The 270862-nt window shown below is 37.1% G+C and overlaps 5 protein-coding genes across 9 annotated transcripts; 2 read left to right on the top strand and 3 right to left on the bottom strand.

Annotated features, from left to right (window-relative positions):
- Nucleotides 1–49090: 49090 nt before the first annotated feature.
- On the bottom strand, nucleotides 49091–180027 carry LOC121729857 (heparan-sulfate 6-O-sulfotransferase 2). Its single transcript, XM_042118508.1, has 8 exons — nucleotides 179434–180027; nucleotides 159037–159273; nucleotides 148405–148502; nucleotides 66354–66479; nucleotides 59951–60033; nucleotides 57387–57631; nucleotides 51260–51444; nucleotides 49091–50950 (listed from the first exon to the last, which is right to left on the bottom strand). The coding sequence occupies exons 1-8, from the start codon at nucleotides 179620–179622 to the stop codon at nucleotides 50806–50808; spliced, it is 1308 nt and encodes a 435-aa protein (XP_041974442.1). The 5' UTR covers nucleotides 179623–180027; the 3' UTR covers nucleotides 49091–50805.
- LOC121729858 (replication factor C subunit 4) lies at nucleotides 179133–207657 on the top strand. 2 transcript variants are annotated; one of them, XM_042118510.1, is made up of 8 exons: nucleotides 179133–179142; nucleotides 195430–195441; nucleotides 202664–202778; nucleotides 202851–203126; nucleotides 203782–204000; nucleotides 204340–204499; nucleotides 204844–204926; nucleotides 207409–207657. In XM_042118510.1, exons 3-8 carry the CDS (start codon nucleotides 202672–202674, stop codon nucleotides 207614–207616), a joined length of 1053 nt encoding a protein of 350 aa, XP_041974444.1. In that variant the 5' UTR covers nucleotides 179133–179142; nucleotides 195430–195441; nucleotides 202664–202671; the 3' UTR covers nucleotides 207617–207657. The 2 variants fall into 2 exon arrangements, with proteins under 2 accessions (XP_041974444.1, XP_041974443.1); XM_042118509.1 differs by lacking the exons at nucleotides 179133–179142; nucleotides 195430–195441 and having other exon boundaries at nucleotides 202614–202778.
- On the bottom strand, nucleotides 181454–188789 carry LOC121729856 (YTH domain-containing family protein 3). Of its 4 annotated transcripts, none has more exons than XM_042118503.1 (6): nucleotides 188560–188789; nucleotides 188430–188454; nucleotides 187160–187288; nucleotides 185784–185915; nucleotides 183834–185497; nucleotides 181454–182800 (listed from the first exon to the last, which is right to left on the bottom strand). In XM_042118503.1, exons 1-6 carry the CDS (start codon nucleotides 188581–188583, stop codon nucleotides 182759–182761), a joined length of 2016 nt encoding a protein of 671 aa, XP_041974437.1. In that variant the 5' UTR covers nucleotides 188584–188789; the 3' UTR covers nucleotides 181454–182758. The 4 variants fall into 4 exon arrangements, with proteins under 4 accessions (XP_041974437.1, XP_041974438.1, XP_041974439.1 ...); XM_042118504.1 differs by having other exon boundaries at nucleotides 185787–185915; XM_042118505.1 differs by having other exon boundaries at nucleotides 185907–185915.
- On the top strand, nucleotides 189787–194833 carry LOC121729859 (ribonuclease H2 subunit B). The gene is made up of 5 exons (XM_042118511.1): nucleotides 189787–190057; nucleotides 190147–190356; nucleotides 190762–190883; nucleotides 192740–192908; nucleotides 194475–194833. The coding sequence occupies exons 1-5, from the start codon at nucleotides 189961–189963 to the stop codon at nucleotides 194789–194791; spliced, it is 915 nt and encodes a 304-aa protein (XP_041974445.1). The 5' UTR covers nucleotides 189787–189960; the 3' UTR covers nucleotides 194792–194833.
- Nucleotides 197489–201718, bottom strand: LOC121729855 (E3 ubiquitin-protein ligase RBBP6-like). Its single transcript, XM_042118502.1, has 5 exons — nucleotides 201502–201718; nucleotides 200984–201254; nucleotides 198816–200726; nucleotides 198615–198728; nucleotides 197489–198303 (listed from the first exon to the last, which is right to left on the bottom strand). The coding sequence occupies exons 1-5, from the start codon at nucleotides 201556–201558 to the stop codon at nucleotides 197606–197608; spliced, it is 3051 nt and encodes a 1016-aa protein (XP_041974436.1). The 5' UTR covers nucleotides 201559–201718; the 3' UTR covers nucleotides 197489–197605.
- Nucleotides 207658–270862: the final 63205 nt, after the last annotated feature.

The following is a 270862-nucleotide window of genomic DNA, read 5'->3' as shown; positions in this document are numbered from 1 at the left end:
AAAATGAAAAAAATTTTTGGTCTTTCAGCACTGCTACTTTCACAGTGAACTCTCTACAAGGAACACGTACACACCCTAAAGTATTATCACTTATTTTTGTTACACCCTGTATATGCAGGTGTTGTTAGTTTGTTAATAATTGTTAATTAAACTTCATAGCTAGCCCATAAATGAGACTTAGGTATAATTTTTATACAAAAACATCGTAATAACCTTAAGAGGATACACCAGGGGCTAGAGAAATGAAAAAAAAAGTACGTGTAATATCTATAGCTGTCTCCCTTACCTCAAGCCTATACCGCAGAACGCGATAGAGACAACTGCAGAAAATCCAGAAAATCAACGACTCGTTGTCCCCTGATTCCTTCTCCAAAACTTAACCGATTTAAGTACTTTTTTCATTAAAGATTAAAAAAGGGCTTGAGCTATGTTCCTATGTTTTGCTTTTTTTGTATAATCTATCCAAATCTGTTTTCTGGACGTTTGAACACAGCGGAAAATCTGGCCATTTTTTTGGGTTTTTGAATGTTCATATCTTATTTAATAATTAAATTATGAAAAAAAGAAAACATAGGGACATTGTATTAGTGGCCGTAGATATTCAGGAAAAAAATTATAACTCTACTAGCATTATCCAGGGAGGAAACAGCTGACAACGTTTGTATGGAAAAAAGGGCGGTGTGGAATCCTCTTAAGTTCCTCATATTTTAGCAACAAAATATCCACAGCCACACATATAACCTCCTCCTTTTTGGAAGTCGGTTAATAAAATACAATTGTACCCTGAGTACTGCATAGAACTTAGAAGTTTGCGGTAGTTCGGTCGGTCTGTATGTCATATCGGTTTTATTGTTGCCTATTCCCCAGTATTTACGGCCGAGGAATACGTGGCCCTAAATCTTGTATGAGTTCTGTGCACTTATCTATATACTAGCTGTTGCCCACGACTTCGTCCGCGTGGACTTCAGTTTAATAGCGCGCGGTGTCAACGAAATTGTTGTCATATTTAAAAGCTTTTTAAAACCCTAGTACCCCTTAAATCAAAATACCCAAAAACAGTTGCGCAGTGTGCACATAATATTTCATTATTAAAATAATAAAATATTATGTGCATATAGAATAATAAAGTTTAATTTAAAAATTAAACTTTATTTATGCCAAATTATAAAGCTTATTTAGCTTCCCATTAAACAACTTTACCCATAAACTATAATTTATCATTGATGGGTTTAAGGTTACGTCACTGCATAGATAAAGTACTGAGTAGTGAGTTATATAAAAGCGAGTAAAACAATCTAAAAAATCGAAAAATGTAACTTGAGAAGGTACCACCTCTTATAGAAACGCATTTTCACCCCCTTACAACCCCTTTTTTCAGTTAAAAAGTAGCCTATTTGGCCGATTTAAGTTTATTGGCATAATTAAGTTAATTATATATTAATTAAGTTAATATATATAATTGGCATAAAAAACTTCTCCAATGGATACCATCCCACATTGGTCTGTATGAAAACGAAGAGGCTGACAAATTAGCAAAAAGAGCTACGGTGGAGGGTGAAGAGGAGTCTTTTGCCTAGCTATTCTGATTTTTTAAAAATATAAATTAAAATGTTTTGCTTCTTTTAAATAATACTTTGATAAGCGATCTAAACGCAAGGGGATATGGTATAAAACCATTCAGTGTGAGCCTCTTCGTATACCATGGTTCTCAGTCTCAGTAATTTAAGTAGGCAGCAAATAGTCACTGCATGTAGATTGCGATCCGGGCACATCCCTTGTAACAGTTTTGGATTTTTAATGAGGAAAGTAGTGTCGCCGAACTGTGTGGAATGTGGTGTGCGGAATGATATCTACCACCGCTTGATGGAGTGCTCCCAGAACGCAAACTTATGCTGGCCATACACCATCCTTCCTATCGTCCAATCGGCATGACGCTACCGATTGGATCAGTTAGAACTAACCGTGTGTGGGAGTGGAAATGCATGAGTCATGCCAATCCGCATTAAGAGAACAGCTGATTTTAAATTTTAAATAAATTAAATTTAATAAAACTAAGTAAGTATAACATAAAATAATTAAGTATACTTAAGTTAAAATAATTATTGTAAGTTAAATTGATATATTTAGCATAAGGTACGATGGGATTGACATCGTCTTTTTTGTACAAAAATCCCTTTAAATAAATAAAAAAGAAAAAAAAGTCAAATAAATAATAAGTACAGGTATCTTAGGTAATCGTTTAAATTTTAAATAATATATTCTTGAGACTAACATCTGTAATAGTTAAACAGACTGCGGTATATTAATATCGTTTATTGATCTATGGTTACTAAAATACCAACAGAGTAGAATGTATATAACATTATCGCCTGTCCTCTATATTTGAACGTAATGATACAAAATGTTCGACCGAAATCGTGTTATTACGAAGGACCCATTACTTTTAATTTTTTCGATATTGTACGTGTCCTCAATAGTAAACGTGGATCGAAAAGTTAGTCACAATTCCTTTGCTTCTGAGGCTTCAGTATATACTCCGAAATACCTTTTAAATAAACAAGAGAATGTCTCAAGGAGAATGCTTTTCCCTGATTAAGTGTATGAAACAGGTAAGCTGGTGTTGTGGAACATTTCATGTTTTATTTATACACTAAAAGTATCTATTAAAACGGTACGGCGCGGGCGGAGTATACCTGGAAGCTGGATGGGCTATATAAAATACAAATTATGATATATAATAACACAAGTACTTATAAACTTTTGTTAGAACTAAAATAGAAAGAAAGAATCCAGCGAATATCGCAAAATTCAAGTATGTACCTAGACCTACTGGATGTGATATAATTGACGACCTCTGTGGCTCAGTTGGTGGGCTGTTGGTACTTGGTAGCTCAAGCCGGGGGTCGCGGGTTCGAATCCCGCCGACGGAACAAAAAGTTTTCAAAGTTCCTGGGTCATGGATGTGTATTATGTAAATATGTGTATCATATAATAAAAATCTTAAATATATGTATATAGTATAAGAGTATTAAATATATTTCCGTTGTCTGGTACCCGTAACATAAGTCCTTCAGGTACTTACCACGGGGCCAGACTGACGTGGTGTGAAGCGTCCATAGATATTTATTTAATTGTAAGCAATTTCGATATTATTGATATGGTTGCGAAGTTGTCTAGAGCAATCCATGGCGACGACGCGAGAGTAGTTGCTTTCCACCAGGTGACCCGTCTGCTCGTTTGCCCCCAAATTTTATAATTAAAAAAAATCTAGGTACATCGGTCATGGACAATAATGGACCAGTATGTCTCTCCAGTCTTGAAGAGGTCACAATATAATGTCCCTTACATATAAGAATGTGAACTTTTGTATCGAATTTGGGGCAGAGATTATTTGTATCTCTAGAGTCTAGTAGACTCTAGACCATTCTAGACGGGACAATTATGTCGACAATTATTCTTTGTAACTTTTAAATTTGAATCACATTTATTTTGTCAATCACACTAAAAAGACAATGATAAAAACTGTCAGAGAAAAATGAAAATAAATCCTATTAGTGCTTAAAAAGCCCTAATATTAATAATTTAATATTTATGGACGCTTCACACCACGTCAGTCTGGCCCCGTGCTAAGTACCTGAAGGACTTGTGTTACAGGTACCAGACAACGGAAATATATTTAATACTTTTATACTATACATATATTTAAGATTTTTATTATATCATACACATATTTAATACACATCCAGACCCGGGAACATTGAAAACTTTTTGTTCCGTGGGCGGGATTCGAACCCGCGACCCCCGGCTTGAGCTACCGACGCGCTCACCACTGAGCCACAGAGGTCGTCGTTAATGATAATATAGTTGGTGATCCACAGTTAAGCACAGGTCAGAGTCGACAGGAGTGCAAAGCTATTGTTCCATATCATTAAACGTATGCAGAATGCATACGCAGCATCCATCAGCGTACGGTGAGTTTGGAGTATATGTGGAGTACGAGGGAGGGACTGGTGGTGGCCACGAAGTGCGGCGACGAACGCAGAGCTACGAAAGCGCTTCCCGCAAGTTGAAAGTCACGACATAATAAAGTCTAAGGTTGGGTTGCACCAACTAACTTTAACTATAACTGTAACTATAACTTTAACTACAATGCAAAATGTCAAATCTTTAGTTAAAGTTAAAAATGGACGCCATCAAGACGCCATATTTAACCATAACCATAGAGCTCGACAAGGTTTTAAATGCACGCGGCTAAAAAAGGAACTAACGCTGTCATCATACAAAAACGCCATTTTTGACAGTTCTCCTTTACCAGCAGCGCCCCCGCCCACGTTCATTTATAATCTTGTTGGACCAGCTGTCATCTGTCAATTTCTCCGGTCAAAGTTAAGGTTTAAGTTAAAGTTAAATTTAACCTTAACTTTAACTTTAACTACGCCTCTGATGCAACCCAACCTTAAATATTTCTTTGGGAATATGTATAACTATTAACTATGTATAATAAAAACTAGTACTTATTTTTTTTGTTTTTAGTTTTACTTGTTTTTACTTTTTTAATTTAAATACATAAAGTTGATTAAAAAAATTGTCGACTTTTACCACCTAAAATTGGGTTAAAGTTGGTAACTCTGATTTTACTCTGTCAGAAAAATGGCTTAAATACTTCTAGCCGCAGCACTGCGACGTCGTGGCCCCCCAACAGCTATCGTCAGCCAATGCACGTACACTCCATTAGAGTCCATCTCATTTGCATCTTGCCGGCTGCCATCCATAGCAAAAAGAACGCCTAAGCTCGTGAATGGAGGTGTCAATTGCTTTCAGTGAGAGATAAAATAAATAAAATAAAAAAATAATAAATTAAAAAAAAATCATTACAGATTCTCCGCGCGGAGTGAATTATCAAAGCCTTCTGGCAAACCTCGAAATAAATTTTAACTCCAGCCTTGTTAAACCCAAGAAGTTTATAGGGTGTAAACTTCTTGGTTAAACCCTACGAATTTAAAACTATGACATATTCGCTGGACGTGTTCCTCTTTGGTCGTATTGTTGTTTGTGTTTTGGCATATGCGATTAAAATTGTCAGAATCCAATTTTGAAATCTTTATTTTAAATATTTAAAAATAAATTATATCAGCCAGCGCGAGGCACATTCCGTTCATAATCCTAGTGAAACCCGACGAATTTGACAGATATTGAAACCTGTCCGTTTCTTTGCAGTCGAACTACTGGTCGTTATGTCTATTGTGCCTTTGACTTTGTCTTTTTAAATATAGTCTAGAATACTCGAGAAGCCCATAACTTTTCAATTAATGTAGACAGCAAAAAAAAAAATTTTTTTTGTTGTCTAAAGAAACTCATAGTCTCATAGTAAAAGGAATAGTGTACTTAGTGATAAATATTTGCTTCATAACGTCTCTACCTTTGTGTAGCTAATATTCCAACAAGATTTATAATACTGGCGGGTTCGTAATAAGACTCGAGTATATCCTTATATCCTTAGTTACAGAGAGCAGACAATATATTAAAATTCATGTTACATTGCTGTTATGTGTATTAACAATTACGCGTTTAATGTGAATTTGTGTACCTTCTCGAATTCAACTAGACTGTCATAAGAATAGGAACATATTTTATTGTGAAGGAAAACGGATTAGTCCTATTTTATGTTTTAAGCTGTTAACTTTTCAGAATTTGCTTTAGGAGTCCACGAATTTAGTTATGTAAAGCCGTTTTCACTTCTGTTAGATACTAAGATATTTCTTGATCGTTTACACTTTACACATCTAAGTATACGAAATATTTTTAGCAGTTTTTGATTCTTTGTTGGCTGACCAATTAGCTGTGACATATGAGGCGAGTTTCCGAGCTAGACATAAGTATAGTTTATAGTTATATTATGGTAAGCTTGTTAGTCGCTCTACCTGCACTCTCGGATGATATACTGCTGTATACTCCACACGTAATACAGGAGATTTATAGCTGCGGCCTGCGGGACTCCTGAAGGAGAATACTAAAAGAAATTCTGGCTATTATACTATTATCTATTCTGTGCTATTATTTACAATTATATGCTTACTAGCTGTTGCCCGCGACTTCGTCCGCGTTAGCATAGTAGACCACGTCCCAAGTATTATTGTACAAAAATATTCAATGTACAGAATTGACCTTCCTACGATTTTATTATATTTAGATTAGATGGGGTCTTTCGCTGGTTCGTACCACAGAATTTCGAACCGCGGATCGAAACAGTGAAGAACCGTTTTTGAAATATTTTGTATTCCCGATTCATACCGCGGTGATTGGAGTGGTGGCTAATTAATTATTTTTTGCTATGGGTGGATTCGGACCACGAATTTAAGCCAATAATTATTGTAACAAACTTTTTTTAGTCTCATTTATTTATTTGTACAGACGTATAGAAAAGTGGTTTCAAAAGGGAATACATTTTAATAAAGAAATTACATTTCTTTCAAAATCATAAAAAATGAGAAACTTTACTAATAATAATAACAATAAGGTTTTAATTGCATAAAATCACAGTCGTAAATTTTAAATACTTATTCAAAAAGAAAATAATCTTTATAAAAATAATTAAAACTATATACTTAATTGTATAAAATCACAGCAAAAAATTAAAAAAATCAACCAGAATAATATTTAGTGTAAATAAAACAATTAAAATTACGTAACTCTATAAAATCTTAGTCGAAAAATTAAAATAATCAAAAATAATAAAAAAAAAACAAAGTAGTAAAACAATCAAAAGGAGTAAAATTATTATTTTTATAAACTTAATTTTAAACCCTTAATTTTTCCAGGCAGTGACCGATGGTTATTTCACCCGCTAATAACTCTTTTATGATATTACCTATTCTTTTAAGTCGGGAATTTTTTGCGCCCATCTCGCATATTTTTACTTTAGTTTGGTCTTAAGACTTAAAATTAATATTTTTGATTTCTTTATTATGTTGAGCTTAACTGTACTTAAAGGAGTATGTAATAATAGAACTATCTACACTGCGGTTCGAATCCACTAATTCATAAACAGGTCTTCTCTGTTTCGAACCGCGGTATGAATCGGGTAATTAAAAAACAATCCTTCGCTGTTTCGAACCGCGGTTCGAAAAACTGTGGTGTGAACCAGCGACAGACCCATTAGATGTTCCGCGCGGATTCGGCCGCGTAATTTAGGAATTTCACGCAACCGTACATTTTTCCACAAAAAATGTCCCTTCACGTGGTCTATTCTTCATGTTTGCCAAATAACATAAAAATTGCTCCAGTAGTTCTTAAGATATAATAAGCAATTTCATATAATTTCCCCCGTTTTTTTCCACATTTTCCTCTATTTCTTCGCTCCTATTAGTCTTAGCATAATAAAATATAGCCTATAGCCTTCTTCGATAAATGGACTATCTAACACTGCAAGAATTTTTCAAATCGGACCAGTAGTTCCTGAGATTAGCGTGTTCAAATAAGCCCTTTCAAATAATTTCCCCCATTTTTTCCATATTTTCCTCTATTTCTTCGCTCTAATTAGTCTTAGCGTGATAAAATATAGCTTATAGCCTTTCTCAATAAATGGGCTATCTAACACTGAAAGAATTTTTCAAATCGGACCAGTAGTTCTTGAGATTAGCACGTACAAATAAGCCATTCCAAATAATTTCTCCCGTTTTTTTCCACACTTTCCTCTATTTCTTCGCTCCTATTAGTCATAGCGCAATAAAATATAACCTATAGCCTTCCTCAATAAATAAACTATCTAACACTGAAAGAATTTTTTAAACCGGACCAGTAGTTCCTGAGATTAGCGCGTTCAAATAAGCCCTTTCAAATAATTTCCCCCCATTTCTTCCACACTTTCCTCTATTTCTTCGCTCCTATTAGTATTAGCGTGATAAAATATAGCCTATAGCCTTCCTCGATAAATGGGCTATCTAATACTGAAATAATTTTTCAAATCGGACCAGTAGTTCCTGAGATTAGCGCGTTCAAACAAACAAACAAACAAACAAACAAACTCTTCCCAATTATAATATTAGTATAGATTATTAAGTATAGATTTGTGTTTTATCCTCAAAACTATAAGTAAATATTTATTAAACAAAGCCTTAAAATACAAGTAAGTACTTATCAGTTTAAAATACTTTTTAGGGTTCCGTAGCCAAATGGCAAAAAAACGGAACCCTTATAGATTCGTCATGTCTGTCTGACTGACTGACTGAAACTATAAGAGCTACCTATACTATTGAAACTTGGTAAGTACATAATATGACGTAGTCGGTGAACCGCATTAAGATTTTTATACAAAAATTGATTTTTTTTTAATTTTAGGGGTCCCCATAAATATTTTATTCATCTAACCTAGGATTGTGGGATAGGTCTTTAAAAATCATATTGAGGTTTCTAGTAATTTTTTTTCTAACCTGAATAGTTTGCAAGAGAGACTCTTCCAAAGTGGTAAAATGTACACACATTTTACCACTGACCTATCATGCCCCTACTTTAGAAGTTTGAGCCCCCCCCCCCCCCCCCTCTAGCTTCTAAAGTAGGAACATGATAAGTCTAAAAAAATATAATATGATGTACATTACGAACGAAAATTGGTTTGAACGAGATCTAGCAAGTAGTTTTTTTTTTATAAGTACGTCATAAATGGTAAACCTGAATTTAACTTTCATTAAATCAACTGAAATATAAAATAAATCAAAAACCTTTTAATTTCATAAAAGTAAACCTTATTGCTGCTGCGGAACCCTTCATGGGCGAATCTAACTCGCACTTGGCCTTGGTTAGTTTTTTTAACACAAAATTCTAACGATTAAAATCCGTGATTTTCAGCGGTCTATCCCATTAGTTTATATCCTCTTTGCCATACTTTAAAATTAAAATAATATTATTATTATCTAAGACTCGACGCCTGTCCTTAAAATTACACTCCTTCAACACCAAAACTACGCGCAACTTAACACAATTTTTTTTCAACTTAAAATTATCTGAAATCATGCTAATGTCGGGTTACGCGTACAATAAATGTCGTAGGATGATTTGATAAATCGAATTTTCGCGAAAATTCTAGGGATTTCGCGAAAACACGGATTTATCAAATCATCCTACGACATCTACACGTCCGCACGCGCACTATTTCATACAATTTCATAGTAAACTGTTAAAAACAACTAAAGTCAGCCTTATGTATTAAGAAAACAAAATTATTAATCAACTGATTGTGAAGAATGAAGATCACAAATTTTATAGACCAATTTAATTTTTAACCGACTTCCAAAAAGGCGGAGGTTATAATATTATGTCCGTATGTTTTTATTGTATGTTCAACGATCACTTCGCCGTTTGGGGACCGATTTTCAAGATTTTTTCGCTCTTGTATCGGGTTAAATCCGAATTTGGTACCATGTTCATAAAAAATGTGACTTGATGATGGGATCCATAAGTAATCGAGGGAATTCCTCGCTATTTTTACCAAAACCCCATTTACCTGGATGATATTGTGATTTCGATTCATAATCTGAAGTAAGGTAAAAGCACTAATAGTAGACTCGGAACTAATAGATGACACTTACGACAAAAATACCATAAAAATAAGAATTACTCTAATTTTTTCTCAACACTATAAATTTTATGAGCTTCTTAAGCTATCTGTTGATGTGAAAAAATATATTTGGGACGCCTTCGGGAACAAAATTTTAAAATGGGATCAGTTTTCGTAAATAATGTGACCACGTCAACACGCGCTAGGCAATTTCTTAGCAAATAGGTTAAGGAAGGCGAAATGTTGCACGTATGTTTTGAATACATTTATTTGATTTTTTGTAATTACTATTGATTTCATTGGATTAGTGGTCATGTTGTATACACTAATTAATGTTTATTTATGATTTTTTTCCATTTTCCCTAACAATATAAAGGATGTCTACTATTAGTTCTTGAAAATGTAAAAAACCTAATAGATGACATGGATCTCATCTTTTAGTTTTGCAATACATACTAAAGTTATGTATTGCAAAACTAATAAAACTAACTAATAAACTAAAAAAACACTGCAAATATCACCACTATTCTCTGAAAATATAATTCTATTAACAAACTAACAAATTAGAACTACTGTACCTAAAAATGGACATATTAGACCTTGTACTGATCTAAAAATCGATTGCTTTAGTTTTTTAGCAGTAAAAGGAGAGCTGAGAAAAGAAAGAAGAAAAAAGAAGAGGCAAGAGAAGCATGGAGACTAAAGACTGAAAATAAATTTAAGTACTAGGAAAAAATATGAAAAATAAATATAAGAGGAAAGATATTTTCAGCATGGAAGAAGAATGGATAGAATCTGGAGACAACGTGGATAATATTTCATATGCATGTAGTTACTATGATGAAGTAAATGAAATCTTTAAAAAAAACGGCAAATAAAGACCTAATAATAGGAAAAATGGAAAATATAATGTAATGTTCTATGTCAACTATTAGTTCATATTGGTGTCTACTATTAGTGATGTTCGTTTTTTGTGATGTCATCTATTAGTACTTATGACTAAGTTTACAAAAAGACCAATAATATATATTTTTTATTGATTTGTCAGAGAATAATTATAATAGTTTTATTTTGTAAGAGTTACTGAAGACTTAGAAGAAGTTATCAATCCTCTATTTTCATAAATATATATTTTATAACATTCAAATGTTTTATGTTTCCTTAAAGCGTCTGCCATTAGTGCTTTTACCTTATTTCAAATGGAAACTTATAGTGATTTTGGATAAATAATGAAGTATTCCAAGTAAATCTTACCAAAACGTCAGATTTTGCACCAAGACATACCATGGTGCACATATCTCCGGATTCCTTATAGAAATATATTGTTTGGGCGTTTCGACGTTGTTTTAAGAATTGAAGGCATACCTATTAAGCTAATGGTACATAAGATTAATCATCATCATCGTCTCTACCCTTACATCTTGCAACATCACGTCATTATGACTCTACTATTAGTATTATTAGTGTTTTTCATAGTTTTTTTTTTATCTCGAGACTCTTATCTTTGATCATTATTTCGCTGTTTGTTGACCGATTTCGAAAATTCTTTTGTTGTTGTATCTAAGATAGGGTATAATCCGAATTTGGTACAATTATTACGAAGGTGATGATCTGATGATGGGACCTAAAAGCAATCGAGGGAAATTCTTGAAATTTATAAAAACACACATCCACCATGTGTGTTTTTATAAATTTCAAGAATATTAAGATGTTGTTTCTAGTAACTCAAGCATATGTTACAAATAAATGAAATTTCATACAAAGGTGCCTCTGGATCCTAAGGCACTGAACAGAACTGAACCTTTAAAAATAAAAGCTCGGAAATTTCAGCATCGCTTAGATGCAATTTACCACAATAATTTCGCTTACAGTAATATAATATTGTGTAATATTATATAATATTATAATGCGTAGATAGCCACTAGTTTCGTTGTGGTTATCTACGCGTAAAGCCTTGTGGTCGTGTAGATTACTAAAAAGAGTAAAATTATTATTTTTTAACAAAAAATTAAACCCGACTTCCAAGGTAAAAACAATATTCTTAAAATGAACTAAAAAGTATGAAATACTTAATTATTATTCTTCGTTAGTGCCTTATTTCATACTTTTTAGATCATTTTAAGAATATTGTTTTTACCTTGGAAGTCGGGTTAAATTTTTGTTAAAAAATAATTATTATTATTCGATTCTCGTGGATGAAATGGACCAATTATTTAACTTTTTTTTCGATGTTGTGCATAATTTTTTTGAAATTCGAACATGTTTGCATAACCCCACGGAGTTTTTATTTGTTCAGATTGGTTCAGAAGATTACCCAATGTTGACAGATTATATTTTGTGATAATAATATTATTACTTATTTTTAATTATTAATCGAATAAAATAATTACTTATTTGGTAATTGGAGATATCTTAATATTTAAAGTACTTATGATATTTAACGTATTCTTTACTTGAGAAGATTATAAAATCTTTGGTTTCGATGTTTGAAGAAAACAAGTGTGTCACTTCACACTTGACGCCAGCATGACGCCTGGATGATTTGACGAGCAATAACCATCTTTAAATAGTATAAAACAAAGTCGCTTTCCGCTGTCTGTATGTATGTGTGTATGTATGCTTAGATCTTTAAAACTACTCAACGGATTTTGATGCGGTTTTTTTTAATAGATTGAGTGTTTCAAGAGGAAGGTTTATATGTATAACATATGCATAATATGGTAGAGAAACACTGATAATTTTAGAGGTTTCTAATGTTATGTCGTAAATAAATTCATTTTTTTGCGTTTATATTGCAAACGCTGGCTAAACCCTACGAGATAGATCAAAATAATGTACTACAGTATTGTACACCTTAATAAGGTAAACAAAAAAGTCCGCGATGGTATATGTCTATTTCTTAGGGATAACTCACAATAGCCATTTTCGTTCTTTACTTTTTACGAAAAATAATGGCTTATTTACGAAGCGATTTTAACAATTTACAACATTAACCCTTATCCAAATAAACATATTTGGAAGCTAAGACATTATAATTGTCTTTTACACTATACAATTTCGATCAATACTTTAGAAGTTTTCAAACGTATAAACTTACGCGGAATCAAAAAATATGTCGCGCGGCGGCGGCCGAGGGACATAGCGGTTACGGCGGAACCGGCCGGGGGCTCTCATAAGCTTCGGGCTTATGTTATTGTAGTAGATAGTGTATTTCGTCATTGTGTGGTTGTGCAGACGGTAACGCAGAGGAGCAACCACAGCGCTTTCTTTCAGATATTCATTGTTTCTGGTTCTTTGGTTTCTGAATTGTCGATAAAAATATATTTGACTTGGTTAGAAAAACGGACTTTTGTTTTTGCTTTGCGATTGGGTTATTTGTTGCTTTGTGGGTATTACTATACGATCATGCCTGGAAGACGTCGTCGTTCGAACATAGGTCGTAGTACAGTGAATGCCAAAAGAGCACGTTCAGCAAGAGATGAAGAATCGTCAACGGAACGTGAGACTCGCCTCAGCCAGAATAGTGATAGAAATCGGATACAGAGAGAAAGAGAATCGTCTGTAGAGCGTGAGGCTCGCCTCAGTCGGAAAATTATAGAATTCGGATACAGAGAGAAAGAGAATCGTCTGTAGAGCGTGAGGCTCGCCTCAGCCAGAATAGTGATAGAAATCGAATACAGAGAGAAAGAGAATCGTCTGTAGAGCGTGAGGCTCGCCTCAGTCAGAATAGTGATAGAAATCGAATACAGAGAGAAAGAGAATCATCTGTAGAGCGTGAGGCTCGCCTCAGCCAGGATAGGGATAGGCATCGAATACAGAGAGCAAGAAAATCATCCGCACAGACACATAGCAACACCGAACAAAACGAACAACCAAACAGCCACAGACCCGAGAGAGTAACTAATTCATGGGTAAATAAAGAAAATTCTGCCAATTTTTGCGAAACTTTTATCGTTTACGCAGCACAATAGGAAAAATCACCCGATTTTGAAACATTCTTCATTGGTGCTCCGCTTCTATTGGTCTTAGCGTGATAATATATTATAGGCTACATCCTACTAATATTATAAAGGCGAAAGTTTGTTTGGATGTATGGATGTGTGGATGTATGGATATTTGTTACTCTTTCACGCAAAAACTACTGAACGGATTTTAATGAAACTTTACAATAATATAGCTTATACATCAGAATAACACATAGGCTACAATTTTAACCGACTTTCAAAATGGGGGAGGTGTTATGTTCGTTTTCTTATATTCAACGATTACTCCGCCGTATGTTACCCGTTTTTTATATTCACAAAAGTGGTGATCTGATGAAGGATCCATAAGTAATCGAGGGAACTCCTCAAAACTTATAGGGAAACGTGTGGTGACTTCGGTTTCGTGAGAAGTATTCTAAGCATATGCTACCAACAAGTAAGATTTTGCACCGAGATATACCTGGTATACCGTGGTTCGGAAGGTGCTGAGAGAACTCCTGATTCTTTATAGATACAAGTTTGGGAGTTTCGGCGTTGTTTTAAGAACAGGAACCATATGCTACTATGCAAATTACATTCATCATCATCATCATCATCATCACTACCATATTATACCATTTCATAGTCTTTTAGATCGAGACTCGAGTTTGTCAAGCGATAATTAAAAAAAAATCTTTATTTCTAAAAATAGTTTGACGACCTCTGTGGCTCAGTGGTGAGCGCGTTGGTAGCTCAAGCCGGAGGTTGCGGGTTCAAATCCCGCCGACGGAACAAAAAGTTTTCAAAGTTCCTGGGTCATGGATGTGTATTAAATATGTGTATCATATAATAAAAATCTTAAATATATGTATAGTATAAAAGTATTAAATATATTTCCGTTGTCTGGTACCTGTAACACAAGTCCATCAGGTACTTACCACGGGGCCAGACTGACGTGGTGTGAAGCGTCCATAGATAAAAAAAATCTATACCTACCTAATATAATAACATTGAAGAGTATGTTTGCTTGAACGCGTCAATCTCAGGAACCTGACTGGATAAGTTTTTAAACCAGACCTGTAGGTCTGATTTAAAAACTTATCTCAGTGTTAGATTGATCATTTATCGAGTAAGACTATAGGCTATATTATATAATATATTATCACGCTAAGACTAATACGACCGAAGAAACTCAGGAAAATGCGGGAAAAACGGGGAAAATATTTTTTATGGGAAAATGTAAGGTTTCTGTAAAATTCCTAATTTACGCGGGCGAAGCCGCGCGGGACATCTAGTAATGAATAAAGCATACGTAAACTATTGTTGGGATGAGTTACGCTCTAATAAAACAAGTTTTATAGCCACCGCGAATAAATCAAAGCCGTAAAAGTCACCGACGAATTATTGTCCTTATTGAGCCACAACATAGAAAGAACTAGGATATGATAGAACAACTGTTCAGGGTATTTTTTTTAATAACGAAGCAAAGCAGAGTATCGCTTCGTTATTGAAAAAAATAATAAAGCCACTTTACATTATTCTGTTTTTTTTTTGTTATCTATGGACGCTTCACACCACGCCATCTGGCCCCGTGCTAAGTACCTGAAGGACTTGTGTTACGGGTACCAGACAACGGAAATATATTTAATACTTTTATACTATACATAATATATATTTAAGACTTTTATTATAATATGATACACATTTAATACACATCCATGACCCAGGAACTTTGAAAACTTTTTGTTCCGTCGGCGAAATTAGAACCCAGGATCTCCGGCTTGATCTACCAACAGCCCACCAACTGAGCCACAGAGGTCGTTAATCCAATCCAATCCAATCCAGCGCTGACATGGATTACTGGATTGGAATAATGTAAACCGGCATATAACATTGCAAAAGCCTGTGTTTTGCTATGCTATTTTCAAAAACCTTTATGGATTTTGTAAGTTCGACATTAAAAAAAGAGTATTTTTTATGATCTATGCAGGGTATTAAGTATAATTTTTTTAATTTGCCAATATTGCATTGAATAGATGTGTACTTTATATAATAATGCTCCAAAGGCTGATACTTAAAGAAGATTCTCAGCCTAGATTTTCTGATACGAGTACACTTTTTGTGAAATCACAGAAAATAGGTCTGTGCTGATTGACATTCATACAATAACAGGCGCCAGTGTCAATAGTTTCAACGCTGGATCATCACTGCATTGGCAAGATATAAACAATATTATGTAATTATTATATACAGGAGTCGATTAAATCAGTGGTACTCAACCTTTTTTTATACGGTCCACAAACACGTTTTGGTCTTGGTGTCGCGGGCCGCAACCGAAATTTTTTAGCGTTAACTAGCTGACCCGGAAAACTCTATTCTTCCTACTCCTCCTATTTTCTTCTGATTCATTTCGTTGCGGGTCCCAAGACAGTTTTAGCATGTCCCTCAGCCTCCTGAGATTATATCAAAGGGTTTTCACTTTTCGTGGTTGGATACCGCTGTCGATTCTGGCGACACAGGAGATACAGTGGAACAGGAGATACAGGAGATACAGTGGAACAAAAAAAATGACCCAGAAAACGTTTAGCCGTGTAATTATTTCTAGTATCACTATAAAAAGTAGATAAAAACCTATTCTCAGGCCTAACGAATGTACATACAAAATTTAATTAAAATCGGTTGAGCCGTTTTGGAGGAGTTCGCGCACAAACACTGTGACACGAGAATTATATTAGCGTTAGTAAAATGACGTTCTCATCTAAAATTTGCGACTTAAAATGAATTATGTGGATGGACCCTAACGTGTTTTAATCGGTCAAGCGTCCAGTATATAGGCAAATGTATCTGCTCTCAACTTTTCCATCCATATTCCCCTTTAAGAGGGCGACTAACCCCAAAAATCAAACATAGTCCTTCTCTCTTCACACTCACGCCCGTCTTTCATATGCCAGGTGAAAAAGAACGACGCGGATTCATCGCCAAATTAGTTTTTTCTCAATATAAATATACAACATTTTAAAAATCCACTAGGTCGATCTCTCAATGATAGAATTTTATATAATGTGTTAAAATATTAAGAGGATTCCACACCGCCATTTTTTCCATACAAATGCTGTCCCCTGTTTCCTCCCTGGATAATGCTAGTAGAGTTATAATTTTTTTCCTGAATATCTAAGGCCACTAATACAATGTCCCTATGTTTTCTTTTTTTTCATAATTTAATTATTAAATAAGATATGAACGTTCAAAAACCCAAAAAAATGGCCAGATTTTCCACTGTGTTCAAACGTCCAGAAAACAGATTTGGATAGATTATACTAAAAAAGCAAAACATAGGAACACAGCTCAAACCTTTTTTTAATATTTAATGAAAAAAGTACTAAATCGGTTAAGCTTTGGAGAAGGAATCAGGGGACAACGAATCATTGATTTTCTGGATTTTCTGCAGTTGTCTCTATCGCGTTCTGCGGTATAGGCTTGAGGTAAGGGAGACAGCTATAGATATTACACGTACTTTTTTTTCATTTCTCTAGCCGCTGTGGTATCCTCTTAACTTAGTTCAATGCACGATTATGGCAATAAATGAAAAATTCGTGAAAATTAGATGCATCTTTGTGATTTTTTTCTATCAAGAAAATTTCAAGATATCGTGTTTTTGCTCAGATCGAATTCTCGGAAATATAATGTTGTATGTAATTAATAATTATAGAAAATGAAACAATTCGGGGCTTATTTTCAAGTATAAAAATGAATTATAAAATCGACACTTTAGGGTTAGTCACCATCTTAAGGCATTAATTTACTAGACAAGTAACTGGCGCCTGTTACTACTTACTATATCAATGTAAACGAGCACTGAACTCGCTACAAGTAGGGCGTCAATAGCTGTTTGAGCATGTCAAAGTCGTGATCTTATCACGTGTTGGCTTTTTGTTTGTTTTTCTCTTAGATAGACCATGTTTCAAGCATCGGTGCCTAAGGGAGCGCGCGGCCACAAACTACGTATCATTTTTTACTAAACGTAGGTTGTTTAGTAAACAAGCGTAGTACTTTGAAGATCCCGCTCCCTCTTAACTTACTGTGGGTATCTTAATATTATGTTCCTTGGTGTTTCTCATATTGAGGCTATCTCTCTCTAACAATAATACTATCTGTACAATTTGTACATTCTTGTAGGGAGAGTAAAACACAGAATATTGTTATATCATTCAACACCACCACTCGGGCTCGTAGCTGATAGAAGCTGAAGTGATCGTCAGACCGAAGTCGAGCGCCCACTACTACTCTCCCCACTACCTACCCAAGGCGGGGTTTATCTTTATTTATCAATACACTACACTATCCTTTACAAATTGCAAATATCCTGAGCTTCTATTCCTTAAATTGAGTAGTTATTCACATCTATCATGCACTATACATATACATACATGAAAATTGCCTGTCCGGAGATCTGATATGACAATTTCTTATGAAAGGCCATTCACAATGTAAATCACTTAATGCCAATAACGTGCTATTACTGCCAATATACTGTAATTGAATGAACCAGCTTAATGCCGTTAACGAGAACTACTTAGCAGACAGACTGACAGCGGTGAACTGTGAAACTTAATTCTTTTGCCAGTTCTACTTGAACTTGGATGTCATGCCAAGTTCAAGTTACCGCGTATGAAGCAAAATTTTTATGAACCAACATAAATACGTACCTATTTGTGATAAGCGTCATAATAATATTTGTTAATGTCAATTAGCAAGTAGTCGAGTAGTCGTGTGATTGAGATCGAGTGTCTACTTCGTTATTTTTAATTACAATTGCACAATTAATTCTGGATTTTAAATTGTAAAGTCACTTTTATTTGATACCTCATATCACTAATTTCTTGTTTTCTGATGAGTAACATTGTATGATTGGACCGGAAACTAACAAAATTCTTCACACTTCACACTACAATATGGAAATATTTAATTTAAATCCACTGCATTTATCTTAGAGACTACTCCTCGCGTTGGGCCATGATTGTTAGTTGCCACCATGATTACGCCGCTTATGGGCAGTCCATAATATCCATATTGATATTATAAGTATGAAAAAGTGTGTCTGTCAATTGCCAAACCGATTTTGGACACTTGATAGAGAAATACTGAGTCCCGGCAATGGACATAGGATACTTTTTATTCCACAAAAAACGTACGGTTTCTGCGCGATAAACGAATCTTGACGCAACGAAGTTGCGAGCGTCTGTATTAAGGACGTTGATTGGTCTGCATCTAGTAATCTGTATTTGTCCATCATGGGCCAGCGTGGAAACAGGCCTTTAAAACAAAAATTGTAGTTAGGGTCTTTCGCTGGTTCGCACCACAGAATTTCGAACCGCGGTTCGAAACAGCGAAGAACCGTTTTTGAAATATTTTGTATTCTCGATTCATACCGCGGTGATTGGAGTGGTGTGAAACCACTAATTAATTATTTTTTGCTATGGGTGGATTGGGACCACGGATTTAAGCCAATAATTAATGTAACCAACTTTTTTTAGTCTCATTTATTTATTTGTACAGACTACAGACGTACAGAAAAGTGGTTTCAAAAAGGAATAAAAACACATTTATAATAAAGAAATTACATTTCTTTCAAAATCATAAAAAATGGGAAACTTTATTAATTATAAAAATAATAAGGTTTTAATTGCATAAAATCACAGTCGTAATCAAAATTAAAATAATCAAAAATAATAAAAAACAAACAAAGTAGTAAAACAATCAAGAGGAGTAAAATTATTATTATTATAAAGTTAATAATTTTAAACCCTTAATTTTTCCAGGCAGTGACCGATGGTTATTTCATCCCAATGAGTTTCTAAAATACTAGAGTAGCAATGTCTTACAAAAGATTCTCAGAAATGCGTAACCACTTTTTTGTTCAAAAGACAATGTCAAGTCATATGACTTTCTTTTTATTTTCGTTATGTCATTATGTATGTGAGATATGCCTGCAGGCATCTTCGAAGTGGCAACGCGTTGCTACCGTAAACTTCCAATCTAGTTACGTTAGTAACATAATATAATATCATTGTTTCATCCGCTAATAACTCTTTTATGATGTACGAGTACCTATTCTTTTAAGTCGGGAATTTTTTATTGGTCTTAAGACTTAAAATTAATATTTTTGATTTCTTAATTTTTTTTTATGAAATAAGGGGGCAAACGAGCAAACGGGTCACCTGACGGAAAGCAACTTTCGTCGCAGCATCAGAAGAGCTGCAAGTGCGTTGCCGGCCTTTTAAGAGGGAATAGGGTGATAGGGTAGGGTAGGGAAGGGAAGGGAATAGTTGAGGGTAGGGAAGGGAATAGGGTAGGGGTCAGGGGATTGGGCCTCCGGTAAACTCACTCACTCGGCGAAACACAGCGCAAGCGCTGTTTCACGCCGGTTTTCTGTGAGAACGTGGTATTTCTCCGGTCGAGCCGGCCCATTCGTGCCGAGGCATGGCTCTCCCACGTATAAAATTTAAATAATGTTGAGCTTAACTGTACTTGAAGGAATATGTAATAATACACACACTGGCAAAATTAGCGGAACATAGGTGAAAAGGGCCAAAACTTGAACTGAAGTGGGTCGGGCTGTCTGAAAGCCTTTTTTATAGCTTCTAAGCTCATTCAAGAAATAAAATATTGAACAAAACTGGCAAGTTGACAGGGTTTTTATAGCAATTATGCCCTAATAAGTGTTTTTCGATTATTGACGTTGTAAGTGTTCCTGATAAGAATGGCGTTTTAGCGGGGTGCAAGGTATGCTCAGCTCATTTGATTGTTTGGTTTTTGGAAGACCACATTGCTTAGATACAAAATTAGTGATTTCCCAGCATCTGCGACACCTAGAGCTGTAACCACGATAGAGAAAGGTCACACCTACCGTCCGGTCAGTCAGGCCTTAGGTGTGTCGGCTTCCGTGGTTCATCGTAACTTTCAACGCTTCAGAGAGACTGGATCTTACGTTCGGAGACGAGAACAAGGCAGATATCGGGTGACAATGGTTCAGGATGACCATTTTTAAGGAAACAAAACTTAAGAAATCGACCTTAAACTGCTATGTTGACACGAAACCTGTCGGAACAGATCCAAGATGAACGTGTAAGTGATTGTACAGTAAGAAGAAGACTCAAAGAAGTTAAATTAAACTCAAAAGTGCCAGCAAGGGCACCAAAACTTGAGACAGGACACTGAAGAGCCAGGCTAAGATTTGCGCGTGAACATCAAAATTAGACAAGTGAGTGAAATCTTGTGCTGTACAGTGATGGGAGCAAATTCTGTGTACATTGTATTGACGGGTGATAAAGAATGTGGATAAATCATAAGGAAAGCTACAGGCCATCAAACTTACCGGAAACAGTGGCCTATGATGCAGGCTTCGTAATGGTTTGGAGTTGCATATGATTTGGAGCCCGCATGGAGCTGATGATTATAGATGATGGTACTTTGACAGTACAGGGCTATAGCACCGAAATCCTGGAACTGCATGGTGTTCCTTTTACACAATTTTAGGTAGTAATTTCAATTTTATGTGCGTCCATAGAGTAAGAAAATTGGGCATTATTACCTAAACGATGCTGGCGCAGCCCAGGTGGAGAGGCCAGCGTGGTCTACAGATGTGGATCCGATTGAAGACGTGTGGCACATCAATGGGTGAACAGTACGAGTTAAAACTCCAGCTCCAGAATGTGTCCAGGAGCTCGAGTTGGCGCTACTGGAGGAGTAGGAGAATATCCCACAGGAAATGATTGACAATTAAAATGCAAGCATGGAATGGCGTATCCAGGCCCTCTTGAGATCTATAGAAGGCATTACACGCTTTTAACATGGCATTTCTTTAATAAAAATGGAGAATTAATCTTAAAAACTTACTACTAAAATTTCAAAGATTTTCTTAATTTTTTTATTTTTGCTGATTTTTTTTCTATTTTTCACGTTTTTATGGCCTAAATTTATATATTTATAATTTATTTTTTTATAATCAATTAGTAAATAAATAAATATATAAAAATCAGTGAACAATTTAAAAAAAATTGAAAATGTTGTTATGTTCCTCTAATTTTGCCGGTGTGTTTATAACTATCTACACTGCGGTTCGAATCTACTAATTCAAAAACAGGTCTTCTCTGTTTCGAACCGCGGTATGAGTCGGGTAATTTAAAAACAATCCTTCGCTGTTTCGAACCGCGGTTCGAAAAACTGTGGTGTGAACCAGCGACAGACCCATTATTTTACTGTAGAAGTGAGAAATATTAGTTGAATGTAAATAAAAAGAAAAGTATTGAAAGAAATGTGCTACACACCCTCTGCTAAAACGTCAAAAACAATGACAACGGAAAGTAGAAAAAAAAAAAAACAATGAAAAACAGTTGCATTTCTAGCGTTAGAAAAACTAAAAGCTTTTCTGTGTATTTACAATGGACGGGATTGGACTATGCTCACACTCACACAGGGTTGGGTAACTTCGTCAACTGAAACTGAATTTATAATTTATTATTATTTATACAATGTAACTATGTGTAAGAGATAAGACGCTCTCGACGATGAAAATTACAGCAATAATCTTCAGTATATGCACGTTCCTTTCATAGTTATTAATTTCCTATTTTTAACCGACAAAAAAAAATATCCGCAGCCGAACATATAGCCTCCTCGTTTTTTGGAAGTCGGTTAAAAAAAGAGGTTATCAATTCGACGCGTATGTATGTAATATTTCCAGAAGTGTCCAATTTTTGTACATGTTAATCTATAGCAGCTTCTGAACAAATGTGCCAAATTTCAAAACTGTATGTATGTATGTTTTTATGTTTGTGTATACTGCACGCATATCTCCGGAAAAAGTAAGATTAAAGTGATACTTTTTTTGTTGTAGTAACTAGGTATTGTTCAACTTAGGGAATACGGTACTGCAAGTTTTTTTTTATGAAATAAGGGGGCAAGCGAGCAAACGGGTCACCTGATGGAAAGCAACTTCCGTCGCCCATGGACACTCGTAGCATCAGAAGAGCTGCAGGTGCGTTGCCGGCGTTTTAAGAGGGAATATAGTAATAGGGGAGGGTAGAGATGGGAAGGGAAGGGAATAGGGGAGGGTAGGGAAGGGAATAGGGAGGGTAGGGAAGGGAATAGGGTAGGGGATTGGGCCTCCGGTAAACTCACTCACTCGGCGAAACACAGCGTAAGCGCTGTTTCACGCCGGTTTTCTGTGAGAACGTGGTATTTCTCTGGTCGAACCGGCCCATTCGTGCCGAAGCATGGCTCTCCCACGTATAGTAAGTTGTAAGTTTCATAAAAATCGGTTCAGTAGTTTTTAGATAGGGAATTTTAATTATTAATTACGTATAATTTAAAGTCGGTTTTATCTTTTTTAATACTACTAGCTGTTTGACCGAGCTTTGCTCGGTATTCGATAAAACACTAATAAAATGACATTTTCTAAAAATGATTCCTAGCTAATCGATTTATCGCCCCCGAATCCCCCTATACAGTGTGTAACAAAAATAAGTGATAATACTGTAGGGTGTGTATGTGTTCCTTGTAGAGATTTCACTGTGAAAGTAGCAGCGCTGAAAGACGAAAAAAATTTTTCACTTTTGTATGGGCAAGTTCCCGAGCGTCACGAGTTTCCCCATACAAAGATGAAAAAAAAATTTGGTCTTTCAGCGCTGCTACTTTCACAGTGAGCTCTCTACAAGGAACACGTACACACCCTAAAGTATTATCACTTATTTTTGTTACACCCTGTATACTTAATTTCATGAAAATCGTTGGAGCCGATTCCGAGATTCCAAATATATATATATATATATATATATATATATATATATATATATATACAAGAATTGCTCGTTTAAAGATTATTGTTTTTTATACTCATGATATCAGAGCTTCCAAAGTAATACCAATTTATTTGAATTCAAGCATACATTCAGTATGTCCCTAGTATTTACAAATTACAGTTATTTGAAATTAACTACATACTGGACGTTTGAATTTTTTAGGTCAATTTTGAACTAAGATAAGTAAAGAAAATAGGATTTGTGCGATCTCAGCAATGCGGCTAATGTTAAGGTCGTTTGCTCAGGGGATGGCCTTAATTCAGACTGCAACGCAACGCGTAGCTGCATTTCTAAAGTATGGATTTGATAGATTTGGAAGACGTCTCCTCTCAAGAGTACAAATTTAGAATTAATGCATCTACGCTTCTCGTTGCGGTCTGAATTGACCACAGATTTTAGAAGTAAGAATTGACCCAAAGTGACATTTTCGGTGTACATGTATGATGTATCCCTTACAGAGTGTAACAAAACCATAAAGGTGATATACCTAGCGGAATAGAGCAACAATCTTGAGCTCTCAAACGAAACCGAAATTGATTTACGTCTATGTGTAAAAATTTATAGTCAAACAGAATGAAAAAAAAATTGTTCTGCTGTCCTGTTAATATCACACGTCTCTTTTTACCACGCAGTGTGACTGATAGTGACATTACTTTAGGGTGTGTAAATACTAAATTGTAATGCGTATGAGTCACGTGTATACAGTACCTACACTCACGGTCGTATATTATATAGCTTTGATAGAGGGGGGGGTCTCTAAGTTAAAAAAGCGGCCAAGTGCGAGATGGACTCGCCCATGAAGGGTTCTGCAGCAGCCCTAAATACCTACTCTGCCGACGGACACGCTCCACAATATAATAATTATTATTATAATGTAAATAGAAAAAAAAAACATGTACCTCGCCGATGACAATCGGTGGGTACATAATATTCCATAGGCCACATCTGTAGGGCCTATGGAAGCAATATTTTAATTTTAATGAGATCAACGTTGGTAGTTCCACAATACACTACAAATTTATGGCAAATATTATGTGTGAAAAAATATTTAAAACGATCGAACACGCGGCTATTTAAAATTGAACTTAATACATATAAATCCATACAAGATGATCCACATTGAATTGTCAGAGTTTCCACGGAGTCACGGACCACTGCCAGTTCGAATTTTGAATAGCTCATTGACGCATTGCATCGACGCATCATGTTGCAATGTGAACCGATCCTAAGTTAAAAAGTACTGAGTGTAAAATCGGATCATTGATATGTGAAACGTTGCACATGGGAGTACTCAGGTCGACCCGATTCCTTACAAAGGAACTCTCGACTCGCACTGCACGGCGTCACGCACTCCACGGTGCCTAAAGGTGGCTACGACTTAAATCTTGCCTTTCTCCTTTGATACGGTTTTACATAATCACATTCTATAAGTACCTTTGACGTTGTGAAGAATCCTTAAGACTTATTAATGTGAAACTTAGCGTGGTCTGCTCTTTTTTCGACGTTGTGCATTCTTTTTGGGTTGGTTAAAAAGTTTTTATTTTTAGTCGTAATCGAACACGTGACATGATCAACTTCATAACATGCATTCCTGTATTCACTATCGCCGACAATTCCGAAGAGCAACTTGTTGACTGTTGTTTTTAGGGTTCCGTAGCCAAGTGGCAAAAAACCATACCCAACCAACCCTTTTAGATTCGTCATGTCTGTCTGTCTGTCTGTCTGTCTGTCCGTCCGTCCGTTACGTGCTAGGGTTCGAGGATTTGGAGAGAAAGACGTGCTGACTCTCTTGAAGACTTTGTTCGCAAACACCTGACCTAGTCACACAAAGCACTAGGTCCAAACACTAAGCACTATCACTGTCCTAGGTCGTAGCCAAGTCGTAGGTTTACTATCACACTCACTCACTATAGATCACTTGTTTTCACTCCGAAGTCGTCTCGAAGATCGCTCAGACTAAACTGAATTACGGCCCGTCCTCCTGTGACTATTTATGTGGGTCGAGGCGAGCCCTAGACTGTTCGAGAATATTTCTTCCCGCATGTACACAATTGGCGTAAACAAGTGTGGAATACTTCGAGAAGATTAACGCCATCTAGTATCCAAAAGCGGATTTACGCTGTCTGCGTTTCTTCAATAAGTTGCGCTGGTGTGACGCTAGATGACTCTATGTGTCCGTAACAATACTATTGGCCCATCGCAACTATGTAGTTAAAATAACAACAACTTGTCGATACATTTGTAATGTGTAGTCGCCCTTAAGCCTTTATAATTTCTCTCAAAATTTATGTTACCTCCGAAATGTCGTCTCAAAATGTCTCCGGGAAATACCTTTTATCTCCCACCTGTGTGGGGATTAAGTTGCTATCATTCCGGCAAGTGCCCGCATCGGGGCACTCGATAACACAATAAGAAATAACAAGACAAAGAGCGAGTTTTGAAAGCTTTCTCAAGGTTCCCTTTGTATGAAACGCTTAACGCTAAAGTGTCTTTAGATTCTCCGCCGACGAATTTCGGTATCCGGCTGCTTATTTCATTTTGTACCTAAAATTCTTTAAATTTTAATATTTTCATTCGGTTTTCACCCAAACTCACTAGCCAGCAATGTAATGCAAATAAGTCAAAAACTTTTAATAGAAATTAGAATTAAGAGTAGCACCCCAAGATCAAATATACAAAATACAAATATTGAACTAGTCCATTCATTTATGATAAATAAAATTTTTAAACCTCTTGTTCAGGGGTTCCCAATCTTTTTCAGCCTGCGGCGCAGTTACACGTCGCAACATTTTGTCACGGCCCTACTCTGCCTAGCTATTAGAAAAATATACATACTTAAACAAACGCCTTAAATAATTATTAAAGTTAGATTAAGCAGATAATTAATGATAATTAACAAATATTTAATCGTCTATCTGCATAATACATCATTTAAGGTGGCTTTCGGATCTTTACCGCAAAGATCCGAAAGCCACTTTAAGATTGAAAATATAATTTTATAATATTTGTGGTTTCGGATAATGATGGAGGATCGACTCACGCCGCCCCTCTTGCCTTTCCACGGCGCACAGTTTGGGAACCCCTGAATTATAGACTATAGAGAAAATTTGAGTCCCGGCAAAGGAAATATAATAGTTATATTGTAGCTACTGACTACTGTAACGTTTTCTCCTAGATTTTCCGCATTTACAGGCAACCACGTAATACTGTCGGAAGTAACTTAACCTTTTGTTAGGTCATGTCAGTATAATCGTTCATCGTCTTACAAACTATAAAGAAATAAAGCTAATTGAATTAAAAACACTTCCTTGTAACCCAACACTCGTGTTGTGTCACTCCACTTTGCCTGTAACATGAAACCATGATACAGACAATTTAATTCTGACATGGTGTGAACGTTTTTTACTTTGTCATCACTCATCAGTCATCAACATGAATCATCCTGGTAAAAATGTTAATTAGAATCAGCAAGTGATGAAAATCTTCGAAAATAGACAATTTTATATTAAAAGGTTGAAAATTAACTTAGTTAATTTTTAATGTATATCTAGATCTTAATCCCTCCTCACCTTGATTAAATATTAATTATTGTGATAATATGAATTAATGTCAAAATGTTAGATTACTTTTCTACGCCACGTTAATTTTATCTACTCGAAATAGTAATACGCAACCGAAGTCGCGGGCTATAATATTATTATCTATATATTAATACGTGAGCCAAAAACTTTGTATCCCTTTTGACGAAAAATGGGGAAACGTAGGTGAATGAAATTTTGCACAGTTATAGTTTATATGGTGAAGGAGTGCATCGAGCTAATATTATATTGAAATTATGCTTTTATCATACATATTTTTAAAAAATAAAACATTACACACACTACAACACACACACTAGGAAAAATGACAGATTTTTGAGTGACAAGCCTATACATACGAATTATAAGTCTTTTATTTATGGTTGAAGTCTGTTGACAACAAAGTGACAAATTGAAAATGGATTATAGTTTTTTTTTATTGAATCTTAGATACTATTAGACAATGCTTACACGGCCAGTCTGAGATCAGCTGAGTCCCATAGAGACAAGAGTTGAAAAAAATACGATAAAGTCAATATTTTTTTGCAAAATATAGGTAGTAGTCCTAATGTCGTTGAAACTAAGGTCGAATTTCGACCATTGGGCGATCTCTAGTATTATGAAATTGTCCATAAATACCTAAAGTTCATACATCAATGCAGTATCTATGTAAAATACAAGGAAAAATCCGGAAAACGTCAGAAAAACTCGAAGTGATTACTTGGCTGATTATAATCAGCTCCCTAATTCATCGAGTAATATTATATTATAGTTCACTGGACAAAAAGTTACATCCATCACGACTGCGACTCGCTGGAGGCCAGAATGATCGAACGATTGAGTTTCCACTGACAAGTTCATGTCTATTTAGATATTTTTACTAGAGTGTGAAGCTACTTGAATTGAAAATTCTAATGATTAATATTACACGGTATTTGCAGTACAACCAATTTGCTAATTTTACAATCCGCGTTTTTCTATTCAAATACAAAATATGATGTATGATGAACGACTGTTAATGTTGACAATTAATTGTCGGACCAATTTCTATGTAAATACAGAGTAGACAGAACTATTGTGGTAAAGACGTACTATCTAGCTTAGGTAGCTTCTAAACTACCATGTAGTCAACTGCAGGTACTTTTAAGGCTTTGTTATGTTACTTTTAACCTCTTGACTATTAATTTCGACCTCTGTGGCTCAGTTGGTGGGCTGTTGGTAGCTCAAGCCGGGGTTGCGGGTTCGAATCCCGCCGACGGAACAAAAAGTTTTCAAAGTTCCTGGGTCATGGATGTGTATTAAATATGTGTATTATCATATAATAAAAATCTTAAATATATGTATAGAATAAAAAGTATTAAATATATTTCCGTTGTCTGGTACCCGTACACAAGTCCTTCAGGTACTTACCACGGGGCCAGACTGACGTGGTGTGAAGCGTCCATAGATATTATTATTAATTTATCATTGTACTGTTTAATAACTAGTTATGGGTTAAAAACTTTAAATTAAAAATAATGTTACCGTAGAATCGACGCGCGACGCTGCTACGGCGGTGTAGAGCCTCGTAGACCCGTTTCGTAGATTCGTAATATAAAATTGTATTTATTCTACGTTTTATGAAAGGAATGGAAGGGCGTGCAATATTTATAAGACAGGTGAAAAGGCTGTCGACATCTCAGCCAATAAGGTACTATGACTTATCAATAAGGGAAAAAGTTTATTAGAAAAACGCTTATTTGTCACGACGTTATGACGATCCTCATCTCTACTTACTTTTGTTTTTGATTTCAACGCAGGAAAATTTTTGTTACAATAAGCGTTAGTTAAACATAAAAGTTTTTGAAAATAAAACTTATTCTGTTTTTGGAAATAAATTGTAAGTTACGACAAAATTAAATAGCAACGAACCAGTAGATTAGAATTTCGAATTTAATGGACCTGGCACATGAGTTCAAAATGGTGGTTTATTTTTTCAAATGGAAATGGTACTTTATGCTGTATGTTTGTCCCACTAGGTACCATTGACCATAGCACCTAAACTATCTACTGATTCGAATGAGGCGTCAATACAATAATATTATATACCTACGCTTAGGGTTGCCAGGTATCCGGATAAAGCACAGTCAGGCTTTTTGATTGCTTGTCCGGCCAAAATTAGGAGGAGTCCGGCTTTTGTAGAGCTTTGAATCGATAATTTTATATGAAAATCTATTATTTTTAGAAGGTTTTACACCTAGTAAAATGTAAAATTGACGCAAACATTAATAATAATTGAATGTGGAAGCCTAGGGAGATATAAGGCTCACGTCTACACAACACAATACTAGGTCCATACTTTTAATTCAAGGACACTGTAGTCACTAGTCAGGCTAGTTACAAACAAACTTACATACTTGTACATGCGACAGAAGGGCATTTGAGCTGGAAAGCCGCTGGCGAAGTGCCAGCTTTACGCTGAATGTGAAGAATACAACGTCTTTGAATGCCGTACTTTTGCTGTACTAGGTTTTTTGTAATACGTTTGAAGCAAAGAAATGTGTGTAAGATTGGGCTATTACACGTAAGTTTTTTAATGGCAGTAAAAGCGTAAAAATATCTAAATATGGTCCATCCACATATTACGTCACGGCTTAAGAGCCTGCTGTCAGAAATATTAAAGCACGCTAGCCCCGCCTACACACCCCGCTATCCACCAATCGTGATGTATATAATTATAATAATAATAATAGCTCCCACACCGGTTTCGGTGACGGTGGCTGGTTTCATTGAAACCAGGCCAGCTACGCAGGAGTAATTTTATAGTGCCCAAGTGTGTGCGCAATACACAAGAGCACTCTCTATTCCTTTACTCTCATAACCCAGTGGGACGGACGACCAACACGACTGGCGAGAGATCAGGCGCAGGACCGACTTTTTATATGCCCATCCGACGCATGGATCATCTTACTTGTCAGACAATCAGGTGATCAGCCTGCATTGTCCTAACCAAACTTGGAAATAATATGTTTCCAATGCGGGAATCGAACCCACGACCTCCGAGTAAAGAGCCGCGCTCTATACCATTAGACCACGGAGGCGTTCAATCCGCCGAATCGTGATATAATGATTCCGTGAATCGTGCTACAGAGCATTGTGCTTTGCGCTGCAGCTAATAGTGAACAATATCGCGTAACATCGGTTCCCGCATTATAGCACAGAAGTAAAGGTCGTAAGTCCCAAAAATGTTTTTGAAGATTACTTAAAAATTAAATACAATACTAATATTTCCTTTAGCCATTATTTTATAAAGTGTGTGACTGTAGTAGTGCAAGTTATTTAAGTTACAACCGCTATAGAAGCATGTTAATTGAGTAAGATGTTTGGGTATCCAGTTACAACTTAAATTAAGACTTTAAGAAGACGATAATTACAATTAACAACACATGACAGCATCACATAACGCACTGTAATTTGAGCTGGAAATAGCCAACACACTTGTCATATCCAATAGCAATTATCTCTCCGTATTATGTACCAAGTGTTATAAATAAATTAATAATTAATTATTATTATTAATTGGAAACTATTTATATACATTATGCTTATAAATAATATAGTGATTACTTGAGGAGTGCGATCGACGATAGTAGTAGGTAGGTATATAAGTTATAGGTTAAGAATTATTTATTGATATTAATATTGACGAATAATATACAACAGATTAATAAATAATATTTATGTACTAATGCCCAGTTTGTGAAGTTTTTTCTTACGAGTGTAGCTATTCACTAGCGCACTAGCGCTTTTGGCTAACGTTAAAACGTTTGGTTTTGTTTGGGAAGGTTTTCGAAGTTGGTTAAGTACGTAAGAGCGAAATAAACAACAAGCGCTATTTTACGACGGTTTCAGCAAGGCCGAGGTATCTCGTACTGTGTCCAGAATCGTGCTGGGCTATTGACATGACACGTACCGGATGTTCCGGTCAACGGAAGTACCACATGTCTAGACGACGCGAAAGAAAACTCAATACTTGTAACCACGGGCAGGCACACACACACATATACAGACAGACAGACAGACAGACAGTAAGTAGAGTATTACAACAGAAGACAGACAGTAAGGCTGCGTCCCCATCAGACACGGCGCGGCGCCGGCACCGTGTTACGGCACGACGCCGCCACCGTGATACGGTACGACGCCGCACTGTGACACGGTGCCGCGTACGGTGCGTCCCTATTCAGTCGATATTTGCGCTCGAACGAGAGTGCTTGTCTGGACAAACGTGCCGTAACACGGTGCCGGCGCCGCGCCGTGTCTGATGGGGACGCAGCCTAAGGCTGGTTTTATCGTTGAGCGTTTCGGCAGCGCCGTTGGAGCGCCGCGCGTTCGAAGATGTATGGGGATTGGGGGTATAGTAGTAGCGTTTTAAAGTCGCACACTTGAGCAGCGCCGTTCGTCCATACGTTTGTTAGGCTGGTTTTATAGTTAAGCGTTTCGGCAGCGCCGTCGGAGCGCCGCGCGTTCGAAGATGTATGGGGGTAGTAGTAGCGTTTTAAAGTCGCGCGCTTGAGCAGCGCCGTTCGTCCATACGTTTGTTACAGCTTTGAACGCGCGCGCTCCAACGGCGCTGCGAAACGCATAACTATAAAACCAGCCTTACAGCTTCGAACACGCGCGCTCCAACAGCGCGTGCGAAACGCTCAACGATAAAACCAGCCTATAAAACGTATGAACGAACGGCTCAAGCGCGCGACTTTAAAACGCAACTACTACCCCCATACATCTTCGAACGCGCGGCGCTCCAACGGCGCTGCCGAAACGCTAATCGATAAAACGAGCCTAAGTAGAGTACCTCTTCTGTCGAGGGTAAAAACATAGATTTCTGAGATATCACAGAATACATATTAGTACAAGCCTTGTTCCGAATTCTCTCTATGCAAATTTGGAATAACCTTGTTGTATGTAGCGGAGTTAAACATGTTATGAAAAAACCATTCCATATAAGTTTATTTCCAGCATCACACGAAGTTGTGGTAGGTTCTATCGTACCCGAAACTCTGCCTTAAGCGATAAGTGGAGCACCATGGGGTTTTAGTGGGTAGACTACAGGAGTCCCACATACCCTGGCCGCGATATCCCCAATTGCCGGAATGCGTAAAGCATTTCCCCATGTTAAAAAAAAGCATCACACGAAACATCATAATAATTAAACAGTATTCAGTGGTACAATAATTATGAAGTTACATTAATTATATTATTACAATGCTGTGTGATGCCAAAAATTGGCCCCAGCTTAGCAAACTCTATTACTGTGCCTATGTAGTCCAGTTAACGCAAAAACTATTAAAGTAATCCAGATTCCAGTGCGAGTGGTTGTTAAAGATTGTCAAATTTTAAAATCGGCTAGGGATTGTGAAAATGAATGATCATAAGTTTAAGTATAGCAGAGTTATCGCCCATATATCATGGAATGGATATAACTCCACGTCTGGATAACTCATATAACTCATAGATTTCTGAAATACTACTTCCATAAATTCCACTTCTCGAGTTTAATGTTTTAAATCCTCACGCGAGTTTTTTTTTGATATTTTCTTCTTACAATAATTTTATTCTGTACTAGTTTTTGCCCGTGGTTAATGGCCTGTGTATAATATTAGTATGAAGTTTAAATTGACAAAGGCGAAAAAAAGAATTAGTGAAATCGGTTCAGCGGTTTTCGAGATTATAGCGCTTTCATTTAGCGATTTATTACATTTCTATGTTTAAAAGTCAAAAGTATTTTTTTTTTAATTCAGAATAGGTTTTTTCAAACACTTTCCGAACGTAGATGCTACTGGGGCCTACCACCGGTTCGGGAACTAGCCCGGCGAGAAGAACCGGCGTAAGAAATTCGCACGGGGCCATCTTTTACCAAAAAGATGGAAAATTACAATGTCATTATGATTAAATAAAAAAAACTAAATACAAGAAGTGTACAATATTACAATAAAATAATATAAAGAAACAGCTCTGCAGGGGGCGACCTTATTCCCACGGTGTACTATTATTCATGAAATCAGTAACTTTATAGTATGCTTTGGTACACAAACGTTCTTTAACAACTTTTTTTAATTTATTAATTGAAAGATTTTGAACGTTTTCTGGGATTTTATTATAAAGGCGTATACATTGACCTTTAAAAGAATTTTTGACTTTAGTAAGTCTAGTCACCGGAATTTCAAGCTTATGTTTATTACGAGTTTTTCTCCCATGGGTATCACATTTTTTCTTGAATTCATATATATTCTTTTTAACATATAATACATTTGATAGGACATATTGAGAAGCAACAGTTAAGATTCCAGTTTCCTTAAATTTTTCTCTAAGTGAAGTATTACGGGCTACCTTGTAGATTGCCCGAACAGCTCGCTTCTGCAGCACAAAAATTGTATTTATATCTGCAGCATTGCCACACAGCAAAATGCCGTAGGACATAATACTATGAAAGTAACTAAAGTAAACTAGACGTGCTGTTGCTTCATCAGCAAATTGTCTAATCTTACTTACTGCAAATGCTGCTGAACTGAGTCTGTCGGCCAACCCAGCAATATGAGGGCCCCACTGAAGCTTGGAATCTAGTGTTATACCTAAAAATACAGCTGTATCCACTAGCTCCATAACATCACCATTTAAAAGCACATTGGTTTCCGTTTGCCTTACATTGGGCAGTGTGAATTTAATACATTTGGTTTTTTGTTATTGAGTAAAAGATTATTAACGCTAAAACAATGTAAAATCTTTAAGAGAGCATTATTTACTTCGTCATAACATGCATTAAGCCGTTTGATATTAAATGTAAGTGATGTATCATCAGCAAATTATACTATCCCATGTTTATCTTTGATTAAGAATGGCAGGTCATTTATATAAATAAGAAATAGGAAGGGTCCTGAAATAGACCCCCGTGGGACCCCCATTTCAATTTTAGCACCAGCAGATTTTTTACCATTTATCTCACTCACCCTCTGAGTTCTATTTGACAAGTACGATTTTAGGAGGGCGAGTGCTGTGCCTTTTATGCCATAGTGACAGAGTTTCCTGACCAATGTTTTATGTTGCACGCAGTCAAAAGCCTTTGAGAGATCGCAAAAAACTCCTAGAGACATCCTGCGACGTCTTCCAGGCATTAAAAATACTACTGATCAATTCAACGCCTGCGTCTGTAGTAGACCGTCCCTTTGTAAATCCAAATTGTTTATTATGTAAAATATTGTTTATATTGAAGTGCGTTAGTAATTGATTCAGTATTATCTTTTCATAAATTTTACTCAATGTGGGTAAGATAGATATAGGTCGGAAATTAGATGGGTCCGACTTACTACCAGATTTAAAAAGAGGTAAAACTTTACTGTGTTTCATTAGATCAGGAAATATGCCACTTTTTATACAATCATTAAAAATAGTCGCTAAGTAGGGCGCGATAACATCGATTATAGATTTAATAACTTTCATTGATAGGCCCTACAAGTCAGTAGTGTTCTTAATATTTAATAATTTGAAAGTTTTTATGATGTCTTGAGGACCTACTTCTTTAAATCTAAAATCGATTTCACATTCATTTACATTTTCTTTAAGTAACAATATAGCATCATGGAGAGTCATTTAAGTTTCTTGTAATTGAAACTGGAATGTCAGCAAAAAATTTCTCAAAAGCAGTCGCAACATCATCGTCGGAAGTTATATTTTTGTTATCTATATTTAATTCAAAATCTGAGTTGTGACTCGCCAGTCACTAGTCTTCCAGTTTCACTTGCTATTATTTGCCATGTTGTCTTTACTTTATTTTTTTAATTTTGAATTTTATTTCTAATTCGAATAGATTTTGCAGCCCTACAAACTTGCTTAAATATTTTTGAATATAATCTTACATAGTTTTTAAAGTGTTCACTTTGATTTACAGTTCTTTCATTATAAAGATCATACAATTTTAATCTGCTTGTCATAATACCTGGTGTAGTCCATTCACTAAATTTACTCTTATTATTTTTGCCAACTGATTTACGGCCGTTCCCAATGTTTGATCTATCTCTGGTTTTGCCCTACTAGAGATAGGAGTAGCTCACAATTGACATAAAATATATGTCTCTAATGTCTAATGTGAGCTATTTATTCCTATCTCTAGTAGGGCAAAACCAGAGATAGATCAAATATCGGGAACGGCCGTTAGAGGTGAAGGTGGTATCAAAAATGTTTTTAATTAATTTGAAAAGTTTACCAAATGTCATATCTGGGCTACTATGATATTCTAAATTTCCAATCTTATCTTATATATAATTTCACCCCTAAACTTCTCAATACGTTTATCATTCATTGGGGTACAAGTACGTTTGTTTTTACATACTTTTTTGAAATTCTTGTTCATGGGGAAAATAGCTCGCTGTCCACAGTGATCAGAGCTTAGTATGTTTGAGACTTCTTTATTTAAGGGGTCTATATTGGTAAAAATATTATCAATGCATTTAGCAGAGTTGCCACTGATCCTTGTGGGTTCAAAAAACAAGTATGTCAAATTATATGATTTTAACAAAGAAGTGAATCAGTGGTTGTATTGGTGTCTAAAATATTTTAAATATTAAAATCCCCACAAACTAAAACACTTTTTAAATTCTCTTTATTTTTATTTTTCACAATTTCGAAAATTGAGTTAAAATTTGCACTCATGTAGTATAATAGTTACGGCGAGGTGAAAACATAAAAGCTCTAGACGTATTTCTAATACCCAATGTCGTCACTCCACCAAAATTGTTCTTAACACAGCTATTTTTGATTCTAAACGACCACAAAATGTGTTTCAGTAGCTGTTTAGTGTTTAGCATCAGGTTAATCGTGTGCTTATTTACTCGCAGCCGTTAAAAGCCACTTTCTGTCATTGGTTTTCCCGCTAGAACTAAAAATAGTATTGAACATCTGTGCGGCGTTCTAGGGATTATTTTTTCGAGGAAAACCTTAAGAGGGTAACACTGTTTTTCCATACAAACGTATTCCCCAATTTACTACCTGGACAATGCGCCTAGACAAATTATTTTTTTATACTATATCTGTTAAAGCTATGCCTCTACGTTCGATTTTTTCTAAATTTACTTATAAATAAAAAATATGACCCTTCAAAATCGCAAAAAATAACTGCCCCGTACCCCGCCAATCCATCAACCATAAAATAAATTTGAAAGATCTTTAAGATAGAATAAAAACGTGGAGCCATAGACTCACTCTTTCTGAAGATATAAAAAAAAATAGATAGGCTCTATTTTGAAGGAAGAATCAGAGGACTACGTTTCCTCGATTTACTGTATCTATCTCTATCACAATACACGTGCCGGCGCAGGGAGAAGCGTGATGGCAATTATAGTTTCTTCGTTTAAATTCTACCGCGTTCCCTCTAAGTTTAAGTTTTTTAAGTGAGAAGGGCTCACGATGAGGACGTTTTTTGAAAAAATTAGTTACTATTGTGTTCATAAACAACTATCTCACTTTATTTATAAACAAAATCTCTTCTATTTTACAAATTCCGTAGCTATGCAATTACAGTACTAGAAATCCGATTATCCCCTCAGTTATACGGACTCGCGATTATTCGGAATTGCTGGGTCGTTCTTAACAAACTAAATATCTTAATAGATATGTACTGAACATAAATACCGAGACCCGCTTTTTCATACATTCGATTATCCGAATTTTTAACTATCCGAATGCCTGACAACAACAATTTGGGTGGATTGCACCAGAGGCGTGGTTATAGTTACAGTTATGGTCAAAGTTATTATTATAGTTAATGCTAACTTAACTTTGACCACAGAATTTGACAGATGTCTGTTGCTGGTCCGACAAGGCTTTAAATGAACGTGGGCGGGGGTGGGGGCGCTGCTGGTAAAGGAGAACTGTCAAAAATGGCGTTTTTGTATGATGACAGCGTTAATTCCTTTTTCGCCACGTTCATTTAAAGCCTTGTCGAGCTCTATGGTTATCGTTAGGTAAATATGGCGTCCATGCTTGACTTTAACTAAAGATTTGACATTTTGCATTGTACTTATAGTTAAACGTGGGAGAGCCATGCTTCGGCACGAATGGGCCGGCTCGACCGGATAAATACCACGTTCTCACAGAAAACCGGCGTGAAACAGCGCTTGCGCTGTGTTTCGCCGAGTGAGTGAGTTTACCGGAGGCCCAATCCCCTAACCACTGCCCTATTCCCTTCCCTACCCTCAACTATTCCCTTCCCTTCCCTACCCTCCCCTATTACCCTATTCCCTCTTAAAAGGCCGGCAACGCACTTGCAGCTCTTCTGATGCTGCGAGTGTCCATGGGCGACGGAAGTTGCTTTCCATCAGGTGACCCGTTTGCTCGTTTGCCCCCTTATTTCATTAAAAAAAAAAAAGTTACAGTTATAGATAAAGTAAGTTGGTGCAACCCACCCTTAGTCCGGTTAATCGAGTTCCTACGTACTCTTATTTAAGCGGGTTATACACTTAGCAGGAATCCATTTACGCGCGCCATATTTCACTAGTACCGTGTATGTCATAACGCGGTATTTACGGAGACGGGACGCGACGTCTGCTCAACTTGTGTTCCGAACAAGCTCTCATTACTCACACTAATTAATGAGCACTATGTCTAAAGAATGCCTGTACATTCACCGAAGAGTTGTTCTTTATGCGCAAAAAGATGATGATAGAAATGGGCAAAATATAAATGCCTTAATCATATGAAAATTGTCCTGTCTATATGGTCATACGTCAAAAATTCTCGGGTGTTTTACCCGTTTGTTCTCTGTGCTCTTTAAAAGTTCCAGTTCCTAAAATTATTTATTGCGTCAATCCTAATTAGCCGATCACATAATATTATACCATCCATTGTCCATTTCTCATACAAGCACGCTATACTGTTATTTCTGAGCTCTATTGTATTTAAAGTTCTTGTTCCCTGTTTGTCGTTGTTGTTTTTTGTAGCTCACAAGATCTGTTAAATAATAATCAACCACAAAAACTCTTATAAGAGTTGGAACAGAAGGAGAATGCCCGAGCATTTACTGAGATTCATTATCTCCCGGTGCGTAAAATTACATTACTCCGCAAGACGCGCGAGTGTAAAAGCAGCTTTAGGGTTTGATGAAATTTAAGACGGATGGACGGAGTAGGCAGTAGGCAATATGTTCCCAGTCTATTCTCCTCAGTACAGCGGGTGCCGGGGCTGTTATGTAATACATAATTAAAACTTACATGTTACGTAAAAAGCTCAGCTTTAAAGCTTTTCAAACGCTGTAGAAAATGGAACGCTTTATTATAGAGTAAGAGCCAGCGACAGCTTCATGTATATTATACGACAGTGGTAAGGAAGACCAGCAACTATGGAGTTACGGTCGCAGTCACTCCAGGATATTCAGTTCTGAAGATCTATCTCCCGGGCAATAAGTAATCTTTAGACTAAATTTTATCGAAAACGCTTCAGGGTAACGTGAAAAGAACACAGATAGACGGACTCAGTATTCCGTGTCAAATTACATTCCAAGTATTTTTGTATTAATTCTTAAAAAAACTCAAGTCTATAAAAAAGGCAATTGTCTGGTTACCAGACTAGCCGGTAGCACAGAATATATATTAGTAGTACCAACAGAATTCCCACATGTGAAACCCGTTTAATAAAATAACAACTCATGCTACTATACTATAAAGTTCAAATTCCGAGCGCGCAGTGCTAGGTGCCTACAATTATATTTGCCTACATGTCCGCTCTCTTTCTATCGCGTAAGAGGTACCCTTTCTGACGAATTTTTCAGGAATTTTTTACAACTTAAACATAGTAATTTGTGTTTATTTATGTGTAGTATGCGGTTTGTTTCAACCAATTTGGTTTATTTGCTATGTTTTTGTATTTTTTTATCTTTTTTTTGTATTTTAAAGTCTTAAATTACTTAATTGAAATATTTCTTTGACTTTTTTCAATTGTTCATATTTATCAGATTAATAATGATTCTGTCACAGCGGTTAAATCAGTACGAAAAAATCTTGCGCGCGCGTCACCGCTCGCTTGTGAGTCCCTTGTGATCTGCCCCTTAAGGGGTACTTACAGTTCCATACCTAAACGCGCGAGTGGGACAGGCCTGCCGGTAGCGTCAAGCGTGCGACCAACATTGATCAGCGGATAATGGGATAAAGTCCGTACACAGGACAAGGCAATGTCTCAATACTCGTAGTGATGGGCCGAACACGCGACGATAAATTAAATCTTATAATTAAAATGCGAAAGTGTGACTTTCTGTTACTTTTTTATTCTTAATCGGCTAAACCTTATTACTTTTGGTAAAATAAGCTAAATAAGTTCTCGACAAACTTTTGTTTCAAGGAAAATAATGCAACATTTAAAATTACGACTCTCAAATCTACTCAAAAGCCTTTCGTTGTTTCGTTTCGTAAATACTGCCTATACTTTTTTGGACGTGGGAGAGCCATGCTTCGGCACGAATGGGCCGGCTCGACCGGAGAGATACTACGTCCTCACAGAAAACCGGCGTGAAACAGCGCTTCCGCTGTGTTTCGCCGAGTAAGTGAGTTTACCGGAGGCCCAATCCCCTACCCTTTTCCTTTACCTACCCTCCCCTATTTCCTTCCGTACCCTCCCCTATTCCCTTCCGTACCCACCCCTATTCCCTTCCGTACCCTCCTCTATTCCCTTCCCTACCCTCCCCTATTACCCCTTAGAAGGCCGGCAACGCACCTGCAGCTCTTCTGATGCTGCGAGTGTCAATGGGCGACGGTTGCTTACCATCAGGTGACCCGTTTGCTCGTTTGCCCCCTTATTTAAAAAAAAAAAAACTTGGTTTAAAAATGAGATCTGTAACATCTATAATGCTAAAATTATAATAAACATCCTTCACATTAGGGACATCGCAGACGACACTCGATCACACAAAAAGTGTGTCGTCCGCGATCTCCCTAAATGTAGAGGCACGCAAGTGGTACTGCAGTGGTTTATCGTTAACCCTACATGAGGCGATATGGTCCCAAATTTTTACTGATTTATTGTTAAAAAACGTCTCTATTTATCTTTCACTGCGTGAGTGACAAACTGCAATCATCTTCTTCTAAGACTTTACCTACCTTTACCAAAGCGGGTTCTGGATGGAGTCGAGTATGCAAAATATGAGGGCCGCTTCTGTGAATGATGAACTCAGAAAAGCATGCAGATTATGATTATGAATGTTGGACTCGTATCGGTAAACTGCAAATGACAGTATGCGAAATGAAGGATCATAATCTGCCTGCTTTTCTGAGTTCAACCCCATTCACAGAATGCGGTCCTCACAATTTGCATACTCAACTCTATCCAGCGTCTGATTTAAACCTTCGTTCATATAAAACGATACTCAGTTTATCGATACGCTCAACCTGCATCACTAGGAGTGCAACGCTCGGCTCCCGACGGATATGTCTCTTAATGATATAAATGCAAATTCGACCATTCTAGTTTCCTGCGCGTATGACACCGGCGCCACAGTGTAAATTATATATAGTACACCATCTTCATACTTACATGCATACATTACGTGATTTCACATCATTTTAGGGCTCCCGGCCACACACAAAGCATCCTTGCATCACAGCACATGGTAAATCTGCGGCAAAACTCATAATAAAAATTATGCTATGCGAATTCGCAGTTTTATGTGGCAGGCGGCAGTTTTCGAGAGCAGAACAATGCAGTATTACGACGCTTGCGAAAATTTGTCTGTGTTGAGCAAGTTTTATGTAACGGGCACGGATGAGCTACTTTTCTTTATTTATATTATATTGTGCCGCGGCACTGTTGCTCTATTACCTTAAAGATTTTACCGACGTGACCCTTCCACCTAAGGAATAAAGGTCACGCCAGAGGTAAAATACCTTTGAACACTGCAGCACCGCTGAATAAGACACAGCGCAGTCGGTTGGGCGAAATGTCAAGTTTGTAGCAGACTGTCAGACATAAATGTAGAGTCAGGGAATATGTACATTGTACGTGCTTTTAAATCTGTATTAGGTACAGGGTCAAGAAATAGTAAGAAATTTGAAAATTATTGGCAAACCAGCCATCCTGTTATTGCCACCTTATATTTAAATTTTGAATATCCACGGAACACCAAAAGATTTTCTGTAGTTTGAACTCTTGTAGATTTTCTGTCTATAGGTAAAAACTTTTATTTGGCTTTCATGTATGTGTTCATCTGTTTATATTTGTATGTAGCCGTAAGTCTTCTGAATTTAATAAAATAAAATCATGTAACACGTCGTTATAACAGTAGTTAACTCCTCCGTGGATGGTATCGCAGACACTATAAATTTTTCAATTGTTATGCGGCAGCCAGCTGCCGCTTGGGGATTGATGGGTTGCATAACTAAATGAAAATAAATGTAACATTTGTCGTCATACCAGTAAAAACCGAGTTATGATCATAGCACCAAAAGTTGCAAGTTGAAACCGCATTTAGTGGTAATGTTTGTGAAACTCACTTTAATTGCCCCCAGCGATTTCCGTCACAGTTTTTCCTTTTAGCACTAATTGGCTGAGTTTCGCTCATAAGCAGCTTTCCCCCGCGAGGTTGTGTAAGCTCAAAGCTGTAATATGACATGATGAAATTAATGCTTTAGAAATTCTTTAGAACCTTATTAAATGAATACATACTTACTAACACTTATAATAAACGCGAAAGTGTGTATGTCTGTTACCTCCTGGCTCCTCATGCCCAAACCGCTGAGACAATTCTGCTGAAATTTGGAATCGAGACACTTTGAGTCCCGAGAAAGGACATAGGATATTTTTATCCCGGAAAAATGTACGGTTCCCGCGCGATAAACGAAATTTGGCGCAACGGAGTTGCGAGCTGTATCTATAATTAGTGTAAAAATAATGTTCATATCATAACATTATGAACTGTACAAAATTAACTACAGATATTTTGTATTATAATATACTGCTTATATCAATACGTTTAGGCGGAAAAATGATTGTACTCAAAAGTAATAAAACCAGCCAAGTGCGTGTCGGGCCACGCGCAATATAGGGTTCCGTAGTACCAATGAAAATTTTTGTATGGTCAATGAATGTACATTTATAACGTGTTTTACACTACTAACAACATCATCTCAGTTACTTTCATGTATATACAGTATACTTCGCCGAATACATTTTTTTTAGTTGATCGACTAAATACTCAATAACTTCTTTGAAGTCTTCTTAGCCGTGATTCCTTTTAAATTCAGCATATTTCCTACTCCCATGAATTTTTTCACATTTCCAGAAACAACCGTTTAGCTGGTAGAAGGGGGGATACTGATTTTTTCCACTTTCAAACTTAATATTTCACAAATAGATCCCTAAATCGGAAAATGATCTATGAATAATAGATTTTATGTGCCATTTTGTCGGCATCATTAATATGTGTATTCGTGCCAAATTACAGCTTTGTAGGTCCAATAGTCTCTGAGTAAAACAGCGGACAGACAGACGGACGGACAGACCGAAACCATAAGAGTTCCTTGTTAAAAAAATTTCATCGCAAGACTGGGTGACTCTCCTCTCATTGACATTTTTTGCTATGTTCGTTAGTTTCGGATGTGACCTACCATGCCAGTTTAAAAAATTCTGCCTTAAGAGCCCATATGACCCTAACTTGACTACATACATTAACCTAGATCTCAAAATCTGTGAGGTCTAGAAAACTGATTTTTTGGCACAAGCAACTTCAGTTCATAAAGATTAAATGCTCAAGACAAAAACACGATTACTCAAAAAATGCTCGATAGTTTCTTTTTTACAAAAAACCTTGTTTTAGACACATTTTTGATTGGATCTTCGAAGTTTGCTGTCTTTTCTTTAATATTTTTTAATATCTAAAAAGGTATTGATAAAACCTAAATTTGCTCAAAACACTTTTTTCATAATCATTATAGTTCGTCTTTTATTCAAGTAAAACTAACTCGGCGATAATTTCGCGCCGTCCTTTTTCACCTGGCATATGAAAGACGGGCGTGAGTGTGAAGAGAGAAGGACGATGTTTGATTTTTAGAGTCAGGTGAGCTCTTAATATTAATAATATAATATTATCAAGTAAATAAAAGTACTTCTTAGTATACAATAGTACATACCTCATTTCTACCTGTCTTTCTGTTTGAAATTTGGGAGAATAGAGATGTACATTTTCCATTTTGCAAAATATTTTAAGAAATAAAAGAACTTGAATTCCGTAGGACCGATGACTGTATAAAAGAGGGTAGAATAAAAAAAAAGCATAATAATTGTAATCATTTTATTTATAATAGTGTTCCATAACACAAATATCTACATTTTGGTTCAGTCAGAAACTTAAACAACTAAGCACTAGAATTTGGTACTAATAACGCGTTTCGTCAGACAACTCGCGTCTACCAAGTGACAATAAATCTAAAACCTAGGTTCCAGAAAGTTCTAGATTCTAGAACGTCAAACAAACTTCAGTCGTAGCTGAATCTCAGAAACTCCATGACATTTTATAAAACTAGGGTTCCACGGTTGATCCAGAGTCCAGACTGACGGGCGAATGATCGTGTAATCGTTTGACTGACGGACTGACAACTTTTTTTATAACATAATATTGTACTTTCCTGTCATCATTCTGGCGTCAGTCTGAGATTGATGGACTGAACTGATGCCTGACTGACCGTGTAACCCTAGTCTAACAGACAGAAGCACTTAATAAAAAAAATATTTTTAATTAAATGCCAATTTCTAATCTGTGTTAAAATATAGTAACGTCATAATATTCTATTTCAACCTCATTTATTCCAGTTGAAAATGCAATGAATTTTCTTAAATTGATGTGTCATATTTTTTATCGGTAGTACGCTTAGTAAAAGGTACTAAAATTAGCTGCATTATATCATCAGTAGGTGTTAATTAATTGAACTTTGTTCATTTCAATAGTGCTTGCGACTGGTGGCATATGAAAAGCTATGACACAAGGTAGTTTTAAATAACATTTAACTTCTATCTTTACATGGATAAAGCAATCTTATAAAAATAATAGGACATCGAATTTTACAACTTCTGGCTTACTGTAATATCTAATAATAAGTATAGAAAATAAAATGTTTAGCAGACACTTCTGAAATTCGTCGTGTTATATCTAATATTTCAAACGTAATAGCGACTGATTTCGACTTCATTATAATGTGACCAAATTAGGGGGACACGACTGCTAAACATTAATTTCCTTAGTACTGTCACAAAAATTGATTCATAGGCAGATAGCGGACCTTCGCAATTTGGTCGGACTATGTCAAGCCCAGTCGACAGATAACGTTTGTCCATCCACCAAGAAATCAATTCCTATGATGGCACATATAGTATTTTGTTTCAAAAACTCTTTCTTTTATACAAGCTACACTGAGGCTTGACGGCCATATCATAATTCATAAGACTGATGGCTTTTCAGGTGGTATATTCATATTTCATATTTACAAAATATGCATTTTGGTTTACAACATATTATATACAATTGCATTATGCAGATTGCGGATTTATTTAAAACCAACAGATTTTCAGAATAGTGGACATTTTTAGTTAGTTTTTTTAACTATATATACATTTATGAAATGAAAAATAAACATTTTAGTCGTAATAAATTTGAGACATTTTATGTGATGTTAAACTTAAAAATATAATTATAGCAAAGGTAATAGCATTGCTATTTATCAGCGGCCGTATTCAAAATAACAGTAACAATGTGTTATTGAGTTTGGTGAGTCGTAAAGGTACTAAGAAATCTATCTACATCTCACAAATATATTAGAATCGTATATAGATAGATAGATAGGCATAAGAATGGTTTACCACTGTTACAATGACTTTCATACATGTTTTCTTCACCTACCTTCATATTATTTACATTTTCTTAATAAGCTTCATTCTCTTCTACAATATATTTTTATCCTTTGCTTATAATACTGTCTTGCTATTGTCACAGATATAAAGTTATTAAAAAAGCTTAAAAGGTGCAACGACTCAGTTTTTGACTTAAAAACAAAGACAAAAAAAGTTTAAGTAAATGAATATAAAATTAAATGCATAGTCGCTGTTGCTTTTTCAAAAGTTTGAAAAATGATTTTAAATGCTGAAAAAAATAGCTCACATAACATTAAGTATGTAGAAATCATTTAAATACTTTTTAAGCGCCACAAATGAAGAATATTATGATATTGTCATACAACAAGCATACATAGATTGGTTTGACTGTTGTTCTTTAACGGCCGTTCCCAATATTTGATCTATCTCTGGTTTTGCCCTACTAGAGATAGGAATAGCTCACATTAGACATTAGAGACATATATTTTATGTCAATTTTGAGCTATTCCTATCTCTAGTAGGGCAAAACCAGAGATAGATCAAATATTGGGAACGGCCGTAACAATATAGCACATTGGATAGATCGGTATCGGAGAGTTTGATCAAATATTAATACAACTTCAATCCAGATTCCAGTCCGAACTCTATCAAACAGCAAAATACCATTTGTCGTTAGTTTGACGTTTCATATGAATACCGTTTTGTAGCTTGTTTTTGCAATTAAACTCTATTAAAGGTGTATGAATTCTCGATTAAAATAGTAACATCAGGAAATTGATTTTAACGACACAACATTGATGTATACAGTATAATAGACAATAAACGCATAAAATAAAATGCATAATAATTTATCTACTACTTATATTATAGTAAATAACATTCACAACAAGATTAAAAACGGTATTTGCACAAAATGCAATTTTTGAGTTCGATCGCAGAATTCTTGTTTGTTGCTAATATTTGCAGTTCAGCTTTTAACTGTAATTTATATTTACAAAACAATCGTACGCTCGCATTTTGAAGCCTTTCTACCGTTTTAAAACATTAAACCTATTCTGTAATATGGCGGAAATCCTTTAATGTATCGGGGAGAACAGGTTAAAAAAATTTACGCCGCTTTCAGCTTTTTAAAATTCACAAAGAGTTGCCGTGGATCATGCGATCGAAATTTTAAAAAATACCTTAAATATAACTTAATATTAAATGGTAAACAGAACACGTAGCTGCCGATTACACAACGAAAACCTCCTCCTTTTTGGAGGTCGGTTAAGAATACAACTAATTATGCGTCCTATAAAAATCGAATATGCACAAAATTTTGTTCTTTGGTACCATTGAGAATAACTTTTACAACCTGATAATACGCACCCGGAATAATAACTATTATTTATTACTCGTAACAAAATATTCATATTTCATACAATATAATATCTAACATACTATGTACAGTAAACAGTTACAGCAAGAATTACATTTAATTGAAATGCACAGTTTTGATCTGATATAAAAAGCGAAGAACGTAGGATAAATCGGCGGAAACACGTGCCTTTAATTTTATATTTAAGCATGTGATATGATTAAAGATTAAAATAAAATAGGTCCCTTATAACACTGTGAAATAAAAAACACAAAAAATTTGTTCTTTCAGCGCAGTTACTATCACGGTGAACTCCAAGGGACAGATCACAAAAGACATTGAATTGAGACGATCCGACCAAATGACGTTGGTCTGTCAACTGCCTAGGAATCAATTTCCTCGATGGTGCGTACGTTTTACTGTTGCGTACGGGTTATAAAACACGAACGACCGTAACGCTTACGACGTGGCTTTCAACTTGTCATCTCCTCCATTATGCTAACCAAGTTAGGTCTCATATAATAGTATAGATATTCACACACGAAAAGCTACCAAACATAAGGCTCGATTTAACCGCGAGATGATAAGCAAAATATGTCATATAAATAATAATATGCATGTCACCACGTATAGAAATAATCGGACAAGTGCGAGTCGGACTCGCGCACGAAGGGTTCCGTACCGTTACAGAGCAAAAATAGACCAAAAATTGTGTTTTTTGTATGGGAGCCCCCCTTAAATATTATTTTTATTTTGTTTTTGGTATTTGTTGTTGTAGCGGCAACAGAAATTCACAACCTGTGAAAATTTCAGAAGTCTAGCTATAGCGGTTCTTGAGATACAGCATGGAGACAGACAGACATCGAAGTCTCAGTAATAGGGTCCCGTTTTTACCCTTTGGGTACGGAACCCTAAAAACAAAAGAAGCGCTAATATTAGGAGAATCGATCAAAACTATGCATCATTTCGTTGGGCTTTCAACAACAGACCAAACTACAGTCTATGTGGGTATCAAAAGCGTATCCAAAGGTGTGTTCGAGTCTAAACTATAAAAATATCTAGAGAAAGATTAAATGTAATCAAATTACAGAAAATCATAGTTATTTTAACATTTACATAATGTTTGTTACTTAATTATTATTAGAATGATCAGTAGTTACATTTACCAATTCACACTTTTAGGTCTATAATTAAAAGATACGTGTGGCACTCGGGGACTGCGGCGGTAAAACTATTGCATAACATTCTTCATCAGCTTATGCGATTATCGTCTAGTCGCACGCACACAAACACCGTGCCGAAGTCTGACAACGCCGCTCTAGCTGTGCCAATCAAAGTGGGGTGTGTTCGTTTACACTTTACATAATAACTATTTTGTTACGGAATTTCTCAATAGCATAAAAAATTTACCCTCACGCATTTACCCTATAATATTTCGAGATAGGAGAGTTGAGACTCAAACACGTCTTAGACATAACTCGTGGATGGATTTAGTACAAAATAAAGATACTTAAACCTACTTTTATAGTACAAATGCACATTTCATTTGTCGAATAAACATAAATTTAGAACGAGTATGGGAAATATGCATTGATTCCAAAACTAAATACTAAACGAAATATTTATGTATAGATTTAAAATAGCTGGTTTACCGTTAAACATTAAATTGAGAATAAATTATTTAAAAAATCGATTTAAACTATTGTAAAAAGTCTATATTAGCGAAAATTTTTCGGTGCGCATCCGTTGTCTGATTGCCATAACACAAGTTTAACTTAGCATGGGATTAGACGACGTGATGTACAGTGCCTGATTTATTAAACTATTGTATATTACATATTATTAATAAGTGTTTATTAAAGAATTTGAAAGGTACGTCACACAACAGATGCAAGAGTTGAGGTAAGAGCAAAGTTTTCGTAAAAGGCTTTAAAAGGATAGAGTAAATCCTATAATCGTTTCAAATTGTCTTTGGATCCTTTATGAAAGAAATCCTTCTGACAATTTCGAAGGCTTCAGGTGCTATCCTTTAAGATTGTTCCAACCTTTTAACTTTCGACTGAAAATTTGTCTCCGCAAAGTTTTCCAATTCCGTTTTGGGGAGTTCTCGAAAACCTTTTCTTTGTGAAATCTACGAGGTGTATATTGTCGTATTCGCTTTTGTTCCAAGTATTTATAAAATTATATTTAAGTAAGTTAATAAACGTCGCTTTTCAATACAATAATTACAATTCACAAGTAATTTTGTTGTTTAAATTTTTAAATATACTGTAATTAATATTATAATTATTGATATATTGTTGTAGCAATTGTTGTAATTTTAAAACGTATTTTGATCTCAGTTTACTTTCTGCAGTTAAAATTATATTCATATAGATATTTGTTTGAAGCTACCTAATATTTTAAAGCTATATTATTTTAGGTACCAATGTTTAAGGCGGGGATTAATCTCAATCCAAAACGATAACTTTGCACACAACCAAAGACCAAGCGTATACGCATCGCAATAAGATTCATTTTAGCTTAGCATAAAACTCTAGTCACTCAAGCGGATCTTCTCTATTTTTCATGTTTTTTTTTAAATATCTTTGGAAATAAACATTAAGAAACAAAATTGTTCGGTTAAAGAATTTTTAATATAGATTTACTAACAATTTATTCAAATAAAATGTATAAGTATCCTAGTTAATACTTATATTTCGATGAAATAGATTTTTATCGGAGGTGAGTTTGAAAATTAATTACAGCCAAAGTATTAAGTTTTATTAAAATGTTTATGGTTTAAGGTATTTTAAATATTGTGCTTTATACCTCATATTTTTTAAAACTTTGTTATTACATTGGAACTAGGTAAACCGGAAGTCGCGGAATAACAAATTGGGGTTTATCCTCGCCTTAACGGCATAAAATAGCTTTCAATTATGTACAACGAAACATAAAACTAATCTTATTTGTAAAGTTGCCTCTTGTAAGCACTCTAGAATCTAGCATGTAACAGAAATCAGCAAAATAAAAGCGCGCTCAAACGCTGAGAGAATTACATTGAGTTAAATAGGTTACGGCATTTTAAAACTTTAAAAACGAAACAAAAATATTAAAATGCAGTTGTATATAGAGCAGGAATTATGCATTTATAATTCTGTATGTCTTTTGCTCTGGCCAAATGAAGTAAGGCCCACAGAGACCAGTAAAATTATGCAATTTGTAAGGCGTGGTTTGTTTAATGGGACACATCATAATAATAACAGTAAAATGGGTCTCACAGTTTGTGACATTCTAACATTCATTAAACCGGCCTCACTTTTTTTTAAACTCCGTCTTCAGATTTTATTCAGTCTGAGTTCACTTTATGTAGTTCTCAAAATGAGAAGGTCGAATATCGAGCAATCAACCGCACTCTTTAATTTGCGCTAATCGTTCACATCACCGATTGCGTCAGTGTTGCAGATGAATCAACACGGTCAAATTGAAATCAATCTGATTAATTGGATGCCCAAATCAGTACCCTGATTCTACGATTTTAATACCAGATTTAAGTCGGCTGTCACATTGGGCCAACGCATTGAGTCAGGGTATTGGGTCAACGTGTAGAGTACGGAATGTCGCTACCAACTACCGTCAAGTAGGACTCTTACACGTTGGCCCAATGCGTGGGTCCTTGCCTGGTGGCTCATTGCCTTGGTCCAATGTGTACAACGGGCTTTAGACGCTCGCAGCAAATGTAAACACTCAGCTCGAAGTCCTAGAAAACTATTTTGGTCGTGAGGCGAGCCACGACTTACGAGCGTCTACGTACACTCTTGTCTCGTGCTTCGGCTAGGGCCTCGTCCCGCGACTCGCACGACAGTGTAAATCTGGTATAATGCAACGTCCTTCGGTCGATCTAGTCCGTTTACTACCTACGAAATTATATTTTAAAAATGTAAATCCAACAGAATAAAAATCTTCATAAAGCATTGATGTTACCTTTGTGTAAAAATATAATTTTACAACAGACTGAATCGAACAATAAACGAACCTATATAAAATGGCAGAATCAGGTTACAGAGATTTAAACACTCAAATGACTGTCAATATGCATTGTATTAAAACCACATTGAAACATTCGCAACTGTATACATTCATATTCTGTGTCACCTCATTTACAATTTATGTAGATCTTGGACAAAAAGGCGGCGAGCGCGGACATACAAAACTTTTGACGTGGGTGACGTGGGAGCGACACATGGTGCAAAATTAGGAATAGTTTGCCTGCTGGGTCTCGCACCGACGCGATCACATAAACAGAAAATATTTACTGAGATTTTATAGATATAAAGCTGTCTTTAGCTACGAGTTTTCATAAACAACGGTGGTATATTTAGCAACATTTCGTTTATCATACATGCGGGGATCACACGGTCCCAAATACGGGGAGGCCGATCGATGCGTTCGGACTGATAGCAGGCCGAGCTGCCCGGTTTCGTGCATCCTCGTATGTGTGCACTATGATCAAGTCAGCCTGCGATCAGTCCAACCGATCCTTGGGCCTTTATACCCCATCAAATTCACTAATACATCAAACACAACCATAGCCGCGGATATTCGAGTCTATACACTATCACTGCCAACCGTAGAGCTACTTTCCCCTGTACTTCTCTGTGGTGGCATCCTCCAGGTTGTTGTCCCAGTCGAACTCGGTGATGCCGTTCCTCGGAGCGACCTCCCCGAGGTGACGCCATCGGAAGTCGAAGTCGCTGTCTCGCTTCTTCAGCGCTTCGAACCTGTAGGAAAAATGTTGGATTTAGAAAAGATGTGCAAGAGATCTTTGATCCTACTATTTTATCCAACGTTAATGCAGCTTCGTGGCTTGGTCGATCCAATCTGCGTCGTCTATTGATCAAAAAATCTCATACACGTAAGGCTGTTTACACACGGCGTGCCGCTGCCGATGCGGCGCCGTGTGTAATGGCCCATAGAAATACAAGGATGAGTAATGCAGCTGCACCGCCGCGGCGCGTGTGTAAACACCCATTTCTCACCCCTTGTTGAGATTTCGTAAGATTGTCCCCAACTACCCATCTCTTTCTCACCTCTTGAACATGAGCGTCTTGGCGAACTCGTACAGCTCGAGGTCGAGCGAGTTGAGTCGCTTGATGTGGGCGACCTGTGCCGGCGACAGCGCCGCCAGCGTCGCGCCCGACACCGTCGCGTTGTGCTGCGTGAACGGCACCGCGAACCGCAGGTTGAAAGTCTCCTCGAACACGTACTGCGAGATCTGCAACAAAGGTGGCGTTCAAAATCTGTTGAAATATTAGGGGTATAGCGTTTGGCTTAGGAAAATCTATTAGTACCATCGAGGAAATTGATTGCTATGTCATGTGGTCGGCTTATGTCAATTCAATGTTAGCTGTGATCTTTTGGATGGGTTCAAACTTCAAACCCATCCAACATCGCAGCTAACACTGAATTTGGTCGCGATAAATCAACTTAACGCGACCGAATTACTTTGGTCCGCCATCTGCCTAGGAATCAACTTCTCTGATAGTACATTAGAGATAGAGCATTTAGCAATTTGGAAGATCTACAAGTTAATTCGAATTTCAATTTTTGCTATCTTTACTTTAAAATGTTCGAGTGAGCAGAACTGCATGAAAAAAAACTGCATTAGCATTATATATCGTGACCTACATATTACAACATGATTTACATATTGGCATGATTTACATATTAGGAATTGACATAAGAGCACTGAGCAGTTTCAGGTGGTGTTCAATTATTAATCGTCTTTCCGATTAAAATTTTTGTGTCCACATAATATCTAACCAAACATTCTGCCCATATAACCATTAAAACACAATACACATTCAATTTCACAACAATTCCGTACAAAAGCTATTCTCCTCTCGCCAAATAGAAAAACTATATGGAAATTCTTTTTAAATCACACATATTAGAGCCGGGGTCTGGCACGAATTAGTTCCCGCCATACCCCCGTGATACAGGCCTGTGACAGGGGTCGTAATGCGTTTCTTTTATTTATTGCGAGACTGTGCAGATATCCCATATCTAAATTCGGAACTTCCGACAGCTCCAAATTTAGAGGTTATGTTTTAATTCCTTTTAACTGAATAACCTACTTTTCTGAAAAAAGGAATAAGTATAATATTATTACAGAATCTGCCAAAAATGTTATTCTATTTTTCTAGCCACTCAATTTTAAGTTTATCAGGTTACATAATATAGATGTTTTACATAAGACTGTACAACTCAAAAGCCTGCATATTACACATATCTTTAAGGTATGGCCATAAAATATAATCTCTAACAAGTAATTACTTAGTTGAGTAAATATATTTAAAGTCCAAATCTTAGAGTGTCTATATGCAAGACCATTAACCTTACAGATAGCCGTATCTAAAACAATAGTTTACGAGGCTAATAAAACGTCGTGTCCAGTGCACACATAATTTAGGGCCATAATAAATATTCGCGGAGATAAGAAAACGATTCAAATCGATATAATATAATATGTGTTTGGAAATATATTGTGTCCCGATTTAATCGTTTTTGGCAAAGTAACGAGAAGTTCGAATAAAATAGAACTGTTCTGTAAAAGGTTAAAAATGTTATGCATGATCAATGATCACTGATCATAATTCGTACTATATCATCTATATTCAATTTATACCTAAATGCGAAAGAGTGCCTGTCTGTCTGTTACCTCTTCACGGCCAAACCGCTGAACCGATTTTGCTAGAATTTTGTATGGACTTTGAGTCCCAGGAAAGGACATAGGATACTTTTCATCCTGGGAAAATGTATGGTTTCTGCGCGATAAACGTCTTTTGGCGCAACGGAGTTGCGGGCGTCATTTAGTACATTAAGGGCCTGTTTCACCACATTCTGATAAAGTGCCGAATAGGCTATTCATAACTTTTTGACAGATTCTCCATAATTGATCTGTCAAGTTAATTGGTGGATAGCCTATTCGTCACTTATCAGGAAGTGGTGAAACAGGCCCTTAATAAATTATAAGCAATGAGAGTGACAGAAGCCGGCTTAAGAAGGGTCCCGTAGATATAGCATTGCTAAATTTGAACGTATATCTCGACGTCCGTCCCTACGTATAAAAGGTCATGTCCAAAATAGCAAAAAAAAATTATTGTATCATGCACTTCCATATTCTATTTCTAAAATATGCACACCGCTGCAAAGTTTTAATAAGCGTAACGCGATTACTAAAACAATAAGTCTTAACCTAACGTAATAAAACAGTTTTAAGGCCCGCAATTTTTCTAGAAATTTCTAATCGCACTGAATTTCCTTTGTGGCAGAGAAAAGGTATTTCCAAGTAGACACTTAACGATTCTAAAGGAAAGTTCAAAGGCACTATTGATATTAAAGATATCGGTGGACTTAAAGCGACGCTTGGCGCCTTTATAAATCCCAGAGATTCTTTGGTCTTTGAAATTATTATAGCTCTTTTGAAATCCATTTGTTCCTGTGTATTATTTTAGGCGTTTTATGAACTTCAGTACCCGAAATATAAACAGACGCTGTTCATTTTTAGGGTTCCGTGCCCAAACGGTAAAAACGGGACCCTATTACTAAGACTTCGTTGTCTGTCCGTCTGTCCGCCCGTCGGTCCGTCTGTGTGTCTCCAGGCTGTATCGCAAGAACCGCTATACTAGCTATATATTTCTGAAATTTTCACAGATTGTGTATAATTATCTGTTGCCGCTATAACATCAAATACTAAAAACAAATAAAATTAATACCTCAAGGGAGCTCTATTTACAAAAATGCCTTAATTATCTGTGTACTTTAATAAGTAATAATACCATTAAAATAAAATAAAAAAATTAAGGGGGCTCCCAATCCCCATACAAAATCACAATTTTTGGCCTATTTTTGCTCTATAACGGTACGGAACCCTTCGTGCGCGAGTCCGACTCGCACTTGGCCGATTTTTTCTACGTTTATTACTAAGCTACGGCCCAAACAGACATGTCGCCAGCACAGTATGTAATATGCAATGTATTTATATTTTCTCTACCCTAATTAAAATATAAGTACTTTAGGTAAGTCCTAAAGTCGGGCTAAATAAAGGGCAATAAAAGGCTTAAATATGGTCGGCGCAGTTCACGAATAAAGTTAATGTGAGGTCCGTCTAGAGCAGTGGTATTCAACCTTTTTTTTTATGCGGGCCACAGAGTTTTGGTCTTGGCAACGCGGGCCGCAACCAAATTTTTTTAAGGTTAAAATAAGAAAGTTCTTTAAAATTAGCGATTCAAAAGTGGTAAAATTTTCACGATTCACGACCGCTTTGCACAATTTTGTCCGTGGGGGTGAAATACAAAATGGTTTAACTACACGCGGGCCACTGAAAAAGTCCCGCGCGGCAGGCCGGGGGTTGGGTATATCTGGTTTAGTCTCTAGACCTCGAAAGGGGATTATGTTGGAGTTTGTACGAAAAATTCTAATAAAATTACCGTAAATTCGGACCCGGATAATTATTATTTCGTATATTATGCTTATAAGGTGCAATTATATTTTAACGTCGGGCTTTTCTTAATTTATCATGCTGATGGCATTTTCGGGGATCAGCGAAGAGAGAATATGACCTAAATTATTTCTTGTGGAGATCTCATTTTTATTTTCTCTACCTCCTTCTATGCATGTTTCGTTCACAGCTTCTAATATCTTTTAGATATTTGGACAAGCCACAAGCTGAACTTTGAATAAGATCCACTTACCCAGTTCTGGGTGAAGCACTCTATTTACATTATCTGCAGTTTCTCGTAATTTTAACTCATAACTTTAGCCCAGCTGATCTGTGCAAGCCTCATTCATCTCAAGCATCCGTGGACGTCAGTCTCCATAACTTAGGTATAGATAATAAATAAATAAATAAAATATTGACTACAGACTACTCTTATCAACTCCTTAAACAATATATATTTCATCATTAGAACAGCAATAAGCGATCATGCATCTTTAACGGCCATTCCCAATATTTGATCTATCTCTGGTTTTGCCCTACTAGAGATAGGAATAGCTCACATTAGACATTAGAGACATATATTTTATGTCAATTCAATGTTAGCTGCGATCGGTCGTATGTCAAACCAGAGATAGATTGAATATTGGGAACGGCCGTTAAGGGCATTCCTTACAGCTTTAAAACAAACATTTTCACATTTTCAAACATAACCAGTATATAGAAATTCCTTTAGAGCTTATTGAACGTTTAATTCAATATATTTAATACCCGATACCGAGTGTAGCGTGCAAGTATTCCTCAGGGTACGCTGGCGATACCCAAGTTGTAGTACGTGTCGTGTGCACGATTACGACTACTAATATTGACATGTAGACGAGAGAATAGTTAAGGTGACGCCGCCTTAAAGTAAAAAACCGTGTTGGATATGTTTTAGATTGCTTGCTGTAGGCCGAGCCGGCCTCTCATAGAAAACAAGCAATGGAACAGCAAAAAATGGAAAGCGCGTACCTAATCGACAAAATGGTTTTTGTCACATAATTTAAAAACCATAAATACAATTCATATAAGCTATGGGCAAATCAAAGTGTATGCTTGAACCAATCTATGTACAAATTTTGGAAGATCACTCTCCTCTGTTGGCAAAATCGAAATCCCTCTTTTACAGAGGTCTTTTTGATTGATTATTCTGTGTTATAAAAGTTAACCAATCGTGTTATGCTATGGGTAATTCGAAGACAAAGACTTGAACTGTAATGAACTTTAATTTCTTAGCTTTAGTCATTGCTGAGAAAAATCGATATCGCTACAGCCAAATTATCAAGGCGTCGCCTTAAGGTAATGTACGTTTTTGAGGTAAATAGGTGTAGGTTAATTTGTTAGCGGCCAATGTTTTCCACTCAGCGCAACTAACTTTATACTTAATAAAAATATTCAAGTACAAAGGAATGTGCATTTTTCCGAGATAAAAAGTATTCTATGCCCTTTCTCGAGACTCAAACTATCTATAAGTACCAAATTTCAGCAAAATCGGTTCAGCTATTTGGGCCCGAAGAGGTAACAGTCAGAAAGAAGGACAGACGTACTTTCACATTTATAATATTACAAAAAAACATACAAAAGCGATTCATACTATACAATTTAGTAACGACAGTCTATACGCCAGCTAGAATATACAACTGCAGACTGAATATTACTAACTACCTACAATAAGTTATGACTTATGAGCAAATACCGACTTATCTTGGAAGGTGAACGTACTTTGAACTGATTCATAAAGTTGGTTTCGCTAACCTAGGTATTTTACACAGCACTCCCCTGAAATGTGTACTTTGTGAAATTGTATTCGACAGTTCCAACAGCGGATTAAGATATCAATAATGTATGGGATTTTACACAAAGCATCCTTAGATGACACTTAGCGATGCGTTATTTCAAATCACCTACTTTATAAAAACTTACTGTTCGGCCATATCCTTTTTTGTTCTTTCATAGGTTTTCGCACCCAGCATAACTTTAATACATTATTTAATACATAAAATTCATTGTCCTACATTAAAAAGTTAATAAAGTCTTCTATTTCCCGCTTAGGTCTAAAAGCTGCTATTCTATGACTAAGGATATTGATAGCCTGGATCATCACATTCATAACTCACCCTCTGAAATTCCTTCAAATCGAAATACGCCATCGCAGGTAGGTTCCTCTTGGCGAACGCGAGCAGCACTCCATCCGAGTCTGCCGTCTGGTGTCGCAGTGTGCCGTTATAGCAGCCCACCAGCGCCAGATCAGACAGCATGCGGGTCTGATATTTGTTAGCCAGGTTTATCACATTCACAACTCACCTTTTGAAACTCCGTCAAGCCGAAGTAGGCCATCGCAGCTAGATTCCGCTTGGCGGACGCGAGCATCACTCCATCCGAGTCTGCCGTCTGGTGTCGCAGTGTGCCGTTGTAGCAGCTCACCAGCGCCAGATCAGACAGCATGCGGGTCTGATATTTGTTAGCCAGGTTCATCACATTCACAACTCACCTTCTGAAACTCCGTCAAGCCAAAGTAGACCATCGCAGCTAGATTCCGCTTAGCGGACGCAAGCAGCACTCTATCGGAGTCAGCCGTCCGGTGGCGCAGCGTGCCGTTGTAGCAGCTGACGAGCGCCAAGTCAGCCAGCATGCGGGTCTGACGTTTGTTGGCCAGGTTCATCACATTCACAACTTACCCTCTGAAACTCCGTCAAGCCGAAATACGCCATCGCAGCCAGATTTCTCTTGGCGGACGCGAGCAGCACTCTATCAGAGTCAGCCGTCCGGTGGCGCAGCGTGCCGTTGTAGCAGCCGACGAGCGCCAAGTCAGCCAGCATGCGGGTCTGGCGGTTGTTGGCCAGGTTCCAAGGGCACCCGGCGAACTCCTCCAGCGTCACACCCCGCCACGACTCCCCCGTGTAGCAGGGAGGCACCTCGGATGCTGGAAATGTTGTTCAGTTAGGACGAATCTTAAAAAGGTTTGACAAGTAGATTCGATTGTTTAAAAAAAACAATCGAATCAGTCTCTCTTTTGCTCCTACATTACTTTATAGTATAGGAGCAAAAGAGAGACTTTGAAACCAATAAACACAAAAATAATATTATGATGTAGAATCAAAAATGTAAAATGTGAGGATTTATTTAAGTGGGGCTCAGTTAGAATCGTAAATATAGTTCATATTAAACAAAGACCAAAACTTTGTGTAAGCCACCTTTTTTTTTTTAACATGGGGAAATGCTTTACGCATCCCCGGCAATTGGGGATATCGCGGCCGGGGTATGTAGGACTCCTGTCTACCCACTAAAACCCCATGGTGCTCCACTCATCGCTTAAGGCAGAGTTTCGGGTACGATAGAACCTACCGCAACTCTACCAGGGTGTGTGTAAGCTACCTAATGTTTTCGGTACAAAAAATTCAGCACAAAACATAACATTTTGTCTACAGGAATTCGACTAAAGTTCAAATAAATATGCATGATTTCTGAATTATTTATTGTTTTTTGATCGGTCACGGAATTCTGAGATAAATCCACGGCAAATCAATAAATCTTTGTATTTCTCGTTATTTATCGTACGATTATTCAAATCTATTGGGTCATCAACAAATTTATTGTCGAACAAAAAGTTAAAAAATTAGATTACATTAAGAATAATTTCAGAGAACTGCTGTTAAATATTCAAATAGTCAAATTGTATAAAATAAAGATAAATATACAAAAAGCATATTGTTAAGTTTAGTGCGTTATTTATTGTTACGGACGCCATTAAGTTTATAGCATGCCGCCCGCGTCTTCGTTTGCGACGGAATCAATTTTGTTCCGCCGGATCGTAACGTAGATCAATGTTATACTCCTAGTCATTTGTATAGAATATTTATTATAAACTAGACGTTCCGCGCGGCTTCCCCCTCGTAAATTAGATATTTCACAGACAAATTATTCCACAAAAAATAGCCTATGATCCTTCACGTGGTCTACTTCTTATCTGTGCCAAATAACAGAAAAAGTACATTGCTACAGTAGTTCGTGAGATCAGCCCTTTCTAATAATTTCCTCCGTTTTTTTCCACATTTTCCTCTATTTCTTCGCTCATATGAGTCTTAGCGTGATAAAATATAGCTTATAAGCCTTTCTCGATAAATGGGCTATTTAACACTGAAAGAATTTTTCAAATCGGCCAAGTAGTTCCTGAGATTAGCGCATTCAAATAAGCCCTTTCAAATAATTTCCTCTCGTTTTTTCCACATTGTTTTCTATTTCTTCGCTCCTATTAGTCTTAGCGTGATAAAATATAGCCTATAGCCTTCCTCGATAAATGGGCTATCTAACACTGAAAGAATTTTTCAAATCGGATCAGGAGTTCCTGAGATTAGCGCGTTCAAACAAACAAACAAACAAACTCTTCCGCTTTATAATATTAGTATATAGACTAGAATTGCATACAGTAATCGCGCACATGGATACGTAGCGTATGACCGGAAAACTTTGCTGCTTTTAAATACAAGCTCGATGTATTGCGAAGAAATATTATTTTAAGCTAAAATTAAATATTTGTCAAAATACAATTTATATTCTCGGTACAACGAGGTAGAGAAATTAGTAGACATAATATTATGACGATCTACAGCCAAACCATTTAAAATCTTCACAAAACTCCATACAAAGTGCCTCGGTTATACGGTTTGGACTTTGATGCTATGGCTACGGCTATATTGAGGTAAGTATAATATCTCATCTTGCTATATACTATAAGTATGTAGGTACTTAAGTGATAATTTAAGTGACAGCATTGTAAACTTTATTTTAAAAGATTAATTTTCTTCTCACTTTTTTTGGTAAATAAAGTGGGCCCCGTGCGAGTTTCTTACGCTGGTTCTTCTCGCCGGATTAGTTCCCGAACTGGTGGTAGGCACCAGTGTAGACCCGACGTTCAGAGAATATTTGCAAAAATTTATTCTGAATAAAAATTTTTTGAGTTGAGTTTGAGTTGAGATAGTGTATAGTCTATACTCTATATAGGAGTGAGCACACTGAGACGGGCCGTGCCGGGGCTCAGCGTGCTGGGGGCTCATCAAAAATCCGCCTGCATACAATTTGTATGGAAGCGGAAATCCGCTGCGCCCCGACACAGTGTGCGATACGCGCATCCGCTTCCATACAAATTGTATGGAGGCGGATTTTTGCGATGAGCCCCGGCACGCTGAGCCCCGGCACGGCCCGTCTTAGTGTGCTCACTCGTTTAGTCTATACTGTGACTTACCGGTGGCAGTGCGGCCCTGGCACCAGTGTCGGGAGCCCTTCCACGTGGCGCCCCGCTTCACGTGCCGGTACTCCGATAGGTATCTGTAACAAATTGACGTTATACCCAACTATTTCACAAAGTAATCTCAACAATTCTCAATATCGAAACCTTTACTTTCGGTATTGAAATACTTTGACGATGTCTATAATCATAGCTATAAAGATCCTATTAAGTCCCCTCTTCATGCTGGACCATTATTGCCATCATTGGTAAAATTCTTGTTCCTAATATTATGCCCGATGTACAATTATGCAAGCTTTATTATTTAGGTTTTAAATTTTTGTCTGAATTGGCTTTGGAAATTGCTTTATTACAAATATTGTCAATGCCTCATCTTCACGATGGGCCAAGGCCCAAGGCCCAAGATTGACACCTGACTGCACCGCTGTCTACATTATGCACAATCAACGTCGATCCCGAACCATATACGAATATGCTACACGTCCGTAATCGCCTGTACTTGAAGTCAATAATAATTATTAAATCGCTCAGTTTCACACAGCACACTCTATTTGCAGTTTGCACACCCAAATTCATAACTTATTCTCATAAAATGATCTCCACAAAGTCATTAGTAAGAGTAAAGAGTATGAACTATCTGCAGCATGCATGTACAAACTCGGTCGTAAGTCCGGAGCGATTAGGGCCATGCATAATTCCTGGCCGTTATTAATTCAGCGTGACCTTGTGGTCTGGCGGCCGGACCATCATATTATTAATGTATCTCGAAACTTCAGCCCCATTTGTCTCAACTTGGTGTGTGTAGTTTATAATTGGTAGATAAGTAATCCAGTACACAATTACTTATATGGAACTAGGAAACCAATGTTATCCACGATCAAGAAAATTTACAACTTTTCGTATTAAAACTTGTAGTGCCTACGACCGTCGTTTCCACGTTGGCCCATGATGTTCGGATACATGACGTGAACGCGTAAAAAAACTAAAAAGCATATTATTTAACTGTCTGAAATTTTCAATTATAATTCCGTACCCAAAGGGTAAAAAAAAATTCACTCTAAGTCGATAATGGCAACAGATAGGCACTTGAAAATATCACGAAATCTAAAAAATAAAATTAAAATTCAAGGAGGCTCCCATATAAAAAAACTATAATTTTGGCCTTTTTTTGCTCTATGTTATAAAGCAAAAAAAGGCCAAAATTGTAGTTTTTTTATACGAAACCCTTCGTGCGCGAATACGACTCGAACTTGGCCGATTTTTAGGGTTCCGTACCTCAAAAGGAAAAAACGGAACCCTTATAGGATCACTTTGTTGTCCGTCTGTCCGTCTGTCAAGACCCTTTTTCTCAGGAACGCGTGGAGGTATGAAGCTGAAATTTATATCAATTACTCAGGTCTACTGTTCCTTGAAGCTGTGAAAAAATCAAACTTCTAAGCCAACGCAATCAAAAGATACAGCCGTTTATGCCGCAAATTTTCGACACTTGCAAGGGAATCAAAACCTACAGGGTGCTTCCCGTGAACTCAGAATCTTGAAATTTGGTACGAAGCAACGTCTTATAGCATAGATAAAGGAAAAATTACGAAAACCATAAATTTTTAGTTACATCACATAATATATATTTTTTTAATAATTTTAAACTTACTACCCATTTCCTCATAAACGCGTAGAGGTATTAAATTGAAATTCATACCAAATACTCAGGTCTATAATACCTTTAAGCTGTCGGAACCCTCGGTGCGCGAGTCCGACTCGCACTTGGCCGGTTTTTTTTATTGTTCCTAGGCTATTGTGTATACTGCTGGATGCAGACAGCTGCGCAATTATGGTGTCAATGATGGTTACCTATCGAGACCTAACGTGAAGAGGGGCATTAACAGGACACATTTCAAAAGCAATTATTATTTATTAGTAAAGCTTGGCACAAGTGTTTAATCCTACCAAATAAAACTACACCATTGTAAATTAGATATTACGTTAAGAAACAAGATTTTTAACCATTCAAAATCCTATTACATAAACCTTGACATGCCTTATTGATAAATTTTATCTTATTCCCGGGCAATCTTTTCATCGTTTATGAAACTCGAGGGGGAATATTCAGCGCGGGGCCATGAAAATGTAATTTACCGCGGATCCCGGCTATGACTTTTATAGTGTTTTAAAAACTCCTCGGTCCATTTAATGCTTTTATAATTATCATATTTTACGGAGCAAATATGCTCTTTGAAAATTAATTAATTGACTAATTAGCGCAGGACGAGCGGGTTTAAATGCTATGCACTAAATAAATTATTTATGCATAAACATCAACAATGTTTGACCGAGAGACTAACGAGCTCGCTGTTCCGAAAACACAATGTTTATATTATGAAAAATTATTTTTGATTTGAAAACAACAATAAATAAGTAATAACAACTGTTAAATATTGTAGATTTTAATTTGAATATAGATTATATTATATCAGAATATTTCGAGAACAACTCCTGTGAATGAGTAGTAGCTGCAGAACTGAAAACAACATATTTTACTCTTCTATCTATCTGTATATATAAAACTCAAGGGTGACTGACTGATTGACATAGTGATCTATCAATGCACAGCCCAAACCACTAGACGGATCGGGCTGAAATTTGGCATGCAGGTAGATGTTATGACGTAGGCATCCGCTAAGAAAGGATTTTGATAAATTCCAACCCCAAGGGGTTCAAATAGGGGATGAAAGTTTGTATATAATAATACTTCTTCTTCTACTAAAGCTCGTTAAGAAATAACAGGGAACGCGGACGTACAGTAGAATTTAAACGAAGAAACTATTGCCATCACGCTTCTCTCTGCGCCGACACGTGTATTAATGTGATAGAGACCTATACAGTAAATCGAGGTAACGTATTCCTCTGAATTCTGATTCCTCCTTAAAAATAGAGCATATCTAGTTATTATTCTTATAAATATCTGCATGAAGAGTAAGTCTATGCCACGGAGCTAATACAGAGAGGAGGTATGGTAATCAAATTTCCTTAAGAAACAACGCGTGACAATTTGCGGGGTGAGGGGGTGTCAAGCTCCGCCCACTTTTCCATATTTCACCTATCGTGTAAAAGCAAAACTACTAGCTTAGGTCGATGTTGATGTTACTACGTAGTTCAGCTATCTTACACTAGATGTATAAAATTCTTAAATATTATGGGACGTACTCAGAACTTTAAAAAATGTAAGTATATTAATTATAATAAGGTGAACCATTAAAATTAGGGTTAGAATTTTGATCGAATTTTTAATGTAAAATAAGGAGACAAACGAGTAAACGGGTCACCTGGTGGAAAGCAACTTTTGTAGCCCATGGACACTCGCAACATCAAAAGAGCTGCAGGTGCGTTGCCGGCCTTTTAAGAGGTAATAGGGTAGGGAAGGGAATGGGGTGGGTACTAGGATATAGGTAAGTACTCTTTTTCAAAAATTTAATGAAAAAATTTTTTATCAATTACCTACGGCTGGCCAAATGTCAGCGCGCGTCAACATCTATATATATAAAAATCAATTGCTGTTCGTTAGTCTCGCTAAAACTCGAGAACGGCTGAACGGATTTATCTTATCTTGGTCTTGAATTATTCGTGGAGGTCTAGGGAAGGTTTAAAAGGTGAGAAAAATTCGAATAATTGCCGGGAAAATCCTCAAAACAGCATTTTTCTATTTCCCATACAAACGTTTTCTAAATAAAATGGAGAGTCAATTTGTAATTTATTACCGCTGCATAAAGTTCAAATTCGCGTGCGCGTTGGAGGACCTAATATCGCGTTCTGAAACTCAACAAAAGTGAAAGTGAATCGCGAACGCGACAAAATTGCATAGTCTCAAAATACATAGTACATAAATAAACACAATTTTAGCTAACTTCAGTTGTTACTCTGTCCGATTATTTTTTTATTTTAGCTAACTTAAGTTGTTACTCTGTCCGATTATTTTTTTAATAAGACTATATAGAAATCGAAAGATAAATCTATATATATAAAAATCAATTGCTGTTCGTTAGTCTCGCTAAAACTCGAGAACGGCTGAACGGATTTATCTTATCTTGGCCAATTTTGATGAAATTTTTTGTGTGTGTTCGTGGAGATTCGAGAATGGTTTAGATTTACAGTTTGGTCTACTGGAAAATGTTTTTTCAATTAATTTCTTATTTATAAGGAGTTGTTGATTTTGGAATGTTTTACATTAGATCCGGCGGACGGCGTTATCATCGCATTCAATATTATTCTATTTCAATTTTAGTTTGTCCTGACAGATGGTGCTACGATTAATTTGAAAAAAATTTTGTTATTCAATTCATGTGCTGATTAAAATATTAAATAAATAACACATAGGCTACAATTTTAACCGACTTTCAAAATGGGGGAGGTGTTATGTTCGTTTTCTTATATTCAACGATTACTCCGCCGTTGGTTAACCGATTTTCAAAATTTTTCTTTTGGTATATAGGGTATCATCCCAATTTGGTATTATATTCAGAAAAGTGATGATCTGATGAAGGATCCATAAGTAATCGAGGGAACTCCTCAAAACTTATAGGGAAACATATGGTGACTTCGGTTTCGTGAGAAGTATTCTAAGCATATGCTACCAACAAGTAAGATTTTGCACCGAGATATACCTGGTATACTGTGGTTCGGAAGGTGCTGAGAGAATTCCTGATTCTTTATAGATACGAGTTTGGGAGTTTCGGCGTTGTTTTAAGAACAGAAAGCATATGCTACTATGCAAATTACATTCTTCATCATCATCATCATCATCATCACTACCATATCATAGTCTTTTAGATCGAGACTCGAGTTTGTCAAGCGATAATTAAAAAAAATCTATATCTACCTAATATTATAAACCTGAAGAGTCCGATTTAAAAACTTATCTCAGTGTTAGATAGATCATTTATCGAGTAAGACTCATCATTTATCGAGAAGGTTATATTATATTATTACTCTAAGACTAATACGACAGAAGAAACTCAGGAAAATGTGGGAAAAACGGGGGAAATATTTTTTATGGGAAAATGTACCTACGGATTCTGTAAAATTTCTAATTTACGCGGGCGAAGCCGCGCGGGACATCTAGTTAGCAAATAAAACTGTCATTGCGATACTTAACCGATTCAATGCGGCGCACATTTTTGAAGACTTCCAGTCGTGGCGGCACACAATTTTCTCGTGACAGGTTATCCGTGTCATACGCCATAGAAGTAGATGACACGGCAACCGTGTCACCCGCCACGTTCAAAAAGGTTTATTGTTTAGTTGAGCCTAAACCATTGATGCTAACGGAAGGCTACGTTGTTTTGAGTTGACTTCGAGTAGCTTTACTAAGTGTTAACCTGAAAATGGCAGGTAAGCGATTTTTTTATTCAGATGTTGCAAACCTTATATAGGTCTCAAAGTTAGAAAAACGAGTATACTAAATATAATCGGGGTTTCCGATGTAAATTATTATACATTCGTAGATAAATTTGAACAAGTTCGTTGTTAAGTTTTTTAACCGACTTCCAAAAAGGAGGAGAGTTCCAGTAATAAAGCTCATAGGTACAAGACCACTTTTAACCGCAGGGAAACGTTTTATTCCTATGGATAAGGAAGTTTGCGGTAACAGCTAATTAAAAATATTTTCGAAAGAAACAACTTAGATTAAAACAAAAATCGTTAGTGGATTAGTAATACTTTGATGTCAACGCATTACGTGGAAAATTAAGACGGTTTTGTCCGGAGTAAAACCTTCTAAAGTGTTATTTAAGGGAGATACAATTGCTTTCTAAATGACACGGCTCACGTGTCACATGCCACACGTTAAAAACATGTATGACACGGCTACCGTGTCATCCGCACTGAATCGGTTAGTAAAATAATAATTCTGAATACAGCCCTGGATATTTGTTACGTTTCAAATAGTTATCATAGATGACGACAGATGGCGGTTTATAAGTAGTATAATAATAAAAGCTATATAACTACGGTTTTAGCTATTAAATGTGTTTAAGACTAAGTGTATAACAGTTACCAGTATTCAAGTATGATTATTCCGATAAACTTATGCAAAATTATACGAATTTACGTCTGTATTATCTTTCAAAGGTTTGGCCATCTAGTGTCAAGTAGTATAATTAACGCTGAAATCTGAACTGTTCTAGAACTTTCATATTTAAATTACATTTAAAATTATTTACAGATGCAATGTGATGTTATTAATATTATCACGCGGGCGAGCGCAACAGCGCGCGGCGCGCGGCGGCCGGCGCGGCGTACAAGACGGCTTATCCATGTAAATCTATACATTGAATCGGGCCGGCGCCGCTCCCGCCCCGCTGATTTCGAGACTGGAGCCTTAGCGACGATGTTTCCATATCTCCCTCACCTGGCGACAGGTTCCCTCAGCAGCGTGATGTAGAAGTATCTCCTGTGGACCGCGGAGCCCTCGTGGCGGTCTAGCTCGCCGCCCACGCACGCCGTCAGCTCCGTGAAGTCCGCGTGCAGACCGCATCTGGAGACAAGGAGAACCTTCATTAGATGATTATTCATATTTGTAAAGTCATACAAAATGTATTCTATACCTCGATGTCATTGGTTTCAGGTTTGACATTTCATGATAATACGTATTGTTTCCAAGTGAGCCTTATTGGATAATCTACCAATGTCCAATTTCCAATCCAGCAAAATTAAATGCAAGTACCTAGTATTTGTAGCTGCCCCAATAGAGCCTTTGCTCTATTCTAAAAGCACAAATTAGGTGTAGCTGACTTAGAATGGCTACCAATTAACATCTTTTATGAATACGACGTCGGTAAAGCTCACGTCTAACGGCCTAAGCCTTACTATTATGGGCCGCAAATTGCCATGAGTCGCATTATTATGGGTGCTTTGGATCTTGCAGCTAGCGAGGAGCCAGTTCGAAGTCTTTTTGCTTAGTAGGTTTATAGAACAATAGCAACATATCAGCTTTAGAGTTCCGTTAAGTTTCCGATTAGCAGCTATTACATATTTTAGTTTCGCTAGTCGTCATATTTTGTGCTTCAAGATACACAGAAAAACAAAAAGTAAATAGGTAAATCACCTAATCGATGACGTTACATGACCTTTATCGAAAACTAACATAAGCAACACAAACAGTCACAAAAACCCCAGTGCCCACACTCCACAGGCCACTAATTCAAGTCAAGTCGTTGATGCATTCAACTATTTACTGACATATTGCTATTTGCTAGTAACAACAATTATCTAATTATATTATATTTTATGCTGGTGACATAGTTTTTAAATGGCAGTTCATTTAGCAGGCTTACTGTAATCATCCTAAAAATGCGTTTTGTCTGTAGGGAGAATAAAGACAACGAAAACTTTGACGACAAATAAACAAAGACAACGGGACAAAAACCTACGATTAATCTGTTTTGTTACCTACTCTCTTGCGAAGGAATTATTTCTATGGGGTCCAAAAAATCTAGAAACCTTACCAATAATACCTTGAGATTTCACTAACAATACACAATAGTAACGACATGTAACGATATTTCACGTTATGTCGCGTGCCCGCCGGCTTTTCAGAACTCGGTACTAACACGGAAACGTGCCGACTCGACCGGGCCCGACTTAGCGCTTAGCTCACTTGGCTTCTCACTTCACACAACTTCAGCTTTATTATACGGTTTATTGCAAACTTCCATACAAATATATAAAGCTAGCTCCTTTCCGCGGCTTCTTCCGCGTAAAAATTCTTAGCACACTAACTTTATCTCCTATTTGGCGACGTACCTCCATGGGATAATACTTTTGAAAAATTATTCACGTTTCAAGTTTCAAGAAATAGCCCATGACGTGTTAATAATCTTAATATCTGTTGTAAATATTAACTGTTGCAATACTATTAAAAGAAACAATTAAATACCATCAATACAGCGCAATCAGAAATTCATAGAGAAAACAACAACAAAAAGTGCAACGTCTTATTAATGTCACAATGCAGGTGTATATGTTTTATAATCTAATTAAACAGCTATTAGCAGACCCATCATTATCCTTGAACGCTGAACCGAACCAAGAAACTGATGAAGAATTCAAACCAATCAGGGTCGAGGATTAATCATTGGAATAACATACAATACCGACATATTCAGTATTCATTCCCACAATCTAAAATAGAATCGGACTACTAGTTTTCATTAGCGATACACCGATAAAAAATCGATAGGAAATGAATGAGTCTCCGCTAGCATATATTACTACATTTGCATATTCTTATTAATAGTGAATACTGAGAATATAATACTAGTTTTGCACGTGACTTCATCTATATTCTATTTATACTCCGTCGTCTGTCCGATGTCTAGTGATGAGAAAAGTTAAAGATGTTATGAAAGAAGAAACCACAGCGTCATCATTATTCGTAGAGTTTCTGATAGGCCTGCATTATACTGTTTGGGCACTGTAGGTTTCTTTCTACGCAAGAATAGATAAAGTCTAGTAGATTGACAAGGGAAATCTGTCAATTTATCCCTAAAACCTGCCAACGTGATCCCATCCTTTCGCCTTTCTACTGTGGTCATGCTAATTCTGCTGGCTCGTTAAACAATACAAGCGCAACTGCAGCCTGCAAGTGTATGAGGAAATACGAAGTCCATCAGTCCCTTTCCTCAGCACTTAAACTAGCTTCCCAGCAAGCAAGTTCCGGAAGACAGGAATAAAACTTATTAACTCATTCCCACACCAAACTTCACGCATAATCCGATTAGCGATCTAAGCGACAGACAGATAGACAGACGTACGTAATACAATTTTTTAGATATACATTGAAATTGATACTGGTTTGCCTTCAGACACCGCGGCGTCTTGCGTGGGCGGCGTATGCACATTATAATGACATTTATTCGCAATTTTCCACTAAGAACATTCCAGATTTATGTTATTGCATGTCGCTGTGTTCATTAACTGGTTAGCTTAATGAAAAACAGGACTATAATGAAAACAGCAGCAATAAAAGCCAAGACTTAGTTATATGCGGTGTAAAATACATGCCATTGAGTGGGCTAACCGCTGAGATATAGAATGAATGTGACTGGTATATTTAATTAAATCCATATTTCTAATAGTTTTACTACCTTATAAAATGATACAGACGTTATAGATACACAGCGGTTTGTCTTTAAAGCAATTTTTAGGGTTCCATAGCCAAATGGCAAAAAAACGGAGCCCTTATAGATTCGTCATGTCTGTTTGTCTGTCTGTCCGTCCGTATGTCACAGCCACTTTTCTTCGAAACTATAAGAGCTGTACTATTGAAAATTGGTAAGTAGATGTAGTCTGTGCACTGCATTAAGATTTTTTTCATTAAAGATTAAAAAAATGATTGAGCTGTGTTCCTATGTTTTGCTTTTTTTGTATAATCTAGCCAAATCTGTTTTCTGGATGTTTGAACACAGTTGAAAATCTTTTTTTGGGTTTTTGAACTTTCATATCTTATTTAATAACTAAATTATGGAAAAAAAAGAAAAGATAGGGAAATTGTATTAGTGGCCGTAGATATTCAGGAAAAAAAATTATAACTCTACTAGCATTATCCAGGGAGGAAACAGGGGACAACGTTTGTATGGAAAAAAGGGCGGTGTGGACTCCTCTTAACTTTATGGATCTTTATCTGTGTAAAACTATAAGGAGTTAGTTACGGAGTAGGTACGTGAAAATCAAGGAAAGATAATTACCATTGCTAGCGAGGATATTATCTAATGCTAAGTACTCACATACGGTTTTGCTCGATAGTTTTACTTCGAATCGAATGAAATGACATATTTGACATAATATTTAATTCCATCGAGCCAGCGCGAAGCGAGCCATCGAGCTGTTAGTTTTGCGGTCCACGCGGTGGTTATTGCTCGATTTGGAGTAAAACTATCGAGCAAGACCGCGAGTACTTACTACTTAGCATTACACATGAAAATTATTATCATGTAAACATAATTCCTCACTCAGTGTCGAGCCTCGGGGTGCTATCAATACACAGACACGGAACACAAAGCTCCTCGAATTAAGCACTCACTCACTGATTTAAGTTCCCCGAGCGCCAGGTAGGTACGGAGCATAAATACCGTTATGAGTCCTCCCTCCTCAGGTAAATATGCCGAGCCTTTGGGCTAGCACAAGGACTATTGGAGTGGATATATGCGAATCTACAAAACCAAAACGTGCCAAATCACACATAATTTTGTAGCAGCCTCTGCCTTAACGCTCCACGAACAACGAATCTATCAAATAAAACGTGCCAAATCAAGCAGAAGTTTGTAAGAGTCTTAAGGCTCCATGTTGGGCGATGATGATAAACCATGACTGCAAACCTGTAGCATGCCACAATCACTGTCAATGACGGGTAATAACCGTAGAGAGGGGCTTTTACAGTGTCAGTCTATCCGTTTGCCTGATTACATCTTCACGATTAAGAAGCTAAACCATATTGTTGTATAATTTATTACTGAGGTACTTTCTTTGCACCCCGGGAAGCGACTTGCTGCTCGATGTGCAATTTTTAGCGTAACCAATTTGCGGACAATATTAAGTAAAAAGGATTCATGAAACAGTCAGAAAAACTGTTTTTCCTTCGCCTGTTTAAAAAAAAAGTACAAGTACCCGGTCCACACACTTGGTAGCCTAGGCCTGCGGCTGCAATATGAGTGCTACAGATATAATCCAAGTCGTGTTTGGCGATAAACAGCGTTACCGGTGCTTCACGAACGAGAGACGTGTTTGAACACAAACAGAGGATAGAGTTCCCTAGGCTATAGTTTTGCCAAAAATCTTTAAATACTCAATAAAAGGCTAGATTTTAATATGACATACTCAAACATTTTAATGTGCTAACTTGCTAAGCATCACTCTACTATTCTCTTGAATAAGTATTTATGATGGAGCTGAAAAGTAGAAAAAGCCATCTAGGTCATCTAGTAAAAAATAAGAACACAAACATAGTAAATGATTGAAATGGCTCATTAGACGTACAAAATATTGACAGAGTAGATCATCAAAAGGCGGTTGGCTCACCGCCATTACAAGCAAATGGCCATATTAACATCTAATTTAACGGATCAACGACTAAATTTAGGGTCAAATAAAATCGACAAGGCACAGACTGTTAACATGATAATAGGGGTGAGGTTGTGACTTGTGATTCCGTGCGTGATATTTGTTATTGTTTAATGCATATTAAACATCCAAAATTATAGTCATTATACTCGTAAGACTTGAATGAGCTTCTTTTTTTATGAAATAAGGGGGCAAACGAGCAAACTGGTCACCTGATGGAAAGCAATCCGCTCCAGCGACATGCTGGAGCGTTGCCGGCCCTTCAAGAGGGAATACGCTCTCATCTTGAAGGTTTGTAGGTCGTATTGGTCCAGAAATACTGCTGGTGACAGTTCGTTCTAGAGCTTCTAGAAGAACAAGCCAATTGCGCGATGCCAAATAGAAGATGACTTGACGAATAGAGCAACTTCGTCGGGTAGGTAACTATATACCTACACAAGTATATATGAATGTTTATACATTCTTATATACTTGTGTATATAGTTACCTGTTTATACATTCTTATATACTTGTGTATAGTTAGGTACACGACGAAGTTGCTCTATTGCAGGTCACCAAATGGCGGACCGCGGCCCGCATCCGGACCGCGCCGACCCATTGTTTGCGGACCCAGCATTTTCGAAGATGAACTTCTTTAAAAATAAATTTCGGTCTCGACTTACTGATGAACATCTCCAGGATTTAATGTCAATAGCTTGCACCAATATTTTACTCCAAATTTCAAAGAGATAATTAGAAACAAAAACTGACACTTCTCATTAATAAAGTAAATAAATACTTTTGTAAATTCCGTAATTACCTTTGTTTTTTTTTTTTTTTTTGATGTGCGGACCGCGAAGGTTGTTTCGTTTCTTAATATGGACCCCGAGCGAAACTAATTGGTGACCCCTGCTCTATTGACTATTCATCAAGTCATCTTCTATTTGGCATCGCGCAATTGGCTTGTTCTTCTAGAAGCTCTGGAATTATAGGTAAGTATCGCACGGAAGCCGCACATCTTGCTACGATAATAGCTCTCCCCTGTCCTTTTCCAAGGCAAATATGTCAATCACAAAATTTCATCCTAATTAGTTCTGCGTGAAGTGAGAACAGAAAAGATATTGTCAGTATCTTGGCTTGCTGTACTCACTCTCAAATAAAGTTCGTAGTTACCTTTTAGTGTAGTGACTCTATTATAATAATAGATATCGTAGAACTTGGCATTAATTTAGGGAAACATTACTGTTTAATGTTTGTATAACATTTTCTAACACCAAAATGTGGGTGCTACTAAAACAATAAACCCAACGGTAGACATGACACACGACTTGTGTTATTACAATGAAGATCCTTTTAAGGCATACGGGTTCCACCCAAAATGTGTTCACCAAGGTCTTTGTTGTAAATTGTAATAAAACAACCTCTAATGGTAACGAAACTACTCATTTGAATAAACAAATATTATACATGTCTGTATGTGTGGATTATATTATTATTATGATAGAAATTAATGGTAGGTGTTTTACAAACATATTAGTATAAATTATACCTTAAAACTTACATTCATAGATTAAGCATAAAATTAACGCTTCGCTTCGACGCCGGCAATAGAAAAACTGCATAAATCATTATATTACCCAGACAATTACAGGATATAGCAGCTCATAATAGAAAAGTATTAGGCGGTGGAACAAGCGAACCTCAAACCTGCAAAGACTGTCCAAGTCATTCCACCCAATAAATGTAAAATACTTATCTCAAATGTCTAAAGAAAGCCAAATATGCTTTTAAACACACGGAAATCAAAGGAAACCTTACCATGTTAGGACTTAAGCAAATCTTAGGAAGTCTATAGACCTATACGTCTCATTTGAAATGTTCAGTTACCCTCGCAACTTAGCATAAGACACGGCTGCGTTCCTCGTGATTTGCATACGCTACACTGAGCCTCATGCACAATATAAATTGTATACAGTAGACCACCTAAATTGCACTATTTCAGACGGATGAGCATGAGTTCCTATAGACTCAAGACAGCAACGTAACGTTATGGAATGTGTCAAAATTAAAAATATGAACGATTACAATATTTACATACCACATTGTAATCGTTCAAATTTTTTAGTATGTAAATATTTTGCAGTGAATCTTTGTACAGGAACCTAGGTAATTACTGTCATAAGCTGAATAATAACTCAAATATGGGAAATATTCTCGTATGGGAAATGATCTTGGTATTACGTTTGTATGAGAATTTCGATGGCACCCGGACTCTTAAATATTTTGACCACTCCCGTACATTTGACACGATACGATTACTAGCTACGAACTTATAGTATCATCCATATCTCCATACTCGTCTAAACCAGCGGTTTGAGAACATACAGATTATAGACACAAGTAGAGCACTTATTATCATTCGTTAGCCTATCATTCGAAACGTAAATAAAGGCACACGAAAGCGAAGAATTAAACCCAACGAAAGCCATTTACCATACTGCGGATCACAGATTAATTTAAAACGATCGAAAAAGCCGATCGCCTGAAAAACAGAGCGGCGGCGGCGATGAAACAAAAACAATCCTCCAACATTACTTGACGATTTTAAACAGGCGCGAAATTAAAGAACAACACAATCAGTAGGTACCCCGATTCTAGATTTTTAAAGCAATATTAATGTGGCTTCCTTCCTAATTACATCCAGTATAGCATCTTGTCTAACTACGAAATTGTTTCTACTAGTACTACTAGTGTAGTGACCATGTATGTGTGAATGCGCGAGTGTCAGCAGTTCTGTGTCTGGGAGGCGATGTATGTAGAGACGACGGCCAGTCACTGCGTGAGGCCTTGTCAGTATGAACGGGTGTTAGTTTTGGGATAGTAAAGGCCAAGTTTATTATAACCAATTGGCTTTACTAGTGCAACCCGGGGACTTATTAGTGAGGGACTTAAGAGACTAATACACTAGTAAAAGTTATGTGATAGAAAATGCCTAAAGGCATTAAGCCGGCCTCTGTACCTTGTTGGTACAAAAAGTATATAAAAAAACACCTTCTAACCGGTGTCGGACTTTTTGGAATTGGTAAAATATGTAAAAACTCACATCAGGACATGATACCTAATTGAATATTCAAAAGACTGATGGCGACATGATGGCTGTAGTCCGTTGACGCGACGTAGGACTAAAGGAGTGAGCACACTCCTTTAGTCCTACGTCGTTTATACGTGGGAGAGCCATGCTTCGGCACGAATGGGTCGGCTCGACCGGAGAAATACCACGTTCTCACAGAAAACCGGCGTGAAACAGCGCTAGCGCTGTGTTTCGCCGAGTGAGTGAGTTTACCGGAGGCCCAATCCCCTACCCTATTCTCTTCCCTACCCTCCCCAATTCCCTTCCCATCCCTACCCTCCCCTATTACCCTATTCCCTCTTAAAAGACCGGCAACGCACCTGCAGCTCTTCTGATGCTGCGAGTGTCCATGGGCGACGGAAGTTGCTTTCCAATAGGTGACCCGTTTGCTCGTTTGCCCCCTTATTTCATTAAAAAAAAAACACTGAGACGGGCCGTGCCGGGGCTCAGCGTGCCGGGGCTCACCGCAAAAATCCGCCTCCATACAAATTGTATGGAAGCGGATGCGCGTATCGCACACTGTGTCGGGGTGCAGCGGATTTCCGCTTCCATACAAATTGTATGGAGGCGGATTTTTGCGATGAGCCCCGGCACGCTGAGCCCCGGCACGGCTCGTCTCAGTGTGCTCACTCCTATAGGGCACAGGCCGGCGAAAATGTACGCCTCTCCCTCACGTTTTCACTTCAACAGGGTTCTCCCGGAATGCAAGCCGTTGCTTCCTTTTTTTGCTCTGAGTAAGGCAGAATGAATCGGACAAGAAAGCGGATACGAAGCCGCATTTACATAACATAAAATAGAAGAATCAAGGTACAGATCTCACCTATAAACAAAATGTACGCGAAACATTGTTTTTAAGCTTTTGGCGGTGCGCCAAAGAGTATGTGTATGGAACACTTTATTTTTATGCATCATTTAACACCGCGAGCAGGTTCCAGCGCTGGTGCGGTAATGCGCTTGTTACAGCCGATGTTTCCGACGCTGGAAAGTTGCTGGCATAACTTTTTATTGTACAATCAAAACCAAGCACAGTTTGTGGCACTTTAGATTTGCAGGTATACAAATTGTACCAAAAGACTGATTTTTGAAAACCTTTTTGAAATTATGTGTTAGTGTCTAAACACACTAGGCCGAAGTTACGCGGCGTAAATTACGCATGATTACATCAACGCATACAAAATAGTAAATACGGACGGAACGCGAAGGAATAGTGTGTCATCGGTAATTTAAAATACATTACAGACAGTAATCATGCGGAATTTACGCCGCGTAACTTCGGCCTAGTGTTTAGACACTTAAAACAAAAACAGAACGCAATTTACGATATTATACCAACATCAAAACTTTCGAGTTTCCCCAGGCTCAAACACACAGTTTTGAGTTGGGCCTACCAATACATAATTATGACAAAAGCTAAAACGTATACAATTCGTCGGGGTTTACTTAAAACCTCCGACAGGGCCTTTATGCTAATAACTAAGGAATAGTAGAGATAATAATAGAGATATAGAAGCAAAAACTCCGAGTCATAACTTTCAAGTTTCAAACTATTCTTGCACGTTTCCGATATGAAGTTAGCTGACGTTCCTCGTCGTCAGCCAACTTTACTTAGGAGTACGCAAAATCTAATCCTCGGCTTGTCATTAATCTTCGGGGGTGCAGTTACGAGTAGCTTAGACTCCGCGCATGGTCTACAGAAATGTCGCCGTCGACGACCATTTGCTTTCTGATTGTTTGCTCTAGAACCCAGAAAATAGAGTTTACTTTCCCACAAAACATTATTGTTTCCTGCACAGCCAACTTTTGTGGAAAATTCGACTTTATTTTACGTGTGCTACAGTATACAATCAGATAAGAAATAGACGACCAAGACATTGCTGCCGGCCGTACAGGTCTTCAGCGTCTTGCTGTTAATAATCTACTTTACGACCGTTCGGGAAGCTATCCTCACAAGCTCCTCAGCCTTTAGTTTACTCATTACGTACGTACGATTTACTACGTGGAATTCCCAGTCAGCAGCTATAAATTGAGTAATATCTTTTAATGGAGCATCTAGTTGTGCTCGTTAAAGATATGGCCGCTTTCCATCGATTATTTTGTCCCAAAAATAATATGTTTACATTGGTACAGTAGCAGACGCCAGTGTCACATCAGGTCAATTAATTACATAACAATCAGAAGTTATTTAGGCACTTTTTTGTAAGGAATCCATAGAGATTCCTTCATCATTAATCGAAAGAGATTCAGAACAGACATCAGAACACGCAGAAGTTAGCTTAACGAATATGCTTCGATAGCAAAGCATATTTTGCTAAGCTTGTGTTCTCCAAATACTTAACGTGCTTTAATCCAGCTCAGCATCAAGCAACTTTTGCCCGCTATTGCATCAATACGTACTAGCGTAGATTCCACTCGTTGTGATTCATGTGGCCTAATAATCCTCCTGTATCAATGTCAATTGTGCTTATTTACATTGATACTGCTGGCGCCAGTACCACTGGTTCCTAGCTGCGCTGGGTAAGCCACGTCAACGTAAACACTGGTTTATCAACAGTCCATCTAGTAACTGGTTTATTAATATAAATAGAGATATAATATAAAAATACCCGGATTTCTGTCTCCAGTATCCACTGGCATTAAGCATTCAAACGTGCACATTACCCGCTAAACCAGTCCATCAACGAGTGACCTACTTGTCTCGCCAGTAACCTCTAATCACCGGTGTAATCGGCCAGCTACTGGCACTAACAGGTGTTCACGGTCAGTCGTTTACGACTGCCGCAAGACATTGAGGTGATTAGCATGCACAGATAAATCTACAGGTTATAACAAAACTTAAGAGGATACTCGAGGGGCGAGAGAAATTGAAAATAGGTATTTGAAAATGTATTGCTGTCTCACCAATCTCAAGTCTCCCACCGCAGAGCGCGATAGAGACAACACGACAAAAGTTCCAATAAAAGAACAGAAAATCTTTGATTCGTTGTCCGCTGATTCCTTCTCCAAAACTTAACCGATTTAAGTACTTTTTTCATTAAGAATTAAGGCAAGGATTGAGCTGTGTTCCTATGTTTTATTTTTTTTGTATATTTTAGCCAGTTTTGTTTTCTGGGCGTTTGAACACAGAGGAAAATCTGGCCATTTTTTGGGTTTTTGGACGTTCTTATCTTTTTTAATAATAAAATTATGAAAAAAAAGAAAACATAGGGACATGCTTATAGTGGCCATATATTCAGGAAAAAAATCATAACTCTACCGGCATTATCCAGGGAGGAAACAGGGGACAACGTGTGTATGGAAAAACGGCGGTGTGGAATCCTCTTAATGATAATACTTTAGGGTGTGTATGGGTCCCCTATATAGAATTCGATGTAAAAGTAGCAGCGCTGACACTAATCTCAGACACAAAAAAGCAAAAAAAAGTTTGTCAGTTAAATTACAAAATAATAAAATCATAATGCATCATGATTTATGACTATGCAATATGAAATACAACAAAAATGCAAAACCACGTTTTTCAATCAAGATATTCTGTCATCGCGGACGGCGGAAGTTGTAGCGGTTGAGTCACCGGAAAACCTGGAAAAACCCCGCATTACCGCTTTACATGCAACACCGACTCAAATAATTACACCCTACTGTGTTATTTAGGAAAATAGCTTAAATCTGACTTTTTCAAAAAAATAAAAAAATACATTAACGGCAGACACGAAAGCACAATTTTCGCTTTTGTTTCTTACAAAAATAATCGATCCTTTAATCATTATTGTTCATTTTTTTAAAAAGATGCTTACTATCCACTACTGTGTGGTCGGGGCGAATCCCGACGTAGTAGCCTCGGTGATGGTCTTTTAGGAAAGTGTAGTTTTCTAGCCTCACCTAATTCAAGGGAAGCCCGTATCCTACTAGACATATATTTAGATTTCGTTGTAAGTAATATTTAGGTATAGATAGTTTATAATATTATGTTGTGGTTGATTTGTTTATAAGCTTTATGGGGGTGGCATTGTCGGTCACCGACAAAACCCCTCAAATAAATTGATTAAAAAAAATCCACTACTGTATAAAGACGATACAAAAATGTTTCGTCATTATCTAATTCGTTAGAAAAGTCACTTAACAGAAGCAGCAAAACATACAACTATAACCGCCTGTATACACAGTGTAAATATTTTATTACTTCATCTAACAACTATAATCACTAACATTTGGAAGGAGCCCAATATTGGGCAGTTATGTTGTAAGAGGTGCTATGCTAATTCATCGAAAAACCGAGCAAAGAAATTGCGGTGTCGGTTACCGGTGGCGGAGTGCCAACAACCCGCCAGCCCCGCCGAGCCGACAACCACCACGCCGGAAACCTTATCGAGCCACTTTACTCACAAATAGACTGTATTTGCCAACATACACACCATCGAAATACCATACTATGGAACGATAACAGCGGGGCTAAAATGGCCGCTTTGGAGAACCATAATATTATGAATCATAATATAATCATAATATGATTCATTCTTTTTAATCGCAAAATGTAAGTCTGCTTGCAATTCTTGTCTAGTAATTCGTACTAATTTGACATATTTTGTCAGTTTGACAGTTTTGACAATTCATTTGTTGAATTGATTGAGAGGAATTGCTAAATGTTACCTTTTAGCCCCGCTGGACGGTGTTAAGCATTTGTGTATCATCCCACAAAAAATACGTATTTAGATTATTTGTAGCAAGACTGTATTCATAGCTCAATTTTTGTGGGTTAATACACAAAATATACTTAACAGCGACCAACTCTCATCTTAACGTATGAGCTAACTATGACCGCTCAAAGTATGGCTCCAGTCACTGTCATAGGCGCTCTACACGATCGATATTTATCTTTATAATATTAACTATTTGAATCTAAATCCAGTATCACTATATTATAGTGTGCAGTACGGCAAATCGCCTAAATTTTCATCACAATTCGTATTAATTAGATTAATAATGTCACGATCAATATCACAAAAAATATTAAACGTATAGCTTTCGCCGCATTCTCTGGAACCGTTTTTTACTCAGCAACTCTTCTATATTAAACAAGTACCTATTTCGATGTCTTCAGCGTAACAAAGCTGTAACAGCTTTTACTCGTACATGTGGCGGAGTGCGAAAAATATTTTTGTTGAAAATATTCGGTTATTTACATTTTGCTTGGTTTAATTTTGCTAGATATTTACAGAATAAAAAACTTTACATACAGCACAAAATTAACATAACGTACTTGCAAAGTATGTTTGAATTTGTACGAGAATACTTTTATACTATTTTCTTTCTTTTCTCTTCTATAACTTTACATAGAGTAGAAAATTAACGTAACGCGATATACTTACTTGGAACAAATTTTGCTGAATACCTAAGTATTATTTTTTTAACGGGCTTTGGCCCACCACACATTCCCACCACTGTATCTCCTGTGTCGCCAGGATCGACAGCGGTATCCAACCACGAAAACCCTTTGATATGATCTCATGGAGCCCGAGGGACATGCTAAAGCTGTCTTGGGACCCGCAACGAAAATAATCAGAAGAAAATAGGAGTAGGAAGAATTCCAGATTCCCTCCCCATATAAAGCGGGAGACAGCACAAAGTTGCAGTGACCGAAAGTAAGTAAAATACCTAAGTATTTGTGTGTAGAAGAATTTCACTATAAACTATTCCTCTTTTCCCTTACATTCTGTTCCTAACAAATAACAATAGCATTTAAGCATTTCCCATCTTGTGCCATCAAAGCTTTAGTTGCTGAATCAAATCGCAGCAGTATAAACGAGTAGTAAACGACTTTTGTAGTAAAAGCGCGCGTAAAGCGCTTTACTACTCAGTACTCGAGAGGTGCGATGACTTCTGTAGTTCATTCAGCGATGTTCCACCTTTGGTTTATACGAAAGTGTTCCTTATGTGTTTGGAATAAAGGCCTCATAAAACGGACTGTAGTTGAGGTAGTTTCAGCGTTTAAACGTATTGTTTTTAACAATTCCGTCCATTATTTTTATAAGGACATACCTACACGTTTTAATGCCCAGTTTAAACATAAAAACTTTAAATGGCCGCTCCGGAGCTTTTTACATTTAGGATTGAATAACAGGATAGTGACTTTTCAGTCGCGTTTGAGTAAGGTCAATATCTTGAGGGGGTGACAGACGTGCGAGTAAGTACGCGGACTTATGGCTCGACGATCTTAATCGCCTGTGTGTCAGCCAAAAGCGGCGAGCCGCGGGCCGCGAGCCTGGGAGCATGGTAATCCAGTAAGGCTCAAAACACACCGGACCACTTCACGTCCAAAACGGCTAAACTGATTTTGGCAAAACATGGCATGGAGGTACATTGAGCCCCGGGAAAGGACATAGGATACTTTTATCCCGGAAAAAGTACGGTCCTTGCGCGTTAAACGAATTTCTGCGAAACGTAGTTGCGGGCGTCATGTAACTACTTGGAAAATGACTGAATGAATGATAGAACGGGAGCCCTAGAAATTTTTTTTTATTACTATCAAGCAAATTTTTTGTGAGTAGCTTCATTTTGATACGACAAACAACATTTTTATTTGCGAAAAATCTCGAAAGTGTTAGCTAACAGAGATAGAAAGGATTTCATACTTTGACTTGATGGTCTTAAAATATGGACTGTTTTATTTGTAGGACAATGTTACTCCTAAATTATATTACTAATAATCTATCAATAATCAATATACAAAAAATCAGCTCGTTAGGTTTCCGTTTTAGGGTTCTGTAATCAACAAAACTTGGTTGACTACTGAACCCTAAAACGGAACCCTAACAAGCTAATTTTTTGTATATTGATAGGATAATAGTTATATAATTTAACAGTGACATTGTCCTAAAAATAGAACAATCCATATTTTAGGACCATCAAGTCAAAGTATCAAATCCTTTCTATTTCTGTTAGCTACCACTTTCAAGATTTTTCGCAGATAAAAATGTTGATCGTCATATCAAAATGAAGCTACTCACAAAAAATTAGCTTGATAGTAATAAAAAAAAATGTTCTAGGGCTCCCGTACTATGCATGGTTTGTACTTTATATTTTACTAAAACAAAACAAAGTTACATTACAAAATTACATGGACAACAAATATGACTTACTACTTAAAATAACTAAATATTATGCTCATTCACACTTTCATAATCTTATTTGTCCATGGGCCAATTTAGGGAGGCCACATATGATTTTTAAGAGCATTTAAAAAGAATATTCATCCTATTTTAAGCCAAATCATGTTGAAAGCCGTTCTTTCAACATTTCGTTTACAAACGTAACTATATCTCCGTTTGTTGGAGAACAGATTTGGTTTCTCTATGTCAATACTGGATGGTCCGATTCCACGAGGTTTTTTCTTTGCACTATAAACTCGTTCAAACAGACGAAACGTTAGGGAAATGTTGGCGGAGCGAGTACATTACATTCTGAGTAATCATTGTGTGCTAAAGTTTTACTCATCTATATAAATAAAAATGAATTTTAAATATTGTTAGTCTCGCTAAAACTCGAGAACGGCTGAACTGGTTTGGCTAATTTTTGTCTTGAAATATTCGTAAGTCCAGGGAATGTTTAATAGGAGGGATGTGACGCAAATTTCACCGGGTCAACTGGTCTATAGATAGTCTTAGATACTAGCATTACTAGCACCCGTAGCATGGCTACAGTAAGAGATAAACTGAAGGTGCCGTTCCTCTCTTCCTCTTTACCGCGGTTAGCCGCGATCGACAAAAAATCAAATATAATGCCACTTTATGACATGACATAGACTATAGACTATACTTAGTCCTAAAAATTCAAATAAAATCCTACTTTATGACGTAGACTATATTATATGTCATAAAGTGGCATTTTAATTGTATTTTTGTCGATCGCGGCTAGCCGCGAATGATACAAAGAGGTACATTTTGTAAGCTATAAGTGGTGACACTTCTGGGGGTAATCTTCTTTATATTTAAGCCGGTAGTATTATAGCAGCCCTTACCAAACTTTATTTCCTTTTGATCCAATAAAACCAAGTTTAATATTTAGACGCTCATTTTATAAAATGGCGTCAGCTCTAAAATATGACCACTATAATACAATTTGGCGTTACATAATACATGCAAATGTTTACGACACCCGTCCCGACACGTCCCGACCCGACACCCGACGCGTGTTATCGACATACGCGATTATTATCTGACGTTTCACCCACACGTAAATTTCAGATTTCAGAAATTATTTTTTTACATGATACAAAATACGTTGTGAGAATTTCACATTTCATTCATTCACCCTTTCTTTACGTCATTTTATTATGAAGGGAGGTGTAACCATAAAGTTAATATACCTAGCGGAATAGAGCAACAGTCTCAAGCTGTCAAACGAAACCAAAATTGGTTTTCATCTGTGTGAAAAATATGTGTACGTATACACTTACACAAGCATGATTGAACATGAATTCTATGAGATTAAACTGTCAACGTGCGGCACGTGCCGACTGGACGTCAAAAAAAGAGTGCTGCTGTCATGTATCACACGTCTATTTTTACCACGCAGTGTTACTGATAGTGATTAGTGACATCTCTCTTGCTCAGGCCTTTGTTTCTCTATAACTTTATGGGTGTAACTTCTGCAAACTACAATATCAACTTTAACTACTTAAACTAATATATTTTACATACTAAAATTCTATATAACTACGAATCCACTTTCATACACATGACATTAAATATGAAGTTTTGTGCTTCGTGTCGTGATGTCAGACGAACACGTATCTATAATAGCTGAGAGATAATATTTAAAAAAAAATGTCTACGAATTCTTGTAACTAAGTAGAACACCTTATAGACGCTAGTCTAGAATAGTCTCGTGTCCAGAGTTCCACAATAATTCAATACCAAATGTGGCAAATTGGCAATACAATATCAAATAATATGTATTCAAAAACGCGCGACTTAGGGGAAAGTGGTTCAAAAAATTTGAATTTTGTGTGACATAATAAGTCAATGGCCCCTAACCAGGGCTACTTAATCGCCTAACAAGAAAGCACGTATTATACTTATATAAAATTTAAAAAGTTTTCGATAAAGCTAAGCCCTTCACTATCCTCATAAAGCCACTATAATATCAATTTCGACCACAATACAAAGCTTATCGGCGCTCGCCGTTGATCGTATCATGTCAGATCATGTCACTAAATATAACAGTGGACATTCTGTCGGTCGGTCCGTCGATAACATTGGAGAGCTTGGCACCGGGCCACCGGCTGCCCAGCGTACCCACTACCCAGTGTCCACTATCACACCACAATAATATAACCAAACTCCTAATAATATTATACAGGGTGTAACAAAACTAAGTGATAATACTTAAGGGTGTGTATGAGTCCTAGAGAACTCATGACATGACATGACATGACAGAACTCGTGACGCCGCCGCGGCGCAGCAACACTGCTATAATAAACCGATCGTTCCGGTCGAACTATTCGCGGACCAGGGTGTCTGTGTGTCGCAGTTTCGGTCTGTGACAGTTCGACCGACATCGGCAGAGCGACAATACGACAATATCCATACTAGTATTATAAATTCGAAAGTGTGTCTGTATGTCTGTTGACTGTTACCTCTTCACGCCCAAACCAGTGAACCGATTTTGCTGAAATTTGGTATGGAGATACTTTGAGTCCCGGGAAAGGACATAGGATACTTTTTATCCCGGAAAAATGTACGGTTCCCGCGCGATAAACGAATCTTGACGCAACGGAGTTGCGGGCATTATCTAGTATAATATAATTTACTGTTCCCCCGTGACCCTGGCAATCAATAGGCGTTCTATTATTACAAAGGGTTCATTAAAACTGTAAGTCGTAACTGTAAAACCCGCTGTAATCGTTAAATGACTGCACAATGGTCAATGGACGTTCGAACCGAAACATTTATTTATATTGACCATTCGCACGCCAGAATTAGCTCACCAAATGCACCACTCGTAAATGAATTAACGGATACAAATGAATAAATAAACACGACAAGAATACCGGATGGGTCTAAAAAGGATCCGACGAGGGTCCAATAATATTTAAATGTCCTTATGTTTTTAACGAACCGATTTGCCTAATCTTCAGAATATTTCGTATTGCATAACAGTTTTTTTGTGTGAAAAAAGAATTTGGTCGTAAAATTTCTGCCAACTGACAAGTTCTAGCTCGAGACTCTTTTAAAAATCGAATTACCTCGATCTCAATGTCACGGTTGCCCTGTGAGTCCTGTGACTTATAATGCTTAAATAGCGACGCGTTATGTCAAATCCTATATTAAGAGGGCGACTAACCCAAAAATCAAACATCGTCCTTCTCTCTTCACACTCACGCCCGTCTTTCATAATCTATAGTACTGACAACTCATTGAAGAGACAAAAACAAGAAAAGATACTCTTGAAAACCTGCCCCCAACAGTAACAGGATTTATATTTTATATTAATTTATCTCATAATATTATTATCTAATAATTATTTATTTCATACTTTTACCCTACGAATAATAAAAACTAAGGAAAAGTAACTCGGTCAAAAAACATGCTCCACAATACTTGTCGAAAAAGTGTACCTTAGGTACACATTTCAATACATTTGCAATATTTAGGTGACCTTGAGCGGTATTAGGCTGACGTTACATGACAGATCAAAAGGAACCAAATTTAAAACGGTAATAGTATGGGAGTTACGATTCCTTAGTTTTTATTATTCGTAGCTTTTACCAAATAACATGATTATGAAAGGATCCTTATAACCTTACTTATCTCACATCGCAAATCTTGTACAAAACCCCAATTTCGTCGAACAATACATGTTTACATGTATCGGACAATATTGCCCAAGCGAACACAATCATTATAAATTTCGGCGCCCAACTATCAACCGATATTGTTGGACTATCAAAATTGTATTATAGCACAGTACAAGTCACATACAGCAGAGTAACTTCAGCAGTATCAAGAATGTTTTACGCACTTGACACTGGCTTGCTTAAGGTCATCCCCTGAGCAAACGACCTTGACCATGCATTTGCCACGTTGCCGAGATCGCACCAACATCCTATTTTATTATTTATCTAAGTTCAAAATTGACCTAAAAAAAACAAACGGCGAATATGTAGATAGTGAAATTGTCGATCTATTGGTGTGTGTTTCAAATAAACGTAATTTGTGAAAACTAGGGTGATACAGAATGTATGCTTAAATTTAAATAAATTTTTATTACTTTGGAAGCTGATATCATGAGTATAATAAACAAAAATAGGAAATTAATATCGGAGAAAGGAATGTTCATATGCTGAAGATTATTGCTGTATTTTTATTATAATTTTGTAGCTTTCTAATTATAAGTTAATAAGACTTTTAAATGGTAAATTACGGCATCTCCGTAGGGGGAGCGCCTTCAAGGCGAGACCACATAATACGCGTAAGTGCACTATTGCAGCGGAGCGATGACTTTACGTCCCATATTAACCGGCATCTTGCGTTCCGTGTTGTGTTTTGAAAGAAATTGAATGAAAGAATATTTGGCCGTGGTATACGTGGCCGTAGTAACGTCTATAAGTGCAGTCCTATCAATTTTTTTCTGAAATCACGCTAATGTCTTTGTGCGCCCGGATTTGACGTTTGAGCATAAAACAGGTCTACTATATGTCATTTATATTATGAGGGAGCTACGTCGTTCGTAGTACGTACTACGAGCGCTCGTCGGGAGGCCGTTAACGTCCCTTTGTAGCGTTCAAAGTTATTCTACCTCAGATAGGACCTTTGTGTCGTTAACATAAGGATCATTATCAAACAAATTACAAGCTAAATCAACTCTGAACGGGCTACAAACTCTGTTATGTCCTCCGCCTCGTTACGGCGAAAATTAATCCGAAACATACACTAACGATCCTATACTATTACACAAAGGATAAGGGATATCACATTGAAACTAATGATCACGAAAGTCGGAAAATCAGTACAGTTACAGTGTAACATTCTATTAATTAGAGATCGCCCAATGGTCGAAATTCGACCTTAGTTTCAACGACATTGGACTACTACCCATATTTTGTAAAAAAATATTGACTTTATCATATTTTTTTAACTCTTGTCTCTGGGACTCAGCTGATCAGACTGGCCGTGTAAGCATTGTCTAATAGTATCTAAGATTCAATAAAAAAAAACTATAATCCATTTTCAATTTGTCACCTTCCATAAATAAAAGAGTATAAATCGTATGTATAGGCTTGTCACTCAATAATCTGTCATTTTTCCTAGTGTGTGTGTTGTAGTGTGTGTAATGTTTTATTTGTTAAAAAAATTATGATAAAAGCATAATTTCAAAATAATATTAGCTCGATGCACTCCTTCACCATATAAACTATAACTGTGCAAAATTTCATTCACCTACGTTTCCCCATTTTTCGTCATAAGGGATACAAAGTTTTTGGCTCACGTATTAATATATAGATTTTAACTCTTTTAGGCCTTCAAAACTTAAAACTTGTCTGTTGTTGAACTGTCACAACATGATTCATTAAACCCGCGTTAACTTTAATCAGATCCGAGCAAGTAATAGTCTAATATCCATTTTTGCCAACCTCTGACTGCCGCACTCAGAGACGAATATTGCTTACTTACCTGTAATTAAACAAAAAACATATTATGCCCAATACATTATCAGTCAAACTAAGATTAAAATATTGAAGTTTAATCATCATGTATCTGATTAAATGTCATAATATATTACACCAACGGCCGCATCGTTGGTGTAATATATTATGTACTAGCTGTTGCCCGCGACTTCGTCCGCGTGGACTTCAGTTTATAGCGCGCGATGTCAACAAAATTGGTGTCAAAAGCTTTTATAAAAAAACCCTGGTACCCCTTAAATCAATACAGCTGTGCAGTGTGCACACAATAAGTATTTCATTTTTTTATATTAAACTTTATACTTTATGCCAAATTTTAAAGCTTATTTAGCCCTCCAATTACACAACTTTACCCATAAACTATTTATCATTGATAGATTTAAGGTTACGTCACTGCAGATAAAGTACTGAGTTATTTAATACCGTAGAATAGATATAACAATCGAAAAAAATCGAAACTTAAAAAGATGATACCACGTCTTATAGAAAGACTTTTGAGCAAGCGTCAGCGCGATGTAGAAGACGCACGGCGCCATCTATTATGAATTGTTGGAACTAACTTAATTTGAACAAATTTACGCATTTTCACCCCCTTTTTTCCAGTAAAAAAGTAGCCTATGTCCTTTCTCAGGCTTTAGACTATCTGTATACAAAATTTCATTACAATCGGTTCGGAAGTTTTGGCGTTTGGCGTGAAAGCGAGACTGACAGACAGACAGACAGACAGAGATACTTTTGGCGTTTGGCGTGAAAGCGAGATTGACAGACAGACAGACAGACAGAGATACTTTCGCATTTATAATATTAGTATAGATTATGTGCACACTGCATAGCTGTTTTTGGGTATTTTGATTAATTAAGGGCCGCGCTACACCGGAAGCACTTACCAGGGTATTAAAAAGTTTTTAAATTTGACACAAATTTTGTTGACACCGCGCGCTATAAACTAAAGTCCACGCGGACGAAGTCGCGGGCAACAGCTAGTATTATACATAAAATATGTTTAAGATTTTTGAAATTTTATTTTAATACACATCCAAGACGTTTTCAATGTTCCTGACATTGAAAACTTTTTGTTCCGCCTGCGGGACTCGAACCCAGGACCCCCGGGATGAGCGCTGGCCACGCGCAATGCGAATTCATTTTCATCGAAATTTTCATGGAAATAAGATATTTTCCCACATCAAAATGTAGCCTATGTCCTTTCTCAGACTCTAGAATAACTGTATACAAAATTTCATTGCAATCGGTTCAGTAGTTTTGGCGTGAAAGCAAGACAGACAGACAGACAGACAGACAGACAGACAGACAGAGATACTTTCGCATTTATAATATTAGTATGGATAAGCAAGAAGGAATATTTTGGTAGATTTTTCACACAATTATTAACACTTAATACGGTTCCCTTTTTTCTCCCATTAAATATAGCCTATATTCAGCAGAAATAGTGTGGATTAAAAAATATGCATTAATACTTCCATCGTGCATCGGCATCGTGGGTATCGCAGACACAATAGATCTTCAATTGTTATGCTGGCAGCCGGCTGCCGCTATTGGAGATTTATAGTTAAAGAAATTAATTAATTATAATAGCAATCAAAAATAATAGTCATTCAAAACTTATTTTAAAAAGTTCTAAAAATATTACTTTCGTAGTCATAACTTTTAAAGCTTTTTTGAAATTAGGATTATAATAATGAAGCACGATAGTCTATATCAAATCAATAAAGCAGCACCCGGCTGTCGCATAACTATTGAAAATCTATTGTGTCTGCGATTCCCACGATCGAGGTAATATTTACGTGGACTCTCCGGGCGAGTCTGTGGCACTGATAATTAAATCTCTCCCCTACCGCACGCACACCCGCGCATCGCGCCTTGACGCCCAATTCGCAACGTGCAGCAGAAATCGTAATATTTTAATTTCGCCATAACATTAAAACCAAACGTCCAATTTTAATCATTCAAAGACCGAATATTATCTACATTAACTGTACTTAGTGATGAAATAATTTATTTTGATAAGGGTCAATAGCATGATTTAAATAAACGCATTTAAATATAGTCCAAAAAAAATTCTAGATTTTTTAATAAAAAAATGGTTATTGTGCCTCACTCAACATAGATAGGTATAGTGTGTCGCGGACTTTTTTGTAGATATTTAAAAGATCTATAATTACTTAGAACATTTTATGCCTCTATCTTTTATAGTTTAGGCAGCGTACGCAAAATAAGTAACTTTTCTGGTTGATTTTTTAAACCTTGCGTCCGAAAATCCCAAATATCTTACGGAACCTTATATTTTTCCAAAATAAAAATTAGCCTATGTTCAGCAGAAACAATGCAGGATTCCAATGGTAAAAGAATTTTTCAAATCGGTCCAGTAGTTTCGGAGCCTATTCGACTCAAACAAACAAACAAACAAACAAACAAACAAACAAACAAACAAAAAATCAAATCTTTCCTCTTTATAATAGTAGTGTAGATGTAGATGTAGAAGTGTAGACAATTGAGGAAAGCGTGGCCACTTGGACATTCGGAAGTAGTTGATGAAAACAGGACAAGTCGAGTCATCTAAACTGATTTAAATGAAATTTTGTATATATTATGTACATTGTACATTGGTTAGCTCTGAGAATATATTTTTATCTACTTTTTATATTGATAAGAAATTATTTATATGGCAAAACGACGTTTGCCGGGTCAGCTAGTCTATTTCTAAAATTTGCTTATCTGTATTTTCAAGGGTCAATTATACACTTAGCAGACACGTACAAACATTTTTAACCCTTTTTATCGAATTTGTCACAGTCTATTTGCTCGCCCTCCCCCTACTCTCGACCTACATTAAAACCTCCACAGAGCATTTAGCCACTCAGCTCTCATTCTTTTGCGCAAACTTTTAGCTGCCATAGGTTGGTTTGAAATTATATGAGCCTCTTCGTATATGAGTATGTTTATAGCTATTTGCATGTGTCAAACGACTACGCCAAAAAAAGTATAAATTTTTCGAAATCAGGTATGCGTTTATGTATTTGCGTACATTTCGCGCTTATTTTTTTATCTATTATAAGCAAACAATGTTTGGGTGTGTTTAAATTTTGTATTATCAATAACTTAGATATTTTGATCAGATACCCCTATAAAATTTTTGTGGTACTTATACTTATTAAATCCCTGTCAAATTTACATTTTGTTATGAAAGTGTATGCTACTTTCAACAAAAAATTAGAATCACCAAACACCGTTTACAATAGATCATTAGGAATATTACAATGTAACCGTATTTACAATTTGACGGTAACATATTATTGTATTAGCATGCTCCACATGCTCTAGAGCCCAAGAACCTCCTTTGAGCCATAATTTCCTTAACCCCAGTTCCTAGTTACATAGTTCTCAAGTAATTACCATCACAGCCCGCAACGTGCAGCGCCGATACGTAGCGATAATCCGTGCGTACCGTCTACACACGAGACAGTAAACGCCCCCATACACGGGGCGGCCGATGAACTTAAAGAGGGTTCTTGCAAACAATGTCAATCGATAAAAAAATTACAAATGGAACCTAGGCGTTTGACAGTAGACAATGAGACATGCATTGTACAATAAATGCTCTCTGAAAGAGGTTTTGCATACGAAATTCTTGGTAGACAGTAGAATATAATATTATGTAATATCTGCTGGCCTGAAACCTGAACCTGATGCATTGATGTCCCAATATACATGTTCATCCTGCCAGTCGGTCTGATCACAGAGGCACTTGAATGGACTCGAGCACACACACGGGAGTAGACAAAATTAATTCAGTCAGGTCGGCCTGCGATCAGTCCGACGGCAACGATTGGCCTCTCCGTGTACGGGAACCTTAACAGCACCGCAGCCGGGAAACCGGGTCAGACTAACGACTTGAGGTCAAACATTGTACGAGTTTCCTACTGGAAATTGCCACAACAATTACAAGTCTTTGCCCTATACGAGCTATACCACAAATGTTACATTGTATCGAGGCAACTAGAATTTTACATTGTTAGAGGCGATTATCCGATCCCTGCACCGTGCACAAATACACATCTGAATATTAAGTAAGTTTTATAAATTGGTTAATAAAACTTTGTTAACTTTGTAATTATTATAAGTTTAGTATATTGATTTAAGTTTAAAGTAAAAAGATAAAAGAATCCAAGTACAATTGACTAATCATCATTAGAAACTTAAAATTTAATCTGTGAAACGTGTAAAAACTCTCGAAGAAAAATATTTATCTAGATGGATGCTTGCGCAAACGGAAAAATCTCAGATGCAGTGCCTTGTAGAGCTCCGATAAAACTATTAATCATTAAAATAAATTAGCGAGTGGAACATTTTGCGATATTAATGATGTCTTTAATTGAGTCGCCGTCGATCGTCATCAATCTTCCGAGTTCGTCGGAACCCCCCAAATTGAGGCATCAATAAAAATCGGACAGCGCATTATAATATAGTACGTGAGGTGGCGCGAATTTCAACGACTTATCTTCCTACCGACTTAACGTATTTTTTAGATTCTAATCTGTTTTTTAAGATCTATCAGAAACTAAGTTATGTAGCTCTACCATGAGTTTAAAGTATTTATCGATACTCGATACCGACTACGTAAAATATATTTAGTATGGCAATTTTAGTTCCGCAAGTAACCGCTAGAGGCGCTGTAAAATTTGCCATCCTAAAAATTTACGGTAGTCGGATGGTAGTCGGTATCGAGTATCGAAAAATACTATAGCTTTAAACTCATGGTAGAGCTACTGTGCTTGTAACATCGATAGACTTTAGACATAAAGTGCCACTAAGATAAACAGCAAATGGGCATTGTCCAAAAAAAATCACATGTACTTTTTATATTTTTTTTCGTTAAAATAGAGTATTTTAAGAATATAAATTAAATAATTTTGAAATTCATTTGCTAGTTTTTTCTCAATAAATTTTTAAAGTTTCGCTCTGACGTCATCATCGGCCGCCAATTGACCTCTGCATATGTTTTAAATTTCCTTTCAATCTTATTTATAATGGCTGGTTCGTCAAATGCAAGTGCTCATTATGTGAAAGCTGATACGAGAAGCTTACCAAAAGTTCGAAACGTAATGTTGGTCGAATTTATTGCTAATTTAACGCCATTGAAGGTCAAACAAAGGTTAAACGTATTTGTTCAAAAATATAAGTAACTAATGGGTATTTTTTTCGTTTATATACAGGAAAACGATCACTGACCTTATTCCTCGAAATGTTTTTGTAATGAGCAAAATTTAAAAAAAATGGACAATCCCCATTTGTAGTTTATTGTAGCGACGGACCAATAAGAGTCAATACTATTCTGAATCACGCTATCAAGATCGGAAATCTTCTTTTTGGCTGCTCGGTGCTCATATTCCTACAGTTCCTACAAGGTTTGCGAACTTACGCAGACTTGTACTCTACAATCGTGTGTTTGATTGCATTGTCATCAACGGGCATTTACGAAGACTGTACAACTAATACCATTAAAGTTTATACTGCCGTTAAAATCATCAACACTTTTTTTCATTTATCATAACAGTTCCCATATCCCAGCTTAGAGATTTATGAATATAATTTACAGAAGGCGTTACAGACATACACTGCTATACTTTCGTGTTATTTCATCGTAACCATTTATCGAGTCACAGATTTATGACTGTAATTATTGTTTCTAATGACAGCTGGAACAAAATCGTGCGTAACCGTCATTACTAGAGGATCCATTGTTGAAACCGTGTAACTCCTGTTCTATAATTACTGGTATATCTTGACAATCCTTCGACAACTCGTAATTTTAAAACTTAAATTACGACGAACAAACGCTAACTTCAAGTAGAAACTATTGTGTTTTAAATTAACGATGACAATAACTTTTCGGCTTGGAAATTAATGATCACAACGACAACAGGCCAAACTTACGTAGCCACCAGAAACAGTAAACGCACTTAAAACTTCGGCCAACTCTCCTACTAGAATTTCATCTTCACAATTTAATATTTATTATTTTCTATATGGAGAGACTTTTCTTGCCCATCTTGTTATATTTGCGAGTTTGATGACTATTTTACAATGAACATCAACAATATATTTATAAGTATTTTTCACAGTCACCTAGAAATAAAAGTTCTGTCGCTTCCTACGTTATACCTAGCGAAGAGAAATAAAACTTCCTGATATGATTCATCACAATGTGGGCCTTAGATGCATTTTATCTCTTTTTTGTTAGTTCCAAAAGTTTAAGACACTACATGTGAGTTGTGACATCCAATAGGATATGTGGGAATATGCGTGGCGAGCGAGGTGTTATGCTCGGTCAGGCCGGAGCCCACGTGATACATTTCAGCTGTCGTATATATGTTACGCTCAAAGACCGAAAACGCTCAGTGAGCGAAAAAATGGCTCACAACGCGTTGTGGTTATAGTGAAACGGCCACGACGCGTTCTGGTAATCACAGAAATACCACAAACCGAATTTCGTGTCCTGGCTGACGTGCTATTCGACCACAACGCGTTGTGGTAATCGAGTAAAACCATGACGCGTTCTGAGCATTTAAAAACAGCCACGACGCGAATTCGTGTTGTGGCTCTAATGAAAACGGCCACGACGCGTTCTGAAACCAGGCCGTGTTACGCAGGAGTAATTTTATAGCGCCCAAGTGTGTGCGCAATACACAAGAGCACTCTGGTTTCAACGAAACTAGGCCAGTTACGCAGGGGTAATTTTTATAGTGCCCAAGTGTGTGCGCAATACACAAGAGCACGTTACGCAGGAGTAGTTTTATAGTGCCCAAGTGTGTGCGCAATACATAAGAGCACTCTGGTTTCAATTAAACCAGGCCAGTTACGCAGGAGTAATTTTATAGTGCCCAAGTGTGTGCACGTGTAAAAGTCGGTCCTGCACCTGATCTCTCGCCAGCGCTCCATTGGGTTATGAGAGTAAAGAATAGTGCTATTGTGTATTGCACACACACTTGGGCACTATAAAATTACTCCTGCGTAACTGGCCTGATTTCATTGGAGAAAGAGTGCTCTTGTGTATTGCGAACACACTTGGGCACTATAAAATTACTCCTGCTTAACTGGCCTGGTTTCATTGAAACCAGAGTGCTCTTGTATGTTGCGCACACACTTGGGCACTATAACATAACTCCTGCGTAACAACCAGAGTGCTCTTGTGTATTGCGCACACACTTGGGCACTATAAAATAACTCATGCGTACCTGGCCTGGTTTCATTGAAACCAGAGTGCTCTTGTGTATTGCGCTCACACTTGGGCGCTATAAAATTACTCCTGAGTAACTAACCTGGTTTCAGAACGCGTCGTGGCCGTTTTCATTAGGGCCACAACACGGATTCGCGTCGTGGCTGTTTTTAAATGCTCAGAACGCGTCATGGCTTTTCTCGATTACCAAAACGCGTTGTGGTCGAATAGCACATCAGCCACGACACGAATTTCGCTTTGTGGTATTTCTGTTTTCACTAGGGCCACGACGCGAATTTCGCGTCGTGGCCGTTTCACTATGACCACAACGCGTTGTGAGCCATTTTTTCGCTCACTGAGCGTTTTCGGTCTTTGAGCGTAACATATATACCGACGCGCTCAGAAAACTTCGATAGCGCGATGCAGGAATATTAGGCGAATTGTAGGTACCGCCACAGGATATACATATTACTGCAATATTTTTACGCTAGAGGCAGCACCAGCATAGAGAGTAAATTAAAACGTTCGACGTTTGACAACGTTTCTATCAATATTCTGATATGACGTGTGCAACGTGTCGAATTTGGTCGGATTATTTGGTGCATGTGCTAGTAACGCCCACTGCAGCTCCGACCTTTGCGTAATATACCCCTCAGCTATGTCCACACTATGCACTTTCATCTTCACTGTTCATCTTCCTTCATTAAACTTTCATTTTGGCGCATTCAATAATTGAATGCGTCAACAAACGCAACGCCAACATTGCCAAGCGAAAGTTTTGCATACGGTCAGAGTGCATACGTCGCGGGCATGCCTCACGTGCGCTGTTGACTGCGCTATAACGCATGCCCTTGATGAACAAAAAAAGGCACAGATAGCTTTTGAATATTAACTGAAAATTCAGAATTCAGTGCCTCTAAGTGCCTTATCACACTGGCGATTAGCGAGCTATTTGAAAGCGACGCGACTGCGCAGCGCACACGCCGCGATTCTGCGGCGTGCACGTCGCGCAATCGCGGCGTCATCGCGGCGTGTGCGCTGCGCAGTCGCGTCGCTTTTAAATCGCTCGCTAATCGCCAGTGTGATAAGGCCCTAACTTACATTAAAAAAGCATCGTCAGAAGATAAGGTGTCTGGAAGCCCACAAAGCCACTAAAATAAGCCGCGTCATCGACAAAGGCGGGTTTTGTTTCGCAACTACCCCCGACTTCGCCTACAATTTCTTTTGTAGTGGAACTGTGCCACTCCGCTCCATGCAAATGGGTCACGGTATTGAAACTTTGAACGGTGCTTCATTTGATTTCATCCCCGGAGCGGGGGATTCAATGACATTTTATTAAGTTTTTAACGACTTTTGTATATTGAGCACCGAAAATATTGCCGTGAAGATTTTTATCATTGTTTTTATGTGTCCGGTAGCTTTAATATTGTGTACCAGTTGGTTCGCTCTTTGTACCTTAGGCCGATATAAAAAATCAGTACTCAAGATGCATCTCGGTCTCAAGACACGGTTCAGGCTCTGTGATTGGTTGGCTGTCAAAATTTGGACCAATCATAGAGCCGAACTTGGGTCTTGAGACCGAGATGCATCTTGAGTAGGTACTGACTATTTATACCGGCCGACGCCTCAGACTTAAGAGGATACCACAGCGGCTAGAGAAATGAAAAAAAAGTACGTGTAATATCTATAGCTGTCTCCCTTACCTCAAGCCTATACCGCAGAACGCGATAGAGACAACTGCAGAAAATCCAGAAAATCAACGATTCGTTGTCCCCTGATTCCTTCTCCAAAACTTAACCGATTTAAGTACTTTTTTCATTAAAGATTAAAAAAAGGCTTGAGCTGTGTTCCTATGTTTTGCTTTTTTTGTATAATCTATCCAAATCTGTTTTCTGGACGTTTGAACACAGTGGAAAATCTGGCCATTTTTTTGGGTTTTTGAACGTTCATATCTTATTTAATAATTAAAATATGAAAAAAAAGAAAACATAGGGACATTGTATTAGTGGCCGTAGATATTCAGGAAAAAAATTATAACTCTACTAGCATTATCCAGGGAGGAAACAGGGGACAACGTTTGTATGGAAAAAATGGCGGTGTGGAATCCTCTTAAGACTTATAACGTACATAAGGTATAGAGAGAGCTTATGCGCTGTTGTGTTCATAAATAAACAAAATTGGACTCCAATTTTGCAATATGCTTTGATGAAAAAATTGCATTTAGTATTACTGCTATGTTTTACCCTTCTTCCGTGTTTTCCCTTCTTCATGTAGTACCAAAAAATATGCTGGTAGTCCACCAACATCAGTCATCAACTTCAAAGATAATAATGAAGGGCACGTGCCAATAATGATGAATGTTAATACGACCGTAATATGGAGATGATGGATAGGGGAAGCGGGAGATAATGCAGCTAAACAGGAAAATAATTAAAAACCAATTAGTTCCCGCATAATCGTAACCGCATTAGCTACCGCAATTCCCTTTGGACTTGTTATATACGATATTACACGAATATCAGCCATCGCATTAATTGTATTTTTGTGAAATCAATTATTTCCCTTAGTATATGTAATTGATTGTACTGTCGGTTCTTGGTGGAAATTCATGTTGAACACTAATAAAACACAATTTTTCGTGCACTTTTACCACTATATTAAGATATTATTATAACTTTTAACAGATTACACTTTATTTCCCTTAGGGCCTGTTTCACCACTTCCTGATAAAGTGCCGGATAGGCTAACCACAACTTAATTCCCCATACTCTATCTGTCAAGTTAAGTGGTGGATAGCCTATCTGGCACTTATCAGGAAGTGGTGAAACAGGCCCTTAGTGTTATTTTTATTAATTACTAGCTGACCCGGCGAACTTCGTATCGCCTAACTGTCGATTCTTTAACTTTTGTATGGGAGTATAGAAAAGTGTTGTTTTTAGACTTTTTCAGGAAATTTAATTATTTCTTTTTTTAAGATTTTTCTCTCCGTAAGAACCATCCTCGTACATCAAGGAATATTTAAAAAAAAGAATTAGCGAAATCGGTCCAAACGTTCTCGAGTTTTGCGCTTTCACACATTCAGCGACTCATTTTTATATTATAGATTATTACTAGGTGACTAGGTGAACTTCCTCGTCAACCTTATCTGGACTTTCACGAATATTTCAAGACTGAAATTATATAAATTAATATTAAAATGAAAGCAGAATCATTTACAGCGCTGGATTTATACCACATATTAAAGAACTCTATTCTCCCTCTCAAAAGTCCGGCAACGCACCTGCTTCTCAACTAATATAGCGAGTGTCCATGGGCGACGGTAGTTCCATTCCATCAGGTGACCCGTTTGCTCGTTTGCAGGGGGCAATTTAGGGTATTTTATATAAAAGAAAGAACTGATAGAAATCATATTCAACTATTGAGTTACCGAGCTACACGACAAAGTTCATAAGCTCTATACTTCGACTCCAGCTGCTAGGATTGACCAGATAAAGTTACAGACGAAATAAAATCGAATCTCCTTCGCCGTCCAATTTTCTTTTACGTTGTTCCAACCATTACAGATGGGATGGATCATGAAATGAATCGAATCGAATGGGTTTGTATTATTTATATGCAGACGTATACGGTATATGTAACGACTATGATCCTTAAGTTGATTCATCATACTTTCAAATTATACAGGGTGTAACAAAACTAAGTGATAATACTTTAGGGTATGCAAGTGCCCCTTATACAGAGTTCACTGTGAAAGTAGCAGCGTTGAAAGACCAAATGTTGTGTTATTTATATGGGCAAGCGATAAAGCGTTGTGAATTTCCCCATACAAAAGTTAAAGAAAAAGTTACTCTTTTAGTACTGCTACTTTCACAGTGAACTCTATACAAGGGACTCATACACACCCTTAAGTAACTTTGTTTTATCAGCATCTCTCTCTCATCTCTCATACAATGTTTCTTCAATCTGAAACATTAAATATCCTGAAGGTAGAGACTGGACAAAAATTATTTAAACAGAACCAAAGCATTATATCCTAGACCTACAAACTTATCATTATAGTTTGAAAGGTCTTGTTCAGTTCCAAATATACGGAGAAATAGAATCCTATAAAGATTAGAGTGCTACCTGCAATACAATGTAAAAATACAGTTGCAAGCCCACAGATTCCAACTAAGCTCCTCAAAGCCTGCGGATAGGTTTTACGTGTGCATTCTATATCAATCTTTTCCTTTGCTATTTTACTAAGAATATCAACGTACAGTATAGTATTAGGTTTTTGGCTTTATTTTATTAATAGCTATCAAGGATACAAATTGTGAAGATCTTAAACTCCATGCAAACTCTTTGAAATTTTGCTGGGCGCTTTGTTAGTTTTTCACTATTTAGGCAATGTGTTTCTTAACCTATCGATTTGATAGTCGTTAAACTTATATTTTGGTACATTGATAATATTAATTGGAAATTCATTGTGATATTATATTGGACTAAATTAATGATGGGTAACTTATACGGGCCTTATTTAAATCATTAAATGAGCTTTGAAGCATCAACTTCATTAAAATATGGTAAAATTGATACAAATGAGTCTTGTTAAACATATTTAAGTCCCTCCAATAAAATTATATTACGTTACCATTATATCCGGACTATCCCAAATCGTTTGTCAAAATATCTTCTCATTCAAACGTACCAAGCCCGAGAGAGACAACATGACATTTGATACTACATACATTTGAGACTAAGGATAAATTTTACCCAGACTGGCGCAATCTTTGTTAATGCCACACTCAGAGACGAAAACTAATTATTACAGGGTCCCAAAGTGATAATGTGCATAAAAGTTTTCGAAATTTTTCGGCAACGGTCGTATTCCAGAGCGACGGTAGACGATATTGCATCTTCTAATTGCATTACGTTTAAGACATGACATGTATTAGTCAAAGTTCGTCGTGATATTCCTGTAGCTTTCGTAACACGGTCATTATTCACGGTCATTCATGCGCATTATTAATTTTGGACAACTGTACTTAACTGTGATTAAAATATGAAGATTTTGACATAAGCCCCATATTTTATCTGTCAAACTCTTCATTAAATTGAAGGCTAATCGTCAAGAAATGTCTCTGAGTACAGCCGTTACAATAACAATTTATATTTTAGTCTAATGCTAAGTACTCACATGTGGCTTTGCTCGATAGTTTTACTCCAAATCGAGTAATAATTACTGTGTGGACCGCAAAACTGACAGCTCGATGGAATTAAATATATCGATTTAGAGTAAAACTATCGAGCAATGCTGAATGTGTGGATGAAATCCCGAGCCGCGGGCTTTGCTCGACGTTATTGCTCAATCGAGCAAAACCGATGTGAGTACTTAGCATAACACTAACAAAGGGCACCTAAATAAGGTTCCGTAGCCAAGGGCACGGGCTCCATTGTGGGGGCTAATTATCTGCTCTTAGGGCGCTCACCTTGGCCGGTGGAACTTCAACAAAAGCTCTAACAAGTCACCCGTGACAGTCACACCTTTCATTGTTAATCCAAATAAAAATAAACTATTTCGCTCCAAAAACTCTTGACAAAATGCACGATTAAATACTGCATGACCTACCTACTATATAGGTTTGCAGGAAGGTTTAAGCTGAACTCCTAGAACATACTTTGTACGAGAGGGCGAAAACAGCTTAAAGTGTTTGTAGGTAGTATTAGAACAAATATTAAGCCCATTTCGGATGGGAAAACTTTATTGGTGGATGATGTCTTTTTTGGTGGATCATAAGAGGAACACGCGTGGATACTGTATACCTCCGAGGGTTTAGTCTGTGCGTCAGTCAGTCGCTATAATAAATAAGTTGCACTAACATAATAACGATTAATTTGTTATCCTAAATCAAAGAATCGTCTTAATTACGAACCGAGGCGGGCGCAGACAACTTTGAAATTGGTATTTTCCGCAGTCTGCAACTCATCCAAAGAAAGGAAAGAAAAATACATATTTTTACTTCGGACCATATTTTGTGCATTTGCCAGGCCTGATATAGAAACAAAAAGAAAAAAATAACAACAGCGCTAACGACGTGACGATGGACAGAAATATAACAAATATTTTTAGCCATAGAAAACATAAAAGTCCGAAACGACGGAACGAGTCATCGGCGAAGTAACGAAATAACTTATGAACCAGATGAAACCGAAAGCGTACAAGTGCTCTATTATATGACTGCCATTTTTATTCGCTAATAAAAATAACATGTCGGAAAAGGATGACCTACAAGTACCTAACGATCGATTATTTTCTGAAGCCTTTACTCAAGCCGCATTTGTTAATTTTCACTGCAAATAAAAATTGTAAAGAAATGCGACACGTCAAATCCTTAACAATTTTGCGGCTGATCTAGTATTTCGTCAAGAGTTATTACGGTTTTTTTCAATTCCAAACCCCTGCTCAAACACATTAAGTCAAGACATGGGGACGATAATAGAAAAGGGACTTTTCTGGTAGAAGACCTTCTCGCTTATCTCGAGATACGCAAACTTAGGAATTTAGTGTCGTGTGTCTCATTAGATGGCGCGACGATATAGTCAGTAATAAGATAAGGTGTCTTATAGAGGTATATTACCAGCGCGCGACTACGATTAGCATATAAAACCTAGATAAACTCCTATCTAGAATACAACTTTTCGCACGTTACGTCCCTACATTCTAGCTCGTAGCGTCAATTTGCAAGAAAATAGAGACACACTACTTGTTTTATTTTTCTAATTTTAGGGTAAGTATTTCGGGGTAAGTCCTGTCAGGCTAAGGCATGATGACCACAATAAAAATACAAAAAAATAATATGTAAATATTGACAGAGTTCTGAGACAAACTCACAGATTTACTTTGCTAATGAGACTTTGTCTAATATCCCGTTTATGTGGGTTTTCATGCCAAGGATGCAACTAATAAGTAGTAACTCAACATTAGTAATGCTACAACATCACTCCAATAACATTTTAGCACGTTCCATTCACGCGGAATTTCTGATAGGAAATCACCTCACAGCGCAAAAGTGAAAACGGATAGAAATGTTCGAAATACATGAAAAACATCAATAAAAAAGCCATTAAGCGAAATTAAAAAAGGCTTGTAATTTATTAACCAATTATTATAGAGGTAAAGGTAGGCATAATCTAGATACACAATGAAATTGCCCTATTAAAACATCGATATGACATAATTACTTAGTAATTACTAATTCCCTTTAAAGAAAAAGTTTGCGTACTTTTTGTTTGTGGAATAAATACCCGACAAGCAACCAACAATCAAGCACGAATGGTTCCGTAGCATTGACTAATGACTGGAAAAAGTACAATATATATTTTTTGGTACACTATGTTCAATATCGGAAATAAATCCCACCAAAATAGGGCCGAGTTCCTATCGGCTAATTGATTTGATTATGATCGATGAAGTGTATCTTAACTTGATATTGGATTGGATTTCAACTCTTTTTAAGACCAAGAATTAGCCGATACGAACTCGGGCCCCTAAACAGACCGTATTTTTTGGTGGGATCAATTTTTCTAGATATACTGAAGCAGGATGTTCCCTGTTCGCTTATGTCTTTATGTATGTATATTTTTAACACGAGAAGCTGTCACATTTAGTGTTGCGCTTTAATAAAGCGCACAACGTCACAGGTGAAACACGATCGTGAGAAATAGTGGTTTGTTGATGAAGGCATAAGCATACATTCTTCAAATGAGTCGAATCACACTACACACGGTGCGTTCGGCATCGCTAGTCGTAATCTGTTACAAACAAGAACTACTTTTTTTATTGGCTCCACTTATAGATTAAATTTATATTGAATACGTTTTATCACTCGTTATTTGAATAGACGTCTGCTTAATTTGCAATTCGCAAATTTTCGCATTTCCATAAAGTATATCTATGAAAATGTTACTCGCAAGGATAATTATCCATTTCGTTCCTAGCGAGGGGGTCGTTCATACGTGCGGATGGTCAGCTCAGCTCCCCTCAGCGGCCGAGTATAATGTCGGTGCTCGCAGCGATAGTGCTGGTGTGGGCGGGCGCGCTGGTCGACGCCGTGGAGGAGGGAGGGCTGCTGGTGCACGCGCCGGCGGGCAGCATCCGCGGCGTGCCGGCGCCCGACGGCGACTACGTCATGTTTCTGGGCATACCGTACGCCAGAGTCAATGCCAGCAATCCATTCGGGGTGAGTTCAAGCTCGTACGAGATATTCCGCCGCGGTACATACACCGAAATAACATTTTTTTTACAATTTTTGTCCGTTTGTTTGTCTACCATTTTAGAGATTAGCCGGAGCTTATCTCAATTCTCAGTGTACGAATCAAAATTTAAATTTGTTCAGTGATGCACTCCTAATTCACGTAATTTTTATAAATAAATTGTAAATGTACTATTAGCCTTATCGACATGTTAATTCAAAGGCGATAGACCGGTCCGGTCTGTTTTTAATATAAAATTGATGTCAGAGACTCTATAACGATATTAAAAACACGAACAAATCTTTTCAGGCCGCGCTTCCGCACGAAAAATTTGATAAAACTTTTGAAGCCTTCACCGAATCCGCAATATGTCCGCAGATCAAGGAAATATATTCAAAGACAAACAGTGATAGGTACGAGGGCACCCTCGACTGCCTGCGGCTCAACGTGTTCGTGCCTAAAACGGAGACCGAACACCGAGGTGTCTACATTTACGTATTCGGAGGCAAGTTCGAGGCCGGCCACAGCGAATTAAACTTGTACGGACCCAAATATCTCGTGCGGCACGACATCATAGTGGTCACGTTCAATTTTAGAATCGGCCCCTACGGTTTCATGTGCGCGGACATCCCCGAGATCCCTGGCAACCAGGCCCTCCGGGACCAGTACGCCGCCGTCGAGTGGGTCAGAGACAACATCGGGGCTTTCGGGGGGGACCCGGAGAGGCTCACCCTCGGCGGTCACAGCTCCGGCTCCCAGCTGGTCGACATGCACCTGCTGACCGACCGGCCGCGGCTGTTCCGGCGGGCCATCCTGCAGAGCGGAGCCGCCGTGGGACCGAACGGCCTGGGCCCCTCCGACCCGACGGCGCTCGTCGATATCGCCGGGCGGCTCGGCTTCGAGACTAACGACACGCTCGCCGCTCTTTCGTTCCTGGCCGAGGCGGATCCCGCAGCCGTCGTCGAAGCGACGGTAAATAGGTACGAGTGGGCACCATGCGTCGAAAAAAAATTTCCCGGCGTCGTCCCGTTCGTTACCGAAAACCAGGAATTTTCGGCGGGACGAAACGTCGACGGGTCCGACATCCTGGGGGGGTTCGTGCACAGCGAGGCCGCCTTCACTCGGTACACTTCCAGTTATGTATATATATACTGCGATCCGACCGGCTTTCGATCATATTTGGACAAAAAGTTTAATCTTCGGAACGAGAGCGACCTCGTAGATATAGTCCGACGCTTCTACGTGGACGACGACGGAGATCGCGACATCGTAGAATATGAAGTAGTCGATTTGCTTTCCGATTTCGTTTTCGTGCACCCGATGCACCGACAACTGACGAAGTACGCGAGGCACGGGAACACGAGCGTGTACCTCTACCTGTTCACCTACGACGGTCGGCGGAACAGAATGAAAAGGGTCCTCAACATGACGGAACCTGGGGCGACTCACACCGACGAGCTGGGGTACATGTTCACCACGGACTTCATTCCGGAGACGGACGACAGCGGAGACCGGCGTATGATCGACCGACTGACAACGCTGTGGGCCAACTTCGTCAAATACGGGTAAGACTACGTCGCGTCGGTTAAAATTAAAACGGTTAGATGACGATAGCGAGACGGCCCCTCGTAAGACCGCTTCTACGCACGTACAAAGTCATGCACTTGAAATTCGTTTTGAATATCTAAAAATCTAAGTCATAGTCGATGCATCCATTGATTATGATTATTGTTTACGGGCGTCGAAGATAAATCTGTTTCAAATCAAGTAAAAGAGTTAGGAATCATTATTCGTTAAGGATATATTGAAACGGCTCACGGCTCGTTATTTCAGGGACCCGACTCCCGCAAGGACGGAGCTGCTGCCGGTGGTGTGGCCGCCGCTGACGGCCGACACCGTGCCGGCGCTGCGGCTCGACGCCGACCTCACCGTCATCTCGCGGCCCTTCCGCAGTAGGATGGCTTTCTGGGATCTGTTCTTTGATGCGCATCAAGATAAACTTCGTTTCCGAAACTGATCTGCTAATGATTTATACAGAACTGAGTGATAATACTTTAGGGTATGTATATCCGGGTTATAATATATCCCGGCACGCTGCGCCCCGGCACCGCCCGGCACAATGTGCTCACTCTTATAGAGTTCATTTTAAAAGTGGCAGCACTGAAAGATATGATATTGAATGTACTGTAACTTCTTGGTGCAAATTCATGTTTCACAGTAATAATATTATAGGCTTTTCATGCACTTATTCCACTTTTATTAATTTATTTTAATACAATTATGTTTCACACGACCGGTTTCGATAAACACCTAATGATAATTTTATCGAAACCGGTCTTGTGAAACATAATTGTAATAAAATAAATTAATAAAAGTGGAATAAGTACGTGAAAAGTGTATAATATTACTGTGGCACTGAAAGAGACAATATTTTTAAACTTTTGTATGGGCAATTTCATGATGCTGGACCGCTTTCTTATACAAATCACAAAAAATTGCTCTTTCAGCGCTGCTACTTTTACATGGAACTCTGTATACGGGACACATACACACCACAGACACTAACGTATTATCACTTTGTTCTGTTACACCCTGTATATTTGGTGACTACTGTCTATATAAAAAGTCATAAGAGTATTAATTTTCGTTAATATTTTCAATGTTGTGTTTCAATGTTTATATAACATATTAATATAAAAAATAATATATGAATAATTGGTCAATCGCTAGCTCAGACAATAGTCTAAGAAAATTAGTTTCAAAATCATCGATCAGACCGAATAATTCGTGTAGTTTTGAAAGTTGGTACAGTTGTTCCTAAAGGTGTCCAGGGCCTCTATCATGAGCTCTTAAATCCATTCTTTTTACGTCCTTATCTGACTGTATAAGGACGTAAAGTGAATGGATTTAAGAGCTCATAATAGGGCCCCAGATGAATATACTAAAAGTCCCCTAGGGTGGGACACGAGCCAGCGGTGGTGGATGGGGGGAAAGGTCTATTTTTCAAGGTTTTTGCTTGTGACTCGAAAAATTATTTGTAACTAGATGATGCCCTCAACTCCGTTGCGCTAAAATTATATTTTTTCGCGCGGGAATCGTTTATTTTTCTGGGACGAAAGTATCCTTTGTCCTTACCGGGGAGACGAAGTATCTCCATGCCAAATTTCAGCCAAATCGGATGCGGCGGACAGACAGACAGACGCATATATAATAATACTAGATGACGCCCGCAACTCTGTTGCGCCAAAATTCGTTTATCGCGCGGGAACCGTACATTTTTTCGGAATAAAAAGTATCCTATGTCCTTCCTCGGGGCTCGAAGTATCTCCATAGCGAATTTCGGCAAAATCGGTTCAGCGGTTTGGGCGTGAGGAGGTAACGGACAGACAGACAGACGGACAGACAGACACACTTTCGCATTTATAATATTAGTATGGATATCTCTATCCCTGATTCCTCCTTCAAAATAGAGTCTATCTAATTTTATTTATTTTTTTAATATTTTCAGGAAGAGTGATTCTATAACTCTACGTTTTTATTTTATCCTAAAGATCTCTCACTTTTTTTTCTGTGGCTGGAACCCTGCCACAATAGACATAACTACCAGTAGTTCGACTGCAAAGAAACGGACAGGTTTCAATATCTGTCAAATTCGTCGGGTTTCACTAGGGTTATGAACGGAATGTGCCTCGCGCTGGCTGATATAATTTATTTTTAAATATTTCAAATAAAGATTTCAAAATTGGAATCTGTCAATTTTAATCGCATGTGCCAACACACAAACAACAATACGACCAAAGAGGAACACGTCCAGCGAATATATGTCGTAGTTTTAAATTCGTAGGTAACAATCTAACAACCCTAGCGACGATTTTCGTCATAATACGTCAAATTTAAAAATTTCAACATCAGTTCTAAGTACTCTATAATTCTGTCTACTCTGACCCTGCCTGCGCACTGTCGTGCGCTTTGATTACCTATATAATATTTATATATTTAAAATATAAGTAGGTACTTATACCTATTTTTTTGGCTGGTAGTGGTTGTTATAGCGGCAACAGAAGTAAATCAAAATTTTAACTGTAAAGCTATCGCGGTTCAGACTGAGACTTCTGATATACAGCCTAGTTAACAGACAGACGAGCAGATACACAGCAAATTCTTAGGGCCTGTTTCACCACATTCTGATAAAGTGCCAGATAGGCTATTCACAACTTTTTTGACAGATTCTCCATACTTGATCTGTCAAGTCAAGTGGTGGATAGCCTATTCGTCACTTATCAGGAGGTGGTGAAACAGGCCCTTAGGGTCCTGCTTTTACCCTACGGAACCCCATAAAATCGTATTAGTAGCAGTTGATACAGAAAATGAGGATCGCGTGACGGCGGCCTTAACAATACGATTTACTACAACTATGTAGAATAATGTTGTCTTTTTTACATCCGTCTGGTTTACACGTTCCTGTTGATAATATCTTTATTGTGTATGTACTGTGAAATAGGGAAGTACTTATTACAATTAAAACGTGTTTAGTAGTATATTTTGAAGGTCACTACTACTAGGGACTTTATTAATACTAAAACGACTCCACATTTAAGCTAATCCATATAGGCGTTTTCGTCATTAATGTTGGAAAAGCCATTAAAGAAACGAAGACAGCTTCTCTCTATCAAAAACTCTTTATAAAATAAGGCTTTATATTATAACTATTCTAGCCAATAAAACTAAAATAACGGCAACAGCCGACTGGTAAAGGCAATGAGTTTCTAAAATACTAGAGTAGTAATGTCTTACAAAAGATTCTCATAAATGCGTAACCACTTTTTTGTTCAAAAGACAATGTCAAGTCATATATTCGTTATGTCATTATGTGTGTGAGATATGCCTGCAGGCATCTTCGAAGTGGCAACGCGTTGCTACCGTAAACTTCCAATCTAGTTACGTTAGTAACATAGAATATCATTGGGTAAAGGCATCAAAAGTCAACTGGAACATGTCAACGCAAAATCACTGAACCGATCTGAGTACTTGGCAAAAATAATTTTATTTCAGTCGGAGTTTTGGCATCTAGTGAAAAGAGTATGCACATATCCGCTCAGCTTGCCGCTTGGATCTGAATTGATAGGCTGGCGTTTCGCAGTCGCAGCCTCTGACAGCCGAGTTAATTTGATATCGATGCCAGCTGCACCGGAGGAGGAAATAGTTGGACTTATTATATGGAACTTGACTTAGAGCTATTTAATGTAATGAAAGATACTAAGCGGTATAAAGGTGAAAAAAGTTATAGGTAGTCAAATACCAAAAGTGTTGAGGACGAGAGCTAAAAAATTACGGCCGTTAAAAACTTCAGAACGAAAAGACCTAATGGGGGAGAAACATACCGAATGATTGCCAAATATTAGATGTTAAAAATAATTAATTTATGTAGGTCTGTACTATATTATCAACAACTGTAATGACGTAATAAGTACTGAAAGTCACAATTTACTTTCAAAATATTCTGAAGATGAATGTCTACACACAGTCATAAAAGGCGAAATAAAACTTTTATGTGCTCATTTCATTGAGTGGAAAATTTAAGTAGTAAAAGTTTTTTTAATACGTGGTCTCGCTTCCCTCAGACTTAATGTATGAAGTAACCAGTGTTGCCTTCGTTTACCAGTGGTAAACACCCTCTAATTTATATTAAACACAAAAAACCTAATTTGCTAATTGGCTATCCAAAGGAATATATTAAGTCCTTAGTGACGACCGTTACGGTGATGTACGTATGTTTAATTCTGTTAAGTAATTTTTGTTTGGTGTTTCTAATTAATAAGTAAGTATCATGATCAATGTGCTAAAGAATTTTTTTGTTTAAAACAGCGGCTTATTTTTTAATAAAAAACAAGGAATAAAAACTGAAGACAATGATGTGTCAAAAGAGACTATAAAATGAAGAAGGTAAACGACTTCAGTTTCGTTCAAACATTTGAAGCAATTAAACACTGAAAGTTATGAAAATAACAAAACTTTTCACATCAGACAATTCAGAGAAAGCGTTCAATTTCTTATCGCTACGAGACGATCGAAAGTGGAAAGCCCAAGTGGAACCATTAGGAACATATTGAAGTAACAAAATTGGAATGTTTATAATAGAAGCAGAAGTCGCTTCAATGAATTTATCAGACGTCGAGCATCTTAAGTCTCATGACGAAGTGTAATTGTTCCCTCATTTCAGAGATTCCCTTCAATTTGTGTCACTTCGAACAATGAGAGCCGACTTCGTGTTAAGCCAAGTGGATATGAGTCTTAAAGGCATTATAACTTACTGCGTTAGAGCCAGCTTCGGAGCTAAAGCTTTATAGAGGAGACTGGGATCGTGTAGCGAGAGAGTTAAATCTATATGGCTTATCATGGACGCTTTATCGAGGAACTTGTGCTCCTGTTCTAACAAATATTATCATCATCACACACCTATATACAGGGTGTAACAAAACTAAGTGATAATACTTTAGGGAGTGTATGTGTTCTTTGTAGAGAGTTCACCGTAAAAGTAGCAGCGCTGACAGAGCATTTTTTTTTCTCTTTTGTATGGGGAAACTCGTGACGCTGGGGCGCTTGCCCATACAAATCACAAAAAAAATTTCGTCTTTTAGCGCTGCTACTTTCAGAGTGAACTCTCTACAAGAAACACATACACACCCTAAAGTATTATCACTTAGTTTTGTTACACCCTGTATACAGTTAAAAGTCAAAGGTAATATAAATTGTAACGTAAAAGGTTTTATAAATTGTAACGTAACTATTTTAAAACAATATCTAATTCGTCTGATAACGAATTATAATTCGTTCGTAAGTAACGTAAACGTAACGTAGCTCGGCTGGCTAGGTGGTATTAGCTAACAGTGTTTCACATTGTTGGCAAGTAGGTTTTGGGTTTGAGTCCCACCACCACCAGTGTGATTTAGTATCTTGCAACAGCAATGCAACAGGCGAAAATTATACAAAGTGTATAACTTGTACACCCTACCGGTATTTGTATTTTTTTTCTGATTACTAAAGGGGTATGAAGATTTTGGCTGACCTACTTTCGCTAAATGTGTTTTTTCGCGTTCACGAATATTTTTTTCAAAAATGGATAGCTAACATCAATACAAACAAAAAATAGTTTTAGACAAAACTACGTAGAGTCACATTTCGACGATATGAGCTGCTAAAGTTTTACCAATTTAAGATATTGCAACTTTGGCAGCTCAAATCTTCAAAATGTGACACCTTACGCGGTCCAAGATTATTTTTTGTTTGTATTGATGTTAGCTATCCATTTTTGAAAAATTTTTGAAAGAAAGCCTCATTGAAGATTTTTGTATAGATACAAAAATCTTCATACACATTTCCAGGCAAATATGACGGAGCCTGTTAGTACCAGGTGACATTTAAATAAAAGAAGACGGTCAATTTAATGCAATCCGTTGGAGAGCCACCAACTCGAGAATATGATAACCGAACTTTCCCGCACCCGCTCCTTTCCGAGATGGAAATATTACTAAAACTTCAATTCGTCTTACTTAATCTCGACCGATCTCGGATATTTATAATGAAAGTTCCGCGGAATAAAGTTCGTCCGGTTCAATGGTGCAAGTGAGATTTGAAATCTCAAACGATCTCATCGTTCACTTATAAGAGTGCCTTCACAGTAAGTCGCCAGTAGTGCGGCAGCAGCTCGACTTCTTTACTAACGCGGCTGCCACGCGACTCGTTTTAGGGCCACGCCACATCGGAATGGCAGCGGCGAGGCGAGCACTTTTAGTGTCATTTGATTTTAAACTTTATCTTCATTATTGTAATACATAGTATCGCTTGAGAAATCGCCGGTGGCCGCAAGCGGTCACGAGAGGCCACGAACGGCCACGAGTGGCCACGAGCTGCCACGAGCTGCCACAAGCGGTCACGAGCGGCCAGGAGCGGCCACGAGCGGCCACGGGCGGCCGTAAACTTCTCAAGTGATACTATGTATTACAATAATGAAGATAAATTTTAAAATCTTATAGACTTATAACATTAAAAGTGCTCGCCTCGCCGCTGTCATTCCGGTGTAGCGCGGCCCTTAGTATAGAAGTCGCGCTGCTGCCGCACTACTGGCGACTTAATGTTAAGGCACTCTAATTCCGACTTCCCGGGAGTGCCCGCGGTAACACTTCAAAAATAAACCTCAATAAACCAGGAGCATATAAAATTGATGGAATATGAATGAAGGGAATAAGAATTCCACGAACTTTTCACTTTATTTATCCCAAAATTTCCGTATTTGTTGAGCACGAGCTCACAATGGAAAATTACTTAAAAACGGAGCCTCCTCACTTTTACATTACTCATTTTCTGCTTCTCGAGCGAGTATCACAAACATTGTTTGCTAAGAATTTTTTTCATCAAAATGAAATAGGGCTGTCGAGTTCAGAGAAATGTTCCGCGGGGTGAGCAGCCAGGGCCTCGTAATGAGTCTAATGCGCGTACTTTGATTGAAACATTTGTAACGGAGTCGGAACCCTGAACAGACAATAGAAAAGATTCGCTCGGGGCGTGGTTCATTATTGCAGCGTCTTGGAATCCCTTTGTCAGTCCGTCACGCGCGCCTCTCGCACGTGGGCACTCGATACATATAAATCAGCCCTAAACACCGTGCACGGCTCCGAATTATCCCAAACAGAACGACCGGCCCAATTAATCCGAAACGACTAATATTGTTCCGTTCGGCTGGTCAAACACAACTCGGGGGCTGCGAACAAAGCTTGATTTATCGTAGACGAAATCTTCATTTGGATTATGAGATACGCGGAAGAAATATTACTCGCGATATGGCTTATTATGAAATAATGTACAAACATTATTAACATCGATAGCCGGTGGCTATTGTGTATTTTCTAGTGTCCGACCGAAGCTCCGGCTTCGGCTTCGGCAAAAAAAAACACCTTCGGCAAAACCTTCGGCTTCGGCCTAAAACTCGGCCGAAGCCGAAGCTTTGCCGAAGGTGCGCGCAACCGTCGAAATTGAACGAAAGACTGAGTGAGTCGTGAGAGAGCGACGGACCGGTCGTGTCGTGTATGGCTGTATGCAGAGGCCACTGGGATTCACTGTCAAATACAATAAAAGACTAACTTCTTAACAAACCATTTAATTATTTATGAAGAAGTATTTGTTTACTTTATTTATTACTCTAGTTTTGGTCTAGTCAAGTAAAACAAACACTGATTCATTGGTCTAATTATTGTTATTAATTGTGAAATAATAAAGATTTTTTCATTCAGTTAAGTTCAGTCAATAAAGTAGTTGTAATATGCGTGAGCCGTAAGAGATTTCTGCTGGAACTTATTCAGGGTACTTACATACTGAAAGTCCTGAAGTCTAGGAGGTGAGCTGTAGTGAGAGTGACAAAAGTCTCAATTTTTGGTTTTTGGCTACTAACTAAAAAACGATGCGTTGTAGTAAAAAACATTTTACGATGAAAAAAATACTTATTAAATTCTCTATAATTTTAATTTTAAATTTATTACACTTTTTCCGAATTCTTATCCGTTTTCGAACTACACATTTGAGTCATTCTTTAAACTTAATTAATTATTTGTAGTCCAAAAATTATTAAGTAATAAATAAATCACGAAATACAAACTTTTATTACCATCTCTAAATCAACTTCTCTATGAGACAGTCAATATACAGTGTGTAACAAAAACTAGTGATAATACTTTACGTTTAATTTTGAAGTCGGTTTTATCTTTTTAAAATACAGTTATGTTCAATATGTCTACAAGCTACAATTAATTAAGTATTTCAAAACTTCAATATTGAAGGTTTACCTATACAGGGTGTAACAAAAACAAGTGATAATACTTTAGGGTGTGTACGTGTTCCTTGTAGAGAGTTTACTGTGAAAGTAGCAGCGCTGAAAGAATATATTTTTTTTTCACTTTTGTATTGGGAAACTCGTGACGCTCGGGCCCTTGCTCATACAAAAGTGAAAAAAAATTTTGGTCTTTCAGCGCTGCTACTTTCACAGTAAACTCTCTACAAGGAACACGTACACACCCTAAAGTATTATCACTTGTTTTTGTTACACCCTGTATAGGTAAACCTTCAATATTGAAGTTTTGAAATACTTAATTAATTGTAGCTTGTAGACATATTGAACATAACTGTATTTTAAAAAGATAAAACCGACTTCAAAATTAAACGTAACTAGATGATGCCCGCAACTCCGGTGCGCCAAAACTCGTTTATCGCGCGGGAACTCTACATTTTTCCGGCATAAAAAGTATCCTATGTCCTTTCCCGGGACTCAAAGTATCTCCATGCCAAATTTCAGCAATATCGGTTCAGCGGTGTGAGCGTGGAGAGGTAACAGACAGACAGACAGACACACTTTCGCATTTATAATATTAGTATGGATTGAGAATTAACACTCCGTATCTCCAAAACTATTCCCTAAGTTTGATGAAACTTGCACTATTCCCTAAGTTGAACAATACCTAGTACAACAAAAAAAGAATTACTGAAATCACATTCCGATTTCAGTAATTCTTTTTTGTTGTATTGTAATTCCAGAGATATGCGGACACAAACACAAAAACATACATACATACATACACTTGTAATTTGGCACATTTGTTCAGACGCTGATACAGATTACAGACTAACATATTATTATACGAAAATTGGACAGTTCTGGAATTATTACATACATGTGCGCGTCGAATTGATCCTTTTTTTAAGTCGGTTATAAATTTAATTACTAAGAGTCGAGCGATTTTAAGATTATAAACCTTCGGCTTCGGCTTCGGCCGAAGGTTGTAACGATTGCCGATTAATCGGCTTCGGCTTCGGCTTCGGCCAAAAATAGACCTTCGGTCGGACACTAGTATTTTCGTTTCACTAATGAATCGATTCTATTAACAATTGTAAATATTCCATTAATAATAATCGATTTCATTTTTGTTCTAATTGGTAAATCAACACCAATTAGAACAAAAATGAATGTTGCAATGAAATGCTTCATTGTATATTCATCACAAACTACTTATTTGTGATCGCAACATGCAGTTAATTGATCTAAGCACGGATTTTAATCAACAATCATTACCACTTTCAACTTCGTCTTTTGGGTATTAATTAGGGTTGTTGAGGAAGAGATTATGAGGAAGAGGAGGAGGAAGAGGAATCGACACGCGCAAATTTAGAGGATGCGGATGAGGAAGAGGATGCGGATGAGGAATGGGATGATAGGAAATGGGCATTGTCCAAAAAAAATCATGTGTCCTTTTTTTTTCGTTAAAATAGGGTATTTTAAGAATATAAATTAAATAATTTTGAAATTCATTGGCTAGTTTTTTCTCAATAAATTTTTAAAGTTTCGCTCTGACGTCATCATCGGCGGCAAATTGACCTCTGCAGTATGTTTTAAATTTCCTTTCAATCTTATTTATAAAGGCTGGTTCGTCAAATGCACGTTCTCATTATGTGAAAGCTGATACGAGAAGTTTACCAAAAGTTCGAAACGTAATGTTGGTCGAATTTATTGCTAATTTAACGCCATTGAAGGTCAAACTAAGGTTAAACATATTTGTTCAAAAATATAAGTAACTAATGGGTATTTTTTTTGTTTATATACAGAATAACGATCACTGACCTTATTCCTCGAAATGTTTTTGTAATGAGCAAAATTTAAAAAAAATGGACAATCCCCATTATAAATACTAGCGGACCCAACCCAAAAGCCTTCGTCCTGTCTGTACATAACTAGGTATGTACCTAGTTATTACAATTACATAAAAAATAATTAAAAGGGCATTTTCCAGTGGACCAAACTATGAAACCAATCTCAAAACACACACAATAAAGAATCATCAAAATTGGTCCAGCAGTTAAGGAGGAGTTCGATAAAATACACAACACACGCACACAAAAAAAAAAGATGATTGAATGATACAATTCTCGCGCTCTGGCGTGTGCGTTGATACGCGTAGATTGGATACGCGACGCACGCGTATTTATGAAGATGCGGTAACAGTTGAGGAACCCAAAATATTGCGGAACTTCCGCATTATGAGGAAGCGGAAGAGGAATCCTTAGCCATCCTAGTATTAATTAAAGCAGTAAAAGAAACGATTTTCACACGAAGCTTGCCGCTAATGGCACTCTAAAGTTCAAGGTCGTAATTGTTACATCAGCAACTTAGTCCTTTTACAGTATCGATTTTTAAATGTAGGTCAAACTAGCACTTGCGACTGTATAGCAATTTAAACTGAAGAATACATAATCTAGTGGGTAAAGTGGCGCGCGGGCGGAGTAACACGTTCTAGCCTCTAGGCGAGTTTGGCATTGAGGGGCTACTGAGCTGTTGGTCACGTTCAAAATATTGTGATAAGCATAATGCACTATAATAAAGGTTTTTTCTGTAAAAAATGTAATTTAAACTCTGTTAGAACCATATATTAGTTACATACTTATCAGCTTGCCTAAGCTAGCTTCAAACTGTAATAGTGGTCAAATGTTATAACCACCATAATATTTCACTTATGTACAATTATGTGAACAGCATTTTTTTACATAAAAAACATTAATTTACTTTAGCTTTGTTATACTTTAAACTGTTCATAATCGCGCACATCTCAGCAACAGCGAACATTTCACGAGCAGCGAGAGCAATGAAGAAATTATGAAGTTTGTAATGAAACCGTAGTAAATTACAGAAGAAACTGTTGTACAATTCCGATACGTGTACCGTTTCGCCGCTGCACCCGAGTTCGGAGTTTCCCCGACGTTTAACAATATTTTCCACTTGAAATTAAGCGCTTCGCTAAACTTGAGAGATGAGTTTATTGTAAATCGACTTTCGCAATACGTCATAACCAGAAGGAGGAACAAAGATAAATGCTTATAATACCTTTCCGTCTTTTTTCAATGCTTAAGAGTCCGTATACGAAATTTTGCCGAAATTTTGAAGAAAACGACAGAAATAATCTATATAGATAAAAATCTATCAAATTCGAGAAAAAAGAAAAAAAAAACAAATTGTGCCGAAAAACACAATTCAAAACAACCTAAATCTCACATTATATTACTCGCCGCAAGGCTAATGTGAGATTTAGGTTGTTTTGAATCGTGTTTTTTGGCACAATTTCCTTTTTTTTTCTTTTTTCTCGAATTGGATAGAATTTTATCTATAGATTATTTCTGTCGTTTTCTTTTCATGAATTACAGCTCCAACTTGCCGAAATTAACAGCAATTCTTTGCCCATTTTCTCTAAAATTTTGCCGAGTTACATATTTTTTACTCAACTATTTCATATTAAAGTGGTAAAAAGTAATTCCAACATTGTATAGACGACTTTCTCAACAGTACATTGTATTTTTTTCATACCGTTAAGACGTCAATACAATCCATAAACAGGTGATATTCTAAACCTTTTACGGCAAAAATCACAAAACTGTCGCGGGTTTGAGTTGGATTATTTAAAAATACTTAAAAAAAAAACTAGCTCCAACATTAGATTATAATTGAAATGATCTTACATGTTGTGCATTAAAACTTATAGAAATACTGTATTTTAACTGTTAAATCACGTCTGTTAATCAGCGAAATCGGCAAAATTTCGTATACGGACTCTTAAATTATTTGATAATAAAAAATAATGGTAAATATCTAACAACTCTACCTTTGACAAACCAATATAGTTACCTACTCATACAAATATTATTATTTTCATTATTCTAAAATGATACTATATATTGCGTATGTTAGTTTCATTTCAACCCTCTGGTTAAATTGTAAAAAAAAATATGAATGTTTAAATTCCTTACTCAAAAAAGCGACGAAGCTTAGGATTATGGATAAAAAGAAAATGTATTTTTTAAAGATAGACAATAAATTACAAAAAATTAAAAATGGTATAATGACATCAAAGAAAACTGTATAAACAAAACAAAAATGAATAGGAAACCTTTCTAAGTAGAAAGTCTTACACAAAAGGAGGATTAAGAGGGTTAATATTTTAAAGGGGTAGCCGTCGCGGTCGCTCTGAATGCAAAAAATGTAAAAGGAGATCTTTCATATTAAATTCTAAGATTGTTTGACCCGAAACTTTAACCAGTATTCAGCGGGGCTAAAATTGTCAAAACTGTCAAACTGACAAATGTCAAATTAGTACGAATTACTAGACATGAATTGCAAGCAGACTTGAATTTTGCGATTTTAAAATAATTAGTCATATTATGATTCATAATATGATTCTCCAAAGCGACCATTTTAGCCCCGCTAGTCGGAGCAATTTGAGGAGATTTGATTGGCTACCGAGACGTCAGTTCGTATAGGCCGGTATACTGGGCCTATATGTAATGGAACAATCAAATAGTGGCATAGTACTATAATTATTAAATCTCTTCAATCTCAAAGACCTACCGCAACAAAAAGAATATTTGCCATTCTAATGAGCAGACGCATAGACTGATTTGAGGGATCCATAATTACTATAAGTAGAATTCATCCAGCCAAGCTCCTACTGAGCTGTGGTACGGTTAAATATAATAGAACTTACCTAATACTTGATCGTGAATATCAAATGCTTTTAAATAGATTAGTGGTATCTCACCATCTCTTTACAGTTTACATATTTATGTCTTAAAACGTCTGCTGCTTACTATCTCTCACCGGGTTCATTACTGAGTCATTATCATTATTTTTTATTGACTCTTAAATTAAACACCGTTCGGAGTCATTCTACCTTTTGTCTTTTCTTCGCTCTTATGTGGTCGACATAAGGGTCCTATTAGAGGTAGATTTAAACTGAACATTTCATAGTAAAAACACGCTAAGTTCTGTAGAGCCATAAACCTCTCCGTAGTCACAGCGGTAAGCCTTCGGGCCTCGCTAGCAAGAACTGCTAACTTTATAGTCACTTAGGATTTAAAAATAACATAAAATGTAATGTTTAATACGAAAATAGTCTAATGCTAAGTACTCACATACGGTTTTGCTCGATAGTTTTACTCCAAATCGAGAAATAACCACCGTGTGGACCGCAAAACTGACAGCTTGAAGGTTCGCTTCGAGCCGGCTCGATGCAATTAAATATGTCATTTCCTTCGATTCGGAGTAAAACTATCGAGCAAAACCGTATGTGAGAACTTAGCATAAGCAAGATGATGATAACGTTAAATGGTGATATTAGAATCTTGGATCCAAAAACAACTTTTAAATGCTGTTGAAAAAGTACTTGATAGTAGACAACCTAAAGTTAGTAAAATTCCTTCAAATTTTTGTGTCTTGAAGAAAAATATAAACCTTAAGTGGAAAACTTCGAAACCAGACTAAAACTATGACTTAATACAGGCGAATATAAAATGGAAATTCCGAAAAGGGCCTAACAAGCTTTATAAAAGTTTATATAATGAAACAATTATTGTAAAAAAAAAAGCAACCGGTTTCCGTCTGATTGTCGGAATAACAATGAAGTGGAATACCGAAGCGAGGGCGAACAGTGAACACTTTGCAAGTTTAAATAAGCCTTTTTAAAAGTCTCAAGAAAACATCGAAAAGAAATTCTTTCGCCGTCACTCCGGCGAAATGAACTTTCGAGTTACGAGCCTCTTTGAGGCGATATCTTATTTAGGATGTGCCGAATAAAAAATATTTACTTATAAAACTCCGACCGAGCCCCGAAGGGGTTTTAACTTTTGCCAAAAAAGCGGCAGACGCCGGGATTTTCAGTTCATCAAATTGACTGATGTCAAGATCAAGACGTTCATTCTTGCCAATCTCATTTTTTAAAACGTCAAAAATGCGATGACCGATTGCTTTAAATATAATAATAATTTGCTTGACTATATTAAGGGCCTGTTTCACCACTTTCTGATAAAGTGCCGAATAGGCTATTCACAGTTTTTTTTGACAGATTCTCCATACTTGATCTGTCAAGTTAATTGGTAGATAGCCTTATCAGGGGGGTGAGCCAAAATCTTTTCGTTTTCGCTTCGTTATAGAATCGCCGATGGAAATGTATGGAATTGACATAAGCGTTCGTTAATATGACGTTGACGTTCGACTCGTCTAATGTCAATTCCATATATTTTGGTTTCGGCTAAATGGCCAGGAAGTGGTGAAACAGGCCCTAAGAGATTATAGTAGTCACAAATAATAATTATTTGTTCCATCGACAGGTGAAGTCAAACCAAGACCACCACAGGTGAATAGACCTTCACTTTGCCTCACAGCAACTATTTTAATGGTAATGCATCCCTGCAAGAGCAACTAAACTATAATATTACTAGCTGTCCCGGCAAACGTTTCTTTGCCATATAAAGTATTTCGCCCGTATTATTTTATTGAAGTGACTAAATAAGTATGTCACCATGGCAACGTCCATCACTATCCCGTCGCACAAACAATGGTCGCCGTCAGTCTCGAGTTGTAATAATTTACTATTATTTATTCAACAAATGCACTTATCAATATAAAAAGTACCCAGTAACCGATTCTTAGACCCACTGAATATGCATATAAAATTTGGTTAAAATCAGTAAAGCCGTTTCGGAGGAGTACGCTATCTAACATTGTGGCACGAGAAAAAAAGCAAAATATAAGAACACAGCTCAAGCCTTTTTTTAATATTTAATGAAAAAAGTACTTAAATCGGTTAAGTTTTGGAGAAGGAATCAGGGGACAACGAATCGTTGATTTTCTGCAGTTGTCACTATCGCGTTCTGCGGTATAGGCTTGAGGTAAGGGAGACAGCTATAGATATTACACGTACTTTTTTTTCATTTCTCTAGCCCCTGGTGTATCCTCTTAAGGTTGCGGCAGGTGTTAATGGCATAATTTAATATAGGAGCAGTGCACTTTCAAAAGTTTTGAAACTTGATAATCACAATAATGATGCTACAAATTTATTTTTTAATTATTCACCCGAATGACCTAAGAAGTAAAATAGTTTGGCACATCATGATTTGCCTAGGTTTTAAAAACGAACGGTCTAGAAATAAATACGTCTGAACTGAGCAAACTCTAAAAATATCCAGTCTTGTGATCTTGTCATATTCGATGAAAATACAACGACCATATTTTTATCTCACGGAACAGTACGCAGTACAATGATACTAAGGACTATAACAGGACTCTGAGACTCGGAAGACGTCTCAAAATCAAAGGAATAAACTACTTTAAAAATATTACTTTTTAAACCATTCCATTTTAAGTATAACTACAGTTCTGATCTGCAACAGGATAAAAAGAATAAATCAAATATTCGTGGCAAAACATCAAATTTCCTTTATCACCACCAATAACCAATCACTATTTAGGTACTTCCTTCCGTAGACAAAAGCTCATGAAAATAAATAAAGAAGAAATCATTTCTAAAATGGTCACAGATTATGCTGATGTTTTATCAACTTGGAATGCTAGTTACACCACGTGTATAGTAATAACTAAAAGAGTATTTGCATAAGTTTTAAATTCCTCGGCCGGTACCGTCCCGGCTCCCACAGATGACTGGCGGACGCCGGAAGAAGCGGGCGTGACGTATGACTGCGCACGTGACCCGACTACAATCTGTATACTTGTTTTACCTGTGACAGGACCTTTATGGCAACGAGACAAGGATCAAGCTTTTATAAATTTGAAGGTAAATTAACTGAAAGGACAATAATGCAATGAAAAGATTCATAATAGGGATCGCCTGTGACATTATCTTGGAAGAGCTGAAGGCGAAAACATGGCATTGCATATTATTCACATATTGCATTGAGTAGAGCCACGGTCAGCTTGCCACGTTTACCTTCGACTGAAGCACTTTAAGTGTTTAAACACACTATGCCGAATTTCCGCGGCGGAAGTTCGGCTTGATTCCGCCTGCAATGTACTCGTATTTATAAACTACCGATGACACACCATGCCGAAATTCCGTCGCGTTATATTGTATGCGTTTGACATTGCTGACGTAATCATGCGGAATTTCCGCCGCGGAACTTAGGCATAGTGAGTTTAGACACTTAAACATATTACTTAACTCTTTTCACGTTGCGATATGATGGATAAACAATTAAGTAGCTATCCATACCTACCTATAGCACGCATAATCGACCATAGGCCATAGCCAATTAGTAGAGACGAATACTCTATACGTTCGTAATCGCCTGAGTCGATACATCAGTGGCCAACGTGAAGTAGGCATTAAACAGAAGTTCATTTCTAAAAAATGTTATTTTCAACCGTACAACCATCATTTTGTCTGTCATGAACATGCACAAAATTAATTACAAACTGTTGATGAGGATATAGGTTATGGCGTGGATATAATGTTTAGCTACTTTAAGCCTCGTCGACAGAATAACCGACTTGCGGTAGATAATAAAGTTAAACAAAAGCAACCAGACTGTGATTTAAAACAGTTCATTCGAAGCTCATTTAAATTAGCGGCTTCATAAATCAAGATAATAATCAAATTCTATCTTCGGCCCATCGCCGGCGCCGTTATGATATATTGACGCTTTTAATATTCAAAAATGTTGCTAACTAGTAATTATAACAAACGGTGGTCTCATTAAAAGTTTTACTGCCGGGCTTTAGTTTATTCGGGAGGCTCAAACGTCGACTCCTAGCCTAACTCGGAGGAAGTCTATTTTGCCGTTTCGGGAGGTCCTCGCTCCTCAACTTTGTCAGACTAATGAGGGCCTAACTTAATCTGAGCTGGAGTTTTCGATTCACGTTTGTATGAATGGTCGTAAATAAGAAAAAAACTGCAAGGCGACGCGACGTCCTAACGAACGCCCTAGGGCAGGGTTTTGTCGTGAATTTTCTCAGGAAATGGTTCCTGCATTTTTGCTAGCGTTAATTGAGAACTTAATAGAGTTATTCCTATTAGATATGCCATTCTGTCAGCAAAGCGCTAAGACGGATGGCAACTAAAGTATTAATTTAAAACCAACACCACTCCAGCTGACAAGAGGTTTTTAGTCATTCGCAATTGCCGATTATTGTGAACGTGTACAGCCTATTAACTATGTAAAGTTTGCACACACTATTAAGATGAAGTGGTAAGGTGCGCATCGCGTTTCTGAGGGGGTGAGGTATGAAGCGTGGCGGGAGCATGCGCGGGGCAACCATCTTCCGCCCCGCGCTTTCTATGCGCACGCCTGGTAGTAGGTGCGTAGCGTAGAGGCAGCGGCGACCGGGCATGCGAGTTCAATATTTTACCCTCTTATTATCTTGTTTTAGACAAAATTTTTCCTTAGTAGGCATAAATGAGAATAAGGGTCGTCGCACACTTGACCGGGTATAGTTTTTTTTTTTTTTTATTAAATAAGGGGGCAAACGAGCAAACGGGTCACCTGATGGTAAGCAACTACCGTCGCCCATGGACACTCACAACATCAGAAGAGCTGCAGGTGCGTTGCCGGCCTTTTAAGAGGGAATACGCTCTTTTCTTGAAGGTTTGCAGGTCGTATAGGTAAGGAAATACTGCTGGTGACAGTTCATTCCAGAGTTTTACAGTGCGCGGCAGAAATTTATGCGAAAAACGCACTGTGGAAGACTGCCACTCATCAAGGTGATGAGGATGGTATGTTTTTCGCGTGGGACGATGGCGAAAAGTTGCAGGTGGTATGATTCCGAACAATTCCTCAGAGCACTCCCCGTGATACAACCGATAGAGGATGCAGAGTGAAGCTACATCTCGGCGTAATTCCAAGGGGTCCAAGCTGTTTGAAACACTTTTACTTGTTATTGGTATTATATTGTTTTTGAAAAAAAAAATCCTTAGTTGGTATTGTATGAATAGAAATAAGGGTCACCGTACACTTGACCGGGTATCGGTATCGGTATTATCTTGTTTGAAACACTTTTTAACCTCAGTAGGTATGAATGAGTAAAAATGAGAATAAAGTTTGATGTACACACTTATCGGTTGATTGTACAAGAGAATACCGATACTTACCTCATTAGTTACCGATTCCAAATTGTCTCGAATGCTTCCGTACGCTCACAGATGCTCTTTAGTGCTGGGCCCAGACCCGTAGCCGTAGCCCATACCTATCCCTAATTCCCGACTTAAAGTCTATGCTAGTATGTATAGGCCGCGCATTGAACGTGAGTAAACTAATCCCTGGCTAACTTCAGGCAGATTCTTTTTACAAACAAACAAACATAAATAAATGAATGAATGATATTCAAGTACAAGCCTACTTGACATACGTTATGAGATATTATGTCATATTTATTAGGTTATTATGTCAGAGTATACAATAGTCAATTTATTTATAAAAATATAAACATTCCACGTATTTGTCGCGAGTCTAGTAAATGACTGTTGTTGCATTTAAATAATGATTCATGATCCATTTCTTTCAATTTCTTGAAAAAATAACCGATGTCCACGATTCTCCTGCCACTGCATTCCTCAAATTTTTGTCCCTCCTCAGGAAGTATGACAAAATCATCGTCAAAATTATCCGTGGACCTGAAAGGTAAATTCACCATATATATTTTAAATAAGTCAACAATAAAATATTATTGACTTGAGCATTTATATCTAGCTATTTTAATAATTATTAGTAAGACTAAATTGAACGTACAACACATACAATAAACTCCCACCTTTATCCCGTCGGGTTAGGCAAAGGATTCAAGGAATAACTACCGATATTTATAATATAAACAGGCTTTGACACTCACTCCAGAGGAGTTGCTGGACGTAAGGCATTTGAAATGGATGATAGTAGGTACTCAGGATCAGGATGAAGTTCCATTGGTGTTGTTTGGTCAGGTAATGTTTGATTTCTGCAATGTAAGTACATAAAGTCATCATTTATTTTAGTTAGCATCATAATATAATACATAATACCATCATTTATTTTAGCCATTGAAGCCTAGATTCATGAATTTATTGTAGTTTGTTGTGTACAATTTTCCGACGTTTCGGGTTCTTTGCAGACCCCATGGTCGCGGTAGTTCTGCAAAGTACCCGAAACGTCGGAAAATTGTAAAATGTTAAAATAAACGAGTAAATATCCGTGTAAAATATAGTAATAAAACATAATATTATCTCACCATCGACACCTATACTCATGCATTCTATGTTTTGATAAATGAGTTATTCTTACCCTGTTGAATGTATGCTAGACGTGGATGGAACTTGAACATGGTCCTCTGAACTCATTTTTGTAATTGCTCTGTTCCGCTCGCAAGACGTGGATGGCATTAGGTTAGCATACTCGGGAGTAAGTTCCATTGGTGTTGTAAACGTTGTAATCAATATTATAAACGTTGTAATCAATGTTTTCTTTCTTTGTATATAATTATTATTATTTATTTATACACTATTTTTATTTGAATTTATTCGCCGTCGACACCTATATTAATACATAATAAATTATGTGTAAGTCTCACCCTTCTAAAACTTGAACAGAATTATCTGAACATTTTTTTTTTAATATTTTGTTGCACAACCATAGCTCGATATCTGTAAGAAACATAATAACATTCTTCTTCATTCTATCTCTTCGGTCTTCAAAAGCAAAAGACAAAGCAAAATACACATTACCATCCTATTTGTTAGGAGTCCCTAAATACTCATTCATACCTACTAAGGAAACAATTGTGTCAAAAAAATATTATAAGTACCGATACCCAGTCACGTGTACGGTGACCCTTATTTCTACTCATTCATACCTACTGAGGAAAAAAATAGTCTAAAACAAGATAATACCGATACCGATACCAGATCAAGTGTGCGGTGATGCTTATTCTTATTTCTACTAATTCATGCCTACAGAGGAAAAGAATAGTCAAAACAAGATACCCAATACCCATACCGGTACCCGGTCAAATATGCGGTGACCCTTATTCTTATGCCTACTGAGGAAAAAAATAACGTCAAAAAAAAAGATAATACCGATACTCAGTCAAGTGTACGGTGACCCTTATTTCTACTCATTCATACCTACTGAGGAAAAAAATAGTCTAAAACAAGATAATACCGATACCGATACCAGATCAAGTGTGCGGTGATGCTTATTCTTATTTCTACTAATTCATGCCTACAGAGGAAAAGAATAGTCAAAACAAGATACCCAATACCCATACCGGTACCCGGTCAAATATGCGGTGACCCTTATTCTTATGCCTACTGAGGAAAAAAATAACGTCAAAAAAAAAGATAATACCGATACTCAGTCAAGTGTACGGTGACCCTTATTTCTACTCATTCGTATCTAATGAGGAAAAAAACTAACTAAAAAAAGATAATACTGATAAGTGCTCTGTTATTTTGAGTTATTCTTCTTTTCCGCAAAAGGGATATTTTTTTTCCTCTGCAGTTTTTATTTCCCATTTTCACATCAAAGTCTCGTAAAGAGCGGGTCGACGAGTAGTACGTGTCTGCTTGCGACGAGGCTCCGCGGCCGACTGAATCGCCACCCCGCATCCCCGCCGCGCTCATACAGTGCGAGCGTTATAGGTATTATTTTAATTTGAATGACTAACTATCATTTTAGTGAAAACCATAAATACTACCTTATGGGATTTGATAAAAGGTTTATGAAAACATAATTTTTTTACTAGAATTGTATCTAAATTCGCCGTAAAATCGAAAAATTGCAATAAAATGGCAATTTATGATGATTTTCACGATTTTTTTCTATCGAGGCAAATTACTATAATCGTGTTTCGAAGAATATAACGTTATTAGGCATATCTTCACCCTTACGCCGGTATGAATAACATTGTATGAATTTTAGCGGTTGATATCTAAAAACAGGTTCAAAGATACCCTAGATCGCGATATTATACGCTTCTGGCCCTACCACTTCATCTTAAGATTCAATTTATAGCGCACGACATTAGCATATTAAACACTACCTGTATTAGATATTAAACATTAATTTTACTCGAACACTAGACCGGTCCCTCTTAATAATGAATATTTATGCTGTACTTGAGCGCTCGTTCGTACATTTTTTACTGCACGATCGTAAAGAACCCTTGCAAAATAACTCGACGTTTATTATATTTTATAACATATTTATATTCAGACATGTTTCTAGCGCTTGTTGGTTTTAATAATAGGCTGTATTTATAAGCGAGGTGAAAGCAGGTGCAATTATTTTAATAAGACACGGGTCACATAGACTTAGGGGAGACACCGAGACCGGTTGTAACAAAATATTATTGGTATCATGGATTTTTTACTTACCTTCTTGAATTCTTCTCTATTGGATTTTTAAAAGCCCGGAAACATTGTAATTATGACACAACCACTTTATTAACAAAGCTTAAAATTAACGCAGAACCCGTAATTATAACGACAGACGATACTAAAATATTCCAGAGGAGGAAAATATAATTTGAATTCGTTAGAAATAACTTTTAATGTAAGACAAAAATTATTCCTCTAACGACTTTATCTGACAATATACAATTTAAAAATGAAATTTGAAATTGTTAGAAGGGACTTTGAATATGAAACAAAAATTATCCACCAACGACTTTAGACGCTATAAAAATTTATATCAACGCTTCACAATTGTTTTAAATTTCCATTCAGGAGGCCGGGGGTAAAACGGGCCCCATAACTTGTGCCTGCTTTATCAGGGGAAGTTGTTTACATAAAGGAAACCAAAATTACAATCATCGTGGAATCAAACAACCCCCGAGCGAATATTATTACCGACGTATCCTCATGAATATAAAAAATCTTTTCCGTCTCACCAAACGCTCTCTTAAGTAATAAAAACAATAAACACTTCAATTTCTTTCCTTTTTCGAGATTATTTCTATATGCCTTGCGCACCTAGCGTTCATTGGGAGCATAAAAGCGACGAGGACTCTATCTTTGATATTTTTTATATTATATACTTGCTGAAGATGTGAAGGAATACAATTAGAAAAGCAACAATGAATTGTTCTGATTCTATACTAATTCTGTTAAAAATACAGCCTTGATTAAATTTTTATACTTGGTAGTTATAACTTATAACTAAGTACTATAAATTGTATGAAAAATAAACTTAAAAATACACCTCTTTGTGTATTACCGCAAATTGTAACTAGCTCGAACAACTAATTAGAAGGATAATATTAACACAAAAGCAGTAGACGAGTAAACTGCCAAAGGTATACCAATTGGCAGGTTCCATCAAAAACAAGCCTTCCAAGATATTGGTTATCTCGGTACAATCCACCAGGCACCAGGTAATACAAGTTTTTAGACCGTGGGAACAATGTGATATATGTCGCCATCAGCTATCGAACATTTTGACCGGTATTTTGATCATGATGTAAACGACCGTAATTCACAGCATGGAAAATACATACATACTACATGAATGTTGATACAAACAGCAATTGCTACAGATTTCGGATGTCACAAGGTCACTTTCATTTTTTCAGGTAATCTTATATATAAAATTCTCGTGTCAAAATGTTAGGCCGCGTACTCCTCCGAAACGGCTTTACTGATTTTAACCAAATTTTATATGCACATTCAGTGGGTCTGAGAATCGGATACTGGGTACCTTTTATATTGATAAGTGCATTTGTTGAATAAATAATAGTAAATTATTACAATTTACAGCTCGAGACTGACGGCGACTATTGTTTGTGGGATAGCGATGGACGATGACATACTTATTTAGTCACTTCAATAAAATAATACGGGCGAAATACTTTATAATATGGCAAAGAAACGTTTGCCGGGACAGCTAGTTTTAACATAATATTGTTAGAAACGAGGACTCTTATGTAGACAATTTGATTTTAAAACATGTTTTTAAACAACACGACTACGTATAATATTAGAAAATAATTTTAGTAAACGATAAAAGTATATAAAAGAAATGGGACACATATTATTACCCAAAAGGCATACATACAATAGGGAAGACTTATTGCTAAAGGGAAATAATAATAAAATAAATTTCAACCTAAGTGGCTCCACACACGTGAAGGGACCGCATACCTACCTACCTTCCCTTGTTTGTATAGGAGACCAAAATAAATTGCTTTCTGTTATTTTATTAGCAACGCCTCCACAAATACTCTTTATAATTACTTCCTTACTTGAAAAACTCAATTAAAAATTTACATCGAATAAATAAATAAAATAAAAATTTTGATTGTTCATAATATCATGTCCTTAAAATATGATGGCACTCTAAGCAGATTAGATTGTAGGTTAACAGCATCTCTCAGGGATCAAGTGTTCTTGACACTGAAGAAATGAGCAAAAATCGAAGTAAAATTTTCAAAATCAGAAGATGCGGAGGTAAAATTTCCATCGTGTAAAATTCGCAATGAATGTCTGCTAATGAAATCCACTTCGTCGTCACAAAAATGCGTCGCGTGCACATGAAACCGTTTTCCGCATAACAAACATTACAGTAGTGATGTAGCGCGAATATAATAATAGGTAAATCCATGCTAATTTTATAAATGCCAGAGTGTCTGATTGTAACGTTTTCACGCCTAAACTGTTGAACCGATTTGAATTAAATTCGGTATCTTTTGGAGTCTCGGGAGGAAAACAACAATTGCCCGAAGGTTTCGCTGTGTACATTCTTTTGTACGGGGAAATCTTACTTTTTCTTGCATTTTCGAGGATCTATCCTAATATCCCTGTAGTAAACGATAATTAAAAAACTCGCATTCAGCACCGACACAATAACATCACTACGGTGTCATCGAGCCGAGAGCCGAGAGCCACGTTGGAATTTCATTGGAGCGTTAAAACAAATCGATCTCGGAGCACTCATTCCCACAAATGTAGTTATCTCCAGCGTCTGAGGAATTAATCAAGTGGAACGCTCCCATTCGTCTCATCTCTCGAGCTGGGATCCCGATCTCGCCCTCCTCCTTATTGGCATTTGGCACCAATTCAACGGTTGATATATGCTCCCCATTACGTTTCAAAGGTCCCGATAATGTTATTAGAACAAGAGGAACTGATTGCCCATTGATTCGGAGTTCGGAGCAATCGAAGAATCCTTAATTGTGTTCGGATTTCAATACGTTGATCAAAGTGAACAACAACTTAGAGTGTTTCAAAGTAGCAACAAGTAATGCATCGTCTGCACTCGATAGTATGTTTGGTCATTTTCCGCTATACACAATATCAAAAACACATTAAGATTTAATCACAAGCTAATAGCGAAACACGAGTGTGTAGCACGTGTATAAACAGTTACACAAGGCATAAAATAATCTAAACAAGATTAAAAACAGATGTCATGGAACTCAAAATTAAGTAGTTAGCTGTTATGGCACGCTACTAAAAATATTTGTTTTCCAGTTGTAGCGCGTTGATTTATCCCTTACGTGGTATTACATGGAGGTATAAATAACGCTCGCTGCGGCTTCCAATTAATTACTCTTTCCGGAGTTGTCATCGCGGCGATAAACGGTGATAGTTTGCACCCGTCAGGAGCGAATTAATCCAATGTGGGAGTCAAGGTTGTCGCGGACGCTGGACATACGTCCCGTATATCTCAGGCAGGCGGGCAGGCCGTCGCGTGGGGGAAATTAGTGAAGTTATTTACGACGCAACAATGCGTTTGAATTGTATCCGCTAAATCGGACGCAGTTGTAAATTTATCACTGACGGTGAGTTTATTTATAAAGATACGAGTATCGAGATAATTATAACTCTCTTAATGGGAAACATGAAAACGCTGCCCATAAACGATTTAAATGAGCAAGACGGTTGAATGATCGTAACGTTTTCATCTGCCAAGTGTTAACGGAGTGACGAAAACGAATATGATTGACGGATAGTCATTAGCACAAACTGTAAAAATTCTAAAATTGTTACAAAAATTATTTGTAAAAATCTATTCAACCAAATCAAAAACTTCACAGTCATTATATTATAACAATAAGAATCAACTATGGAAAACCATAACAAAATATAACAAACGTGTACAAAGAAGCACGAGACAGCGTTACTAATCGCTGTGAAACAAGTGCAACACGTGGGTTCTTAGACAAACCTACATTCAAAAATTCCCACTACTAAATAAGGAATTAAAAATGTATGACCTGACATAACGCTTCGCTAAGTGTAAATAGCACAGGCGATGCCTAATGTCAAATCCAATATATTTATTTATTATTTTGCGTTCAAAGTTATCAAATAACAAAGGTAACTTATACGGAATCGAAAAATCCTAAATGTACCTCCAATCTCCAGTAACCATATCAGTATACCGTCTTTTACTCGTCAAGACCCATGTTAGTTTGGAAGGAAAGTACGAGTAAATCATAAGAATGAGTCTATAAAAATCACACCGGGCCCAAACGACGCCGCATCAGGCTAGACTGGTCACCGGTGACACATAGCCATAATAAACATTGCTAAAACGTCGAGTGCGAAACGGTTTTAAGCTTGAAACAATTTGCGAACTCATAATAGCCATTCAAAATCAAACAAAGCGTCCACAAACTGTTGGGAATGACGTCCAGAACGCGAATTTGGCAAATAATTCACGCTGTTGCCGGAGAAATATGTTCGGGCAGCGCTGCCGCTGCATAACTCACGAAACGCAACATCAGCCAATCGGGCGAGCCAGTTTAACGATCACAGGTGCTATCTCAAGCACTACGAACAGGATTTGTGATCAAATTCGAGCTAGTAGCTAATATAATCATAGGTATTAGGTTCCAGGAATTAACTGCTTGAGTAACACGATCAAATAGATGTTGCTTTTTCCATTTCTCATTCAATTTATAGTTTAAAAATCACTCAACTTATAATAAATGAGCAGATGAATCAACAGTCATTACTATCGCCCATATAAAGTAGAGACCCGAAATAAAAATCACATAACATTTTTAGCATTGAAATATAAATGCTTCAGTAAGTTGACTTTATCAACTTCTGTCGTAAATTAAATATCATCATTTATCACCATCGAATGAGAAGTCAGGAATTTAAACAACCCAGCAACAGTAGCTTAAAGATTTTATAACGAAATCTAAGACACTTTCATACGGACCTTTACGTAATAGCTGGCAATTTCTATAATCACTGTTATAAAAAGCAAACGCTTTTAAATTTTTCACCCCACTTCCTCAGTCACAAAGGAGGAAGGCACTCGTTTAAAGCACGCATTATTTGAAGGCCGGCACTGAACGCCCCGGGGAGCTGCGAATTCTCCCCTTTGTTCCCCGACGTCATACACTCAATGTTTCTTTTGATCTTTTTATTAATCACTACCTACTAGCCACTCGGGGCGTTGTTAGTACGTGCAAATGACCCCTAACTGACTAGCAATAGGTCGCTGATGTCTATCAAAATCTTACAAACATATAAAAAGGAAACTGAGGAGTATTGTAAAATTCCATATATTGTGAGTAATAAGTACAATAAGTATGCCATACCTTAAACTACCTAACTTCGAACTAATTCAAAAGGAATAAACTCTTAGAAATATAATTATCTATTAGAATTATAATAAAGAAACAAACACAGATGCATAGTACAATTTTTGTACAAAAACCTATACACATGACTGTTGTAAAATCCTGATTCATATTACACTTTTACTGAATGGAGCAAAAGTAAATCAAATATCCCATCCAAGTTAAGCCGTTGGAAAAACAAGCAATCGCCAGCTTGCGCGTGCTTAAATCAAACAACGTTTCCTATGCCCTATAAAAATACACAATGAAAAACTTGTAGGGCTGCTGCATGCGGGGTTTGTTTAGATACAGAGTGCTGAGACTGAGAGAGCAACTATATAATAATACTAATATGTGGTATACCGTGGTTCGGAAGGTGCTGACAGAACTCCTGATTCTTTATAGATACAAGTTTGGGAGTTTTGGCGTTGTTTTAAAAACGGAAAGCATATGCTACTATGCAAATTACATTCATCATCATCATCACTACCATGCATCGTCCTATGGTTATGACTTATGAGCCTATAAAGACCCTGTTATAGGTACTTTTCATAGTCTTTTAGATCGAGTCTCGAATTTGTCAAGCGATATTTAAAAAAAATCTATACCTACCTAATATTATAAACCTGAAGAGTATAATTACTAAGGTCCGATATAAAAACTTATTTCAGTGTTAGATAGCTCATTTATCGAGTAAGACTATAGGTTATATATCATAACGCTAAGGCTAATACGACCGAAGAAACTCAGGAAAATGTGGGAAAAACGGGGGAAATATTAGAAATTATGAACTATTGGAGCAATTTTTATGGCAATATTTGGCACAGATATAGAGTAGACCAAGTGAAGGGAGTAGGGAAATAAGCTATTTTTTATGGGAAAATGTACGCTTTCCGTAAAATTCGTAATTTACGCAGGCGAAGCCGCGCGGGACATCTAGGAGAACTATATTATTTGGTTGTAAGCTGAGTTACATACTATCACATCCCTTAGTATTGATTTACAAAAGAAAGTTAAATGTAATTAGATTCTAACTTAATTAATTGAATAATCCGACGATTAAGCTGACAAGTCCCTGAATTATGGCGCTGAATAATTCATAACGTAATAATAATATGAATATTGAATGAACAAATACTTAATTCTGTTAATATAAAGTTAAACACGGTAAACGCAACAATTTATGAAACAAAGAATGCTAAATTTGCATGTGTACTAAAAGCAAATAATAGAAAATTTATATCCTAAAATCCAAAGTTATATACACAAGCATTAAATTATATGTAAGATTTGCTCAAAATGTACATTATTCTAAGTTCTCAAAAATCTTTAAATATTGAATTTTAAATAAAAGTTTAAAATGAAATACTTTAAAACAAAGCTATCAAGTGTCAACCCTGCGCGATCGAGCTGTCGTCACCATATGCTCGACTTAAAATTCGAACGAAACAATTACGTCACTCCAATATGTCTGTCTAGCCATAAACAGTAGTAGGATACAGATTCTAAACTTTTATTGAATTCATAAGATAAAATATTAAAACAAACACATATTCTGTTAATCCTCCAAACATTGAACCATTAATCTTATTACCGCTTTCATTTATATTTTTGTCCTACGGAAGCGTCAATGAGCATTGAGCCGTCTTGTTTGAAGATATAAAAAACCTATTTAGTATGATTAGTATGAGGCGTTTCGTCTTGTTACATATCAATATTAGTTATATCAATGTCAGCCACATTATACTTTTGATGACACTAACTAGGGACATTTGTTTAAATTCCAAACTTGCTGCGGTAGCCGCTTGGTTGAAATATGTATCTGGTTTAATGCGACCGGTAAGGCGCTAGAAGTTATAACAAGGGACCAAGTCATAGGGGTGAGCAAGAGTTGCTGTATATGGATATGTATTAATAACGTTATCAAAAGTTTAAGTACACGTTAAGATTACTACATCTATATCTACAGGAACTCAATCCACAGGAAAAATTATACCACAGATAGCCATTTATTTAAAACGAGTCACGACTAATACTGAACGTCAAGTACTAAAATTTGAGACGGTATTTAGCGTCTCAATTTTTTGGAATTTATATTTATGAATTCCAAAAAACAAGTAGACAAAGTCCAAACCGCTTGCAAGCCGAAGCACCTCATCACACAGCTGATTCGAAAACGCTACATTATTATTATTAAAAACTTACAGCAAAAATTTGGTTACATCCATAACTTCCCACTACAACACGACTAAGCGGATAAAACGACCGACAGTCGATCAACAAAATAATTGACAATTGATCCGGCGATACGGGCCGGACCCATGGGACCGTGGACACCGGACAGTGAAACAACTGATTTGAATAATAGAATAACTACATCCAATCTAAGCACCTGTTTGAATATCAAAACCCCAATCATTGTGAGTATATTTTGTACAGGATCAATATCGATTTGTTGAGAAACTTAAGAAAATTAACGTATCTCTGCTATAGAAATTAAAGACTAAAAACAAAGATTACCGATTATCGAGACGGCCGGTACACAAAAATATTTACTAACATCGAAGAATGTTAATCAATCACGAAGTAGCTGAGCAAGCGTTAAAACCGAAGACGTCGGCCTCAAATGTCTAGTTCTAAAACAAACAATGATTATGCAGTTTTTAAAACGAATGATGTAAATTATAAATGCAAACTAATTAATTACATTTAAAATGCAACGACGCGGCATAAAAAGGTTCTTGACCCTGCAATTAAAATAAATAATGTTGTGTAAAATCTGAAAAATAAAACCTCTGTATTTCCCAGCAACAAATTCTGCTAAGCAAACTTTAGGGCTTGTGTACACGAGTGTAAAATTGTATCTGTTTTTAAACTGGATAAATTGAAAGGGAAGTATATGTAATGATTTTCGCAGTTTAGAGGTAAAATGTATTTTGGAACATTTGGGAGTCTCAAGAGTTTCAGCCTACCTTGCTGATCCGGCTTAAGTTAATGAACCGAAAAATGAAAAAAAAATCATCACAATGGCTTAAAAGTCGGGTAACGACTAACTTAGGCCATAATATTATTTCTGTAGTCAAATGACACTTTCTAACATTTATTAGTATGAACCATATTTTAAGAATTATATACAAAACTTTTGAAAACTAAACTAAAAAAAAACTACGATGCTTACCACAAGTTGGTAAACCGAGTTCTTATTACAAGATGCTGCCATTTAAAGAGGCATCTAGAGCGTTATTAGTTTATTAATATTCTCCAGTTTATTATTAAGTAATTAAAATTTAAGGAATTTACAGAAGCTTTTAAAATTCTCGAGATGTTATCGGTGTCGCTGATTTGAAATGTTTAGACTTTGGAATCTGGATGACCTCGTTATTTAAGATTTTATCTCGATTCAATTTTCAATAAAAATATTTATTAGGCATCTTAAAAACCACACTTAGCAAAAATAATGAAAAATTAAGAGTGCTTATTATGACCGTAAAGAGTTCAACGGAAAATAATAAGGGAACTTTGGAGTAATCTCCTTGTTGAAGTGGAATCCATTAAATGTGTGGTTTACACGACCCGCGCCGGGAAGAATTACAAATAGCCGAACCCCGAGTGACAAATAGTTCCGCCGCACTCCACGCGTGGGAGTATCGATGGCCAATACGAAAGGATCCTTATAGTTCGCAATTTATTTGAAACTCGCCGAGCTTGTAGATTTATATCAGAGTTAGATTGGTGCCTCACGCGAGTTATACAGAAAGCAATTTCAGATTCGACCGCCCCCCGAGTGCCTCGCGAGTCGCGACTTCCTAAGCGATCCGCACGTTTATAAACTTCGGGCAAATTTTCCGTCCCATTTGCACATGCAATATGTATTAGAAGCGGAGCGGTTCCCATGGCACTAGCCGTAATTCTGGAACAGCGAAACAAACTAGACAATGCATCAGCGAGTGCGCCCATTAACCCAGCAATTAGAGCAATTGTCGTTAATTTGTTGCATCGCGTCGATGACGATGTAAACACTGCGACTAAATCAACCATCGACGCTCAATCACCGGCCATCCGATTCCAACGAATGCCCAAATTCTCTAATTGTTTCACCGTTATTGGTTTAAAGCTGCGAGCATCGCGTCTACACAACTTTTGTAATAATTTAGCGAGTTCATAATTAACGACTGCACGAGGAATTCGGAGCGCCCTAACAATGTGGATTGCGAAAATAATTTGTCAAGAAGTAGACAACTTCATCCCGGGCATTATAAATCCTCATTATACAACGGGGGATGTAAGTCAATTACCATTATTCTGAAACGCCGCCTTATTGAGTGTAGATTTAAAACGACGATATGGAGACAAGTTGCGACAGATACAATTTAAATATTATACAATGAACCACATTTAATGACCACCACCGCGGCGAGAAAAATGTTTTAGATAGAGCAAATGTAGTTTTTATCACAGCTTTTAAAACACTTAAAGAGGTTTTATTTCTTTTTCTACATCACATTGCAATTGCAGTAGTTAAACAACTTTATTTTTATTAATAGCTTTATTATAAAACTAATTACGTGGGAGAGCCATGCTTCGGCACGAATGGGCCGGCTCGACCGGAGAAATACCACGTTTTCACAGAAAACCGGCGTAAAACAGCGCTTGCACTGTGTTTCGCCGAGTGAGTTGACATGATGAGTGAGCATTAGATATTTTCTTTTCTTCTCAGCTGTTTAAAAATCTCGTAAAAATAGACTTTATTCAATGTGGACAAAATTAACGAACGATAAGAGTGCATACAGAACCGTTTTCTTAAATGATAAATCCATCGGACTCGTGCATTTAAATTGTTGTCATTATTTAAGTACCTGTTGATTAAAGATAAAACGAAGCACCTCTTGACTTTTGTTGTGATAAGATATAAAGCACTGCGATCAATTTGAAATGTCCGTAGCATGGCGCAGTTCGTGAGTGATAATAAACGATGAGATTAAATGACTTTATTTATTTATATTACAGTAGTAATTTTAGGATATTTAAGAAAATATGAGAAAATCTTTGATATTAATGAAAATTAACAATTAACGATAATACAATTACAAAATGAAATCTATAATATAACAGCATCTGATATCCATACTTCCATACTAATATTATAAATGCGAAAGTGTGTCTGTCTGTCTGTTTGTCTGTTACCTCTTCACGCCCAAACCGCTGGACCGATTTTGCTGAAATTTGGCATGGAGATACTTTGAGTCCCGGGAAAGGACATAGGATACTTTTTATCCCGAAAAAAATTACGGTTCCGCCGCGATAAACGAATTTTGGCGCAACGGAGTTGCGGGCGTCATCTAGTTAAATAATAAATTACTACAGCAGGTTATAGGTCAGAGAAGCATTGTAACGGGCATGAGGCAACATACACTGATGCGATCTGAGCATACTACACGAGATAGCATTGATAACAATCGAACACAAAGAAGATAATAATACAGAATGTAATGTGGGAACGGTTCTAATAAATCTTTAAGCCCCGTCCAGGGTTGTCAGATGTTCCTCCTATATGTTGAAAGTATTTTTTATTTCTTTTTTTACTTATATAAAAGCAGCAGACAGATCAAACGCCTGATCGGAAGCTGTTATAAGCCGCTCATAGACCTCCAGTAAAGAAATTTGAAATACTTATCCATAATATGGAAACTAATATTATACATGCGAAATAGTATCTGTCTTTCGACAGAAAGACAGATACTATTCGCATGTAGTGGTAACAGACATGTTACCAATTCAACGGACAGAAAGAGAGACTGAAATTTGATATGAAGATACTTTGCGTCCCAGGAAAGGACATCTAGGATACTTTTAACCCTTAAAAAGTTTACGTTTCAAGCGCGATAAATAATTTTGGCGCAATGGATTGCGGGCATAATTTAGTTATTTACATTTGCTCATACTTTCAGTTGGCTAGTGACAACCCTAGCCCTATTCGGTTTCAATACTAAAACTGAAAGTACTATTAGATGTTACGGTGGGTTATCGGAACAATCAATATAGAAACATAGAGCGCTCGTTCGAAAAACAATTTACTACAAATCGCGTGGCTCTTCATTTATAGGTTTTCGTGATACCTGCGTCATTAATTTAATTAATTAGCTGCAGTCCACGATGAGTAAAAAAATTTAATAACCCAGAAATATTTTGGTGACTACCCCTAATCGCCAAAATATATTTGGGTTATTAAAAATGTTTTATTTAGTTTTTGGGTATTTTAATTTTTCTAAAGAGAGATTAAAATGCAAATCCTGAAGGTTACCAGATGCTTGTCGCTACTGCACACTTGGCATATCTGTTAGTAGTAAGTAGAGACGTAAACAGAATGATACGAAGTATGTATATTGGTATTCAAACGGATTTTCAACACTTGAACAAAATCCGTTAGGAACACCAACATTACTTATTCCAACCGCATGAAAAATATATTAAAACGGTAGTAGGTACTGCGAGCTCCAAATTGACACTTTAAATTCTCGTCAAATTCGATTGTAGTGTAAATATTTGTCGGGAACGGGAAGTGGATCGTTCCGGCGCATAGACGAACATACAAACAATCTTTAATTGTATATAGACACACATGATACAAAGGCTTCCTCTATATGGCAGGGGACGTTTTGGGCATCAGATTGGATTTAATTTTGGAGTTAGCCATATTTCTCTCTTGGAAATTTGAAAAATGTTCGATCTGATATCTATTAGGGAGATCGCAGACGGCACACTTTTTGTGTGATCGAGTCTGCGGCGCACATACAATCTGTATGGCCGCGGCAAGCTGACTGTATGTGCGCCGCAGACTTGATCACACAAAAAGTGTGCCGTCTACGATCTCCCTTATTATAGTATATATTCTACTCTCAAATCTGTATGGAGTATGGACCAGAATTTATTAAAATCCAAAAAGCTCAGCATATCATTTTAATAGTACGAGTATATTTTAGCAGGCGTGTTAGCAGCTTACGTACAAACAAGATTATCAAACTCTTCATACCTTTCAACAGCCGCCGTCTTTTCTCTAATTTAAACTGTACGGTTATTACCACATTTAATATACCTTATCATGACCATTTCATCTAATTTTGACTGTCCGGTATCTGCACAAAAGTTCATCGCACGGTTTACTGGTCGTGCGTGCATTATCACAGCTAATAAAGATATTAATTTGTTTCCCGCGCGATGATGTAACTCATTTGTGTTTGTCTTGGTGTTCTACATTATTTAACTTAATCGTTATTATGCTGTGAATTGTGTTCCATTCTCATGCGGATTCGCATGATGATCAAAATATACACACATCACTAAAGTCGTAACTCGTAACTAAAATATGGTCTTTGCCAGGTGAAAAGTCGCTCTCTAGATTTTTACGAGTTTCTTAGATATTAATTCATTTCAGTCTTACCACATCTATCCACGTTCGTCACGAAAGCCTCAATTTTATTTCATGTTTCAAATACATACATTCATTTACACACAATCATCAAAATGTCGCATCGCTAAAAGTGTTCGTATTTCAAATTAAAGTCCATTCCAAATCCAATACACTTTCATTTTGTAAAAACATTTTACACGTCACATATTGATTTTAGTTCACGTATATTGTGTTGGGAATTTTGTTAACGTGCGCTTTAATGGAATCGAAAGCGGGAGTCGGAAATGACAACATTTTTTGTGGTAAATTTGTCCCGGCTTTTACAAAAAGTCTCCTTGCTCCGTTTTCACGGAAGCTTTTAACTTTTTCGAACCTTGTTGTGGATTTTTGTGATTATCTTATCGGGATCAATTATTTTGGCGGCACTTGCGCCGGTCCTGGTTACAGTTCATCGTAGATCTCTGTCATTCATCTTATGTATGAAAGAGATGGCGAAATATTTATACAAACGACGATCAACAGTTCAGACTTACGCAAAATCTAATTATTTTCCTAAAATCTTCCAAAAACTAGCAGAGAGGCATCTGAATGTTTTTGTTTTATTTTTTTAAATTCTAGTCGTCTGTATGCCTTCCACCCGTATCCTTTGTTTGTCTATTATTTTTAATATTATTTATAGCAATAAGTATTTAATTTTTGCCGTTTAATCTAGTTTCTGTCTATTACGCCATTAGACTTTTTCTCTCAGAACTATATTAGCTATGCTTTTTGCATTTGCAAATAAAACAAAAGTAGAATCATGATGATGACAGACAGACTGATTCCCCCCGGGATTTGATGCAAATTAGTTATTTTCAGATTCAGCCGTGACAAACGATCGTTCTTATTACATTCGCGACGAGACAAGTTATATTGTGTGCCCGTGGAACAGTGACATAAGTTCTTGTTTTATTATTTACCTTATTTAGACGTATATTATTAACTTTATTTAGCAAATCAAATTATTTGCTTCAAATATTATTAGGTGTATTTATTAAGTGACTAGTTTTGATTACTTTTTTTTCAAAATTACAAGCCTATGCTCGCAGGTTCGCGTTTTTGTTAAAGGTTTTTGATTCCTGTAACATGTAGAAAATCCGCCATTTTCTGCGTTTAGTTGCCGCACTCAGAGAATATGAATATTACTTAATTGTAACTAAATGAATACTTTGACATAAGCCCAATACATTAGCTGTCAAACTCTTCATCAAATTAAAGTTCATCATTAAAAGTCTCTGAGTGCAGCAGTTTTGGCTCTGATTCGAACAGCCCGTTTAATATGGACGCATTTGTATCGGCGACTAAATAAAAATAAAAATGCAAGTCAAAAATATCAATCATTAAAAAACTAATTTATTCAGCTGACACAATTTATGAAATACCCCCATTTATTTCCCTTGAAAAGTCAATAGAAACCTCATTACGTCGGTTGAATAAGCATAAAGTACGTCAATAAACGTAATAATCTAACACCGGCGGGGAAATCTCATAACCAATATCAATCCCATTTCGGAGGGAATCCGTTTTTAAAATAAAAGTAATAACTTTGAGGGGAATCGGTTTGGATTTCACTTCGGCGACCTCCGCGTTACCGTCGCGTCGCCTATCAACGGAATGATATTTTCTCATTGATAAATATGGAAACATTAGAGTTTAGACTCCATTACGAGCCTACTGTCAAAACGCTAGCCCCGCCTACACACACCGCTATCCTCCAATCGTGATTCGTGATACAATGATTCTATGAATCGTGCTTTATGCTGCAGCTAATAGTGAACAATATCGCGTAACAACGGTTCCCGCATTATAGCACGAAAGTAAAGGTCGTAAGTCCTAAAAATGTTTTTGATGATTACCTAAAAATTAAATACAATACTAATATTATTTTAGCTATTATTTTATAAAGTGTGTGATTGTAGTAGTGCAAGTTATTTAATGATAGTAACTCTATAAGTGTAACAGATATTTGTTAAAAGGTCCAGAAAGATTCATAATTTCGAAAAATATAACTATCGAGTCAAAATTAAAGTGAATCGTGTTTTCGGTTAGCTAAATATCAGATAAATATACAATGATTAAATAAATCTCAATTTCATTTAAGTCAATCGTCTTCCGGGATCGTAATACTTATTAGAAAACACAGCAAAATTTGACAGCCCGCTCTTTATATGCATCCGCGAGAACGAGCGGCTTGGCCGCTACACCGCGAGATCACAAACAACTGTTTGAAAATAGCCGCCATTAAAATAAATTTTATAATTTAATAAGTATATAAAAATTTAAATATTTTAACAATATTTAAAATTAATATTCGCGCGTTTCAGCACATATGAAACTAGCACATAAATCTCTCGTATGTAAATGTACGTAGGTTTTACTGCAGCACGCCTGATGAATTGACCAATATGCCGGCGATACTTCACAGGGGCCGCCATTTTAAACGACGCTGGACCACAAAATGGCCGCGTCCGTGTCATCGCTGCGTCAGCGAAATGAACATTTCGTGACAGGCAACCAAAAATTGAATAGTGCGTTTTTACTTTTTGGGTCATAAAAATGTTCCATCGCAACGAGTAGTAGACAGAATCACAGGCACGCAGATTGTCTTATTGATCTACTAGCGACCCACCCCGGCTTCGCACGGGAATAAAATCTATAGCCTATGTCACTCACTAAAAAAATTATTAAAACTCCAAATCGATTCAGTAGTTTTGATTTATATTCCTTATTACCCACGGGTAGTAATGTATATAAATCAAAACTACTGAATCGATTTGAAATATTAATCATTTTAGTAACAAAGTTACATGAGGACAGAAAAATCGACTTTGTTTTATACTATGTAGTGATTTATGGTTTCATTTATCAACCTACTAAAATATGAAACCCGCAACTCCGTTGCGCCAAAATTCGTTTATCGCGCGGGAACCGTATATTTTGCCAGGATAAAAAGTATCCTAGATGTTATTTCCCGGGAATCAAAGTATCCCCATACCAAATTTCAGCTAAACCGGTTCAGCGGTTTGTGCGTGAGGAGGTGACAGAAAGACACACTATAGCATTTATAATATTAGTATGGATAAAGCATAAACAAAAGTAACTTTACTGGAGTGAAAATATTTCGAATTTACGAGATTCTAATCTAGGATTAGAATATGTTGAATATCGAAAGGGTCTTCGTATAAGAATCGGTCTAAAATCATCAAATTCGCCACAAACTCACAAGACATCGTGACACCGCGCTTGATAATCCAGTTAAGTTATGATGAAGCGATAATCGCGCATCTAGGGCTACCGATATCTATATAAATAAAAATAATTTTAAATTTTGTTAGTCTCCTAACAAAATTTAAAATTATTTAATGTTTAAAAAATTAATGTTTCGAGAGATAAATCTAATCGTCTGAACCGGTTTGGCTAATTTTAGTCTTCAAATTGTCGTGGAAGTTAAGGTTTATATTAGGAAGAAAGTTCACCGGTTCATTTATAGTTTGTGTGTTCTAAGATGTTATGCGTGACACATTATAATTGACAATAGTAGGTAAGTTACCTTACAAAAATTAATCGATAGTTTAAAAATATCGAATCACTTCGTAAAGGAATTGTAATCGAAATTACCGATTTCGTACTGACATTTCAGTGGTGCCGGCGATTTAAGATGGCCGCCCTTTTTTATCGATTTGATTTCGATTCAACAGAGTCAATCTCTATTGACATAAGTTCCGTTTCATGCATATGAAATTTTTCAAATGTTTTCGTAACAATAATTTTATACTCCTATTTCACAGTTAATATTTATTATTTTATATTAATAAGTTAGCATTTAGCAACTTTTCATTTTTATTTATTTACAATTATAGGAAACATTTGTTTTTGTAGATGGAATATAATTTATTACATTTTGATTTTTTTTGTTTTCTTGTAAAAAAAACCCGTAGCAAGGAATATGAAAACTGTCACCGATATCATCTTAAAACGCACAAACTATATATAAATATTTATTAATAATATTAATAAATATTTACATAAAATATTTTTTCTATTTATTGTTGTTACTTAATTTCATGGCGGTTGCATCAATGAAGACGATGAACTATTAATCTAACATCACCACTTGACGATAAGGGCAAATAAATTAAGGACACAAAAGGCAGGTCAGGACTCGGGACTTATTGGGAACATTTTATCTTTATCTATTTAGATTTAAAGAATTACTTGGAACCAAAATTAACTCATTCCATTGTGTATAACCCAATACAGTATTTATGTCGGCAATTTCGTAATTTGCCCTAAATGCTGAATATAGGAACGTTTACAAATAGACTCCGAATCGGTACAAGATCCAGATCGATATAAGTTGTTTATCATTAAATACGATTTACTACAACACTGACTCTACAATCGAACGTGGTGTGTGTTGTTTAACATAAAACATTATTCTTTACGCAAAACCCAAATCTTTCTTCTAACAACACGTAAGAATGCCAATCTAATTATATACAATATTATTTTGTTGGATGTCAAACTATGTTTTTGTACGTCAGAATAATACAAAATATAATGCTTTATTAGAGCCTGGTTTGTGAGGTTTTTTGAGAAGAATGTGGGTATGCAATTGTTTTTTTTTTTTACAATAACTGTCAGTTGGCAACCCTGTCTATCTAGTCAGCAGTTCAGCACCGAACTCGTTAACGGAGCCTGCCAATCGGCCGGCGCTGTGACCAACTTAAATTAGTATTTCTGACAGTAAAACTACTCCCAACTATATTTGTACCGCCGATGTAACTGTCAAACTTTAAGTGCCCACTCAGACTGCCTAATTGAAGCATATCAATTAATACATACAAAGGTCCGTTTGTAATAAACTAGATGACGATGAACTCCGTTGATATTTGTTTATCGCGAGGGAACCGTACATTCTAGGATAACAAGTATCCTATGTCCTTTCCCGGGGATCAGAGTGTCTCCATTCTCCATATTAAATTTCGGCAAAATCGGTTCAGCGGTTTGAGCGTGAAGAGGTAACAAACAGACAGACACACCTTCGCATTTATAGCATTGGTCTGGATTGCTTCCGGGTTAAATAAAATAGTGAGCACTCTTACTAACTCCCTGAGGATTCCATCATAAGATCAGCACTAAGCGATCCTATAAGGGCATTCGGCATTCCATAAAGCTTTGCAACTTAATTATTCACAAACATATCCGGTACCTATATAGAAATTCCCTTAGAGCTTATTGAATTTAATATAATATAACGCCTCTCGTCCACCGACGCTGCGAACTGCAAAATATCTGCGAAACTAATGCGAAACAGGAATAGAGCGAGATGCAATATAACGCATTGTCGTGTGTCGGGTGAGACAGTAAATCGGTTCGCCGCTGTTTCGCAGTTAGCAGCGTCGCGTCGGTGGACTAGAGGTAAAGGCGTAAATATATAATATACTAATGTCCAGTTTGAAGTTTCTGAAGTTTTTGACAGTTTAGACAGACACAATAGCTTTTGATTGGCTAACGTCAAAACGTGAACCAATCAACATCGTTATTGAAAACCTTAAAACAACGACAACCAAGCATAAAAAACCCGTTAAGAATTTAGCTTCGTGGTTACAGCTTATATTACCTGCGCCTCCAAATCGCAACAGAAATAATCACAAATTCATCGCATCTAGCCCTAACATAATGTAAAGTTTACACAGTATCACATAATCTGTTTACCCAAAGTATTAGGCGAACCTATAACAATGGGTCTTTTCTTGCGCTACAATCCAGAGCCGTGCAAGCTATTATAATATTAACGGCTCAGGCCTTAGAAACGATTGTGCTATGATCAGCTGAATAATTTCGTCGATTTATTCCTCAAACTCGCCGTTCCACTCGGTGGGAGGTCCCAGTAGAAACAGCTAGTAAATTAATAGACAACGAGCCAGCTGATCCAAACACATTCATCCCGTCAGACAAACGTTATTAGCTATGTCCACACTGTGCACTTTCATCTTCAATTTTCGTCATCAACTTTCATATTGGCGCATTCAATAATTGAATGCGTCAAGGAATGCAACGCCAATAATGTCATTTTTGAAGTTTTGGATACGGTCAGAGGGCATGCGTGGCGGGCATGCCTCACGTTCGCTGTTGACTGCGCTATAGCGCATGCCCTTGACGAACATAAAAAGGCACAGTGTGGACAAAGCTATTGAGACATTTTGTTTTGCCTTTCGAGTAGAACAAATGCAATAGTTCCTAAGCTTAGAATTTTCCATACTGAATCGAAGTTTCAGAACTGTCGAAGTGATGCTTTCTACAGATTGAAATGTAGTGGGAAGTAAAATCCCTACTAAAATTATTGTAAAGACGAAATAACACTTTATATTAATATGTTTCTGTTTGAAACCTAAAGTAACGGGCAAAAAGCAATTTTATTACCTTGATTTTCGCAAATTATAGCAAAAATCTTTTTTATCCTTGGCGTTATTGGATCACATTCCTGTCGCAGGTCTGTACGAAGCCTTATTCTGTAATCCTATTACACAAGTCGCCGCACTGTCTTAAGCTTCTTAAATAATTCATATACAATCTATGATATAGATAAGAGGCTACTTTGAATATCATTACAGTTTAAGGAATACACAGTACACCATCTTCATATTAGGGCGTTTGAATCGAGCGCACGCATACTTTAGCGAGATGTAGGATAGCTTGAAGTAGAAAATTGTTAAATGAAACAGTCCACTGGCAGGCAAGTATTTTTATTTTTTATATGATATGTTCAGTAAGATATTTCTATTTTGTTCGTTGAGAGCTTTTAAACAAACTACAAATAATATAATATTGTTAAAGAGCTGTCTGCGTCGAGCACGTTCGATTTCGGAAATGAGTTACTCTACTCTATGTTATTTATACTATGATATATTATGTAGTTCATATGGGAGATATAAATAATGTATTTAGATGAATATTTATTTGTTTATGATACTGATTATAACACATAAAGAGATTCAGATAACAAATTATGTGGTTATTATATTAATAATAAATAATAATAATCTGGACCACCAAAGATGAAAATATTTGTATGCTATGTTTTCAAAGATATTATAGATAGATCTTCTTTAGGAATGCAGAATGATAATTAAATAAGTTTAACATGCCGATAAAAAATAAAGTGGATACCAAATTAAGTATAAACATGGGCCTGTTTCACCACTTCCTGATAAAGTGCCGGCTAGGCTATCCACAACTTATTTGACAGATTCTCCAAACTATATCTGTCAAGTTAAGTGGTGGATAGCCCTTACCAGGAAGTGGCGAAGCAGGCCGTAATTCTAGCAATATACACTTTATTTAACTTTTGGTTAATTTTATCAAAGAAAGAAGAAATGAACAATCCCAAAAAAACGAGATTACTAGATGGCACTGTCAAATACGTACGTTTATCAAATCTGATGTGTATCTACATATGTCGTATACACCCTAATGTCACAGGACCCAAAAACATAATCTCTACAACTCTATCAAGCGTAAACATTCGATTACGACAAAATGCTTAAAATCTAGAATATGTTTACTTCGCATCATCACTTGCTAGTGATGATGTAGCAGCAGTATTAATATCCTAATGCTGTAGCAACTAGCAACTAGCTTGGGGACTGGGGTTAACTGTACCCGGTTTACCCCAGGGTGGTACAGACAGATAATAAATAATAATAATAATAGCTCCCACATCGGTTTCGGTGACTGTGGCCGGTGTCATTGAAACCAGGCCAGCTACGCAGGAGTAATTTTATATTGCCCAAGTGTGTGCGCAGTACACAAGAGCACTCTCTATTCCTTTACTCTCATAACCCAGTGGGACGGAAGACCGACACGACCGGCGAGAGATCAGACGCAGGACCGACTTTTTACATGCCCATCCGACGCATGGATCATCTTACTTGTCAGCTGACAATCAGGTGATCAGCCTGCATTGTCCTAAGCAAACACCAAACACACAGACAGATAGACAACTCTAAAGCCAACTGCTTTAGAGTTGTCTATCTGTCTGGATACTTGCTCTCGCATTTGAATGATGAGCCTTTGTACATCGTTGACAGATTTATTGAGGGAACGGTTCGCGCAGACCTTTACCCTTGACTTCTCCGCCAACGACATAAGGACTATTATAGAAACTCCGAGGCAAAACTCTGAACGGGCTATAGACCTCACAAACGCTTTTATAATATAGTCTGACGTTGTTCGAGTGTTTTTTAAACAAGTAAACAATATGGGGATTTTGTTTAGATTGTCAGATAATGTATGAGACAAAAACTTGGATCGCTATTTTATAGATCATAATTCATTTTTTTATGGTCGCTGTTATCTTTACGACGTACAATAATGTACCTCGATTCATATAAAGATTCCTTTCATTTGGTAACAGTTCAGCATTGATATCGACTTCCTATTCGACAGTAAACAAAAGGCCTTGTGAAATAAACGGATATTAAAAGAGGACTGACTAATCGTTATCTTTGTCCGATAGGTTGGATGAGCCTGGCAGACAGCGTCAGGACTTAGTTAGACTTGTCATAGCTACGTTTGAAAATAAGGCAGGTAGGACTCTTCAAATGTGAAGACCCCTCTCCATGTTGGCCAATATCAGACTATGATTTTGATTACCGATGCCAGCTGTCTACAAGAAACCGTGGACGAATGTGCTCCTTTGGCCTTTACATTATCGCCTGTTTTTCCATGGGGCAACGTCTACTTAATATAGAATCATTTGTATGTCACAAGCGGTGTCTCAAACTTCCGCAGCTTAAAATACACATAATATATGCGGCGCCACATCCCCGAGTACTCACTATAGTATACATTTGATCACTTACGCACCGGACCACCGACATAAGCATAACACATAAGTACTGTATGTTGGACGCCACTACCGCATAATGATGAGGTAACAGCCAAACAATAACGATATTAATTTGAATAACTGCTTATCAGAGTTCCGTATCCGAATACAATATTTCAGGGTCACTCTTTTGATTTTAAAATTTTAATGCGGTCTCTACATCCTAGATATAACTGTTAAGGATATGTAAACCGTGGTATAAGAGTTATATTATATTATAGTCGATAATTGCCTATGATCGACGTAGATTGTTACAATAATAATTGTGACAAAGTTATTATAGATGGCCCAATGTGTAGTGGGGTCTCTAAATGTCCTACGAACGTTTGCCACAAAAATCAGACTCTCCTTCTAGTATCTACAAACATTTTATAAATCATTTAAAAAGCTACATAGGGGACGCACCTTCATACACGATCAAACTTCAAGTTTTAAGAAATAGCCGCTATTTGAACTTTATTTATATCTTGTTGACAACCCTAATTTTAAGCACTATCACACTATGCGTAAAAACCGACAATTCCGTTGATCAATCCGAACCGATACATTAATGCCGGCCACGTCCTTACAATAGTCCCAGTCAAGGACGACGGACAATAGCTCGGAGAGGCGATTTGAATTATTGTACGCACCAAATATATTCGGCACATTTGCATTCCCTAATGGAACGTGGCCGGAGACGCGCCAGGGTACTGAGACAACTCGCATTTGATAATTTCGACAGCGAAATTAAAAATTAACTGACAAACTATCTCTATACAAAACACATAAAGATGCGCACCCTTGGAACAAAATAATATATTTTGTAACGCCAAAGTATGTCTGATCAAAGACTGAACTGTCTTAACTGTTATGTGAATTGTGAGCCCTCGTGCTATTGCGATGCCTTCCTTATATTATGTCAAATACCATAATAACTTCGCTGACAAAATTATCTAAAGCAATTTGACTGAGTACCCCGATGTAATCATCGGTCGCGATCGTAATTCAAATACAATTATTGTTGCCATGACACTCGTATTGATCTTAAATATGGCAACCGACTACGAGCCGCGTGACGAGAATTCGCCACGTGCTAGGGTTGCCACTTGCCAGTTAAGGAAATTAGGCTCAAGTGAATAATTTGCATATTCGAGCAATTTGCTCTTAAACGATCTAAGATAATGACTCTAACACGGCTAAGTGCCGATTAATGCGTGTTAAAGCTGTACAGTAAATTTAAAAGTCGTGTTACACACTATCTACCGATATTACGACGGGAGAGTTGCACTAAATAATTTAACTTTTAACACTTCGAAAATCGTAAAATATAAACGGTACTCACTTCCAGCCAGTGGAGTATCTCGAAAACAGCCATATTTCGTTGCTGTGGGGGCGAAAACAATGGCACCGCTTTCGAGCGCGTTGACAGTTGCAGGGCCGCTGCAAAAGAAAAATGCAATGATTTTTTTAAAATTCCATCCCGCGCCGCACGGACCGGACGCCGCGAAGTCATGTATAAAATCTAAACACATTTTAAAATAGGAAAGCCAACATAGATGCTTTTTGTCGTGTACAAAATCTAAACACATTTTAAAAAAGGGAAGCCAATAACATAGCGTTTTAAAATGCAAAGCTTTTCGTTCACACTGTTACGAGATCTTTACACGTAGTACGGAAATTACCCCCCAATTCTCCGGGGCGCGAACAGAATCCACGGCCTGAGAAACTTGATTATGTCGCAATGACACATTTTTTTCTTGTCAGGGAAAAACTGCTCGTCTTTGTGAAACATTTAACGAGGATTATTTTTCCGACCCAAATATCGACCAATAGAATTGCACCATTCGACGTCACGTGGTACAACCTACATGGTATTATACTGATAATTTTTTGAAAATTTTCTCTGGTAGTTGCTATATATAAAAGACAAACACGTCAAACTGACAGGTTGGATTCAATTGTGTCTCATGAGTCATGGTGCAATTATATTGTCCGACATTTGGGACGGAAAAATAATCCCCCGAATACCACACGAGCTTCAAAATTATCTGGCATTTCCCTCAAGGTTCCCTGCAAACAAATAAAGTCGTCAAGTTTTTCAGGAAAAATCACTCGCGCTTCGCGCTCGTGATTTTTTAACCTGAAAAACTTGAATCCTTCATTTGTTTGCAACGAACCTATCGGGAAATATCCGATAATTTTGAAGCTCTTGTGGTATTATAAGTGATAATTAAATGTTGAACAAAAAAAATAATGTTTCACGAAATCAGAGAAATTGTAAATTAAGAATCGAAAACAATAAATTAACATTAAATTGGTCCTTCAACAATACATACAACGTGAAAAACAGCAGCAGGGCAATCGCGTTATTTTTAAACGTTTCAATTCAGGTTCACATTTGCTTTGGTTGTGGTTCAGTTACGGTTTGGTTCCGCTGCGTCTGAACAAATTTCAGTATCGTGCTAACGTTCCAACCGTAACTCAACCTTAGATGGAACTCGAACGAAGCACAACGTTTGACCTTTAGACAGACATTGCAGCGGACCAATCAGGCGCCCTTATGATTTAATTTTGATTGGCTTAAATATGGACAAATTTTTTCCGATGCGTTAATTGGTCAAATGACAAATTGTTTATTTACGGATGAATATGACACGAGTGAAGTTGTTTTGGAACTAGTTATGAATGTTACTTGGAGTTTTTAGTTTATTATTTACGTAGGTGAATTCTTAATAGGTATTGTTTTACTATATTTTACAAACGCCATACTAGTAATTTAATAGTGACTTGTGTTGTGAGATGTGACTTGTGACAAGTTTTTTGTGGCGCAGAAAACATTTACGTAAAGAAGTAGTGTCAAAATTCAATTCACTTTTTAACAAACTCAAATAGTCCGTAGTGTTATTTTATACATAAGCTTATATATTATAATTTGATTATAGCTTATGTTATATTTTTCCATTGATTTTCGTCAATTTACCAAACAAAATAAGAAACGTTTCAGAAACGTGCGAGTAGTAGTAGCATTGTATCAACTTTTTGTTTTGACAGCGTTTGCGCTTGAGCTGAGGTTCAGTAACGTCTCAACTAGCTGTCAAAACGTTAGCGCGATACCGAATCGTACCAAAAGTCTATCAACGTCCGAGTTTCATTTGCGCTTCAGTTGAAAAAAATTTGCGCGATTGCCCTGCAGGTAATAAAGAATACACAACACAATAACCCAAAGAGCTATGAACAATTTTCGTTCTTTCGAGCGAGTTTCATATTTCTAGATGCTGTCTTGCAACCTGACATACCGTAGGAAGGTAACATCGACGTCAATTAAAAGGAAGTTCCTAAAGCATTTGACTCAGAAATACATATTTCAAAAGATAAACCCACGCCACTTCATAGCGCCAAGATTAAATCTACTGAAAAAGGTCACACGCTGACCCACTTATGGCATCTGACTTGAAACTAGAGCCTCCGCTTGAAGATATTAATTCGAGGCCACACAAATCAGTGCAGTCTGACGTTGATCAATACTGGAGACTGGGGAGTCTGTGCACTTAAATATATCGTAACTTTTAAAATATGTTACCTGACGTTTTCAAATTTCGTTGAGCAAAATTCGTATATATATCACTCACTCAACTGAAATCTCGATGATCAATCCACACTCCCATACTATGCATACAAATATAATAAATGTGAAAGTGTGTCTGTCCATCTGTTACCTCTTCACGCCCAAACCGCTGAACCGATTTTACTGAAAATTGGTATGGAGATACTTTGAGTCCCAAGAAATACTTTTTAACTCGGAAAAATGTATGGTTCCCGCACGATAAACGAATTTTGGCGTAACAAAGTTGCGGGCGTCATCAAGTTTCATCTAAATCAGCCTTTCCCAAATTGGGCGATAACGCCCCCTTGTAGGCGCTGAAGGTCTAAAGGGGTGTGGGTCCCAGAAAAAAAATGAGGGCGTTGTGTAGAGGGCTTGGGGGGTGATTTATTTCATCTGGATTCATATTAAATTGAAAACAAAGGGGGCGCTAAAACATAATTTCTCAAAATGGGCAGTAGACAAACTAAGTTTGGGAACCTCTGATCTAAATCCATCCAGCCAGTGGTATTTTCATGACAGACAGACAGACCGAAATGACACTCTTTGTATTGTTGTTTGTAATTTGCTAATTGCTCCCCGGGCATCGGAGTTCCATTTCGGAAATGATGCATGAGCTTTTAAGAGGCTTATTATTTCACGTCCAACTGCCAGATCTACGCTCGTGCAACATAACAAACATTAACAACGTATCGTAAAGTTTAACATGAGATTTTAAACTATATGGAGTTAGCACTAGAATCGGGTAATTTAAAAAAAAAACATAAATACGTAGCACTAGATGACGCCCTTAACTCGGTTACGCCAAATTTCTTTTGTCGCGCGGGAACCGTACATTCTTCCGGGATAAAAACTAGGTACCTATGTCCTTTCCCGGGACTCAAAGATTTTCCATGCCGAATTTTAGAAAAATCGGTTCAGGGAATTGTGCTTGAAGAGGTAACAGAAAGACATACACACTTTCACATTTATAATTATATTAAGGGCCTGTTTCACCACTTTCTGATAAAGTGCCGAATAGGCTATTCACAACTTTTTTGACAGATTCTCCATACTTGATCTGTCAAGTTAATTGGTGGATAGCCCATTCGTCACTTATCAGGAAGCGGTGAAACAGGCCATAAGTATGGAAGTGTGGATACTATCGGCGTGTTTCGGAGAAACAAGTCCCTTGTCACAAATGCCTTGAATGCGTATAAAATGCAGATGCCATGCACGCTTTACGCTTCCTGTGAGGGCTGCGACATTGCTTTTTCCATCGCTTACATTGAATATGCCAATAGAAAAACGTTTAGCTACGAGCAATCTGTTAGATGCAATAAAGGTTAGAGCTCGGTTAAGACCGCTACACACGGTGATATAATTGCACAGTTTGGCCACAGCCAACATACTAAACCGCTTAAATCTTTTACACGTATATCAGGCAACTGATTCACAAATTCACAATGCGAAATTCAACTCAAATAAGCCGAATTCTTTGCACAACAGTAAACGCTCGCCGCACCTAGCGTTGACCAATAACAACAATATGTTTCCGAAACCAAGTCGAACGGGAATTCTGCGATTTCGGGATCACCCAATTCTGTGGTCGAACTGCGCGGTAATACCCTAACGTGTGTAGCTGCGTTAGCAGCAATAAAAGTTGGAGCTAGGCTTAGTTGGCTTGCATTAATATCGCCGGCAATAACCATCAGCATCGCCTCGTTACTCCTGCAGCGTGCCTGGTTCACGTCGTTCCATTTTCAACAAAGGATAAATGTGTTTTGGTCGCTTAATATCTTTTATGTGTACATATGCAGAACTACCAGTTATATTTTAGCCTTTGTTCTGAGAACTTCGATTATTGTGAATAGGTTGAATTGCGTAAGTTATTTTAACCTCGATTTCTTAACTCTATGCTTACGAATTTTGATATTTACTGAAAATTGACTCGTACCATGCCATATTTAAATGCAAAACACTTACGATTTTTTAAGTCTTCAAAGTTCAATAATTGTAAAAGACATCTTTTACTATTATAATAGACAGAAGATTCAAGACTCATAACATAACTGATAAGTTTTCTTTATACAGTAAAGTAATTTATGAGCTATCGGTCATATTCTTTTTTGGCTCTTTTATTTACTAGTTAAATGATGTTTAGTCCATAACGAATCACGATTCACGCCTTGGGACTTTTTTACTTTCTATTTTACACTAAATTAGTATTACACATTTAGCTTCTTTAATTGAAATTCATTGTATGCAAAAATTATCGTCTGCCATCTTCAATTCCCAACTCATTACTCATACTCGAACCACCTGCTGCATATAGATGTACAAATTTTAGTAAATCGGTCTCGTCTACATTTCCCTTTACTAGGAACGAATAAACTGCAGATACAGCTTCATTAAAATTCAAAAGATGCATACGATTAAATCTCCCCAAGCCACTTCGAGCCAAAATACTTTTTGAGCGACACTAAAAAAGTCCATTGTCTGTTTTTTCTCAGCAAATACGTGTTCGGATCCCAAATAGGAGCTATTAATATTCGAATCTACATTTTTCCTAGGAACTGAAGCAGATCCGAGCGAACGCCGCATCCGACTTATTTGCATAGAACACGTTACTCATACAATAGTTGCCGACTACAAAAATATTTACGCTCCTCGAATGCATTCCCGCGATTCTTTTGTAAAATGTTGTACAAAAGAATAATTTAATGTGTGGAAGATATTCATCATCCATGTCAACAACAATAAATAGTAAAGCGTTGTTGACCAACTTTACAATCAGCTCTGGGGCTTGAAATATCGACCGTTGCCCGGAGTTTGATGATAACACGTTAAAAATCCAAAATTGCATTGTTTCCCAATTACCTAGTAGTCAATGTTCCACATTTTATTCCCCCAAACCCCCCTAAATACTACAATATCATAATAGTTAGGGAGGGGAAGAGGGGATTTCGGGATAAGCTTGAGCGTGTCAGATTAAGCTTGTATAGGCTTCCGACATATTGTGTCTAGTTATCATGGTATAGAAATCAGATTTCTCACGTGGCGGGTCAAAAAAATTTTTTTTCGAATATTGAAATGTCATCGGATCTGTCAGATTAAGATAGGGGATGTTTAGTATACCCCAAAGAAGCTTCCATATAAAGCACTAACGATTCAAAGTTTAGGTAAGCCTGTGGGGACTGGGGACATTTTAAAATATAAAAATATAATTTCTAACTGAGCTTCGCAAATATTTTATTTTGCACTAAACTAAATGAGTTAGTTCTTGTTGTCTAAAATATATTAAAAATTATTTTTTTATCAGTTTTACTTATTAATGTAAAAAACCTAATAGGTCTCCATGACGCTCGAGTTACTACACAATTAGCACCTTCCCCTCCCCTACCATAATGAAAGCTTGAAGCTGATGCCGAAAAACCGATCTCAAAACCGACTGTAAACCATAGAGGAATAAATATACCTGGTCTCTGCTGTAAACAAAGATTTTAAAACTTTCGAATTGAAGGAGATTTAGGAAACTTAAAAACCACCGCCTAATTTTTCCTCCCAAACACCCCGCGTTAAAATATTGCGAGGTCAATTTGCGTGTAAAATCAGCGCTGTTTTGAGGTTCGTTTCATAATGTTGGAGCTTGGAGCTCGGCGTGGCCCAAACTAGAGTTTAAATATTTACGATGAGGTCGAGAACACACGCGCCAGTCGCGAATCCTCCAATGCAATACCGAAACTATATTTGCATTTCATTCAAACGAGATCTTTTTGGTGTCTTTCTGTACGTAAAAATATAGGGTGAAGCTTTTTACTGAGATGAAAAAAACTTTCATGACAAAAGAAACTTTCCAATTGACGACGAAAAGGAAATTGTTTAGGAATTAAGAAAATGTCAAATGTTACAGAAAAGTTCAAACTTCAAACCACGGAACTCTATAAAACTCTTTCATACAATTCATACATTAATTGTTAAGTTTTATGACTCCAATCGTGGCATGGACCACACTCGAACTTGCCCACTTTTATCAATTAACACATTATTAAAGTGACCTCGTGCTGAGTGATTCGATAAGCGTATTTATTGCCGACCTTCGACCTGCAACTCTTTTCGAACGATAAATTCGATCACAATTACGAAACTTTCTTTTTAAAATCGTTTTAGTCTCGCAAACGATTAAAACTTTACACGACCCGAATAAGATAGATGGGGCAGCAGAGCGAGTGGGATTAAAAAAGTTTGTCGAATAGTTCCCCTATAAAAACACTCGTCTGTCACGACTCACGACCGACTAGATAGATGTGTTCTTAGCAAAAACGAACCAAAGAAATTAAACGAAAGATATTTGGTAATTTTATCTGAAAATTGCCATAATTTCAAGGACAAACGCGACATCTTGAAAATAGGCCAAGAAGTTACTTAGTTCAATTATGAAAAGTCACCAAGAAAAGTGGTCACGTAAGGCGAAAGTTCGCCGGTGAAAAGAATCCTCCATTTTTATTCTAGCTGCGTCATGACGCGCTGTAATAACATGCTAAGCCCCTGGATCTTTTCATATCCGTTTCCCCTTTGAATTTCTGCAAAGGACTCACTATTTCCAATTGATCGAGTCGGATTTGTAGATTGACTCTTGTGATCTGATTCTACGGCATTCTAGCGACGTGGAAAATGTATTTCATTAAGCGAAAACTGAACCTTCCTGAACTGAAGTAGACATACCCGTATAACATCATGATATAAACATAATTTAAACATGAAATTGGGAAACCGTATTTTGATATTATTGCAGTCAGAGCGACTGGCTCTGAATTTACAGCACATATTTTCTATGCTAGACGCATAAACTATAGAATTTTATCCTTTTGTAAATATGAAACGAGAGTCAAGGTATATTCATAATAAGTATAATATATCATAACACAATTTCCGAGCCATCCAACCCGAGACCCTGGTCACAGTCACATCACGCTTACATAGACGCCTGAACCCACAAAACCCACACATCTCCATGAGCTCATCTCATAATGAATAATTATGAAATGTCAAAAGGCGTGAGGTTTTCACACATTACGTGAACCGTGAACGTGACTCAGAGAGTGGTCGACAAATTGGGCGGGACTCGTTAGCAGTTAGCACACTGACATGGTTCACACGGAGACATCCATGTGCTCGAGCACAAAAACACAACACATTGTGATGTCGCAGCGTGTGGTCTCATAAATCAAAGCCGCGAAAAGAGCTATCTCTTAAATTGCTTTATTCTTCAGTTCTATCACAATCAATTATACTCGTAGACTCCTACGCAGTTCCATTCATAATCTAATATATAAAAATAATTCGGGATTCCTTCCTGACGCTATAACTCCAGAACGCATGAACCGATTTCCACGGTTTTGCATTCGTTGGAAAGGTCTCGGGCTCCGTGAGGTCTATAGAAAAAAAAATCAGAAAAAACTTCAAGAGAAAAGCAGGAAAACAGGGAAAATCATTTTTTACATACAGCGCCATCTCTGATACATATAGCATTTAGCAACGGCGCCAGTACGCGGTGTGTAAGTATCTCTCACGAAAATAAGTACGTTTCATTTTGAAGCGCGATATAATGGCCAATTTACACGGGTGACTAAAGCCGCACGATTTACGCCGCACGGCGAAAATCGACCGTGTAAATAGCAATTCAACTACGCCGCATGCAAAGTAAAGTCGCAAACTAAAGTCGCAAGCCCCAAAGTCGTGCGGCCAATGGCCGCATGCGGCTGGTGACTAAAATCGACCGTGCAAACGCTCAGTCCAGGGTGACCATATGTGGCAGGTTCCTGCCATTTTGGCAGGATTAGCGTCTTATTTTGGCCTGTGGCATGATCGGTTAACGTTTTAAAAACTTGGCAGGTTTTGGCAGGATTGGGGTATGAAAAATAAATGTTATTTTTGCATCAAAGAAGTCAGTGATTTATTAGAATCTGGTGGTAGTAATTCAAATTAATATTACCAAATAAATTTATTTTCTTTCTTTATTTCTTTCTTTCTTTCAAATTCTGTTTTAAGTGTAGATAATTTTTGGGGTGCAATAGGCAGAATGCGAAATTGTAATAGACAGTATAATTTTAAATGTTTCAAAGGGATTGTTATGCTTACCAACGCTTCATGCGAAAGAATGTTCTCCCAAATCAATACAAAAACTCGGAACCATTTTTAGGGTTCCGTACCCAAAGGGTAAAATCGGGACCCTGTTCATGAGACTTCGATGTCTGTCTGTCCGTCTGTCCGTCTGTCTGTCTCCAGGCTGTATCTCAAGAACCGCTATAGCTAGAGTTCTGAAATTTTCACAGATTGTGTATTTCCGGTGCCGCTAAACCAAGCAACCGGAGCAACAAATACTAAACTCAAAATAAAAGTAATATTCAAGGGGGGTCCCATACAACAAACGTGATTTTTTTGCTCGTAATCAATAATGGCAACAGCTAAACACATACCCCTTACTAATAAATATAAGCTATGAATAGTTATACAGTGTTTTGTTCCTGTCACACAAGTGACATTTTTAATTGGATTGAAGAAGACAAAATACTGTATAACTATTCAAAGCTTATACAGCGTTTATTAGTCAGAGGGTTTAAATTTTCACAAAATCCTTAATTATATATTTTGTAATTTAATTATTAATAATAATAAAATTTTAATAAAATAAATATTTGATCCCATAAAAACACAATTTTTTGCCTAAGTACTTTCTGATTTCTCTCTGTAACGATACGGAACGCTTCGTGAACGAGCCCGACTCGCACTTGGCCGATTTTATAAACAAACATGTTGCATCTATGTTGCATGAATGGTGAGCATAGTGATTGCAAATTTTCCTTCAAACCTACAAAATAAATTTTGAATCGCATGAACAAATCTATGTATAAAGATGAAGAAATCGAAGACGATGCATTCGCGTTTAATCTTATAAAAAATGCAATATATTATATTATGTGTATTTTTACTTTTCTTACTTTAAAACAACAGTAAATAAAGATGGCAGTATTTAGGCAGTTTTTACTACAGGCTTTGGCAGGATTTGGCAGTTTTTTGACCAAAGTTTGGCAGGATCTGTAATTTAAATATGGTCACCCTGGCTCAGTCGCAAGCGATCGCTTGCTGCGAATACTACTGTTGACTGGTGACTTGCCGGGTGACAAAAATCGACCCGTTAGTCACCCGTGTAAATGGGGTGGCGATTCGACTTGGACAGGCGATTCGACTGGTGACTTGCCGGGTGACTAAAATCGACCCGTTAGTCACCCGTGTAAATCGACCATAACCGATATCCACGCGGGCGAAGCCGCGGGCGTAAAGATAGTCTTGCAATAAAATCGTGTGTAAATAATAATTATTAATCAATACAACAAGGTACTTTTTTTTCTTTTGGTGCTTGTTGAGTTTTGGGCGCCTTGATTTTGAGACGCATACTGACGCGACGAATTTAAAAATAAAACACATCCAGTAAAATCTAGAACAAGACTGTTACATGATAACGACACCGTGTTCTCGCCATAAAGTTAATATACCTAGCGGAATAGAGAAACAAAGGCCTGAGCAAGAGAGATGTCACTATCAGTAACACTGCGTGGTAAAAAGAGAAGTGTGATACATGACAGTAGCACTCTTTTTTTTACGTCCAGTCGGCACGTGCCGCACGTTGACAATTTAATCTCATAAAATTCATGTTTAATCATGCTTGTGTAAGTGTATACGTATACATATTTTTCACAGAGACGTAAAGCAATTTCGGTTTCGTTTGACAGCTCGAGATTGTTGCTCTATTCCGCTAGGTATATTAACTTTATGGTTCTCGCAGGCTATTATTTGCAATTGACACGTTAGATACACGTTTCGAGGACACATTCGCTCGTTAGTCTTTTATCACAAAAGCACCGCCAAATGGTCCATCTCCTCAATTATTCACTTGTCCATAAACAAGACCATATTGTTTACTTATCTGGTGGTTGGGTCAATCACCTTCCCGATAGTACACAAAATCGACAACTTATTTCATGAAGAAAAAGATAATGTCTATTGTGAAAGAACTTTTTGTCGCTGATAAGGACAGAGGATTCGACTTACGACCCACATGATATCAATACGCTGTAAATATATGATGTACTCAATATATCGAACCCAGATCTAATGGACATATTTATGATCGCGAGTAAATGTATCCATTGTAATATTAAATGGAAGAGACGAGAACCGAGGGCAGTCACAACCCAAAAGGCACGAACAATATATCTTTAGATACTCGTATTCCATCAACGGACAAAAAACATTGTTAAGTAAATGAGATAATACAAAAATGTGTAGGTAGGATCTTATTTCGTATTCCCCTTAAAATTCTCAACAACTCACCTTTAAATCGAGATCCATCACCAGATGTCTTCCGAAGGAAGTGCCTCCAGTTTTCTGGATGTGTAGGAACACCATGACGTCGTGTGCGTCCAGATCGAATCGGAAATCATCGTGGAGCACCTCGTCATAGGACAGGCCCGGCTGTGCGATCACGTCGGGTAGAGGACGCCCTAGAGCCTCCGCGTACGTGAGGGCTAAGGATTCTGATACCCGCTCCCTGGAGGGCATTGCGCACACCTGGAAGAGAACATTGGTGTCAGAAGTCTGAATAAAATTCAAATGTGTCATGGAATAACACACATAGTATTTAGACTAGTTTTAGGATGCGTTTCCCACACGAGCTGCGTTGCAAAACTATGTGTTCAAGAATCAATTGAATCTTATCTTCGTTTGCTTTACCAAGCTCATCGCAGTTATTCCTTGCAGCTCAGCTTAGCTCATTAAGCGGCTAACGCACACTGCGTTTCCATATTACATCGGTATGTTCAAAGTCATAATGCAAAACAGAACATTTTAAGTCATAATGCAAAACAAAAATTCAGTGAAATAAAAGTATTTTATCAAAAGTCTCGTAGTTGGCAGTTTGCACAGTTCTTTGTACACAAAGTCAACTTAAAAGCGTGTAGACATGTTAGATTAAGTGGAATAAATAATAATGAATATTGAAATGCATTCTACATTAAGATTAGACAGGACGTACTTGTCGCATGCCAAATAGTGTTTGGTCAGTAGAATCTACTAATTGGATCCCACGAGAAAGGTCAGATGGCGTCTTAAAATACTAGTCCAATAATTACATCCACCGGTCTAGATTATTACTAGTACTGCAATGAGTTTTACTGATGTTCATTTTCATTACATTAAAAAAAACTTAACGTGAAACAAATTGTAAAATTTCTAAATAACAATGAACATTCCATACTTATAAGTCATAAGTTCATAGGTAACTACAAAATTAAGGCCGATATAATATAACTTCAAATATTTTGCCAAAGATGTAGAGAATCTTTAATCAAATATTTGAACTAATATTAAAGTTTCAAAGTCAAAACTACTAAACTTCTAAAATATTTCCAAACATACTTCGACGTTAGCCAATAATCCAAGCCACAAATCCACGTTTTTACGCTGCCGTAATTTTATAAAGAGGCTTAAATTTTGTATTTTATACGATCAATAGAACCACCAAGAAAATACTTTCTGAGCGAAAGAAGCGGGAACCAGGAAGCGTATTAAAATATAAATCATTTGATATTGAAAGCTTTAGCTCGAGGCTGCCTTTATCAATCGTGGTCAATTGATATCTTCCTTTGCTCTTCGATCTTCACAAGTAGACCGTATGCAACGATATTATACTGTACAGGCTTCTTTTTAGGGTTCCGTACCCAAAGGGTAAAAACGAGACCCTATTACTGAGACTTCGTTGTCTGTCCGTCTGTCCGTCTGTCTTCAGGCTGTAACTCAAGAACGGTAATGGCTAGAGAGTTGAAATTTTCACAGATTATGTATTTCTGTTGCCGCTATAACAACAAATACTAAAAATAAAATAAATTAAATATTTAATTTATTTCCCATACAACAAACGTGATTTTTCAAACATTTTTTCTCGGTATCAATGAACACAACTGGAAAGCACTTGAAATGTACACAAAATACTCAGCTGTATTTATATTTTAATAATTAATAATAAAATTTAAAATAAATAATAAAGCTGGGCTCATACAAAAAACACAATTTTTACTATTTTTGCTCTATATTGGTACGGAACCCTTAATGCGCGAGTCAAACTCGCACTTGGCCGATTTTTTATTTATTTAACAGCTGTGTAAACTGAGTACTGACGCTAATTTCTAGAAACTAAATTCAAAATGTCTTGAAACATCTAATCCCACAAATTATACTAGATCATACCTATCACCTTTACCATTTTCTAACCCTATGACATGTCATTCAGCTAATAAAAATATAAAGTTAAAAAAAACCTATTACAATAATCACATCGTAAAAACCAATCACATCCCAGCAGCGTTCGCATCTGTGGAGGCTGATAACATTGAAGTAAAAGAAAAAGTCCAAGTCAATGATGTGGAAGCCTATTCATGGGAAGGCCGAGAGGGTGACGGGCTAACTCCCCTCTTGTTTGTTCGGCCTAATGAAGTGCCGCCCTCGTCTATTAATACGTCGCGGCGCAATCACCACTCCGCAGGGTGCTCACTGCTCACAGTTTAGAACAGTAGAATATCTTCGAACAAAAGCCCGTTTGATTTTGATGTGTGCGCGCCGGGCTCTCATCCGCTCAAAGATAACTTTAGGCTTCCGTACCCAAAGGGTAAAAACGGGACGCTATTACTGAGACTTCGATGTCGGCCAGTCTGTCTCTCCGTCTGTCTGTCTGTCTCCAGGCTGTAACTCAAGAACCACTATAGCTAGATTTCTGAAATTTTCACAGATTATTTACCTATGTATTTCTGGTGCCGCTTTAACAACGAATACTAAAAACAAAATAAAGTTAATATTTAAGAAGGTTCCCATACAACAAACGTTATTTTTTTTTATCTTTTTGGTTCGTTGTACGATGCAAGCATCGCACATTCCTAGGTCAGTATAATAATTATTAATATATCAATTTAGTAAATATCTCAATAATTTAATGATTTCGTAATGTTTTAATTTTTTGCTAAAATCATCATTGACTTTGTATATAAAATGTGTCTGCTATGCTATAATACGCTATCACTTATTCTCTTATATCACTTCTTCTCATATCATTTCTTATATCACTGTACCTTTGTTAATGTATCAATAAACAGTTATCATTTTACGGCTGTTTCTATAATCAATCATCATTATCAGCGTGTAAGGTGTACAGACCCGTACACTCGTAATCCATAATGGCAACATATATAGACACTTGAAATTTTCACAAAATCCTCAATTATGTGTACTTACTTTAATATTAAATAAAATAAATAATTAAGGGGGGATCCCATACAAAAAACACAATTTTTTCCTTATTTTCGCTCTATAACGGTACGGACCCTTCGTACGCGAGTCCGACTCGCACTTTTACCGATTTTTTTTTTTTTTTCAGAGAAAAGATGTCACTGGTTGGGAATAGCAAGGGTGCAATATTGCATGTAAGACTAGAGAGCTTTTACATATTAATATTTTACATATTAATATTAAACTACAATTTTTAATATAGTTGAGAGAGATTTTACATATTAATATTATTATTTATTATTATTGCTGAAACGAAAATGAACCGCACATTTTCGTATCTTTCTTTGAACATATGAATCTTTAAATATTTTGTAATGTCTTCTTTTTAAATCGAAAAGAAAAAGTGAAATACTTTAAAACCAAAAATACCTATTTCATTAATCAATGAAATAGGTATTTTTAGTTAATTAGGTCAATAATTATTGTATAACTTCCTATTTTAAACAAAGGCATTTAAAGAAGTAATTATGAGTTAACTGCTTTATTTCTTCGCTTTGTATTGGGTCAGACGCACGGCCGTAGCTAGAGGGGGGCATTGGGGGGCAATGCCCTACCTTAAAATCATAATGCCCTACCTTAAAAATACCAAAACCCAAGAAATCAATAAATTATGATTATTTTTTTGTACTTCTGCCCTACCTGTAACCAATGCTGCCCTACCTCAAATCTGACTGTAGCTACAGCCCTGGTCAGACGAAAAGTCTCGTGCGCTAACTCTAGCATGGCTTACATTTTATTTGTTTTGTTTAGCAGAATTTAATTGGAGCTCGTATGCCCTTGGGGTGGCGGTGTCAGGTTTATATTTTGTTGTCGTAATAAACCAATTTGTTCTTTTCCTTATTTGGAATACGAAATTGTTTCTGTTAAATCATGTTCATGTATTTGTTAACTGTATTTTCATTTCTGAATGATTTAATTGTTGTGTATATTTCGTGTATTTTGAGTTTTGTATATGGGAATAACTTATAAGATGGTATGTTTATTATAGTGACAACATATTGTATATTTTTTAACCCCAGACAAAAAAGAGGGGTGTTATAAGTTTGACGTGTCTGTCTGTCGGTCTGTCTATCTGTCTATCTGTCTGTCTGTCTGTGGCATCGTAGCATCCAAACGGGTGGTCCGATTTTGATCTAGTTTTTTTTTGTTTGAAAGCTGACTTCATCATCATCAAAGCGGAATCGGCACCAACGATTTTCATGAAATTTAGTATTACATAGGGGGTTTCGGGGGCGATAAATCGATCTAGCTAGGAATCATTTTTAGAAAATGTCATTTTATTCGTGTTTTATCGAATACCGAGCAAAGCTCGGTCAAATAGCTAGTATTATTTAAACTAGAGATCGCCCAATGGTCGAAATTCATCCTTAAATTTATTATCTTTTTCTTTTGGCAGTTTACAGTATTGACTATTTCAGATTTAATAAAAAAATCGGCCAAGTGCGAATCGGACTCGCGCACGAAGGGTTCCGTACCTGTATAGAGCGAAAGTAGATAAAAAAATTGTGTTTTTTGTTTAATGGGAGCCCCCCTTAAATATATACTTTATTTGAATTTTATTATTAATATAATAATGATGATAGAAGCGCGTCTTCGTCGCCGCGCGAGGTCGCGTTGTCATTTACATTATACATACATAATAATATTATATAATTGCTTGTGATCTTGGGTGTAACCGCCAAACCGCGCGTTCGAGCAGACGCATATAAATCCAGTCTAAAGCTTAGCATATAAATCGAGCTATATAAATGCAGCCATGTAAAAGAAGAAAAAAAAAAAACGTATGGCTAAACAAGGAAAGATATAATTATTACGAGTATTTCACACGGTAGCAACTTTAAGGACACATTATCACATCATCTGACACCCATTGTATGTATTATAGCCTACGCAAAACGTCTGTTAGCAAGTTTCGCTCGACATAATAAAGTCAGTGTATTTTAGTCGTATCACAATATCTGCCGCTCGCTGAGGTATCTCGACTAGAAATAGAATGCCCCCAACAAGTATAAATCGAACTAAACAAATTAACTTCCAGTCTACGGATACTTAGGGCCTGTTTCACCACTTCCTGATTAAAGGTGCCGGATAGGCTATCCACATCTTATTTGACAGACGCTCCATACTCTATCTGTCAAGTTAAGTTATGGATAGCCTATCCGGCGCTTATCAGGAGTGGTGAAACAGGCCCTAATTATAATATTAATACGGTCAGGCTTTTTTTCTGTTATTATTTGGAAATAATAATAGAAACTGACGTTTTTATTATTATGTATTTATAAATAATGCGTTTTAGGGTTCCGTACCTGAAGGGTAAAAACGGTGTATTTCTGTTGCCGCTATAAGTTATAACTTATAACCCTGTGGCCGTTTTAGCTTGTTATCAATAATGCCAATAGATAGGCACTTAAAATATTTACAAAATCCTTTATTATATTTCTACTTGACAATTAATAATAAAATAAATTATACTTAATAAATATTAAAGGGGGCTCCCACACAAAAACACAATTTTTTGCCAACTTTCGCTCTATAACGGTACGGAACCCTTCGTGCGGCCTGCGGGAGTCCGACTCGCACTTTGTGTTCGGTTTTCATCCCACTCCGATTTATCTATTACATTCGTAATCCCGAGAACGTTGACAAATGTCTACCATATGCAAACCTAGCGACATTTTGAGTTCCGTGGGAAAACATCGACCATCGTATTACAACGACAAGTCTGTAAAAAGGAGTATTTAGTGCGGCTTCTCTGCCTTGGTTATTCATGATGGACCAGTACAAGCGATTCTAAACGTGTTTAAAGCAATATATATTACTGCTATGTTTTCACGCTAGAAGCAGCACCAGAGTAGTGTGACCAGATGTCAGGAATTTTCCTGACGTGTCAGGTATGCGGGCGAAAAAGGGAAATGTCAGGAATTTTCGGCAAATAATTGAAACAATAAAATTGTATACACTAAACTTTTATTTTTAATCACAATAACAAAAAAAGGTTAAGGCACAAGTACTTTGGAGTTTCATAAATAATTGTAACTTATAAATAATGGTAATTATCTTTTTACGATATAAACATAAGTCAATCAACATCGACAAATTAAAATTTTCAAAAATCGACATAAATAGCTCGTGTCAGGAATTTTGGCCGAAAATCAGGATTTTGTCAGGACTTTTGAAATTTGTATCTGGTAACCCTTCACCAGAGGGGTGAGCCTCTGGTGCTTTCGAACCGCGGTGTGAACCAGCGAAAGACCCGTAACGCGGCGCCAGATTGACGTAATTGTTGTAACATGAGGCTAGGGTTGCCATCCGTCCGGATTTCCCCGGATTTGTCCTAGTTTGAAGGGCGTCCGGGGTGCGTCCGGCCGGTTTTTTGAAAAGCGTCCGGGTGAAATCCAAACACTTTTGATGAGAGAAATTTAACTTTGAAGTCATGCAGCAATAAAAGAAAGATAAAAACTCCCTAATTATACACACGGTTTCTTACACGGACTTGAGTTAGTCAGATTTTTACAAATTCTTGTTGGAAAAGCAAAATTGGCAAGACGTTTAAATCGTAAATGTACTGTTTAAGAGGTGTCCGGGGAAATAACCACATTTCGGCCAAATGTCCGGGATTTTTGTCGTGCCTGACCGGCGAAGGGAATTTGAGTGATGGCAACCCTACATGAGGCGCACATACAGCGGTAGCGTTTGCGAAAACATCACAACACGCACTTCTGCTATTTAGCTATTGTAATGTGATCATGGCCTATTCATGTTCGGTATACGTAACTTTCTAGTATCTTCCAGCGCAACGGAGTTTTAGACAACATAATAATATAATACTTATAATTGTCTATAAAAGTAATAGTAGAAGATCGACCCCTCTATAATATCAAATCTTTTCGCTGTGTCGCTTCGACCGCGTATTATTATGATATTAATTTATTTTGAGGAAATCAAAAATGTAATTTGCTTAATATGATATCCATACTAATATTATAAATGCGAAATTCTGTCCGTCTGTCCGTCACCTCTTAACGCTTAAACCATTAAACCGATTTTGATGATACTCGGTTTGGACTTTGGACATACATACTTTGAGTCCCGGGCTCAGAATTCATTCTGAGGTCCCGGGATAAGATTACAAGAATCAAACCGCTTTTCATTAGAAAAACAATGACTTCAATAAGCACAATATACCTTTGTATGATAGATCAAATATCAATCGGTACAAGTTACAACAGAGTGCACCTTTAAGTCTTAGCTCGGAACATTTCATCCAACTGTTATTCATTAAGCCAACTAATGAAGATTTTATCTAGAAAGTGAAATGGGATACTTTAATAGATTAATTCTAATAACGCTCAGATACCGGTTCAAAACACGCGTTATCTTTTGATCTCGCGGTTTATCAGAATATTATCATCTTCTATTAACTACTAGCTTTTATTACCCTCTCGGTGTTGTAATAAGTGATTTAATTTTGTAAAAATATTTGATTTTATTGCGCCGTTTTAATACATACTCGATGCGTATTTTATACTAGACGAGCTTTTGCCCGCGGCTTCGCTCGCCTTCAGAAGTATTATTATATACAAACTTTCATCCTCTATTTTAACCACTTGGGGGTGGAATTTATCCATATAGGATGCCTACGTCATAACATCTACCTGCATGCAAAATATAATTGAATATATATATGATGCCCGCAACTCCGTTGCGCCAAAATTAGTTTATCTCAAAGGAACCGTACATTTTCCGGGATTAAAATTATCCTATGTCCTTACTCCTTTACCGGGGTTCAAATTACATATCTCTATAAATTTCAGCAAAACTGTTTGAGTTGTTTGGTTTCCCAAACCACTGAACCGGAGTAAAGAGGTAACTGACAGACAGACAGCATTTACAATAATATAAGAGTATGGCCATTTCCTGATCCAGTGGGGTAAATTAAAATTTAAACAGAAGTAGAGATTCGAATCTCGACTACTTAAAAACTATTGAGATGTGTCGTTAACAATTAGACCCTTAAAGTCATGTCTGGTCATTCAATTAAGATAGTAATTAGAATGAAGCGTCAAAACATTTAATAAAAAACCGGCCAAGTGCGAGTCGGACTCGCGCACCGAGGGTTCCGACAGCTTAAAGGTATTATAGACCTGAGTATTTGGTATGAATTTCAATTTAATACCTCTACGCGTTTATGAGGAAATGGGTAGTAAGTTTAAAATTATTAAAAAAAAATATATTATGTGATGTAACTAAAAATTTATGGTTTTCGTAATTTTTCCTTTATCTATGCTATAAGACGTTGCTTCGTACCAAATTTCAAGATTCTGAGTTCACGGGAAGCACCCTGTAGGTTTTGATTCCCTTGCAAGTGTCGAAAATTTGCGGCATAAACGGCTGTATCTTTTGATTGCGTTGGCTTAGAAGTTTGATTTTTTCACAGCTTCAAGGGACAGTAGACCTGAGAAATTGATATAAATTTCAGCTTCATACATCCACGCGTTCCTGAGAAAAAGGGTCTTGACAGACGGACAGACGGACAACAAAGTGATCCTATAAGGGTTCCGTTTTTTCCTTTTGAGGTACGGAACCCTAAAAATTATCGTATCAGCAATGGGTGTGGGTTTGTTTCATGTTATATTACTTAATCGTGTTAAAAAATAATTTTACTTGGGGCAACTTGATTTAAATACCACTCAAGACAAAATTCAATAATCAAAACTCATTAAAATATTATTATATAATAAGGGCAATTAACGCAGATCTGGGTTCACCTTAACGATGGGTTAAATATTATATTATCCCTCTGATTAATATTATTATAATTAATTAATAATAGCTCCCACACCGGTTTCGGTGACGGTGGCTGGTTTCATTGAAACCAGGCCAGCTACGCAGGAGTAATTTTTTATAGTGCCCAAGTGTGTGCGCAGTACACAATAGCACTCTCTATTCCGTTACTCTCATAACCCAGTGGGACGGAAGACCGACACGACCGGCGAGAGATCAGGCGCAGGGCCGACTTTTTACATGCCCATCCGACGCATGAATCATGTTACTTGTCAGACAATCAGGTGATCAGCCTGCATCGTCCTAACCAAACTTGGAAATAACATATTTCCAACGCGGGAATCGAACCCACGACCTCCGAGTCAAGAGCCGCGCTCTATACCACTAGACCACGGAGGCGTCTAAATATTATAATATCAAGGAATTGACCTCATATTTTACATTAATAATGTTCTGTTCAAATGGCCTCAAGACATTTGCTGAAACACTTATTAGCCTCATTGCTCAATAGGCAATACGGGCAGTTAAGGCAAAAGACATATAATAACAAATGTCCTAATTTATCAACTCCTTGATCTGTATCCAATCTATGATAGCAGTCACAGCAGTTTACGCAACCCTATTAATAAATCCTAACTTAATTTGTAGTGGGTAGTTCTGCAATAGGGCTGCCTCCGTGTTGTCCTTTACGATAAAAAATATCATAATTATTCTTGTTTTATTTCAATCTTAATTATGTATACTGCGATGATAATATTATACTTACTTAATATTTTTCTGGCCGTCTGATATGTATCTAGCTTTTCATCATAATTTGGATAACAATTTGGGAGCATTTCCAATGCAAACGAACAATCAAACTAATCATCTCAAGAGTAACGTGTGAACAAACAACGTCAATAACAAAAAAAACATCAACTTAGGCATTGCAAGAACGGTAGAACATGTTTAGCTAGTAGTAGTACTTTCAGGCCATAATTTATATGTCCTGTTATATATTGTTTTGTGGTAGGCGGTAGCTTGGCTTTTACGACTGAGGTCTACGGCCACAAATAACAACATACAAATATTACTTACAACTTCCCGGTAACAGACAGTGTACGTGTAACAGTACTTACTTTCTCTACCTAAAAAAAACTAACCTGTCACAATAATCGGCCAAGTGCGAGTCGGACTCGCGCACGGAGGGACCGCGACCGTTATAGAGGAAAAATAGGCGAAAAATTGTGTTTTTGTATGGGATTATTTTTTTATTTAATTTTAATATTATTCTTCCATATTGAAGTAGACTTAAAATTAAGGCCTTTGTGAAAATATCAAGTGCCTACCTGTTGCCATTACTGATATCGAGCAAAAAAGGGCCAAAAAGTCACGTTTGTAGTATGGGAGCCCCCTTTAAATATTTATTTTATTTTTATTTTGTTTTTAGTATGTGTTTTTATAGCGGCAACAGATGTACACAGTGTGTAAAAATGTCAGAACAGTATAGCGGTTCTTGAGACACAGCCTGGAGACAGACAGACAGACGGACAGACATACATCGAAGTCTCATTAATAGGGTAGGGTTTTCACACTTTGGGTACGGATTCGGAACCATAAAATATCATATGAAATGACAGTAAATATTTAAGAAAGATATTTTAATCTATACCTACTAATAATTTTATTAATGCGAATGCTTTCTGTCTATTATATTATACACAGGCACAGGCACAGGCACAGGCATAACTCCGAACTAATTTAATAACAATCGGTATACATATAATATGTATTATGTTACATGTATTTTAGTCCTGTAAAGGACATGCAGGAAAGTAACTACACACATATTCCGTTTTGATCGCGAAATCGTCGAATGTAATATTGTGACAGCCCTAGTAATAGAACAAATGTGTAGGTCGCGTGAGTGGGGATCGTTCATATTGTCGGTATTGCAATATTTACTGCGGGCAGCGCGACGGATAATAATATTATATTGTAAGTAATTGTAACACCTTGCCAAATAAAGGCTTCCCTTCACGTACACCCATGATGAACCATCAAATTACAACAAATGTGAAATTTAACACATCTAAAAAAATAAGAAAGTGCTCGTTATAGTTAATTTTTGTAATTGGGGTAAACCGTTTTAAGAGGAGTCCACACCGCCCTTTTTTCCATACAAACGTTGTCCCCTGTTTCCTCCCTGGATAATGCTAGTAGAGTTATAATTTTTTTCCTGAATATCTACGACCACTAATACAATGTCCCTATGTTTTCTTTTTTTTCATAATTTAATTATTAAATAAGATATGAACGTTCAAAAACCCAAAAAAATGGCCAGATTTTCCGCTGTGTTCAAACGTCCAGAAAACAGATTTGGCTAGATTATACAAAAAAAGCAAAACATAGGAACACAGCCTTTTTTTAATCTTTAATGAAAAAAGTACTTAGATCGGTTAAGTTTTGGGGAAGGAATCAGGGGACAACGAATCGTTGATTTTCTGGATTTTCTGCAGTTGTCTCTATCGCGTTCTGCGGTAGAGGCTCGAGGTAAGGGAGACAGCTATAGATATTACACGTACTTTTTTTCATTTCTCTAGCCCCTGGTGTATCCTCTTAATTCTTTAATAAATAAACATCTTGCTAAATAAGGGCTTCTCTTCATGTAAACTCAGGATGGACGATTACAAAAATGTATATGTAGAGTATAATATTCGTCTAAGATTGCCCACTATCGACATTTATTGTATATGTCGTAGGATGATTTGATAAATCGAATTTTCGCGAAAATTCTAGGGATTTCGCGAAAACACGGATTTATCAAATCATCCTACGACATATATAATATACTAGATAATATATACTGTAAGCTATAGCTTCGCAATTATTATGATGGCGATCTTGGTTATCTATCATGCCACAGCGTGGAGAGGTGCCTATTGATGAATTTACACCCTCGTAGATCCCGGAATTGGTCCATCATTTTTAGGATTTCCTACCCTTTGGGTAGGAAACCCGATTACAGAAACTTCGTGGTCAGTCTGTCTATCTCTTGGCTGTATCTCAAGATTCGCTATAGCTAGAGTTCTGTTTTTTTATTGGTTAAAATCATCTACGCTATGTATAATAATCCTTAAACTAAACATCTCGTTGTCTCAATTCAGTAAATTGAGATAATCCCCCTAATCCCGCGGGCTTTAAGGATTAACATTCTCCAAGTTTCCAAGAAACAACAGTAGCATGAAAGCTTGTCGGTTCTTCACGCTCCAACCTATCAAATTTTCAAAAAAGTTTCAAAACAGGTAAATTTTATAGCTTCTAAAAATCATTCCGTCTAATCAAAAACAAAGAAGAAAAAACGCAAATATAAAACTCAAAGGTAATAAAGTATAAACAGTAATATTGTAAAAAGCTTATAATATAACCCGTTCAAATAACAGAACAAAATATAATAATTAGCATTACAACTTTTACTAACAAAATAAGGCGCTGAAAACCTACTCTATGTACGGTTGTACCTGCTGTATATAATGCATAATGCATTGTATATATAAGGTTTATGAACCTTTAGCACCGTTCAGTTTTATCCAGCATTATCACTCAATAAACGAATGTAACATTAGAACGAGTGAATCGCATCCGCCCCTCGACAAAACAACGGCCGAGCGCCGAGTCAGAAGGTCGACTTTTCCATACTCCAGGAGTTGGCTTACAAACGAGGCACCGTAAGGCAAGAAGAGGCTCCCAAGGTTAAGAGCATAATATATAGTTTCTAATCGTCTTCTGGATAACTTAGGCTATTCTTAATTCTCCCCTAAACCATTAGCTTTAAACTATAAGGGTGGGTTGCACGGTGCAAAACTTTGCGACGATTCCGCGTCGACCGTCGTCCTCTTTCACAGGTGGCATATGAAAAATGAGCGTGAGTGTGAAGAGTTCGGGGACGATGAATTTGATTTTTTGGGTCAGTAGCCCTCTTAACACGAACGAATTGTATCCGACCAAAAAACTGTAGCCGGCTTCCGCGCTACAATTGCTTTATTTATACCCGCCTCTGACATTTCGTCCACCGTCCACCGGCCCAAGACTCGCCACAAGTCAAATGATCCATCGGGAACATCACTCACTCACTTCTAATTCTTAACGTAGTAAATATTGCCCAAAAATAAGTGACCGTAGATCATAGGTAGAGGATTTATACGTGGGAGAGCCATGCTTCGGCACGAATGGGCCGGCTCGGCCGGAGAAATACCACGTCCTCACAGAAAACCGGCGTGAAACAGCGCTTGCGCTGTTTCGCCGAGTGAGTGAGTTTACCGGAGGCCCAATCCCCTACCCTATTCCCTTCCCTACCCTCCCCTATTCCCTTCCCTTTCCTTCCCTACCCTATTCCCTCTTAAAAGGCCGGCAACGCACCTGCAGCTCTTCTGATGCTGCGAGTGTCCATGGGCGACGGAAGTTGCTTTCCATCAGGTGACCCGTTTGCTCGTTTGCCCCCTTATTTCATTAAAAAAAATACACAAACTAAGTTACTATTTTTGGTGTGGTGGGCCAAAGCCCACCGATTTAAAAAAAGTTACTATTTTAAATTTTTAACGTGTACATGTGTACATACTTCCATGCCGATGTTATAAATGTGAAAGTGTGTATATTATATGTATGTCTGTTATTTCTTTACGCTTAAGCTCTCATCTGAATTTAAAAATAAGAATAAGAACGTTTATTTGCAAAAACGTGGTATTGACAATAAGATGGTACAATGTAAGATAGCGCAATAGAATTTGATGATAGCATAGTATTAAGTCCGAAAAAATGCAACCGCCCCACTGCGATAAATTGCGATAAAAAATTGGAGAAACGAAGAACAAAGGTATCAGGTGAATAATAAGCATTTGCTAGATTGCGCAGAGACACATTCGCCATAAAAGTTACCAAAAATATTAAAACAAAGCCCATTACCCTTTTAGTGGAATCTACGCATCACTTCAAATTTCAGTATGCCTTGATCCGGTAACAAAGAACAGACCAGTACTTAGAAGATCTAGGGTACGTAAGCATCGAGTGAGTACGATTCCGGGAATCTCAATATAGTCCTCACCAGGAAGGCACAGGATCAAGCAGACGGGGTTAAATATAGACGCACTCATCATCCCGACTCATATGCAGTGCGATACAGCGATAGTGCGTTACGCGTTGTTAATAAGTTCGGCAAAACTTCTCTGGGTTAGTTCCCGAACTGGTCATAGGTCAACAGGTAAGGGATAAGTGAGCGCGTCTAGTTCGGAGTGGCTACCGACTGGTCGGCGTAACAGAGGCCGACCCAAGAAAAGGTGGCGCGACGAACTAGATACGTTCGATAAAGAGTGACCAGCAACATCACAGGGTCGTGAACTTTGGAAAGGAGGGGAGGCCTTTGCTTAGCAGTGGGAGTGGTAGGCTGATAAGACAATAATTATTCTGCAAATATTTGTTAGAAATTTATTCCGATTTAATTTATGATTTGCCAAGTTAGGAAGGAGAAACTGTCTCGAGTCTTTAAGAAATTCTAAGGGCGAAGTCTAAATAGCCTTTACATGTTTTAACAGAACATAAAAAGCTACATTATTTTGAATTCGTACAAAATTTAGACAAATACCAAGCAGCCATGTGTATGAACATAAACTTTCTGTCTAAACTCTGAAGTCTGAACAATGTTACAGCAACAATTTTATAACGCTGAGGCGCCTGGCGTATTCCCCAGGTGTAGTGTACGTTTTAACTTTAATAAAACGCTTTTGTGAAAACGTACAATATATTCGGAAGCCGCATTAGAATGCAGTCCACTCTTTCAAGCCGTCAGTCTCGTAACCGAAACGGAAACTTGGGAGTTGTATTCCAAGTTGCAATTCTCTCGCGATTCCGGGATCAGGGCAATATTTAAGCGATTTCTAAGCCAACCTCCACGCCGAGAACTTTATATATTTCTTTAGCTTTTCCGGTTACGCCAATTTTCTGTGGGTTTCAGTCAAAATTAAGGATTTTATCTATAGATTCCCCAGGTGCATTGATTCGTATTGTATTTCTGGTTGATATCCCTTATAAGGATAAGTAACATTCTGAAACTAAGTGATTTTAGTTTCTTTAATTAAATCGTTCTTCTTAAACCCATATTCAAACGACAATCAAAAAGTAACGTCGTTAAGGGTTTCTTTCGCTTTTCTGGTGGTAGCAATAGAGGTATAACATATAAAATGGTTGCACGTCATTTAGGGACCTCCGAAATAATATAACCGTAACTTTTATCGACCAACCATAGCTTAATTCTAATCTAGCATCAATTTCGCGTTCCACATCCTTATCTCACTTTTTATATTCGATGCGATCGCCATATTTCACTAGACAAATTACGATGTAGCGATATACGGGCAGACGCATCTTTGAACAATGCCATATAAATATAACAATAAGAACTTTTTGTAACGAATATACCGGTCCCGGGCCGCTGTTGAATTTAAACGCGTCGGGTGGAGGCGTGAGGTCCGTCGCTAATGGTCTGGCCTTGTTGGACTCCCGTATGGAAGTGGTATAGCCGGTGTCCATATACGGCGGATCCTATCGACCGTTCGTCGACGAAGATGCAGGAATAAAAACCGAATTACGTGGCATACGGGTCGGTTTATAAATACTAATTAAACTGCATTTACATAAAGAGTGCAGACTGCTGCAGTCATGGGCCGGTGGAATTTTATGCCACTCCTTACTCGTGTAGATGCTCCGCCTGCGTAATTGCGTCAAAGTGTTGATTGCTGATGCGATACCTTCACGGCCGTAGCTACAGGGGGGCATTGGGGGGCAATGCCTTACCTTAAAATCACAATGCCCTACCTTAAAAATACCAAAACCCAAAAAAATTATGATATTTTTTTTACTTCTGTCCTACCTGTAACCAATGCTGCCCTACCTCAAATCTGACTCTAGCTACAGCCCTGGGTACCTTTCCAAATTACTAACCACCCGCTACTAAAAAGTTACATTAATAATCCAGAATAATTCATTGCAGACAAAGATTTTTACATTCATTAGAATGTCCTAAGCAGTTTTAAATAGACAAAAGTGTAATGAGGCAGGGCCTTTGCAGAACGGAACATAAGCCGCTTAAAGGGGTTCCCGGCGACCTTTTTTGCTGGACCCCGTTGCGCGTCGGTCGGGAACACAAAAACAAAACCCACTTGCATGGCTGCCACCCTCTTTAATTAATTAGTGAAGTCGGCGAGGAGCAACGCTTTTAAAATAAGCCAGCGTGTGAGCGTTTACGCTGGAAATTCGAATTTGCCATTTTACTTGAAATTTCCTTTTAGTCATGCTCGTTTCATTTTTCAATATTCCATCTAAATAGCATCTAATGAATGCACTAGATAGAACGTAGTTACAGCTTCTAAGCAACATTGATTGACTGAATGAGAAATAGGGCACTGAAAAGTGCCCATTCTTCATCATCACCAATCACCATATACGTTCACGGAGTTTCTTCCATTGAAGACTTTTCATATTGATAATACATTTAAGGCTTCTTAGGCCTAGCGCGCACCACGATTTTAATTTTTGCGACACGATTTCAAAATCGCGCTGTAAAAAATCGCAGAGAATACGGTGCGCGCACTGCGATAAATAAATAGTGATCTTTGCTCACTTTCACCATGGATTTCGTACAAGTTGCTTGTCTTTATTTAGAAGGTTTCAAGACCTAATATTATTATGTCCTATTCTTGACACCGAAAGTTATATTAATTTATATAACATATAATTACTTACTAATTTCACAACTTCGTCTCAATTTGTTTTGTTAATTAATTTTGTTATTATGTTTCGTTTAGTATAATTTTGTATCCAAAAAAGCAAATCGTATGTTTTGTGCGATACCAGTGCCCAGATAAACTGATCCGGTTTATGGCGCACTATTTTATGTTGTGAAAAACTGTGTTTCTAATGATAAATAAATAATTTTAAAAAATTATTACTTCGGAGGATCAGAAGAAAAAAAAAAGAAAATTCGTCAATACTGGACTCATCCCTTTACAGCTGATAGAATTATCAAAGGTTTCTTTTATCAGAAATACCATGAACTTCGGATGTATCCCAAAAATTTATTTGGCTATTATAGAATGAAAATTAAACGTTTGACGGATTACTGAGAATTATTGGACCTTATATTGAATACAAAAATACTAGATGGCGAAATGCGATCCCAGCTTATAAACAGAATATAAACCACTACGATGTTTATTGTGGGACAGATGATATGTATTAATCTGAAGACAGTTGAAACACAAATGAAGTGCCGGCCGGCCCGAGTGTGCGATTTTATTATCGCAGTGCGCGCGGTACCAGTTACCACACAATTTCATATTCTGCATTTTATTTACGCGACAATCGCGTCGCGAGCAGTCGCAGCAAAATGTGACAAATCACAATTTTAAAATCGCTGCGATTATTTACTCGCATGTGCGCGCACTGTCATACTAACACATACGTTGTATTTCTGCGATAAAATAATCGCGCTGCATAAAGTCGTGGTGCGCGCTAGGCCTTACAGACAAACGGCACTTGTCAACGGCAGTCAACGGCTGTAATAATTATTATGTTATTTCTCTCTTTTTTTCGTATTTAAAATGAGATATTTTCACCAACAATTAATAATAACCCAAATAAAAATCTGTCGACCTTAGACCGCCGGAATTGAGCACACACGAGCATGTGAATAAACGCGTGATTTCAGATACTTAATAAAAAAAAACTGCATTTTTCTTTTACGTCGCGCGTGCAATACTTGTATTTCAAGAGCGCTCAGTTAAACTATGTAACATAATAATATATTATAATGTAACACAATACAAAAATATAATATAATGCTCAATAATTTTTGTATCGTGTTATGACTTATGTGCGAGCTGCGAAGGTCTCATATTCATTAAGTTGGGCCACAGAATACATATAACAGTGGTTGGGCATCTGATAGCCCATGCACAGAATTCGCCCACGGCCCATGTCAGAGTGTAAGATTGCGACGGGAGATAAGGCGTTTTTAAAGGAGGGGTCAACAGAATCGCATGATATCATGCACTTGTATTTTTTGTACGTAGTTAATAGTTATCAATAACAGACATAAATGCGAAAGTCTGCCTGTCTGTCTTAAGATGGTAAACTTTACTAACTTTCTTTTTTTATTTTATATATTGTGGTAATATTTTATTACGCTTCTTAATTAGGCATTAGGCATAGAAAACCAATATTTTTACGTATTTTTTCCTTAGACTGGATTGCACCAACTAACTTTAACTTTAACTGTAACTTTAACTTTGCCTACAGTGCAAAATGTCAAATCTTTGGGTAAAGTTAAAAATGGACGCCATCAAGACGCCATATTTAACTATAACCATAGAGCTCGACAAGGTTTTAAATGCATGTGGCGAAAAAAGGAACTAACGCTGTCATCATACAAAAGCCGCAATTTTTGACAGTTCTCCTTTACCAGCAGCGCCCCCGCCCACGCGCATGTATAACCTTGTTGGATCAGCTGTCATCTGTCAATTTCTCCGGGCAAAGTTAAGGGTAAAGTTAAATTTACCTTAACTATAACCATAACTTTAACTTTAACTTTACCCACGCCTCTGGTGCAACCCAGTCTTAGACTGGGTTGAACCAACTAACTTTAACTTGAGTTATAAGAATATGGGGTGTTTGGACGCCATATTTAACTTTAACTTTACTCACGCCTCTGGTGCAACCCAGTCAGTGTTATTTGGTTATTCTTATTTGTAATTGACTTTTAACTTAAAGTTTACAATATACTTTTTGGATCATCTGAACAATTTATTTTAAGCTTTCATTCCAATAACTAAGAGACAACTGTCTCTAGACATGCTTGGTTACTATAAGTAATATAATGTTAGAAGAAACCCAAACAATCGTAAAAAAAAACGCGCGTGCGACGCGTGCGCATGCGTTGCGTGCACCCCGCACTAGAAATATTGAATAAGTTTTATTTTACTTTACAGAGCAGTATACTTACTGTCTGTTGTTATTTTTTTTGTGTTCACATTTTTTGTCATTGAAGTACAAATATAGTGCAGAGAATGGAAATCTCCGAAGTAAAAGAGATATTTCTTCAATAATATTTGATGCTCTATTTTTTATAAATGTTTATAAACAGGACCTGTTTATTTAAACATTTATAAAAAATAGTAGTAATTATTTCCGAGTAAAACATATAGAAAACTAATTATTATTATTGTTTGATTACCTTTAATCCTCCTTTAATCTATCCTAATAGTGGTCTATTTCAGTAGTTATTAATTAATAATTATTAAATGCATATTAAAGATGTGCCTACTAGTTAGCCAAACTGATCAAAGTTTTACAATTCCCTGATGAGTAAAAAAGTAAAAAAGGGTTTTTTTTTACTGCATTGATTACCATATAAAAAAATGGCCCCTCTTAAAAGGCCGGGAACGCACCTGCAGCTCTTCTGATGCAGCGAGTGTCAATGGGCGACGGAAGTTGCTTTCCATCAGGTGACCCGTTTGCTCGTTTGCCCCCTTATTTAAAAAAAAAAAAAAAAAAAAAAAGGCTTTTTCCTAAAGAGTAAGTAGATATTTATGTGATGTTTGATTTGGATTATAAAGAAATCTAATAATAAAGGTTATAATTTTAATTACTTCTGCCAATATTAAGAAATAATTCATACCTTTGGTAACACAAGGGCACAAATAATTTTGGAAATGAGCACAAGACTTACACTTTTGCTTTACCAAAGGTACAAAAATATTATTCTTTAGTGAGAAACTACTACCGACTGAAACTATGAAACTACTACCAACTGAAAGCCCTACTCGTAACATCATGTTACAGGTAGAGTCTCATTAACCCATCGATCGTGGAATAACGAAACACAATAGCTTATTTATTGTTATCGCGGCCGGATGCGGCCGCTTAGGGCTTCATGAATTAATTATTGATTTTGGGGAAATTGTGAATCAGAATCTTTGACTGAAGTGAACGAGCGATTTGTAATATCTACAATTCTAATGTCAGTTCTGGTTCTACAAATAAATTATTCATTTACATGATTCTAAGTAATTTATATTATTAATATTCTTTTTTGAATGGTAGTACAACCATTCAAAAAATAATTTCTTTCATGAAAACTGGAGTATTTCAAACACTTTTAAATGTAGAAGTTCAAACAAATATTCAAATTCTAAATAAATAATTAATTGAAAAGTAGGAACACCATAAGGCTTTCATTGGGGTTTTATTCTCGGCAATATTTTAGAAACCTTAAAAAATTTAAAATATTTAGTACAGTATTTAGTAGTACTAAGTACTTGGGTTAAATATTATTGTTTTTTTTTATTTCTTATAACAAATCTTATAATAACTATTATCTCTCTCTCATGGAACTGTGCCATAATTTATGATAATAATCTATATATATAAAAATGGATTTTCAATTGTGTTAGTAACGCTAAAACTCGAAAACAGCTGAACGGATGGGGCTAATTTTAGTCTTAAAATATTCGTAGAAGTCCAGGGAAGGTTTTAACCGGGACAGCTAGTATAATATAAAATGTAATAATATTATGAACTAACCTGTTCTGGGCAAAAATATCCAAATGCGACCATTCCAAATAGTGAAAGCAGCAGACAAAACAATATCACTTTACGAAGCCTGGATCTTGGCTCCATCTTTTTAATTTCATATACACCACTAGGCAGAAAAAGGGCAAAATCACTACCTACTTGCACTGATACACTTTTTTGCATTTCGTAAGGTTGCATGTCTCATTTTTACAATTATTTCGTAAACAAAAACACTTCAACGAAATTGTGTCCTTCTTCATTAGTCCGTGTTCATCAAAACTAAAGTTCGGTCTTGTTTTATTATCATCGTTTATTAGTACGAAAGATACGATTTCGATAACATTGTTTTGCTGATACCACAAGATAGGCGTTATGTCGGTAGCGAGACCACAACTACAATGAACAAATGCTTCCAAGTGCAAGACTGACAGAGGTATGGGAGCTAAACATTACTGACATTATCAATAAACACAACAGATTGGACGAATTATTTTAAGCTGCACTTGAATATAGAAGTAGTATATAGCTGCCATTCACTAAATCACTGTTTTTAACGTAAAAATTGTTTATTACTACATTTTTGTACTCGCGTAAATAGAAAACAATCGAGCTCGAGTTTGACAACTATTGACATTGACATGTTGAAAATGACAACTGACAGTAAGTTTTTTTTTTGCCTTAGGCCAAGAATAATAACGTGAAGTTTTCAAAATAAAAACAATGCCCGAAAAACAGTAAGGTGAACATGACTAGTGATTGGACAGTACTAGTCATAGGACAGAGCACAAAAACACTATATATTTACAGATTACTTTAAAAACTACCCGTTTTTTTCTTGAACATCAGGCGTTCTATTACTTAAAAAACAGGCAGTTCCTAAAGCAAACTAAATATATATTATATATTCATAATAATAGTGCACGTTCTATCTGCTGTCTTAATCCTATCTCTCTCCGTAGGGCTGCTGGAAGAGATTTCTATTAGAAATAAGCAGATCTTTTGTGTCGTTTTACTGTGTATATTGTCTTATTGTAATTGTTTCTTGTGCACAATAAATTGTTAAATAAAAAAAAAATGTTTTTGTTCTTTGTCCAATAACTTGTACTGTCCAATCACTAGTCATTTACCCTTTATATAAATTCGTATAAATATTTTTATCAGATCGCGTCGTTCAGATTGCAGACCGAAACTTCGTCCACTCAGAAATTAGTTTGTCGAAACTCCTTAATAAGTTCGTAAGTCGTATCACGTATGTCCAGGGTGCCGGGTAAGGGGCGCCGAAGGTTAACAAAAAGGGGCGCTTTTTTTTAGCTAGTGCTAAGAAAAAAGGCGCCCCTGTTTGTCAACCACAATCAACAAGAAATCTCGCCCCTGGTAGTTCTAAAACCAGCACTATGTCTTACAGAAGGCTAATACTGCACAGAACCATAACCAACGTATGATACATTTTGCTGATATTAAATACAAAACCTATTCAGAGTCCATTCCTAAGTCTTGTTTGTGTACCAGCATTTATAATAAATAGGTAACAATAAGACATTAATATTATTATGCTTTGGCGAAAAACATGACGCGTCGCTTCTACTCTGCCCCAGTGTGAGTTGAGCCTTAGTCTACAGCCGTGGTCGTCAAATCGCGACCCGCGGGATTCGGCCCGAGGCCATTGTTTATGCGGCCTGCGACAAAGTAAATTCAAAATTCATTCATTTTACTACATAATGATTAAAATTACGCCATATTTAACGGCCAGTTTTGTCCGGTTATCGTTAAGTTTGTGGCGAGATAAGTTAAGACCATTAAAATTTGCTGAGAGTACTATCTCACCACTCTATTCGGTAGGTGTAAAAAAGCATTTGGAACCGTTCTTGGAGTGCCCCTCAATTACTCTGCGGCCCGGTGCTGGCACTCACATTGTCATATTATGTGGCCCTTGGCCAGTAAAATGTGACGACTGCTGGTCGACAGACTCTACTCCTCTAGCTGTTTTGTTTATGGAGGTAAACATTTTACTTGTAACAAAAATAATGAATCATCAACAATGTCTATGAGTTTTAATTCAATACCAATGGAACTTAATACAAGTTCACTTTATTGTAAAAACAAACACTGTAGGTTCTAATAAAGAAATAAAAACAGCCCTCACAATGAGTAGCCATTTCAAGCTTGTAAAGCCATTCCTAAAATAAATGTTTTACAGTGTAGTTAAAATATAGGTATACTAACAATAGTTTACTAAAATAAGACAAAATGATGACACTTTCTGAGAATCTCTACGCCTATAAAAGAAACAAAAAAGAAACCAAATACACATAATAAAAATTAAAAATCGAAATAAAAATATTTAAGAATTTGATTGTATTTCTATACTATTCTGGTACAAAACTAACAAAAAGGCACTTTGAAAATTATACTTGGGTCGTAAATATTCCAAATAAAATTTGCATTTCATAATATCGAATTTCTCTCGTTACACTGATGACACTTCACTTAATTAACATTTAACATTTTGTTTTCTTTAATAAAATATAATATATTATGTACATATTATGTTAAAAATATGAAGAAAAATACATATCTATCTCACTTTAACATATCAAAAATAATCAACTTAACTGACAGTAGACATAATGTATGATAGAAAACACTGACATGTTGTATAGTATACATATTATAGTTGAGTACAGATTAATGATGCCACGAGAGAATTCTTGTAATTGTAAAATTGTATACAAAACTTACACGCCCGGTGATTACAAGTCTTTCAATATAAAAAGTTGCACTATCTCATGACATTTCATATACCTGGCATTGAATCAAACACCGGTTACAAGGTTTATCATATAAAACTCCCCTCGCACCAGTAAAGAGGATGACATATTTTCTTTTTACAAACTTCATTAGTCCCTAATAACACATTACACAAGATGATCTTCTCACCACAGAATCTCCTAGTTAAAATTACGTTATATTGATTCAGTCCACAAATTTGAAATAAAGTCCACAATTCCACACGACTCATGCGATGAAAACCAACACATGACAATTTATGACAATTAACGTTCTGTTCACTAGTCATTTCGTTAATAATGTTCTTCAGTACAAAATATTTTAGCACATTTAATTTGTTGAATGTTTTTATTAGTGAAGCACTGTTTAAAACAACGATAACTATTTTTACATAATTGTTCAAGTTGATGAAAAGCAACTATGCCGAGTCACATAGTTTATGTTCCTCATTTGTGTTCAACTCTCATACACTTGTTATGTGGTACCAATCATTGCTTGAGTACTAGTTGTCTATGGAGAGAAGCCAGTTCTCAATCACTTGCGGCCATTAGTTCCGGGGACGCCCGCGGCCGCGTGATCCATCGCGATCCTGAAAAAACCAATTAGCCAGTTAGTTTCTCAATAATTATTAATTTAAATATTCATTATATTTCAATTTCATGATGCAATGGCACCTGGACTCTTAAGGTTAAAACATTATAATAATACTAGTAACTAGACGTTCCGCGCGGCTTCGCTCGCGTAAATTAGATATTTCACAGACAAATAATAATTAGTCCACAAAAAAATATCCTATGATCCTTCACGTGGTCTACTTCCTATCTGTGCCAAATAACAGAAAAATTGCTCCAATAGTTCGTGAGATAAGCGCTTTCAAATAATTTCCTCCTTTTTTTTCCACATTTTCCTCTATTTCTTCGCTCCTATTACTCTTAGCGTGATAAAATATAGCCTATAGCCTTCCTCGATAAATAGGCTATTAACACTGAAAGAATTTTTCAAATCGGACCAGTAGTTCATAAGTTTAGCGCGATTAAATAAGCCCTTTCAAATAATTTCCCCACGTTTTTTTCACATTTTCCTAGGATCGAAGAAATAGTTCTTCGCTCCTATTAGTATTAGCGTGATAATAGCCTATAGCCTTCCTCGATAAATGGGCGCGTTAAAACAAACAAACTTTTCCGCTTTATAATATTAAGTATACTGGGTGTAACAAAAATAAGTGATAATACTTTAGGGTGTGTACATGTTCCTTGTAGAGAGTTCACTGTAAAAGTAGCAGCGCTAAAAGACCAAATTTTTTTTTTACTTTTGTATGGGGAAACTCGTGACCCTCGGGCCCTTGCCCATACAAAAATGAAAAAAAAAATCGTCTTTCAGCGCTGCTACTTTCACAGTGAACTCTCTACAAGGAACACGTACACACCCTAAAGTATTATCACTTATTTTTGTTACACACTGTAGATGTGTAACTGAGAACTGTCCCTTCATCATGTAAAGATGAACATGCTATCATTGTGACCATATGCATTATGCAACTAAGTTCATACTTATCAAAGTTACTTGTTTTTATCATAGGCAGAATTAGTAATTACTAATCAAAATTGTATTTGAGAACTAACCTTATGATGTGATCTAAAGTTCGAGTCCCGGTATCCGTGCTCTCTGTTGTCGCGATCGTCGCGATGGTCGCGGGGGTCTCGGGCGTCTCGGGGGTCGCGATGGTCGCGAGGGTCCCGGGGATCGCGATGGTCGCGAGGGTCCCGGGAGTCGCGGTGGTCGCGGGGGTCCCGATGGTCGCGGGGATCCCGATGGTCGCGGGGATCGCGACCGTCCCGGGGCTCTCGGTTGTCCCGGTGGTCGCGGCCGTCCCGTCCGTCGCGATGCTCCCTGTCACCCCTGTCGCGACCGTCTCGCCCGTCCCGGCCGTCGCGACCTTCGCGCCCGTCTCGCCCGTCCCGTCCTTCGCGGTGATCACGGTAGTCCCTGTAGTTGCGATATCCCCGCCCCCCCTCGTGCTCGTCGCGGGGCTCTGGGGGGTGCTGGGGCACCTTGCGCGAATCCTCCTCCTCCTGCCTCTTCTCGTAGTGTATGAAGTCGTCGAAGATCGACGTGGAGTGGCAGAAGCTGTGCATGATGCGCAGCACCTGCAGACCCTTCGCGTGCGGCACCTCCTGGGTGTCGCGGGAGTTCGTCACCGGCTTGTTCTCGTTGTTCTCCAGCTTGATATGACGGAGTTGCATATTAGGAACGTCTTTGACATAGATCCACCTAACGCGGAACTGCCCCTTCCACTTGTCCTGCGACCACACGCTGGAGTTGGAGTTGTAGTCGACGGCGCTCGTCATCCGCGCCATGCCGCAGAAGTGGCCGCTGCCGTTCACCGAGAAAAATAGGTACACCATGCCACCCTCCCTTTCCCTGTCGCGGAAGGCGGAGTCGAGCCTCTTGTTACCGTGCTCCGTGCTGCACCATATCTCGTACTTGATGCTACGATGTATGTCGTCCTCGGAGTAGGACTTGATGACGAAGAAGCGCGCCAGCGGGGCGCTCAGGTCGAATTCTTTGGGGTTGTAATCGTTTTTGACTTTCAGCTCGTCTAAAATGGGGTGGGGCGGAGGCGCCGGCGTGTTGGCGACGGGCATTACGGGCGGCGGGCCGGGTTGGGCCGGCCGGGGCTGGTGCGGGGGCGGAGCCCGGGGGGCGTGAGCCCAGGCCGGCGGCGGTTGATGCTGTGGCGGCGGCCCACGGTGCATCTGCGGCGGCGTCTGCTGCGGCACCGGCATCGGCAGCGGGGCGGGGACCGGCGGCGGCTGCAGGTCGGTCAGTGGGGGCGCGGTGGCGACAGGGGCGGTCTTGCCCACGTCCCAAGTGTTAATGTCCATGTTATGTTTTCCCGGCACTATCGGCGGCGGCGGCATCCCCGGGCCCTTCTTCTTTAGCACCCCGAACTGGGACGCCGGCGCCGGCTTGGCCGGCTGGCTCGCTATCGACGCCCATGTCATCTTTTTAGGTTGTGCACTAGAAATGTCCTTAATGTCGGGGCCGCGCTCCTTATCCAGCTTGTGCTCTCCGAGGGAGAGGGACTGCACTCCCGTCTCCACCGCTTTGACGCCGTCCGGGACGTACAGACCGTCCTGTCTGTAGTAGTCGTCGGCGTACTGCTTCGCGCGGCCCAGCTGGCCCCACGTCGAGTAATCTCCATTGCCAGGGAAATAATTAAACGTGGATGCCGGCTGTCCGAATGCCGCGGTGGAAAATGGTGTTGTTGATGGTCCGAAAACACCTGTAACAAAATAATGTCAACTATTATTTTGAATTGTGTCTTAATTACTAAGTTCTGATTTTGCATACAACAATGTTTAAGAAAAGTTCTACTTTTTATGACTAAAAACCTGTGTATGTGTTTCTTTTCATTCGTATCATATATTCTTAAACCTATTTCTTGGGAACATGGTGTAAGGCAAGAGGACATAAAACAATGTCAATGTTTTAGTATGTTTGGTGCATTCATACTTTATATTTGCAACCAAACATGAGAAGTCCTCGTTTTATTTGGAATAAATACTAGCTACCATCCATTCCATAGGAATCGTGAGGATTGTATCCTCCAAGAAAAGTCATTGGGTCTGTTCCATTGCTGGACCATGTTCCGTCCCCAACTCCGAAGGCTTGATAAGGAAGTGCTGTTGTACCATAATAACCTGAAACAATAATATACTATTTTGTAAATTGATGGGACTTTTAATTATTAAGAGAAAAATCTTATTGTGGTCAAGATATTGAAATGAATGAAATGAAATTTGACCACAAAAATATTTCAGTTTTTTATGGTTTCTATTGCTTCTGAGAAAAAATAATATTAATTAGTTGTCCTGAGATTAACAATTTTCTTATATATAAAAATGGATTTCCAAATGTGTTAGTCGCGCTAAAACTCGAAAACGGCTGAACCGTTTGGGCTGATTTTAGTCTTAAAATATTCGTAGAAGTCCAGAGAAGGTTTTAAAGTGATACGAAGTTCACCGGGACAGCTAGTAATTGTATAAAATGCATGATAGTGTGAGTGAATCTGTGTTGAGAGTGTGCTGCTGTATTTTTATAAACTTCTAAGCATAATTTTGAAGCATGATACTCAGTGTTTTTAGTTTTTACCCATCAACTTTATCTTGTTAATTCAACAGCATTCCTCCATGCCCATAACTGACGTAAATCCTAGGAAAACAAAATGCAATAAGAGCATGTGTTTTATTTGAGAAATAATGGACTGAACACAAAATCTTATCAACAAATTGCAGAAAAGATATTGTGTCTTTCTCTATTTCTCATAACAGTCTGCCATGTGATTCACATCCTAGGTAAATTGTTTGCAAAAGTTTTTATGTATGAATTTTGGTGTTCTTTTGTGAAAAAAATAATGAATGGATTTTATCTTAACATCATAGGTATTATAGTTTCTTGAAATTGTCTTGTTACATTAATAATTTAGGTTTTAGATAAAAATTTATCTTTACTATAATAATGTGTATATTTAAATAGCTGGACAAAAAGAAGCCTATTTGTCAGTAAAGTAGTAACAAACATACACATTGTGATGAAATTTATTATTATTATTTATCTTTCTACTTAAATTTAGTTTAACCTTCAGTGCTATATTACACAGTAACAGTCTTAATAATTCATAATAATAACGGCATCATAATATGTAATATGATTACATTGGAAATTATTATTGGAAATCATAAACAAATGTAAATACTACTTACTTGTCAGACAGAGTATGAAATGTTGTCAAGTAAGCAATATTTAATTCACATTGATCTGAATATAAATAAAGTAAATATTATAATTACATCCATACAATTTCTATGCATTTAAAAATGGTGTTTCTAGGTGTGCTGAAGCAATGTTGGCAAATAAGAAAAAGGTAAGAAAAATCAATTGCTACCTGCTGCACTGTAGGGGTCGGCCGCTGACGAGATGGGTGGTGCATACGAGGGTTGCTGCTGATGGCGCCATGACACCTCGGCCAACTCGTCTCCTCCACTCTCTAGCTGCTCCTTCGGTACATTTGTCACTGTAAACATGATCTATTTATAAATATATGACTTATTTAGTTAAAATATGAACTTCTGTTTTTACAAAAAAACAAAGCATCAGTTACTTGTATATTTTAATATATATATTATATATTAAAATTACTAACTTATATATTAAAAAACTAAGTATATTATAAATAAGGAGTGCCTCCGCTGCCGGCGCCGGTTGCCGAAACGGCTGCCGGCGCCTATTTGGCAAACATCGATTGTCAAATGATAGAATAATGATCAAAAACATCAGTATTGAGCTAAAAGGACTATGAAAAGTACAAATAATAAGGTCATAACTCATAATGTAAGGATGCATATTTTGATGGTGGTGATGATGATGCTGATAAAAATGTGATCTGCATAGTAGCATAATATACAACACTGAAACTCTCTAACATGTATATTGTATAAGGAGTCTGAAGTTCTGTTCAGTACCTTCGGAAGTACACCACGGGGTTAATAACTGTGGTGCAAAATCTTACTTTTTGGTAGATGAAAAAAGGTAGCTATTAGGTAAAGCTAAGGGTAGATGAAAATGCATCACTACAAACTAAAATATCCACAGCCGAATTATTTATTTTTTAAATTTGTGTATCCGCACTAGAACCTAGCGTTTTACGCCTTTTCATCGGTTCCCATTTTGAGTGCCAGCGCCGGCAGCCGTTGTTTTAAATCTCGCCTGCCGGCAGTATACTTACTGCCGGTTCCCATTACTGATATTTTTGGAAGCCGGCGCCGGCAGCAGAGGCACTCCCATTATAATTAATATACTACCTCATAGCCCTTTCAACATTAAAATGTGGCTGAATGTAAGTTATTGAATTTTGTGTGGGAGGTTGGTGGGAGGTACAACTTTTTCCTTATCCTCTTATAAAATCATTAACGCTCCTACAATTTTACTGGAACATTAATCAAGATATTGTTAGACTACAAATTTTCACTATACAAATATCATGAACTTACTGTGTATAGATTTATTAATATTTTCTATAATTTTCTACCTACTGTATTAAATATGAGTGGGTTGATAGTGTCGTATTATCGAAATATATTAGACGCAAGCCGACCGGTAAGAATCGTTCTAGCTATCTCAAAACACCTGCAACGTCATAAAGTGTACGACTTTACCTTGATTCCCTTGTCCTTTCATCCGCTATTTACACCAATTACATGAAACAAGAAAAGGAGAATTTATTTTTATCACAATACTGTTTATATCACATAATATTAAATGAATAAATGCGTAAAGGCAAAGTACCTGATCTGACACGCCTGCTGACATTGGCCGCGATTTTCGTTTATTGAATCTTTATAAAGTCTTTAAATCACGATAATATTTATATAAATCACATGTGTTTCACTAAAAAGTGTCTGTGTAGTCCGATTATCACTACAAATTACTTTGAAAGTCAATATTGTACAAAGAAACGCAAAACTTCCGCAAAAGAAAAGGAACGATCACGGACGTCGGACGTAGCAATGGCGACGTTAATGTTGCCATCTTTTATTTGTTTCATTTCGAATTTCATTTGATAACGAAAGTTATGCCGGCGTATTAGAATAGGAATTTTGCCGGGGCATACGAGACTACGAGAGTGACGTTGTGTTTTTGTATTATTTTCCTAAAATTGTGTTAATTCGGTTTTTAAAGTATAATGTTGGTAGAATATTAACCATTATATATTCGATGTCTTGTACAAGGTTAGGCAAGTGATACAACTTCAAGAAACGTGCTATTTTGTGTTCCCTCCATAAAGTTAAACCTAGCGGAATAAAGCAACAATCTCGAGCTGTCAAACGTAACCGAAATTGGTTTCATCTGTGTGTAAAAATATGTGTACGTATACACTTACACAAGCATGATTGGATATCTATGAGATTAAATTATTGTCAACGTGCGGCACGTGCCGACTGGACTCCAGTCGGCACGTGCCGCACGTTAACAATTTTTGACGACAGCACTCTTTTTTTGACGTCCAGTCACTGGACGTCAAAAAAAGAGTGCTGTTGTCATGTATCACACGTCTCTTTTTACCACGCAGTGTTAGTGATCACTATCAGTAACATATCTCTCTTGCTCAGGCATTTGTTTCTCTATTCCGCTAGGTTTATATTAACTTTATGGTTCCCTCCAAAACTTCATCGAAAGTTTTAGTAAAGGTCTACCACTTTACTAAAACAACTAACTTGACTCGTTGACTTTACTGACTTCTTCTTTAGACATTTACTAGACTTTCGACTTGACGATAATCTGGAAAAACGACTTTAAAATTTAAATTTTGTAAACTTTTTACGAATATTTCCTCCCCCCCCACCTTATTTTACTTGCCATGGTTAAAAATCCGAGCGCCATAATAAGAAAAAAAAGTGTCATCTGTCAATGTCAAATTACCCGCTAAAAGAAGTAGGAGAAGATAATATGAAATTTGTGTTTTGTGGTTAATTTATTTTCATTATTAAAATAATATACATTAATTAATAAAAATCATTTTAACAAATTTTAAGCAGAATATTTGTGTTTTTTTTACCTATATAAATGCTAAAAACATGGGTAAAAGCCTTCATGAAAGACGAGTTTGAATTTCAAATAAAGTTTAAACTTTTACTTGAGTAACAAGCTTGAAAGAAGCGAAAATATATCTAAAATCAACTAAAAATCATGTCTACACGATCTAAAAAGAAGATTCAACAAAAATCACAAGCAGAACATCATACAAACAAACACATTACCAGTTCATGGGTGTTAATGGTTAAGGGTAGGTCATAACCTCATGCCTTCTACTGATCAGCATTGTGTTATTGTTATATCCAATCTATCTATTTATTACTATTATGTTTGTTACAGATGAATTATGTAAGAATGAGAACTTTTCTATAATAACACTTCCACATCCATCTCATGGGGGCCCCAGTAAGTTCTGCGTAGATACATCAAACAAGAAGATGTATGAAGTGGTCACATACAGCGAACCATATCGGTCATGGTTTATTGGAGAATCTGTGAAATCCAATGGAGACCTGCTAATGGTGACACCTTTCAATGCAGTGTTTCTTAGTATGTAGCCATAACCTTTGTAAACAAAATATATATTGTTCCCAGTAGCGGCGTTAGGGGGGGGTCGACGCTAGGCGACCGCCCGGGGCGCTGGGTAAATGGGGTGCCGCACGCCATATAAAAGGGCACTTGGCCAATTCTTTTTGTATCGGTAGGGCTAACGCCGGCCCTGATTGTCCCCTTTTTTATAAACCTAAAAACAATAATACAATTTACAGAAATTAGTTTTTCTAAACCTAGGTCTCAAAAATTTGTGCACTTTGCTTTGTCTGTTGAAAGTCCTGTAATGGGATCCACAGATGAGGCATATTTTTCATTTTGACATCAACATACAAGAGGTACATACTTAGTAGTAAGGATTAATGTTTACATTTTTTATTTGTGGCTAATTGAATATTGTTTTAGTACTACCAAGGCTGAGGGAACAGTGTAAGAGCCGAGCTATACCTTTAGAAGATTTGCTGTCTGAAAAGGGGTTTACAAAAATCCTAGATTTAATAAGATTGGATGACGTAGCTGATGTTAAGGTACTTATTATTAATCTTGTTTTTATTAAGTTTAAAATCCTATGCCTGTAATTACCAACTGCCTCCTAATGCTGAATATACCCAGCAGTTTTTTTGGGTCATGTACATGTTCCTCTGAAAACAATAATGTTTGTGGCAAAAGTTATCCTATAACAGCGATACATTTTTAGTGTAGTGACTAACTGACTAGTGAGTGAATCCCCTCCAAAACTTCAGGCTGCCTGTCATAAGGACATAGATGAAACATAAAAATTTGTGAAATCTTATAGGCTGGCCGCTAGGGAATACTTAGTGTTAGGAGGCAGTTGGTGAAAACAAGCATTTATGTCTTCTTTTATTACATCCAACTACAGGCCCCTTGGATCATATTTCAATATAAATACTTGTTTACAATTTTATAATTTTTTCTATAAGTACAAATATTTAATAAAAGTATTGAAACAAATTCAGCGTCACATTAAGAGCCAGTCCACACGGCGCGTTGCATCGACGCAGCGCTGCCGTTTGACGCATAGTCGGCCACACGGACCGGACGCTGCCTACTAATATAATATAATCTGTGACGCTGCGTCATCCGTTATGTGTGCGTTGCGACGACACAGCGCGCAGTGTGAACCCCTTGGTTATTTGTATGTAAAGGGGGTGACAGACACGTGAGTAAGTACGCGGACTTACAGCTCGACGACCTTACTCGCCTGTGTGTCACCTAAAGTTCGCGTAAGATTGCCGCGTAAGTTCGCCGTCTTGGAATTTTACTCGTAGCTCGTACATCTGGCAGCACTGCGAGTCGCGAGCCGCGAGCCGTCAGGCAGTGTTGCCAACACAACTGATACAAAATTTGCTAAACTATATTCTGTCAAAAAAGTGAAGAAATTAAAAAGTGGCAACATCGTAGTGTCATCCCTTTCAAATCAATCTAAGAAAAAAGGGATAACACTACGATGTTGCCACATTTTAATTTCTTCACTTTTTTGACAGAATATACTGTTAGAATTTACTGTAATTAATGCTAACATTTTTCAGTCAAATAAAACGTTTTTTAATTTTAAATCTTTAATAATCAACAAAATCTCAATTTATTTAATGTTATCAAACAAAATATTAATTTATTGGTGTTCATCGATAGCTGATGCTGCTGATGTACCTACATGTAGACGTAGAAAATTCACTGTCCAAACTATAAATTTCCTTGGTACCATAAAGTTAATATGTATACCTAGCGGAATAGAGCAACAATTTCGAGCTGTCAAACGAAACCGAAATTGGTTTTCATCTGTGTGAAAAATATGTACGTACGTATACACTTAAACTTTTCGATTTAGTTTTTTCTTATTAGTTTTTAAAACGTAAAATGATATTATTCCTAAATAACACAAAGCTTCTTCCGTCGACAACATGGTAACCCAGTGTATTCGTGTGTCACCGACGCAAGCCGAGTAAGTTCGCGGACTTAAAACCCGCGTACTTAAAGTTCGTACGTCTATCACCGACGCGAGCTGAGTAAGTTCGCGAACTTAAAACCCGCGTACTTTAAGTTCGTACGTCTGTCAGGCACTTAAAACAACGCAACGGCAGCTGCGTCGACGCAACGCGCCGGACTGTGGACTGGCTCTAACTCTGTAAAGTTTGTCTATACTTAATTGAAGCAATCTTAGAATGCTCATGGCTTATTACTTATTTACACACAAATTTACTTATTTCTATGCCTGTTTTTGTGCTAGTTCCCTTATCATTGGTTGGCTCCAAGGTGGATAGATTCAGTAACATTTTCAAATGGTTCCACCATTCTGAAAATATTACTGTATCTATTGAGTTTGTTTTTTAGAAGTAAAAATAATTTGAATTATTTTTTTAAGGAAGTGGGAGATATAAAGGCATTTAAATATAATGAAAAGAAAGCCATTGACTGGTTGGAAAAAAGAGTCAGAAGGTTGGCCAATGTGTTGAAAGAAAAAAATATCCATGTCACATCCGGAGCTGCATCTGCTACATTTGTATCCAGCAGTATAAGTGATATAGACCCTGGTAATTTTTAAAAAAGTAGAAACTAGATCAACTCGACTTATAGTAGTAGCATTCTGAAACTCAAAAATCTGGAAAGTTTTTGGTGCATACTTACATAATAAGTTTTAAGTTTAAGGCTTCTTACAGACGAGCGGCACGTGTCCGCGACGTTAGACGCACGTGTCCCGACAGTAGACGGCAGCCGTTAACAGTAAATAAATTTTATGACGCTTGCAGGGTACCTACCATGACCTTTCCTAAAACTATCATGTTTCCAGAACACTTTGTTGTAAGATTACAATAACATATTACCGTACTCACTTTTCAAATATAAATTTTTTACTATACTCTACGAATAATAAATACTAACTATACTGCACTCGGCGAAACATGGCGGTAGCGGTCATTGACTCCCTGTCAAAAACTTGTCATTTTCTATATAAACCGCAATTGATTGTGAAGTGTCAGATGTTACCAATCGCGGCTTTGTATAGAAAATGACAAGTTTTTGACAGGGAGTCAATGACCGCTACCGCCATGTTTCGCCGAGTGCAGTATAATAAACAGTAAAAAATGCAAAACATTGTTAAAACGGCTAATATCAACTTTTTAAGATCGCTAGACGGTGTCGCTTATTAGAGGTAGGTACTAGGTAGATGTGACGTACCGCCTAAAGATAAGCGTCCACAGGTCGGTATCGTACGCAACGGACGCGCGCCGTCACGCATCAAACGGATAATTTTTTCACAGTACGTCTACTGAATCGGCAGCGTACGGATTACTGACTGGCAGTGACGGATTAGCCCTTAATCAATTTAAGCAATTGCCTAGGGCATCACGTCTGAGGGGGCACCAGAAGAGTTAAGATTCAAAGACCGATTCTAGTTGACATACGGATATGGGGGCCAACAGGCATGGATTGCTTAGGGCATCGAGTAGTCTTAATCCGTCACTGCTGACTGGCCTTGTAAATTAATTCTCAAAAGGGTGGTGTGTATGGAAAAGCCGAAAGCAGTGACTTAGGAACTTTGTTTGGACTAATTAGGAGATAATCATAGTCGGTAATCCGTACGCTGCCAATACAGTGGTCAGTGGACATACTGTGAAAAAATTATCCGTTTGATGCGAGACATTCGTTGCGTACGATACCAAACTGTGGAGGCGTACCTTTCCGCGGTACGTCACAACTGCAAGCGTTAAAAGCTGTCGACGGCTGTCGCCAAAACGTACCGTCGGCTGCCACCAACACGTGCCGTCGAATGCCGCCAACACGTGCCGTCGACTGCCGCCGACACGTGCCGTTCGTCTGTAAGCGCTCTAAGGCAACATTAAAAATCAAACTCTAATACCGCGGCCGCACATGCGTCTATCGTCACGAAGCTTCGTGCTATGAGACGATACCATTGGACAATTTTTTTCATTGTCCAATGGTATCGTCTCTTAGCACGAAGCTTCGTTAAGATAAACACAGGTGCCGGGTGCGGCCTGGGCATTACTAAGAGCCATATAACCAAGTTTTTAATTTATCAAATTATTTATTATATTGTAATAAGGGCCAGTTCACATAATTCTGTACATTTGTTTCAGAGCTATATTTAAAATATGCATTTGGAATAGTATCAGAATACCTAGATGATTATTTTAGTGGTCAGCTAGAAAAACATTTCAACTTTCCTGCCGACACAATTGAAACTGTTGGCAATAAGAGAAAAACTGAAGAAAATGATAATGGTGTTTCTAAAAAGTTAAAATACGAGAATAATGGCGAAGAAGAAAACATTAATTTCATAAATATTAAGTCGCCAGAAACAAAAGCAGTAAAGTCATTAACGGCTAAAGAAAAAGCGCGACAGAAAGCTGCAAGCGGCTCCAAAACTATCTCATCTTTCTTTACCAAAAAATGATATTTATACTTAATTAAAAAATAAAAATAAATACTAAAATGTCATTTGTATTATTTATTTACATTTTAAACTATAACATAATAATATTATAATAATTTACAAGTAATAACTAATAGTGTAACTGACTCTAGCTCAAGTCTCATGCAGTATGTTTTAAGAAGAAAGTACAACGATCCTATAAGTTTGTAAAAAGACTTATGTGCCACTCAGTGTATATGTATGGTTATTAGTTTTATAGTCAACAGGAATAATAGCAAAATAATCGGCCAAGTGCGAGTCGGACTCGCGCACGAAGGGTTCCGTACCGTTACAGAGCAAAAATAGGCCAAAAATTGTGTTTTTTTTATGGGAACCCTTCCCTTAATTTTTTATTTTATTTTAATATTATTATTTAATATTATTATTAATTATTGATTATTGAAGTAGACATAATATAATGAAGGCCTTTGTGAAAGTATCAAGTGCCTGTTGCCATAATTGATATCGAGCAAAACAGGCCAAAAAAATAGGGCCCTGTTTTTACCCTTTGGGTACGGAACCCTAAAAAGGTTTAAGATGCATACACAGTAAGCAAAGTTAACTAGACACCGTTCGATTGACGTTTTTCATACCTATGTACCGAGTGAAAAAAAAGTTGTTTTTTTTTAATTCTTATTATATATATGTAGAAATGTCTGTGCCTCGCGTTTTATCAGGGAAAATAAATTGTGATATATTATAATAAATTGTGTAGGTATTATCACTGTAACACCGTGTTACAGTGAGTAAACCTACAATAAAATATGCAACAACATATTACGATAGTATGTCTAGACTAAAATATTAAGATATTAAGGGCCTGTTTCACCACTCTCTGATAAAGTGCCTAATAGGCTATTAACAACTTTTTTGACAGATTCTCCATACTTGATCTGTCAAGTTAATTGGTGGATAGCCTTATTAGGTAAACAATACATAGTTAAATAAAACAGATGCTAATTGCTGACGGTACTGGACGCGCTGGGCGAGAGCGGGGCGCCGCGCGGGGAAGCGAGAGGGGATAAAGTCATAGTAAACGGAGGGGAAGTAAGTTATCTTCATACAAAGGCACCGCGCGCGGCTTGTATGTGTGCGCCATAGTATCAATGCGTCGCCACGTACGGCACACAACAAAATCTCGGCGGTACCAGCCTCTAAAACTGGCCGAGATTTTGTTGTGTGCCGTACGTGGCGACGCATTGATACTCTGGCGCACACATACAAGCCGCGCGCGGTGCCTTTGTATGAAGATAACTTATTTCCCCTCCGTTTACTATGATAAAGTTTTGAGCCAGGGGTCAAGGGAATTCACCCGAGTTGTAAGTATATTTGTTACCGTTAATGTGCGTAAACCAGTTAGACTGCAGATTAACAAGGTATTCTGCAGATTATCTGTGTGAGTCAGGTAAAGCGCAAAAAGTTTATTAAATTCTCATTAAATTATATAAAACAAGTTACAAGTTCTTGTTTGAATAAATCATGTTATTTAGCTGTAGAGTTTTTTGGACATAAACAGAGGAAGTAATGATTAAATTTGAAGTAAAATGTTACTCCACTAATGAAATATAACAGATCGTATCAACTAGTAAAAAAACAATCAAAACAACAACAGTTTTAGGTTGAAAAGCTTAAGTCAAAGTTTTTAGAACTTAGAAGGAAGAGAATACAAACTAACTAGGTAAAATGCAAATATAAGTTTTTTTTTTAATTTCACACTTTAACGGATGGTATCAGGGAATCTGCAGATTACCTAGGTAATGTGCAAGTTAACGTATTCCGCATTCTAATGGTAACATATTGAAAAAAATAAACAGAATGACATAATAAAAATAAAAATTGCAGTATTTATTCACAAAGACACAAAAGAGGCAATCTAAAGGTAAATAATTAGGTACACACAAAAAATTAAAGCTAAATAACTTATGTATACATAATGTTGAAATCATTTTCCATTTCCAACCATATAACATTTTCATCAATTCGATTCGATCAAATAAAATAACATCAACGTCATTCTATAGTCAGGGAGCCCTAGAATATTTTTTTTAATTACTAACAAACTATTTTTTTGTGAGTAGCTTCATTTTGATAAAACAAACAACTTTTTTATCTGCGCAAAAACTTTAAAGTGGTAACTAACAGAGATAGAAAGGATTTCATACTTTGATTTGATGGTCCTAAAATATGGATTGTTCTATTTGTAGGACAATGTTACTCTTAAATTATATAACTAAATTAATTTAAATTATATTAACCTACCAATATACAAAAAATCTGCTGGTTAGGGTTCCGTTTTAGGGTACCATAGTCAACCAAGTTTTGTTGATTACAGAACCCTAAAAGACAAAAAAAGTTGTTTGTCTTATCAAAATGAAGCTACTCACAAAAAATTAGCTTTTAGTAATAAAAAAAAATTGTTCTAGGGCTCCCTCACTTTAAGTATGTTACATAGCACAATATAATATACACATTATTACTTTCATCTAAAAATTTTATATTTTCTTTTCCTACATGATTATAAAGTCAAATGGTCAAGTAGGAAGACTAACTAGAGAAGTAATGCTACTTTAAAAAGTATGTTTATAAAAAATGCAACAACTAAATATATACTAGACTATGATAAGATTGTTAGTATTTTTTGAGTTCTATTTTATATTCATAAGTCATAACATTATTAATTTGTACACAAAAAACAAGTCTTTTCATGAAAGTATCATGAACAGAATTTGCTTGCTTTAGTTATGATTCTAAAACAAGTTTAAAAACTTAGTACATTTAGTTTTTATAATTAGAAAGTCATAATAATCTTTGTTTATTTTGTAACGTAAAACTTCGCGTAAAAATACTGCGCTCACAGCTTGAATTTAAGCTATCATTGAGAAAAGATTTTTGTTTTCTTGTTTTTATTGTACTAATAATTTTATTTTCTTGTAAAACCTTTTTTGCACTGTTTTTGGGTTGCCTTTTTGTTTCATTGTTTAGTTTTGTGTCACCATTTTTATTAGTCACATTTTTAACCCCCAGCTTTGGTATTCTCGGTGAAGTTCTTATTTTATTTTCTTTCTTATCCTTTTTTGGGGGTGATGCCTTTTTTACAAGTTCGCCTTTCTTATCTGTCGACTTTGTCTTACTCTCCTTACTCTCTTTTTTGGCATTATTCACTTTTGTTTCTGCATGTTTGTCCTGTTTAGGGGGTGATTTACCATTCTTCTGTGACAGTTTAGTTGACTTATTCTCTTTATTAACTTTATTGGTATTATTTTCTTCTTTCGTCTCTACACATTTGCCTTTTTTGGGGGATGACCCCTTTTTCACAGATTTACCTTTCTTCTCAGACAACTTTGTCACTATAATATCATCTTTTTGTTTTACAAGCTGAATTTTACAATCGGTTATTAATTTTTTCGTATTTTGTAGATTATTGGGCTTTGAATCAGCTACATTACTTTTTTGTATGTTTTCCTTGTTTTGGGCTTCCTTTTCCTTTTTTCTAACTAAAAAATTATGAAAGTTTACATTTAGTACTTAGGTATTGAAATTTTTGTCAGAACTCATAAAATACAATACTTTTATTTTATGTATCATGCTGACACTATAGAATGCTAAAATTTGTTTGCAACGCACCAGCTCCCAGACTGCTGGAGTCTGGACTGATTTTAATGAAATTTGGCAAATACTACAGTTAGCCATTTGGAAGGACATGATATAGGCTAAGTAGCCTAGCATGCTGCAGGAAAATGTTTATCGTTTGTTTTTTAATTGAAGTTGTGGTCAACTTCTGGCATATTATAATATAAGATCTCACCAATATTTCTTGCTGGAGATCTCGTTGGCAATCTCATGCTGTCTTCTAAGTCAGTTTCAAAATCTGTATCCCAAAATGCATTGGCACATCTTGCAGCTGTGCTTTTATTAGTACCTAAAATTAAAAACACCAATTATTATTTTAGTAGCTATTACACAGATATCAAATAGAAATCGTAAAAAAAGGAAGCTATATACATACCACTTGTGGTAATATCATTTGTGTAGAAATTTTCTTGGACAGGTGCAGCATTATTTTGTATATCAACATTCTCCTTCTGTTTTTCATAAATTTTGTTGGTTTTATTTTTTTGTGTCTTTTCATTATTTATAGGACCATGTTCTTGGAATATATCTTCATCGGTGTATGTGTCACTTTCTACAGTCTTGTTACACATTGAAATAACTGAAGTTACGTCCCACCTGTCTTCGTTCTCTTGACTGTTTCTTGTCTTGTGATTAGCAGAGGTCATGTTCATCTGATTGGCTGGTACAATTTTATGAATCAAATCCAGAATCATATTATCCCCACCGGCAATATCGCGACTGAGACAGGATTGTGACGTAGCAAATTTACGAACTTTGTTTTTCTCTCGTAATTTGTAGGTTGTAGGATGCGGACTTTTAGCTACTAAACTATCATTTTTTTCATCAGCTATATCCAGTTTTTGAGTAAATAATTTTCTTTTTATGAAGCTAGGCTTCATAGACATGTCAGTAACAGAGAGTGGATTATCTGAATTGTTTCCACTTCCCTTTTCATTGTTAGTATGTTTTGTTACTAGTTTGTTACTGCTTGTTACAGGATTAATTACTTCAACATTACCAATTAGAGGTTGCTTGGATTTAGAAATTAATATTTCTTCTGTAGTATTTTCTGTAGGTGACAATTTTTCTTTATTCTTTGCTTGGGGACTTTTACCAGGTAGACTCTTTTGGTTTTTACTTTTTTTACCATTTGCTGGTGTTGCTTGTTTTCTTTTATTTTGAGGAGATATTTTATTGCCATTTCTATCCTTATTGTCAGGTTGGTTCTGTTTTTGAGTATTTGTATTAGGTGTAAAAATGTCATCACTATCACTATCAATTGGTTTCTGATTATCCACACATTTTTGAACAGAAACATGCTGAGATATAGTTTCATTAAGTTTTTTAGTTGAATTCAAATTATTATTACTTTTATTCATAGAGTGTGATAAGAAACCCAGTAATGGATACTTAGATTTAGATGAAACAGATCCAGAAAGAAAGTTAGCTTTAGATTTGATAGGTCTTCTTACTGGCATCAGAGGTTTCTTAAAAGTAGTGTCATCTGGATTTGTAAGGGGTATGTCACAGGATAATTTATTTCTTTTTTCACTTGACAACATCGTAGTCTCTTGGTTTTCGAGCATTCTTTTCCGGCTTGTATTATTTACACTTAGCACAGTTTGATTTGGAATAATATCATCATCACTATCAGAATCATCACTTCTTGGATTATTCTGGGATTTTTTCTCTAAATTATAAGGCATGTTCTTGTTAGATGTCGGTCTCATGACTGATCTGTTAAACCTTTCTGATGGTAATGAAAAACCTTTAGTAAATCTATATCTTTGTGTTCCTGTATGACTTTGAAACCGATTAACAGTTTCTTGTGGTATAGGGTTGATTGCACTGCAATCCTTACTTGCATCTCTTACATTATTTAATAATTTAAGGGTGGGTTTTGTACAATTGTCATTAAACATATATTTTTTGAGTGAACTATTCCTTATATTTTCTGTACAGTCTGTATACATGTCACTTTTTTTCATTGTTTCCCTGAAATTTAATATTTCAGCTCTATTTGACCTATTACTGGGTTTGAGTACACTTTCTTTAGGTATAGCAGATCTCACTGATCTATTATCATCACTGCTCATTGACGAGTTGCTACCCTCATCGCCGGAGTCATCTGATTTGCGTCGGTTATGTTTTATAAACAGTTTTAGCTTTCGCCTTTTACTAACTCTTCTTCTATCTCTGTGTCTGAAGTACTTATTATATGCTTCATTGATTATCCTTTTATCATATTTATTGAATTTCATGTTTTTAAATATCTGTGCAACATACACTGCACTTGTGGTTGAATCTGAAATATTTAAAATTAACATTAGCAAAGTATTTATTTTGAAACGAGTACCTGTACTGTACTGTATACATATATAATACATGAGATGCAATAATAATATTAATTATACCTCCCCACAGTGTACAAAAATTAAAGATTGACATACTTACTTAATTAAAATGAAATTTAAAATTTAGTTAGTAAGCTATAGCATAATATTTTAAATATTTGTTGTTACTAAAATGCATATTATTTGAAGAAATATTACATTAACTTACCCATACTGCCTACAGATCCAGGAGATTGGCTTCTCCCATTGGTCACAGACTCACAAGTTCTACCTCTTGAGTAATAAGAGTTCTCATAATTATGACCAAAGTCAGGCACACTTCTCAAAGACATTGGCGATGTTTCTCTCCTGTTTATAGGTAGCATACTCCTATGGTTGAAACCATATCCACTGTTGAAATTTTGTAGCATTGAAGTATGTGTTGATGATGCCAAGTTTTTGAACCTCTGATTGAAAAATGAGCCTTGCCCGCGTAATATCTGAAATAATGTTGCATGTTATAAATCTTATAGTAATTAAAATGTTGCTTATTATAAAACTTATAAAAAGAAATAAATATTAACTGTGAGATAAAAAATGTTTACAAGTTGGGTAAACCATGTTTGTGTTGACAGAAATATCATATTTCCTTTCACAGTTTTAGGCTGTAGTATTTATCTAGTATAAAACATTATCTTCAATATATTTTCTATAAATATAATCGAGTAATTTATTGTTAAAACTTACAGTGTTTTCGTTTTCGAACATGGTGTGTTGGGTTAAATTGTCGTCACTGTCAGACATTTTGCTATGAATTTAAAACACAGTACACTGCTTTAAAGTGGTTTTAAGTCACTTTCTTATTATTTAATATAGTTTTAATAATGATTAAGCACGGTTTTCATGCAATTATTACGCGAAAACATCAAGAAAACATACAAGCGTCGGTTTTCATGATAATATTATTTTGACAACTACAACTGTCAACCGTCAAAACTCAAAACATTTTGAATTTTAACGGACAAATTTATGGATAAACTTACTTAAAAAAAATAACGCTTTTGTAAGGTACACTTTAAACGGTCATTGTTGAATGTATTATGAAAATAAGAAATTTGATGAAAATGCATAAATACCTATTATTTGAATTTGGAATAAATTAATTTGTAACTTTTCATACGACTCAACAGTTTACACGAGGTAAATGATAATAGGTATATTTTTATTCATTTTGGTTTTCGAGCGTGGCTGTGTACTGTGCGCATAATAATAATAAAAACTAAAGCTGCGCGTGCACTGGATCGGAATCGGAGCATACGGAGCGTACGGATTTGTTGCTTTGTATTGATTTGTATGATACTGCGTGCACTGGATCGGCATTTCTGCGCCTGAGACCGGATTTACCGGAAATTATGCCGATGACGTCATCCGCAGCCGCGTCTATGGGTCAATTTATTTATTTAGTGCAGAGTCAAAGCGCATCGAAACAAAGTATCAAAACTGAACATAGCAAATCCAACCTTAACTCCAAAGCGTTAACGCACACATTCCTACACTGTCCGAAAACATCTTGATACGAGAAAAAATACGTAGCATATTTTAAAATATCACTTATCAATGAAGAATCCATACACGCACACATTTCATATATACATTAATAATTAAATTGCCGATGCGGAATCCGAATGCAGTGGACGCACCCCATCGGCATTTCGTAAATGACGACGCTCCGTACGCTCCGATTCCGATGCAGTGGACGCGCAGCTTTAGCTGCTAGTTTGAGAATGTATTTAAAAAAATCAAATGTCATATTTTGACAGCTCAATAATACCTCCATGGACTGACAGAAACTTTGGAGTTTGGCGCGTGTTTTGTCAACACAAAGCTGATAATCAGAATTTTTATTTACTGCTTAAAATGCAGGCATTTCTAAAGACTGGTAAAATATCTAGCACAGATAAACCCTCAACATCTGGTGTAAAAACTTTGAAAAAGAAGCCTCCAGCGCCATGGGTCGAAAAATAGTAAGTTGTTTTGTTGGTTACCGGTACCCCGTATTTAAAAGAAAAGCAAATAAACACAAACTATTATTACAGCCGACCAAAAACAATAGATGATATTGTAGACCAAGGCGAAGTGGTACAGGTGCTGAGAGAATGTCTGGGGGGTAGTGACTTACCGCATTTGCTGTTTTATGGACCTCCCGGTACCGGCAAGACTAGTGCCATCCTGGCAGCAGCGCGACAGCTATTTGGAGATATCACACGAGATCGCGTGTTGGAACTTAACGCATCAGATGAAAGAGGAATCCAAGTCATAAGAGACAAAGTGAAGACTTTTGCTCAGCTGACCGTAAGCAGCAAAAGGCCAGAGTAAGTACCTATTTATAAAATCTATTGAATGTCATGGGCAAGTGAAAGCATGCTTACTTCAAGAGGGGAATATAGATTATAGACCCTCTAGGTCGGCAATGCATTTGCAACTCTCCTTTGCATTTGGTCTATAAGGGATGGCAATTGCTGTCCATTATTTCCTTTTCATTTTAAATAAAAAAGGGGGATCATAAAATATTGTTTAAGCTAGGTATAATTTAACAGTGTCAGAAATATAAAGAAGCAACATGCTACAATAGGATAAGTTTATTTATATTACTAACAATAACTTTATGCTTACCTACCTAATATTATGCTTATTTTCAGGCTTACAAATTTGGCTGTATTTTTCTCAACCTTATGACCACTATGAATAATAAAAACTAAGGAAACATAACTCCCATACTTTTACTGTTTTAAATTTGGTTCCTTTCAAACTGTCATGTAACGTCAGTCTGATACCGCTCAAGGCCATATTAATATTTAGGCGCTCAAGGCCACCTAAAAATCGCAAATGTATTGAAATGTCTACCTAAGGTACAACATTTTCGACAAGTATTGTAGAACATGCTCTTTGATGGAGTTACTTTTCCTTCCTTTTTATTATTTGTAGACCTTACATTAATAAATTATATTAAATTGTATTTTATTTTAGTGGCAGACCATGTCCTCCATACAAACTTGTGATTTTGGATGAAGCAGACTCAATGACTACAGCAGCACAGTCAGCTCTTCGTAGAACTATAGAAAGAGAGACTCGCACCACCAGATTTTGTCTTATCTGTAATTATGTATCTAGAATTATACCACCAATAACAAGTAGATGTTCAAAATTCAGATTCAAACCCTTAGCAAGGGAGAATGTTATTAAACGGTAAGTTTTGATGTCAATCATGAAAATATCCTGGTATAGAACTCTACGAATAATAAAAACTAAGGAAAAGTAACTCCGTCAAAAAACATGCTCTACAATACTTGTCAAAAATGTGTAACTTAGGTACACATTTCAATGCATTTGCAATATTTAAAGGTATTAGGCTGACATTACATGACAGTTCGAAAGGAACCAAATTTAAAACGGTAATAGTATGGGAGTTACGTTTCCTTAGTTTTTATTATTTGTAGAGAAAACTACATAAAATTATTATCCTTCTGCAATAGTCGTTTTTATACATTGTTGGTAATTTTCATATAGTTTCAATAATAATTTCAGTCTTCAAGATGTGTGTATAGCTGAGGGTGTGGACGTGGGAGACGGTACAGTGCTGCATCAGGCTGTGGACACCTGCGAGGGTGATTTACGTAGAGCACTCACAGCTATGCAATGCTGCCAGCGTTTACTGGGGAAGATTACTGCAGAAGGCTTAGTAGAGGTATGTAAAACCAAATCACAGCTTATATAAGACAAAGGCATAACTGCTTAACATTTTCTAAGTAATTTGTGCCGTTTTATTACTGAGGGTCATGTAAAAGTATATCCATACTTTAATATCATAAATGCGAAAGTGTTTCTTTGACTGTCTTTACTCTTATCATACTCGGTCTTCGAACTCCAGTCTACTAGCTACTGAGCTACTGAGTCCCAGAAAAGTAGCATAATTTTTACTGTAATGAAATGTATGGGTACTTATATGACTTTATGCAATGATGAAGTTGAAAAGAATGCCAATATCATGCATACAATATACATTCATAATTTTTTTGGTATTTTTTACAGGTAACAGGGCTTGTTCCCGACAAATTGGTCAATGAATACCTGAGTATTAAGAATTATAGTGAGCTTGAAAAGTTTGTTGAAAAGTAAGTACTTAAAATAACAATCCTAAAGTAATTTATAGTCCGTGCAATCCGCGAAGACGCGCCTCACTATTCCTCCTAATCCATACTAATATTATAAATGCGAAAGTATCTCTGTCTGTCTGTCTGTCTGTCTGTCTGTCTGTCTTGCTTTCACGCCAAAACTACTGAACCAATTGCAATGAAATTTTGTATACAGTTATTCTAGAGTCTGAGAAAGGACATAGGCTACATTTTGATGTGGGAAAATATCTTATTTCCATGAAAATTTCGATGAAAATGAATTCGCATTGCGCGTGGCCAGCGCTCATCCCGGGGGTCCTGGGTTCGAGTCCCGCAGGCGGAACAAAAAGTTTTCAATGTTCCTGGGTCTTAGATGTGTATTAAAATAAAATTTCAAAAATCTTAAACATATTTTATGTATAATATTATAAAAAATCCAGAAATATATCGATGGAATGAACATTTTAGTTCTAATACGATTCAACAGATGGCGTTTTATTTTTTACTTTATTGTAACATAGAACTAATCATACTTATTAGTTAGTATGTTTTTGTTTATAGTTTTTAATACGTTAGAATATTATGTTTAATAATATTATCACTTGGTATAATAATAATCAATCTATCTTATCTTATGTAGAACTCCTACTGCATTTCTAATCCATACTATCCATACTAATATTATAAATGCGAAAGTATCTCTGTCTGTCTGTCTGTCTGTCTGTCTGTCTTGCTTTCACGCCAAAACTACTGAACCGATTGCAATGAAATTTTGTATACAGTTATTCTAGAGTCTGAGAAAGGACATAGGCTACATTTTGATGTGGGAAAATATCTTATTTCCATGAAAATTTCGATGAAAATGAATTCGCATTGCGCGTGGCCAGCGCTCATCCCGGGGGTCCTGGGTTCGAGTCCCGCAGGCGGAACAAAAAGTTTTGAATGTTCCTGGGTCTTGGATGTGTATTAAAATAAAATTTCAAAAATCTTAAACATATTTTATGTATAATATTATAAAAAATCCATACTAATATTATAAATGCGAAAGTATCTCTGTCTGTCTGTCAATCTCGCTTTCACGCCAAACGCCAAAAGTATCTCTGTCTGTCTGTCTGTCTGTCAGTCTCGCTTTCACGCCAAACGCCAAAACTTCCGAACCGATTGTAATGAAATTTTGTATACAGATAGTCTAAAGCCTGAGAAAGGACATAGGCTACTTTTTTACTGGAAAAAAGGGTTTTAAGGGGGTGAAAATGCGTAAATTTGTTCAAATTAAGTTAGTTCCAACAATTCATAATAGATGGCGCCGTGCGTCTTCTACATCGCGCTGACGCTTGCTCAAAAGTCTTCCTATAAGACGTGGTATCATCTTACATTTAAGTTTCGATTTTTTTCGATTGTTATATCTATTCTACGGTATTAAATAACTTTATCTGTGCAGTGACGTAACCTTAAATCTATCAATGATAAATAGTTTATGGGTAAAGTTGTGTAATTGGAGGCCTAAATAAGCTTTAAAATTTGGCATAAAATATAAAGTTTAATATAAAAAAATGAAATACTTATTGTGTGCACACTGCACAGCTGTATTGATTTAAGGGGTACCAGGGTTTTTTTATAAAAGCTTTTGACACCAATTTTGTTGACATCGCGCGCTATAAACTGAAGTCCACGCGGACGAAGTCGCGGGCAACAGCTAGTCGTTTATATGGGTGCAAGCTTTCACCAATGTTTGAGTGTTATCGGTACATACTCATTACCAAATGTGCACGCGCACACTACAATAAATAGACCAATTAAGAGAAAGTGTCACGGTCAAAGGGAAAGATGCTCACCCTAAAATTGGTGGGGCATGTCTTCGTGGATTGCACGGACTACATAAATATAGAATAATAAATATTCACATACTTATAAAACTTCAAAAATAACATTTAGGCATGCCTTTATGAATGACTGCAGAATCCTATGCATTGTGTTGTCTGACGTATATCTGCCTGCCTAGCATACGCCAACGAGATATCTCACTCTACATGTTTTCTCGATGTTTGATGGTTTGTCTCTTCATCTCTATTGACCCTAGCATGACAAACATTTTTTCTGGCGTAGATCTATCATCGAAATAACACATTTTATAGAGTTTTGTCGAGATTTTGACATTATTAGACGAGTAATTTTTAATTATCTCGAGAATGAGATATCTCGTTGGCGTATGCTAGGCATACAGACTTAGTCAGCTTTGATTTTTTTTACACATCTTATGAACTCATCAAATCATTATGTCATATTATAATATGCAAATTAAAAAAAAAAAAAAGTGTCTATGGCGTGATGGACTACAATTAATTAAAATTTATAATATTATTAAATTATCCTTGGTGCGAAAAATCTAAATAATAAAATAACAAAAAAAGGATATGGACGAACAGTCCATAGACGGCCCCAATTTTAATAATAAAAAAAAATATATGCAAATTCATTCTAGGTTCCTAATGGAGGCGTACTCAGCAGCACAACTGTTGGAACAACTGAGTGCGACTGTCATTACTAGTGGCTATCTCACTAACAAGCAGAAGTGTGCTATAAGCGAGAAGATAGCGATCAGCTCGCACCGACTGCTGGACGGTGGAGCGGAGGTGATGCAGCTGACAGACCTTGGCTGCACCATCATTATGGCAAACAATAATCCATGAGCTGTGAGCATTAAGAAAGAATAAAACCTATTTTTTATTTATTAAGTATTTTTATTAACAATCAAACTATAATAATATACAAATAATATACTGTACTCGGCAAAACATGGCGGTCGCGGTCATTGACTCCCTGTCAAAAAACTTGTCATTTTCTATTTAAATCGGGATTGACAACATCTGACACTTCATTGTCAATCGCGGTTCGCCAAAATGCGTTTATCGCGATTCGCGAATGTGGGAACCGTACATTTTGGGCGTGAAGAGGTAACAGAAAGACAGACAGACAAACTTTCACATTGATAATCCTACTAATATTATAAAGGCGAAAGTTTGTTTGGATGTATGGATGTGTGGAATGTGGATGTGTGGATGTATGGATGTTTGTTACTCTTTCACGCAAAAACTACTGAACGGATTTTAATGAAACTTTACAATAACATAGCTTATACATCAAAATAACACATAGGCTACAATTTTAACCGACTTTCAAAATGGGGGAGGTGTTATGTTCGTTTTCTTATGTTCAACGATTACTCCGCCGTTTGTTAACCGATTTTCAAAATTTTTCTTTTGGTATATAGAGTATCATCACAATTTGGTCTTATATTCACAAAAGTAGTGATCTGATGAAGGATCCATAAGTAATCGAGGCAACTCCTCAAAATTTATAGGGAAACATGTGGTGACTTCGGTTTCGTGAGAAGTATTCTAAGCATATGCTACCAACAAGTAAGATTTTGCACCGAGGTATACCTGGTATACCGTGGTTGGGAAGGTGCTGAGAGAACTCCTGATTCTTTATAGATACAAGTTTGGGAGTTTCAGCGTTGTTTTAAGAACAGAAAGCATATGCTACTATGCAAATTACATTCATCATCATCATCATTACAATAATATTATACCATGCATCGTCCCATGGTTATGACTTACGAGCCAACATAATGACCCTGTTATTGGTACGTTTCATAGTCTTTTAGATCGTGACTCGAGTTTGTCAAGCGATAATTAAAAAATCTATACCTACCTAATAATATAAACCTGAAGACGCCTCCGTGGTCTAGAGCGCGGCTCTTGACTCGGAGGTCGTGGGTTCGATTCCCGCGTTGGAAACATGTTATTTCCAAGTTTGGTTAGGACAATGCAGGCTGATCACCTGATTGTCTGACAAGTAAGATGATCCATGCGTCGGATGGGCATGTAAAAAGTCGGTCCTGCGCCTGATCTCTCGACAGTCGTGTCGGTCGTCCGTCCCACTGGGTTATGAGAGTAAAGGAATAGAGAGTGCTCTTGTGTACTGCGCACATACTTGGGCACTATAAAATTACTCCTGCGTAGCTGGCCTGGTTTCAATGAAACCGGCCACCGTCACCGAAACCGGTGTGGGAGCTATTAAACCTGAAGAGTATGTTTGCTTGAACGCGTTAATCTCAGGAACTACAGGTCCGATTTAAAAACTCATTTCAGTGTTAGATAGCTCATTTATCGAGTACGACCGAAGAAACTCAGGAAAATGTGGGAAAAACGGGGGAAATATTAGAAATTACGAACTACTGGAGCAATTTTTATGGAAATATTTGGCACAGATATATAGAGTAGACCAAGTGAAGTTTAATCGGCCGAGAATACTGTCTTCATTCTACTCGGTAAGTCTAATCAAGGCCCTAAGCCCATGGTATCTCATGAGCTGCGGGCTCATTCGCGCCGAAGCTTGGCTCTCCCACGGTGCAGTGTTCAGTTAGCTAAGTTACTGAGTACCTATGTCGTAATTTGGCCGTAATAAATGAGTAACACAATCATTCGCGCCGCGTCAGCGAAACTGTTACGGAGAACATGCATATTGTGTTACTTACCAGAAGCGTAGCTTTCCTCAGCGTGGCCCCATATAAAATATGTTTGGAAACAAAAGAAAGGTTGCCTTTTTAGGGTTCCGTACCCAAAGGGTAAAAACGGGACCCTATTAATAAGACTTCGTTGTCTGTCTGTCTCCAGGCTGTATCTCAAGAACCGCTGTAGCTAGACTTCTGAAATTTTCACAGATTGTGTATATCTTTTGCCGCTATAAAAACAAATACTGAAAACAAAATAAAATTAATATTTAATTTTATCCCATACAACAAACGTGATTTTTTCGGCCTATTTCGAGCTATATCAATAAGGGCAAGAGGTAGGCAATTGAATTTTTCACACATTCTTTTGTTATATGTGTACTTTAATATTTAATAATAATATTAAAATAAAATAAATATTTAAGGGGGGCTCCCATACAAGAAACACCAATTTTTGCTTATTTTTGCTCTGTATCGGTACGGAACCCTTCGTGCGCGAGTCCGACTCGCACTTGGCCGGTTTTTTACTTTTCACATAATTTGTGAAGTTAATAAAAGTTTCTATTTATTTTCCCTAACGGACGTTGGGGGCCTTTGTGGCCCGGGGGCTCCGTATAATTAAAACGGCATATACAGCGGTAGCTACGCCCCTGTTACTGAGAATGTTGGCTCGAGTTTTTAGTCTTGTGTCAGCTTGTGTCCTACTTTATGAGATTTGTCGCTTACTCAGTCCACGTGGTATTAATCCATACTAATATTATAAAAGTGTCTGTCTGTTACCTCTTCATGTCTAAACTGCTGAACCCATTTAGCTAAAATTTGGTATGGAGATAGTTTAAGTCCCAGGAAAGGACATAGGATACTTTTCATCCCGGTAAAATATACGGTTCCCGCGTGGTAAACGTATTTTGGCGCAACAGAGTTGCGGGCCTTAAAAGCTTTGTCCACACTGTGCCTTTTTCTGTTCGTCAAAGGCATGCGTTATAGCGTAGTCAACAGCGAACGTGAGGCATGCCTGCGACGCATGCCCTCTGACCGTATCCAAAACTTCAAAAATGACAATATTGATTATTGGCGTTGCGTTCCTTGACGCATTCAATACGTAGTGATAATATTCTCTTTGCATTCAATTATTGAATGCGCCAATATGAAAGTTGATGACGAAAATTGAAGATGAAAGTGCACAGTGTGGATATAGCTTGTTCAACGTTCATCTATACACACTTGCGCATAGACTACTGCCACATCTATTACCACAGATAATAGATATGTTTTGATATCGTTATTCGTTAGGTTCATCTTACACCAGTGGCGTAACTATAACATCCGGGACCCGTGGCAAATTAATGGGGCCCTATCAGTAAAAATCGTCACGTTAAGAGGATACACCAGGGGCTAGAGAAATGAAAAAAAAGTACGTGTAATATCTATAGCTGTCTCCCTTACCTCAAGCCTATACCGCAGAACGCGATAGTGACAACTGCAGAAAATCAACGATTCGTTGTCCCTTGATTCCTTCTCCAAAACTTAACCGATTTAAGTATTTTTTTCATTAAAGATTAAAGAAAGGCTTGAGCTGTGTTCCTATGTTTTATTTATTTTTTGTATAATCTAGCCAAATCTGTTTTCTGGATGTTTGAACACAGTTGAAAATCTGTTTTTGGGTTTTTGAACTTTCATATCTTATTTAATAACTAAATTATGGAAAAAAAGAAAACATAGGTAAATTGTATTAGTGGCCGTAGATATTCAGGAAAAAAATTATAACTCTACTAGCATTATCCAGGAAGGAAACAGGGGACAACGTTTGTATGGAAAAAAGGGCGGTGTGGACTCCTCTTAATAATAAAACAAAGTATTAGGTCCTTACATATGAAATTGGCGTTTTGTTGTACAGGCCACTTTGATCTCAAATATCTCCTCTATTATTTTTCTTTGAAGTCGTTCATATCGCACAATGGCAAAATTGAAATATCGCTTTATTTACGAATATGAGTTCTACGAGTACCGTGGCACAAGTGCTGCAGAAACAGCTCGAAGAGTTAACAATGTGTATGCCGCTGGTGTCGCAAAAGAAAACACGGTACGGTTTTGGTTCCAACGTTTTCGTTCTGGAAATTTCGACCTACAGAACAAGCCCCGCGGACGACCCGAGACCAAAATGAATAATGAAGAATTAAAGGCTATTGTGAAAGCGGATCCATCGCAAACCACTTCAGAGTTAGCAGCAGGCTTCGGTGTAAGTGATAAAACTGCTTTAATCCACTTGAAGCAAATTGGGAAGATAAAAAAACTTGAAAGGTATGCCGTACGGTACCTCATGAATTGAGTGAAGCAAACCAGAAAACCCGCGTCGACTGCTGCGTTACATTGCTCAACCGACACAATAATGAAGGGATTTTAAATCGGATCATTACTTGTGATGAAAAATGGATCCTTTACGATAATCGAAAGCGTTCGTCGCAATAGCTGTCCCCTGGAGAATCAGCCAAATCCTGCCCTAAGCGAAAATTGACTCAGAAAAAGTTACTTCTGAGTTTTTGGTGGACTAGTGCCGGTGTCGTTCACTGGAGCTTTCGGAAATCTGGTCAAATGGTAACGGCAGATATCTATTGTCAGCAACTGCAAACCATGATGGAAGAACTAGCTGCTAAACAACCAAGGCTGGTCAATCGCTCTAGGCCACTGCTGCTTCGGGACAACGCTAGACCACACACTGCACAACAGAAGGCCGCAAAACTGGAGGAGCTGCAATTGGAATGTCTGCGACATCCACCGTTACTCCCCGGACCTTGCTACAACAGATCACCATTTTTTTTCGTAATTTGGATAACTTCCTACAAGGAAAAAAATTCTACTCTGATGTGGCAGTCCAAACCGCATTCAAATAATTTATTGACTCTCGTCCCTCCGTTTTTTTAGTAAAGGGATCAAGGAACTACCCTGATGGCAAAAAGGCATCGATAACAATGGTACTTACTTTGATTAATTAAATATATTATACAAAAAAAACGACTTTATATTCCTCCCATCCAAAACGCCAATTTCATATTATGTAAGGACCTAATAAAAAAAATTGTACTTCTTCTATTCCCGACCCAAAAGGCCGGGGCCCTTTTGGGTCGGGGGCCCGTGGCATTTTGCCAGCCCTGCCAGTCCATAGTTACGCCACTGTCTAACACTGAGATGCTACACAGCTCTTTATGACTTTCAATGGAATTTCAAGGAATTTTGTGTTTAAACATTAAGGGGCTGTTTCTGCTCTAAGTAGATAGCCTATCCGGCACTTATCAGTAAGAGTTGAAACAAGCCCTAAGTCTTTAAGATAAGAACTTACACTCACTAGTCACTACTAAAACGGCACATTCAGACTTCAGTATAAAAGAACTTTGTAACTTTTCTGGTACCGGGTACCTTATATAAGAACGGCGAGTCTTCTTGAGGCAATAATAATATTCTCGCTGTAACATAATATCCAGGTTAAAAATTTCGCTCTTATAATCATTTTACCTTTTTTTTAAACTTAAGTCTAGACAATAATATCTATTATAGACCTTCCTATAATAAAAATAAAAACATGATACGTTAAAACCTAATTTAAATACGTACGTAAAGTAACTTTTAACAAGGTAGCGCATAAAAGTAACTCGAATGAAACTTGATTAGTACGCCTCCCATGTAATATTGCAATAAAAAGCGAGGGGATAGTCGAATGCCCCTCGCGATCGTTTCATGACCGCGGCTAGGTAAATTGAGGTACAGGTTTGAAGTTACAACAGGATCGACAAGTTATTCTCGATAGTTTTATTGCCGGCACCGGCAGTTTTTACCTAGTTTGCGCTAATAGTTCATCGAATGATTTGTTGCTCGGGCCGGGAATAAATTTTGAGCCTATCTCCCGCGTCCCGATACTTGTCAATTAGCTGGAAATTCGTTACGTTCGTAGGCAGATGTACAGCGGCGGCTGGTACTAGCTCTACTCCTACTGTTTACGCGCACGTATACTTCACTTCCGCCGACGGTTGAACGGTCGAGGGAGCGAGTAGGAAAGAAAATATTCTTGAGAGATAAAATCGAGGAGCGCGGAGCGGTCGGAGTCCCCCCCCACGTCACGGATTGCGCGCGCTTCGCCGCGATTGGCCGCCGCCGCGCGCCGCGTCCCCCGCCCCGCCGCACGCGCAGCGTCAAGCTTCCCAGATTTCAAATCTCGACCGTTTATTTCGTAGCGGACGGTCGTCGCGTGCGGTCGTGCCGCGTCGGCGATCGCGCGCGCTCTGACATTCCATTATTGTTTAAAAAACACGGCAACGTGCTCGTTAACGTTCGGTTTGGTGCAACGTGACATCGCGAACAATCAGTGCGTTCAGTGCGTCGCTCGGCGGATAGGACTGCGCGCAAAGGTCAATTTCTTTCGATGAGTGGAGGTTTAGTGCATGTTATACATCATGACTAGATCCACACTCATCCATGGAAGTTGCGATGCTCTTCGTGCGGCGAGGACACGGGGCGGGCCGGCGGGCTGCGGCGGTATCATTATATCTGTGCCGGTACTAATGATACGTTGGAGCGGTACGCGCGCAGGTAAATTAGCGTCTACCTGGCCGGTGCGCGGCGAGCCGCGGAGTCGGCGATATCATTATTCGTTTCCACTTAACCATTTTATTCAAAGTGAGTTTTTTGTAGTCGTTTTTATGGATTGCGTCATTTGGAGTTTTGCAATAATGTAGCGAGCCGTTTTGTCATTGAAATGTTTTGTGAATATTTTCGGAGGAGTTGTGGTATCCCGACAGGGGGCCGGCGTACGGGGCGCGGCGAGGGGCGCGGTAAATAGCGGCGCAGGCGCATCTGCTCCTTCTGAGAAAGGCCATTGTGTCGGCTCTCGGAGTGGTCAGTGCGGTGACGTCACGGGGGCCGACAACCTGACGCTGACAATATTCCTTTCATAATTCTCATCCTTTTGTAGCCTTTATTACTGTTACTCATTGTGCGCTTTTCTTTCCTCGAGTTATTTCAGCTATTTGTAAATAGTTATGTGCATTGTGTGTCTTTCTATGGTATTGTCGGTATTATTTTCCTGCTAGTAATTACTTCAACGTTCTAGGAATTCAAAGGGAAACTTGATCTGTCAATGATTTCTATGTAAAGCTATGATAGTCGATGGAACAAAAAATCCAGCACCTGGTAAATAGAATTTTGTACCTACTGCCTATAGTAAAAAATGGCGCGTACTACAAAACTCGGTACTTACAAAAAAATCTATAGAAAAAGGCCTTTGACCTGACATTGAATAAAATTTGAATATTGCGAGAGGAGAGACCGATATAGAACGCTATTAGTTTTGCCGACTTTGGTATAACTAATTTAAATGTTACCTACCTCTAAAAGGATTTGGTTAACATCCTAGTCATTAAAATTATAAGTTGGAATGTTTCTGCTCACAGCACAGGTTTATGTTTGCCGCTTGTTTGGAATGAATTATGGGGGAAATTGACCCTTACTTAATAACCCCGCAACAATGCATTAAAATACATGCTTCTAGAAACAAGGGACAGAATCAAAGAAAAGTACCAACGCTAAAAAATTCGCCATTAGGCATTATGGTAACCTAAATTAGTTTGAAACTAAATAAATAGGACGGTACAGAAAATTAATGCAATAACCACCTCACCAAAATGTGCCTAAGGATTTTATTATAATTATGTTGTTAAAAAGTTACTCATAAGTAATAAGACTATTGGCATAAGGGTTACGAACAATAAAGATTTAACAATAGACTTTAAAAACTATTTTAAAAGGACTTAATACCCAGAAATGCCGTTTTTAAGATGAACTGGCCCGAGAACTTACAACAATAATTGATGGTTTGTGTTCAAAGTAACATGAACACCAATATGCTATTTCAAACATGTCTGTGTGTTTCTTTATTGACTCTAAATAGGCAGGCATTTATTTTAAATAGCACTTATAAATTGCTAGAAATGACAGTCTATTCATAGACGTTTTACTTCTAAAAAGATCTTTGTTTCAACGATATAAAGATCACTTTTGAAATGAAGTATATTCCAACTGTTAATTTTACTCTTCGATGTTTCGTTAAAATAAAACTTTTTGCGTCAATTAATGGCTCCAAGTAAAAACCTTCCACTACCTTGCAAGGAGTAAGGACTCACACCTTGCGAAGGGCATTTTGGAGGAATTCATAAATGAGACAGGAGACACTAAAAGCATAAAAAGGGCCGTTAAAGTTGAAATAGAATTCAAAGGCAAATGGCCGACAAAAATGAAGTCAAATAAATTTTATCACGTGTTAAATACGTGCGTGACGTATCCAAGTTACAAGTGTAGGTACGAGTGGTTCGACTACAAACGATTGCCGTGCCAAACTTGTTTAGGTTGCCTTATCTTAGATTAAGAGCTAAGTGTTAGCTCAATTGAATGAATAAAGACTTTCGACTAGCTATTGGGTCTAAAATTGACTGTAAATAAAGAAACTCTTTGCGAAAGGATTCTGTTGTACCACTGAACCATAATAATTTTAGATTTCATTATCATTAAGAAACCTTTATATTTAAGCAAAATATCTTAATGAATCATATAATTATGTCTTGAATTTATAAATTTTATAAAATATATGGTACTCAAAATTGATGAGTTTTTCATTAATTGACTTGTTAGAGATGTTTTCTTCTACAGTTTCAAATTAAACTTAGTTGCAAATAAAGGAATTGAACCTTCCTTTTTTAGCCCTCTTTTATTCCTCGAGACTTGTAATTTAATCTTAATTTTGTGTTAGGACTAAATACCCTTTATCTCTGACAAGTCAGTCAGGCGTTTTACATTTTAATTTCATTATGGACTATGGTATTAATCCGTTTAAAAGTAACATTGGGATCGTCATATATTTTAAATATCGTCTTTATTTTGTTGCAAATGTCTCATTTGACCGTTGCGGAATTCTTGCTCGTGTATATCGAGCGGCAGTTTCTTTTCCCACACCTCCTTTGTTGTCTTATCTTGATTCTAGATCACAATTTCTTACTGTCAAGTGGCAATCCACGCTACAATATAGCTCACTGAACAATCGCTTTCGGCCGGCGAGTCATAACTTCGCAATGTTATTTATAAATGTTTCGCGGTCCTTCCACTGTTGCAATTCAGAAAATCTTTTGAGCACAATTACTTATTTTTAATTACTGCATTATAAAACTTTCCAGTCCCAGCTGCAAGGTGAAATTGTGACATTAACAGTTTTTGCTCGTTTCAGTGATTTATGTTGCAATATATTTTCTAGTCCCGAGTTTCGGATGCTTAAACCAGTTTGAGATAATCGTATCAATTTTCTGTGGCAGCACTAAAATATCATCGGAGCAGAGAAAATTGCATCAAATTGTCTAAGCGTCCATTTTAAAACCATTTACATTCTGGCTAGGAATTTAAAATAGCTTTACGGGTTACGCTTTGTGGAAACGTAATGGTGTTCCGGGTATTCAGGTACGCAGACGCAGGTACGAGCCAGGTATAAACCCTTTTTGTGCGAAACTAGTTTCAATAGAAATTCAAACAAATCATCTTCCAGAAGTGCATTATTCTGCTTCTAGTTTCGGGACGCTATAGGTATTTTTTGAATTACTTCCATTATAAACTTATTGAGCACGTCTATTGTTTTTAAAACTATTTCTTTTTGTTTTTCCACATCAACCGGTACCTATTCATCTAAAATATGATTCTAGTTACTACAAGATTTCCCTTACAATAAAACTATTACCTGACCACGAAGCACTTAGTAAAATTGAATTTCTCTGAAGAGAAACCTCCATCTAATTGGTGAGGTAAGTTATAACTTGTGTAATTTACTTTTAACAACGTACCACTTCTGATTGAATTAGATGGTGAGTAAGCTATTACTTTAATACCAGACTTCTGAACTGCTGTGGTTGGATTAATTATTTCATTTATCCAAGTAATTCATTTATATCTGAAGTTTTACATAGAAAGTACTTTTGTATTGACACACACTATATTTAATAGACAAGGAATGAACATGGGCGTAGCCACACTGGAGCAAGCTGGGGCGCTTGCCCCACCCTGGCTCTGACCTATAAGGTGCCTAACTAAACAAAAATTTTTTTTTTCAACTACAATCACAATATCCGTTCAGCTCGACAAGGCTTTGAATGAACGTGGCGAAAAAATGAACTAACGCTGCCATCATACACAAACGTCATTTTTGACAGTTCTCCTTTACCAGCAGCGCTCCCGCCGCTTTGGTAGGTTGACTGCTGCCCCTAAAACGTAGTGATTATATTCTCTTTGGCTGCCTCACCCTGAGCCCAAGCCTTGCTACGCCCATGGGAATGAATGAACCATCTATCGATTATTATCTTTATATACCTGCAGGCTTAGCATAACAGTAGGAACGGGAAATAATGGACATACTGACATCTTTTAGTGACAAAATGGTGAATTTCCCTTGTCTAACTGTCACTTTGTCTATTCTTCCGTAGATAGAAACCGCTTATATAGTTACAATGCTAAGTCTGCTCGTGGCATATATCTTTATATACCACTGGTATATAAAGATAATCTTTAAAATCTGATTAACTAACGCTGCTGATTTTTTATGGAAGGTCTGAAAAAGACTTCAAATGTAATTGTTATCAATTATCATACTCTAAGAAAGGATTTTTTCTCATATCACATTTCTTTAAAGTTCGTTAGCTCACTTCACTGATTAAAGATAAAAATATTATAGTGAAATAATTGGTGCCATAATTACATCAGTAGAATAAAACCAGTTTTGAAAATAAATTGTAAAATAAACGCGGATGTTCATGTTACGCAAGGAATAAAATTATCCGCTTAACACCTAGGGGAGTTAAAAATGGCAATAAAACAGTAATAACTTGGATAAGTATGCTCGAATGAGTTTGAGTTCCTGGCCTTTGTGCATCGGAATTGTCGAATTTTATTTCTGTGGTAACACATCTTGTTGTAAGTTCAGTAAATCCCAGTCTATACTTACACGCTCATTCTCATTCTCATTGCTGCTCATGCATTGCATGCTCATCCATCAGTTCATTAGTCTGAGACTGACCCCAGAATGATGACTGAAAAGTACATGATAAAAAATATCAGTCCGTCAGGTAATTCGAACGATCATTCTCCCGTCATTGCTGACCACTGCTGGACTGAACGTGCCAGACTGATCGTCTAAGATACCGCATAATCATGCTTAACCTTTGCCTAAGATCTTATAATCACGCTTTAGCGCTAGAATAGCTGCAGCAACGGCTCAACAGCGGACAGCCAAAACTGCAACTTGCAAACATGATAATGTTGGCAAGTTGCACCAACGCATTTCACCACATAAAGTACCTTAAAATCACTAGCGCAAAAACATATCATTATTGCAATTAAATCAACCCGGAAATCTATTGTCATTATAAAAGGAAGTGTCAAACAAAAAGCGCAGTAGTAAAGGTCACGTGTGTTCCCATAACTCATGTGCGGTGCGTGACCCTGGGAACCGCACCAGCACCGCTATGTTACATAGCGTGGCGAGCTGCTCATGCGCAATGAAAGTGTTTATGGGAATTTTACAGCGTGTTTAGGGGTGTTTGTTTTTCCATACGAATAAACAGGTTAAAATTCCACTACACACATATAGCATTCTTCATTTAAACACTTCCTTGGATATTTAGCTGCTACGTTGGCACAAAACGGATGCAAATTCTAATAACTACTCATACAATACGTATATATTGCATTCTGCAAAATTATATTCTTCTTTCTTTTTTTGTCTCGTTGTGAAATGTGCTCTAGTAAAATGAATACTAATCCACACTATACACACACTACATACACTAAAGTTACATAAACCGAGTAGTAAAGCCGTCGCTTCAAAGTTTTTCAAGACGGGTAAGTTGATGAAACATGCCTCTCGAAAGTATCTGCGATAGAAATTATTGTGCAATGGCACCACGTAACAGAAATAAATTGACTGATTTCATAAATTGACTGATTTCATAAATTGCCTATTCCTTAAATGGTAAGTATTTAATAGGTTTTTTCCTTCTCCGTTTCAAAGAAGGAAAATACTGCCTAAAATTCTGCGGTGAGTCATTCATTTGAGTAGGTCCACTGGCTGTGTGACTGTGTGTGGCTGATCTACTCTGAAGTGTAAATTTCAATGTTCTGACTATAAAGTTAATATACCTAGGGTAGGCTAGGCTTCCTGTTCGAAGTGATCTAGTTTAAAGTGATATGTGCTGGTGCAAATCTAGACTAACTCGAGGTTTGCGCTAGTCTTGCACTAGCCACAACCGAACTAAATAATATTATTAAGTAAGTTAGTATGTATTATTCATAGGTATGTATTATTCATACGGTTCCCGCGCCATAAACGAATTTTAGCTTGCTACAGCTTGGGGACGGGTTCCATACAAAATACCCCATAACCTTTAAAAATATTTTTATATAAGTAGATGATATTATGGGGATAATGTTTGAACCTTGTTTAAGTTACCATTTCCTCAACCTAATAAAGGTTCGGCCTGTGGGGCTATGTCATAGTGACGGGGAAATCGCGCCCCGAGGCGTTATCCACGACTATTGGTCACGATTTTCACGATTACATTACATTGTTACAGCCATTGATTCCACGCCGATATAACAGAACTAGCGACCCGCCCGGGTTTGCACGTATTCTGATACTAAACAAACATCATTAATGTTTTACAGGTAATGTGTAAATAAAAATTCTCCTGAATCAAGTGATTCAATAGGTAAAAGGTAGGTAGCCCTTTTATAAAGATAAATCGGCCAAGTGCGAGTCGGACTCGCGCACGGAGGGTTCCGTACCGATACAGAGCCAAAACAGGTTAAAAAATGTGTTTTTTGTATGCCCCTCTTAAATTTTTATTTTATTTTAATCTATACTAATATTATAAATCTATACTCGTACTAATGTTATAAAGCGGAAGAGTTTGTTAGTTAGTTTGTTTGTTTGTTTGTTTGAACGCGCTAATCTCAGGAACTACTGGTCCGATTTGAAAAATTCTTTCAGTGTTAGATAGCCCATTTATCGAGGAAGGCTATAGGCTATATTTAATCACGCTACGATTAATAGGAGCGAAGAAATAGAGGAAAGTGTGGAAAAAACGGGGGGAAATTATTTGAAAGGGCTTATTTGAACGCGCTAATCTCAGGAACTACTGGTCCGATTTGAAAAATTCTTTCAATGTTAGATAGCCCATAGATCGAGGAAGGCTATAGGCTTTATTTTATCACGCTAAGACTAATAAAAGCGAAGAAATAGAGGAAAGTGTGGGAAAAACGGGGAAAATTATTTGAAACGGCTTGTTTGGACGCGCCAATCTCAGGAACTACTGGTCCGATTTGAAAAATTATTTCAGTGTTAGATAGCCGATTTATCGAGAAAGGCTATAGGCTATATTTTATCATCATATCAGCCTATAGTTGTCCACTGCTGGACATAGGCCTCTCTCAATGAACGCCAAGATGACCGATCTCCTGCTACTCACATCCAACATGGGCCTGCAACTAAGCGGAGATCGTCGTCCCACCTAGTTGGGGGTCGACCTACACCCCGATTTCCTAGCCTTGGTCTCCATTCCAGAGTAATTTTACTCCAGCGATCGTCTGTTCTTCGAGCTACGTGACCAGCCCAGTTCCACTTCAGCGTAGGTACTGATTCTCTGCACTATGTCGGTGACTTTAGTTCTTTGACTTTATATTTTATCACGCTAAGACTAATAAGAGCGAAGAAATAGAGGAAAGTGTGGAAAAAACGGGGGAAATTATTTGAAAGGGCTTATCTCACGAACTACTGGAGCAATGTTTCTGTTATTTGGCACAGATAAGAAGTAGACCACGTGAAGGATCATAGGCTATTTTTCGTGGACTAATTTGTCCGTGAAATATCTAATTTACGCGGGCGAAGCGCGGAACGTTATATTTTGCGTGGTCACGACATCACGCGTAAACGGCTGGACCCATTTTGCTGAAATTTGGTATAATGATACTTTGAGTCCCGAAAAAGAACATAGGATACATTTTGTCCCGAAAAAATGTGCGGTTACCACACAATATACTTTCTGATTTGCGCGTAAACTATTCAATCGATGTACGGGAACAACTATAAACTAAAGTCCATGCGGACGAAGTCGCGGGCAACAGCTAGTATTATTAATAAATATTAAAGTACACATAATATAACAAAAGAAGGTCTGAACAATTCAAGTGCCTACCTCTTGCCATTATTGATATAGAGCAAAAAGGCCGAAAAAATCACGTTTGTTGTAAGGGTTATTGGCTATATTAAAGTACACATATAATTAAAGATTCTGTGAAAATTTCAACTGCCTGCCTGTTGTCATTGTTGATATCGAGCAAATAGGCCTAAAAATCAAGTTTGTTGTATGGGAGCCCCCCTTAAATAATAATTTTATTTTGTTTTCAGTATTTGTTGTTATAGCGGCAACAGATATACACAATCTGTGAAAATTTCAGAAGTGTAGCTATAGCGGGTTCTTGAGATACAGCCTGGAGACAGACAGACGAACAGACATCGATGACAGTAATAGGGTCCCATTTTTACCCTTTGGGAGCGGAACTCTAAAAATACATCAAAATCATTGCAAGGTTTGAAAGAAGCATACATAGGGCGGAGAGGAGACAGATTTTTTTAAAACAAAATAAGAGAGTAAACGAGCAAACGGGTCACCTCATGGAAAGCAACTACCGTTGTCCATGAACACTCGCAACATCGAGCATCGAACCGTAGCTGATGGTAGCTGATAGTACCATCGAGGAAGTTGATTCCTATGCAATTGACAGACCAAAGTTATTTGGTCGAATATGTCAATTCAATGTTAATTGTGATCTGTCAGCTGGGTTTGACGTAACGCGACCAAACTATAACTTAGGTCCCCGATTTGCATAGGAATCAACTTCTCTGATAGTACATATTGTATTCTTCACGCGACCGAAATATGTGGTACCTAGGTATGCATCTCGTTTAATTTTAACCCCCTGACAAAAAAGAGGGGTGATTTAAGCCTTACCTGCCTGTTTGTCTGTCTGTGTATGTGTCTGTCCATGACATCGTATCTATCCTCATTGATCGTATAGCATTCAAACGGGTCAAACGATTTATCTAGTTTTTTTTTTATTGAAACATCAAGAGTGTTCTAATCCGTGGTTCTAATAGCTATAGTTCGTCCTCACCAGTCCGATTAGTGCCGAAAAATTTAGGCTTATCTACTTAATTTTTGTAAATCGTTTCCACACATTTTCTTACTTTGACATTATATTGTTTTAAACTAGAATGATGTATGTATATCCCGCCAAAACCGTACTTTCTATCAGCATTATCTACGTTTGATGCGGTTTTGCAGGATAGACAGATTTTGATGGGTACTGACTGTATGAAAGATGATCTTCAATTCGTATGTTATATGATACCTTATTATGTCCGTGTGAAGATGAAACATGAAACCCATTATTATGTGTCCTGTATTTAATTAATCTTGCTGTATTTACAAATTACATCAAGATTGAAATTGTAAAAAAACCGCTGTCAATCCAAGCGACACAGAAAATACAATGGTGGATGTTGTGCGAGGCCAATGCCCGTAAAAACATTGAAATTGCATATTTTATAAACATTAATTTACCCAACTGCAATGGAAGTTGCTACTTAGGTATAACTTTTTTGAGCACTTCTCACGTTTAATTTTAAAAAATATAAGTAGATACTTACATTATGCATTATCTTTATTCTATAACCTTAAATGATATAAAAAATCTACAATAAAATAATCATCAAAAATCTGAGTATTTATTCAGGTTAGATTTTGTTATATTTTTGTAAAGTATCAAAACTTTTACGTTCCCAAATATTCCTCGTAGGCCTACGCGCTGCCTACATCATATAAAAAACCTCAACGCGCTCAAAACAAACATTATAATCGATAAAAAAATCGACGTTAGCGATGTTACATCCCTAATCCCTCGATCCTGTAGATTACCTCAGCCGTAAAAAGCGGGACTGAAAGGTGCGATAACCTACCCGTCCTGTTTACACGTCGGATCTAATTTTCTCTGAAGGCGGTCTGCAATCTACAATCATTATTTTTGCAAAGACAAATCCATTTCTGCCCGAGGTACGTGACTGTAGAGTAATGAGAGGTAATGGCAGCCTGTGATTACTTCTCTGCGGTGTACTTGTCAGCCATCGACGCCATGATGGATTAGGGAGGAGATTTTATCGATAAACAACTTTTTTCAACGTTAATGTCCTGAGTAGAAGTAAATAGTATTTTGTAAAAGTTCGCTTTAAAAAAATCAATCTTTTATCAAATTGATTAGCCGACTCTGGCTTAATAATTGTCTTCTAGTGTTAGTTAATAATTATAGGCGAGGTTTTATATAGGGACCGCACCGTGGTTTTAGTGAGTAACCGCCGTACTCAGAAATTTTTTTTTATGAAATAAGAGGGCAAACGAGCAAACGGGTCACCTGATGGAAAGCAACTTCCGTCGCCCATGGACACTCGCAGCATCAGAAGAGCTGCAGGTGCGTTGCCGGCCTTAGGGTACTAGGAGAGAGTAGGGATGGGAAGGGAAGGGAATAGGGGAGGGTAGGGAAGGGATTAGGGTAGGGGATTGGGCCTCCGGTAAACTCACTCACTCGGCGAAACACAGCGCAAGCGCTGTTTCACGCCGGTTTTCTGTAAGAACGTGTTATTTCTCCGGTCGACCCGGCCCATTCGTGCCGACGCATGGCTCTCCCACGTATAAATTAATTTAATTACGATTAACCCTTAATTTAATGAAGAGTTTGACAAATAATGTATAATAGCGCGCGCTTATGTAAATTTTTTGAATTAATTACAATTAAGTAATTAATGTTCCACTCTGAGTGCGGCAGTAAGAGTTTCACATACCCCCGGGGTGCTTCAGCTAACTGAGGCACATCCCCAACCCGGGGCACCCATAATGGGTTCCCCTGCGCATAAAAAAAAAGGTTTTATATAGGGAGGCTTTTATGTAACGCATAACAATGAGTAATCTTATATGATACTAGCTGTTACCCGCGACTTCGTCCGCGTCAACAAAATGTGATAAGGTGATGGATCATAATATCATATGCAACAACAAAAGAATTTTGAAAATCGGTCCACAAACGGCGGAGTAAAATACAAAGGTAAAACATAAAAAATATCCTCCTCTTTTTTGGAAGTCGGTTAAATAGTTGCCTAAGTTACTCCTTATTACATCAGCTATCTGCCAATAAAAGTCCCGTCCAAATCGGTCCAGCCAATTCGGAGATTAGCCGGAACAAACAGATAGACATACAGACAGACAAAAATTCAAAAAATTGTTATTTTGGTGTCTGTACCGTCTAAATATTCATATGCATGTAGTAAAAAACGGTTATTTCAATATTACAAACAGACACTCCAATTTTATTTATATATATAGATTTATAGTGTTTGATCTTTATCTAACGAGTAGTTCTATGCCGGACCATATATTTATACGTGGGAGAGCCATGCTTCGGCACGAATGGGCCGGCTCGACCGGAGAAATACCACGTTCTCACAGAAAACCGGCGTGAAACAGCGCTTGCGCTGTGTTTCCGGTGTTTACCGGAGGCCCAATCCCCTACCCTATTCCCTTTCCTACCCTCCCCTATTCCCTTCCCTTCCCATCCCTACCCTCCCCTATTACCCTATTCCCTCTTAAAAAGCCGGCAACGCACATGCAGCTCTTCTGATGCTGCGAGTGTCCATGGGCGACGGAAGTTGCTTTCCATCAGGTGACCCGTTTGCCCCCTTATTATATAAAAAAAAACCACAGAATATATATTTGTAGTACCAAGCCGGACGAAATTTTCAAGGCTGATGAGTGCTGACATGTCCACGCAACCTTAAATTATACCAACGTAATCATCTAGCCGAGTTTTTATTCTAAAACGGATGTAATCAGTTCAGAGCATGGCACCTTTACAAAAAAATATGATAAATAGAGTTATACTGCTTTTGTATGAAGATTGACTGGACTCAATAGATTTTTAGTTTTTTTTTTCACAAGAAGCTCTCGCAAGGAATACGTAAATTTTCCGGCGAACAACTATACAATTAGGTATCTTTTACGGACCTCAAAGTATCTACTTACATATATAAAAAATCGGCCAAGTGCGAGTTGAACGAACGGTTTCCGTACCACAATAGAGCAAAAAAATACTGAAGATTGTGTTTTTTTTGTAATCAATTATTTCGTTTATGTAAATTTTATTATAAATGATTAAAGTGCGAATAAAATAGAGTATTTCGTGAATATTTCAAGTGCCTGTGTATTCCCGTTTTTAAAAATTCCCGATTAGGAGCAAAAAATAGCTAAAAAATCACGCTTGTTGTATGGGAGCTCCACTGAAATATTTAATTTATTTTGTTTTTTTTTGTATTTGCTGTTATAGCGGCAACAAAATTTCAAAAGTCTAGCTATAGCGGTTCTTGAGTTACAGCCTGGAGACACAGACAGACAGACGGACAGACATTGAAGTTTTTACCCTTTGGGTACGGAACCCTAAAAAATACAATTCAAATCGGTTCAGTGGTTTGAGCGTGAGGAGGTAACACACAGACATTCATTTATGATATCTGTACCGAAAGATGAATATATTTGATGGACGCCTTTTTGAGTAACGGTCTAGAAAGATTTTAGATTTAGGTACTAGGCCAGAAACAATGGCTTGAACCACAAAATTTGTGATTAGATTAGACCACACGCAACGTAGACACCGTTTACGCCTTTACTCGATAACTTGTTAAACCAACACATTCGTTTTCCTTTTGAGTTAGCTTTCGGTATATTTTGGATGCCTAATTCCGTTGCTTTATTACAAACATAGCGTAATTGGGGTACGGTGGAGTATTATCCTGCATGAAACAGATACTCTACTTAATACTTCTTATTTTTAAAGTATGTAGGTTTTGTCAGAGAAAAACTATACCTACTTAACCACACATTTTTCAAGACTTTAGTAAACTTTAGTCTTTCAGGTATCATCTCTTTAAAGAAATGTAGGTACCTTCGGTGTTCCCTCAGGGTTAGTATAGTTACTAAAATTTGGGCTGGTAGCACAGTGGGCATTATCTATAATTATATTAATACGTGAGCCAAAAACTTTGTATCCCTTTTGATGAAAAATGGGGAAACGTAGGTGAATGAAATTTTGCACAGTTATAGTTTATATGGTGAAGGAGTTAGAGGCTAATATTATTTTGAAATTATACTTTTATCATACATTTTTTTAACAAATAAAACATTACACACACTACAACACACACACTAGGAGAATCGACCGATGCCTATACATACGAATACATACGAATTATACTCTTTTATTTATGGTTGAAGTCTGTTGACAACAAGTTGACAAATTGAAAATGGATTATAGTTTTTTTTTATTGAATCTAAGATACTATTAGACAATGCTTACACGGCCAGTCTGATATCAGCTGAGTCCACGCTGAGTCCCAGTCGCCAGAGACTAGAGTTGAAAAAAATATGATAAAGTCAATATTTTTTTACAAAATCTAGACTAAACTACTACCTGTAGTCCTAATGTCGTTGAAATTAAGGTCGAATTTCGACCATTGTGCGATTTCTAGTTTACCTTTATCGTAGTAATATACAAATAATATTATGATTAAGTTTTCTGTCACGACTGCCGTTACAACCCCAGCATTATCGATTGGGAATTATTAATCAAATACTAGATACTTTAACACTAGGCATGCGTCAAAGTGTCACTATGGAATTACAGTGAAATGTGGGTAGAAACTTAGAACCTATTATTATGTCAGCGTTCGGTTGACCTATCAGACGCAATGCCAATTTGCCACCACGATTTATGTGTTTCCAATAACTGCATTGTAGGTAAAGTTTATTAGCAGTATGATCGTTAGTGATATTGGAACACTGACCTCTATAATACACTGGACAGGCTATGCCGTACAAAATGACAGCTATTTTTTGTGCCGATTTGAAGCGCCGCGGTGAGCGTACTGTGAACTAATTACATAGAAAATTACAACCGCCATTTGCAAAATAGTAGTTACAAGTACACTCACTACTGCTTTTACATAGCAATCAGCGCCAATATGGCGACTTTCAAATAGAAACATTTTATCGATAGCGATCGCCTGTCCAGTGTATTATAGAGGTCAGTGTATTGGAACAAATCATGTAGGTAGAGGGTTTTTTATCGACTTCTCACTGATGTTGATTACGTGGAGAAAGGACACTAGCTTCTAGTTACCTACATTTAGATATTTTTAGTTAAAATTATTGGCCACAATTACTCCCTTCAGCAGCACTTTGCTATTAGGTAAGTAAGGGGCATGGGCACTACAACGCAGGCAACATTTAGTACATACTTGTACCTTGTAGGACTGGAGAACCTTTAGGTGAGTTTCCACCGAAAAGATGAGACCTTGTTTGACGTTTCAGTTTATTCATATCGCTCAGCATCGCCGAACAGCTCCTCGTTAGTCGTTTCGTCACGTTTCTTTGTAAACCGTAGAATCTAGAATCTAGATATAGGTATTCTGCTGCACCGAACAGTAAATCGTGCTAACACAATAATTACCCGTTATTAATCCATCGTGGGACTAGTCCGTAGTCTGAAGGACGATGGTAATTAATGCGGAGTGCCGAGTGGGCCGAGCTTGTACTCGCCAATTCGACTGTGCTAAAAGTTAAAACATTGCGATGACTCGTTAATGGTTAGGCATCATTGTATTTATCTGACTGAGGTACTATGGCCACAATTATTATTATGCATTAAATGCGTTTATAGTGCGGCCGTATATTTTCCGAGATTAAACGATCCTAGGTATGTCCTTTCCCTGAATTTAAAAATATTTCCATACCCAGAAAAATAGGTTCAGCGGTTTGCGTTTGAAGAGGTAACAGACAGACATATACACTTTCGCATTTATAATATTAGTATGGAATATGGATAGTGACACAAAAAGTGACCGCCAAATAAAATGCAAATGCGGGCAGATGTTACACCAAGGTCCGGCGACCCACTCGCCATTATTCATCGCTGTTATATCAATAAGCATTTAGATATTTTATGGCTTTGCTACTGGTCTTCTTGAAGCCCCTTCACGTTGCCTTCTTCGCTTTTGGCCATGATGGACAACCGTGATTGCGCAGCTGTTTGATGCAAAATTCAAACTCTTTACGCTTGAAACATTGAACTGATTTTGATGAAATTTTAGCGAGCATATTATTATTTTGTTAAAGTGACTAAATAAGTATGTTACCATGGCAACGTCCCGTCCCGTCCCGTCGCACAAACAATGGTCGCCGTCAATCTCGAGTTGTAATAATTTACTATTATATAATCAACAAATGCACTTATCAATATAAAAAGTACCCAGTAGCCGATTCTCAGACCCACTGAATATGCATATAAAATGTGGTTATAATCAGTAAAGCCGTTTCGGAGGAGTACGCGGACTAAAATTGTGACACGAGATTTTATATATAATATTAATTTTAAAAAGTTTTTAAACAAGGTAACCATAGGTACATTAAACTCGACCAAATTACATTTCTTACGCCCTACGAGTTTTGACTATTGTTTTCATACGTCATAGGAAATTATGACGGAGGATACTTTTAAAAACAACATAACTTACTTAGTTCCCATGCCTGCTTTGTCTGTGCTGTCCGAGTGACCGAAGGCAGCAAAAGCTGGCGCAGTATTATGAGGAGTACGAAATTCCTGGAAGGGAGGGGATGGTCACGAGTCACAACCCTTACATAGGAGGAGAAGCTATGTTCCTTATTATCAATGTAACAAGCAGTAACTAATTTGGAATACTTGAAGAAATACTATACTCTATTTAAAGGATGTGTCGGCTGCAAACAGCGCGACTACGGCATAGATATTCAATTGGTCGTAATTAAATGCAGTAGTCGGTCCTCGTGCCCTCCTTACTGACAATTGCAATCGCTTGTGTATCATAGGTATATATGGGCTTGTGGCGGATCAATCAGGAATTGGGATTCAGGATTCAGATATAATATTGTGGTGAATCGGAAATTAGGATTCAGGGAATATTTCCGGCTTGTGGTGAATCAGAAATTATCAATTAAGATTCAGGGAATATTTCCGGCTTGTGGCGAATAAGGAATTGCAATCGCTTGTGTATCATAGGTATATGTAAATGGACTTGTGGCAGATCAATCAGGAATTGGGATTCAGGATTCAGGTAAAATATTGTGGTGAATCAGAAATTAGGATTCAGAGAATATCTCCAGCTTGTGGTGAATCAGGAATTACGCACTTTCTAGAGAGAATTAACCACCGGAATTAATTAATGTTCTGCCTGACGCAAGTTTAGCATATCTACCTTTTTTTTGTTGCACAAGGGAAACCCTTTATGGGTGCTTGGGTTGGCGAAGTTGTGCCTCAGAGCTGAAGCACCGCGGGGGTATGTGGGAATGCCGGCGTCGGGCTTACACCCTAAAACCACCTGCGGTTCGCCTTCAGCCGTATAGTGGGAGATGTCCTGGATCTAACAAACACAGGATTCCCTCCACGACTGGCCGCTCTACCTCAGAAGGGACCGGACTTCCACCAATGTTGGGGAACGCTTCGGCAAACAGAAGCGTTCCCCTCGGCGCCAGGACTGGCTAAGCCAGGGAGGTTTCCTATCCTCTCCCGGAGCCCCGTTAGACGAGAGTTAGGAGGTTCGCGTTAAGTTTAGCATACCTGCCTCACTCAAAGGCATAGTATCTTTGATTCACGTCAGTTTGTTGTTGGACTGTGGTGTTAACTTGGCAGAGACGAGAATTTTCTACATATTTTAAATTATGCTGATTTAGGTGAATGTAATCATGCCAGTGCCACAGAAATAATTACGGTGGGTTTCGACTTGTGATCGAAGCCAACGAAAAGGTCGTCCGTCAGACCTTTGTTCGTTTGTTATTGGATCATGGTATATTAATATATAGGCAGAAACGAGGAATGTAGGAGAACATTTAAATTATGGTGGTTCAGCCGTAGTCATGGCAGTAGCACAGAAATTATTCCAGTGGGCTTCGGCCAAACCAGTGACGGAAGCCAACGAAAAAATCGGATCAGTCTTAGATAGAACCTCTCCTTTTGTACTATCGCCATATCTACAGACAGGTAAGTATTGTAAGAGACTTCAAGGAAATGTATGTTGTAACTGTAGGGTTTATAATGGTGTCGTGTTCGGTTTATACCCAAATCTTAGTTACAACTTGAACCACCGTGTTTTTATTAAATTCGTGATCACTAGTAAAGCAGCCATGTTTTTCGGCTAATTCGAATTGGCCAATCAGAAACGAGACAAAATGAGGTGCGAATTAGTGAGAAATTATTGAAATGTTTAATAGTTTGATGTATCGCCGAATTGTGTATCGTTTCGTATTGTTTTGGAGTTACCAGCTGACCCTTTGATTTCACCATACTCTACTAGCTTAAACGTCCTTACTTTTTAGCATTTTGGTGACGACAATGACGCGAATTGACAATAGGTAGATATGCCTACAGCCTCTGCGTTAGATTCGGAAATTCTACCGAGACGTTGCATCGGAACCTTATTAAAGTGTAATGTTAGAGTCAAATAGCAGAACACAGGTGTTCATGGGATACAGAGGCATAGCAATACAGCGTTTTGGTGTAATTTGTTTCCATACAAAACACATAACTCTATAATGGCTGTGTGGCATGGCGCAGGATGTCAGGGCCGCTTGGCGGAAATCCTGCATCAGATTAGGTTTGTAATCTACACGTGCATAATTATTGCGACTTGCATAGCGTTTATAGCCGATCTGTCTAATCCGTGATTATTTTACTCGAATACGACGAAGTAAAGGATGGGTTATGATTTGGCAGTCATGTGAATATGTATGTTCTTATCGTGTATTAGGAAGTGATGCCTAAGTTACCAATCAAATTGTTATGAGTACTGCCTAAACAACCGATTAAGTAGATTTTTAAGAATGGAGTATCACTGGATGATATTTATGCTGTGGGGTAACCTAGTGATATTCGCAGTCCCTTTTGATTTAAGGTCTTTGTGCAAATGTATATTAAATATGTAGGTAAGTAATAAGTTCGACCGTAGCGCCTAATCTTTCAATCTATCGTTTGTAAATCGTACCACGTATTAACAGTAACAATTTGCCATTCGTTCAGTTTATAACTTCTGATTATAAATTCTGCAGTCAAGGCAAAACAGTAGCAATGCTGGTGACAACCATTGCGTAACAGAGGTGGAGAGGGGAAGGAGGGAAAGAGAGGGGGAGGGGCGGGGAAAGAGAGGGGAACAAATTGCGGATCACGGTGCGTGTCGCCGCTCGTCGGCGTGTCAAAGAGGTTCCATTGACTCCGGCTAGGGCTGACGCTACTGTATGATTCTTATCTAGTCATCTCAATTACTTTTAGGGTTGTCAATTTTGTTTTGTATATTTTTTTAAGTTTTTAAGGTCAAGGATGTAAAATAGATAAGTTTGTTGTAAATGTGAAATATATAATATATGTGAGTGTGTGTAAGGGTTTGTTATAGGCACCGGAAGCGCTATAATGTTACTTTGCGACGGCAGACGCCTTGTTAAATCTTATGCATTTTTTATTTTGAAATTAGCTGTAGAAATCATGTAGATTTCTATAGAATACAAACTCAATGCAGTTTTGAAGTCCTAAATTCTTTAATTTAAAAAAAAAAAAAAACAAAATCAGACTTGTAATTTCACAATTAAATTAATACTACTTGTTTGACCGACCTTTGCTCGGTATCCAATGAAAATGACATTTTCTAGAAATGATTCCTAGCTAGATCGATTTATCGCCCCCGAAACCCCCTATATACTAAATTTCATGAAAATCGTTGGAGCCGATTCCGACTCCGATTCTTACTTTACCTTGTATGTAGCCGTCTACGACGTCTGCAATTTACAATATCTAGATATTTTGTGTACCTAAGATATTTTTGTCTTATGTAAAGTAAATGATATTTAAATTCGGAATGGAAACTTTATAGAATATAAATTATTTAACACGCGTATAGAATTAGTTTTTTGCTGAAACCGCCATGTTTGGATTCCGCAAAATATATTTGTAGGTCAAGGGTACAGTCTTGATGTTAATAAGATTCATAATAAAGAAACTATTTATATCTATTTAGTCGGTTAACAGTTGCCGTAGATACGTTATAATATATCCAAATTATTGGTTAGTAAAGTTTTATGCCTAGTAGGGGAACCGAGATTAGAAATTCAAGAATTGGAATCTGCTCTTTAAAGCAAATCTGCTCTTAAAACCAACTCAACATACAATGGTGCTACTAGTATTTCCCTATAATTTGAAAAAGCTAATATATAAAAAATAAGTCGGGTTTTCCTTCCTCACGCTGTAAGTCAAGAACGCACGAACCGATTTCCACGGTTTTGAATTCGTTGGAAAGGTCACGGGCTCCGTGAGGTCTATAGAAAAAAAATCCAGAAAAACCTTCAAGAGAAAAGCAGGAAAACAGGGAAAATCATTTTATGGCAAAACAATATTTGCCGGGACAGCTAGTAAGTAATAAATAGGCTTTACGAGATTGGAGATATAAGAAATGAAATTACGTGTTTGAACTTTGAATCGACGAGTTATAGCTACTCCTAAAAAGAACTCTCAAACATGTCAGTGCTATTTGCTTTTCTCTTGAATTTGAATGAATAGACAAAACGGTTGTGAACCCTGCGCTGCGTCACGCGGGGTGAGCGCGGTGACGGTAACCAGCGTCGCTAATTATGCCCAGGCCCCAGGAAACCACCACGTCATGGCATTCCTGGACAATTATCGGGTCGGTAGCGAACCCAGAACTCCGATAAATCGGGAATTCATCATCAGCCTATTGCCGTCCACTGCTGAACGTAAGCCTCCCCCAATGAGCGTCAACTCTCCCCAATGAGTGGCCAGGATGGTCTCGATTCCTGGGAGGACTCGCCAGTTTAGCGCAGAGCCTAAATCATAATCAGGCAATTGACTTTAAAATAGAATAGTTAAACTCTTATTAGGCCGAGCTATGTCAAGTTAATGTTTTATTGTTAGGTTTTATATACTTAATACGCCCCACACAGGTTTCGGCGACGGTGGCCGGTTTCATTGAAACCAGGCCAGCTACGCAGGAGTAATTTTATAGTGCCCAAGTGTGTGCGCAGTACACAAAAGCACTCTCTATTCCTTTACTCTGATAACCCAGTGGGACGGAAGACCGACACGACTGGCGAGAGATCAGGCGCAGGACTGACTTTTTACATGTCCATCCGACGCATGGATCATCTTGCAGGAGACAATCAAGTGATCAGCCTGCATTTGGTTAGGACACCTAACCAAACTTGGAAATAACATGTTTCCAACGCGGGAATCGAACCCACGACCTCCGAGCCACGCTCTTAAATTATTAATTTCTCTAATACGTCATCATAATACTTTTCTTAGCAGTTAACTCAATACTGCCAGAGTTCTGAGAAAATAAACAACTAATTACCACATAAAGAAGTTACGTTGTCAACGAACCTAATAACAAAACATAAACGCGTAACAGAATTTACTACGAAACTCTTACGAGTACATCTATGGCATTTCATACGCAATAGAGATTAGGGTATAAAATTACCCAAAGGTCGGAGCAGGGTACTTCTAGCACATATTACTGTACCTATGTGTTAATAGCGCCCTCTGTTCCAGCGCAATTAAGGAGTGAGCACACTGCGACGGGCCGTGCCGGGGCTCAGCGTGCCGGGGCTCATCGCAAAAAACCGCCTCCATACAATTTGTATGGAAGCGGAAATCCGCTGCGCCCCGGCACAGTGTGCGATACGCTGAGCCCCGGCACGGCCCGTCGCAGTGTGCTCATTCCTTAATCCGACCAAAATTCGACATGTTGCACACGTCTCAGAAAATTGACAGAAACGTTGTCAAATTCGAGCAAGACTTTTTATTTTCTGCTTATGCTGGCTGGTGAAAACATTGCAGTATAGAGGTTGTAATAATTATATAATTGAAAGGTCAAAACATTGCAGTATAGAGGTTTCACTTCACAATCTATTGGAATCCCAAATCCCAATCATAGCCCGGGAAGACATGCTCTGTTGGATAACATTTTAACCACAAAATTCTATGGGAAGACATCTTCGGCTCGGGGCATTGACCAGTGAGTCAGCATTTACTGGACAATAACTGTAATTTCTAAAAAATAACTACTTTTTATAGCCGGCCAGCTCCATGTTTTAAAAGTTTTTAGTGAGACGCATCTCGAGTTTGACTAGTCATCGGACGCATAAAATCAATTTAAAGTTTAAAATTTGTACCCAATTTTTAGGCCTCTTTTGAGCGATAAAAGTTAAGTGAAATTTATCAAAATACAGTGTGAACTTATTTATTATTACTTGTTACTGGCCGCAGTGCTGGCCGCTTATAAAAATACTAGCTGTTGCCCGCGACTTCGTCCGCGTGGACTTCAGTTTATAGCGCGCGATGTCAACAAAATTGGTGTCAAAAGCTTTTATTTAAAAAAATCCTGGTACCTCTTAAATCAAAACAGCTCTGCAGTGTGCACATAATATTTCATTTTTTTAAATTAAACTTTATATTTTATGCCAAATTTTAAAGCTTATTTAGCCCCCCAATTACACAAATTTACCCATAAACTATTTATCATTGATAGGTTTAAACTTTATGGTTACGTCACTGCATAGATAAAGTACTGCTTTATTAAATATCGTATAAAAAGAAATAACAATCGAAAAAACCGAAACGTAAGATGATACCACCTCTTATAGAACGACGTTTGGGCAAGCATTAGCGCGATGTAAAAGACGCCATCTATTACAAATTTTTGGAACTAACTTAATTTTAACACGCATTTTCACCCCCTTACAACCCTTTTTTTCAGTAAAAAAGTAGCCTTAATGTCCTTTCTCAGGCTTTAGACTATCTGTATACAAAATTTCATTACAATCGGTTTAATAGTTTTGGCGTGAAAGCGAGACAGACAGACAGACAGACAGACAGACCGAGATACTTTCGCATTTATAATATTAGTATAGATTTTTTGAATTCTAAATTCAAAATTAACTTAAATGTAAGCAAAAAAATGTCTGCGTCAAGATTGTGAAGACACAATCATCATCAACAAAAACTGTATTGCTCAAGACGTATTGTTCTGAATTCCGACGTAGCCAAATTAGAATAATATTTAATATTTGTTTAAACTGATATTTAATATTTGCTTTAATTGAGTGAACATGGGGATAATTTGAGCCCCATCTCCGGCGGTCTTGTCAAAACATGTGATCGCACATGGCTTTTCTCGGAACTGAAGGTCGGACGGACTTTGAGTCCGGTTGCCATGGTATCGGAGAAGGTAGAAAGTGAAGTACTTAATGCTTATTCTTTTTTATCATCAAACTAACTCTAACTAATTAACTCGGAGAGATACGATTAAATATTACAGACATTAAATGATAGATAATAGATATATATTTCGTGTTGGAAAAAGTCCATGCAGATTTTGCTAAAATCTTCATGAAATAATAGGCACTTTTTCTACCATTATATTATATTTCCGAGCGTGGCTATAAGTAGTTATCATTTATCGAAAAGTTAAGTTTGATAATAGGTAATGGCCGAACAATGCACTTTGTATATATATCCGTCTATATAATATTATATTCGGTTCGCTGTTTTATAACTTGTCCAATGCGCCAGACGAAGACAATAAGTTCTTGTGTAGTTTAACAATTATTATCAGCTGTTATTCGTTGTACTATCAGAGAAGTTGATTCCTATGCAAATCGGGGACCTAAGTAGTTTGGTCGCGTTACGTCAAACCCAGCTGACAGATCACAATTAACATTGAATTGACTTCGACCAAATAACGTTGGTCTGTCAATTGCATAGGAATCAACTTCCTCGATGGTACAATTATTTTTATCAGTAAGGGGGCTATTCGTTAAAATGTAAAAGGACTAGCACACAATTTCCTATTCTCAATAATATTATGCCTATCTATTCTTTAAGACTGCCAGCGTAATATTAGCCTTATGTCCTTTGATATAAAAAAGCAATTTTTTTTTTAACACCGGCAGCCCTATGCAGCTATGCCTACACCTGTTCATCATGTCGAGTTGCAGAGGTAAAACAAGTACAGAGCCCGGCAAAGAAAGATACTTGATGAGTTTTCACTCCGAAGAAAAACACTAACCACCGTACTCAAAAAAAACATTTAATTATGCGATTAACCTTCAATTTAATGAAGAGTTTGAAAATAATGTATGAGGCTTATGTCAAATTTTTAAATTAAATTACATTAATCATGGAAGTAATCGTGGTATAGCCATTCTTCGACACGAATGGGCCGGCTCGACCGGAGAAATACCACGGGCTCACAGAAAACCGGCGTAAAACAGCGCTTGCGCTGTGTTTTGTCGAGTGAGTGAGTTTACCGGAGGCCCTACCCTCCCTTACCTACCTTTCCCTATTCCCTTCCTTACCCTCCCCTATTCCCTCTTAAAAGGCCGGCAACGCATCTGCAGCTCTTCTGATGTTGCGAGTGTCCATGGGCGACGGAAGTTGCTTTCCATCAGGTGACACGTTTGCTCGTTTGCCCCCTTATTTCATAAAAAAAAACCGGCCAAGTGCGAGTTCTATCTTGATTTATTTCTGTGTGCTCGATGCTAGACCGGTTGGTTACGCAAACGAAAGTTGCGAAATATTTATGCAAATTGTTATTGATTATTCCAAAATGTACATCATAGTAACATTATGATTCATAGTATAGTATTAAATACATATATAAAATCTGTATATATAAAACTCAAAGGTGACTGACTGACATGGATATCTATCAACGCACAGCCCAAACCACTGGACGGATCGGGCTGAAATTTTGCATGCAGGTAGATGTCATGACGTAGGCATCCGCTAAGAAAGGATTTTGATCAATTCTACCCCCAATGGGTCAAAATAGGGGATGACAGTTTGTATATAATAATACTTGCTAACGCGAGCGAAGCCGCGGGCAAAAGCTCGTATTTTTATAAAGCTTCTACAACTACGTGTCGGATAATTACATATTTTATTATCATATTTTATCCTATTTTAATAAAAAAAGGTTTTACATCTGACTAAACCGTATTTGCATGATATTTGCCTAAGAAAGAAGTAAAACCTTTTTTTAGTTGCAGTTCTATTTTTTTTATGAAAGAGATACGGTCTATTAAAGGTTTATGATGCCCGATGGCAATGTTAGTGAAGATTGCTTCTTTGAAATGAAATTAGGACTTTCACTAACTTTGATTTGATTCATTTCGCAGAACTTGTGCAAAATATGTAGAGCAATTATAATTTTTGATGAAGGTAGACTGGATGTAGGATGTTTTTTTTTTTATATTTTAGAAAATAGTTACTTATACAATATTTTGTCCACAATCTGTCAAGATACTTATTAATTATTATACTATCGAATAAATTTATTCATAGGCAGTTGAGGGACCTACGTCGTAGTTACTATTTAATAGTACCAGAACTACCAGACAACGACGGAAGTTCGAGTATATTTTACACTTTAGTATTATACAATATGCATAATATATTTAAGATTTTTATTACATTGTACATCATATTTAATACACATTCCTGACCCAGGAACATTGAAAACTGTTTGTTCCGTCGCATCGGCGCGGCGGGATTCGAACCCGCTACCCCCGGCTTGAGCCTTGAGCTGCCACACACTCTTAACCATAGAGCCACAGAGGTAGTCAATTCAATGTTTTATGTTAGCTATAATCTGTCGGCTGGGTTTGATATAACGCGTTACGCGACCAAATTACATAAGTCGGCCATCTGCTTATGAATCAAGTGTCCTAACCGACAATTTTTTTGTTGTTAAATTTTGAATGCAGTCTTGTTCTCAATCATCTAAAGAACATAACTGCATTCATGTAACTCAATACACACTTTTTATGAGGGTTAGTACACGAATGCTTAACAGTGCCCAGATAGCAGTGTATTTGTAATTCGTATTAAGATATTATATTTACTTTTCTAGTAACTTGACATGAGTCCGGACAAGTCGGTCTGTGGTCAGTCCGATCCTCGACCTGCCTGTATATGGCCTTAACAGTTAGATTCTTAGGCCTTCGTACAAAGGGAAAGAATGTCCCTATTGACCTTTGAACTATGTACCAGAGCCCTTCTCTCACGTCTCATCACATGAGGGCAGGAAATATAACAGTCACGACACCGCAATTAAATAACACGACTCAGCTACACTGAGCCTGCTTTATAGATGTGGTATATTTTTATTGTCCCACCAGATATTCCCACCACTGCAACTACTGTATCGCCAGGATCAACAGTGGTAGCCAACCGCGAAAACCCTATACGATCTCAGGCGTGCTCGAGGGACAAGCTAATTAAATCAGTCTTGGGAGTTGGGACCCGCAACGAAATTAATCAGAATAATGGCAGGAGGAGTAGGTGTTATTAAATTTTTGTGCTGATAGATGTGTGATGATGATGTATACGATATAAGAACTACGCTTAGGTACCATAAATGAGAGCGGTTTGGTATAAGGACCAGAGCAATATACCCAGGTTCTAGGGCAATAGAACTTAGAAGTAGGAGTTGAAATTACGTCCGAAATTGATAGGATTTAGATTTCAGAATCCACATCGATTTTGATTCACCTTCGATCGTGATGCGAAATGGGCGTTCTTGATTTGAAATTGACTTCGTGTGAAAAGTTCTCGATCTGACAAATTGAACCGATCTATCGTGCGCTAGTGTATCGTCTATCTCGAGTTGATTCGATTCTTCTGGAGGCTTCGATTGTGTTGTGGTCAAAATTCGAAAAATACACTTGTTTGTTCTTTACAAACACTTCCAATTTAGATCTATTTTTGTGTTGTCTTTCTAAATACAAATATCTACTAATCCGTTTTCCTCGTCTGTTTATTAAAAAAAAAACAGCTTCTCTCTGATTGGAAAAAAACAGAAACTATTGCTGCATTGTTTAAAAAAAATACAAAGTACTTGGTGTCTATTCTATTTTATACATCTTAAACAATGGACATACTCAGTTAAATTAACTACACGCAACATGAAGAATTTTTAAAACTCATGTTACTTCAATCAATTCTTAACATTAATATATTAAATCAGTGCTCATATTATATTCTAAGAAGACGATAGATAGAATTTTGCTTTCGGAAGGACATCTCTATAATGTAGACCAGTTTTTAACCGGTGTGGAGCGAACTTTTAATTGGTAAGGGGTTGTCAGATGTCCAGAGAAATATTTTAATAAAATAAACAATAAAGATTGTAAGAGTCTATTAGATAGATTTCATAAGAATTTTAACAAAGATTATAAGTAATTGATAAAGAAGCAAATGGTAGGGTCGTGAAACATTTTTCTTTGAGTCGCGATAAAAATGATTGAAAAACACCGGTGTAGACTATAGAAATGTAGATAGAGGGCATATTTTAAGAACTACAAGCTATCGCCAACACGGGGATAAAACCGCTGCTATAATCCTAGAGCTGCGGTTACACGGAATGCGGCGGTCCCTCCTCCCATTACTCGGTTCCCAGTGCGGGGATCTTTCTGGAACTGATACAAATTGTATATCTGATAGCGTTAACTTATAATCTAGGTACTAGATGTTGCGCCGTTGGTCGCGCTAAAATCGACAATCGTACAATTTTTTAGGACAAAACTGTAATTACTATGCGCTAGATGACGCCCGCGACTCCGCTGGGCCAAAATTCGCCCAATTAAAGTATATCCGTACCAAATTTAGCGGTTTAGGCGTAAAGAGGTAACAGACATACATACAGACACACTTTCGCATTTATAATATTAGTATTTAGTATAATGGAAAAAACTGCTGAATAGCTGAACAAACTTACCAGAGGGTTGAGCCAAGATCTTTTCTTTATCGCTTCTATAAAGAATCGCCGCTTAAAATGTATGGAATTGACATAACGAGTCGAACGTCAACGTCCTATTTACAAACGCTTTAATTGTTGATTCGATACATTTTGATCGACGATTCTATAACCAAACGACAACGAAAAAGTCGTGGCTAAATGGCCTGTTATTAATACCTAATGAAATATCGTACGTGGAAGGCGACAATTTGTTGTTCGTTGAAACAGTAATTGCTGTGTTGCAACTTGCAAATGACTCACGCCACATTCTTCCCAAGAAAAAGTCTCTCATGTAGGAGAATTAATTATAACTTAAACATTTTCTTATCTGTCGGTTTCATATTCACGTCCAAACTTTGGCATTGGACAAACATTTGATATGGGAAGACTATGAGGCCCTGGCAAAGGACATGGGATACTTTTTATTCCGGAGAAATGTACGGTGCACACTGCACGTGCAATTAACGAATTTTGGCCCAAAATAGTCGCGGGTGTTAAATTATGGTATAAAAATATAAAGATCTAACTTACTTAGTGGTAATATGAAATATAAACTAAAGTCATGCCCAAGTAGTGGCAAGGTAGCTGTAGTTAAATAAATTGTAGGTGTTTTAATTATTAATTTATTATAAAAATTACGGCTTAATATTGGTGTTGCCAAGTCTTCAATCGACTTATTGAAAGTAATAATTGTTTCAACAGTATGAATATAATATATGAACATTGGTAATTGAAAGACCCTTAAAAAATAGAAACATCGCTGAAAGAATGACTCTGATAGCTTAAAAATTCACCAAGATATGACAATTCAAACATCTCATAAAATAGACCAGCCCGAAACGCTCCATACAAAGTGCTACGTTACGTTTGTACGCATCGGGAGAGAACTTTGTTCGATAAGTATATTAAATATTGCGTTTATGAAAGTGGTTTCATAACGAAAGTTGCTTTTAATTACATGAGTTATCGATTGGTATACAAATATTAGGAAATTTTATTGAAAAAAAGTCGACTTGATTATCTAACTTTGAAGGCGCATAACAAAAAAAATAAAAATGCTATCGAGCTGTAATTTTGGGAACACTTACTTTTCACCGTAATTTCTTTATTTTATTAACAAAATTCGCAAATCTTTGACCTTGTCATCATCCCTATTCTTAAAATGGCAGAGGATTTATTAAATTTTCTTTTGTGCTCATAGAACACAAAACTGTTTTTGTCACTGAAGCCCTGCTTCTGCTGAAAACAAAAATTTGGAAAATCGGTTCACAAAAAAAATATCCACAGCCGAACATATTATAACCTCCTCGTTTTTTGGAAGTCGGTTAAAAATACAGATAAATATTTAAAAAATTCAAAATATCTTCAATTTACATTCATGATTACCGAAGTCATCAAAGGACGGGCGCATAGAACTAAATTACCAACCCCTTAGGCCCAATCCCCTACCCTTCCCTTCCCATCCCTACCCTCCCCTATTACCATTTTCCCTCTTAAAAGGCCGACAAAGCACCTGCAGCTCTTCTGATGCTGCGAGTGTCTCTGGGCGACGCGACGGAAATTGCTTTCCATCAGGTGACCCTTTTGCTCGTTTGCCTCCACACTAGGCCGAAGTTATGCGGAATTTCCACCACGTGTAACTTCGGCCTAGTGTGTTTAAGACCTTTTATGCCTACTATACAATAAAGCATTTCAGGCCTGCTTTTCTGCAGCCAAACATGCTTTCACAGTTTCCTTTCAACTGCAGAAAATTAATTTAATGAGATCAGGGGGGATTGGGGGATCTTTTTCTGAAAAGATCATCTACAAGGTTGGTCTGAGGTAATTTTATTGTAAAATGTATTAAACAAAGTTAAAGATATAATGATACGAACGATAATAACGATAATAAACCTTTTAAAAAAAATCACTTTTTTGCTTACAACTTATTAAATTTTTAATTTAGGGCAAAAAGTTATATGAACATATTTGTAGGCAAAATAATTTGCAATAAATTATGTTCCTAAATTTTTTTTGTAAGACTTATAGTATCCGAGAGCTTTTATTAACCCCCCCCCCCCTCCCCCCAACATATTCCAAAAATAAAATTGCGTCCTCTAATAAATGCAATATTCGGTCCTAAAATTGTAACATTTCAATGGACTATTAAATTGTTATAAAATGTTATCCATTTCATCAACCGACGTCTTCAATTTGAAAATATAAAGCGGCATACCTAATGATGTACGCGGCCGACAGGTTCGTCTCGAACTAAGGGCAAGGCCACCGGGTCAACGACACCCGGCTGATGCTGACTTATCACCGATTACGAGATTTACTCATATACTTCATATAGTTATAGAAGGAACTATCATATTATAGTTCCTTTTGTGTTTCAGGCGTGTTTTAAAACTATAAAGATTAGGCTTTGTTTAAAAGTATAAAAATCATGGATCATTGTGATTTTGTCATATAAATTTCGTAAAGTTAAAATCTGTCGTTTAAGTTTCTTTAATTCTCGTAAAGGATTTAGAATTGTGACGTTGTAGTATTTCACAGTTAAAATTTATATTTTATTTAAGTAATTTTGATGTTAATTTTAGTTGCACACTAAACTAAATTAAGTACTTATGCAAACCTAATATAAAAATATTATATTTTGGAAATAAACAAATTCGAGTGAAAGTGCGTATTAAAATGTAAGTTACCAACTTACGTACCAAATTAACCTAACCTCACTTTTTGAAATGTTTCTAGGTACCATCGAGGAAATTGATTTCTAGGCATTTTTTTATGGTATAAGGGGGCAAACGAGCAAACGAGTAGCCTGATGGAAAGCAACTACCGTCGCCCATGGACACTCGCAATATCAGAGAGCAGGAGCGTTGCCGGCCTTTTAAGAGGGAATACGCTCTTTTCTTGAAGATTTGCAGGTCGTATAGGTCCGGAAATACTGCTGGTGACAGTTTGTTCCTGAGTTTTAAAGTGCGCAGCAGAAAGTTACAACAGTAAGACTGCCACTCATCAAGGTGATGAGGATGGTGTATTTTTCGCGTGGGACGATGGCAAAAAGTTACAGGTGGTATGATTTCGAACAATTCCTCAGAGCACTCCCCGTGATACAACCGATAGTGGATGCAGAGTGAAGCTACATCTTGGCGTAATTCCAAGGGGTCCAAGCTGTTTGAAACACTATGTAATGGCAGTCAACAATTCGATCGGCCCTTTGTTGGATAAGATCTAGAAGGAGCAGTTGGTATTTTGGCGCCCCTGCCCAGAGATGAGAACAATATTTCATATGAGGCCGAACCTGCACCTTGTAGAGTTGTAGGCGCTAGTACGGACTCAAGAATTGTCTCGCTCTGTTTAGAGCACCAAGCTTCTTCGAGGCTAACTTGGCCTTACCCTCTAGATGGTATCGAAACTGGACTTCGCTTGATATGTTAACGCCAAGTATTTCAATACTAGGGGAGATGGTTAAAGATGTGTCCTCAAAACGAGGATATTGGTGACTTTTTAGTGGTGAACGCGCAGACTTGTGTCTTGGCGGGGTTGAATTGGACCAAGTTACGTCTACCCCATTCAGAGACCTTCTCCAATGAATTCTCCACCTTAGACATAAGTTCGTTTTGACTCTCAATGACATTTAGACGAGAAGTATTGAGTGAGCCGGTTAATACAGCATCACCTGTACTATCATCCGCATAGCAATGAATGCCGTTGGTCTGTAACATGTCATTGATATGCAGTATGAATAGGGTAGGCGATAGCACACAGCCCTGAGGGACACCAGCATCAACAGACTGAGTTTCCGAGCATTCGCCGTCAACTACGACCTTTATGCTTCTGTCTGCTAAGAAACTTGTGACCCACTTGCATAATAATTAATAATGTTTTATAAAAGACCATAAAATAAACTATCTTTCATGTTTTTAGTGTCTTCAAAAATTCCTGATATTTCAGAAAATACAAATATGCTTAGGTCGTATTGATGTGTGTGTTTGAAAATCTACCACTTTTAGAAGCTCATAGCTAGGCAACGATTAGAGATAGATACAAAGTATGAAGGACAAAGTTGTAGAAAATTTTATTAGCTTTTCTTATGTAGCACAAAAAATTTCGTACGAACACCGTTTTCGAAAATAAATCAAAAAACCAAGAAATAGGTCCTTCTTTTCCTCCCCTTCCTACCGGCTCACCTCGGAGGGGTCAGGACTTTTAGTATGTTTATCTCCTAACTAGTCCAAACAAAGTTCTAAAGTCTATAGCGATTATTGAGTTACAGCCTGGAGACAGACCGATAGACGGACAGACATCGAAGTCTCAGTATTAGGGTCCCGTTTTTACCCTTTGGGTACTGAACCCTAAAAACAATAAAAGGTAAAGTGCGTCTGATACATAAGTTTTAATATAATTTGTGTTGGTACGATTTTTGGGTATGTTGTTGGGTTAGATAATGGATTTGATCTAATTTAGATTTTAAAGTACTCTATTGTTACTTTTAAAGCTTCGATTCTTTTGTTAACTTGAGGAGAGAGGAGGGGTTCGTTAATTTATCGTTAACGGCACGAAGCACAAAAGTGTTTCTTCACACTTTATCTTTTGTTATTGAATAAAAAACTTGTTGGTAAGCATGCTGTGCAGTTTACTATGCGCTTTACTCTATGGTCTCTATGTAGCATTTTTTAACTAAATTAATGATTTTTTTAGCTTACGGTATATCAAAATAGTTAAGTATTAGGAGTGATTCAGATCGTGAATTATTCTGTTTCAAGCTATCTGTGTCCAGTGTAAGAGCCAGGTCATGAAATTGAACGAAACTTGACGATGCGTTAATGCAACCTAAAATTTGATATTCAATGCCTCGTTTTCGTATGATCTAGCCCTTGCAATGTAAACAAAATAGGACATATTACTTCAAAGCTTTCAGCCTTTCATGCTAGCGGCAGCACCAGGCACCAGCATAGACAGTAAAAAAAAGTTTTGATCGAAGTTTGATAGCGTTTCTGTCACAGAGATAGATCAAGATAGATACCGCATGTGTATGTACTTCGCGTGCCATATCGCAATCCCAAACGACGAGCAATACTCGTCTTTTGAAAGTCTTTTCTTTAGTCTGCTATCGGAATCGGACGTCAATCGGAATTTTAAAAATGCCTAAATGTAGTAGTAGAACTGTAGAAATTCAAATAGAAACGTTGGCCTTGATAATGGACACGTTTCTTATCATCGGTACGTCACAGTAGGTAGTAAAAAAGTGGCACGCTCGTTTTCATCCAAATGGAGCGACATGCGGTATCTATCTTGATCTCTGTTTGTGGTCTCTGTCAATATTCTGATATGGCGTGTGCAACATGTTGAATTTTGGTCGGATTATTTATTGTATGTGTTAGTAACGGCTAATTGCGTTCCCTATTCTTAGTACAGACTAGAAAGTACACTGTACACACCCATGTACTTCCAGTGCAATTTCATAGGGTGACCACCATTTCCCTTCACCTGATCTTGTGTGTGTGGTGTGTCCTCACGGTGTGTGGTCACTGCAATTACGGGGAAAACTCATCAGCACCAACCGCGGAAGTTCCCATGTACAAGTTCAAGGAAACTGGTGGGAAGATGACAATTATTGACTCCATATTATAACCGCAATATACAATATACAACTGGAAGTACTTCCTTGCGTGGGAAGTAGCGTACGTACTTACGTAAGTACGTTGATTCGTTTGTGAAAAGTACATTTCTCCGGGATTCCAATTATGTCAGGAATACTAAGGGCTTGTTTCACCACTTCCTGATAAAGTGCCGGATAGGCTATCCACAATTTTTTGACAGATTCTCCATACTCTATCTGTTAAGTTAAGTGATAGGTCCGGCACTTATCGGCAAGTGGTGACACAGGCCCTAAAATTAAAAATCATTTGCTAATTTAACCCCCTTCTTTTAGTGCACAAGCGTCGTATACGTATACTAAGCCCCATTCACTCTACATGACGTAGTATTTACTAACTCTACATTATATAAATTTTTTTTGCGATGTTTTTCTCAATTTTTAGACGTTTTTGACTACGTGAAAAAACTTGGAAAAAACTAAAACTTCAAACACTTTTCAATTTTCATCATAGTTTTGGTATATTGTGCCCTTATGCCCTAACGATTTTAATTTTTTAAAGGTAAAAACCAATCGCAGCGAACAATCTAAAACATAAATAGAAACAAAGACCATGACTTCTGCTCGCTAGTAAAGACGTAGTGTAAGGAAAGGGGATTGTATAATTATACAGATTGCATCAAACCTACAATCAAAAGTAGCTTACGTAGTTCAAACAGAGTTCTCTACAATTACAGCTATCCGAAAATTGAGTTTCTTTGTGTATAAAGCATAATTATACACATACGGTGACCATGAATATGCGTATAAAATATGCATAGATAGGTACATCTTGAGCATATTTTACTATAAATTATATAAAACTTTCATACAGTTGTCTAGATTTTATCAGTAGCGCGGCGTGATTATAATATTAAAATTGAGTAAGTAATTATGATGTTAAAATTATATTAAATAAAATATTTTAAAGAACAAACTGTTAATTCTACCTATAAAAAGTGTGGTCACTGAACCACGCTATGAAAACAGAATTAACTATTTAGAGTAAGTAATCCCACATTGAATTAACATACCGTTTTAAATAATGTTTTAGATAAAAAATGTAATTTTTACATAGATAAAAACAATGAATATCTGGCTATTACTCGTATCTCAGAAGAAATAATTTTATAAAATTTCAAAAGTGTACGAGTACTTACCCGTAATTGTACGAGTTAAAGAGAAAATTGTTAAAAAAACCTTTGAAATATTATATTGTCTATAAATACATTAAAGTACTTAACTATTTTGTAACGATGCAATTTGAAAACTTAACATATTAATGTCGTGCGATACTTCGACTTCAACTCCATTAATTTTCCACAGTAGCGTTTTAGCATTCTCTATATCAGAGGTTCCCAAACTTATTTTGTCTACCCCCACTTTAAGAACAAATTATATTTTAGCGCCCCCATTGTTTCAATTTAAAATGCAGACCCTGATGAAATAAATCACCCCCAAGCCTCTACACAACGCCCCCATTTTTTTTCTGGGTCCCACACCACCCCCCTTCAGACCTTCAGCGCCCACAAGGGGGCCCCTTTGGGAAAGGCTGCTCTATATTATACTTACAATAGTATTTACTCTCAAAAATCGCTTATTTTTAAAACCTAAAATAATCCTAAAAGTATAAAATTTCTAGTCACCCTCCTCGGTGACACGTCATTTTGATGACCGTCAAAATAGTTTTGTGTATTCATAATAGCTGAAATGTAACTGACCGCTGGAGGAAAATGATCGTCACAGTAATAACTTGTAACAATCTGTCAGTTCAATTACCGTTTCCTCGAAACTAGGCGGGGGAAAATTAGATCATTCAACCTTATGGCGCCTTTACATGCTATGTGAATGTGCATGGGGTCATACTCGGAGAAAAAAAGGGATTATCTTTCTTGGTAGTATTGATGTTTCTATAGCATGCTTAAATCAAAACTAAAAGTGTATGGTTTGTACCATCGAAGAAATATATTCATAGGCAGTTGGCAGACCTAGGTGGGAGAGCCTGAGATGTTTTGACGTGGAGGTCCATAAAAGGCAGTTAATTCATTCCCATACCGCTGTCAAACCATGCTTGTAGGACTGTAGTGGTTATATGTGTAAAGATGTGCTCGGACGCTTTGGTAAAGCGCTTGCCATGTGATCTTATTAACAATTATTACACGCTTGCAAAACAGGCGAGGCTAATAATTTATTCTCTTAGTTTTAGCCCTCAGCTCCTCAATCACAGCACTGGCGCCAACAGAGTGCAATAAAGACACGATGCAAAACAATTTTCACTTAACTATCGGTTATTGCTTCCTTCGTCATAAATCGATCTAAGCGTAATTTCAAAATAAGGATGGAACAGGACGTAGCAGGGACAAGACGTTCTTCGTTGGTTGACAGTATTAAGCAAAGTAAGTTTGTTCTACTGCGTTACCCGTCGAATTTGATTAAGTAATTATGATGAGTTTGTAACGCGTAGAAATATTACTATTTACTGCATATTCTCTTTTGTCTACAGTCTACACTCTACTGGGAACTTTGCGTTCAGCCTGCCTAGTATACGCCAACGAGATATCTCACTCTCGAGATAATTAAAAACTACTCGTCTCATAATGTCAAAATCTCGATATTATCTCGACAAAACTCTATAAAAATGTGTTACATATTTCGATGATAGATCTACGCGAGAAAAAATGTTTGTCATGCTAGGGTCAATAGAGATGAAGAGACAAACCATCAAACATCGAGAAAACATGTAGAGTGAGATATCTCGTTGGCGTATGCTAGGCAGGCTTATGAGTTTGAAGGTTCAAATCGTAGCATGTCGTCACAATGCCACAGTGCCCCATTAGGTCACTGGCGTTGAAGACATTTATGATAATAAGGATATTGCCTATCCTTAGTTATATAATAAGGCAAAGTTCCTGTTATAAATCCGACCGATTTTAAAGACCGCTATTTTAATAGAATATACATTTTAGTACCAATTAAGATCGCTAATGCCTGCTTTCACCAACGGTCTCCTAACGCTAAGTGTTCCCTAGCGATCTTTGCGGGTCAAATATATCTCTTAAAAGTTAAAACAAACACATTGAAAAAAAGTTATGTTTTGCTAAAGTTCTAACGCCCTAAGGACGAACGTGACACACAAGAATTCGTGAAATCTTGAAGGATATGTACCCTTAATGGTCGCTAGGGGACCACTTAGCGTTAGGAGGCGATTGGTGAAAACAGTATTTTGATATCGTTGGAAAACAGGCATTAGTTACGGTTTCATAAATAAAACTGTATTATGTATACTCAATGATGTTTTATGTATTACTACTTTTCTTTCATTGTATTGTTATTGTTACAGTGTAAAAATAATTTACAAAAACGAGTTATAGTACAGGTTCTCTAGAACAATTTTTGTATTACTATCAAGCAAATTTTTCGTGAGTAGCTTCATTTTGATAAAACGAACAACAATTTCCTCTACGAATTTCTACGCCCTACGTTAAAACGTAGGGAGATTTTGATGTTAAAACAATCTTAAAATTAAGCTTTTCTCGCGCTTCTTGCTTCGACATGCTATGTGTAATAAAAATGCTGATTTCTTACTTTTCTTACAATAATCCTACAATTACTCGTAAATCCTCACTTGTACCTCTGAATTTGGGTGAGTAACTTTTTTCTCAGATATAAAATAGTAACAACAATGTTACATCAAAACTGGAAACAGCTAGTTAATGGAGAACTATCATTTTCCACCAGCCAGCACAAACCGGTGGAAGAAACCGCATAAAATGATCCCAGTTCATTATCCCTGAATAGGGAATGCGGTTGCAGACTTCAGTGTGAAGAGAAAAAAGTTGAATTAAGGGCGGGAAAAATTGTAAATAAAATAATAAAAAGTTAGAAAAAATAATTGACGTTGACATGACAAGTAAAAGTGTGCCTACAAGGTCATGAAACACATACCATTACCAGACCATTACTATACGTATACAATATCATTGACGTATAGGTACGAGATATGTTTATTTTTTCGTTTAAGCTCAGTATAGATGGCTATATAATGCTACTCATTTAAATTTTGCTTCACCCTTCTTTTTCTTGCGTTTAGGTTAGGTTTAAATTAACGCGGTGTAAATTCAAGGACAATTGTCTTTGCGACTAATCCAATATGATAGAGACAAGCAGACCTTGTATATATTTTACTAGACGTTATTCGCGGCTTCGCCCGCGTAAATTAGGTATTTCACAGACAAATTAGTCCACAAAAAATAGCCTATGATCCTTCAGGTGGTCTATTTCTTATCTGTGCCAAATAACATAAAAATTGCTCCAATAGTTCGTGAGATAAGCTCTTTCAAATAATATCCCCCGTTTTTTTCACATTTTCCTCTATTTCTTCGCTCCTACTTATCTGAGCGTGATAAAATATAGCCTATAGCCTTCTTCGATAAATGGGCTATCTAACACTGAAAGAATTTTTCAAATAGCACCAGTAGTTCCTGATATTAGCGCGCGCAAACAAACAAACAAACTCTTCCGTTTTATAATATTATAGTATAGATTCGCTGTGTAAAATATAATAATATGATAGAAGATAAATGGGTTGAATATTAGTAGTTCCTATCAGGTACTGGAGTATGGAGCCATATTTAAACTGTTAGGTATTTTTTAACTGTTAGATAGGTAATATGTATTAGAGCCGTTATGCAGGGTATAACAAAATTAAGAAATAATACTTCAGTGTGTGAATGGGTTCCCAATACAAAGTTCGCCGTGAAAGTGGCAGCGCTGATAGAGTAACTTTTTTTGTATGTAAAAATTAATGACGCTCGGGTACTTGCCCATACAAATGACAAAAAATGCTCCTTTAGAGCAGCTACTTTCATAGTGATCTGTATATAAAGGGTTCCAAACCCTAAAGTATTATCGCTTAGTTTTGTTACAACCTGTATATTGAAATATTTCGATGGTATAGGTAAATATTAAATTGTACTTATATTTAATATTTACCTACACCTTAAAATGATACTACATTTTAAAAGGATGTTGAGGGAGGTTTGTTGGGGACGCTTTAGTTTTGTATTTCATACGATACCTACTGAGGCTTCACCAGCAGAAACGACTTTTTAATATTAGTGTAAGTATATTTATTTAGATATTTAAAAGCTTAAAGAGACTGGAACTTGCAGTCAAACTGCGTAAGCAGTTTTGCAAGAAGTGTATATTTGTTAAGTATACTATATACAAGGTGTAACAAAAATAAGTGATAATACTTTAGGGTGTGTACGCCTTCCTTGTAGAGAGTTCACTGTGAAAGTAGCAGCGCTGAAAGACCAAAATGTTTTTGTCTCTTTTGTATGGGGATACTCGTGAGTCGTGACGCTCGGGCCCTTGCCCATTACAAAAGTGAAAAAAAAAAGTCTTTCAGCGCTGCTACTTTCACAGTGAACTCTCTACAAGGAACACACCCTAAAGTATTAAGTATCACTTATTTTTGTTACACACTGTATAAGATTAAGTAAATAATAACAATATAGCTCGCTGCTAGTATTATTGGCGTCACGAGAAAGACGGATTGCTATCTTAAAGCTGCGGGGCTAAAATGGTCGCTTTGAAGAATCATGATATGAATCATAATGTGATTCATTTTTCTAAAATCGCAAAATGCAACTCTGCTTGTAATTCATTGCTGTATATTTGTACTGATTGGACATTTGTCAGTTTGACAGTTTTGACAATTCATTTGCTGAATTGATTGAGATGAATTTCTAAATGTGACCATTTTAGCCCCACTGTACAATACAATTTAAAAATATACAACGCCATTATATCTATCAATTTTATTGTGTTCGTACACGTACGGATAACTATGGCGAATTTTACACGTGTGCTATGTAGTATTTTGAACCGACTTCCTAAAAAGGAGAGGAATTCATTTGCATATTTCCATATACTGGCTGTAACAAAGCTATACTTTAGGGTGAATGTGCATAGATTTACTGTGATTATATGAAGACTTTGACATAAGCCCCATATCTGTGAAACTTTTCATTAAATTGACGTTTAATCATCAAATGAGTGCGGCCGTTAGCCTACGAAGACGCGGGCGCAGTGCCTTCACGATCAGGGTTGAAACTAGAGAGGGCGGGCAAGATGGCGCGAGGGCGATGACCCCTGAGTCACGGAGCCTCTTGTATTACATGCATTACACAATAAATCATTCTGTACACTTGCCGCCATAATATACCCCGCTTACAGGTACACTTCACTTGCAAGGTAAATAAAGGTACTAAGGCTAAGGTACTAAGTACTAAGGTAACGAGTTAGGCCAGTGATTAGGTATCTTTTCCGGACCTTCGCGGAACTACAGAATTTTGACGTATGAACTTTTTAAAAACATTGTAAAAAGTTAAAATTGTGACCATCCAGGCATTCACACCCATACTTCTATACTAATATTAATTAAGTATAGAAGTATGGGTGTGAATGCGAAACTAATATAAAATGCGAAAGTGTATCTGTTTGTCAATCTGTCTATCTGTCTGTCAGTCACGTCTAAACCACTGAACGGCTTTTTGCTTTTTTTTTTAATGATATAAGGGGGCAAACGAGCAAACGGGTCACCTGATGGAAAGCAACTTCCGTCGCCCATAGACACTCGCAGCATCAGAAGAGCTGCAGGTGCGTTGCCGGCCTTTTAAGAGGGAATAGGGAAATATGAGAGGGTAGGGAAGGGAAGGGAATAGGGGAGGGTATGGAAGGGAATAGGGTAGGGGATTGGGCCTCCGGTAAACTCACTCACTCGGCGAAACACAGCGCAAGCGCTGTTTCACGCCGGTTTTCTGTGAGGACGTGGTATTTCTCCGGTCGAGCCGGCCCATTCGTGCCGAAGCATGGTTCTCCCACGTACAATTGCTGAAAGGCAATAGGCATGGAGATACTCTGAGTGAGGGGAAAGGACATAGGATATGTACTTTTAATATTAGTTTATTCTAAGGTTCAATATATACAATAATATAACTATCCATCATAATATTATTATTTATTATATACAAACCTAACTGCAAACAAAAATAATTTTATAATGATAGCGCGTGCTGTATAATTTATTGCTTATATTATTTTACATTATAAGCAAATAAGCACCTTCCGACTCACGTTATATTATGCAGAAGTCGATAAAAATTTAAATTATGCGTGAAAGAAAAGCTTATAGTAGTTATTATAACAGACGTGGAAAATAATGAAAATATTTTAAAACTCATGGAAATGGCACTATGTATTTTTGATTTAAAAAAAACAGAGCTGCTAGCATTAGCTGATAGGCCCTAGCGTTATTTATTGGCCCTGTCTTTCATATGATATTATGTCTGAGGCACAGACTGTAAATGATGAAGATGACGAATCATTAAGACTCAGGACCAGAATCACGAATATACCACCGAGGAAATTGATTCCTAGGCAGTTGACAGATCAACGTCATTTGTTCGGATCATGTCAATTCAATGTTGATTGTTGGCTGGGTTTGACGTAACGCGACCAAACTACGTAGGTCCGCCATCTAACTTCTCTGATAGTACAATCAGAAAAATGCGACCAACATCGCCTTGATCTAACCCTTCCATCACATATGTGATCGAAGATCTAACCCCACGAAATAACTGCCATAATATTTGGTTATAACTTGTACATACCAAATAACTAATTAATTTGGTCGGGACTCGGGTTACACAATATGCCAATATTAGTTTTGATCTGAAGACTAAAGTATAGTTTTCACAGAGCCAGTACTGGCTGCCAATAAGACTGGCAGCCAGTATTGGCTGTGTATAAATTATACTAAAATTACGGAGGTCCATCTGCCTGTGAATCTATTCCTCGGATGGTACTCCCATCCCTGGACCCCTGAGGATCGTGGGTAGGCGTGAGCTTGACGAATCTGGAATGACCGAGTCACCGGGAGTGACAAAAAACTATATCTACAGTCTACTCTACAGCTTTATTATTAGTTTATTAGACAGACTATAAGATATTTTCTTAGTAAATGTACACTATAATCTATACGAGTACCTACGTTAGCTTTTATTTCTAGTTGTGGAAGTAAAAAAGTAAAAAACATCAAAAATTTATAATATTATATATAGATTTCAAACGTTGCAAGTAAATTTAGTTTAATAAGTTATTACTTATTTAGATTTTCGTAGCGCGGCTCTACGCGTTGAAATCTTTTTCTCCGAAAGTTTCGTTTCCTAGAAATATTGTTGAAATATTGTTTTTTTTTTTAAGAGCCTATGCTGTCCCACTGCAGCTGGGCAAAGGCCTCCCCCAAAGTCTTCCAGTGAAATATTGTTAGAAATTATTAAGTTACTTACTTATTTTAAGAATGTTATAAATAAATTAATTAATAAATCTTGTAATATTATTCTCAGTTAAACATGTTTTTATAATATAATTTTATAAATTGTAGCCAAGTACGAGTAAGTAATATTATAATAATATTATTTAGATATGTCTATTTAGGTTATTGCTTCCAAACTTAATGGCTCATTTAAAAAGTTACAATGGAAATTGAAATTACCCTATCAAAAAAAAATTATTATAAAAAACAAAATGATTGTAAATAGCCAGTAATAAATGTAACACAATCAGTCGGATGTACGGGACTAGGGGAAGAGTGCGGGTTCGATCGATACAGATAATTTTTCACACACTATCGTACACGTACAGTGAAAAAACAGAATAAATTTCAATACTGTAGTTATTAATAGGATGAATATGTATATTTTATGTCAACGGATATTTTGAGGTCAACGAACTATGCGGCGCGACGGTTAACACAATTAAATAATTTTGAATTTATTTAAATATGTTTATTTTGGTGATTAAAAATATTATAATTACTTTTGCTAAAAAAATTTCTTTATACTTGATATTACTCGTATAATATTGTACCCTAATTAAGGTTTCAAAATTATTGCGGTTTATTTTTAGACGTGACATTTTAGAACAGTGGATTCTGATTTCAAAATAGAATATTGCCTACGGCGAATTCTAATTTCAAAATGGCGAAAAAAGACACGGTGTAATTTGTAGGAACCCGGATCTTCCCGCTTCTCCGATTTTGTAATTAAGAAGGCTCGACCGCCTTCATCCAAGGCCGACTTTTTCATTTGTAACCGTCAAAATTTAAATTGTCCGTTATTTCGAAGCATGTCGGCCATTTTTGTTTGTGGTACACGTGTATTTGCTTTTGTAATTACTGGAAAGGAAAACCTAAAATAGTCCAAGGATACCTACTATACGGCCGCGGCAGGAAAAATCTCCATGAGAGATAAAGTTACGACATTTATAATATAAATAGCAAAGATACTTCAAACGGCCCCAAACTGTACCGAAGTGGCACAAGTGGCCCATTTCTGGACACGCTCCGCCACGTTTCTCTTATCATGTTTTAGCTTGGTTTTAGCTACAAACTTATATTTAAAGCATGCCCAATGTAGTATTACGGCACAGTCTTTCGCTTTTGCTATAAAGTAAACCAAATAGTTTCTAAACTGACTCGAATATACCGATATCCCGATTTCCTATTGGAGTTTCGAAAGAATTGGGATGATTAGTTTTTGGAGGCGGTCGAGCGAAGAACGCCATGACTTAGCAGTTTACAGCTGCTCGACCAACACTCATTTAAATTGTACCAGAAACATACAATAAAACATAGACCATAACCTGTTTTAAATAAAACAACTAAAGAAAAGGTTAGATTTAGATTAGAAATGTATTTTTACTTCAAAGACTTATCTTGAGTGTTTAAGTTTTTGTTTTCAGTGAAAGAAACGTGATTTTTTTGAAGCAGTGAAGAAGGCAACGAAAAGTCTAACTGTGTACTTCAGATAACCGATTAATGCTAGGTTTCTGATCTTTTTGACATCAGTTTGCTATTGACTAGCGTTTTTGGTTGGTTAACGTCAAATGCGCAACCAATCAACAACGCGTATGAAAAAAACTGTCAAAAAACGCATAAGCTGGGCATAAGTATTCCAAACTCAAATTCTAAGAATTACATCTTTACCTAAGCGTCTAAACTCTAAATTCTAAAATAACAATTTCTCACTCAGGTATTAAGACATCCAAGATCAGAATTATCATAAGCCCTGTCAAATCATAGACTCGAGAGCAACATCGCTACTACGCGGGCTATGCCCTACGCTTACTACAGAACCGGTTGATCGTAGCCCAGTGCATCCACATTAAACCCCTCAAGCCATATCCCTCCTTATCATTATCAAAATAAAACACAAAATCGTTTGTAACAATACTAGCACACAATCACTTCGCCTACCCACAACACGCTCCACGTGAAGATACCATCATTCGTCTTCGTCTATTTTGGCTTGTAGATGTCCATTTTGTACTGACCTCTGTCTATGCGCGAATAGATCTGATATTGTAAAGAGTCATAGGTCACTGTAAATTGGCCGCTCATCCCCATTATGGTACACTTCTTTGTATTACTTGAATGCGTAGAAACAAATATATAAATCAGTTGAGATTAGCGTCTAGTAATAAATGAATTATACGGCCGCTCTAGAAAAGATATTATATATGTCGTAGGATGATTTGATAAATCCGTGTTTTCGCGAAATCCCTAGAATTTTCGCGAAAATTCGATTTATCAAATCATCCTACGACATCGTAGGATGATTTGATAAATCGAATTTTCGCGAAAATTCTAGGGATTTCGCGAAAACACGGATTTATCAAATCATCCTACGACATATACATACTCAACCTTAAAACACAATATTTAACATTATTTTAATATGTTGAATGTTTATCCTTGTTTAATACCTTGTAAGTACTTAGAAAAGTAACTTGACAGGTGATAAGGGCAAAACATTGAACAAGTACTTCACGTGGTAACTTTTTTATTAGTAAAGTGGTTATGTTTTTTTTATTAAAACTTAGGCCCAAATTCACCAACGTCTGTTAGTGTTAACAGCTTGTTAAAATATTATCATGTCTTCCCTCTCATTCATATGAAAAACGAAAAAGGTAACGTGATACTAATTCCAGCATTAACTTTTTAACAGTCGTTGGTGAAGTTGGGCCTTATTCTCGTACTTTTCAGGTTTTTTTTATAATAAACTGTGTAAGTAATACATATTATAAATCCACAACACAGATTACTAAATAGTTAGTACTGTGACTTATTACTTATTATTATCAACTAAATAAGCAATTTGAATATAACTTTTAAATATTCAAAATTTTTAAACCACCTATCTCATAAAAGCGTGTAAACTTTTGTATTTTTATGCATAGATAACACTTCTTGAATTACTTACTCTAATATTATTTGTGTTAAATATAATTTAAACGGTTTACATAATTTTCCATGTTTATAATAACACTATAAGTACCAGTAAAAATTATAACAGTAAGTACTTAATATTTTTCATATTAGTATGCATTCTTCAAATTAATATTAGATAAAGGTACTAGACCATACGTGTTCCCAATCTTCTTGAGCCTGCGGCGTAGTTACACGTCACAATATTTTGTCGAGGCGGCGGTTACTCTACGTACCCTACCTAGCTATTACAAGTAGTAGTACAAAAAGATAAATAACCTTTACTGATTATAGTTAGGTTAAGCAGGCAAGTAAAAAGTAATTACTTGCCTGCTTAACCTAACTATAAGCTTTACATAAATAACACTATCATTTTATTTTATAATATTTTTTCGTTTTCGTTTCGTTATAGAATCGCCGATCAAAATGTATGGAATTGACATAAGATGAGTCGAACGTCAACGTCATATTAAAGAACGCTTATGTCAATTCCATACATTTTCATCGGCGATTCTATAACGAAGCGAAAACGAAAAGATTTTGGCTCACCCCCCAGGGCGCCGCCGCGGCCCACACTTTGGGAACCCCTGTTCTAGACAGACGGACACACATTTGCATTTTAACATTAATACTACAATGAAAGTATGGATTCAAACTCAGAATTAATACCAGATAATAATTTCCACACTCATCAGGCGACGCGTGCGCTCAATTTGGCGTGTGCGCCCGCATCGCGGCGGTGCGGGTAGTTTCACATTACCGTTAACTACCTCACCCCTCACTCTTCAACTCACCTCTTAAGAGGATACACCAGGGGCTAGAGAAATGAAAAAAAAGTACGTGTAATATCTATAGCTGTCTCCCTTACCTCAAGCCTATACCGCAGAACGCGATAGAGACAACTGCAGAAAATCAATGATTCGTTGTCCCCTGATTCCTTCTCCAAATCTTAACCGATTTAAGTACTTTTTTCATTATAGATTAAAGAAAGACCTGAGCTGTGTTACTATGTTTTTTTTGTATAATCTAGCCAAATCTGTTTTCTAGATGTTTGAACACAGCGGAAAATCTGGCCATTTTTTTGGGTTTTTGAACGTTCATATTATCTTATTTAATAATTAAATTATGAAAAAAAAAAGAAAACATAGGGACATTGTATTAGTGGCCGTAGATATTCAGGAAAAAAATTATAACTCTACTAGCATTATCCAGGGAGGAAACAGGGGACAACGTTTGTATGGAAAAAAGGGCGGTGTGGACTCCTCTTAAAATTACCCCTCTTTCACCCTCGTAATACCCACATACAGCTTAATTGAATATGAATATTGATTTTCACACGTTTCCATTTCATTGATTGGATTTTTTCATGTGCGAGGAAGAGGTGCCAAATGGTAGAGACCGTCTTTGGTTTGGGGCTGAGTTTGGTACTACTAATATAATATATTCTGGCTGAGTGCAGATTGGGCGCTGCTGTTAATTTTATATTTCGACTTCAGCAAAGTAGAGCTCATTTTCAATTAATCTTATTACTAATAATTAATAATATTTCACACTACTTTCTTTGTATTAAAGACGTTCATTCTGTGCGTCTACTAAATTTAAAGCTATCTCTTTCTTTTGTTTCGATTTTTTATAAAAGAAGGCATGTAAATATTAGCAATATTATGGCGCGAGTGGGCTGAAATCTTACAATTTACATAAAGCATTTAATCATCTGTTTCGCTTGGTATTAAGTATTTGCATAACACGTGATATTTAGCTTAGATTTGGCATTTACGATTAATATTTCATTCGAAATAATAAACAAAAGATGATAAAGTGATTTTCACCAAATAAATAATTAAGTATGTCGCAAACATGCACATTGCACAATACTTAAATTGGTTATTAATTCATAATTAATCAAACATACATAAAATCTCAGAGATTTCATACCCATACCTGATTTTATAATCCAGACCACTCCTAAAATTTAGCACAAAATTATTTCTACCAATGTGTAGTGTGTAAAGTGTAAACTGTAAAGGCTATGTAGAGTTTTAGATCTTGACTCTACGATCGCGTCACGGCGTCAGGAATTTTTAGCAGTTTTGAGCTCGGCTTGGCTTGGATTTAATTCTGAAATTCTAGTGATCGACCAGAGAAATTCTTGTAATCGAACCTAATCAGAAAATATTTTTTTCAGCTTCTTTAAGTGCTTCATTATAAGCTTAAAGAAATACTGGGAGCTCGTCGTACCTACTACCTATGCCAAAAGGTTTTAATACTTACTTAAAAATGTAATATTATTGTATGTTCTCCCCTATATTATTATTTATTGGTGTTCTGTTATGATGTTCGAGAACACAATAGAATTGCAAAATGTAATTCACAGCCGTAGTGTATTAATACGGACAATTGATTTGTAAAGTATCGCAAAGGTCGACGAACTCTGGCTGATTCCCGCCCGCTTTAGTGTTCTAAACTTTTTAAATTCAAATAAACGTTAAAAAGTCAAAAGAAACGCTGTTTGTTGGTCTGTAAATTAAAATTGGTTCTGGCAAAAATGCAATCTTCTTTTACTTTTGTATTTGCTTAGCTTATAACTTTTGGTAACCGAAGTAGTGACATTTTTAGGTTTTATTTTATAAATCCCGACTTTGTTGTGGTTGTTTGTCCACAGACCTAGTCCTTGGCTTTGTCGTGATTTGTTTTTTTTAATCGCGCGGCATCCAAAAATGTCATTTTTCCCGCGCTCCGATGTCAACGCGGGAAACGTCAAATTACGTTCGTTCGGAAAGGACGCGGCCGACCAGAACATGACGAATTACTAAAGCCGGTCCGGTAATTACTGTGGCCGAGGCACTTTTTGCCCTCGACAAATAGTGGAACTGCTTTGTGGCCGCTAATGACACTCCGGCCTCTAATATTAACTATTTCTTTGTGGATCTTTCGTACCGGCCATCGACCCTTCTTAGGTTTGATTCAAACTAGCGTAGAATCTTACGTAGAATCAGAATTTTAAGAAATTTGTTTTACAATTTAATCCGAAATACCACAACCAAGTAAATTCAATATTTTCGGAAAAAAATAATTAAAGGTAGGTACAAGTTGGAAGCCGGCTACATGAAAGTTGTAGCAGACGACGCGACGTGTAGACTCAATTTTTCGAAGAGGAATTTAGTAAGAAGCTTTGCTCTACATTTTCAGATATTCGCATCGATTTGTTAGTGTAAGTTGGCCTTTAAGGTACGCACACATTAGTACTACTACGTACCAGGGGCGGGACAATTTTATACAGGGCCCCGCCAAAGGACGCTACGCTTCTGCATTCTACCTATACATTTATATTATTAATTATTATATTATGACTTTTCTGAGATAATTCGACATCAAACATGTATGCGGCCCGCTCCGCTGAGCCCCGTCATACTGTGTTACTCGGCCGCTAATACGAATCGAATGGAGATGATGAGCTCGAATTTCCTCGCCGGACGGGTATATAATATAAATCTCACACAGCAGCGTAACTCAGGCGTGTCCTTTAATTCACACTTGTCCAACACAGACAAGTTTCACCCGCATGCGACGTGATACTCCTTTGTTTTGCAGTTTGCTACTTCAAATCATCTGAAATCACGCTAATGTTTGCGCAGTCAGACGATGTAGCATAAAGGTAGTCTACTGTATAATAGTATATGTATCCGTCGTTAGCGTCACGGGAAGGCACATTAAAATATTTAGAGTGATTATAATTATCAACAGGTCGGACTTGTACTAGGTAGTAAGTAAAAATAGATGTTGTACCTGTCATGGTTTTGAAGACTGGTTTAGAATCATGATTAGCATAAATTATTAAAATTTATCATTGTAACGATTTGGCAGTACCGAAGCAAAAGCAAGAAAGTGAAAACTGTAGAAAATCTCCTCTCGAAGTTTCAAATACGATTGTTACGTAGTATATGATATATTTATACGTGGGAGAGCCATGCTTCGGCACGAATGGGTCGGCTCGACCGGAGAAATACCACGTTCTCACAGAAAACCGGCGTAAAACAGCGCTAGCGCTGTGTTTCGCCGAGTGAGTGAGTTTACCGGAGGCCCAATCCCCTACCCTATTCCCTTCCCTACCCTCCCCAATTCCCTTCCCATCCCTACCCTCCCCTATTACCCTATTCCCTCTTAAAAGGCCGGCAACGCACCTGCAGCTCTTCTGATGCTGCGAGTGTCCATGGGCGACGGAAGTTGCTTTCCATCAGGTGACCCGTTTGCTCGTTTGCCCCCTTATTTCACAAAAAAAAAAAAAAATTTATTCTCTTTTACGATTGCTAAAATATCGGCAGGGGCAGGTACACGCATCTTGCGACAAATAATGCAACACGAGTTTGATAGCAGATATTTCACAATATCTGGCTGCCCGCTGGTCCCAGGAAATGACACGAAAGGAAATGTGGACACTTTTTATCCTGGAAAAATGTACGGTTCCCGCGCGATAAATGAATTTTTACGCAACGGAATTTTTGCGGAATACAGCAGATCGATATTAAATGCGCCAAACGAAAGTTGAATGAAAGAAGATGACGAAAATTGAAGATGAAAGTGCATAGTGTGGACATAGCTGGTACCACAGAGTACTATAATACTGGCGTAACTGGTACTGTGCAATATTGCTGTCAAGCACCTGTTGCTTACCTGTCGCAAGATACGTTCATTCACGTATCATCCTGCGTTGGTCCAAAAGGGCAAAAAGCTTTTTTGGTGCTAAAGGCTTTATAGTACGTGCATTGGTGAAAAGGCCATTCAGAAAACTTTGTAACATAGAAAAAATAAAATGAAAAAAAGGAAATTGGTCGGGTTATTTCAATTTAATGTTAGAGCTCGGAAAGGCTTTAAATGAATGTGGCAAAAAAAAGAACTAACGCTGCCATTTTTTACAGTCCTTCTTTACCAACAGCGTACGTTAACCTAACCTAACCCGTCTACGTTCATTTAAAGCCTTGTCGTACTTTAATCTTGATTTTGTCGGCTGGGCCATCCTTCTTATAAATCAACTTCTGTGAGAGTACATACAACTAACTGTCAATGCATTTGAGGGTAGTTTGTAGACTTGTGAGGCAATATGTGTCCGCGTTACCGAGCGGCTCGAGGTCACAAGCAATTGTATGTAACGATTTAATTTGCTTGTGACGTGGTTTAGCGGCCTGGCCGCTCGGTCGCGCGGACACAAATTAAATCGTCGACACCTTGGCGAAAAAAGCGTTTTATTGCTAAAAAGTTTACATAATGCGCCCAAGACCACCGACAACGCGGCTCGCATTGCGCGGGTTTCGTTGAAAAATTAACATGATATTCGTAAATTTAGCTCGGGTGGCGAAACGTCACCGCTGGCTTCACTGAGCTTGGTATGCTATTATGTTTCTAACGCATTTATCTTTGTATTAGATGACCCCTGAAACTCCGTTGCTCCGTACGCCAATATCCGCGCAAGAACCGTACCGTCCCGGAGAAGGATATAGGATACTTAAAAAGTATCCTATGTCCTTCTCCGGGACTCAAAGTATCTCCATACCAAGTTTCAGCAAAATCGGTTCAGCGGTTAGGGCGTGAAGAGGTAACAGACAGACGGACAGACAGACATTCTTTCGCATTTACAATATTAGTATGGAAAATGGAAGTATAGATCTCTAGTGCCAATTTAAAACCTGCTAAAGTCAATCGTAGAATAAATGTGTTATCTCGCTCGTTCTTCGCAGGTACGAAAGAGAAGGCATATTATAAAGACAAAGGTCACAATAAAAACTTAACACACAGGCTCTGGAGGGAATTAGGGAACTTCATAGATAGGTAAAGTTAAATATAGAAACACCTTAAATGATCTGCCATAGTCAAAACATTAAGGAGATCGGTCATCTTGGCGTTCATCAGCCCCGGATCTAGGGGGGGGGGGGCAAGCCAGGGCCTATGCCCCGGGCGGTAAATTCAGGGGGCGGCCAAATTAACACTTCACGGACCAATGGACAACTCATCATTTATTTAACTTTGACCACGTAATAAATAATAGCACAAATACAGCAATTTCATGGCCATATCAACTTGACCGATACCAGAGTGAGACGTGCTGCACGAACATTTATTAATCGCGACTCGCTAGGCACGTAGGCATAGTTCAAAATATGCGCCCAGCTCCCGCTCGCTTATAAACCCTACCCTGTTAAATAAGTATAATATATCCTACATATTGATATAAACATAAGTAGGTAGGCGGGGCGGCATTTGTCAGTTTTTGTCCCGCCTAAAAAAATTGAAGATCCGGGGCTGGCGTTCATTGATAGAGGTCCAGGACGTATATAGGCTGATATGATGATGATGATGACGATGAGTCAAAACAAAGGAAATACAGTCGGACTATAAATTGCATTTGGTAGAGCTTGTACACACATACACAGTAAACAGTTACTAAGGTACCTGCACGTAGTCTGCTATATAACTTGGTAGGCCATAGGCTTTAGCCTCTAAGTATTTACAAGAAACATATAAAAAAACAAGCAATAGCTTATGTTAATTTAATATTGAACACAACATAATAATACAACTAACGCTTGCATTATAACTATCGGCATTCATCATGAGACACTCTTATTAGTAGATATTTAATAGTAGCGTTGATATGAAACATCTAGATACAGTAGACATAATTCTATTTTGATTTTCCAACCATATATTATATTTAAATATGACTCACAGAAAACCGGCGTAACAGCGCTTGCGCTGTGTTTCGCCGAGTGAGTTTACCGGAGGCCCAATCCCCTCCCACCTTAGCTTTAAGTTTGAAGATTGGCTTAATCAGGGCGACCGGGACCGAAGCGAGCCCTGGTATATCCCACAACCTGTACATTTTGTGGTAGACTTTACGGAAAAACTATCACGCCTATAATTGATTTGTGCTGTAGCCTAGTAATTTGAACGAAGTTCCTTTTCGCGCGCTCGTCGTAAAGGAGGCTAGACAGAACTATATTTGACTTCGACACTTTTTATTACTACCTGCATGGTAGGGGCAGAGGGTGTTAATAGTATTCCTGTACGCGTCAACTAAATGGCGTTTTTTAAATATTTTTTTTGAATATAATCTGTATATGTATACAGGTTTTTTTAACATAAGAAATAACATCGTTCCATTTGGGTGTACCTTGACACCACCTCAAGTTTATTTATTTATTTATATTATGTAGGTAAATGTGATACATTCATCAGTCATCGTGTCATCAGTCAAAGTGTGCCGATGCGAGCCCTCACAAAGCTCGGCAATTAGCTAGTTGTAATTAAGCCCGGCTGCACATTATCCGAAATTTCTGATACGAAACATTTGAACGTCGACCGGACCGCCACACCGCACACTATCCGAAATTTCCTTCCGGCGAGTTCGAGCTCACTCGGCTCAGTACAAAATGTAAGAGAGAGCGCGATCCGTCAGAAACATTTGAACTGACATCCGATCGTAGTCATCTGAGTCATCTGACACATAATGTCAGACGCCCGCCGGAACGCAATTAAAAATTTCTGCCATCCGATAGACGGCATCTGACAACTCATCCGGACCGGACGTCAGATACAAAATATATGAGCAGAGTGCGTTCCGGCATGCATCTGACATTATGTGTCAGATGACGTCGATCGGATGAGTACTCTGGTGTTTCGTCCCAAGGTTTTTAGGCCCAGTGGGCCCAGTGACCAGATATGAATTTTTAACATTTTATCATCTGGCGATTGGTCCCACTTTTATGATTCATTATTTTCTGGCAAGAAATTTTGAAATAGGCACAAAAACACACATAAAAATAATCAGTTATAATCATAATATTGTTTTGTAAATTTAAAAAATATCTAACATAATATTATAGGTCACGTATTGGAAATACGAGTTTTCATTTTACTAATTATTGCAACACCGCATTAACAGGAAATATTTAATATTCAAAATAATAATAATTAATTACATAAATAATAATTTATTTAATATTTATTTAAGTCAGATATAATAATTGTTAGAAGAGACCATGCCGATTAAGCCCAGCCGCACATTGTCCGAAATTTCTGATCCGAAACATATCTAACACTAAAAAATATCTAACACCTTTAAACTTATATTATTATTATTATTATTAATACCTAAACACACTGCGTTGAATCAAGTTTTTAAAAATACCTGCTCTAATAGGTACTGCGTGAAATTTTAATGGTTGTTTTCCCATAGTAAAATGATTCTTTTTTTTTTAATATAAAATAAGGGGGCAAACGAGCAAACGGGTCACCTGATGGAAAGCAACTTCCGTCGCCCATGGACACTCGCAGCATCAGAAGAGCTGCAAGTGCGTTGCCGGCCTTTTAAGAGGGAATAGGGTAATACGGGAAGGTAGGGAAGGGAATAGTTGAGGGTAGGGAAGGGAATAGGGTAGGGGTTAGGAGATTGGGCCTGTGAGATTGTCCCCTAACCCCTACCCTATTACCCCTACTATATTATCCAGTCGAGCCGGCCCATTCGTGCCGATGCATGGCTCTCCCACGTATAAAGATTCTATCTTAGTTGTACGATAGACTTGGGAAGTTTTTTTTTGTATTCAAATCATAAATAAAATTCAGCCGGGCTATAGCCGCTCGCGCCTATCGGCATAAAGTTGCCATAGCACCTACGTGATACAAAATATTTTTCATTTTAAAATTCAAATGTCTTTATTTCCAGAATGTTGTTGATAATATAAAGGTTTTATTAAATACTTATAGTGTTAACATTCTGCCACAACAATGGCGCGTAATTGAATTAAACTTACTTATATAAACTTAATTAATTAATTAGTCGTTCTCTTACAAAAAATATATATAAGTATACCTATAATTTGCCAATTAAAGAAATAATAATTTTAAACTGAAATAACTATACAATAATAATATAATTAGATTATTTAGAAAATAAGTACTTTTGTTATTATTTATGTCATAAGAGATTTTAATATATTATACATGTCCATTGTATTATTTTTCATTAAATATCATATTATATTCATTCAGTGTATAATAAATGCTTTCATACAAAGCAATTATTTTGTTTTTTTATTCAAATCTACAACTTTTTTGCTAGCCCTACGGACATAAGCCCAAAAGTCATAAAAAATAATTCCTTGGACCAATCGCCAGATGAAAAAAATGTTAAAAATTCATATCTGGTGATTGGGCCCACTGGGCCCAAAAAACCTTGGTTGGGACGAAACACCAGAGTACTCGATCGGATGGCAGTTCAAATGTTTCTGACCAGAAATTTCGGACAATTTGCGGCCGGCCTAAAAGAGTTTGACAAAATAAATGTATTTGGCATTAGTCAAAATCTACATTTAATTACGGTTAAGTATTTGAGACACGGAAATCTAGTGCAATTTAACCTTCCTGCCAAATTTGGATATATTGATCCTTGTTAAAAATAAAAATACACGTATTTCTTCTTTTATAATCACTCAGTACTAAAATTTTAAGAAATAGCCTTCGAAAGTTATCCTACCAAACACCACAAAATATGGACACATGCGCGGCCCGGCCCCGCCCCGCCCTTCTATTGACATTCTTGCAGTGACGGATTAAGACTACTTGATGCCCTAAGCAATCCATGCCTGTGGGCCACCCTATCCGTATCGCAACTAGAATCGGTCTTTGAACCTTTACTCTTCTGGTAAAGACGACTCAGACCTCAGACGTGATACCCTAGGCAATTGCTTAATTTGATTAAGAGCTAATCCGTCACTGCATTCTTGTTATTATCATAAGTTGCGAATTTTCCCTTCATACTTTGACGGGCTTAGGACCGTCAAATGTAAAGGACGTAGACATGTATGTTTAGAATAAAATTAATTGATACACATCCGAGCCGTGACAAACAAAATAATTACGTGTTAGCTTGGACGTGGTACTAAACGGTCGCCGGCGGCCGGCGACCGGCGGGCCTCCCGCCTCCCACTCCGCGCGTCACCCCCGCTTTACCCCACGCATAACCTGTCTTCCGACTGGATATATTGTGAACTTATGAAGTGACCATTGTGCTTCGATTTTTTTATGATAAAATATGTTAGTTTAAAAAAATTAACACCCTACTTTTTTGGTTTAATGGACTCACCTAATGCCCCAAAAAAAAATTGGCAGGTAGGTTTAATTGTACCCTGTATATATACGATTTAAATGATGTGTGTTTCTACATCAAAATCATAAAATTCGTACAGTAATAAAGTTAATTATCTAGATGTTTTACATCGATGCCTGTCAGTTAAAGTTCCACATGCTCGATGAAAAGTTGTTTCGTGTATCGAGAAAATGATTTTGAACTCTATTTACTTAATGTCTAAGATCCAAATTAGCCTGCACGAGCGAGATGGTCAATAAATGTGGTTTATTGTTGCTACCCAAGGATTTTGTACATCGTGAAGTAATAAGTACCGCCATAACCATTGGCAAAGAGTATCGAAATCTATGTGAGTAGTAGAATCCATACCAATATCCATATGGATATTATAAATGCGAAAGTGTATCTGTCTGTCTCTGTCTCTTTACGCCCAAACCACTAAACCGATTTTGCTGAAATTTGGTATGGAGATACTTTAAGTCCCGGGAAAGGACATAGGATACTTTTTATTCCGGAAAAATGTACGGCTCCCGCGCGATTAACGAATTTTGGTGTCTATTTGTCTGTCTGTCTGTTACCTCTTCACGCCCAAACCGCTAAACCGATTTTGCTGAAATTTGGTATGGATATACTTTAAGTCCCGGGAAAGGACATAGGATACTTTTTATCCCGGAAAAATGTACGGTTCCCGCGCGATAAACGAATTTTGGCGCAACGGAGTTGCGGGCGTCATCTAGTTATAAAATATGCGAAAGTGTATCTGTCTGTTACAGTTTTTCACGCTCAAACTGCTGGACCGATTTTGATGAAATGTTGTTTGATATACTTGGCAAGAACTCTACTAATAGAGTCCAACATTAACTTAACCATTCAAGTATGTATTTCAAATGTTACTGGTAATGTGATATTTACAGTTTTAATAAAAAAAACTATGTTCAGTTTACTCAGCAATTAAAAAGACAAGATACCTTGTACTTTTCTTAACAGAACAAATAGGAAACGCGCCAAACAGGAAACATACTTTGACGAATAGTTTTAATAAACAAACATATTAGTAAAGGCATGCTTTGAATGTCGCACTCTGTTATGCGGCAGTTATTCCTATCATCTGTTAGTAAACTAGTCTCTTAAAGGCTGCTATTAATCAGGGTCTGACTTTTACATTTAGCTAGTTTTTGCTCTAGAAGCGACTACGGACTATGCAACCTCTCATCGTATTGCACTGTCCAACAAAGAAGATTTTTTCTAAAAAAAATAGATAAGTTTTATAAGTTCGTGTTGGTAAATCATCACAGAGTAATGTATATAATTGTTTACCAATTCTAAATGGCATATTGGCACAGGCATTCTGTCCCTAAAATAAATAAACAGCTACTTATGTCAACATCCTCGCATTCCTGATTTCCTACTGCGATCATGCATACCCACAATTACAGTAAGGGTTTCTTTTTGTGAAAGCATTGACTAAATGACACATTTAGTAAGGAAGTCTATTATTCTGTCCTTAAAATTAACCCTATTTTTTCTCATTTCTACGGCGGTCATGCTAAGCAAGCGAGGGTAAAAGAAATTTGCAGGGTGTAACAAAACTAAGTGATAATACTTTAGGGTGTGTATGTGTTCCTTGTCGAGAATTCACTGTGAAAATAGCAGCGCTGAAAGACGATTTTTTTTTGTGATTTGTATGGGCAAGCTACCCAGCATTACGAGTTTCCCAAACAAAATTGAAAGAAATGTGGTCTTCCAGCGCTGCTACTTTTACAGGGAACTCTCTACAGGAACACGCACCCTAAAGTATTATCGCTGAGTTTTGTTACACCCTGTATAAATATGTAACGCAAAGACGCATTATGTCTTCGCTTGTTTATTACTAAAATTCACTAACAATTTTAATTGAAAGTGAAATATATGTCTGAACATGCACTAGTAGGCTCTATAGCTGTACCCAAGTAATAGGCCGTAAATGACAAGAATGTCTCTAATAGGCCCTTTAGTAGAGCATAAATAATCCTGTAATAGGTTACCTCATGAATATTCATGTCTTTCAGCCGACTGTCCTATGTAATTAAATGTATTCAAACGATAAGATCATAATGCCAATGTTGTAATCGTAAGCTTAGGATATAGGAATGCATTATTGACTAAGGCCTAAGCCCTAAGGCATACTAATCCATATTGATATTATAATGGCGAAAGTGTGTCTGTCTGTTACCTCTTCACGCCCAAACCACTGAACCGATTTTGCTGAAATTTGGTATAGAGATACTTAGAGTCCCGGGAAAAATACAGTATACTTTTTATTCCGGAAAATGTACAGTTCTGCGCGATAAAAGAATTTAGGCGCAACGGAGTTGCGGGCGTCATCTAGTTGCAAAGTAAATGCAAATATCTGCCTGTTATCTAATTGTGCTCAAATCAGTCAAACGATTTTGTAAATGTATAGTTGATGGTAATGTACCTGGGTGAATTTCCCAAACGGCATTTTTTTTGTCTTCGTTGAAATTACTATTAAAAAAAGGGAATATTGTTGTAAATTATTTGTTTTACTATTCAATGGGTAGCTATAGGATTGTGGCAAAAATATAATATGCCTAGAACTATTACAAAGGTAGAAATAAATAACTTAAAGATCTATTTTTATCAAATCGGTGCTGTCCCTCTACTTTTTTTACAAACAAAAACGCTTACATACTATAAAATATGAATAATTTAAGGGTATACTTATATTATTTCGTAGAATATGGTTAATCTATTGTTATATACCATATTTTATTATATAATTAACGATTATAGTTACTTAGAGGCACAAATGTACTTGTCCTGAGAATTTTCCTCTTATTGCTGGATAAAAAACTTTTCATCGACGAGTCGGACAGTCTCACCAGTCCAATTTTAATTTACTCCTTAGTGTGTGCTTCCACGCAGTCAAGGCAGATTTGCATCAAACCGCTGCATATTCGTGCTAACAATATAAGTATGCTATTAAAATGCTCTCGGACAATTATTTTATAATATCGGTGATTGAATTTTTTAAATGTAATTAATAGTTTTAAAATTGTTGTTTGTTTGTTTGTTCTAATGAATGTATTAAGTGATCAAGCTTCATTATCTGTAACCAAATTTATCTTAGATATAATACATTTTTTATAATTTCCTAAAAAGTGCCTACTTTTTTCTCACGTCGCTGCTCTCGTATCGGTGTAATCGGTGGTCATTTTAACCACCGATATGATAATTTACACCGAAATTATAAGAAAA

The sequence above is a fragment of the Aricia agestis genome, chromosome 8, assembly GCF_905147365.1.
Source record: "Aricia agestis chromosome 8, ilAriAges1.1, whole genome shotgun sequence".
Classification (NCBI taxonomy): Eukaryota; Metazoa; Arthropoda; class Insecta; order Lepidoptera; family Lycaenidae; genus Aricia; species Aricia agestis.
The sequence above is the reverse complement of the archived record's forward strand: the minus strand, read 5'-3'. Positions and strand labels throughout refer to the sequence as shown.

Bases quoted from the DNA above. Each gene is read 5' to 3' on its own strand.
- LOC121729855 (XM_042118502.1), bottom strand. From the start codon at position 201,558: ATGTCTGACAGTGACGACAATTTAACCCAACACACCATGTTCGAAAAC. The intron at 201,255-201,501 runs GTAAGTTTTAAC...ACATTATTTCAG, and splicing joins TGTTCGAAAACGAAAACACT to ATATTACGCGGGCAAGGCTC. The intron at 198,304-198,614 runs GTGAGATCTTAT...ATAATTTTTTAG, and splicing joins ATCTCCAGCAAGAAATATTG to TTAGAAAAAAGGAAAAGGAA.
- LOC121729856 (XM_042118503.1), bottom strand. From the start codon at position 188,583: ATGTCAGCAGGCGTGTCAGATCAG. The intron at 185,916-187,159 runs GTAGCAATTGAT...TTATTGTTTCAG, and splicing joins CGACCCCTACAGTGCAGCAG to GTTATTATGGTACAACAGCA. The intron at 182,801-183,833 runs GTTAGTTCTCAA...TGGTTTTTTCAG, and splicing joins ACTTTAGATCACATCATAAG to GATCGCGATGGATCACGCGG.
- LOC121729857 (XM_042118508.1), bottom strand. From the start codon at position 179,622: ATGCAACCTTACGAAATGCAAAAAAGTGTATCAGTGCAAGTAGGTAGT. The intron at 66,480-148,404 runs GTGAGTACCGTT...CCTTGTCTCCAG, and splicing joins AGATACTCCACTGGCTGGAA to ATGCGGTCTGCACGCGGACT. The intron at 57,632-59,950 runs GTAAGTCACAGT...CAACATTTCCAG, and splicing joins CCAGGGCCGCACTGCCACCG to CATCCGAGGTGCCTCCCTGC.
- LOC121729858 (XM_042118510.1), top strand. From the start codon at position 202,672: ATGCAGGCATTTCTAAAGACTGGTAAAATATCTAGCACAGATAAACCC. The intron at 202,779-202,850 runs GTAAGTTGTTTT...CTATTATTACAG, and splicing joins GCGCCATGGGTCGAAAAATA to CCGACCAAAAACAATAGATG. The intron at 204,500-204,843 runs GTATGTAAAACC...TATTTTTTACAG, and splicing joins CTGCAGAAGGCTTAGTAGAG to GTAACAGGGCTTGTTCCCGA.
- LOC121729859 (XM_042118511.1), top strand. From the start codon at position 189,961: ATGTCTACACGATCTAAAAAGAAGATTCAACAAAAATCACAAGCAGAA. The intron at 190,357-190,761 runs GTATGTAGCCAT...ATATTGTTTTAG, and splicing joins TTTCAATGCAGTGTTTCTTA to TACTACCAAGGCTGAGGGAA. The intron at 190,884-192,739 runs GTACTTATTATT...TATTTTTTTAAG, and splicing joins ATGACGTAGCTGATGTTAAG to GAAGTGGGAGATATAAAGGC.